This window comes from Acipenser ruthenus, chromosome 9 (assembly GCF_902713425.1).
Source record: "Acipenser ruthenus chromosome 9, fAciRut3.2 maternal haplotype, whole genome shotgun sequence".
NCBI lineage: Eukaryota > Metazoa > Chordata > Actinopteri > Acipenseriformes > Acipenseridae > Acipenser > Acipenser ruthenus.
Window position 1 is genome coordinate 41,970,131 of NC_081197.1, and position 261,017 is coordinate 42,231,147.

Here is a 261,017-nt window from a genome sequence, read left to right on the forward strand (position 1 = left end):
TGTGTGTGTGCATGGATGTATGTGTAGGGGAATTGGGGTGCAGGTTTGGCATGAAGTACATGGGGCCAGGGGGAGCGATGGAATATAAGGGGGTGTGTTGAAAAGAGGAGAAGGGTGTGTGTGGTGGGAGATAGAGATAGAGCAGGAAAGGAAAAAAGAAAACAAATACTAATTGCAATAATTTTATTTCATTTTCGACTCCCAGTTCCCTTCCCTAACTTTATGATTTTATTTTATTAATTAATTGCTGTACAAAAATAAACGGCTTGAGTCTTCATTACTTACGGCTTCAGTCTCATTTCTGCCTCAGAAGAACCCAAAAATGCTGCAATATATATAACCCAACCACATGTACAGAAAGTTGCAACACTATGGATAGCCCCTTCCACCTGGACTCAACAGACTGCCAATTGCGGATGCAGGGAGCCCTGGGTGACTTGGGCAGCCAAGACCCCAGTGCCAAAGCAGACCCCCACGTCGTTTCCGGGACTTTAATTGTCCACTCAGCTGTGTAACGACCCTGGGTCTGCTATAACCATGTTCGGGAAGGTTCTGTGACCCAGGGTCAACAGTTCAATGGCAGCAGGTGTTCAGGGACGTCAGAGACAGGAGTAAGTATTGGCACTGAACTGTACCTATACATTAGTCCATTGGGTGTTTTGAGTGTACATAGCAGCATTAGAAATCCATATTCAGTGGAGACAGTATTCACCACTAGATGGCACACATTATGGTATTTAGGAGTATATCATATCCAAATGACTATCAGTACAGATGAGTATTGTAATGGGTTGTTGAAGGCATGGAAGTGATATAACTGAAGTTTCATGTGTCAAGGTTCTCTGAACAGTATTTTGGTCTTGGTCAGAAAAGAAATCTGTCAACATAATTTTAGAAACTTAAAAATGTAGAACTTATCACTTATTTGCACAGAACATGTAATAGTACACATAGCAAAGTGATCCATATTTAGTTCCTTTTAGTCCACAATTTGTAACTTCATCTTGCTGCTTTTAATTGTAAAACATACAATCCCCATCAGTATTCAAATGACTAGAAACAGCATCAAATTGAGCCATTTCAAAACATTTTCAGGGTTATAAATACTAGTGGCATACAGTATAGTATAGTATAAGTTAGTAATAACAATATGGGGAGGAAGTGCTTCAACTTTCAGGCAGTTGACTGAATGCAGTGGTTTGTATTAGTTTGACCAAAATACTGAAATGTTTTAGTTGTTCGATAAAATGCCTAGTTTGACAGATGGACTAACATCTGGCCAGTCCAATGCTTCTCTTAATATTAAAGAAAATTCTAGAAATCCTATGACCTAGGGGCCTATATTGTAAACAGTGTGGCAGATCTCAAAACTAAAGACTTTACACCACTGCATGCAATATAGAACTGCAAGTATTTTAACTTTATTAAGATGTTATTTGGATACAATGGAAAACAACTTGAAAGACAAATATTTTACATTTTATTACTGTTTGTCTCATTTGTTACTAATCTAATAGCCCTACAAGTCACGGCTAGTGCAGCATCCTGAATCTACCTCTAGGGAGCAGCATACACCCACATCACATGCACTACACAAATAAGAAGCAGTATTGTACTTTCATATACAAAATACATATTTAATAACCACTGTTATTGAAGATTACATGCAATGCAATTGTAAAATAAAAATGTATTCTATAAAAAAAAAAAGTAAAACTCAAATTGTGGAGTATCATAACAGTGTTTTTTACTGGTAACTTTCTGTAAATTTTCTAGTTTACTGTATTTTTTCTGTAAATGTACAGGTATACTGCTGCAGTCTAGGTTTCGTATCCCTTTTCAAGTGTAACATAAGGAGTCTGGTTATTCACTGACTGATCAAACTACTGATGAATTGCAGAAAACGGCTGCAGAAGATTCTGTAATAAGAAAGCTGTGTCGACCAAAACAGTGGACAGAAAATATTTTCACCAAGCCAAGATGGATGGGGTGCTGTTTATGGGAAACAACCCCCTCTGTAATGAAGTGTCCAAACCCTGTGTGTACTTTATAGCTAATTCATTTATTTTTATTCACTGAAAATGTTTAGCAGAAAAACCCTGATCTTTTGATTACTGCAAAATTCCTATTGACATGAATCATTGTTTTTGAAATTGAAATAAGCCTCTTCCTGTCACAGGTTGATTTGGCACTGCAGAATTGTAGGTGGGTGCACTTAATAAAGTCTGGGCTGAGTGATTGAGTGGATTGGCAATGAGATTTAAAGCTACTGACCTCCAGGTTACTTGTTTAATTTAGGCTCAGGTTAAGCAGTCAGTTTGATCAATCTAATCAATCTACATATTGGAAAAGCCGTATCTGGATAATACTGTAAAATTCTCTTAAATGACATCAACCACAATTTTTTTAGGGGTAATCCTATCATATCCACAGATAGGTGGATGCTGTAATCCAGGGCTATTCCCCAGTGTTCTAGAATGCTCTAAAAAAAATCCAGGTGTGGTTTATCATAGCGAGGTTGAAGTTGATCAAATCAGCCCATAAATACTAGCTGCACAGGCTACCATAGGATAAATAAAATAGTTTCAGTGTCTTATACACATTTTAAAAATAAAATAAACACAGTTATACATATTTGTATGTTAGTTTACTGGTATTCTGATGGAGTTATCTTTCCTATTGTACGAGACCAGTCTGGCGTTTGGATTACATGTCATGAATTTTATGTGCATGGAGATCTACCCTTACACAGTGAATGTGATGTACAATATTGAAAACTGAGAGTGGACCTGATTATTTAACTGTACTTTCATGCTATGATATGATTCCCAATATACTTTTGCCATGAGCAGGACATCTGCATATCAAAAATAACAAAGTAATACCCTTGGAATACAGAGATGTTTTTTTCTGCTTCTGGAAGATTTTTTTCTCATTGAAAAAATGGAATAACCTTTACAAAAGATCACAGTTATACATGTGTCCACACATCTGAAACCTAAAGGTGCAACAAACAAATTAGAAATGTGTTTAATAACACAAATCTCAGAGGGCATTTCATGATGTGCAATTCATATTGTGTGTGCATAATTTATATGTCTGTCTTATTTTTGCAGATTTATAATATAGAAATGGTATGAGGGACCTGCCATTAGTCCTTTGGGGGAGCTGTGGCTGCAATCAATCTGTTCAGGCGTTCCTCACAATATCAGTCTAGGAGTCTTGGAAGCTTCAGTTTTATACACCCAGCAACTGGGTGCCAAAGCTTGAAACCCGGATGGAGGAAATAAATCTGAAAGATTTGTTTATGTGTGCATTTCTTGTTATCAGTTGTGCTCGCATTCTGTTTCAAATTATTTTTCTGAGAAAAAGGAATGCTGGTTTACTCCACTGGTCATCTGCCCTTACGCTACAAAAGAAAAACAGACGTGTAATATACAGAACAGTAGGTGTGACAGTGTCAGTTCCAGATATAATTGAAAGTTCAGATTAGGTACAGATGTCAGCATTTTTAGTTTAAAACTTGCAGTGCGGTAATGAAGCCCCCTATTAGGTTGGAGGGAAAAGACAACAACAGGGTCCTTATTTGATTAAGTGAGGGGAGAATGTAATAGATATTATCCTCCTAGTGGCTGAGGAGTTAATAATACTGACATCAGCATAAGACACATACTTGACTCTCAGCTACAAAGCTTTGAATGGTAAGATGTTTGTCGTTGAACTGTGAGGTCAGTGGTTCACTTCCAGCCCTTGCCTCCCCATTCAATGGACTGGAATGCCAAGCCATTACAATATATAACCTTTATAAAAATAAGCCAGCAACATCTAGTGCACATCGGTGTATTGTCAGTACTACAAAAATAAACGTTATACTTTGTACCTGTACACTCGATCAGGAATATGGAGGGCTGTTCCAAATTATATTTAAAGGGTATAATTAAATGATTGAGTACTTTAGGACATGGTTGATGGTTTAATTGGTTACATTTAACAATTAAGGAATTGGTTAGAACAAAGACCTGAACTGGTAGTGCCAATGTTGCCTGCCGCTACACTATGTGGCACTGGCTTTTACTTTTATAAAGACACTTTGACTAATCTCTCTAATGTTACATATGTCTAAAGAGCAGCTTTTGACCTCAGGTCAAACCAACTGTGAGTAAGTGTATTAAGAACCAGTCAGAATTTTACAAACATTTAAAAAATGTGGGGGTACATTAAGAAACAGTAGAAAATGTAATTTCTAGCTACTTATTCTTAAATTCTCATAAATATACAGTATGTGCTCTGCAATAACAACACAGTTATGGTATAATGATTCTCATCAGGCATCGGGATTACAATTATCGAAAGATTGTTAAATTATATTGGAAAACAATTCCACCATAAGAATGTTATTCTGTTTATGAATTTGGAATCTTGCTGAAGGTCTTGTTTTTCAGGGGAGTCTCAGTCAGCTGCAGTCCACAATCATTTCATTTACTGTGGCATACATTAGGGTAAATTGACATTTCCATTATAACATATTAAAACCCATTAACAATTATCATCCAACAAGTGAAAGCAAGCACAGTGAGCACCTGCAATGCCCCGTGCAATGCTTCATACACAGATACACACAAGCATACATTCATTAGGGATATAATTAATACGTGACAGAAATCACTCAGTTGGGTTGTTAACCAATTACAATGATTGACTGAGTGTTTTACAGACACTTGTGGGAGGTTAGTTCCATAACGCTTTATTTGAATTGGATACTATGTTGCATTATGTAATATAACTTTGACAACAGTCTTATGGCTGCTTATATGCATGTTATGTCAGTTTCCACATGAGTGATTATGAAGGATTATGAAGTACTTTTGCAGTGTTTTGTAGCCGTTATGGAGTTGTTATGAATGATACATAGTGTGCAATTAAATTAAAGCATTACTGATAGTTTTCATTTCGTAAGCTTTAAACGAATACAGTACATTAATATTAGTCATAACTAGCATATTGTTCATGAAATCTTATAAACACATTTCAACTATATACAGACCCCTAAATTAAATGAACTAATGACAATTTGGAATCTTACCCTTACATTGTAATGACTAAATACAATGACTTGCAATAAGCAACAGTTGAGTTAACAAAAGAATGATTGGTTTTAGTCATTAAAACAGTCATACAGCACAGAATAAGATTACTAAAATAAAATTATTAGTTCAGGAACACACAAAAAAAATGCATTTATACTAGTGTAACAGTAAGCACAAAAATAACCACTCAGAAATCTGCAATGACACTTATGGAAATGATCCAATTTTGCTAATGCAGTTGAAGCTGTCATTACTGAAAGAACTATAGATTTTCTGCCTTGCTGTAGTTCAGACAATGGCTGGCAGTAGGCCAAGGTATCTGACTGAATCAACAGTTCAGGGACAAGGGTGTTTGTTTGAAAATAAGTTTATGATTCAACTCAATATTCTCTTTAGAAATTATAGAGGAGGAATCAAATGTTTATCGCCATCCGTTTGTCTACAAACCATCAGTTAAATCATAAACTGAGGTTGAATATAAAAGTGCATGATTATGTTAAATAATTAACGGTAGTAAAGGTTCTAAAAAAGAGGTCAAAAAATGTATCTTGGTCTTTTGCAACTTCTTATAAAATGCCAGGAAGATATTCATTGCTCTATTTTTTTCTTATAATTTGATAGCTCCAGGTGAACACTTGAAGAAACCTGGGGTCAGTTTGATAAAGCAGCTAGATAGCAAACAATATTCAACAGTAACCATCTTCTTTCAACATGTTTCACAAACTAATATTTAAAGACAGAATGGTACAGCTTTCCAGAAATCAATTCATCTAGTCCAGTGACTGGGGGCGGGGGGTCGTGGAATGGTTTTAGGGGGGATTGTGACACAACCACATCACTAACAAACCTGTACTGTACGATTTGGCTACAATGCATTGTAGCAAGTCTTTTATAGATAAGAACACTAGAGTCTGTCTTTTAGCTTTATTGTTAAACAATTCCATATGTATTCAATACAAATCTAGATATTTCAATAATCTATGTTTTCTTTGTGTATTTCATCTATAGCATTAAACTCTGTTTAGCAGACTGCTACCAATATTAGAAGTGGTTTGTGAAACTGGATCTGTGTCCTCACATGAAAAGTAAAACTTCAGGATTGACAGGCATCAAGGACTGATAAAAAAAACTTTATTTTAACAAGATACATCTCATTTTCAGGAATGCCTGTCCACATTTGGGGAAGTGAAATAGAAGACTTTGGAAAATTGGCAAATTGAATTTAACCAGGCCAGGGCATCAAATTTTAATCCTCTGAACTTTTTGAAAAGATTGCCATGAGACCTGTAGGAAGTAGAAATTGCAATGTCTTATCTGAAGACAGTATCAGCCTCTCCGAACTCCAAACGGGAAGTGGTCCAGGCCCACTTCTTAGATTGGTAGGCCTCCAGGGAATCCCAAGCTCTGCTGATCCAGCAAAACCACTTCATAAAGATTCACTGGAGGTCTATAATCCAAGTACTGACCTATCCAAACTTTGCTTAGATACTGAGATTTTAGTGAGATCAGAATAGACTTTGTATGGCTGGAAACACAATACAACCTCAATATATTATGAGGTGTCTGGAAATTAATCATTGTGTCCCTTTCAAGTACACGGATGGTGAACGGGTTCCACTGTTCCCCTACATGGGTGATAATAAGAACATTGCAGAGAACTACACATGGTATTATGGTGTTGAGTTGGATGTCCCGGTAGCAAGGCGAAGAGAGAAGGTGAGCTGCTGTCACTGTTTGCATGACTATGCATGACAGGCTACTTGAATGAAGAATGATTCCATGTTGTCTCGTGAGCACATTTCCATGAATAAGCTCCTTAGAGTAAAATAATCCTTTAATAGATTAGATTTGTTTTATATCACAAAGCATTTCTTCAGCCATTTAATAATGATTACATTATTAAATGGATACCCATTATAGTAGTTATAGATGCTGTCCCCATGGACTTTGCAGAAGTTCCAGACCCATGAGAAGTAAATGTGATACTCTGTTGCACCACATTGATGTTTGCTGGCACGATCATTGCCATTGCTTTGTCATTAACATGTCTGAAAGGTTAAAATTTAAATTTTAGAATGGCTTTTCACAACTAAAACCAACACAAATGTTAAAAGTATTCTTTATGCATGACTTTGGCCTTGTTTTATAAAATAAATGAAGAAAAGAATTGAAGAGCTCATCCATTATCATTTTCTTTCTGCTGAACTCCCTTTGATGTTCCTATAGCTGCACCCTGTTTAGAAATGGGGTAACTTATTTCACATTCCTTATACAAATTGGGTAACTTATTTACTATTTAATTTGCAAATTACCCATTTAAGCAAACATGAACTCTACTGAAAACAGTTTAACTTGTGACTTATTTAGAGGTTGTTTATTTGTAAGATGAATTCCCCTACTTACTTTTAAATACAAATTCTTCTCTTTATATTCCTGTTGCTATGTATTAATTTTGTTATAAGTAGAAAAATGAATCAGTGGTGGACAGCTTTTTACTGCTCTTGTGCAATTTTTATACTTTGAATAAAGTTTGCATAAAGAGGGGCAGATTGAAATTACTGTTTCTTTGAAATCGAATGCAGGAATACAATGATTCTCAAGCATCTTTAAGTTTAATATTCACAAAACTGTTCAAGACTGTTGTTGGTGGTTTAATACAGCAGGCTAAAAAATATTTTAGAATATTAAACTGTATTTAGTTCATCAGAGACTTTAAATAATGCAAGTATATTCTTTGTGAAAAGCTTCTAGCACCACCTATCCACATGCTTTCACAAAAAAATGAATAAAAAAATAACTGATGAATGCAGTAGTCTTTGAGGTGGATCTTGTATTTCAGGTCAGGATTAAGCTCTTTTGCTATATTTTATTGATTTTACCAGACCTGATATTTTCAAACCTCACAGCTCCTTCTCCTTCTTCTCTTATATAGAATGCTTAAATTAATAATAATAATAATAATAATAATAATAATAATAATAATAATAATAATAATAATAATAATAATAATAATAATAATAATAATAATAATAAGTACGCAATATGGTAACTCATGGTAACATCAATCACGTTAGAAATACTGCATAAATAAAACCTCCAATATTCTGAGAATAATATATTATATCAAAACACAGAACAGACAACTGTACATGACAAATACATGGTGCAACTGCTAGCTACTGGTAGCTCTTGTAAGAATCTTCCAGGTCCATATTAAAATACATGAGCTAATAGCATTAGTTTAAGGAGTGTTCTTCTTTGCATTATGCGTCATGCTAATTTCAATTAACCCAGCCTGCTATTTTTGAACACCCCCCTGGAAGACCTTGGGGGACATTCACCTCATTTGCTCAAATTGACATTCTTATTCGTACAGCAGTCTCCATTCACATCTCTCTGACGTCCATATGCCCCTGACCAGTGACGAAAGCGGGTCCTTTAAAAGGCATCTTTAAAAAATTACTAATGAACGGGGGATAAAACTGTACACCTGCTGCTCTCCATCTACACCTGGAATCTGTTCTGGGTTTGGAATATTTCGACTTCTACTTTATAGTGTCCTGCGTTCTTAGGCAACTCTCCAAGAACTTGTTCCAAAGGTAGGGTGAAATTTCCAGCAAGAATTGCTTGTTGGGCTAATATTGTGTTTCTGTTGCTGTTCCGTTGGCTATGTTTTGCTACCACATAAATATATAGTTGTTGTATTATTATTTTAATGCAAAATATGTATTATTTGTGTTACGAATTTGGAAGACATGTTAAAACATCTAGGTTAACAGGTAAAATGACCGGCGTCAACATGGATTTGATTGCATATTGCTGTATCGGGCATTCTCTCCCATCTCATTCAGTAAATTATATATTTTCCTGCAGCATGTCTTACACACTAAATTAAAAGTTAATGTAGCTGAACAGCATTTTGACTATTACAATACAATTAAAGAAGCAGATGGTGCTTCCAAAAGAGCGCAAGTCAGGAAAATAAATAAACCAGGAAAATCAAACAGCTCTGTATACTGTGCTTGAGATGTCTTGACTCCTAAACAATAAGCAATTACTATTAAATTGTCGTCTAGCTAATAAACTTTAGCAAAATGTAAAACATTAACGATTGAAATCAGCACCGAGCACATATGGAGTAAGTCTTCAAATTGTCAAAAAGAGCTAGGAGTTTTGGAATAAAATCTGAATAAAAGATACAATGAAATATAAAGACCTTGTTCTGGAAAAAAAAAAAAAAAAACAGCCAGTATTAACGGTGGTGCTGTCCTACAATTCAATTTGCAGATGTATAATGCATTAGTTGCTTCTCTCCGCAGGTTTTCAATGCAACACTGATCTGCGCAGGCAGTTTGGTCTCCATTTGAAGATGGCAATCCACGTGGAAGGGCTGGTAGCAATAATTCTGTTCTATCTACTCATTCTGTTTGTTGGAATATGGGCTGCGTGGAAAAACAAAAACTCCGGAATGGCAGCAGGGACAGATCGCAGTGAAACAATCATGGTTGGTGGGAGAGATATAGGGTTATTTGTTGGGGGATTTACAATGACAGGTAAGTCCCAGCTTGGGTTACATCTCAACTTTTCTCTGCTATGTTGATTATTATTATTATTATTATTATTATTATTATTATTATTATTATTATTATTATTATTATTATTATTATTTAATACACACTAATCGATACAATTGTGAAAAGGGTTTGTTTTACACTTTATATTTAGCTATTCTTCATCATGCATTGTTTGGTAAATCACAGCCAAGATAATCGTTATACAGGAAATTCAACTGATAAATTCAACTCTTATGACACATTATTTATTTATTATTTTTTACAAAAAATAATTAAAAGTACTAATACATATTTTGTGTTTCATGTGTATTAACGAATGCAGATAAAACTATTAGTGAGATTAATAAATATTTCCCTTTTTTCATTCCAGATATGTACAGTTTATAAGCTTATTTAATGTCTTCCAAATGCTAAAAGCCCATAAAAAACACCCATATTAAGCTACATCGTTTTTTTTCCATGTATGTGTCTGGTCTCCATAAAGGTTCTGCACGGAATACAATGCATAGTGGAGCTACAGTGTATGTCATTGTTTGGAGATTTTTAAAACTCACTCTAAATATGTATTTCAGCTACATGGGTCGGCGGAGGATATATCAATGGGACTGCAGAATATGTATATTTACCTGGGTTTGGACTAGCCTGGGCTCAGGCTCCATTCGGATACGCGCTTAGCCTGATAGTAGGTATGAAGAACATTCTCTCTGTTTGCACACTATTTACATAATGTGTTAAGAAGAAAAGACATTTCAACTGGAAACTCTTGTATGAGATCCAGTAACCTAGCACATGTCTGTACAAATTGAATAATGCACAATTCAGTCTTACACACTCACCACATGTTTAAGAATCAAACTAGTTTTTTATGAAAGAAAAAAAACCACGTGTTGCTGTTAGAGAAAGAAATGTAAAGTACAGGGTGATTAGAAAGTAAGTAGACCAATGATATAGTGCGTTGGTGTGGTAAACTTACTTTCTAATCACCCTGTATATAATAGGCCTACTTCAATACATTTATAATGTGTTGCTTACGGTTTCTGTTAAATGTAAAATATGGCATTTTCATATTATTTTAATGTTAAAAAAATATAAACAGTAGCACTGCTGTTTTATTAGTGTATGTCATCTGTAAACATAATGACAGTAATACTGTAATCTTATGACTAGTTTGGGCTATTCTTTTGAACAGACCCGTGGACTAGTTAGTGGTTCAAAGGAGTCTCTTTACATTAAACGTTTTTTTTTTGTTTGTTTGTTTTTTTCAATCAGGAAAGAAGAAAACATATTACCGGTAAAATAAATAAATAAATAAATAAATAAATAAATACTGTACGCTGATAAACCAAAATCGTACGAAAATTAAATCATTTTTGTTAAATATTTTATACACACATTGAATACAATATTGATAGTTTTCCACTATTTAAAAAAAAGTGTTAACAAAATAATCCTGTGATTAAAATACAGAAAATTCTAAGCCGGTAAGACTTTCTTTGACATGGACGCAGTGTTGCATTCATAACATCTTCATAAAGGCTAAATAGCACACTATAACTACTGTATGTGCATAATCCTCCGTAATCAAGCCAACATAACATGCAGACATATCATTTGTAACCAATCAAATTATCTGTGAGTTTTACTGTACACATTGAGATCAATGAAATAATATACTTTAGTACTATTATTGTAATTGATTATGAGGATTATTCATGTCGTTTTATTGTTGTATGTAGCCTAGCGAGGGTGTTATGAAGCGTTGCCGTTTTAAGTTTATTATTAAGCATTTGGTTTTACATTTGAAGTCTTAACTGTGTATTTTCCTCATTCTATAGGTGGTATGTTTTTTGCTAAACCAATGCGCTCCAGGGGCTACGTTACCATGCTGGACCCGTTTCAGCAGATCTACGGCAAAAGAATGGGAGGGCTACTCTTCATCCCCGCTCTCATGGGAGAGATCTTCTGGTCAGCAGCTATCCTGTCAGCACTAGGTAAGCGAAGTGGAAACGAGCGTGTCATCTCGAATGAACAGTGGTCAATTTATCATGATCGAAGAAAAAGAAACCCGGAAAAAAACCTTACTTCTACTACTGTACATCATTCCAATTTCCAGTAGTCTAATAGCAGATTATAGTAAACAATAAACAGTTTCCGTTTTTTTTTTTTTTACATAACAGGAAAATGTCACACAATCTAATTTTTTTTTTTTTTTTTATTCATGTGGTAATGGTCAGTGCTTGGGGGGAAACTGCAATGGCACCTTGACAAGGTCCCTAGGAAATGCTACATCATTTTCACAAGGTGTGATGATATCATCCCCAAGTGACACATCCCCTCTCAGTTCAAATATATTTAAATCGTTTTTGTGACCCAACTACATCACAGTTAGCACAAACAGTTGTATTGTGTTCATATATTGTGATGTGATGTGTGCCTATATTTACTTACCTTAAACAATGAGCATTGTGGGAAGTCTGCTATGAAGCAGAGAATTGTCTTTTTTGGTGCCGTGCCCATTTGAAAAGGTTTTCAATGAACTCATCCAGTTTAAAAAGTCACTTGTACAATATAATTTAATAAATAAAAGCTTACCTAATCTGCATCAACATGTAAATCCTTGCAGCTGTCAGCATTTATATTGAGAACAACATTGCAATTCCACAAAGATGTAATGTTAATATTTGAATTAGCATATAATATAATATATAATCCGTGCATATAAATTATCTAATTTAATCACTTATTATATAAAAAAAAAAAATGGAAAATGGAAAATAAAAATGTTTTAAATGTACAATTTGTAATTTATCCAAACAGTAGTGATTTATTTTTTATAGTACTGAAAAACAAAATGAAAAAATGTCTCCTGTCCCAAAGCATTGTAACTATTAAACATGAAATGTGACAGCCCTCCAGGAATTGAGTTGCCTGTCTCTGGTCTACAGCACCACATGGTCGGTACTTTTTAAAGCAAGCTATTGGAGTTTGAATTTATTAAAATAAATATGTGCACTTGAAATTCTCAGCAGATTCTGCTGGTAGCAATGGAAAAATCCACTGCAGTGGCTTTTCTCTTGTGTTGATTGGGCACAAATTGGCCTTGCAATGCTTATATATTAGACTTTCCACAAAGGGAAAATGCTAGACTGGAAGAATCATCTCACACTTTAAATATACACAGTGGGAACCAAAAATATTCAGACACAAAGTTCTACATATTAGAGGTTCAACTGTGTATAGTTCTCAGCAAGGACAAGGCTCTAAAGCACACACTGGGGTTATTAAACTAATTGGTGTCAATTGAATAAACTGTCAAGCTATTTGTATAGCGTATTTAACAGTACTGGCCAATAAAATATCTATTTAAACTGCAACATGAAGGAAAGAGACAGAAACACTTCCTCATACATTTATTTGTGTCATCTTGGTTATCCATGAAGTCCATCTTCAATTATCAACTCAAAGGTATGCAGTTTTCCCCATGGAGTCTATGAAGGGCAATATTGTCAACTATGAATTGACATAAATTTCCAGAAATTAAAATTTTCAAAGCAAAAACAAACAGGCCTTATTGACGGGAAGTCATTTCGGCATGCTGTCGGTTACACGATTATGTGAGGAATTCCCTTTTGTGTGTTATTCAATTAAAATTGTAAAGTGGTGATTTCTAACAGCGTCTTCATTTTGAACCTTTTTAGCAGGTTGGGTTGCCACAATAAAATTGTTTTACGTAAAACGTCCCGATGTGAATAGTTTTTTTAAATGTAGAGGTACAAGCTTCATGTAAATCTTGTGGATTGTTTCCCTAGGTGCAACTCTGAGTGTGATAGTGGACATGAATATCAACACGTCAGTCATTGTCTCTGCTCTCATAGCAATCTTTTACACTCTGGTCGGAGGGTTGTATTCTGTTGCCTATACAGATGTGGTTCAGCTTTTCTGCATTTTCTTGGGGCTGGTATGTATATACTTCACTGGTTTTACATGTATTGAGTAAATGCATTTGCTTTGAATGTGTTATTAATTGCCAATTACAACCATGATGTATCATCAATTACAAATGGAGGAAACACCTCCCCATAAATTGGTCTACTTCACCTGGAATGCCCATTTTAGAAGAAAAAAGGAATTAAAAAAAGAGCAGTTCAACATGATTTTTTTTTCATTTGCAGTGGGTCAGTGTGCCTTTTGCATTGTCCAATCCAGCCGTGTCAGATATAGGAGTGACCGCTTATAAATATATTCATCAAGAGCCGTGGTTGGGATCCATCAACTCATCCGATATATACATGTGGCTGGACAACTTCTTTTTGTTAGTAAGTAGAAGTCAGATTATTTGAATACATGTTTTTTTTTTCAGGTGGTTTTGACATTTTTACTAAAAATGAGCATAAAAAAGCAATAAAAGTCCCTGTGGATTGATTTCCAGTATGCATTGTTAAACGTTATTCTTATGGACTGCTATCTGGCTCTCTTTTAAGCATGATTATAAAGTTACATACGTATGTTCTCAAACCATGTATACATTTAAAATGGCATTTTCTTTTTAGATGTTGGGAGGAATTCCCTGGCAGGTGTATTTTCAGCGGGTTCTTTCTGCCTCTTCAGCTACCTATGCTCAAGTACTGTCCTTCCTGGCTGCATTCGGCTGTTTAGTGATGGCTGTGCCATCTGTTCTTATTGGCGCAATAGGTGCCTCTACAGGTAAACATTGATTATTATTATTATTATTATTATTATTATTATTATTATTATTATTATTATTATTACTACTACTACATGGTTCTTACAGGGGATGCATTCCATGGAGGGTGTGTGGCAGGACTTACTGATCTGGAGAGCGAACATTGACAACTTGTCATGCACCAACAATACTCTTTTTTCTGAGCAAGGCTGGCAAGATTTTTTATAGCAGCTTAAACTTTAAAATAAGCATCTTGGATGCCAAAGGCTCAGGACAGTGAGGATGTGAAAGGGCTGTCCAAACTCTTTTTTGTTGCTTGTGCGCTGGTGGGAGAAATGTATACAGGCAGAAAGAGGGATTATAAAATGGCATTTTCCATCATGTCTCACACACCCAAGGCGTGTGGTATTACACAAACGGTCGCTCACAATGTCAAGTGTTATTGCTAATCATGTTTTACTGCTTGTATTGTTTTTGTCTCTAGTACAGTAGCATTACTCCATTTGATTTTACATGTTGAACCTCATAAATATTTAAATAAGGTAAGAAAATGCATAGAGATCCAAAGGCATAAACCGTGGGTTATTTCATCTTTTGGTAACAGACTGGAATCAGACTTCGTATGGGCCTGTGCAGCCGAAGATGAAGGAGGAGTCGGACATGATTCTGCCAATAGTTCTCCAGCATCTTTGCCCCTCCTATATTTCTTTTTTTGGTCTTGGGGCCGTGTCAGCTGCAGTGATGTCATCTGCCGATTCCTCAATTCTATCTGCAAGCTCCATGTTTGCCCGTAACATCTACCAGCTTGCATTTAGACAAACGGTAAATTGGAAAAAATGCACTCTCATGTTGATCAAGGCAGGCTGATTTATGCCAAAATCTCACACGTTCAACATAATAGCATTGGGAGAATACTGAATACTATCAACAGTAATTAGTGTAATTTCCAAATAAAAAGCAAATTCGACATGCTTATTTTAATGGTACATTTTTGACTACTAATGTTTGAAATTCAGACTTTCTGTATATTGTGATATATGATTTTATTATGGTAAATTTGCAGGCTTTTACCAAGGCAATTTCACACATTTGATCACATTTTAATACATATTTTAATACAACAATTAATGGGTTGTGCCAAAAGGGGGTTGGGCTGCTATAATTGGAAGTCCACATGGTTATATTAAAGTGGGTGTGACCTCAAAACCAAATCTTATCTCAACCGTCTTATCTTATTGATTTTCTGTGTAAAGAATGCTGCTTAAAAAACTACCCAGTATTATTTAAATCAATCATTTTGCATTATGTTTTATAATGTCTCTTTTTGTTTACGTGCTTTTCGTAGGCATCTGATAGAGAGATCGTGTGGGTAATGAGGATTACCATTTTCGTGTTTGGAGCCGTGGCGACGGCCATGGCCCTGTTAACTGGAACAGTGTACGGCCTGTGGTATTTGAGCTCAGATCTCGTCTACGTCATCATCTTCCCTCAGCTGTTGAGCGTGCTCTTCGTTAAGGGAACAAACACATATGGGTCAGTGGCAGGATATATCTTTGGTTTACTGTTGAGGATCAGTGGAGGAGAACCATATCTTAAACTCCCCCCCTTCATTTACTATCCCGGCTGGACCGAACAGATCAAAGAACATCCTCTAACAGGAGCAGTAGAACACATCATTGTTCAGAAATTCCCATTCAAAACTATATCGATGTTGTCCTCTTTTTTAGCAAACGTGGCATTCTCCTACCTATTTAAGTATCTTTTTGAAAGTGGTTCACTGGCTCCTAAATATGACTTCTTCGATGCTGTTTTGACAAAGCACAGCAAAGAAAACATGGATAAAACCACATTGGTAAACAGTGACAATATCGTACTGTCTGAATTAGCACCTGTCAAACCAAGACATAGCATTGCGGTTGCTGCTGGATTCGTAAACAAGGAAGCTTTAAGTGATGAGGATACTAGCCCAAATTCGTCAAACAATGAACATGACTGATGCTTCGTCAGGGCTCTGTAGCCTTAATGGACAAATAAACCAGTTTAGGTGAAACATATAATGAAGAAGGGTTGTGTTTGGATCTGGATATTCAGTTTTAATTGCTGCTATATAAATGAATAGGCATTGAAAGCATACCAACTTAATTAATTAATAATTTGAACCACATCCATCTATTAAAAAGCGCTGTAGGATGAACTCTAGTGCAATATTAGACTGGAAGGTAATAATAGCCACCATCATGTCTGGATACATTGACTTCCATTTAAATAGGTATGTGCAGTTTTCTTTTTCTTTTCTTTAATATTTGCTGCAGGGAATCTGGAACAATGGAGCAATAATAATGTGATAATTTCTACCAACACATTCACAAGCAATAGATTAACGACTAACAAAAAGGACTCCTGTACCTAATGTACAGTAACAACATGAACCAACCTGAACATAATTCACTAAAGATTGTTCAGTGTGTTTAACATTAATGCCCCTGTTCTATAATAACTGCCATTGTACGTATACAAATATTCTACTTAGGTTTGCAGGAACCACACATTAAACAGCCATTTAGACCACAAATCCTACTGAGGAGCAGATTGATAACAAACTACTGTGTAATTTAATTGCACTATTTCCTTGTTTTATGGCACATTTAATCAAACTTCTAGATATACTGTTGGTCAAAATGTTAACATTTAAAAGTTAATAGTCAAAACTGTTTAAGACCTTCATTTAAAATGTCTAAACAGCGGCTGTAGCTTAACTGAATGCTGCTCACAGGGAAAGATCATGACTGCTGTATGTTTTAATCAGTCTCTCCTCTATGGATACAAGCCCTTGCAGAGCAGTGGAATAAGCGTTTCATTCCAGTATATTCTTTTTTTTTTTTGTCAGTGTCCGGCTCTTTGTTTTTCTATTACTATGGTTGGAATTTTACTTTGCATATTGTACAGTTGTGGCGTTATATTAATATTTTTTTTGCTATTTCAGGGCTATTGAGTTGAGAATAGTTAATAATAATGGCCACAGTGTAATGGACACCTGTGCTGTGGATAACAATCTAGTGGACAGCTTGCACAAACGTCATTACTATAACTTATACAATACATAAGTAAAATACAAATGTTATATTTCTTTCTTGCCTATATTTCATAAACATTTAATGCAGAATACATATTTCTACCAACGAGAAATCTTTTCCTAAAGATGTCAACGTTGACACTTTCTATGTAGCGATTAATCAAAATATTATTATCTATACTGTAAACTTGAATTTGTGCTAAAAACAAATGCATCCCGAGACCCGAAGACGATTCCTTGAGAAGTGTAAGCACCCCTTGGAGCCGCATATGTTCAGCATTCAGAGCAGAGGGGTTACAATGCTCATAATGAATTGGACCTCTCTTTCCTAGCTATCCAAGAAAGTAGCTCAGATTTTGGGATTAAATATCCTGGTCTTTATTAGAGCTACACTAGCTAATCAAAACAACAAAACAGCATATATATATCTTTAAATCAAAATATAATTTTTATATTATTAGGGAAGAGGTAAACATTAATGTTTTTTGTTTTTTTTACAACTTCATTCTATTTAAAACAGTATATTCTATTCATTTTGACTACAGTATAATAAATGAAGGGTGGCAGCATACAGATCTCTGGCTGTTAGATCATTAAAATAGAACCGTTACCTATGATTGCATTGAGCCAGCAGTATAAATGTGTAATTGGTGCCAAAAGCTTCATCAGTATTTTCCAAAACAAGAGCATGGATAGCTTTCACGTTTATGAAGAGCCATGGAGACTTATGAGTTTTTATTATTTGCTTGGTTGAAAAATAATTGTTTTCGTTTGTGGAAAAAAAAAAATCATTCAATATATTACTGTTTTCAACAATGTTTTAATAGTTAATTTTTGTATTCACTAGTCAGTGTATATCAAACCTGAATATTGTGTATATTTCATAGACAAAGCGCCTTAATCATAGCCTTCTGGGGACCTAGCCTGATACTATGCAAGGTCAAAATTAGATGTATCAGGCACATCACCATACTTGTATATGAATCAACTTGAATGTAAGTCTTCTAATAAGAAAACATACTTCACCAAACACATTTGGATAATGTAGTATTTTCAGTTTGTATATTGTTTGGCAATCATGTAATCATGAGTTTATGATTTGATAAAAAAAACACAAGTTCAATTTGACTTGGACCATTTCAAGACGACATGTTCCTCTATAGTTATAGGTGTAGCAAGAACATGATAGCTCTGCCTGCAGTTTGGCAGGCAAGTACAGTATTTGTGATTATATGTTGTAAATGACAATGTATATTTTTGTCTGTGTCATATATATTATATAGAAATCTACGAAAAAAAAATTAAAACAAGACTATATATCATATCCACGTACAGTACATGTTTCAAATGCTATCGTACTGTTTTTACATGTGCCAGTGGAAATTCGTAAATAGTGTACAGCCCCTCAGTTATGTAAGTTCCATCTACAGAAATATATTTATTTATGAGGTGTTCATATAAAAATTGGTGTTTAAAAAGTGATGTCATTTGAATAAATTCTATTATTTAAAAACAGGCTGTTTTGTGTATGATTTTTTTTTCTGTTTGAAAGAGGTGGAAATGAGAATAATGTATCCAGTAGCTAAGAAAGTAGCTCATATTGTGGGATTAACTTTCTTATGTGCTTATAATTGTGAGGTTCTGGAACCAACTCCCCAGTAATGTTGTTGAAGCTGACACCCTGGGATCCTTCAAGAAGCTGCTTGATGAGATTCTGGGATCAATAAGCTACTAACAACCAAACGAGCAAGATGGGCTGAATGGCCTCCTCTCGTTTATAAACTTTCTTATGTTCTTATGTTCTAGGCTAACTATAAACATCTCTACACGCCTTTTTGTTAAATGTATTTTAGCTGAGTTTGTATTTTGAAGGCTGTATAGCCTAAAGAGTAATATTTAAAATGTACACTTTAGTATTCATAAGTAATTATCCATTGTAACTTAACTCCCACACCTGCCAAATGCATAATATCGAACCCTAGGCTAAAAATAAATAAATAAATAAATAAATAAATAATAATAACTGAGAAATCAGGTGATTGTATTTTCTTTTCATCATTTGACAGTGTACATGGATCAGCTCATATTTCCAATATGTCCTCATACAGGGGCTGTACTTTGTGTCCAAAATATGTTTTTCCTTTCCTCTTTGTAAACATTAGCAAGTGATCACTTATCCAGAAATGTAATGACTTCCTGAGAGACTAGTGATGTAAAGTCATTCTTGATAGCACTAATGATTTTCCGATATTAGAAACAGAAATAGATCTTACTCTGTCTTATCAATATGAATTTATTTTACCACGGCTCTCTCAATGGTTCGCAAAGTGCAGATTACCGATCTTCAAGAATAATAATTTGCAAAGAAAAAGTGTTAAAACATAAATGTTAAAAATAAATGCTACAATGGCAAGAATGCCCTTTAACAAACTTCAAGATTATACAACTTTTTTTTTTTTACTTTTTACTCCTTAACCTTAAATATTCCTACCTCAGAGCTGTATTTAACATCATTGTTACTTTAAAACAAAACATGGGTTACATGCCAATAGAGCTCAAAGAAATTCTGATTTCAACACCAGGACTATAATTCTGTTTGTAGCATGGACATTTTAAGAAGAATAAATTATGAGTTCCAATTCCGTTTCATGTAACAAAAACACCAACACCTAGGCTTACTAGATTGATAAATCTGACACTTGCTACAGTTATTACACTCTGAGTACGTTTCTGATTGATGCTCTCTCCACATGTCCACTATGAGATGAAATACTTCGCTAGTCAATCATTTTTAGCAGACAACATGTGAAGCTGAAATGGAGGGTGAACTAAAGCCTGCCCTCATCAGTTTTGATCTCTTGAATGCCAAACCATGATCTAAAATCTTAAATACAAGGTCATTCATCGGGGCAGCAGTATACCAAGCACACACCTGTCTTGATTTCTATAGTAAGCTGACTTACATGTTAAGCAATAGTCTGACAACCAGGCTGGTCAGCATCAAACCTTTCAGTATATCATAGGATTCAGACGCAGTCCAATATCCTTCATGTATCCAGTCCACAAGTAACCTCCCCCTGCAGCAAGCTGGTGTTCTGATAGCTGTCCCCAGAGCCCTCTACTTAATCCATTACCTTATTCTGTCTAAATGATGTTCCATTAGTAATGACGTAAGTACACATTCAAGAAAACAACTCATTAAAAAACAGCCTTCAAAATCCCATCCAAGAGTCTGGACATGAATAAATACAATTAAACATCTCTGGTTCATGTAACCAGGAGAGTACCTATTGAGATTAAAGGCTCCTTTACAAACCTCAAGACAACACAAACTGCAGCAGTCACAACCAAACAAAAGCAGTACAGCTTACAGATCCTCATAGACAGATAATAAAAGTATACATTAAAACAAACAACCTACAAATAACTGGCATGTGAAGGTAAGCAGATAAAAAACGTAGCAGGGCAATGGGAGAGTGCGACTCCTGTAAATAAATTTTCATAGGCAACCTTTTATCGGATTGTGAAATCCTACATTCAGTCTTTAACCTTCTGTTATTCCTTAGATGCCTGTAAAAAGGTTGGGAGGAACCCTCAGTTAAAAATTATAAGGTCATAGAATTTATAAAAATCTCCAAAAGTGCCCAGAAAGCTGACCTAAATTTTACAACACATAGTAGCAGCTGTATTTTCTGTAGAAAAAAAATAAATAAAAAGAGTGATATTGAACATAATAGGAGACAGACTGTAAAGCTTTTATCCAATCCAATGATACCCCTGTAAGCTTTTCTTAAGTGTTTTAGTAGACCATGACCCAATAGGCTGTAACCAGAAATGATACGTGTATTAAAAGCATTGATAGTATGCATAGACCTGACAGTTTGTATTACTACAAATTTCCAGAGATGGACTTTAAACACAGAATGGCAAAGAGTCTGAAGAATGGCTCCCTTAGGGGTTTTTAAGAAGCAGGGCACTTAACAGACTCTGTATTTACAGTAGCAGAATTGCAGCCCAAGGCAAACAAGTTAGAGTAAAAGAGGATTATTCAGCGGTATTGCTTTTTATTTGTAAGGTTTCCAGCGCCTAAAAGAAAATATTATTTTTTTACCATTATTAGATGACGGAGTTCATAAAACACTCATAAAATAGTACATCCATTTCAACACAAGAGAAATGTTAGATATTGTAACGGTCTGCTCCAGAAAAGATTAACAAGTACTGACAGAGACCGTTTTAAATTCTGCATATCTAGTATATTAGAAAGTAAAAACAACCATTTTCCGGGGAACAGCAATTATGATTGCTATAAAATATATTTTTATTTAATTGCATTACCCTAACTCTGGCTTCAACTCCGTAACCATGACGTAATGCTTATTAATAGTTATTACTGGGCATATAAGAATACAGGTAATTCATGTTAATTACGGTACTGTAGTTAATATAATGCATATGAAAATTGGAAAATCCTGGAATAACCTGCATTGGTTAAAATATTTTTTTTGTACACAAACAAATGATTGAATAAAAGATCCAGAAGAACTCTTTGAATCAAATTCCTCTCAACTTAACCCTGTATTGTTTTAAAGATGTGTCTTTTGTGTCCATTTGGCATGAGGGGAGCCAGCCAAGCTACATAATTGGCACTTCCTGTTTGGCACAGGAGCCGGTACCTATAGATGCTCCCCAGGTCTGTCATTCAGTAATCCATTGCTCAATATGAATGATATGCATTAAGTGCTGACTCAAGTGCTCTTGTAAGAAAGCTATCTAAAAATGCCCTTCGATGTCCTATTCAATGTCCTGGACTTGATCCAATTAAATACATATTTGGCAGCAAAGAGCATGAAGCTTTAAGCCTTCGTATCACACAATTCAATAGATACACTCTGAGAAAAAAACAACTACATTCGCAAAGCTTTATACTATAAATAATAATAATTTATTTTTTCAGATATTAAAAAAGCACACATTTAACCACTTGACTGCCACTGAGTGTACCAGGTTGGTCCTCCTCAAGTAATGAAAAAAGATAGAATTCTCTACTCTCATTTAAAGTTTCATTATTTCCCATGAATTATTATTATTATTATTATTATTATTATTATTATTATTATTATTATTATTATTATTATTAGCAGACACCCTTATCCAGGGCGACTTACAGTTATTACAAAATATCACAATACAAAGTACCACCTTACAAAATATCACAGTACAGAAAGTCACATTACAGAAAATCACATTACAGTTAAGAGCAGTTATAAAGTAGCACAATAATATCAGTAGAAAATAAGATCAAATTCAAATGAGTAAAGTACAGAATACAGTAAATAATTACATTTAAGAGTGAGTTCGACTAAGAGCAGTTAACTTATAGTAAAAATATTTGCTTATACGAGTAAAGTCCATTAAAAGCACATAGTAAGTATGATAAATGGATAAGAATAATTAACATTCATTGTTTTATTTAACTTTAAAGGGACTATTCATTTTGCAAGGGGATCACCTGCTGCTCTCAATACAGTTGTGGCAATTCTCTCCGGTCAGTTCAACACCACTTGCTTTCGCATGGGAGAAGTAGAGTGACTTTGAGGGAAGAGTTGGATTAAAAATCATACATAACTAATGTCACCACCTGGCATTGAAAATAAAACCACGGGTATTACAGTATTTCTACAATCAGTTATTTCGTGAGAAAGTGAATTCAGGAAAGTGAGTCCCTGTTTAATCGTTGGTTTCACCTCTCTCATTATTTACATTTCTCATTGGTTGAACTGGAGGGGGGGGGGGGGGGTGGAGGGCATTTGGCATTCTGAAATTATTTGTATCCATAGGCACTACAAACGTTTTGAACTGACAGGGGATGATGCCAGTGATTAAATTTATGAAATAGTATACACAGGTGAATCACATTGACAATCATATTCATCATTTAACAGCGTACATGGATCAGCTCATGATTTCCAATATTTCCTCATACAGGGGCTGTACATTGTGTCCAAAATATGTTGTTCCTTTCCTCTTCGTAAACATTAGCAAGTGATCACTTATCCAGAAATGTAATGACTTCCTGAGAGACTAGTGATGGAAAGTCATTCTTGATAGCACTATTGATTTTCCAGTATTTGAAATAGCTCTTATTATGTCTTACAAATATGAATTTATTTTACCATGGCTCTCTAAACAGTTAGCAAAGAGTAGACTACCGATCTTCAAGCATAATAACTTGCAAAGAAACAGTAGCATGGTACAATCTCTTGTAGTAGATGAGCATTTGTTATTTTGGTGGAATACAGTACTACAGGTCTCTTAGTGGTATTGCTAATTCTTTTTGTACATTCACTTATTGTAAGCTCTTTAACACCTTAGGCTATGAATGTTTTGACCACTTCTACATACTATACAATAATAATGGAGATAAAGGATTGAAAGCGGGCATGACCTTTGAGATAATGAGCTTGGCCTTTTCGTACAAACAGGCCATGCATTTTTAATGCCCAGAAGTTAAAATCTCTGTTTACTGAACCAGGGATCTTGTTCAAAGGAAAGCTTCAAATGTTGAAATGGACGATTTACAAAAATTTGAACGAGGAGACAAGAGTCTATTTGATGTTTCTAATATTTACTCACATTGTCAATACCTAAGTGATTCACATTATTAGGAGTCCTGAGGTCAAGGTAACCCAAACAATGACTTGCTATGAATGTTAGGATTTCTTAGTACAATAAACATATCTGTATTACATTGGGAAATATATAGTTTTGTTCCTTTATCCAGTCATCACGCAAAACTAATCCCCTGTACAGCTCTGTATCCAGCAGGCAAAGCAAATTAATTTCCTCTATATTTGATGCTGTTGTGACAGGAGTTTTAACCTGTGTGGATTTGTACATTGCCACAAGGCACACAATACAGAGGGTCTGCACTTTTTTCCACTAACCCTTTCCATCAATCTTTGTCAGTAGATTTGGGAGTAAGACCAGATTGCTGGTAATACATGCCAGTTATACTATAAAAGTCTCAGTATTAAAATTACTGCATACAATTATCATTTCATTGGGCATTTCACAAAAATTTGAAACAAGTACATCGACTGACTTTTATCAGGGTACAACTGCTACTGCCTGAAAGAATATGCTAATCCTAGCATTCCGCCAAAAATGTTAACAAAACCCCATGCTTTGGGATAGATCGGAGTTGCCCGAAGCAGTTCATAATATTGAAAAAGTACTGAAAGTTAGTTTAAGTAATTCAGGAAGGAAACAGCACAGCAAGGTCTTCTTATAGGTATTGTTAGAACTTACATGACACTGCAGGTCCCTTACAGGGAACCTGTAACTAAACTACACAACCTTCCAGGCACTGGCAAAGAGTTCATTAGCGAGAGCACTAGCAGACAAGGCCATTAACTTCAACACACCACAGCATGGAGCAGGAGCAGGGGGTAAGAGGGGCTGAAGCAGTAAGGGCCCTTCGAAACACAAAGCATTATTATTATTATTATTAGGTGACAAATAGAGGGGGCTTTATGCCAAAAAAGATCCAGATTATTACTGTAATTCACCTCTGTATTCTGTCATCTCTAATATTCTTAATCTTCACATGATGGTAGCACTCCTTTACTCAGCATTAAGCAACTAAAATAACAGTGGTGAGGGCCATATCATTTAGGTCCAGCCTTGTGTTAAGAATAATAACTTCTAATCAGCTGTGGCAGTGCAGAGTCCTGCAGGTAAATGGATTATTATGATTTAAATGTATTGTTTTGTGTTTATATATAAAAGCGTGAGAGGGTTTTGGATAAAGAGTGAGAGAGATCGAGAAGCACAAGGTAATGAAAACAACTGCTATCCGGCTGGCTGCATTCCAGCCAATATTTGTGTTATTTACTGTGTTTGTTATATGTTTTGGCCAATGTGCTGTTTTGTTTCATGAAAGTGTTTTAGTTTCTGTTTATTTGATTTACTGAGTCTGTGTATTTCCTAGTCTGGTGACGTCGCCCACCCAGTCATCCTGCCACAATGACGTTGTCTAGAATAGAGCCCATCTCCCACATGAAGCTCTTGTAACAGGCACTTGTGTAATACACTGCCGTTACGGATTCTGTCCCATCAGTGCTATGAGATGAAGTTAAAAGCACTACAACCATGAATGCCCAGCCTCTGCCCTGTTACACTTAGCTAAGTAATAAATAACTTCACATCTTGGGCACAGAATTTCTAAACATTGAAAATATATTCACCTTGTAAACGGAGTGTGTCTAATATTGGGAAGTTATTATTTATCATAAAGTTTCGACTGAAAAAAAAAACTTTCTTCATCAGTTTCTTTGTACCAATAACTGGAAGCTTCAATTAATATCATGTCTTTCTGCTTCTATGGGAGTTAATCGTATAGTACACTATATGACTGTGGTAAAGTAGACACAATTTAACCAGTGCTCCCTTAGAGCATTAACTGGTACTTTGCAAACTATATCAATTTCTAAGGACTGGCCCACCGTTGCCAAGAAATGATTCACGTCAGCAATGATGCTGCTTTTTTGGGGTTACTGAGGAGCAGCTCCTTGTTCTTGAGAATTATAATAAAAAGCCTACAGAACTTACAGCAGCTCAAATTTTAATCACTGCCAGTGTAGAGCTGTTTTAAAATATTACGGTCAGTATATTGAAACTTGCATATTGTTTTAGTTGAATTATATATTTTATCATAACTTGGTCCTGCATTCATAAGTATTTAACACTCAACAATGCTAAATTCAGAAATACAAAAATGTAATCAATTCAAGGACAAACATTTTGACTACAAGTCTTTCTCAATGTCTTGAAGACATTGTGGTGTTTACTAAGCTTCCATTTGAAATCTTCTTCACACAGTATCATTTGATGTTGTTGTTATAAAACAGAAGGCTTCCCTGTTTTATTGCGAGATATGTCCCTACACTGTATATCTGCCTTTTTAGTTATTCTCAATGGAAACCCACAGTGAAATGGCAACATGGGGAACATGATTGATGTTGATCTGCAGGGCATCTTACCACCTATTTAGCAGTATTGATTTTCCTCGCTCTGGTTTTTATCACAAAACCTTGATCTTGTGAAATCCTTCTTCTTGACTAAAATGGTTCTGGTAATGGGACAGCTGGTCTTCAAACAGTGTGGAAATAAAAAAATACAGGCACCATTAGCAAGGCATGGCAGTTTAACTGTCTGTGAGACTCTGCAAATGTCATAATACAGTATTTTCATTTCCTTCAGCTGAATTTTAGGTTTCTCAAATACTGAATATGTCAAGGGATAACAAAGACATGCAGGACTATGGTATATGGACAGATCACAGATTTTCAATGATTACCACACCCAACTGTTTACTTTTTATTCAGGTCCTCGTTCAAAAAAGGGACATCATTATGCACGGATTGTGTCCATCCATCCATCAGTCTGTCACAATATACCAGGTGATCACGATAACTTTTATCATAGACTCCTAACCTCCTACAGACACTAGGATTGCATTTGGCTATAATCCAATAAACTTTTGATTTTATATAAATATTTTAAACCTGTACTTGCACTCATGTATATTCTTATCTAAAGCAGTCCAGAATCATTGCATCATCACTTATGACATAGCCGCATGAACATACTGTAGAGAGTAGTCAGAATTTACTCAAGTGATAAAAATGCCAAGCAAAGTTTATTTTTCAGTTAAAAGTCATATTTGATTTTTTTTTTCCCAACAAAAAAGTATTAAATCTGCAGAGATTATTTGTTTCCACCTGAGGGAATGTTTGGGAATAGCACCTTATTTTGGTTCTTCTTCACTTTTTACAATTCAAAACAGGCTCTTATCATACTGCAGTGTACCTGTCTCTTCCAATGCTTGGAAGAGACAGGTACACTTAGCTTTACTTACCTTTGCTAAGATTGCATCATAGTAACCCACAGTAAACCTGTATAAGGAGGTGGCTGAAGCTCAGCTGGTTATTTCATGTGTCTTGTAACATGCATTACGGATAATCATCATGGATCATGGTGGCTGAACTGCACTGACCTTAGCAACAGACTCCCAAGCTTCCCACTCAAAATGCTGATTTATTGATCGCTCATCAAGCAGCCTCTCGGGGACTTCCATTAACTGCTGTTCCTTGTTAGAGGGAAAGATCATTGGTAAGCATTAAATATCCACAGTCGTCCTGGAAATAGCCTCATGAAGGGCCCAGCCTGAGAGGGAGACGGTTGTCAGGTAAGATATAAACACAACCTCATTTATTCAAAGGGCTCAAGTAGAGTTGAGACAACATCCTTTTCATTTTACACAGATATACATCATTTCAACAACACAAGTAACAACACTACAAGTTTTCTAAAAAATGACATTTTTACTATTGAGCAGTTTGGTGTAACTGCCACATGTAAGACATGATAGAACGCCTTAATGTACTGTAGTGCACAGACCCTATTTAACATATGATTTGTAATCATTTGAAAATACTATAATGTGTTGGTTATACTCCTGCCTCAACATTCACATTGCTGAGTTTGACATCCCTCATCGTATCCTGTGCACATTCACTTGTATTGTCATAAAATTTGATAGGGAAAAGCAACTGGGAAATCACTGATTCTAAAAGCTGCTATTTTATCATAATTAATATGTAGATGTTTACAAGGAAGCAGAGAGGGTAAAAATATGCCGGTTGTTAAAGGACATATCAATATGTTTGTAAGATCCCCAGGTCCTCTGAAGGTAATCTGTATAGTTAACTAATGGTCTTTTTTAAACATTTTTATGTGATCAGTGTAATCTTGTTTGAGTGAAGAAGGGTGAGAGAGAGAGAGAGAGAGAGAGAGAGAGAGAGAGAGAGAGAGAGAGAGAGAGATGACGAGTAGAAACCCTAAATTACGTCATTCCACAGAAGCCATTTCTCTTTTTGCCTCTCAAGACGGTAAGGTAAGACCTCTGTGCTTTTGTGAGTCGACTGTAGTTCCCCTGCATTTGTGCTGAAAGCTGGCTGGCTTGCTGCTTTCCTGGAATCAGTGGCTCCAATCAGTGACTTTCCTATTTCTTTCAGCAGCCTGCTCGCTTGCATTGAAGGCTGCCTTTCCTTACTGTCTGTTGTGTGTGAGCGACTCCCTGTGCAGTATTGATTTAAAGGAGTGTTTGTGTCTGTCTTTTCTAATCTACACTCTTGGGAGAACACAGTTCCTCCACCGGGGCTAGGCCTTGCCGCATTCCCGCTGTCAACTGATTCCACCAGCCGCCGTCTGGGCAGCTGGACTGGGCCTTGTTTGTTTTGGTTGTTGCTGCGTGTCCTGCTATCTGTATACCAGACTGCACAACCCTGCTTGTCTGGGCTGTGGATTAGCTGCAGCGCAGTTATTATAAACAACAGCCAACGAGCCGTGTATTACTCCACCAGGCCGTGTGTTTACATATACCCCGCTGTAGAGTAGACCTCGCCAGCTGCGTCGGTCCACCCACCTCAGTGTGTCGGGCCTTCATAACAACAAACAACAACAGTGTGTTCTCCCCCAATTGTTTTTGATATGTTTTGCTTTTCAGCTTGCCCGCTGCGGCTTCGGACCTTGTGTCTCCCTGGTATATGCTGTGCACTGACCAGGTGTGTAACCACGCGGTTAGGGTAAGCACCGCTGCATAGCTGCCCCCCGGTGCTTCAGTACCTTGGTGCACGCTCAGCCCCTGGTACTTCAGTGCCTCGGTGCGCACTGTGCTCATTGCACATGGTGCTCGGTGCACACAGTGCATGTGGTGCCCGGTGCTCACAGTGCTCAGTGCACTCAGTGCTCACGGTACTTCGGTGCCTTTATTCACAGCGCCTTAGTGCACGTTTATACAGTGCTGCACGGTACTGGGTACACGTAGTGCATGCAGTACTCAGCGCACACAGTGCCTGGTGCACCCGGTGTGCACGGCGCCAAACTCACACTGTGCTAGTACCTCAGTGCGCATAGTGCCCTCAGCGCTCGGTACACCTGGTGCACGTGGTGCTTGGTACAACCAGTGCACGTGGTGATAGGTGCACTCGGTGCATGGTACTCGGTGCACGCCGTACCTTGGTGCCTGGTGCGCACGGTATTCATGTACTCGTTGCACAGGGGGTTAAACGGCTGTCCCAGAGCCCTTCGCAAGGCATCCCTGGTCGTCGTCTTCTATTTTAGGGAACCAGGGTTAAGATAAGTAACCTAACATTTTCTTCTACTGTTTTCACACTGGTCTGTAATACAGTCTAGACTTGTCTTCATACTAGAGGAAAACTGGGGAGCGAGTTCACCTAATTCCTGAATTTACTACTCCTACCCTAGGGGTAATTGCTCTTGCATAGTTTGTTTATTAACTCTAACAACAGCAACAAAAAAAAAATAGCTTGGACCCTAAGGGGTTAATGCACTGTCCATATTCAATGTGTAGGTGTGTAGTTTCCTTTTGTGAAGCAACGAGTGATTATGCATTAACTAGTCAAGAAATACAACTTTGTGAGTCAAAGGATAAAGGGTACTGTGTGTGAAAACAGTATAAGAACGCTTCAGCGGTGCTAAATATAGAACGGCCCTTAACATTTATTCACAAGAAGAACAATACAGAGAAAAAATAGGGAAAAATGCAAGACAAGTAACTAAGAGTTTTCTTTTTTATTTTTTACTAATATAAGAACAAATGTATCTTGTGAATACAAATGTATTATCCTATAATATTTTTAAAGCTGACAGATTGTCATTTCTTCTTTAGTAAACTGACAGCCCGGAGTCTGGTCACGGAAACGATAATAGAATTACGAGGAACTGCAATGAACTCTAAAGACCTTGAAAATAAATGATATTACATAGCAGGCAAGAAGACTAGCCATCTTTTAAATTGATTTAGTTAATGCATAAGCTGCACAGGGGTTGCAGTCCTTGGAGCACAATTCAAATGTTCAGTTACATTGCGTCTGTAATAAATCTAGCAATTCTAGCACAGTGACTCACTAGGAATACAACAATATCATTTGCATCATTCCGATGGACAGGACCATACAGTGTACCAGTCTTAGCATCAGTATCAGTCTGTGCCAATTCATGTCAGGGTAACAGGACTTACTCTTTGCTAGGCTGCTGTAATAAGTTATTTCACCTGTTAGTTGCTGAACACACCAGTTCAGGTCCATTCCTGTTCACATATTCTCACATGAGAGTCTTTTAGGGGTGCTTGTGCAATGCAGCATTATGATTCAGAAATGGAACCAGATGTGGATGGGAACAAAAAGAAGTGTAAGAGTGGAACCATTTTTTTTTTTTTTCTTTACACAACATGTGTTTTTCAGTCCTGCCTATTTTCTATAAGCACTTATGGTTCTGGTCAATCCTGTCCACTGGTTAATTACGCATTTTCCCTTGTGTTTTCTGTTTCTGTAAATATACAACCATACTATACAGCTTCCCTTAAACCCAAGTACGTCAATTACTGTTCTTCTAGTTTACAATTTAAAAGGTTGTGAATACATTAAATTACAGTAGATGTAAAAATGTCTGCAATTTTCATTACCTGCTTGTGGCAAAGTGGTTAGTAGTTCACAGGTGTAGAGGTGATGCAGTGATTATAAACAACATTCCAATAACAGTTCAATGGTGAAAATGAAGCTTTATTAATTGCATTAAATAATAATACTGACTATACACAACGATGTGTAAAGTTAGTAAAACCACTGTGTTCAGTCCTGAAATAATAATACACAAACTTTCAGATACCTACACGTTCACCAGTCCAACAGTGAGTGATCGGGGTGCAAGTGGTGTTGTAAATATGTAAACAGTGAATACAATGGTGCAGTGAAGTCCGGGTTTGATGCTGGCTTAATAGCGAAAGCTCCCAGATTTTAGCCATCTACAATGACAAATAACAACAGTTAATCAGACAGACAAGACAACACTAAACACTCACGGTTTCACTTTACTCCTCCAGATCGTATCGTAACCATAACAGAGGAACAGATCGCTTGGCCACATCCCCCAATATACCTTCAGTCCCGCCCCCTTCGGATCACGTCTCCTCCAATCCGTGACTGACACATCGCCTACCGTATTAGGGCGATGACTTCTGGTATTGTGGCTCCGCCCCCTTCCTGGATAGCCGACTTTAAACTGACCCTGGAATGAACTGTCAAACCATCCAGTCCGGGGCACACTGTTCCTGTTACACAGCGCCCTCACAGGTCGGGAGGGAGATTGCTGACTTGGATTCCTTCGCTCTCTGTCACACTGCTTTACAGTAAAGTTACAGTATCCATCTTTTTTATGTGATTAAACAATTAACATGAATTTAACATTCACCCAGAATGGGCAGAACGTTTTTTTTTTATTTTCAATCATGTCAACATCTACCTCCTACTGTTCTGAACTGTAAAGAATATTGATCTGCTAATGTTGAATGTGTGCACAAATTACATTATTTTAAAGAAAATGTCAACTTAATGATCTTTGATTACATCAATATCATAAATGAATTTAGTGGCTAGAAGGGTTTCGCACAAGCACCTGTTGTAATCATCTTTGATTGTCTGTGTTCAACTCATCAACTCATAGGCTGTATACTAAAATGGGTCTGTTCCCATTTCAGTTAGAAAGTCTCACTTTGCCTCTCTGCTTTACAAATGTAGACATGGTGATGGTCCAAGATACTTACAGTGAACATGTTAGTAAGTGAAGTTAATGAGCATTATATTTTAAGGAACACTGCATGTAAACTGAATATACCTTTAATGGGAACAAAGATCTCCTGATCTGAATTCTGGAATCAGTTCCTACTTGACAATTTAAATGCAGCTTCACTGGGTACATTTAAACATTTAAACACGATTACGTTCTTGCTCAGAGTATATGCAATCACTGATTGAAGAAAATGTGTGTGAGAATCGATCATGTTAAATGTACATTTGTCTACTTTGTTTCATGGGTGTCTCTTGAATAACAAGCTGGATGTGCTAACTTAATGAGGTTTTTCTCCTATGTGTAAAAATGTTTAATAAAAATAAAATCTATTAGCGACTGTTGTTACTTACTGTAAGTTGTATTTTCAATACTGTAAGTTAAAATGTATTACCAGTCTGTATTTCTTACAATCAACCAGCACTCTCTTTGTTTTTGCCACAGTGTATAAACTCCTACAAGCCTATGTACATGTCATGGTAATGTTTTAGGAGAGTGTCATTAAAAAAAAAACAAAAAAAAAAAACACACACACGAGTCAAGCAATATTGTTTCTGTAAAAGTTGATGTGATGGCTCATGGTGACAGTGAAACATTTAAGTTGGCTGTCTAAATTCCTTTTATAACTCCAATGAATCACACTGCGCTATGCTCTCTGTCTCTATCAAACTGGCCACAGTTTAGCTGACAACATAGAATGAGGGTGTCTCATGAGAGCGAGTCATCGTCTACTTGAAGCTGCCACTGCTGTGACAACTCCCTAGTGGAAGTTGTCAGTTTTAATTCTTGCTGTCAGGAAAAGACCCTACAAGACAGCAGTGTCTGAATCAACAGTGTATTGTATTCCATTTTAGTTTCAGTTTTGCCTGGTTAATAAACGAGCCTTAAAAAAAAAACACTTTTTCATTTTTGCACATAAGCCCCCTATTATGTTTTTTGTAGATTTCCTGGATATTTCTTTCACAATGTCTCTGGTAGAATGTACTGCTGTTACATTAGAGTAAATTATAATGAATCTTCTCTCTGCATTTCCCCCAAATTACATTACTACTACTGAAGAACTACGTATGTGCTGTATACAGTAAGTTCAAATTCTCTGCTCACTGCAGCCTACATGTCGCTTGCTGACATTATTCAGCACCCGGGAGAATACCCTTATCCTTCAATGATTTTAGAAAAAAAAAACTTCAGCATGATTGATCATAATACACTACTGTGTAAACTGGAAACAATTAGAAGTATGTTAAGTGTTATTTATATTGATGAGAGAATGTAAAAATGGATTATATTTGGAATGAGTGCTTCAACAAGTTGTTTCAGGCAAATAGAAAAAGACACTTTAAAACGTTAAAACATTCATTGGGAGCTTAAAGAACCTTGTAAATATAATGAACTATCACTGATTAAGACACCTTGTCAAAATTTGTTTTTTCTACCAAATATTTTTCTTTCAGTTTTTACCTAATATTTGAAATACAATTGCTGTGGCCTTATGAGTATTGGTGTCTTGAATTGCAAACAAAGGAATAACAGTATATAGCAATATCATTTTTAATGACATATACAAATAGTAGAAAGCTTCAGTTATATTTCAAGTAAATACTGTAAAAGGTGAGTTATGACTACATAACATTATTACAGTAAAACATGTATATTATATCTGCTCCTGGTCATTCTGCTTCTGCTGTTCAATGTGTCATTGACCCCAGTACAGTCACTCTGCCCAATACACGGATCTCGCGTTGCTGATAATAATTTCATGAATGCATTCAATGCTATCTGAAAAGGTTATTTTTGTTCTGAATCCAAATACAGATGTGGCTTTGTGCTCGGGCCTAGTTTACTCCAATCTCAAGGAAGCTGAGCAGAGGGAGGTTATTAAGTGAATAACATGTCTGCCCTCTGCTCCATAATCTCAGAGTAAAGACAGGGCAATGAGGACATATTCATACTTCAGCCTCTTAGCACCTGAAGTCAGTGTGGCCCAAACTGGAGACGTACACTTAAATATATTATGATTAAAAACAACGTGACCATGCAACCAAATATATTAAATGGACTATCTGTTCTTCCAATAAATGCATTACTTTGTGTTTCTGAAAAGGCTTTGTAGAAGAACATTTTTGCTATTGGGGGAAAAAAATATCTCATTACTTTTATTTAATCATGAAAAGTCCCTGTTACTGTATAATTGAAAAGATTACAGGATTCAGGATAGGCTAAGAAGCTATTTACCAGAAATTGTTTTTGACGCAGTCAGGTTGCATTTAAGGTAGCCATGTAACAAACAACATAAGCCTCCCATTCGAATCATGACACTGATTTTTAGTAACGCACAATGGTTTTAATCACCTTTTAGATGTTCAAAGGCCTTGAAATACAATGATATGTTTAGTTATAAGGCTAAAGTTCCTTGAGCTGTGTCAGTCTACATATTAGGACTGAACATGTGTGGCTGCTATTGAAATGCACCTAAATGTAGACTATTTCAATAAAAATACAAATATGATATGATATAACCTGAGTGTCTGTTCTCAACAAAAGACCCATTGCAGTGACACTATTGTTTTTATTAATAATGTCCCAATAAGAAAGTAGAACACAGTAATTGCGTAGAAATGATCTAATTTGGCATTGGATTGCATTATTTTCCTGTACAATCATCATATATTGTTCAAGTATATCCTGTAATTAGATATCTCTGTTTTTTTTCCTGCAAACTGTTTATATATAAATACTATGGCATCTGTATTACAATAATCAGTCCAATTGGAAACATGATTAAACAGAAGCACAGCATTATAGTAATTGTAGCTAACAAAATAGTTTCATAACATTTCTTCGCCATGCATATCTGTTTATTGCCATGTACTACACTAGGTTAAAGAAAACTGTTTGGAAGCCATGGAATGGAAGTGGAGTTTCAAAAGAACCACTCCTCTACTCTCAATAATGATTTCAATTGAATCAGAGGAGATGGCCCACAAAATAATTGGTTGCCTGCTAACTAGGCCTAAAATGGTCCTACTAATAAGAACAGATATGACACTGCACTGGGTTTGAGGAATGGGTATTGTTCCTATTACTGTCAAATCCTATACTTGCTAACTGGGTTAGGAAAACACTATATTACAGTAATGTTATCTTTCTGTATAGTTGAAATACCTTTCATAACAAGAACATGGTTGGATTTTCAAGAATTATTTTTGTAAAACCAAAAAATCGAAATGGCATATAAAATCAATGGTTAAATCAGATAAAAAAATGTTTTTGCTAAAATCATTTTTTATTAAATGTGTTTATGAAAAATGCAAGATATAAAAAGGTAAGGTCCTACAATGATCTTGACTTTTACATACACATTCTTATACATGTGCGTCTTCTTTTTGTCCATAAGATGATTGACATGCCTGAAATGAATACTTGTAAAGAACAGCAGATTTAGTGACCTCAGAATTGTACATTCAAACCCAGTGTTCTGCAATGTGCAAAAAAAAAAAACAAATAAAACATCTGGACCTCGCAATTTTTTTTTCCTCCTCATAAAAATGTTTTAAAAATCAAACTTTAGGTCTGAAAGGTTTCAGAGCAATACATTTCCAATGGATTAAGAGCAATGTACTTCATAACATGTAGTTAATGACTATATGTAAAAGAAATGCATTAGCACTGGCCAGGCATCATCCCTTTTATTTATGGTTTTCCTGGAGGCAGGCAAAGCCTTTTAAAACTACTCTGAAAAGTCAGGCTGAGCTCAGATGAGTACAACTCCATAACATGACTTTTTATGGCAATGACATCACCATAAGCCTTTACTTTTTTGACATCCAATGGCCAGCTACAAGCCATTCAAAGGCCTAATGGAAACTCTGACAATGGTTGCTTGGCTGCAGGAGAAAAAATATAAAAATAGAAACATCAAGCCAGGACACATGTCTATTGTATCATAAATAAGAATTGGCACATAAATAAATGAATACATCAATACAAATAGAAAACAAACATCTCACAGTGTACATTTTGATGAAACCATGTCAAAGAATAAAGAAGGAGGGTCCAAATGCTCTCACTTTGAATTTCAGCCGACAGCAAGGCTTACACATATTTATGAGATCCAGATCCTGGAGCAGGGCCCGTTGTAATGCAATTGCAGCTCATCTAATTGAGAAATGGAAGAGGGGGAGGGATGAAAAATATTTGCACATGCAGGCCTTTTCTGAAGACCATCTCTGATGTAGCCCATTTGTATCAATACAGGAAGCCATAGCAGCAAATTCGATTTATAGACTACATAAGGATAAACTAATGTAATCCTCTGTAAATCCAGTCATTCAGCTTGTCCCTTGCATCCAGCCATAGGGACAAAACATGCAAATGGACTGGAATGAAGGAGAGAAATCAATAGGCACTCGGTTCTTACAGATTTTATTTTACTCTTTAATAAAGTACATTTTCAGATTACTATGATTTTATCATGCTTATTCTGTGCCTTTCCAGTGCACTAGTTTACTACTGTATGTTTTTTTATGCGCTTGTTACATTATTATGCTCTTACCATTTTATTACAGTTTAGTGAAACAGCAGCACCCTGTGTATTAGGAATATAGATCATTTACAATAATGACCAGTTACTGTACACAGCTCCTTTTATTTTGAAGATAAGTGCTTTCAGGATTCATTTTTAGGTTCTTAAAAGAAAATAAATAGTGTTATTTAGTGAAGTATTATTTTTTTGAAGTACAAAAATCTAATTAAGTGGAAGCCTGTCTTGCGGCAGCTGAGGAAAGAGTTAAAAGAGCAGCCCTTCTGGCACAAGACAACTGTCAGCCGTGTGACTGCTCTGGAGCCTCTAGGCTCTTGTGCATCAAGGAAAATACTGTAACCTGCAGTAAGAAGCAGCCAATGTCTGTGTACGGGTTATATGGGTTATATCAACACTCACACTGTGAAAACCAACCTCAGCTGGTTCAATTCACCTAGTGCTTATATTCACTAACATGCAGACATGCTGTAACCATACAGTATGTTATATTTTTACTGTATAACAATCACTGTTTCATAAGTCCTGTATGATTCTACGATGAACTGCAAAAGCCTCAATCACAAAAACAAGCACAAATCTAGAAAGCTAATGCAGTGTTCTTACAATTGCGATTTTTTCTTTCCCTCCGGCAGCTCTGCAAACAAAGGATTTTCCAAGGGAATCAAGACTTGCACCGTGTTTTAGAGATGCATTTGTCTAGGGATGAATAGTATTGATGGAAAGAAAAGAAAGTGTACAGTTCACAGTATCGAGTGAGATTGGTGTTAGTGCCAGAGGATCATCGTTTCAGCACTCCAATGCAAATTCTATAGTCTCACGCTAATGAACCAATAGTCATTGTGACATGATGTTTCCAGCAAAAACAAAGATACATTTCTGAACTGGGTATTAAATTGTGATGCTCTAGATGGTTCAGGGGTCAGAGTTGTTGAAACAGTAAGATTTGAGTTTTTGGTGCTGAAGGTCTTTCAGTTCCTCCCACTGTAGTGGTATAAGGAAGTTTACCAAGTTCTACCTTCCTGTTTAAGGAAAGTTGAGGCAAACCTCTCATATTTTTCATATGTGCAAAAGCATTGATGACCAGTGGTGAGGACAGCTTTTCCTTTAAACAGAATTTGAATGTGGCCACTATATGATTTCAGCTCCTTCCCAGGATTTACAGGAACCTCTCTAGATAAAGAGGCATATGTTTCAAATATGTTATCTTACAAGTTTTCTGGCCATTTGCACAAAGGGAAAGATTCAGTAAATTATATAAATGTGCAAGTCAAATTATATGAATTAAATAACGTTTTTATTTAATTGATTGAGCTCCAAGAGACTGGGAAACCGATATGCATATGTATAATGGTGATACATTTTCACATTAAAGAACATAAGAACATAAGAAAATGCATGAACGAGATGAGGCCATTTGGCCCATCTAAACTTGTTCAGTTTCTCAGAATTTTGTGAAGTTGGATCTTAAAGAATCCAAGTGATTCTGCTTCAACAAACATGACTAGTAAGCCTATTCCATACACTCGCCAATCTCTCTGTGAAGAAGTGTCTGCTTCCTTCTGTCCACTTGTTTCACACCTGTGCCCTCTAGTCCTGGTTTCTCTGCGGCGCTTAAAGCATTGGTTTGGGTTAACTATGCCAACTCCTTTTAAGATTTTAAAGACTTCAATCATGTCCCCCCTAGTTCGTCTTTGTTCCAGGCTAATAGATTCACTTCTTTCAGCCTATCTTTGTAGCTCAGCCCTTTAAGCCCTGGGATTAGTCTGTTTGTTTTTCTTTGGACTTTCTCCAGGGCCACAATGTCCCATTGGTGCTGTGGTGACCAAACTTGGACACAGTACTTTAAGGGTGCTCTAAAAACATGTTTAAAGCATTAGGAATAAGCTTTACATTGAAGAGACTATTCCAAGCTTAATTAGAAGAATTTAGCCTTTACATTTGTATTCTTGATGGTGACACATAAAATGGTAGCAATGGAAGCCATCGCTAAATATCTTTTTGGAAATCACATAAAACATGTCCTAACAAATCACTGTCATCATGTAATGATTTCAGTGGAGAAAAAGGTGAATAACAACTAAAATGAAGAAAGCGGGGTTGATTAATACAGTAACAAGGCCATTTTTCTATTCTGCACTAAAAAAAAAAATCACTTCACTGCGTCTCAAGTGTAATTAAAGCAGCCCAGATGTTATGGCTTTCGAGGAGCAGTAAAAATGGAATCACTTTAAGTGCCCAGCCAGCGGTGACTAAAGAAGGGGAGGTACTTCTCAGGCTGGCTTTTTAATTATTTTAAGTGAAAGAAGGTCGGATATGAAGGACATCGATCCACGTTTTATAAATAACTCTTTTTGTGGGGAAGGGGCCAATCCAATCAGTATATGCTATTGGTTGAGTGCCAACAGGTCCCAAGCTCATTCATGAAACACTTTAATGTGCCTCTGTTCCACATCACTGAACTTTTATTTGTATCCTTGGCGCAAGTGAGGAAACATGAAAAGAAGCTTATACAATGTGTTCAACCTTAAAATAATATATATATTTTTTTAATGCTAAAAATACAGGATTAAATAATCTTATTTTTCTTTCTGCTCATATTAAAAAACAGTTATTTTCCCATACAAAATTAGTATGCCAACATATTTTATTTTATGATTACAAAAGAGAAAATATCGTCTTGCAAAACACACAAACAAAATCAATAAATGATAATTAGGGATTATAATGTTGGAGCTGTCATCCTGTCTTTCTTCAATTGTAATTAAGAAGTTTATTCAGTAAATTGCATTTTTGGAAAGCTGTTCAATTGAAGCATTAAAAATAAGTATTCTGTTTATCTTTATCACGTGGTGCAGATTTCTTTTTCTAGTCAACGGTTGAAGTGTTGTCTTATTGTTTAGCAGTTTTATAAATGTTGCATTTTGTTTTGAATTTCCTTGTATTTTTCCAAGAGTCTCAATTGCAGCATACAGTATGATATATTAAGTAACAGAATATACTAAGGCAGCGGTCTGCAGCGTGTGGGTTCCTTCTTTAACTCAGAGCATTTACTTTTTCTGAAAGGTCTTAAAATCAATACAGATCTCCTTAACCCAATAACTGGGCCTAAATATATTATTCATGGATCATTAAATTACTGACTTGAACAGATTACTGGATGGCTCAGCAGATTTTCCTTATCAAAATTACTCAAGACTGCATCCAAGTGGCTGGTTTATATGTCTAGCTTGTAACTTTCTCTAATCTCCATGAATAGCTATGTGAAGTAGCATCTGGAATCCTTCACCCCTTTTGGCATCTGGTACTCATGGCTCCTAATACTAACTGCTTTTCCAACCTTAACATTACTCACCGAACAACACATACAATTACATTACAGTATGTAACTAAATATAGTCAATGTTATAACATCAATCAATGTTATTACACAAACAAGAAACAATTCAGTTGCAGATAGGACCAGACTTGTATTAATGCTAAAAATGTGATGACTGCCTGTTTATTTTTAATTTAAAGTAATGTACAACTCATGGTTTTTAATAAACTTTCCAGTAGTTGACTGAGTTGAATAATATAACGTGTCTGTCTGCCCTACAAATGGCACTCAGCTCTTTTGGCACAGAAGTCTCCTCATTCTCAGTCTACTTCTTGTATAACATTAAAGACTGCGCTTACACTGACTGGGTAAGATACCCGATGGTTGAAAAAGGTAATTTTTGTGTGTTGTATATTTCCTGTGTTATCTGCAGGAAATGAATACTGTACAGGATAAGATGAATATTTCATGCAAAATGCATAGATAACCCTAAATGAAAAGTTTAATTAAACAAGGAAAAGGGACATTAAAAAGGCATTGCTGCTAACTAAATTGCACAATGAAATCTAATTCCAAATCTTACCAATGCATTATAGGTAGATGATTGCTATAATGCTTCTGTCTTAGCAGCCATATGGCCAAAAAAGTGTATCAACATTTGTTAATCTATAAATGCAGTTTCCATAAACTACAGGCATGGTGGTGCCTTCATGTTTCCCAGGGCGCTCGTTCTTGCCATTATCAATGTGTATCCAGATCCCTTTAAACTTAGACATCTGGATAACTGCTCCAGTGAACTAAAGAGTGCCCTCCACCTAATGAAATAGCATGTGAATGATTGATACTGCTGTGAAATTATCACATTATGATATGAGTGTGTTGGTTCAGGTTGTTAACCTTCAGACAACTGGGAATTACAGAATTAGTTTTTGTTTTGTTGTTTTATGTGAAAGAAAGGTGCCTGTGCATTATTTCAGTAGGTTGTCTAATTTTGTTACGATACAGAAACAAAAAATATGCCAAAAGTCTGAACACTCATCCCTTGCGAGACAAATATACTGTAGACCCCGTGAAATATGTGCAAACTGTATATGATATTTAAAAATTCCTCAGAAAAACTACCCCCTACCCTAATCTGTGCAACCATTTAACATCCAGAGATTTGGGTTCAAAACACACCCATTTTGTGTTCTACACAGCAGGTTTTCAAAATAAAATTGAGAATATTATTGTTATTTATTTAGCAGACACCTTTATCCAATTGAACTTACAGAGACTAGGGTGTGTGAACTATGCATCAGCTGCAGAGTCACTTACAACTACGTCTCACCCGAAAGACGGAGCACAAGTGACTTGCTCAGGGTCACACAATGAGTCAGTAGCTGAGGTAGGATGTGAACCCAAGACCTTCTGGTTACAAGCCCTTTTCTTTAACCACTGGACCACACAGCCTCATATTGTTTTCAAAATACTTTCATCAAGCTGCTTCTTCCTCCCATCTTATATTGAAGAAGATCATACCTGTTGTCTTTTTTTCTGTGGTGTTATGTGCTATGCAATAGACACCAAAATGTTAATTGATATACAGTAACACGATGAAGAATTTGAATGTTGGATTATGAACTATGTTGTCAGTGGTGGCTGAAAACATGAATGTGTCACATATAGATGGCATGCACTAGACAGAAGCGGTGTAGTGTTATAAAGTGGTACATCATCACAATGCGTACCAAAACTTGACCCGTGTAATGTTAGAAAGTGGTACACTGTGAGATTTTGGTACAGGTGCAATCAATTGCGATGTGATGTGTTTTCCTACTGTCAAACAGAGGTACATTTACCATTAATTATACATTATGTTTTTGCAAACCATTAATAATACATTATTTTTTTGCAAACTTAAACTGGAAACACGACAAACAAGACCAAATGAGAAGTCACCGAAAAGTTGCAGAAGTACAAAAATGTACAAGACCCAATGTATTGAATATGATAAATATTTGCATACTGTTCAATTGCATAAATTCAATTTAAAAAGATTAAAAGACCAAAAACAGCATAACATTCCAGATTTGAATGGGCACTTCCGTGCTTTCTAAGCGGAAGTTGTTTAGACATGCGTGAGCAAGCGCAGTGTGCTACATACCACTTTATATCCGCATACCTGAAAATAACTCTACACCGGAACTTTGTGTCACTGATAGGTATCTCATAGCCAAACAATACAATAAATACCCTTTTCCGTCACATCTCCTTGCATGGCAAATAACATCTGTTTAAATGAGCTGAACGTGGTGGCTCCTGACATTTTTGACAGATGAGGCACTTTTTTTTAGTAGACAAAATAAGACAAGGGCAGCAGTAAGAAAATAGGGGCACAGACGTTACTACGGCAACACGTCTTTAACACTAGCTCCGTAGAATGCTTGAAGTGCTCTGTTGGTTTGCATGTGGGATAACATTATATTTCAAGTGATACAACTATTTGTTAATCATGTAATTACAATTGTTCTGCAAATTCCTGAATAAATTCCTGATTTGAGCGATCTGTGAGCTGATAATTCTTAGGAAGGCAATACTGATGAAGGCGTCAGTCAATTTTATCAAATGGACGTAAAAATCAAATTACGCAGTGTGAAGCATAGATCTTTTTGCAGCAAAAACACAAACAATACAGTCTTGCTGGATTTTGTATTAAAACAAGGTTTCATTTGAAAATAATTATGGTAACACTGCTGTTTAAGTACATTTTTACTCCACCAGGGCAAATGTATGATACTTAATGGAAATGCCAGATGTTACACACTGTGTTTATTAAACATTTCATGCATAGGCATATTTGTGAAACATGATTTGGTCTTGCAGCTTCTGAAATTCATCCATCATATATAGCATACAATGCTATTAATATTAAATGAGAGTCTGGGTGATTTTATTATTATTATTTATTATTATTTATTTCGCAGACGCCCTTATCCAGGGCGACTTACAATCGTAAGCAAATACATTTCAAGTGTTACAGTACAAGTAATACAATAAAAGCAAGATAAATACATTATTGTATAATGTGTATTCTGTAGCTTAACAATAATAAATCAGCAATATTCTTTTTTTTATGTATTTATTAATTTAACTCTGTTGTTAATACAAATTAGTTTGGTTGTGGTCTGATTTATGGTAAAGTTGTTGCATTCTCTGTTACGTTTTCTGTGCATTTACCAAAAACATGTACAGAACAGGTAACAAAGTAGTAGTAAAAAGAAATGTAGTGATCAATTTCTTTATAGATCAGGGCTAGCAAAGCATGCTGTAGTTTATGTAGCGAGCACAGATTGCTCAATATTGTTCTGGCACAGGACAAGTGGTGGGGAACACATTAAATCCACTAAAATGCCTATGGGGGTGCTGCTTAAGCCTATGCATGCATTGAAGACTTAATTCCCACTCCTTTAAGACCCCGGTGAAGAGGAGATGAAGGCAGTATCAGCCTGTTGAAACTCAGTATGCAAATCATTGCTAAGGCCCTGCACTGGTCAGGGAACAGAGAGCTTGATAGATGTTGATCTGGGGACTGTCTCTAGCAGTGACAGTGGCAGATACTTTCCTGTTGGCTCAGGCATTGCTCCTGTTGACCCCACACTGTCACTCTCAAAGGAAGACTGACTGCTTATAGCCTTGATGGACAGCAATGAACTGCTGATACCACATGAGTGATTATACAGTGTTTGTGCGTACAGCTACTTCACATATATCCTTAAGAGTGAATTTCAGTTTATTATTGTCACGGCAACACAGTATGTGAACTGAACACACTGGAATGAGTTCTCACCTTACACAAACCCCACCCTTATAAAAATGTATCATGGTATGAGCATAGCATGTAAGAAAGCATGATAAAGAATAGGTGAGCACTGTAAAGAATAACAAGAATAAAGCATATTGGTAAACTATGGTAAATGCATGGTATAGCCATGAGAAAAGCATGGTGAACTTTTATAAGGGCAGATAAAAACGATTTTTTTTTTTAGTACTAGACTCTGGATGGAAGCCCTACTTCCGTAATACAAAAAAAAAAAAAGACACATTTTTCCCAAACTGTTTTCAGCACTAATACTCCCTCCCATGGTTCATCTATAATACTGATCCTAAAACTGCATCACATCAACCCAATTAGCTAACACAAATTATGGGTCTTAATTTAAACAAGAGATCTACCCTGGATCAGTATAATTACAAGCTGTGAAGGTGATTGGGACATTTCCTATTTCAGGATTCAAACACATTCCATACTAAGTGATACTAGTTTTTTCATGAGTTGCCATGAGTTGCTCCTTTGTATGTGAAATATGTTTTTAATAGGTGTGAGCAACTGCCAACATTTGCACCTAAATTGTAGCTTTTTGTGGGTATGTTATGTTACAGAATATTACTGAATTAGAAAGAAGGAATCCTGGCTGTCTTTACCGTACTACATCACATAGGGCATTTTTTAAATATATCTTGAATCCCTGCCAACAAGTAATCATGCTGATGGAGTCATTTGCGTTGAGTGCTCATCCAGGAAGTGCCCAAGTGAGCAATGGTGCTTAATTGCTTGCAAAAGAATGATATAATCCCTAATGACAATTAACTGGTGTTACTTCTTAAAGCTGTACTTTGCTACTATATAGAAATGCAATCATGGTAACTTTTGGTAGTATAATTTTTTTAATGCATGCAGTGGTGTAAATTTGCTAAACTGCCTAATTTATTCAAAGCCCTGTCCAATTATTTATCTATCAAACTCTTATTTTATAATTCTTAGCTCCACCCTGTCACATAAGGAAGTTGAATTAGAAAAAGAATGTGGGTGAGTGGCACCGAGTAGTTAGGTCCTATAGTAAAACCAATCAGTAAAAGCCTTATTTCAAACACAAACTATGAATCTGCTATTTAACAGGACATGCTATTCTTTGTCCATACAGTATGTAACAATTATTTGTGTGCAGTCAGGATTTACCTAAAGATATAATGAACTACTAGTGGTTGCATCTTAAACGGTCTGTTTTGACGAATTTACTGGTTCTAATAAAACATTTCTTGTGTTCCATAATTTGTGTAACGAATACCGACTAGCTGTTAAATACAGCTGGCATATGCACTCTCATATTATTTATGACTGTGCCTCACTGCTTGTGTCAGAGGTTACAAGACTGACGTTCCAAATTACTTCTGCAAGATACAGTGTGTTGACGCAAGTACCCTACAACAAAATGATGGTAGTTGGAAGGTAATTTTATTTCAGCAGGCTTGGAGAGCTGCATAATCAAACAGCCAGTGTAATTTTTCTTTTCTTTTTCACTATCGCAACTATGCTTAAATAGCCCACAGATAAGGGCAAATATGTCAAACAACAATTGTCAATTAAACAAAAAATAAACATTAAATTAATTACAATAAACAGATGAACAGTCGTCAATTAAATTGTTGTCAAACACAGTTTAATTGTTCGATATGGGTGGGCGATCAAGGGCATTTTGCTGTCTGACAATGGCATGAACTGCACCTTGTGGGGGTGAAGATTTCCAGCGATGAAGAGTATGATGGGTACAATATTTTACAACTGAGTGTTAATGCAGATTTGTTATGTTCTCCTCTATAGTTCACTTCATCAGAGCTTTTTAAAAGTTTGTTTCATAGTATTAACCATTCAATAGTAAATAATAATAATAATAATAATAATAATAATAATAATAACACTGGTAAGTTTTCAATTTAGGCTCATGTTTGATTGGCTTTCATTCTTAAAGGTAACTATTGAACTCATTTAAGACTAAGAAATTGAACAGTTCAGTAAGAAAAAAAGAGAATGACAGTGAAAGACATCTTTCAATTTTTTAAATGTTTTTAAAGTACCAACCTTTTCTATTATAAAGTCCTACTTGGGCTTCCTTTAATTTATATCAGGTGGATATCTTTTACTCAACAGAAAATGATAGTCTTATTATGCTAAGACTCCTGTTATGCTTGTACATATTCAAGTAACTGTTAAGCATGTGTTCCAAAACTATTGGGTATAAAATTGTAAAAAGATGATTTGTTGAATATGTATGCTAAATCTCCTGTGCGGGTTATTGAAATCCTCAGCCACATCTCACAATTTCAGTTAACAATATTGAAATTTAAATAAACCACACACTTCCAAATAAGAGCCTTCTGTTGATAGATATCAGGTTTACATCACATCAATTAAAGGCATTGGCCCAACCTGTCAGCTCCTTTTAGAGGGCAGCAGTGTGGAGTAGTGGTTAGGGCTCTGGATTCTTGACCGGAGGGTCGTGGGTTCAATCCCAGGTGGGGGACACTGCTGCTGTACACTTGAGCAAGGTACTTTACCTAGATTGCTCCAGTAAAAAAACCCAACTGTATAAATGGGGAATTGTATGTGAAAATAATGTGATATCTTGTAACAACTGTAAGTCGCCCTGGATAAGGGTGTCTGCTAAGAAATAAATAATAATAATAGAATCAAAGCCCTTTAGAAACTTCAAACACATTTGTATCAGATACGAAAATGAGGACGTATAAAGTACATGCACCAATGGCTTCAGTTGGCTTTAATCTTTTTTAAACCTTTCTAAGAACCACTTTTATGTACACCTCCTCTTAGTACTGTGTGTATTTATAATAAAGCTACACCTTTACATAAAAAATACACTAACAAATTATACCAGTCCTCATTAGGATTAAAATAATAAATATATACATTAGACAAAAAGGAAAATGAACTAATGGTCTGTTAGAGGAGACTTAGTGTCCTGTTCCATTTTGTCCCCTCTATTGTGTTAAAACAATCCAGAAAACAGAACAGTATTTTCTGAGCTGCAAGCTGAATTTGTGCCAGAAGACCCATTAGCCATGATTGAAGGTGAGGCTACGAAGATTAAATCCTAAAACGAAGGTGAAGAGTGGCATCCTTCTCCTGTGAACTCATCAGCCACACTGATTAATGGGACAGAGCTGAAGAGCCAGATGAGAAAATTGTCACAGCAAAATCAACCTAAGACTACAGCAGATTAACTGATACCGCATAGTGTGTCAGAGCCTATAAGCAGTAATATTTTACATGCATCTGTGCTGTCAGTACTAAAAATACAACATTTCTTATGCTGCAAAATAACTTCATCTCAAAATTAGATGGCAGTACCCATGTAATTTAAATCTTAGTCCAGTCTTGCTAATCCATCTATCCTACCAAAACAAGTCAAATGATCAATGAGATGAGTAATATCTACTGTATGCCTTGTGAGCAAACCAATTGATCACATATTATGATACTCAAACCATGCAGTAATGCAGTGCTAAATTAACATATTATCAAAATTATATAAAATGTTATTTGGATAATTTGGAAATCAGATCATGCAACAGCTGTGAACTAGGATGATTTACCAGTGTGGCTGATAAAGAGCAGGCTGTTTCATGGGTGGGTAAATGGGTGTTTCGCCACAAACACATGTTTTGCCTTCATTAAAGTAAAAAAAGTTAATTATAAATAGGGCTTCTGATTTTCGGTTTTAACTGATAAAAAACGATAAAACACCCCCGATACAAGAAATTGGTGTATAGCCAATAAACACCAGAAACCACTGGAAAAACAGTGGAAATGGTTAATCAATTCATGTTGATCACCCCTTTCCCATTAAAAAATAAAACCCTGCCTTCCTGACTTGTATTTATCATTGATTAGTTCTGAATACTTTAAACCCGTCCCAACTACTGAGTGTCAGCACATTCCTATATTTTTATTGGAGACTCCACTTGCGAGATTTAAAACGAGATTGCAATCAGGAATGGAGGCTTGTTTGCAGGATTTAAAGTTGTATTACAGTTAAAATACGGAGGATTTAACAGAATTGCAAATTGTGGTGAAATGTAAAAAAATGCCTACACACAAAAACCCCAGAAGAATGTGCTCATGACCATAAGGGTTTCAATGTGGAAGACAGCAAAGGAAAGAAGGTACAACTTAAGTGTGCAAGTACTGTTGAGTTACTGCTATACATGTTTTGACAGAAAAAAACATCCAAGCATTTTGGAAAGTAACCGAAAACACTAATTTCATACAGTATATAAAAAGCGAAAGCCCCCCCAAAAAAAACAACAATTTATATAAAACTCAAAAATAGCTAAAAATAAGCACAGCAAAATAAAATGAATAAATGCAGAAAATAACTGAAGACCTAATTCTAAAATAATAGTATTATTTACATAATATTTATTTATTTATTTATTAATTAATTAATTTATTTATTTATTAATCATTCCCTGATATGTGCTCTTTTTCATTATGTATTACTGTTTATGACTTCTGGATGTTTGGCATGTTTAACAAAGTCTTGCTTAATATACTATGATGGTCAGTTTATAAATTACTTGACCTTTGGTATCGTAATTTATGACGTCACAGAAACCCTAGATGGAATTATTTTCCTGTAACTCACTAAAGCCCATCTATTCTCTCTCTCTCTCTCTCTCTCTCTCTCTCTCTCTCTCTCTCTCTCTCTCTCTCTCTCTCTCTCTCTCTCTCTCTATATATATATATATATATATATATATATACTGTATATATACTGTATATAGATAGATAGATAGATAGATAGATAGATAGATAGATAGATAGATAGATAGATAGATCGATAAAATGAATGGGCTGCAGTGCATTAAGAGAACATATTTAATCGAGGGGTATGTGACATCATAAACCTTGAGAGCAGAACTGCTAGATGTCTTGTTGACTAGTTGCTTCAACTAATCTTGATTGACAAAGACGGTGTATACATGGACAAGTCATGACAGTTTTCCTCACGTTCATGTTTTGGCCGTACTTCTCAGGAATTGCGTTTCCATGTAGTTATGATTTAGGACAATCGGGCCGTGACAATGCAAATTACTGCAGTCATACTGCTTTAGGGGAGGGGATATTTAAATATTCCTGTCTGCATACTAATTAGGAAAGAACGACTTTTAATATCGTGAGGAGAGCATGCATGCGTTGCCATGAAGATAAAAACATTTAACAAGAGAAATGAATTCACGTGTTGGCGCGCACATTCTGAATTACGCCGTGCATTAGCTACTTGTTTGTTTGGTTACCTTTCCAACACACACACACACACACACACACACACACACACACACACACACACAATTATATAAAATATAATTTCTACAAGTTTTACTACTTAGAATGTATATTTGTGTGTGTGTGTGTTTGTGGAACATCTAAAAGTTACATTTCATTAACACTAGACCCAGTCAGCAAACTAGGTTGGCCCAACGTTGGTTTATTGTTGGCTTGGTTGGCATGTTGAAATGTTTATTTTGTTATAGTGTAACATTTTTTCAAGTAGTGCTAAGTTAGAAAATAAACCCCTTTATGTTTAATTGTTCATTTAAATACGGCGTTTCGGCTGTGCAGATGTTTGATATGATGTGCTTGAATACAATGTTTGAGTTGTATCCGATAGTTTAGCTTTCATTTTAATATTGATGGTGTTTAAAATGTACCACCGGTTGTTGGGATGAATATAACTGCGGTGGTTCTAGTAGTCCATAAATGTACAGTGTGTGTGTGTGTGTTGGGCGGGTAAATGTTTTCTACGGCCTTTCTGCTGGAGAGTACGTCAGAAAAACCGGATCTGACTGTTGATTGTGTTAACCATGCAACACGATTTAGCAACACGAAGTGTTAAATGTATTTCAGGACGTTTTGGACTGCTCAACCAAGCCCTATTATCATCATCCCCTATGCACTTATATGGAAAACCATTTATTCAGTTGTCTTGAAACTTAGTATTAACACTATTAAGCATTTGGTTATTGAGAATATCAGAGTCTGTATATATATATATATATATATATATATATATATATATATATATATATATGTTATTATTATTTATTTCTTAGCAGACGCCCTTATCCAGGGTGACTTACAATTATTACAAGATATCACATTATTTTTACATACAATTACATTATCTTTACATACAATTACCCATTTATACAATTGGGTTTTTACTGAAGCAATCTAGGTAAAGTACCTTGCTGAAGGGTACAGCAACCATGTTCCCCACCTGGGATTGAACCCACGACCCTCCGGTCAGGAGTCCAGAGCCCTAACCACTACTCCACACTGCTGCCATATGGATATGGGATGTTTTCTTTCCATACAACTAATTTTGAATTTACAGCCGTGGCAGTGGATGTATGTTACTGACATTGAACTCACATGCATTTGTTACATTTTAACCTGAATGGATTGTTGTAAATCTTTAGCGACAGTAGAGGATACTCTATAGAACAAATGTATTATGTTGACAAGCATGCAAGACAAATTTTTTATCAGTATTGACACAGCAGGGTTTATAGGCCTTACTGTAGTAAATGAACCATATTAAACAGCTGTGACCCTCTGCACCTTTGTATGATTAAAGTACAAACACTTGTGTCTAAAGGCCATGCTTTATGGCTAGTTGCTAAACTGAAGCACTGAAGCATTAAACAAGAAATCTTGTACTGTGAATACAAGTTATGGGTGTGTATAAAAGGTAAGGCCGCAGCTGGATATTATGCACAAACTAAAGCCATCCTTAGAAAATGACAAAGAATACTTTGCCACAATAAGAAATACATTTCCAAGTCTGGAAACAGTGATCTTGAAAGTGCAGTAGATTTTGAATAGCGTGCTTATCTACTGTATGTATGAGGTTAACAGTAAGTCTGGTTGGAGGATTCTACCAATTTAAATTGCATGTGTTTTTTTTTCATTGAATGTAAACTTCACATATGGAAACAATATTGTTTAAAAAATAGGTATTAAAGGGGTATGAAGCATTTGTTTAAAGATTTGTACAGACTACCCTGTGATATTGCTCTTGTTTTAACTGAAGGGTAAGTACAATTGTTGTTACCATACACAGTTATGGATGTCTCCATATCATAATATTAGTCTGGAGAATATTACATAGTAAACTAAATATTATGCCTACTTCCGTATGTTAACAGCAGCAGAGGCAGACATTTCACTACTGAACTGTTACAAAGACATGAGCACTCAAAGTTTACATCATCATAAACTCTTAGTCCCAGTAAGTACCATATATATATATATATATATTTAGTTTTATAGTGTAGCACTGGTTCTGGTTATGTTTGGCATTAGATTACATTTGTATTATAGATTTGTTTTGGGCATCTGTTTACATGGATCAGAAAAGTGTGCTAAAATGACGTGTCTTTCAAATTGTTTCTCCTGGCTGTCTGGTTTATTGAGTATAGGTAGAAAACAGATTTCATCTCTGGGTGAAAGCCATTTAAGTTCAGAGTAACTGTTTAATGAACTTTCCCTTGCTTTATTAAAATGTACACTCTCTAGGAATGCGGAACATCCCGTTAAAAGAAGACACGTTACTTATTATCTAAGCTCCAACTCGACAGCCAATTGAATCCAGAGGAAAAAAAAGCCAGAGTGAATAAATCACACAGGAAAGCTGAATCACTCCAGAGTTTTCCCTAATCAAGCCTGTATGATAAATGCAAAGGGCTGCAGGTTCTGTCAGTCTTTCTAATGAAGAAATGTTTCCCTGCTGACAGCACAGCATCCCTATTTTTACCTCTCACTGACAGTTTTTTAGCATCCCTTGTGGTCATCAGATGTCGTTATTCAAGAGCTGGACGCAGAACAGAATTGAACACTATAACAGCACGCTTACTTGAACTTGGAATGCACAGAATAGCTACTAGGACAGCCATTTATTTGCAATATATCTGTGGTTTGATCACATTGTTCTCATGCAAAACCTACTTTTCAGCAGAACAAGTGCAAATTGACAATGTGTAATTGTAGGCGATTATATATAGGTCAATAGGCCCCAAATCGCAGTGTAAAATAGGATTTTAGGATACATAGAATAGTTGCATTCAATAAATATTCAAAAAACAAATATAGGATAAGACACCCGTTTCCACTTGAACAATGCACCTGGGACTTCAGGCTCCTACCCATTGTTATAAGAAACAAAGTCAAGTAGACAAATGCTTTGGCTAGTGCCTTCATACTTTAAACTGATGAAGTTTTACATTGCATTTAATTCGCAGTATTTGTAACACATGTTTAGCAATGCAAATTTAATTGTTAAATCCACACTCTTCCAAAGCCTGGAACCACATGCACACCAATAATGTCAGAACGTAGTTTAGTTTGTTATTACAGACCATTCTATTTATGGTACATGGTATGAAGAGATGTCACAATTTTAGATACACTTTCACCATGACAATTTGCTGAAAAATGACAATGTTGACATATTTTAGTGTCACCTGTGGTTATTTAAGGCTGATACAATTGCTGGTCTTTATTCTAGAATTGTATTACAGTAAAGCAGGGAGCCATCTTTGTATAAAAAAGATTAAAACTTAGCAAGATTATTTGTTAGACCTGTACAAAAAAAGAAGGGAGAAAAGGCAATTCTGATATTCTGAAAGCAGACCAGACTGTCATTGTGCAGGGGTCTGGTGATGACACTAGTTGTACAGAATAGACCCACCTCTTTCCAAAACTGTGAATAGAAATATCAATAAAAGGAAATGCATTCAGCCTCAATAGGAGGGTTACAGTTACTGAGGAAAGGAGGTTGAAAGAGAAGACCAAAGACATACATCAAACCAGGATCACATTATGTTTTCAGTGTTATTTCACATGTCACAGAAAAACCAGCACAGAAACAAAAAGACCCATCAATAATTGAGCTGGTGGATTAAGAGACTGACAGCATCAGAGGGTTCTGTCCTCTCAAACCAGCAGGAAGAAGCTATTTTTTGTTCTTTGTTTTTTAATGTCTGCGTGCTTTAAGGGAGTCCTCCTGTCACAATGACAGTTGCAAAAATGCATACTAAGTAGTACACTATGCCATTCCCTTTCATTGGGATTCAAAATCTTATAATCATGTAACGTGACATAGTACAGTTTGGATAAATATACGTATAACTTGAGGACATACCTAGCATACGGGGCAGCAGATTGGAGTAGTGGTTAGGGCTCTGGACTCTTGACCGGAGGGTCGTGGGTTCAATCCCCGGTGGAGGACACTGCTGCTGTACCCTTCAGCAAGGTACTTTACCCAGATTGCTCCAGTAAAAACCCAGCTGTATAAATGGGTAATTGTATGTAAAAAACAATGTGTAAAAAATAATGTGATATCTTGTAACAATTGTAAGTCACCCTGGATAAGGGCGTCTGCTAAGAAACAAATAAATAATAATATCTGGAGATATCAGTCTTCATCCATTCATACTGCTATACCCTTGTACACTTAATGCGCCCTGCAGCTTTCAATTTCATCAACTTAATGAAATAATAATAATAATATATTTATTTATTTTTATATAGCGCCTTTCATAGTGGACCACCATCACAATGCGCTTTACAGAGGTAGGCTGTGAACTGTGCATTATATGCAGAGTCACTTACAATAGGACATAGGCCACCTAAACATCATTAGTACAGAGATTATCAGACTAAAATTGTGATTTGTTGCTTTTAAAAAAATTTAATTTTTTTTTTTTATTTGAGCCTAATGATATTTGCCATAGAGAAAGACCCAGCTGGCAGGTTTTACAAGAAAACAAAATGGGTTTCATTACGATTTAATGGGAAGTTATTAAAACATTAAATTAATCTGATGCTGCATACCAGAAGCAAGTGATCTTGTCATGTCTCCCAAGAGATATATTCATACCATCATACCATCTGTCCGATCTGAGACTTGATTAAGTACAGCAGCTATTGTATCAAAATAGTGGTCACAGAGGTTCATCTCCCTGAGTGTTATATTAAGTCATGACTGATTCATGATTTATGGGCTCAATTGATGTAAAAAAATTTTAAAAAAATCACAAATACTGTCATTCTTTTGTTTACCTTGAAACTGGAAGCCTGTTGTTTCTAGAAGGTCACCACTGGAAAAGTCAGTGGTTCCAAAGGATATTCAGTATTTTCATTTTTTTTCTTCTTAAGAATAGGACCACTCATCTAAAGGTTAAAGTTGAACATTTAAGTTAATTCAATCAAAGTCAAGCATATTGGTTTTAACAATACACTACTTATGAATGAAACTGAAAAAATGCAAGTCGTACTGTCTCATGTAAATGATGCTATATTCAACCACTCACACGTTTTTAATGTCACACAGGAATGCTCATTGAAAGGCCACGGATAATGATGTTAGTAGCTCTATTCCTGATGAGCAGTCAGTTTAATTTTCATGAATATTGATATATGGTGTTCTTCCAAAACTGGTCAGGTAGCGCAGATTTTTCTTGGACAATTGACCCCCATTTTGCTTTAATCAGTTTTCAAAGTAATAGAAGAAACAATGTATTAAAAATGAACATATTAACAAAAGTTAAGTTAATGTACTACAGTGAGAATGTGAAGTATACTTTCTGGATTCCACTTTAACCGAATCAGAATACATATTGCTCCCCATTCATGAAATTTATTGCATGAATTTAAATTTCTGAAAAACAAGTTAGTTGAATAAGGACTGGATTATAAATAACAAGGAGAAAAACAAAGGCTGTGTTTACAACAAAGGTAGTACGGTATGACAGTAGAAAATCCACTTGACCTTGTCCTTCTTAATTTTGAGATGGGTTTACAACAAATAACACAGTGTCGCATCAGTGGGTGTCATTGTATGGTAATTAAGGAGGGGCTATGCTAATATTCTAGATGTCACACAGCATAAGAACCATACTATGAATTGCTTTAGAATGATTTTACTGAAACATTGCAATTTTTGAACCACCCGTGTTCACAACTGATGTAACTGGATCGTTCTTGTTATCTTAGTATGGTTAAACGTAATTACTGAAATTTTTTATTAAATGTTTCCCTTGAGATTCCCTCATAGCACAAAAGAGATGTGTTAATGTGTTCTACAAAAGTTGTGCCAGTTTGCTACCGTTACTACTAATTCCATTGGTTTTTCATTGATTCTTAACTCCAAACCAATTACATTTTTTAAAAAGGCTATAACTACTAATTAATATAAGAGAATTAACTTTATGTTGAAATACTTTCCAAAAGTGGAATTCGATGCTATGGTCTTAAGAACCACAAGGCTTTATTGACTGAGCTAGTGCACATGGAGAGTTTAGCTTGCTGGTGAGATTTCAGTTGTTTTATCAGCAACAATCTGGAGGTGTGTATACCTTGAATTTATAATGTATTTTTATTAATATTTTTAAAAAGATGTACAGTATAAACAGATTACCCTGTTTTGAGATTGTTGTGAAATTCCCTGAGAAAGTATTGTTGACAATCATGGGGAAGCATTGATGTAGCTCTGTGCCCATTCCCTGTTTTTTTTTCTTCATACTGAGTTGTGTGTTAAGTCTTTCTTAACACAGGATTTGCAACAGGATTACAGAGAAGTATATTTCTGTCTCAGTAAGATGATGATTCTTCAATTTGTCCCTGGAATGTGAAGCATTTTGGCCAGTGACACTGGGCTGCCCACTCTCGGTGTTCCATGATCTAGATTGCGGGGAAAAAAGGCATGGTAAACAGGAGCACTTTTGAATTGTTTCTTAGTTTAAAGACATTGCAGGACAAATAATGGGACCAATAACTGAAAATACAGAAAAAACAACAACCAGAAGCAAACTCCAATTATGTATTCGAGTTGGGGAAGATGATAACAACATTTTAAACCCAAAGCAATTTTAACAATCACACAGCAAGAGGGCAATTATTTTCCTGGATGGCTTCAAAATCCTGATTACTGTCAGAAATTCAGGGAAAATGTCAAGAATCATCCATAATTAATATAGCAGACAGCAATCAGTTTTTTTCTGCACCAAAGGCCAAATCAGGGCAGTTCCCTGACTATCTTCACCACAGACAGGCATTTTTTTAAGCCCTAATGAAATAATGAACACAAGATTGTAAAGAACCTTTCTTGTACTGCTGAAGAACATGATGGGATAATGGAACATCTCTTTGTATGGATGTATCAGCTATATCTTCCACTCAATCAATATGTATAGCTAATAAGTTAGCAGAAACAGTAAACATGTGGCACACTGAAATTAGGAATGTACATTTTGACATTGCACTTTGTTGGATGTTCATTATCAGATTAAAGCATTTATTTTAAAATATATACAGTACTGTCCACAGCTAAGCCTTACATCACTTCACTTCACCAGAAACATTCTTGCCTGGGGCTGTTTATTCTGAAAAGAAACAATTTAAATTACATAGAAAAGGAAGCGTCTTACTAGAAGATGCAAACATATTTCTTGATTATACATCTGGCTTTAACATGACAGCAGCAAAAATGTGTTTATTGAAGGCAGGAGTAAAGCTGGCAGTAAGAAGACCCAAACTAGATTGATTGGCATGCCATTGCTATTTCTTATATTTTAAAGCCACACTTTATGTCAGCTGTGTGATATCAGAAGAGCAATTGATTGATGGGTTTTTAAAAATGATTACTGAATACACAACACAATCTGAATTGAACCCTTAAAACTTTTTTTTTCTACTGATGGATGGTCTTATGTGACCCAGACGTGCAAGTTATGGCATCTGGATACCTTTAAGATGAACTTGTGCATACATCACAGCATCTGTGCTCAGTGGAGCAGCGATGCAGGACCATAAAACTGCTCTGTGTCAAAATAAAAACAGCCAGTTTAGGAAGATCTGTCAGCACGACCTGCCGTTGATGTCAAAGCAGACAAGTTCAATATTCAAGGACAACAGTATAACTGAGTGTGTGATGAATACGGAAGAAGGTTGTTAAATATCATTGTTGTTTTTTTGTTTTTTTTTCCAGTAAAGTTATCAGCAAATATAAAAAATAATATGCTGATATTGCCAAAGTAAATAGTGTTTCACCTGCTTACAATTAATTAGTATAAACTTCAAATTTACTTTTAACCATGTTATTAATATAACTTGGCATATCATCAAAACTGACTTGCTAATTACAATTTTTAAGTAAGCTCTACTGAGGCTTACCTAATATAAATGTAGCAGTCTTAATACCTAATATAAATGTAGCAGTCTTAATACCTAATATAAATGTAGCATTCTTAATACCTAATATAAATGTAGCCAAGTCAACATATAAAACTGCTCCTATCAGTCTTGCAAATGTCATTGCTACATTTGAATTAAACATGATATTGAAATATTATCATATACAGTAATGTAATCCCTATATTTTGTCAATCTCCATGCAGCAAGATAGCGTCACGGCCAAGGCTGTTTACCAGCAAGAAGGAGACCCAGAGGCAGGAAGCTGCAGTATGAGCACTGTTGCGCACTTTTATTGACACACAACGGGAACAAAATAAACACTGAAGCAAACAAAACACAGGAACAAAAGTAATATTCAAATAAAAGGTTTAAACAAAAATAAATCACCTAAACAAACACTTTGCCTTTACTGAACTTTTACCTCCTTGAACTCACTCACCCAACTAAACAAAGTCTCTGGTTCCCTTTTTATACCATGTGACTGGGGCTTGATTGATGATCAGGACCTACCACATTCCATACATGGATTCGGCAGGGATGGAACTAACAACCTCCCTGCAAACTTTAATGAAAAATATTTAAACTTTACTAAAACTAAACAAAAACACACTATTTACATGTGCTTCACATGTTCAACACTAGTGATTTATTTTTTCTTTTTTAAAGGACTTGTCTTCAAAGATCATATATACCGTTATCCAATCTTACTGTAGGAGAAACTCTCAATTAAGACTATTTTAATTAGGGATTCAACTGCAAACATGTATTTATAATTCTACTGTTAGCTGGATATACTTTTAGTTACTGAAATGGTATGGTACTGAAACAACTGAATTAAAAAAGCACTCACACAAACAAATCAAAATCAATTCAAAGCAGCCTTATAAATGTAACACTGGTAACATACTGTCTGATAACAATAACCAAGACTCACATCAGTAAGATAAGACTTCTGTCTTCACTTAGAGTCTGTTAAATGTGTTATCCTTTGTCTTGGCAGACCTCAGCATGCAACCTGATTTTGATTACATTACATCTTCAATTTGCCTTCCTCTAACCAACTACAGTATATCATGTTTTCCCTGAATGCTGAATTATGTCCAATTTCTATGTGAAGGTCATTCACTCAAAGTATGTGTAAACTGATCCACACAGCAACAAAGATGTGCGGTGCCAGTACCTTGTAGGGTTAGGCTTTTCAACACAAAACAATTATCTGAAAGTATCAAAAAGACATTTGGGGAGAAATAATAATAATACAAAAAAAGCATAACCTACAAGTATCCAAAAGCCCTCTCCAAAACATTTCATAGCTGCATAGGCATCATAGGAGAGTGGGAGAACTGAGTACCACGTTAACACATTTTATAAAAATATAAACAGGCACTAAACTAAAGATGCTAATGAACAATTTTCTTTCCATGGACCCCCAAATTATGAAACTATAATAACCAATTGTTTTGGTAAACAACATAATTCTGTTAGCCTTATGTAAACGTGTTTGGTTTATTACTAGTAATCCTTTAGAAAATCCATAATCTATTAACTGACATTAAGCAGCTATTTTATATATATATATATATATATATATATATATATATATATATATATATATATATATATATATATATATATAATACTAGTCCAGAGCTGGCAATGGAATATGAAACAAGCAATGTGATTGGTCGAGCAAGGTTCCAGCTGTCCATATATTGAATGGATATGGACAGTTGGAGCTTTGTCACATATTCTAAATCACTGCGCTGCCTCACAGAATTTAAAGTATCGGGTGGTAGCCATCTTGCTTTTACAGTTACAGATGTACAGCTGTAACTATGAAACTGAGTGACCAATTACCTGCAAAAAATCCCAAAATAGCAAGTAGACATGCCGATTTGGATGAAGAACAATTAAATTAACTGGAAGATAGCAACAAAAAATAAAATAAAATAAAAAAATCGCTGTCTTTATACTTTGTCACTTAAAATAATGTATTTTTAGCGGTTTGTAAACACTACAGAAAAAGTATAACTGCCATCTCAACTCCGCCACCTGGTGTATCTTTTCAATGTCCACAATATCAAAAACACAGATGTACTTTCTTTTGCATGTTCCAATAAAATTAATTTACTCACCTTAACAGTGTGCAGTTCAAAGTTATAAATGGGACTGATTTCCATTACACGAGAGTAGATGTTAAAACTTCATGCTGATCTGAACTCGGCTCTCGCCAAGATAAGCACCAACTAAGACGTAGCTTTACAGTAAACTAATGTGATCCATATGTGTCTCCATCCATTTACGTTTCCTTCCATATGATGATGTAGATATCCTTCTGTCTGGTGTTAATGGCTGAAGTGTAATGCTGGCTCCAGGGATCAGCTTATTTTGCCTCCCTGGCGCATCAGCACACACAACGGCTGCGATGCTGGCTCCGGGGATCAACCACAGTGCGGCCTCCCCAGCGCATCAGCATGACAACCATCTGGATTGAGCTAAGTAGGGTACATCTCTGGGGTCTTCAAGTGGGCACCTTCCATCCTCAGTGTTTCGTCGACTAGCCCACGACACCTCAAGAGGGCTCGACGGTGATTCTGGCGTCCCAGCATCACCCCCCTCCGTCCCCCACTCAACTCAGCCCAGCTTACTTACCTGTACATCAGCGTTTCTTTCTTTCTATTGTGCTTGAGATCCCCAGCCAGAATCTTTCCGTCTCAACCACAGCCAGTTGCTGCTCCTCTCTGCTGCTTCAGATAAATTCTTCACTGTGCGACGCAACTCTTGGCCACTGAATCCGACGTCTCTGAGAAACCGGGTTGTAGAGTGTGCCACAAATCCTCGACAACCCACTTCCACTGGGTAAACCCGGACTCTCCATCCTCGCTGTTCCGCTTCAGTGGCTAGTTGAGCATACCGCAGTTTCTTCCTCTCATACGCCTCATCTACAGCATCCTCCCATGGCACTGTTAACTCTATCAGGTGAACAAGGCGTGCTGATCCAGACCACAAGACAATATCTGGTCGAAGGTTAGTGGTGGCAATCTCAGGTGGAAAAATAAGCCGTTGACCAACATCTGACTACTTTATTGGTGTAAGGATATTTAATAATAATAAAAAAAACTAATCATTTTTTGTCGTTAACATGATTTATGCTTTTTTTTCCTCAAATCCACTGTTTGACCTGGATTATAAATGCAATAAGGCCCTTCATATGTTGAATATACAGACTTCTCGGGGTTTGGGGGCACTTGACTTCATCTCGTGCCTCACAACGCCCCGAGGCGTCCGTATATTCAACATCAGACGGCCTGTCGGCCCTTATTGCATACATATACCAACTCCAGTGAGGAATTAAAAAAAGTTCATTCAGTCAGTAACACATTTCCACCAGCCCTGGATTTCACATGGAACATATCAGAAACAGGCAATAGTATATCTTTCTTAGACATTTTCATCACTGTTTTGAATTCCACCATTAACACCACTGTCTACTACAAACCAACTGATTCTCATTCATATCTGCAGTATGACTCCTCACACCCTAAGACTTGCCGTGACTCGGTTCCCTATTCACAACTGTTTTGTAGAAATTGTGGTTTTCCAGACAAGATCAACAATAAAGCTAAATCTCACATTTAAAATATAAATAGAAAAAAATGCTTTATATAATAACAATATACATCACACAGATGATAGAATCCCTCTGGGCCTCACTTAACCCTACCAACAGAAAGATACAGACAACTGTGCAAAGAAACTTTAAACTTTTACAACAAGACCCATCTACAGTGCCGAATTTTAAGACTCCCCCCTTGATGTCGTATAGAAGAGACAAGAATATAAGAGAATATGTGGTACACAGTGATATTCGTCCTTCTGGGGGACCTTTGAAAGGCACCGATCCGTGTAATAGACCACGATGTAATACCTGTAAATACATTCATTCTGAAACAGAGATTAGAGGCATTAAATCTTCATTCAACATTAATGAACATTTTACATGTACCTCTAAAGGAATAGTCTACTGCATTATCTGCAAGAAAATGCAACAAATTGTATATTGGGGAAACTAAAAGGCGTTTAGCAGACCGGTTTGTAGAACACTTAAGAAGCATTCGCATTAACACCACTGCATTTCCAGTAGCCCGTAATATCAATAGTGATGATCACACTGCTGAAGACATCACAGTCTGTGTGATCAATCAGTGCTATGGAACAAATGTTGCTCGGAAACAAAAGGAACGCAAGTTTATCTTCAAACTGGGAACTTTGGAACCTCTGGGAATGAACATTCTAGTCTAATAATCATGACACCATCCACAGATTTTTTGTATAATCTTGAATAATAACAGTTTACTGCACTGTTTACTTTTCTTTTTAAACAGCTGAAGAAGGGCTTTTGCCCGAAAATCCTGAAAATAAAAGATTTTTTAATCTTTTAAACCTTTTGTGTACATTTTTTAAAAAACGTTTCTTTCGTATGCCTTCAATTTTGTACACTGCAGTATATATATATATATATACACACACACATAACACACCTTGTTTGTTTTGCAGCACAGATGGTCTGTACGTGTATTTTTTGTTAACAAATTCTCATGATTTACAGCAGTTCTATTCCCTTTAAACATATGTGGAATCAAAATATTGTGTTCGGTAACTGTACTCCAGAAAAACAAAAACAAATTTGTGACAAATTGAAAGAAATCGAAAGTACTTCATGTTAATCACATTTGCTGTGCTAACTGGTTTTACAGTGAAACAAGGTGTGGCACTGCGTCAGTGAGAGCTGTAAAAGGCACCGGGTTTCATTTGTGGACTACAAATTAATTTTTCTTTCTAGATTCATAGTGTGGAATAATCTTAACCCTGTTCTTTTTATATATAAAGAACACTCTTTATTTAAATTGCATATAAAAGAATGTAAATATATAACCAATAACCATTTTTAAATAAATTGTTGTCATTTCTTTAAGATATGAAGAATCACACATTACTAAGAACTATGTATCTGATGAAAAGGCTATCTCATTAACCAGACAGTTTTCTAGCAGGAAGTTCCTGAGGCTTGGACTGTTTTTTTTTTTTTTATTATTATTATTTGTCATTTCTAATGCAAACCTATTTTAAGCTAGCACTACATCAGCTACATCTTTTGTTGTGAGTCATATGCAACAGCCAGAACCAATTTGTGCTCATTCTATAATGGCCATAAAATGAATGCATCAATCTTTTTAAAAAAAACTATGACCTTTTATTCGAAGTCACTGCTGCCACAATAAACCTTGATGCTGCAGTGTTTTCATGCCTGTATTCTTATAAAATCTGTAGAATATATTAGAGAAGTTGGAGAATCTAATTAAGTTCTGCCACCTGACTATTCATGCAAACAGTTACAATGCCTTGTTATGGGATACCTCTGCCTTCCTGAAAAATAGGAAATATTAATAACTCAATCAAAAATAGAGGCATTGTACTGTATTATTGCAAATATCAGCTTGCTTGAAGAGAGTAAAATGTTTGCCTGCAAGCACAGCATCAAACTGGAAATTGGTGTTCTGCTGAGATTACTTGTTCTGTAGCAGAATTGAATTACTACTAAATGTATTTCTTTATTAATTGATTATTTAGTTTTCAAGGCTTTTTTATATATATAATTGCATGATTTTATCACACCAAAAGCAGAGGTGGCCAGCCTCGGGTTCAGGGTATCTAAATTATATACTGTATATGCGGTTGTGACAAGGTTAGTGGTGGGTAGTTCTACATACTGGCAGTGGCAAGTCCATGCTGTGGTCAGCATATTTTTATATGGTGGCCTGAAGGTTATTAACAAATGGGTGAACAAATTGGCAAGCTGCTGAAGAGCTGCCTACTCCTCCCACTGTAAAAAAGGAAGCAGGTGTGTGTGTAGTAATAATTGTGACCAATAATTATTCCTCAGGTGTGAGATGAAGTGCCCAGTCTTGTGAGTATGTCAAGGACACTAGAAAGAAATCCTTGATTGTTTAATAGACACCATCACTGCATGCATGCATTTGCAGGAAAGAGCAAGGCACTCCGCTTGTGACGTGCTATCAACTGAGTTTTGTTTACAGGGAATTGCAACCGAGGATTGGACGACTGCGGTTCCTTGACCAACTGGTTGTCGTGTCCCAGTGGAGCATCCTGCTATAAAAAGGAGCCACAGATACACCCCCTGTGCTGTAAACCATATCGTGGCAGTCCTTTTGCAACAAAGGAAAACTAAAGAACAAGAGGAAACTCGTAGAGTAAAAGCAACAAACCACTGACCACCGCGTGTGGAACCGGGGTCCTGGTTTAACAAAGATACATAAACAAGTATATTTCAGAAAGTTAGTGAAGGTTCCTGGAGCAGGTCCTCCCTTTATAATGGGAACTGTGCTCCACCACCTATAGGCAACTTTATTGTATTGGCTGGATTTTCCCACTGTTTTATTTAGTATTTTTGTCTTTCTTATGTTTACACACCAGTTTGTGTATACACGCCCGTAAGCTGTAAGCTACAGTCACATGGTTTCGTCCTAGGTTTTACCATTGCTGGTACCCTAGCAACTTATAATTACACCAAGAAATAAATGTAAATAAATCTTGGGCATCTGTGTGGCATTGCAAAGGCAGTCCTTTAGTCTCTCCCATTCTGTCAGTGGATACACACAACCCCCCTTTCACAGTGGGACACATTCAGTGATGTAGGTAGGCTGTAAGAATTTGCACAGTAAGCTGTTCAAGTACTGACTATCAAGCAATTTACCAGCAATTCTGATAACCAGGGTAAGACGGTAAATCAATATTTATTAGATTCAACAGTTAAACTTTCCATGTAAACGGTCGTTTACCATTTAAACTATCAGACTGGGGGGGTGGGCTTAGGTCGGCCAGGGTGTCCTCGGCTCACCGCACACCAGCGACACCTGCGGGCTTGCCTGTAAGCTGTCCAGAGCTGCGTTGTCCTCCGATGCTGTAGCTCTGGGTGGCTGCACGGTGAGTCTGCAGTGTGAAAAGAAGCGTTCGGCTGATGGCACGCGCTTTGGTGGACAGCGTGTGTTCGTCTTCGCTGCTCCCGAGTCAGCGTGGGGGTGGTAGCGGTGAGCTGAGCCTAAATACAATTGGACATTCCAAATTGGGAGATAAACTGAGAAAAAAAAAATTGTTATATTACAATTTACAAATGACTTGCATTAGTAACACAGACTGACAAAATATAAGATTTGTCTGGTTCTTTATCAGAGATATGGTATCCATTTATCAGTGGCAGATATTTATAGTATATTGAGTGAAGATCATGTAAACAAATGGTGATCCTATAGGAATTCTATAGGAAAAACTATTTCTGTAATAAATTAAATTATGAAAACTTACATTTGTTTCTGACAAAGATGACTTTACCACAAACACATTTTTTTCTGATTTATTTTTAATGCAAGATAGCAGTTCCATGTGCTAGTTATAGATTTTATTGCAAGAAAACATAACCACTTATTTATCATAAACCTTTTTATTTACAGGACACTGACTGGACAAAAAAACTGAGAACGGAAGTCAATGTATACAGATGTGTGCAGTCCTGTGGCAAGTTATGTGACCCACTAGATCATAAACCGTGGGAGACTTGTGTGACAAGCACAGACATGCAATTTTCCTATTTAATACAGTACAGTAAGTTGTAGCTCAACAACTGTACAAAAAATGCATTTGGGAGAAAACATATCTTAAGACTTCCAGAGTTAACAGAGCTTCTTGACATCGGACGGCTTCTCTCATTATTTAATGCAAACTCTCCCATCCCTTTAGTTTATTACTCACAGTTACATCTTTGAGTTCTACAATTTAATTAGTGCCTGTGACCATCAGAAAGGTCAACAAATACATTACAGTCAAGATACCTCTTAGCTGCCCCTCTTTATTGATGTGCGTGAAGATGAGAAGCTGTTATGCTTAAGTGCCATTTTCATTCTCTCTCTGGCACAACAGTGAGAGGCAGTCATGAATTGACCTTAGTATAAGTTATATTATACACAGTGGGGTTTTACAACACATTTTCTAGCCTATGGTTCTCAGGAGAGTGCCAAAACAACATGTTTAATTCTGTCTTTAAAAAAATACTATTGCCCAGCTTGCCAAATCAGCATGTCCAAATCATCAGTGGCATCAATTATTTTCAGGAAGGAAAAAACACTAAATACAATTCTAAAACAAAAAAAGATACAACTTACTGTAAGACTACCTATAAGACACTGAATGAAACGTTGTTAATTTCAGGTAACTTATAAGGGTATTTTCTTCCTTTCTGGCAAAATTGTTCAAATGACAATTTGGAGTAAAGAGCTTTGAGTATCTAAACCTGTGTAAAAACTGGAGTAAAAACTTAGAAAATCAGATACAAGCTTTCTTTTACAGTAAATGATTCATATTATACATTGTATTTGAAAATTCAGTATATCTCATATGAAAACACATTTTAAAAGTCTTGGTTAGTTTTCTTTTTTTTTTTTTTTTTTTTTTTAGCAGCAGGTAAAGTAAAAAAATGTTTTACCAGAACCAATGTAAAAATAACAGTCTTGAAAACTCACATAGACATAAGAAAATGTGCTACCAAATGAATAAATTATACACAAATTGTATACATTTGAATTTCAACATTTTAATTACAATAGCCATGGAATAAATGTGCAATTCTATTCTCTAAAGACACAAACATTTCCTGAATGACAGCTGACTCTTTTCTAATGATGAAATATAAAGTCCAGTATGCTTCAAATTATTCCTTGATATTCAAATCTGGTTTTCGTAAGCAGAATGTGTTGGAATATTGTAAAAGGTTTTGCCCAAAGCACTCTTAAATCAAAGGTGAACTCTGAAGTAAAAAGCCTACACATTCCCTAAATAGGCATTGCATAAATAATGAATTTCAGATTCATTGTTGTCTTTGTCTAAGACCTTTTGATTACAGAAAAATTCAGATCAAATTTGTCTCCTTATTGTGCAATGGTCTAACATGATATTTGAATAGGACCGTTTTGCATTACACCACCAAAAGTGAAACTGTATCTGGTGAGTTTATACAGTGAGTGTTAATTATATTCAGTAAGTAATGAAATACAGTGCTGGACTTTGGGAAAGCTACATTTAAGTATAACATCAAACATCTCAAGTCTCAATCAGAAACCACATATCTCCCGCTGACATCATCTGGCTAATTTCATGTTTATGTGGCACTCATAAATTAGACAGGTCAAACACAACATCAGTCAGAGTAAATACAAATGAATGTGTACCATATCTGCCATTTTCAGCATCACTGATTTTAAATTGTTTGTAAAGTTTGCATGAGTATATATATATATATATATATATATATATATATATATATATATATATATATATATATATATATATATATATGTATGTATGTATGTATATAAGCAAATCGGTTGTAGGGAAATATGCAAATACAGCATTACAAGAGCCAAACTATATATATATATATATATTCTCATTTGAAAAAGGAACACATTCAGTTTGGCCTGTTTGAAAAACAAAACGACGAATATGAATAGAGCTTGAATTTCGGCTCATCTGTTTTAAGCGTCTCCATGGATACCACAGCTTCCTGAAGCCGCCTAACCCCTGAACCAAAAATGTGACGTCTTTATCAACACGACATACGAAGACGGAAGCAACACGAGAAATAGAGATCTCTGTCTGGTGCTGTTGTTTAGCTGCAGAAAGGGTTTAACATAACAGAAGTTTGCTTTTATAATATCTCAACGTTGTTATATTTAACAGGTCAGCACTGTGAAATATAAAGCTGTGCAGCTATGGAGGTGAGTAGAATTATTGTTATTGCAAATGATCTTGAAACTACCACTGAATCAAGCGGGCAATAGTGTATACGGAATATATTGATATGTATATAGAAGCTCATGATAATATTGATAATGTTGTATTTCTAGTGATTGGTTGTTTCCTATTATTGTATTTGTCAGATGGGTGTCCAGTCAGATACTTTTTTTTCATCTGGTCTCTACTAATACAATAAATTGTCGCTACTCTAAGTTATATTATTATTCAGGAAATGCAATAGCATCCCCCCCCCCCCCAACTATTGAACTACTTTATCCGTTTGCAGCTTTCCTTTGAAACTTTATTAGCCAGTAAACCAGTAAAATACACCACACGTTGCACACCCCAAACACAAACACGGATCCATCTCAGGTATAACTCGACTGAAACTTATGGAACATCCTGTCTCTTCCTTAGCTGGAGTTCTACTTTAAGTAATTGAGATGTGCCCCGTTGGCAATTGTGTCCTGTTCTTCACACTGAGACTGAGATCACAGGACAGTGTTCAGTAAACCATAACACCTCAGATCTGACTGTTTTTACTGTGAAAATCTTATCAAAACAAATCATGGATAATAAAACCACCATTAGTTTAAAAAATAAGTTAGATTTCCAGTATATAATGGCTCTTTATTTTTGAGTTCTCCTGTAATTTAGGAGCACAGTGAGAGTGACTGGCTGATTAAATAAAGTTGCCCTTGGGAGTACTGCAGCAGTAAGCAGCCTTTGGCAAATTTAACAAACCAGTCATTCAAGAAAATCCAGAGGCAAGGCATGGCTCCATGGACAACATGCAGGCTGCAGAAGAAACAAGGCTGTGTGTATGCCTCTGTGTAAACCACAGGTCCCAGAGATAAAATATACTGTAGCCTATACAGTATACTTAAACAAAGTCAAGCTTTGTTTTCTAAAAAGCTGGATACATTACTTTTTTTGATGCTAGAAATCAAAAAATGACTTCAGTCTTGCAATATGTTTTGAATAACATGGGTCTGCTTTAAATCTGGTACTGTTGTCCTCTGCATTCATTTTAGGATTTATTGGGGGGGTTTTTTTGGCCTCTTGCCTGCATAAAAATTGCACTTTTGACAATCTTTCTCTCGCTCCCTCTGTCAGTGCAAATAGAATCTCATCCAGTCATATATAAGCCCAATACTGTCTGGGTCAGGTGTGAAGTGGATAGCCTAAGCTATTTGATTGTCACTGATCTGCAGTTCCAATAATGATTTTAAATGGAAACGCCTTTAATTATTACCAACATTAATGTCATTGTAGCTTACAAAAGAGTTCCATAAAATGCCTCCAACATGCACATAGGTCTGAGATGTGCAGTTTTGAAAGAAACACATGTCATAACAAAGATGAAAGTTGTATTTTCATTACACAACATTACATCTGGTACTACACTATCATGTTAAAGAAAACTCTCTTTGGAAGCCAGGCTTTTGACTGTCTTGTACTTACTGGGTCATTTCACTTGGAGTGTGAAATTGTCCCCATCCCTTCACTGGCATCTTTTCTGTCAAAATAACCAATCAACTGCTTCACCTGTTAATTGGCATACTTTCAGCCAGTAGCATGATTTGACCCAGAAGACACTGCTGAAGTGAAATGATACAGGGAGTACAAGTGCAAACAGATAACAAGTACACAAGACCCTTCTGTAGTGTTTGTCTGCCCCAACCCTTAAATCTCAGAGGTACCCAATTTAATTTGTTCAATGTTGTATAAACATGCTGAATTTATCTTGAACTTGACCTCAGACCTGCAGTATGCTAGTCATGTGACCTTTTAGCAATCTACAGTATTTTCTTTATGTTTGGCACATTGCCGAACTCTATGATTCTCTCACTGCAGTTATTTTATAAATGGTACGAATTAATCATTTCACTGCCACAGTGTTTTAACTTCTGGACGTATCAAGCATATAGACCACACACTTTTAAATAACCTCTTCACATTTGGTACATTGCTGTGTCATATAATCTATAATTAAATTTTGCAACCACTACAATTTTATTCACATTTTACTTTATGTTTACAAACCAAAGATCAGACACCATTCCTCTATATTACTGGCACAGGAATGCTTATTACGTATTTCTAGTTCAGTTTAGCTATAAATAAACCATACAAGCTTACTGTTGCTTGTATGAAAACTTAATTATAACAACCATTAATACTCTACCTTCTAAAATTTACAAAATCACAATAAAGCTTATTCTATTTTGTGTTGAACAGGATAATAATCCAGACTCTGCGGCCTCCCCAGCAACTCCAGGGACAGGAAAATCAAAGGTAAATGTGAAGTTTATCCAACCAGGTCTGCATAGGCTGTGGCTGGAATGAAGCACCATAGGCTACAGTCAGTGGTGGGTAGTGGGGATAATGTGTGAACTTTTACCATAATTGGCATGCATGAACACCATATTCACAGCTGTATTGTTGGATCTGAACAGTTAATGTTGTTTTGAATATTTATGTTATGCTTGTTTTTAGGTGTTGTTCAGTGTTTATTTAATGTAATTTTTGAAAATGTTCTGTTAAGAGTGAACCTTCCAAAATACACATTCCCTGTCAGAAGAAAGCAACATTTTTTGCAAAAATGGACATTATTATTATTATTATTATTATTTATTTCTTAGCCGACGCCCTTATCCAGAGCGACTTACAATTGTTACAAGATATCACATTATTTTTACATACAATTACTCATTAATACAGTTGGGTTTTTACTGAAGCAATCTAGGTAAAGCACCTTGCTCAAGGGTACAGCAGCAGTGTCCCCCAACTGGGATTGAACCCACGACCCTCCGATCAAGAGTTCAGAGCCCTAACCACTACTCCACACTGCTGCCCATTGCTGAATCCAACTCTTTTTAGGCATTTCATTAATCTAAAATTGAAAGTTAAATCTTGATTTGCAAAGTTTGCTTTCAAAGGCCACTTTTTATTTACTCTTCTTTAACATATCGTTGCACTAGACGCTACTGTATGTGGGATGATTACGAATGATGGACAATTGTTGACACAATGAGAAAGCTCAGTGCTCAGCTAGCTCTTCCATTTCATGCTAGACATGCAAGTGAGGACACATGTTGTGTTTAGACTGGTATTATCACATTACATACATTTCAGCCACATTCAAGAAAAGCCTTCCTTTTATTACCATATTAATAGTATAATACAGAAACCTAGTCTCCCAATTTTTTTTCTCAAGACCAGAGAACACCAGTGCAGGTTAGCTTGTATTGGCAGAAGCCAAATGATATGGAGGTTTTACAGAATACATGTTCTTATGACACTGGATAGAATAACACGACTAATCACCAGCAAAGTAAGTGGGTCCCTGCTGCAAAAAAGCTATTAATGTCCTGCCGCTTTTCACATAGCAGGTGATTTACAGCCTATCCAAGAAGCTACTTTATTTTATTGGTAACGTGCCAGTGGTAAGGTCTATTGCATACAATATATCTGATTTAACTGTGATATCTTAGATTGAAAAGCTTGAATAATCAGAGTATGGTCACTTTATTACCCCCTCCCCCACTCAGGATGCATATCCCCAGCAACAAGGATATAGTTCTACTTGGGTGTATGCATGTCACACTTCAGTGTTTTAAATGTGATGAAATATGGTTAATAAATTGTTTAGTACCAATTGTCAAGAGTATATAAGGAGATCATGACGTAAGGTTGATAAGTTGTCACTTTCATGCCAATATGTATCACCACAAATGTCTTGAATTTGTTTTTGTTTTTAAGCATTTGCTCTAGTTTGTTCACATACTTGTGGTAAAGTGATATGTGAACTGTACCATATTATAAGGAAATGTTTTTTTTTTTCCATCAACGACCATCTTAAAATAATCTACATGTAACATAATGTCGGTTGTAAAAAATATATACAGTACTGTGCAAAAGTTTTAGGCAGGTGTGAAAAAATGCTGTAAAGTAAGAATGCTTTCAAAAATAGACATGTTAATAGTTTATATTTATCAATTCACAAAATGCAAAGTGAGTGAACAGAAGAAAAATCTACATCAAATCAGTATTTGGTGTGACCACCCTTTGCCTTCAAAACAGCATCAGTTCTTCTAGGTACACTTGCACACAGTTTTTGAAGGAACTCGGCAGGTAGGTTGGCCCAAACATCTTGGAGAACTAACCACAGTTCTTCTGTGGATTTAGGCAGCCTCAGTTGCTTCTCTCTCTTCATGTAATCCCAGACAGACTCGATGATGTTGAGATCAGGGCTCTGTGGGGGCCATACCATCACTTCCAGGACTCCTTGTTCTTCTTTATGCTGAAGATAGTTCTTAATGACTTTCGCTGTATGTTTGGGGTCGTTGTCATGCTGCAGAATAAATTTGGGGCCAATCAGATGCCTCCCTGATGGTATTGCATGATGGATAAGTATCTGCCTGTACTTCTCAGCATTGAGGAGACCATTAATTGTGACCAAATCCCCAACTCCATTTGCAGAAATGCAGCCCCAAACTTGCAAGGAACCTCCACCATGCTTCACTGTTGCCTGCAGACACTCATTTGTGTACCGCTCTCCAGCCCTTCGGCGAACAAACTGCCTTCTGCTACAGCCAAATATTTCAAATTTTGACTCATCAGTCCAGAGCACCTGCTGCGATTTTTCTGCACCCCAGTTCCTGTGTTTTCGTGCATAGTTGAGTCGCTTGGCCTTGTTTCCACGTTGGAGGTGTGGCTTTTTGGCCGCAAGTCTTCCATGAAGGCCACTTCTGACCAGACTTCTCCGGACAGTAGATGGGTGTACCAGGGTCCCACTGTTTTCTGCCAATTCTGAGCTGATGGCACTGCTGAACATCTTCCGATTGCGAAGGGAAGTAAGCATGATGTGTCTTTCATCTGTTGCAGTAAGTTTCCTTGGCCGACCACTGCGTCTACGGTCCTCAACGTTGCCCGTTTCTTTGTGCTTCTTCAAAAGAGCTTGGACAGCACATCTGGAAACCCCTGTCTGCCTTGAAATTTCTGCCTGGGAGAGACCTTGCTGATGCAGTATAACTACCTTGTGTCTTGTTGCTGTGCTCAGTCTTGCCATGGTGTATGACTTTTGACAGTAAACTGTCTTCAGCAACCTCACCTTGTTAGCTGAGTTTGGCTGTTCCTCACCCAGTTTTATTCCTCCTACACAGCTGTTTCTGTTTCAGTTAATGATTGTGTTTCAACCTACATATTGAATTGATGATCATTAGCACCTGTTTGGTATAATTGTTTAATCATACACCTGACTATATGCCTACAAAATCCCTGACTTTGTGCAAGTGTACCTAGAAGAATTGATGCTGTTTTGAAGGCAAAGGGTGGTCACACCAAATATGGATTTGATTTAGATTTTTCTTCTGTTCACTCACTTTGCATTTAGTTAATTGATAAATATAATCTATTAACATGTCTATTTTTGAAAGCATTCTTACTTTACAGCATTTTTTCACACCTGCCTAAAACTTTTGCACAGTACTGTATATTAGATTTTTTTTTTTCCTTTTTGTTGATTTAACCAAGTAGGACTACCACTAAAATATGGAAATATTTGACATATTATTACACTGGGGGAAGGTGCCAGATTAGTGATCAGGATTATTGCCACAATATTCATGTACTCTTTTATGTCATGATATGAAATGACTGGATACCTATTTGGAGGGATCCTGACACATCAGCTGAATCTTTCATGATAACCCTTTCCCTCTTTTGTTTTGACACAGTTGGATACTTTGTCTAAGGAGGACCTCATCAAGTTCACAAAAAAGCAGATGGTTGTTTTGCAGAAGGTGAAAGCAAGATGTGCAGGTAATGGTTAGCTGGTAACGACTGGCGTGGAGGCTCAGCACATTGTGCAAGTGTGTTAACCCAGGGTCGACATGTGATCTCCCCATTTTTACAACATGCATAATTTAGTACAGTGGTATTAAAGGAATTGCAGTAAAACAAGGAAACAAAAGAGATACCCTTAGCTTTTGACCCAGTTCACCATTTTACCATAGAATAAAACAACTTAGTTTACTAGCGTGTTGTAGTTTCTCCAGTGTTTATGGTTATGCAAATATAAATGTTAATGGTGTTTTTCCCAATAGAGTGTATGGAAGTCTAGATAATTGCTTATCCAATTGCAGTGAGGATTTACCACACTAGGTATCAAAATATGTCAATATGCGTACATTTCTCACTCTTCTGTTTTTACATGTACAAAGTGTGGATGTTTTCATGATACTGAGAACTCGAATTACGGCTATATGTTGTTAACAGACTGTGTTTTCCCTCCCTCTCTGAGCATTTGTGCTTTAAGAATTGTTAACCTGTTTTGTCTTTAAGATTTGGAACAAGAAGTTGAAAAACTTGAAAAGAAGTCAAGTGGTGGAGCAGATGAGGCTATAATTCAGGTATGTTTTATATATTTTTTACAGTTATAAACATTACAACAAAAAAATAGTATACTTTGCACTTCTGTTGTTTATTTTGATATGTAATGTCTTTTATACCAGTATAGTCTTTTGTGATGTTGTTGGCCTACATAAATTGCTGAACGCCGGTTCAAAAAGACCAAATGGCAAAACTACTATCCCACTTTATAATGAGGCAGCTGATCAGAGATCTTTAGTATGCAGTTCTGTCAGAAACCGTCAGAATAATTTCAAGCTTAGCTTCAGATATTCTGTTTTCATCTTAAGAGATCTGCAACAGGTTTTAAGGCCTTTATTTTGTGGGTGATAAGGGGGTTGTTTAGTAACTACATTTCAGAATAGAATGCTTAAAGAAAGTTGCTCAGCACCGACTTTGAGAAAGCCCATACCATACCCGCTATTCTGTTTTCAGCCTGCTAAAGTTTGTTGCTGTGTTAAATCAGGCACAGGTATAATGGAGCCTCAGGAAAGTGAAGGCCTGTATTAAATGTTTGTGTCCTTTTTGTAAACAGGAACTGACGGAAAGGATGGATGCAGTACTTCTAGAAAAGGCTGAGACTCAACAGAGATTAGTATTACTTCGAAAAGAAAATGAAAAGGCAAAGCAAGAGGCAAAGGTAATACTGTACATTTAGATTATTTTTTGTATTTTTTTATATACATTTTTGTGCACCTTTTTATGTTATGGTTTTGGCTAACAATCCTAAATAATGAAGAAAAAAATGTTTGCGTTGGATCCTGTCACAGAACGTATTTTGTAGCAAAAAAAAGTCATGTGTTTTGTCAATTTCTATATGTTTGTGGTGTATACTGTAAGTGTTAAGCACAAAAGCACTGGGTGACTTCTGTATTTCCATTTTTAGGATGCATTGGATAAAGTAACAGAACTTCAGAAGCAGTTTGACCTGTCTAATGTTAAGCACCTAAAGAAAATTGAAGATGTAAAACATGAATTAGAGACTGTTCATTCAAAACATAAAGAAGAGGCTGCAGATTTTCAAAAACTTTTGAAGGAGTCCAGCAAAAAAGAACAAATGCTTACTGCTGAATTCAGGCAGCAGCTTGGCCATCAAAATGAAGTAAAAGAGTTAAAAGAACAGTTCAAACTAGTCCGGCAGAAATATGAGGATCAGCTGTCTAGCCTGCAGCAGCAGTTGATCTCTTCTGAAGAAGAAAAGAGAAGAGAGACAACAATGTTGAAAGAAATCCAAGAAGCCGCAATAGCAGAGTGCCAGAAGGAAATCGAAAGCCTTCGTGGAGAGCTCTTGAAAATAAGGATAGCCCACCAGGAAGAAGTAAAAGAGCTTGTGGATCAGCTTGAATCGGCAGCTTTGGAGCATGAGCAAGAGAGGTATAGACTGCTTCAAATGAACGAAGACCTGTCAGAGCAGCTAGATCAGAAAGAAAACAGCCTTCAGGACGTGGAAGAAGAGGAGGAAACTGGCATAGAGTGGGTTAAAAAACATTCCGAGCCTTTGGTTTCTGTGGAGCAAGGTGAAGATGAGGTCATCAACCTGAAACGCATGTTAAAGGATTTGCAATCCCAGCATAGTATCCTACAGGATGAGCTGACATACCTGAGTAACGTGAAGACAGGGTTAGAGTTGGAACTCCAACAAGCCAAGGATGAGTTCCTTCATGAAAAAGAAGAACTGGAGTTTAATATTAATGAGCTACAACTGTGCAAAGAAGACAACGATAGCATTGCCACAAAATGTAAATCCGATCTCCAAACCACTAACGATCACTGGGAGATGGCACTAAACCAGCATGTGCAGGAATTACAAGCTCTGAAGCAACGACATCAGAAGGAGATTGTGGCACTGGAACAAACTTTGCTTTCCACTGCTGAGAAGGAAAAAGGAAAGGCGCTTTTGGAAATCCAGAATCTAAAGGAAGAGTGTGAGAAGCTCTCTGTAGAGAAGGATGAGGCAGTTGACAGTTATGAGAAAACAATGGAGATCTTAAGGAATGTGCAGTCTGAGTTAGGTGATACAACAGGACATTTTGTGAAACAATACAATGCAATGAAGGAAAGTAATGCTGCTGAAATCCATGAGCTGCAACAAAAACTAAGAGTTGCCTTCAATGAGAAGGATAAACTCCTTGAGAGAATCAACATCCTGGAGTCAGAGGCAAGGCCCCAACAAGACACCTCTGAAAGTGACTGGGAGAACAAAAAACAGGAACTATTGTCTATCCTGCATCATAAAGACACTGCTTTACGTGAGCTGGAGGAAAGGTTAGCAGCTTTGAACTTAGAGAAGGATGATATCCTGGCAGCATTAAAGCATTCTGAAGTAGAGGTGGAAAAGCTTAGAGACACATGTTCTACAGAGAAAGCACAATGTGTTGAATTTCAGCAGAACCTTACCAAGGACAAAACTCAGATAAAGGCACTAGAGGAAGAACTGATGAACCTAAAGAAAGAAAGAGACCATTTGCAAGAAGAGCTTCATCTCGTCAGGTCGGATAGAGACAGTCTGTCCAAGTTTAAAGATGAAATTGGGGATCTGGAGAAATCTTCGCAGGCTGTGTCAGAAGAAAAAGAGAGACTAAGAAACAATTTTGAAGAGAAGCTGCAACAGTTAACTGAATTGCAGCATCGGTTGGTAGACCTTACCAAGGACAAAGCACAGTTACAACAGAGACTTGATGAAGCAGAAGTGCAACTGGGAACCACTTTTGCAGATAAAGAGAATATTACCCACCAGCTAAAAAGTCTGGAGAGTAAACTAACAGTGACTTGTTTGGAGAAGGAACAGAAGTGTTCTGATCTGAAAGCACTAGAGGAAGATCTGACTAACCTTAAGAATGAAAGGGACCATTTGCAGGAAGAGCTTAATCTAGCCAGGTCTGATAGTAATAATCTTTACAAGCTTAAAGGTGAAACTAGGGATCTGGAGAAGTCTTTACATGCTGTGTCGCAAGAGAAAGAGAGGCTGAGAAAAGACCTTGAAGAGAAGCAACAACAGTTAACTGACTTTCAGCATAGATTGGAATACCTTGCCAAGGACAACACACAGTTACAGCAGAGACTGGATGAAGCAGAAATCCAAACGGGAGCTAATGCTGCAGAAAAGGAGAGCATCAGCCACCAGCTAGAAATCCTGGAGAATAAAGTAGCAGCATTATGTTTGGAGAAGGAACAGAAGTGTTCTGATCTGAAAGCACTAGAGGAAGATCTGACTAACCTTAAGAAAGAAAGAGATGAAACTGGAAATCTGGAGAAGTCTTTCCAGGCTGTTTCAGAAGAGAAAGAGAGGCTCAGGAAAGACCTTGAAGAGAAGCAACAACAGTTAGCTGAGGTAAGGGTTCACGTTTTCAACTATCTGCAACAAGAAGCAGGCATTGAAGTGTTTTCAAATAACGACCAAGAAGTAGAAGACATTTCTGTCCTGGTCCAGAAGCTGTGGGATAAGGTTATGGAAGGAAAACGCAGTGCGTTGCTGCAAAGTGATGAACGAATTGCACAGCTGCAAGGTGATATTGAAAGTCTAAGAGAGGAAGGCAGACTTCAGGAGGTTGAGCTTCGGTCATTTAATGATGACTTATCAAAAGAGAGGACCCTGCTGAAGGAAAACCTTGAAGAGGTTCTCTCGGACAAAGAGGGATTACAGAGGGACCTGTTAGAAATGAAAACCAGGAATGAGAAGATGAGGGTTGAAAATGAAGCTCTTCTGGCCCAAATTGAGGCTGTGTCTGAAAAGCTAAAGGAAATTGAAAAAGAAAAGAATGATGAGATAGATCAAACTGTTCAGCAAGTGGTGGGAGATGATGAAAGAGAAAAACTCCTACGCTTGCTGGCAGAAAAAGAATCTGAGTTGTCCAATCTGCAGGGAGAGATTGTATCTTTACAGGTTTGTATATTTAATATTGTTAATATCCATATATCCAAATAATTTAATAGACGTGCAGGTCTTTAAAGAAATTGATCAGGGCTCAATATACTGTAGTGTACCGTTAATGGAGCTCTAACCAATGCTTAAAATCTATTTGCTTGCTTTTTATTAAATTATTAACATGCTCACCGATTCATTTTCTGTTGTGATGAATATCTTTTGGTTATTCACTTTTTTTCATTCACAATTTGCAAATATTACAGATACATTGTTATAGTTAAAATTCAGCATCCTGATACCTGTGCAGTATGTCAAATGGTGTGACACTGACATTAGAGTAATTCTGACCCAGCAGCAGTTGCAACTTTTCAGCCCTAGCTCTGTATTTGAAAACTCTGTCCATCCAGAATTAAAGTTATGCTACTTGTTCTAATAGGAAGTTCATTTGAAAGCATGGTTCCTCTGAAGAGCACCGTTTAATTTCATTAAGAGAAACGGGTGCTGACTTAAACGTTGGCACCTCCCACAAGAAAATAAACTCAATCACCATAGTAGATGGACAATGTCTGCTTGGTAGGATTTGATCACAGCAGGCTGCCAAATCAGTATAAAATTGATACAATGCAGCAACAACATTTGACTGGTTACTAATTGAGCAGTCCTAGGGCACATGTCTGAGCTTTCTACATGTTGACAATAGCTGTAGGCACACATCTCTGTACATGGCACAGCATTTATCAAAGTGTGGCATATATTGTTTTAGAATAGGGTGCTAAATTTTAAAGCAATTGTTATTGCAGCTGGAGCCATCATTGGTCACAAGTGTACAACACCAACTGTGTAAATAGTAAGAATATATTTTGTTAATGTTATGTTATGAGTGGCTTTTTGTATTCCAGCCATTTACCAATTTTATTTATGTTTTCAATGTAGGAGTCTAAACAGAATTCTTCTCCAGCTGAAGAGGTTATAAGAGAGCTAACTGACAAAATAGGTAATGTTTCACACTAAACTATTGGTTGCTTAGTAAAACCGCTGAACTTGGATGACAGATTTTTGACAAGTATTTAGATGAGCAAGGGATTTTGACATTTCTGTGCACAAAGCATCATTGTTACTGGCACATTTGATACCTGATAGTCAAATTTAAAACTCTTTGATGTCTTGGGATGACGTACTTGCACTAAAGGCTACATTTATATATAGTTTATTTTAAGTTTAAAGATTTCTAATAATGGGAACTATTTATCTTTCAGCAAAAAGTGGAATGTGCACTTTTGTGAAAGGACAAAAAAAAGATGTTAATCTTACACAAGAAGTAGCCCAAAAAGTTAATGTTTTTCACTGGATCAGAGGTATTAAAAACAGGAGGGATCCACAACAATATTTGTTCAAATATTACACATTAAAACAAAATATTTGGATACTGTGATACATTTCAACAGGGTTACACTTGATTGTGACTACATTGATTTGTTTTACTAGTTTTGTAAACCAAAAAAAAAAATGGACACATTTATATTCTTAAATGTGTTTTTAACTGATCCAGGTAATCTGGAAAAGGAACACAAAGAAAAACACGAGAAGATGAACAAGATCAAAGCTGTGGCGGTGAAGGCAAAAAAGGAGCTGGATACGACTAGAAAAGAGGTGGCAGAGCATTCCAGGATGTTATATATTCCATTTAACACTTTCTTACCTTTGAAACAGGATTTTAAAATATGTCATTTAAAAAAAAAATGAAGCATTTACCTGGAATCACTGAAACCTTGCTCCACCATTGGTAGTTGGAACAAGTTAATACCATATTATTACATGGTTATGTATGCCTTATAATCTAATGTGCCACTGAATACGTATTTACCTTTTCATGGCAGATATTATTTCTTCTATATATCTTATTTATATGGCAGTGAAACACCTTGTTTAAAACTCTTTTTTTTTTAATAAAAGGTTCAGGCCTTGAAGGAAGAACTGGAGCTGGTGAAAACCGAGAGGGAGCGTCTATCTGGCTCTGTAAAGGATGTAATTCAAGCAGCCGAAAGCTACGAGGTACTGGTTCCATGCAGTGTGCGATACTGAGTGAGGATTACAATAAAGAGAGCCGTACAAAGTGTTTTTGAGAAGATTATTTCACTTTTTACACCATTTTCAGTGGTAATTCATGGCATGGAGAGGATTCTCATTTCTATCTCAATTGTACTGCATGTGTATGATGAGAATTATGTTACTGCTATCGAGTGAGATGGCTCTGTCACTTTCAAAATACTTTCTTTATGTCTGAGATGCAACTTGAGAATATGTGCATCCTGTACCCCCAAGGAACCACTTTGGATTGTTAAAACAGGGCAGTTTGTTCAGTGTGTCACAAGTGAAAGTCTAGCCGTCTGACAATTCTGTTTTTATTTGTTTATTTTTAATTTCTAGAATCTCTTAGCCGAATATGACAAGCAGACTGAACAACTCGACTTGGAAAAGGAACGAGGAGATAATTGTGATCGTCAGATTGGAGAGCTTACAAAGCATCTGCAGGCTGCAGTCCTACAGGTATGGTGTGCCTCTTCTCTTTGAAAAAGAAACAGCTTCTTCCCTCTCGTGAACTAGTAACAACATTGATTTGCATTCTTCACATAGAAAATTGATTTTCTCAATCAGACAGTCCCTTCTTCATAATATGTAGTCTGCCAGGGTAATGAGAGAGAGTGTCAAAATGGTCTCTTGCCATCTGCTGTATTTCTTCATTACAGGCCACCTCTGAGATTTAATAAGTTCCTTTTACTTAAGTTTGCCGACAGGAATATCCCCCAAGAGAACCACAGGCACAGATGGAACTCGCAGCAAATGGACCAGCGACAATTCACTTCTTATTCTTATTGTATTTATTTTACTTGAAGATTTCAAAATAAAAATGCATTTGTTATAACTGAAAGTAGCAAGAAGTAATCAAAGAAAAGGCATAAGTGCAAATACTTTAGATAACATGCATTTTCACATACAGAGGTGCTCAAATTTGTTGGTACCCCTCCACAAAAAACGAAGAATGCACAATTTTCTCTGAAATAACTTGAAACTGACAAAAGTAATTGGCATCCACCATTGTTTATTCCATATTTAATAGAAATCAGACTTTGCTTTTGATTTTTTATTCAACATAATATTGTAAATAAGAAAACAAATGAAAATGGCATGGACAAAAATGATGGGACCGCTAACCTAATATTTTGTTGCACAACCTTTAGGGGCAATCACTGCAATCAAACGTTTTCTCTAGCTCTCAATGAGACTTCTGCACCTGTTAACAGGTAGTTTGGCCCACTCTTCCTGAGCAAACTGCTCCAGCTGTCTCAGGTTTGATGGGTGCCTTCTCCAGACTGCAAGTTTCAGCTCTTTCCATAGATGTTCGATAGGATTCAGATCAGGACTCATAGAAGGCCACTTCAGAATAGTCCAATGTTTTGTTCTTATCCATTCTTGGGTGCTTTTAGCTGTGTGTTTGGGTCATTATCCTGTTGGAGGACCCATGACCTGCGACTGAGACAGAGCTTTCTGACACTGGGCAGTACGTTTCACTCCAGAATGCCTTGATAGTCTTGAGATTTCATTGTGCCCTGCACAGATTCAAGGCACCCTGTGCCAGGCGCAGCAAAGCAGCCCCAAAACATAACCGAGCCTCCTCCATGTTTCACTAGCTGTGACCTTTTCAAAGATTTGTTAATTACTAATTATTATTAACAATTGATTTTTTATTTACACTTTTGCCCATTTGCATGCTTGGTTCCTTCACAACAGTTTAGGGAAGGTGCTGTACTTGATTACACCCTGTCTAGTGTATAATTAGAGAAAAGACTACAGTGTCTACAGTGCTGTCTGTCCTTTTACTATTACTCTCTATTCACTATATTTTTATTTCAGTACATAGTGACCCTTACTGGTAATGACTGTGCACAATTTTCTGCCAGTTGTCTGTTTTTCCTCCTCCACTCATCCCATTAATCACACACTTGTCTTAGTCACTGCTAAAGACAGTGAGCCTCCCCCTCGGAGTACACTCTCAAATTAGCTCACTTCATTTAATTGAAGGAGATCGAAGAATTCAACCCTGTGACCTTCTCTGTTAAAGGCTTAGCAACATGGTGCGCAGCAGGGGGTTCACAGAAATAATTTAATGCAGCTGTTTTAAAGCCATTCATATTTTTATTTGGGGGGGGGGGGGGGGGTAGCTAAAACTCAATACAGTAGAATCCTTCTACAACAACCACCCACTGTCAGTTTTGTATGATTATTTTTTGTCATGTTATTGAGCCATGTTTTATAGAATTGGTTGTTTTTTTTTGTCTGTCCCAGATCTCATACATGTGTTTTGTTTGATTCACAGAAAGACCAGTTGATCTCTGAAAAGGAAGATCAGTTGACATGCCTTGAAACCCTGCAGATGAATGTTAAGCAGCTGGAGGCTCAGATTGTAGAACTGCAGAAGGGCAAATCAGCAGTGGAAAAGGAACTAGAAGGAGAAAAACTTCTGAAGGAGCGCAAGATAAAGGTAGCAATTATTCATAGGCAGCAACAGTTGCAAACAGCTACTTCAGATATGTTCCCACAAAACATATTCTGCTTTTACCTATTTTACGTTTATTTTATAATACTTTATTTATTTTTATTTAGTTTCTGAAGATTGCCTCACAAGAAACAATTCCATAAATACCACAGAATTCCAGAATGTTTAATTATGTAACAATGCAGATGAGGGTTCTAAGGCTTTTTACTGTATTATAATTCTTACAAATCAGAACCAATGTTTGTTTTACTAGCAGGGAGACAGGTTATCATTTTTGTTTTGTTTTTCTGTAAAAAAAATCTATTCATAGGACCACAGTATGTCTTTAAAAGAAATAGAAGATCTTCAAAGACACCTTCAGAAGCAGAATCAGCAACTCCAGCAAGCTGTACAAGAACTGGAACTATTGAGAAAGGTATCCAAATTGACAAACAGCCAGATGGATAATAAACACTAGGGTCACATTCACAAAGCGTTTACCCCCCAGTGCTTGGTTTGCTCCATTATTTTGTTGGAAAAACAAAATAATGTTACAGAACTAGCAAGAAATAACTATTGTATATTAAAATTTACCCCCTGAGCTTTTTTTCTATAGCCCTTAGCCTTTATGTTTTGATACATTTTTACCATATCACTTATTTATCTACAGTGGTGTTGAAACACAAGTCCTTGTAGATTTGTGACACTAGAAACTGGACTACAAATAACTGAAATCATGCAGATCCATCCAATGAAAAACACAACTTTCAGTCATTACCAGCCAAGGGCTTAATGTAAGGTGTGACCTCAGGGTAAACCACCTCTCATATCATAACCAATTCACAGACCCTAGTACATACATATGTATTACAAAAGGTCAGCGTTATTAAATTGTAATGATTGAACCACTTGTATACAAGATGTAAGCTGCCTTAAATGAATCATCCAGGAAATATGTTTAACAGAAGATAGTCTTGTTTTTTTTTTGTATTTGCATGTTTCGTCAAGCCATTTTTAATTTGGTTTATACTTTAAAGCAGTTTTTAAGCAAATTAAATAATCAAAAGCATGCATAACAAATATTCAGGACTACTTCCCATCACTATCATTAGAGCTTAACGAGAGTTTATTTACAGGATGCTCAGCAAAGCTCATTGATGGATATGGAGATGGCTGATTATGAACGACTGGTGAAGGAATTAAACCAGAATATCTCTGACAAAGAAAGCAGGATTGAGGAGTATGAGGGGGAGATTAAAATACAAAAACAGAGACAGGAAACACTGCAGGAGGAGATATGTAAGTTACATGTTTCAGACTCCCTAGAATTTTAGCCTAGTCTTTTTACCCAAGCCAGTGATTCCACAGGATGCTTATGGCAGGATGTAGCAGACAGGGATCAGTCATCTACTCCCTCAGTCGTCAGTAATGCTTGCACAGTCAGTTAATCTAAATATATCTTAATAATCCATATCCAATATGTGTGTAATCCATAAGATATTATGTAATCAAGCCAATTAAGACACAATGTAAGTCTGTATGAGGTTTTAATTACTATTCTTTTACTGACCTAAATTGCTGAAAATATATTAATATGTCATGTTCAGTGACTCAAAAAAGTATTCACTTGTCCCTGCTGGTTTGTATTGCGTGAGGGTTGGACATTTGTTGGCTGTTTTAACTCGCTTAGACCAACTGCTTAATGGGGACCTATCTTGGCAGTCCCCATTGCAGAAAGCTATTTTTTTGAGTAAAATATTGAACAAAAATCCCACTCCTTCTGCGCTGGTAAGAAATGGATAGCCTTTTGGGTGACGCTGCATGTTTGGGATGTCTTGCTTTTTAAAAGAGGATTGTTTATTCAAGGATGCCAAGATATTAAGTAAACAAGACATTTGAAGGAAATGAATAGGTAAGAAATGACTCAAACCCCAAATCACTCATCATTCTTAAAAGATGTATAACTTTTTGGGGTTCAACTAATCTGCGAGACAGGTGGCTCATTTACATTTATCTATATTGAAAGAGAGGACAATTGGTAAAAGAAGTTTCTGAGTGGGGTAAACTGGGCAACAAATGTTCCAAACCCCAAGCATCACAATCAGCAGGGGTGGTTGAATACTTTTTTGAACCACTGTAGTTGTAATTTCACTTAAAATTAGAAAAGCAACACCAGCAACACAAATTAATGTTATAGAAAAATATATGGATATTATTTTGAGTTTTAGATATGGCTTGTTTTATTTGGTTGCACATGTTTTATAAGAACAGCTTGGAGATATTGGAGAGAAAAATGTAGTTAATAGTAAGAAAATGTGGTGTGGTGTGGTACCCCCTAAAATTATTTTATGAATTGAAGCAACATCATCTTAAAATGCTTTTGTTTGCTTCTTTTTTGTTGACATATTATTTAGCATCCATGAAGTCATGTCTGGATCAGACCGAGGATAAAAACACGAAGATAAAACAGCTGCTGGTTAAAACAAAGAAGGAGCTAGCCGATACAAAAAAGATTGTGAGTAATCGCTGCACCAAGTTGTGCGGAAACCAGTTCATACGGAGTGTGTTATTTTAAATCAATAGTGACATTCAAAATGAATCTCATTCCAGAAGCAACTGTCCTTATTCTTTTCATAGGAAGCAAACCAGCTCGCTATTCAGTCATCATTGAAAGGGGAACTGGAGGCAAGCCAGCAGCAACTGGAAGACTACAAGGTACAATCTTAAATAGAAGCCTGGTGTATTTAAGATTCTCACCTTAGTTATATAAGTATTCTTAATCCCTTTGACTTGATTTAATTAATCAAACTCTGTTTACTTTATCAAATGCTTGGTCAGCTTTTGGTTGTTTTAAATTCTGCTTCATTTATTTTCACTTAAGCTGGGTATGACTTGTGGTTTTCAGATCCAGTGTGCCGATCTCACAGCAGAGAGACACAAGCTGCAGGAACAGCTGAGATCAATGAGCGATCAGCTCCAGCGTGCAAAAAGTGCATTTCAACAGAAAATTGCAACACTGCAAGAGGAATGCACCGCTGCTAAGGTACACTGCTGCAGAACACCCCCTGTTCTTATTGTCACATTCATATACCGGTAGATAAAATTCCATTTTGTATTCAAAATTGGTTTCATCTTTTTTTTTTTTGTTACAAAGGAACATAGCTGGATATTAGGGCTTATGAATAGCAAATATTGATTTTCCATTTTGTAGTGGGCTAACTGACAACAGCTAAATGATTTAAACAAAACTTAATTATAAAGTGACATTTTGACTGATTTTCTTCCAAGGCCTAATGGGTGGTGATAAATTGTGTAGCTTGCCCCAACAGAAACAATAGCATTTGATGTGTTTCCTACTTTTGGTCTATTATAGTTAAGGCTGTATTTTCTTCACAGTTATCCTGGATTTAGCAGTTTCTGTGAAATGTATCCATTGCTGTGTAATATGTAGTTCCCAGTGAAAATCTCAATTTCTGAAAGAATAGTGTATATATACTTTTTTATGACTTCGATTTCTTTAAAATGTCTTCAGAAAAAGACACCAGCTGCATCAAAGATCAGAAATACTTCTGCTAAAGATCGCTCTATCCAGTACAAGAAGGGGACATTTCATGTGTCTATTATTATTTTTACTTTTATTTATGTTTTTTATTTTGTTTTATAATTAACTAATAGTGCAAATAGAATGTCTTTTAAAAGGTGGATATAAACTAAATTATTCTGCAATTTAGCATTTACTGTTTTTCAGGTAAGCATTGAAATATTTAAGAACATTTGTTGTGTAATAACTCTAGAGAAAATGATCGATTTTGAATGTGACAACGCTATTTTTTCTGCTTTAACAAATATTATGTTTAATCGGAAAATATCTTGAAAATAAGAAATTTTTTACAGTGAAAAAAATCCAGACCTAATTTAGACGTTTATAGTAATGAATTATATTGTTAGGTTGGATTCATATGAAATTACGGTTATGTAGCAAACATCTGTGCCTCTTGGATATAAAACAGATTACTTTTCTTTATTGAAGGTTTTTTTTGGTTTTGATTAGGGAGTATTTTGTTGAGAAAAAATAACATATTCATCTATTGACCCACTTGTAACATTAACATACAATGAAAAGAGGTCTGTAAAAAAAAAAAAAAAAAATCTGATTATTAAATAGACCCCATTATGATTTTTGTAATTTTGTGTTAGTTTTAAATTGTTTAATTAATATGAATGTACTTATGAAAGGTGGGGAGCAATAGCATACAGTCAACCTGAGCCTCCCTTACAATACAATGAAAAGAGGTCTGTAAAAAAAAAAAATCTGATTATTAAATAGACCCCATTATGATTTTTGTAATTTTGTGTTAGTTTTAAATTGTTTAATTAATATGAATGTACTTATGAAAGGTGGAGAGCCTCCCTTTCTCTCCTGCCATTTACTCGGAGACTGCTAACTATGTGGTGATATCTGAGCTGTGAACTAATATCTAGGAGCTAGTTTGAGAACATTTGTAACACTGAGTTAGGCAGGATTATATGCACACATAACTGCATATATAACTGTTTTTGTTTTATTATTGCAGGCAGAACAGGTTTCAACTGCCTCAGAGTTTGAAAGCTATAAAGTACGTGTACACAATGTTTTAAAGCAACAAAAGAACAAGTCTGCATCTCAGAATGAAAAAGATGCAGCTACACAGGAGAGGTAAGACTACAATGTATGTATTGCTGTTGCCATAGCGAGGGACAGAAACTTATTTTTCATACAATACATTCATTTTTAGATATACAGTATTTACCAAAAAGTCCTAATTCCATGGATTTTCAAAAGGGTGCTTGAACAACCTTTTCTAATTATCCCGTTACCTTCTGAAATATGTATTTGGTTTGTTTCTTAATATTGTTACTAATGTAAATAGTTGTGTTGTATTTATTGTCAGTTTAAACATGACGTTTTTACATATACTGTATAGCGTGTGCTGTGTTAAGGGAATCTTTGTTTTCTCTGCCCTCTAGAGAATGTATGGAAAGGATGATGGACCAGCTGAAAGCCAAGCTCCAGGAGACCCAGCACAGCCTACAGGCGAACATGAACGAGCTGCAGGCCTTGCAGTCTGAGCACGACACTCTCCTCGAGCGACACAATAAGATGCTGCAGGAAACTGTAGCCAAGGAGGCAGAACTCGGGGACAAGTATGACTTTAAATTCAACAGCAGCAGTTCTGCACAAATACTGGTAGTGTCTGCCCTGCTGCAGAACTAATAAAAACAGGGACACCAAGGAAATATTAGTGATGCTGATATGAGGATGGAATTATAAGTTCTCTTTTGCCTAACTAAATATGAGTAGGCAGATCCAAGCTGTTGCCACACCTACAGCATCCTAAGCTTGAGTTTGAAGGTAGTTCTATTAAAATTGTAATTATTTTGTGGGGCCAATTTTAATTAAAGCTCACAAGAAAACCTGGAATGGCTTGGAACCTGGACAATTGTTAACTTCGGAATCCTTTGCAGATCTGATAAAACATGGGGGTTACATAGTTATGGTCAAGCACAACCTCTCTAGACCTTTTTAACTAGGTGCCGATAGTCAGTTGGGATTGGTAACTTTTAACACTGAAGTCCAGTAAAAAAATAATTACACAGTATCTTTGTCTGTAAGGCATGCCAAATTGGCATTGATTTTCAGTGTACGTTGTAGAAATAGTTTTTAGCTGTTCAACAATTAAAAGCATATTAAGACCCCCCTCCTCTTATGATTTAGGCTCCGCTCAATACAGTCTGAGAACATGGTGCTGAAGTCGGAGCACGCCCAGACCCTGAGTCAGCTAACCGACCAGAACGAGGCTCTTCGGAACAGCTTCCGGGAGCAAGTGCGCCACCTGCAGGAGGATCACAGAAAGACTGTGGAGACGCTGCAGCAACAGGTCAGCAGGGTGGAGGCCCAGCTCTTCCAGCTCCAGAAGGAGGCAAGCACAACAAGTAAGTGTCATTTAAACCTAAAACAAAAAAGGTGCTGGAACTCCCTTTAGTTTGCTGGGCAACTGTAGTTCTAAAACACGGAGACCTGACAATTATACTTGACTGACACTTTTGAAACCACGTGTCTGTACCAACAATGGTATAGTACGTGGGCACAAATACACACAAAGTGTCCAAAAATAAAAAATAAATCGGTAAAACAAAACACAGTCTGCTCGGCACTGCTCCCACTAAAAGGGGAGTCCCGCTGTTGGAACCTTCTTCTCTGTACTATGTTGGGATTTGAAAATCCCCCAAACTGTTCTCCTATTCAAAGTACAAAAATCAAGACCCCAGTTCCCTGTACGGTGGTTGGGTAGTTGTCTTGATTACTCGCAGGTAGATTAAAAAATGCCGTTTTGCAGTTCATTATTCTCTGGCTCTTCATCCTTGAAGGTATGTCAGCAGCCCCCTTTTATAGCAAGACGCTCTGTTGAGACACACCCACTGGCTCGTCAGGGATCTACAGCTGGGCAATCCACAGCTGCCATTTCCTATAAACACACGCAGCCGCCAACACATCTTTACAAAGGGTCTGGCATCTTTTAGTTTCTTTTCTTTTTTATATTTTTCAAAAACAAAGTAAAAAAACAACCAAAATACCAAAAATACACTATTTGCATGTGGTGGGCCTCAGACCTACCACAGTGGTATATTACACTACAGTGCCTTCATGTGTTTAAATTGTAGAATTGCAACCTACAATAATATATTTCCTCTTAAAGTAGCTTTAAATTTAATTGAATGTAGTGTGTGTGTGTGTGTGTGTGTGTGTGTGTTTTTTTTTACAATGTCCTTGGTTGTTTTATGATACTTGCAGTCTCTCTTAGTAGTTCTGGGTTACATAACTTCAATATTGACCTTACCTGGTTTTGAGCTTAATTTGAGTTTTCCTTGACAATCCAAACCACCTCACATTGATCAAACCTCTTTTGTCACTTTACTTGAATGACATGATTAAGTCTGTTCAATGATTAAGGCAACTCAAAGCCAGGTAAGGACAGCTATAGAGAAAAAGTAAGAAGACTCAGTATTGGAGCAACAGAACCCAGAACCACTTCGAATGACTACTTGCATTCATCATGAAAAGTAATAGAAAATAACTGCTTTATCTTTGTTGTCATGTCATACTCCTGTGATATTTGCATTCATAAGAAATACAAATATATATCCTTAAATAGATGGAAAAGTTAAAAGTATAGAAGTAAAAAAACTATAACATTTTCTGTTGTACTTTTAATTAGATTAGAGAATGTTATAATTTTATTTATTACATTAACTAATTTAAGTGACTGCATTTGATTGTCCCAGAATTTAACTAACATTTGCTGATGAGCCAAGTATTATGTATTGTTTTATAGATAAAAAACACATCTCAAATCTATCTCAGTCATATACTGTACATCAGAGCTGTTGTTTTTTTAAAATCTCTGTGTTAAATGTGTATTATGCTGATTCGATGTGTGTTGTCTTTGCTTGTGATTTTAATCCAGGTCCTGTTCCAGTTCAGCAAACGAGGAAGATATTGCAAGAGCGGAAGAACGCAGATCTTCTGCTGTTTGACTTGCAATCAATGGCTAGAGAGGAGGGAGAAGGAATGGAAACAACTGAGACTGAGTCAGTGTCCTCCTCTGGCACCCACATCCCTTCACTGGAACTACTTCTGAACTCTCCTGAACCAAAGATGGGTAAGTACATTTTTTTTTAATGTGTAAACAACCTGCAGTAAATGTTTTTAAAAAAATACTGTATATAATAAACAAGTTAGGTTGAGTGAAAACAACCTCTTTGGACATGTTTTTCTTTGGAGTACACAACATTCGTAAAAACATATGGATAAAAAAAAGAGGGGAAAAATACACCACCACCTTTTTAATTTGACATATTTTTCAGAGCCTCTAGTGTGGCAAGCTGAGCCAACCAAAGAGGAATTGGCACAGGAATTAAACACAGCAACCAAGAGTATTGAACACATGAATGGGCTGCTCCATGACACAGAAGCCACCAATGCTATCCTAATGGAACAGATCACGGTAAGTGAACAAAACCGTGACTTCAGTGGCTGTATACAACTGCAAAGACACATATTATCCATTAGAAGATACACCATGTTTAAAACAAACCATTGTTTGTTTTTTTACTTATAGGGTATATTTGTCTACCAGAAGTATATCATAATTTTTTTTTCTGATTTCTGATTGTTAATGACCTTCTTCTACTTAACCACTTCAACTCCAGATGTAAAAATGAAACCCCTTCCCAGGTACCAGATTTTGAAAAAAATAATAATGTTTTCAAACCTGTAATTGCTATAAAATGTTAACATATGATGAATAAAACACAAATACATGACTTAAACTGTGTTTTTCATCAACCCTTTATGCTGCTGTGTACTACATACCCATATTCAATATAGAGATAAAAACGTTTTATTTATTTATTTATTTTAACAATGAAAACAAAAACGCTGCTAATAACAATAATAACAACAATAATCAGTAAACAGGAATTATCAAATAAAAATCAAACAACATCAAAACGTGTGCCAGTATCGACTTGTGCCATTTATTGAAATGTTCAATACAACAGAACCCGGGGCTGCCTTCGCAACCACTGCACATTTTTCTTTTGTCTTTTCTTTTGTTTTCGTTTTCGTAGCAGACCCTGTACCTTTTTTACGGTGTCTGCTTCGGAGGGATAGTCACAAATGCGTGTACACAGCTACTTTGTGCAGGCATTGTGATGGATCTGCCTGCCGCATTGCCTGTACCCAGTGCTGTGTTTTGATTAGTATTACTGTCGCTGGTATCGAAATCCTCCGAACCAACTTCACTCCCGTTGCTCATTATAGAAAGACCAAGTACGTTGCCATGTTTAGCTTTCGCTAAAAACTATATAAACTATAACTAAACAAGTAAAACTAATAATATAAAAAAATCAAAAAATAATAATTTAAAACACTATATATATACTTGTAAAAGCTGAATGGCTTCCTGCAATATATCTCGGCCTTTTAAACGCCCACAGCTAGACTGGAATCGCTACATGACACGCAATTGGATAAAAATGTCACCTGACCCTCCCCCAACTTTCATTGCACATTCCACAGTACTAGCACTGATTTAGAGAATGAAACCTGAAACGCTAGACTGAGAAACCGATCATAGAATAGAATGGGAAACTAGACGTACGCAGGTACGGCATGGTACTGTAAGTGGGTTTTCAATTGACGTACATGCGTACGTCATGGTGTTGAAGTGGTTAAAGGATTATAGAACACAATGCAGTATTTACAATAAATGCATGGATTTGCTGCAATACAATATACCTTTGTTATCCATATTCTACCAATACATTTTTCAGCATAAATCGTCTCATTGTAGTTTGTTATTAATTGATTGAGGGTGTTTGAATAAAAAATGCAAGTGCATTAATTGGGATTCTTTTCCACTTGTTCAGGATGTACTGTAAGTCAGGGGTTCCCAAACTGTGCAGAGGCCCACCTTTTTTCAGATAAAGTTTATTTAATGTGTTATAGGTTGAAACATGTTTTTAATGACATTTTTCATAAGTGCTAATGGTGGGCTGCAGTGCCTAATGCAGCTGAACAGGTGGGCCTCAGGTAAACCAAAAAGTTTGGGAACCCCTGCTGTAGGTCATGGCACTGATACGTGTGATGTGTTGTTCATATCGGTATGTTATTGACTTGCTTGCTTAGTTGCCTTCTACTGAGTTTATTAGTCAGCTTATGTGGCGTGATTCTGTGAACCCTGTTACAAAGTGTTGCTGTAATGTACTGTAGCTTCTGAAGAGCGAGGTGAGAAGACTGGAGAGGAACCAGGAGCGAGAGAAGTCAGTAGCTAATCTGGAGTACCTGAAGAACGTCCTGCTGCAGTTTATATTCCTGAAGTCAGGCAGCGAGAGACAGGCCCTCCTCCCGGTAATCCACACCATGTTGCAGCTCAGCCCAGAGGAGAGGAGTAAACTGTCCGCAATAGCACAAGGTAAGCAGTGACCTTCTGTGGGGTTTTCATTTGCAGAATGGCATTAAGGGGGATCTAATAACTGCAACTGCTAATCTTGTATGGGTTTAAAACCTTCTGGTCCAATCTGAAAATTTTTGGCCAATTTACAAGAAATGTTGATTCCTTTGCCACCATATCTTTAGGAAGGTTACATATACAGTAGCTTGCTGATAATAATGCAGTTCCCAACAGTTGTTCAAGCTAGTAAAATAGTTGATACAGGTTTTCACCTTTTGCTTAGACAAGGCAAGCATTATAGCCCCATTTTATGGACGATCATTGTTTTTTTTGTTTTAAGCAAGACTTAATTTTGACAAGCCGTGGTATAATTAAGCCAACACACCGGGGTAATTGTCTCCCTATTATTATTATTATTATTATTATTATTATTATTATTATTTAGTCATTTACCAGATGCTTTTATCCAAAGCGATTTAGAGACTTGGGGGTGAACTATACATTGCAACTGCTGCTGCAGAGTCATTTACTATAGGACCTCGGTTTTACGTCTCATCCAAAGGACGGAACACAAGGGGTTAAGTGACTTGCACAGGGTCACGCACAGTGAGTCAGTGGCTGGGATTGAACCTGGAACCTCCTGGTAACAAGCCCCTTTCTTTAAGCACTGGACCACCAAGCCTCGAGCAACCCTCTTTACACTGTGTACAGAATCATTGGATACACTATACGTGACTCTGCAGATACTAGTCTGTTTGTCTGCTCGTAGAATTTGAACCACTGATATATTAACATTGTAACACTCTTAGATGAGATGTCCAAGTGGTGCAGTGGAAGAATGTCCACATACAAGACAATGGTCATCATCCTGCCACCACAATAAGTGAATTGAGTTCTCTTGGTTTAAGTCACAGCTCACAAGTTAACGATGACAACTAGCACCCAAATAAAAAATAATCAGATTTGAAAAACATAATCCAACATCAAGCATTGCTTTGTAAAGTGATATGAGATTCTTCCAAGCATAAAAAGCTTTAAATGGAAATATTGTCATTGCTGTAAAGAAAATCTTTTATTTAAGGTGAAGAAGAAGCAGTCGTGGCCTCCAGATCATCCGGCTGGACTTCATATCTTCACAGCTGGTCAGGAATAAGATGAGAAACTAAACAAGCTGGGAACCCCTATACATTCCAAGACTACAATAAAGAAGAGTGCATCTCCAATTGAATTGTGCTTTTTTAACATTCAAGTTTTGTTGCTTTTGCTTTTTTGTCTTTTGTGATAAATTTGGATGGAATATTTCCTTTTTTTTTTTTTTTTTTTTTTTTTTTTACTTTTTACTTTTTTCCTAAAAATATGTAGATCTCAGAGTGTGTGATACTATTTCTACACAACATATAATGAGTAACATTTGAAGTCCCTGGATTGTGATTCTTAGTGAAGGCCGTGCACTGCTGATTCATGGTAGAATTACACTGACTTTTACAATATATACTTTATTTTAATTTATTACAAAATACATTGTTAAATAGTGTTGCCTGAGGACTCTCTTTGCTTCTTTGTCAAGAATTGTCTTTAAAAACTTGGTGGCTAGTGTTGTAGTTTAATTTAATTAGTGAAGTTAAAACGTTTTATGACTAAGGGCTGTTTATATTAAATTTAGCAACTTGGCAGTTTTAGTAAGTTGTTTGTTTGTTTTTAACAAATTGCTTCACAAGCTGCTAAAATCCTCAGTTGAAAGAAGAAAATTGTAGAAAAGTTTTATAAATTTATCCTTATGTATATTTAAAAAGAAAAAATCCAATGATTTCCTTTTGAAGTTCTCTGCTAAAGTGCTGCATTGCTGCTTATCCTTTTCAAGATCATAAAGAAGGCTTTAAATTATAAATATGTGCAATATGTACATAAAGTTCTTAGATAGGCAACTATAATAGTTAATGCTCCCAAACAAAACAAGCTCAAATATAAAATAGACTGCAAACAGGTGAACGTATTTTTTATTAATATTATTTATGGATTGGTGATTAAACACTATTAAGCATTGTCCTATGTATTATGACTCTAAAAATGATTCACTTTAATAAGTAACTCATGGGGGTGTTCATTACTTGATTTATCTTTTTTGACAGTCCTTTGAGTCCAGAAACGTGGAATGTTCAGTCTTTTACAGTTCTCAGTTGTTAATGCTTACTGAAACTGTTAATAAATAAACTAAGTGCAAGCTACAGTACCTGTCCAGATTGTATATGTATAAATCGTGGTGGTGGAGTACATGTCAATAAGTCATTAAGTGTAGTGACGCAAAACACTGGGAAATAAATTACCATTCATGTGGTGTTTAATCTTGTATCTACTATGGTTAGTATGATGTGCTTATGTTTGAACACCTTTTTTTCCCCCCCACACAGGCAAGTTGTATCCTATAAAGCAGAAAGAGATGAAGCTACCTTTTAGTATATTGCTGTTGTAAAAGACAAAATAAATAAATAAATAAATAAAAATACAAACAGTTGGTCTAACAAGATAAATATGCAACTGTATCTATCTGTGTCGTAAATAAGCAAAAGTTGATTGATTTGCCATTTTTAAGCTGTGCCTTGCAACCCGACGTGTCTGAGGCTGGCCTGGGTAGATTCCAGTCTCATGAGTTACAGGTGAACACCTGTTGGGAGTAGTTGTTTCTATTGCTTAAATCTAGAGAGATTTTAAAAGTGATTGTAGCTAACAAAATAACTTCCATCATTTTACAGGCCATGCACATCCATTCACTGTATACAGCTATGGCCAAAAGCTTTGCTTCACCTACAATTTTAGGATTGAGACATCATTTAAAACAAAAAAAAAACATGAACATAATTTAGATCATTTATTTAACATTGTATAATCAAAGCCATAATAGTAGGATGCACACAACATATTTTCTTCATCACTGGTTTATATATTGTCAACTACGAATGGAAGAAACACCTGCACAGAATGGTGTCCACTTGAGCAGTACTCAACTATCTGACGGATGGCATTTAGTTATAGTATAAAAGGTGGGCACTTGACCAGTTCAGTCCCCAGACTCATTCCACAATTACAACACGTTATTTAAAGTTTATTTAAGTAGTTTTGAATTACTGTGTTACGTTGCTTTGACTAGTTCAGGAGCTACTCTTAATTGTAGTTGCCTTCCTTAGACATCTGTAATGTAGGCTGGATCAGCCAAAGTGTCTTTTATATTAGTAAGTGCCAGCACCACCACAACAGTTTATTGCCAACAAAACAAAATCAAAAGTGATCCAAAGTGGCAGCAGATCAATGTATGGCACTGACTGTTACATATATCTATGGCACAGAACTAGAAGAGAAGAGCATCTCCTGAAATGTGAAGCTTGTACTTTTACTCTAAGAAAACTCCAGGTCACAGATTACACAAGTACGTGGATAGGCGTGAGATAAGGTTGTTACACAAACTAAGGAGACAGTTGTCTTTAAGTACCCTCAGTGTATTTTGACCTGGTATTGTTGGATAATGGTATTTGAAACCTGAGTGACAGTGAATGGTAGAGAGATTCCACTTGTCAAATACTGGAAATACAACCTCCCTTTAACTTGTTGCAAACAGCGTTGTAGATTAAAAGACAGTTCCTTCTAAAGAATTCCTACTAATACTGCACTTCAAAAGTCTATTGAAAAGCAAAAAACAAACCAACCAGTGTCTTTGTATTTGACCCTGCACTATAGGAATGTGGAACCGGTGTATTGCAACCTGCAGCTTTAGAAAGGTGCTTGGATCCTTTGTGTGTGCATGTGCATGTTTGTGAGGCAGTTGGACTGGCTTACAAGAAAAAAAGGCTTGGAGCTGAAGCCAAGAATCCATAAACAGCAAATCTGCTATAATGAATTCACAGAAAGGTGAATTAGTCAGTGTGGGTGGGCGATCTATAATGGTTAATTCTCTGGGAATGAAAATGGGTGGACCCTTAATCATTAACGCAATTAATGGTTCTCCAGAAAAGGTATGGACCACCAGTCCTGCCTGGATTGGCCTAGCTGCATTAGATAATATACTGTGTGAACAGAGGAAATACTGTAATTAGATATACATGCCTAGGAATCACATAGATTTCCATATAAGGAAAACAATTCCTTCCATTCACTGTAAATAGCTAGACGTACAGTCCAGCCTGAACTAATGCTTTGGTTATGTTTTAAGTTTATATAAATACTTTAGCATACTATGATCTTTTGTTTATATATTATGTTATGTTGTAAAATATGAATTGGCCCCTCAGTGACTCATAATAGAATAAAATATGCAATTTGTATTCCATTTAAAACAACAGCAGATAAAGAGCAGGTTTCAACTTTTCCATTTGGTGTTTAGCGAAAACATACTTTGTTCTCTTGTCCTTTTCAACTTGGGAAGCAGACCTGAAGTCATTTAAATACCTTAGATATTGTATAGCCCATATACAGTAACAGTTTCCCCTGGTAAATTGGCAGGTTTTACTTCTCTGTACTAAACCTTGCTTAGATTGAAATGTAATTTGATTTTCTTTGTTCACATTTAATTGTGTTTGCAATCATTCTTACTGGTTCTGGTGCTCCAGTATTGAGTTTTCATGTTATATCTACACTATATCACCCTTTACATGGCGTTGGACTTGCTGTGAGCTTGTCTGGAGACTATTAAGTGCTGGGGCAGAACAGCCTTCCTCATTAAATTCAAGTGACACTGTGACCTTTCAACTCTGCCAATCCCACGTACTCTACATTTATATAGAAAGAGAGTAGGTGGGGCTGGCAGAGTTGAAAGGTCACATTGTCACATGATCTGAATGGCATGCGGAAGGCAGTTCATTCAGGGCATTTAGGATTCTCCAGACAAGCTCTGCGGTACGGCGGTATAGCAGGGCGATTGACCTGCACATGTATAAATTAGTGTTGGTGTATTTTTATATGGGGAAATGGGTTTATTGTGTGTCTTTGGAGTTGATTTGTGTGATTAAATTATTGTTTACAGACGGGCGCTCGTTTGAAACTTTGCTGCATGCTGGGTTTGGTTGAGAGGAGGGGCAGTGGATGATTGACTGTGCCGTAGGTGGGCGGGTCTCAACAGAGTGTCCGTCTGTTTAAAAACATCCGGTGGCGCTTGCTCTGGGCGACTGCGACACCATGCTCCAGAGGGGAGGGTTCACTTGCAGGAACTACAGCCACGCAACCCTGAAACTGCAAGCGGTGCTTGTGAAGCAGCAAGAGTCGTCGTATAAATACCAGCTCTTAAGAGGGTTAGTTTAGGGGATAGTAATCCCAGGAAGTAATGTATAGCGAGGGTTACGTAGTGTAGCCGGTTCATGGAGCGGGACGCCTCGTATAGCGCTCGCCCTCTGTGGCACCTTTTATTTGTAGTTTTTGTACTGTGTTTTATTTTGCCTTTTGTACAGCTTGCGTTACCATCGCTGGTAATGTCATACGACCCCTTTATTTACTTTCTGTTTGTATTAATAAATCCTGCGCGCCTGTGCTGATGTTTCAACTCCACCTCCCATGTCTCTCTGTATTGCTTAAGCAGCGGTTACCCACACACGTGACACGAGCACCCTGTCAAAGGCGGATTTAGAGAAAAATGAGAATAACTCAGTATTGGAATGATTGCAATTTAGTAAGCAAAGTGTAAAAAAAGCAATATTATTCCATGTTCTGCTTTGCAGTATTTTGATTTTACCCAGAAATACCAAAGTGGGAGGACCTTTATTATCAGAACACACAACTGATGGTATCACAGTGCTGACTTCAAATACTATATACCTGTCAACATTGATAGGTATATAATACTTCAAATACTATACCTGTCAACATTGAGCCAACAAAAGTCCTACCTCCGAACAGTATTATGGACAAAACCCCCTTTCTATTATATTAGAGGGGGTGTATTTTAATTATCTAAACAGTTGCAGATCTAAATACAGCTGCTGCTTAATATCATCCCGGGTTTCATCCCGATATTATATCCACTTATTCCATCCATCCATCCATCATCATTAACTGCTTACTCCTTTACAAGGTCACGGTGAGCCGGAGCCTAACCCGGCATACACAGGGCGCAAGGCGAGACTACACACTGGACCCCGCCAGTCCATCACAGGGCACCACACACATACTCACTCACACAGAGGGCAATTTAGAGTGACCGATCAACCTGGACAGCATGTATTTGGACTGTGGGAGGAAACCGGAGTACCCAGAGAAAACCCACACGAACACGGGCAGAACATGCAAACTCTACACCGACAGTACCCAAGGCTAGATTCGAACCTAGGACCCTGGCGCTCTGAGGCGGCAGCGCTAAACACTACGCCACCGTGCCGCCCTATATCCATTTATTAACATACATAAAAAACAATATAATGAAATCAGAAAAATCAATTTATAAATGTTAGGGGTAATATGCCACTGTTTCGATCATTAAAACAGACCAGTGTGATTTAAAAATTGGAGGTTTAGCAAGTGGTAGTGTGATATAATGTGTGGAAGCAAATATGAGTAGTAAGTGTAGGCATAGGAGTTTAAATAAATGTGAGTCTATATGCTTCTTTATCTGATACATTTAAAATGCTCATGAAACCTGAATACGATAAATGTATTTTGCTTCTGACAATTATTGTATAATCATATAATACAACTTATTGATTGAAAAAGAAATAAACCAACACACACACAAAAAAAATATTAAGCTTTTGTAAGTAGCAAGATGCACAACATTTAAAATATTGCCTAAGGGATCATTAAAGCTTTCGTGAAAATTTACAGATGGCCCCTGCCTTTATAGTGTATGAGTTGCACTCGAAAAGAATATTAAACATGTAACTGTGCTGAGTTCATGTTTTCAAACATTCTTTTCAAATTACCAATACCTGCGAATATGCTTTCCAGTGGTTACGTAGCCGTACTGTATTGCTTGTGTTTTCTGTAAATTGGTGGAAGTTTGTTAACGACCCCTTACTTGTGCCTGTGTGGATAGGGAGGCTCCCGGCCTGACAGAGGCTGAGAGTGCTGCAGAGGAGATTGTATGAGAAGCAAGCTTCGCCATTACTGGGACTTGCTGAGATTATACTTTTCCCGAAAACATCTGGAACACACAGCAAAGCCACAAAAAGTTCCACAGAGCTGAGTCTAAAAGGTGATGCTGGGGTTTGCAGGGATGACCGGCAGGTAAGTAAAAAAAAAAAAAAAACCTTAACTTTCGCTGTGTTGTTTCCAGTCATTCAAAAGCGTTTCCAAAAAAAGCTTCATTCAGGGCGCCACTTAAATTAAGAGTGTTTTAAACAATGAGAAGTGTACACTGGCTGTTTAGAATGTAATTCATACTGGTAGTCTTTCCTCCAAAACAAATAGCAACACTTTAAACGTAATGTTTTTTATTTTTTTATATACCATTTTTTATAATATGATTTCCGTAGCCTGAGGTTAAGATTATGCCGCAGTTGCAGTAAACATTAGCCACCGCACCCTTAATAAACGTATTCTGTTTTAACGTTTGGAAATATATATATATTTTTTGTCAGGAGAATCCAGGCCCAGTTAATCAAATGAATAAAGTTAACAAGCTTCGCCAGAAAGAACGCCTTAAGTCACTGTAAATGTATGAGACTGAAATAAAGGAATTAATAAAATAGGAGACCAGAATGCGAAGCAATGGATGTCACCGATACATTAAATGCAAGAGTATTTATTACAGACGCTTTATATTGTGTCACTTTTAAAAGACCAAGTAGTACTAGTACTGGAAAGCTTCTAAATAAGGTCCGAGAAAGCAGCTTGTGAGTCATGACATATAAAAGGATGGTGTGTGCTAATAGTGTACTACTGCCAAAAAAAAAAAAAAAAAAAACCCTGATGAAATGCCATTTTTATGTGCTTAAGCCCTTTTTTTATTATTTTTTTTTATAAATCTGTTTTAAAAAATATATATTTATAAAATATTTTATAACTTGCAGACGCTCATCTACATTTATATAGTGCTTGTTGCTGTCTTTGATAGGTAGTCGACAGGGACACACAAGAAGCAGCTGTATAGGGAGGGAGTTCTTTGCCTTTTTGAGACTTTTAAGTTTTATGAAGGTGGCAAATTTTAATCCATATTACCTAATGCCTTAGTTGAATACTGTATGAATAAGAAGTTCCATAAATCTATGAACAAACCATTCTCTTTCAAACAAAAACCCACATCTAGGCTTCATCCTTAAGTGCTTAATAAACATGCTACTCTAAAATAAACACCCAGTTATATAAATGGAATCATGCATGAACTAGACTTGCCAACCACATATGGGTTGTAGGATCACCAAAGCCCCGTTCACACTGGCACTTCTGCCCGGGTTCTGGCTACCCGGGTCACAATCCAGTGTAGTGTGAAACCACATACCTGGGTCGTACCCAGCGACCCACCTCAGGATGCGGGTTGACACGCTTTTTGTTTTTTCTGTTTAGCCATATTGTTGTTGCTTGAGTCACACCATGAGCCAGATTGCAGCAGGAATGACGGTTCAATCCAGAGAAGCTTGGATGTAAGCATCCGTAACAAGCTGCTTCCGAGGCATTGATACGCGCATTGTGTACTTTCGTCTCTCACTCGGGTCAACCCTGTTTTATGCAGTGTGAAGTCACGTAGCGGACCCGCATGACACCGGATCCCGACCTGGGTAGGTTCCGACCCGGGTAAAGCTTGCCAGTGTGAAAGGGGCTTGAGTATACAACCATATTTACATATTGGTTAAATGCTTCTAACTTGATTTTCTCATTCCAAGAAATACTACGAGGAAGTTATGGAGTAGTGTCATGTTGCCAAAGAGGAAATGCCAGATACGCTTTAAAGCGTGCAGTTCAGCATCCTGTGCTGGGCTGAGCCCTGCCAATCAGTGCAGTACTAGGCCTACATCTGGAGAAGCTTAAATTCAAGGGCTGCCATTCAAGTTTTTCACACATAGCTGCTTAAACACTCACTACAAGTAGCACTGTGAAAAAACAAATGACAGCTGCAGAGGAAGCATGTTCTGTGTCTACCAGTGTAAATAGTAAATAATTAATGTCAAAGCTGCAGCTGAGTTTAGATTTCACACTCATTGAATTTTTTTTGTAAATATTGTAGGGATCTTTTTATTAGAATTACTGTAGCTCCACCTGTTTTTGCTGTAGCTCCACCTGTTTTTGCCAATTTTATATTATTGGTTATATGCCAACAAATCAAGTAAATAAATACATAAATAATGCTTGTAGATTGTAAGGTACATTTATTGTTGCTGCTGTTAGGCCTAAATGTTATTACTGATATTTCTTCTTTCAATGGCCCTGTAAAGTGCAATCTGTACAAAGTAAGTATAAGGGATATCCATCTCCACTCATTGCAAGCATGTTAAAGGGGGGCATGAAGTAGGCCAAACTGCAGGCGGAACACATTGTTTGAGTACTCTGAAGTTCCTTTGCTGTGGGGAAATTCTGCGTTAAACAAAACAAGCTGTGTGTGGATGTGCATCAACCAATTGCAAGGTCTTGTGTTGCCAAAAACTCAAAATTATGAGTAAAAGTATGACTATTATGCATTGGCTAGCTGCTAGAGGTCTGGCATGACCCTGCAAAGGTGTGGTGGCTGACCCTGGGATTGGGTAGTCACTCTAGATCTGAAGAAAATCTGATAACAAATTGGCAATAACTGCAATCTTTGGAAGTTGTAACATGCCAAATGTAAAAGATTAAGATATGATGCACAGCTCATTAAATTAATTCTCAAGTTACCACACCTTAAAAAACAAACACAAAATACAGTTGAATCCAACATGGCTAAAACTAGTCAACTGTATGCTGTACAATTACAGTGCACTTTTTTGCTGCAATGAAACAATTGTAGGCGGCCATGGGCATTGATCTTTAGCAGTTTGCACACCTGCTGAAGTGGCATGACTCACTTTGATAAGGTAGAACAAAGTAAAAAGTAACAACATATTGTTACTTCCTGCCCGTTACATCTTGGTCGGCTTACCCTGGGCAGGTCGCTATGCCAGTCTCGCAGATTGTTGGAGGGTGGATGGAGACCAAAGGATGGCTTTATTCGGTGGCGGGAAATAATGCACTCTTGGCCAGTTTAAATGAAACGAATATTGTGGTTTATCAGAATGAAACAAAAATAATACAGAGGTTGTAGTCAGCACTGCAGGGCCTGTCCCTGTGACTCGGGCTCTCTGTGTAGTACACTCAAACGGAAGCACAGTCCAACAGTACCTCTCCCTAGCGCAACTGGGGAATCAGAGCGCGCGAACACTCCTGCTCCGGGTTTTTATAGCAGGGCTCCTTCCCACCAAAAGAATGTAACAATTTCAGAGACTCTGAGGAGGAGAGAGTGCTTGGAGTTCTCGACACAAACACAACCCATACATAAATCGACAATACAAACACAGGAGAATATTTACACACACTAGACCCCACTAGTGTATCACTATTGACTGTAGTACACATGAGCGTTTGATTAAAATTTATTTTATACCCTAATGGTACTAAAAGTACGAGTTCAATTTGTTTGGCTGAACAACAGAACATACAGTATCTTCAAAGCTTTTGTTTTCGGTTTCATTCTTTAAACTGACATCCAACTTCAATGCGTTTTTTTTTTTTTTTTTTTAAATCACAGTAAACTCTTAAAATCCTTTTATTGTAACCAAGGGATTTCTTGATTGGACAGCATTGCTGGGAGGAGGAGTCTCAACGCAACTTCAAAATGAGTTGTTGTGGAAGTGGTTTTAACTTTAGTTTTGTTCCTCAATACAACCTCCTTGTCAACAGAGATATTCTGGGTAGATGTTAAATACTATCCAAATAACCTTTTTGGGGAAGGGAAATTTACTTTTATTTTGTGGGTGAAAGCAGTACTAAGGCATTATTTTAAAAAGACAGCATGGAAAAACTAGACAGGGTTAGGGGGAATATTGGATAGTGGAGAGAAAAAAAAAATACTTTGGCTTCTAAACTTCTAATGAGGGAGAAAGTTGTTAATGGGAGTTTAAAAAAAAAAAAAAAAAAAAAAAAAACACTGGGGGGATTGTAAGATACTGAACTTCAAAGCTAAGAGACCTTGCTTTACACTACTGCATAAAACACTGGTGTCTGCACTGCCTTCAATTGTAACCATTGTAATGAATTGCCCCCACTTAGGTTCGTTGCCCCTTTACAAATTGACCCAGACACCGAAATTGAGGGTTCAGCGCTTCCGCGCACTTTTAATAATACAAACAGAAACAAAATACAAACCAAAAACAAACACCTAGCTCCTTCGGAGCGCTAACTAAAACTCAGGAACACCTTTCCTATAAAGTGGGACGGCTAAGCCGTTTCCCCACAACACAAAACCCACAGTATTGCCACCCTTGACAACTGCTTGGAAGCAGAACACACCTTCCTGCCTCCTTCTAGACAGCAGCCATGAGCAGACTAGCTGCCTCTCTTAAATACCCTGCACCTGGTCCTAATTTAACAACAATTACCAGGTGCAGGGGATAATTAACAATTAACACAATGTGCATTCGCACATGTTTTCTTCTATGCAGGGAGGATTAACCCCCTCCCTGCTGTGTTACACCATCTTTAGGGCTACTAATTGTTCCATTCTTGGGAATACCAAATTCCATTTTTCAAAAATGGCCAATTCCATTTGTTCCCACTTTATCAACATGTTAATAATTACATATGGCATTTTAACATACATATAATGTTTTCTAGTTTAAATAAGTGCATTAATAAATACCACATTTTTTTTTTTCAATCAGGCTTTTGTTGCTGTTCTAGTAACTAAAGCACCTGAAGACACTTCATACCTGTCATAATGTTTATAAACACCACCTGGCTCATTGCTGGCATTAAAATAAGCAGGAAAACCTAAGATTTCTATTACAACAGTTCAGAAAACCAAATGTCCAGCACAGTTGTGAGAATCATATTTACAGTCTTTCACTGACACTGTAGTTCAGTCTACACATAAAGGTGTTTTGAAAAGACCTGTTTAGCTTATTACTGGCATTTACAATAACAATAAAAAATATGAAACAGTTTAGTAACAGTCCAGCAATGTCATGTGAGAGTAATTATATTTACAGGACTCCACAAATTAAGTTTCACATTTTACTGGCATTATAATAACCAGGATAAAATATGAAACACTGATAAAGGCGTGTTGACTGACTCGTTGCTCTAAAACAGGTTCACTGCTGTGTATTACCCGATTGTAATTTAAATAGCTCCCCTTTTAATGAAAATGCATAATTAATCCACTCAATTGTTTCTTTCCTAATTCTACAGTGTTATTTGCAGGATTTAACAAGAGGCGTGTCTCCAGACAGAATGACCAAAAGTGTGTAGTGTAATGACTACATCCTTTACACAGCAAAGCCATCAATTTCCTTTAAGGATTGTATAGCTAGAAAAATAGTTTTTAAGCTCATTTCTTCATTGTCAGAAAATATAATTCAATTAAGAAACGGCCATGGTTTAAAATTGCTAATTATATCTTTATTAAAGGCAGGTAGTGTGGAAAGAAATAAACTAAACAATAATGAAATACGCAATTACTCTAGCTTACTTACTTTGGGAAAGCTCCGCCTTGAGCGAAGTACCTGTTTTTCAGCATAGAAGAATGCAGTGCTTTGCCATTGTTGTCGTCGTATTTGCTTTCTTATTCTCTACGTGTTTACGACTGGCATTATGATATTTAATGGTATTGACGCATACATGAGCATGTGAAATACAGCAAAACTTTAAGAATACTATCCCACCATCCTCCTATAGATAATCAGATTTTTTTTTAGCTCTGTCTTACTGAAGCATTGAATTTTTTTTTGTTGGTGCAGCTGCCTTGTTGAGTTTAAGCAGAGACATGGAGTGAAGTCACATGATGAATAAACTCGCATCTCTTATGTAACCAGCCAATCGGAGAGCGCATAGCTCATCACGTGCTTAGTTATGGTATCCAACTGCCATAACTTCCGACAAACAAATTGCATTTCACCATGTTACGATATAGGGTTTTAAGAACATAAGAAAGTTTACAAACGAGAAGAGGCCATTCAGCCCATCTTGCTCGTTTGGTTGTTAGTAGCTTATTGATCCCAGAATCTCATCAAGCAGCTTCTTCAGTTACCGGTGTAAAATGGAAAAAAGGAGTGCCCGGGGGACTTCTACAGTGACTCAAGGCAACCAGAGCATTTGAAAGGTGGGATACATTGTATTTCTTTCCCCAAACCAAATTATTTTTGAAAAGTGTGTACCGTGGGTCAAGCTTTTCGAGAGGCTGCAAGAATAGTCTAGGTAGGACACACACCCAGATTACTTGCTCGAATTTAAACTCCCAAGAATGTATTGTTTCCCTTAAATAAAGACTTTGCACTGTTTTTTAACTCCATGCTGTTGTGGACTGTTCCGCCACGTGTTTTTCAAAATGTGTCCGGAGTACTGATACTTACTAGCCTGTAAAAGTTAATAATTAAAAATATTCGAACCTGTCTAGAAATGACTGTGGTAATAATTATATATATATATAAATTACACACATACATACACACATACACACCGAGCATCAAAAGAAACTCATCACTATTATATCACATTTATTTTCGAAAAAAAAAATATGGTATATAAATGATGGACATTGACGTAATGTTTTTGTTTTCTTTTAATCATCGATCATTCATCCTTGGCCATGACACGCTTGAGTGACTATGACTGAAGCATATGCACTTAATCACCTAATTAATGAGACGGTTGATTGGACACTGGATATGGTTTTCAGCTGTTGAATTGTAAGCTTGAATAAAAGCAATAAAGAAAATCACAGAAAAAAAACAATATGCCACATCTGTCAAGAGACTGTGCCTTTGTGCAATCGGCATGTTGGAGGCTGGACTAGGCTCGCCATCTTGGGTGCTCACAGCCAGCAATTTCAAACCTGGCGAGACGGTATAACCAGACACACTTTGTCAATGACAGGCCACGAACTGGGAGACCAAGAGTCACAACACCTGCCCAAGATCGACAGATCAATTTGCAGCATCTTCGTGATGTCAACTGTTAATCTGCACAATAAAAAGTCACAGCACCTGCTCTAAAACAGTTTGTCATTTTTTGATCACATCTAGTGAATTTTATCCAAATGTAAGTGATACGTTTCTTTTGAAGCTCAAATATGACAATATAACTGACAATGACAGTCACAGAAAAAAAAGTTTATTCTATATTCTCTATTTAAACCCTTACAGAAAGTAATATATTGGCTGCAAGTATAGGTCACTTGTTCCAGAATAGCACGGTTTTAGTATACTGTCCTATCGTATCCTTTTTGGTACTATCCTATTTTGACACTACATTTTTTGTAAGGTGAATGTGTTTACGTCCCTAGACCTGTGGTAACTCATTAAAATGCTGCAACAATGATATTAATGTTCTTTGACGTTATAGTGCTAAAAAAATTAATATATTTAGGAATGAACTCCCGAACATGGATGTACCCCTCACAGTGTACTTAACCCCCTTTTGTCGACTGAGGGGCGAGATTCTGTCATTTTTCCAAAAGCAGGCAACATTTTGACTTAATTCGCAAGGCCAAACAGTTGAATGTGTGGCGGCTGCCATTTCTTTTTCGGAGCTTGACCGACATAGCAACAGTAACTAGGGGAGGCGTGGTTAACGGTGGTTTTGCGAACGGTCAATTACTATACACGTAAAAGTGTATTTTCGACTAATGTGCTGATTTACATTTTTACCAGTTTCAAAACGCTTGAGGTGATTTCTGAAATGGTCGTTTTTTAAAAGGGAAATAAAACAAAAACCTTCAGTGTGTGTATTGTTGTTTTTTTTATTTATGTTTACTGGAATAATACTTCTAAATAGTGCAGGAAGATTGTGCTTCACTGATTTTAGTATTCAATTGAACGACAAGTTAAAAACTGTAAAGTTCATGAGCAGCACTCTCCATAGAGGCAGAATCGCCAGACGCCTGCTTCGCCCATCCTGTACCAGTAGATTCGCTGGTGACTGAGCGAGCTCTGCACTAATGTGACATGCATTTTTGCAGAGAAATCGGAGAATCAGCTGCAAGACAGACACACATATGCTTATGTTAATGCTTTGTAAGAATGGTCTCAAAATAATAGGTTTACCTCGAGAGGCTGGAGTCTCGATTTGAGTTTGATATTTGTGATAAAAACTGAGTGTGAAGGTTGTTGCCATTTACTGCGTAAAATGCGCTCATTTTAGCCTTAAGGGAACGCTGGTTATGTCGTTTACAAACCAACCCGATTTATTTGTTCAGGAACTACGGCATTCAGGTCATGTTGCTAAGCAGAAACACAAAGCCACTGTATTCATTAAAGGTTTTAATTGCTTACTCTCAATACCCTTAGTCATTCTGAATATTAAACGCAAGCTTTCAGACTGTTGACTGTCCTCCTCTCGAAAACGTCACAGATATACTGCTTCACTTAGTGTTAACACAATAGCTGTCAGTCTTTATGAATTTTCTTATTCCCACCCTCCTGAACCATTGATTTGTCAACATTAAAACTGAACCCGCCCCTGGCTATTGGTTAGAATGGCGAGTAGTAAACTTTTCAAGTCTTCTGTTTGTTGTATGCAATGCTATAATAATGCAGGTGGCTGAGACTGGATAAAGTAAGGCAGTAAGAAAAAAAAAAAAGAAAATGCTACTCAACAGGTTTGAAATTGCGCGTTGTTTAATTTGCCGAAATACATGTGAATTGCAATGCTGAAAAAACAGTACGTGACTAGAGACGAAACAAAGACAAATTTAAAATGGCCAAAGAAAAACGAGCTGAGAGGAGGAAAGTGTTTATGGCCCGATGTAGAAAACATTTTGTGTGAATGGAGTACTTTGAATGACTTTAATACACACTGTAACTTGTTCTACATGTCAGTGCAACGCAGTGGTACACTTGTAAAGTATGTGTATGGTTATGGTTCTGATTAACAAAACAAAATGAGTGTATCTGTACAGCTGGCTATTGAATGGAATTGTACTGCACGGTATGCAACACTGAAATGTTTTGTTTACTGGTTATTAGATGGTGCACTGCAGTTTATTGTTTTTTTGCATTTTAATTGATGAATCAGCACTGTAATATGTTTCTTTTAAATTTGAATTAATACAACACACACATATGTGAAAGTCAAAGCAGTGGGAACTATTGTCTAAGTATCATTTTGGAAAGAAATGTTCAGTAAAGCAAAGATGATATGTTCTTGAACTTGTTTGTGTACTTGATAAGCTAAAATAAAATACCGGTAGTTTAGTACAGATGTGATGTGCGATGTATAACTTGATTTTACGCTCTGTTAATTATTACTTTTTAAATTTTGAAAAATTAATAGTTTCTAGCAGTAACTAAAAACAAAAAACAACACTGTAAAATTATTAACCACTTCAACTCCAGATGTAAGAATGAAACCCCATCCCAGGTACATAGTAATAATGTTTTCAAACCTGTAATTGCTATAACATGTTAACATATGATGAATAAAACACAAATAAATGACCTAAACTGTGTTTTTCATTATCCCTTTTATGCTGCTGTGTACTACATACCCATATTCAATACAGAGATAAAAACACTTTTTTTTAACAATGAAAACAAAAGCACTGCTAATAACTAATAATCAATAAACAGTAATTATCAAATAAAAATCAAACAACATCAGAACATTTGCCATTATCGACTTGCTCTGTGCCATTTATTGAAATGTTCAATATAACAGAACCCGGGGTTGCCTTCGCAACCATTGAACATTTTTCTTGTGTCTTCTTTTGTTTTCATTTTCATAGCAGACCCTGCACCTTTGTTGCAGTTTCTGCTTCCCTTGTGTTGGAGGGATAGTCACAAATGCGTGTACACAGCTACTTTGCACAGGCATTGTGATGGATCTGGCTGCTGCATTGCCTGTACCCAGTGCTGTGTTTTGATTAGTATTTCGTCACAGCACTGGCATTTCAAACCAAACAGCTTCCCGTTTGCAGCTGGCTTACCTGTAAAGTAGCTGCATGCTCTTTTGTTTGTACTGTTCTTGGCTCCACATCCTCTTCATCATCATCGCTGAGTGATAAGTCGGCATCAATGTCGCTGGTATCGAAATCCTCCGAGCCAACTTCACTCCCGTTGCTCATTATAGAAGGACCACGTACATTGCCATGTTTTAACTTTCGCTAAAAATGATATAAACTACAACTAAACAAGTAAAACTAATAATAAAACAAAAAATAATAATTTAAAACACTATATAATTAATATACAGTACTGTGCAAAAGTTTTAGGCAGGTGTGAAAAAATGCTGTAAAGTAAGAATGCTTTCAAAAATAGACATGTTAATAGATTATATTTATCAATTAACTAAATGCAAAGTGAGTGAACAGAAGAAAAATCTACATCAAATCAGTATTTGGTGTGACCACCCTTTGCCTTCAAAACAGCATCAATTCTTCTAGGTACACTTGCACAAAGTCAGGGATTTTGTAGGCATATAGTCAGGTGTATGATTAAACAATTATACCAAACAGGTGCTAATGATCATCAATTCAATATGTAGGTTGAAACACAATCATTAACTGAAACAGAAACAGCTGTGTAGGAGGAATAAAACTGGGTGAGGAACAGCCAAACTCAGCTAACAAGGTGAGGTTGCTGAAGACAGTTTACTGTCAAAAGTCATACACCATGGCAAGACTGAGCACAGCAACAAGACACAAGGTAGTTATACTGCATCAGCAAGGTCTCTCCCAGGCAGAAATTTCAAGGCAGACAGGGGTTTCCAGCTGTGCTGTCCATGCTCTTTTGAAGAAGCACAAAGAAACAGGCAACGTTGAGGACCGTAGACGCAGTGGTCGGCCAAGGAAACTTACTGCAGCAGATGAAAGACATATCATGCTTACTTCCCTTCGCAATCGGATGATGTCCAGCAGTGCCATCAGCTCAGAATTGGCAGATAACATTGGGACCCTGGTACACCCATCTACTGTCCAGAGAAGTCTGGTCAGAAGTGGCCTTCATGGAAGACTTGCGGCCAAAAAGCCATACCTCCGACGTGGAAACAAGGCCAAGCGACTCAACTATGCACGAAAACACAGGAACTGGGGTGCAGAAAAATGGCAGCAGGTGCTCTGGACTGATGAGTCAAAATTTGAAATATTTGGCTGTAGCAGAAGGCAGTTTGTTCACCGAAGGGCTGGAGAGCGGTACACGAATGAGTGTCTGCAGGCAACAGTGAAGCATGGTGGAGGTCCCTTGCAAGTTTGGGGCTGCATTTCTGCAAATGGAGTTGGGGATTTGGTCAGAATGAATGGTCTCCTCAATGCTGAGAAGTACAGGCAGATACTTATCCATCATGCAATACCATCAGGGAGGCATCTGATTGGCCCCACATTTATTGTGCAGCATGACAATGACCCCAAACATACAGCGAAAGTCAATAAGAACTATCTTCAGCGTAAAGAAGAACAAGGAGTTCTGGAAGTGATGGTATGGCCCCCACAGAGCCCTGATCTCAACATCATCGAGTCTGTCTGGGATTACATGAAGAGAGAGAAGCAACTGAGGCTGCCTAAATCCACAGAAGAACTGTGGTTAGTTCTCCAAGATGTTTGGGCCAACCTACCTGCCGAGTTCCTTCAAAAACTGTGTGCAAGTGTACCTAGAAGAACTGATGCTGTTTTGAAGGCAAAGGGTGGTCACACCAAATATTGATTTGATGTAGATTTTTCTTCTGTTCACTCACTTTGTATTTTGTTAATTGATAAATATAAACTATTAACATGTCTATTTTTGAAAGCATTCTTACTTTACAGCATTTTTTCACACCTGCCTAAAACTTTTGCACAGTACTGTATATATATATATTTGTAACACGACTGGAACTCGCTCTCGTTCGTTGCCCCTTTAAAAATTAACCCAGGACGCAGAAAATTGATTTTTCAACGCGCTATTTTAATAAACAAACAAAATAAATGAAACAAAATAAACACCTAGCTCTTATACGAGCACTAACTAAACTCACAGGAACCTAACTGTTGCAGGACGGCTAAGCCGTTTACCTGCTACACAAACTTTAAACAAAATAAACACAGATTTCACAAACACACCTTCACAGGTTTCACAGTACCTTAATCTCTTGGTATGCCTTCACACACTGGCAAGCGGGCTGTACACACAGCAGCCCTGAGTACACTGTTTTCTTTTTATACCTGGCAGCTGGCCTCAATTTACAATAACAAGAACAATTACCAAATGACAATAAAACAATTAAACTAAACAAATGTGCATACCCCCTCCCTCCTGTCTTACAATATACTTCTAAAAGGTGACTGGCTTCCCGCAATATATCTGTCTTCTAAACGCCCACCGGAAGACTGGAATCTCTACTTGACACGCAATTGGATACAAATGTCACCTGACCCTCCCCTGACTTTCATTGCGCATTCCACAATACTAGCACTGCCTGAGAGAATGAAACCTGAAACGCTCGACTGAGAAACCGATCATAGAATAGAATGGGAAACTTGACGTACGCAGGTACGGCATAGTACTATAGTGGGTTTTCATTTGACGTACGTGCGTACGTCATGGTGTTGAAGGGTTAATGGAATAAAATGTTGCAAACAAGGTTTATTTCGAAACCAAACCTGTGTAGCTTTCTTTATTTATCGGTGTTGAGCATATAGGCACAAAATGAATTGTAAAAAAAGTATTTTAAACACAGAAAAGGTGTTTTCCTAAAATTGAAGTCTTAAAAAGGAGGGAGCGACTTTTACGCCAGTGCAACCTATAAAACTTTTTTTTATGGTACTGAGGAAACCATATGGCCAGTGGAAATGTCACTGTCTAGCACACCCTTAAACATTTCATGACCAACTAAAGTAGGCTGGGTATTGTCATTTGCTTTGTATAGTGGAAGATTTTAAGAAGGGTGTACCACTACCATATAATAAAACTGTACTTGCCTTGAAAGATGAACAGTACTTGCCTTGAAAGATGAATATATCAGTGCTATTGTATGTCAACGGCTGTTTTGAGGGGGAGGTGTGGAGATTTGAGATTTGGCATTAAAACCCAGTTTAAACAGATCCTGAACATTACCTCAGTTACAATATATAATATATGCAGTCATCTGTGTTTTGTGTTTTTTTATTTTCTCCCATTTTTATAGTTATGGTTGCTATTTTGATTCAGTTCCCATCATAATTGTTCACAATATCAATGTACCTGTTGAGGATACACCAGTGTGGTAGTTATTTAAGGAACAAATGGTTAGTTATTGTAACTCATGTAGCCTGTAGCAGATCAGATGAACATTAGTGCGGTAACAGTTTTGTTTCCCTAAGTTCAAATTCCTTCTAGAGCTGTCCTAACAGGTACAGTACTTGTTAATGGACTAGTTATTGATTAAACAAAACATGCCACTTCAGTGACTTAAATTAAGACTTGCATTGACTCGCAGAGCATATGAAATGTTAGGCGAGACATTACAAGTTTTAATGATCCTTAGAAGTACTAAAACAAAGTAGTTAAATTATTTAACAAATGCTTTAAGACGGCTTTATCAATTTATCAAAGATTATCAGAAATGTGTCAAAGAATTTAACCAGCTTCTGTTAGCACTTTGATATCATGTGAATGTTTTTTAGTCAGGGAAGACATTTAGCGAAGACTTCTAGGCGAAATGTTTGTCATTGGATTTATTACATTTCTTTTAGTATTTCTAAATTCAGAACTACTGAGTGTTTAAATGGTTCTAGATCGTTTTATAGTCATGGATGTGTTAGTAATCCTATCATACTTTTTAAATGCACAGGAAATAGGCATTTTAATTACACGTTGTAATATGTAGAAATGCAATATTGCCTTGACCTCCACCTGGTGGTGAGAAATGGTGTAACAAGCGTTTTATCTGTAACATTTTCCAGTGAACTAGGGTGTTTTTTTTTTGTTTTTTTTTACATTAACCAAAGGAAAGGGTTAAATAAACAGTGGAAGCGCTCCACCAAGCAGTCAGTCACTTGTGCTTTAAAACAGCTGGAAGATGTTTTAAAATAAACTTATTTCAAACAGTAGTAAATGGGTTTCAAATCACAGCTTTCAATAGGTACAGCTTTAGATACATGAAAACGCAATACACTTTGAGAGCCCAGCTTATCTAAATGTTAAGGATGGGGTGAGGGTCATGTACTGTAGTCTTCAGATACCACTTCTGTGTGTTTTTTTTTTTCTAATAGGGTGCATAAACAGCCTACTTGCATGCTAAAGATAATTTCAATTCAAAGTAGAGGAGCTTATTTTCACCAGTCGACAACAGCTATGCTGTTACAATTGTGAGTCACTGCACAGAAAAGAGGTCACGTAATAAAGGTACAGCTACAAAAAGAAGCCTCGCAAGTCTAGACTCCTATCTGTGTGCTCTATCTGCTGGCTGGCTGAGATGCTACGATGAGTAAGAGTGAATGGGTGGAGATAGCGTTGTGTGGGAGACCAGACTTATCCCAGAGAGACCACAGAATGCATTATGCATGCATGTCTCTCCGGATAGGGCCTCCATATCAGACTCCTGCTTCTTTGCATCGGTTTATAGGAACTCAACAGGATTACCTCCACCCCTTCAAGCTTAGTCTAGGCTAGTTTGGCTTGCCTTCAGTACATGAAAGACAATAGACCATAGTGTACAGTATATAACAGTACCGTTTTACTGGGATTCTTGGCACTAGTTGTCTATTAGAACACCCTAGTGCTGTAGCAGGTAGGTGGGTGCTATTTTCTTGCTTTATATTAAAAACACTAATGAAATTAAGACATATGTTAATACTTATAACCATACACGATTAATATAAAAGTTTATTACCAAGGGGTTCCTGGTAACCATTTATAGAAACAGTAGTTGTAGTGTAATTAAATACTGACATTACTTATTCAATTTGTTAAATTCATATGACTTAATAACCTAAACATTTATCGTGCATAAGCATTTCATGTATAATGTTCATAAAAATGTGTATTTGCTGTTTACAGTAATATGATATGAAATTAATTGTAAACCACATGTAATTTGTATTTAAAGTACTGACATGTTATCCAATGTACAGTAGGTGGCAAGAATTAAAATGCGACATGAACTAAAATAGAAATCATGAAGTGTCAGTGCAATATTTTTTTTTTTTCCTTTCTCTGTTGAGTTGCACACAGGACAATCCCGTCTGTGTGCCTGCTGACTGACTGTAGTGTAAAATGCGGCCAAAACTGCTTTAAAATGGCACTGACACCGGAATGTATCTGAAGCAGTTTAAATCCAGAAATAAAATGCTAAATGACTTATAAAAGTACTGTTCATACTTAAAACAATGTGCCTTGTGTGTTCTGTTCATTGTCTTAACAGTTCAGTACAAGACGTGTATTGTGACTGTTCACAGTGTGCCTATAGATTGCACTGGGCTAGATCGGATTTAGATCCCAAGGTTAATTCTATTTTCTTCCTCCCTTTTTTTATGATGCTTCTTTGGCTTGCTATAATGAGCAGCCACAGGAAATTGAACTCGCTGCTGACTTGGCACCATTGGGAAGCAGCCCAGCTATTTATCTTTTCAGTCTATCTATCTTGAATGTTTTGGAGCACTGAATCATCTTGGTTGTTAGTTATAATGGGTTTCTTTTACTGCACCAGAGTGGTGGTAGCAATAAGTGCATTCTTTATGTCCAATTCTACAGTTGTTCTTAAATATTAGGAAGTAGCGTAGTTCCACTGCTGCAGCCTTGAGGGTTCAACATTAATGGACTTTATCAAAATAATTATTTTAAAAAGCTATGCATGCATTCAACAAAATCTTTAAGAACTATTAGGAAAATGGAGACCCGTCAAGCAATACGCAGTGGCTAAAAAACACGTATAGCATGATCAACTGTGGTTTATATAAGCCCTAATATAGTTAGCTTGGACATACAGTGGGAAGAAGTGATTTTAGCCAGTTCAAGTGATAATACAAACTACACTGTGTTTGTTATTATTTTGCAACAGTACAGGCAAAATAAGAAATGTCAAATGCCAAATCTCCTATGCTTTGTGAATTAATTCAGTACTACAGAAGCATTGCATCTGAAGCCAGAGAATGCACCAAGACTCCACCTGCTGGTGTCCTAAAGAAATGCATCAATGTCTGCTCTGGCAGTGGGGCCTCACAGGGACAAAAGAGTAAAGTGCACAGAGAGTTCTGTGTATGAGACATGCTCAGTGGGAGTGGATAGGAATGTTCTGAAAAAACATGCTTTTAGGTCACTAGGAATGAGATACAAACAAGGTCACCCATAGTGGGAACTGGAAGATTATGTCTTTCTCACAATTCTAAAAATTAAGTTGTTTCTTTTCGAAGTTAGATAATTTAACAAGCAATTTTTATAAAGGAAACAATTTCATTTTGAACAATATTGAAAGCCAGGTGTACTTTTTGACTTTCAGTACATTATTACTTAGTTGAGTCTTAAGTGCATTATGAGAAATAAGTCTGTCTGGTTAGTTTACGCTATCCAAATATATCTATGTAAATGTAGTTTATGTATGTGCAGTTTAAAATAAAATTAAAACAAATTCTGGAAACTCCTATAGAGAGCATATATTCTACATTTTAATCATGAAGAGTAATGCTTTCTTTTACTGCAACCTAACAAGGGAACAGTGTGTGAAATGCCTAATAAATTGGCCAAATGGGTGGGTTGAAATTTAGGATTTATGTGAACAAACTTTGACGGCATCAACAGCATGTGTGTGTGATTCACTCAGCCCCTGTCTTGGTGGAAATTAGCATTCTTCATCCATAGCCACTGCATGTCATCTGATTTTTAATTATTCTGACGCACAACCACACCCACTTCTGGCCTTGTGTGCGCTTTTCACAGCAGTGAGGAGGTTGTTTTTTAATAGGGATGTTCACTGACTAATAGGGCTTGGTCTGATAATGATTTAGGCTAGCTTTACAAAACTTCTAAACTTATCTGGCCTAGTTTTAGGCTGGGCAGATTAGTTCACTTCCTCTGTGTGGCAATGTGGCCACGCCCTTGTGCGTAGTTTGTGTTATATGTTGTATGTTGCGTGTGTAAATGTTGGTGTATAGTCATTGGTACACGGGATATAAATGGGTCTGTGTAACACGAGTGACTTAAAAATGTAGATTTGTATTTAGGCACAAGGATGGCACAAATCACTTCACGTGCTGGTTAAAATGTAATGTGTGGTCACGGGAGTACACTTAATTCGCGTGCTGGGATTCAAGTGAATAATTAATTAGTAATTGAATCCCAGCACAACAGTATAAATAGATGCACGTTTCATTCACTCGGGGTTGGGTGTTCGAGAGTGGAGAACGGGAGAGAGAGAAAGGAGAAATACAGTGAAGGTGAAATAACAATTGCTACAGCGTGCTGGAAGTGCCAGCACGGTACTTGTTTAACGTTCGTCCGCTTGTTTTGTGTGTTAGTGCGTTTTGTTTATATATTTATTTTGGTGTAAGTGCCGTGTCCTGTTTTGTGTTCTGTCTGTTTAAACCTTTTATTTCGTTTAATAAACGCTGAGTGCCACCACTGCACTCAGCATTACTCATCACCACCGTCTGTCTGTGTGTTTCTTCCGGGTCTGACGTGTCACCACTCAGCCAGCCTTGTGACACTCTGTCAAAGTGATTTGGAGAGCCCCGTTTCTAAAAGTTGGGTAGGAGATTTTTTTTTTTGTGCTCTACAAAGTACCAGTGAAACAGTATACTGGTGTGAAGAATGTTTTCTGTTTTGGGTTTATGTATTGAGAACTGTTCTGGTAGAAACGGGGGGAAGCAAACACCTTTTTTGATGCACAAAAGTCCAGGGTGGTGGTTCAGGTTAGGGTTGAGGTATGTTCGTATTGGAGCTTATTCATGCTATGCTTGGTTAATGCCATAGTCTCTCCCCTTTCTTAAAAAAATAAAATAAAAAATAAGTGTATTAAAATAAAACAGATTAAAAATTTTGATCGGTTAATTTATTTAGTTGATCCCTGCGCATTTTTTATAAAGGTAACAATCGTATAGTGGCTGTCCTGCATTGTAATGCATAAAAAATCAATAGAATCAATAAAATAAAATAAGCCCAATTTGGTAGTTTTAAAAGCATTTTTATTTTAGTAAATGTAACACATTTTCACAGAACGTCAATCCATGAAAGTGTTTAATAGCAAAATGTAACGCACAAGAACTGAGGTGTTTGTTTTTTGTCTTTCATGGAAACATGCCATATATAACACTGGCTCTTTTTTTTTACATTATATTTAATGATTACGGGTTTTCAGCATTAAAAAAATAAAGAAATAAAATACATATATACGCACTTTTCAGGACCATGAAACAGGTAAACATCGGCTAAAACAACTCTTCTACCCATGTTCCACAATATAAACTAGTAATAATCAGTATACATAAACAACTTGAACAGTAATGTAATATTAAAAGTACTAACGTCAATAAAACAAAACGTTAGTCGCAGCTTGTGACACTAGTAAAAGACACACTAGTAAAAGACTTTTACTCGCCTGAAACCATGTCAGGCCAAATGAAGGAATCGTGAAAAATAAATGCTGTACTGCACAGTCAACTCCGTTGAAATGAACTTTGTACATACAACTTAAACATAAAAACTCCTTTTTCACCAACAGTTTTAAAATGAATTTTCTGTAAATCAAGAGCCATACAAGATCTACATTACCTATCTACTATATTCAGTGCAGTGGAGGAGTGTGCGTGTGTGGATGGTGGAGGAGTCAAGTGTAAGGCGGGACTTGTGGTAAAAGAGATGTACTATTGGCTATTGCAGTAGGCCATCACTGTCAAATGGCAGGGTTAATATTTTTAAAAGATCATGAGAACACTGTGGGAAAGAACTAAGGAGCTCACGACAGAAGACATGTAATCCCCCATTTTTAGCTGAAGCCCCCTATTTGAAAAATATCCCCCCCCCCCCCACATTTCCCCCATGCAACATTTCCCCCTATTTTTTGCCCAATGGTTTTGATTTCCCCCTACAAATGCTACACACACACACCTGTATGTGTGTGTGTGTGTGTGTAGCAACAACAAATCAGATACGAACTGACACGGGAAGCCTTCTCACGGGGGAGCTTCACCTGGCTGTAATTTGAGGGACACTTGCCTGTGATTTAGCAGGCAGGTATATAAGCAGGTCACAAATGGTTGTAGGGGGCTGCTGTCTCCTGAAAGCTGAAGTCCGGTGTGAACCTTTATTATTGAATTTGTCAAAACTGTGTGAAATAGTGTTTTGGCAACTGTGAAACGGCTTAGCTGTCCGGTTTTATAGTTTAGGGATTCAAAGAAACGTTTAGTTTAGAACTCCATGTGGGAGTTAGGTTTTCGTTTGTTTATTTTTATTTTCTGTAAATTTTTTTAAAAAAGTGCACGTAAGTGCTTTAAACCTGCAGTTATTGTGTCTGGGTCTGTAATTTACAGGGCGCAAACGAGCCTTAGTCATAAGGCTGTGTTACTATTAGATATATATATTAAATAAATAAATTGAATTGTTTTCAATCGTACCTTGAGTGGGGCAGTAGTAGTGGCTGGATACTGCACTGCAGCCCAAACTGCACTGTGTTCAAGGCATGGCTGATCAGCAGTTGTCTCCACTCAGCTGGATATAGGAACCTGGTATAAAAAAGGGAAGAATATCAACAATGATGCTGTTTTAAACTCTCTTGGGGAGTTTTTTTTTTTTAACTGATGTTGACTTCTGAATATGGCATGACAAAGTGCTGAGACACTGCTGTGTAAAAATAGGAAGTGCTGAACAGGAAGCAGGTATGAAAAAGGATAAGAGTGTCATAGTAACTGCCAAAGACAAGCAGAACATGGTTCATCTACTTGACACATGACAAACTGATAGAGATGAGTTTAAAAAAAAAAAAAAAAAAAAAAATACAAGTTTGGTTATTTGTATGCAGATTAGCAACTGCAGAGGCCTGCAACAAAAAGGCAGAGATGAACGTCTGTTTTGACTCTGTGGTATCAGGATGCAAGGTTCAACCCAATTCAGGAAGTGGTTAGTCTGGATAACCATGAAAAGCACAGTTAAAATTAACCAACACACCAGAAGCTATTTTTTTTTTCTCAAAGAATCATCATCCAACTGTTCTGTGTAAAGAAGAGACCGTAAGTATCAAAACATTTACTTTCGTAGGAATGAGGAGACTGTGCCCAGCACTCTGATACTCTGGTCAAACTCTGGTCTTTTTCTACCGATAGTTTGTAATCTTTCGATGCTATGTCACAGTTTTGTTTAAAAATCTAAGACCTAATATGCATTTTCAACTGTCTGTACCTCCTGTTGCAATATGTATTTTCCTAGGAGGGGGTCTTCCTATATAGGCCTTTACTGTAAATATATATTTTTTGACCCTGTGAATAGTAAAAATATTTCTGTTTAGTGTAAACTAGTTCCCAAGCTTATGTTGTGTAGTAGTTAACAGAAAAGAGGGGTAAAAAATTGTATTTGTAGTTCATTCAGTTCGGTAAACAGACTTTAAAATATTTATTAACAGACATATCATGTACGCTGAGGTCACAGCATTAGGAATGAGGAATGAGAAATGAGGGTTAAAAAAATCTGAAAGCTTGTCTTGCTGTTCTATCTGTGTTGCTGTTTGGCACCAGTGCTCCATTTGGTTTCTGCTTAAGTAATTTGGTTCTAAACGGGAAACATCTGCACTGCATGTACATTTAATGTTTTTCCAACCATTGTCTTTATTATTTTGGTGAAATATATAATATGTATTGGCCTGGGTGAGTCTTCATGACTTGGTAATTAGGGAAGAGAGCACTGAGTGATAGGCCTGACTACAGGGTGTGTCAGGTCAACGTATGGTTGTTACACATCCTCTGTTATAGTTTTTATGGGAGAAGTGTTTAAAAACTTTTTCTAAGGTCTTAGATTTCAACAAAATTCAGCAGAACACTGTTCTGTGCTGGGAATGTGAGCGTTTCACGTTTGTGTATCCAAACTGTACCGTCTCATTGAATCCCAATGAAAGTACAGTAAATGGCACATCCTGCCCAATCCAGAATAACTGCAAGCGCAAAAACTAGCCATTTGTAAAAAATGCTTTCAAACATTTAAAGTTGAAGTCCATCATATGTTTTTGTCTTATTTTCCAAATATTTTGTTTAAAGCTATTTTGTAATCCCTGTACTTTTGAATAAAGTTTGTTTTGGGGGGGGGGGCATTAAAAATATATATCTGTAGTGCAGTACGTGACCCTTGAGCGAAGGAGCATTGCATAAAGTAAACTTCTCCCAAAACAAACTTCAATATAATTCAATTCCACAGGAATTAAACGGCAGGAAAAAAGGTAAGTAGGTGCTGTCCGTCCCCACTTAGTATGTTCATTTAAACAAAAGCTTTGAACAACATGAAATGTCAACATGAGTAGAAAGAGGACTTGTATTAATTATTATTTAAAAGCAAGTCATTTATAAGAAGTTCAGCTTTAAGTTTTAAAAAGTTGCATTTCCTGACCATGTGGATGTACAATCAGTCATAAACTGGTTTGAAAAAATGACAAATGTTCTTTAAAAGTACTAATATTAAAAATATTGGCACCATAGCTTGTTATACTGAATATAAAATTATAATTCACAGAGTATCGGTGAAACGTGTATAGCGAGTGATTATTTTTTATTTATTTATTTATTTTTTTTGAATTTTTTTAGAGAGAGTGATTTATAGCAGGCTCGATGAGTGCTATTTACTTGAAGTCGAAAAAGTGGATAGGAAAGCAAGTCTCAGTCTCGTGATCGGGAACCTTGGTGACTGAAGGCTGGTCGGATGACCCCCGAGACCTGGAAAACATAAAGTGTTAGTCCCCTACTCACAGGAGAGCCACGGCGGCGGCTTGGATGTGGATGCAAACCCGCAGGGGGGAGGAGAATGGCCCCGACTCGACGGGGCCGAACATACTTGTGATCAAGTCCTTGAAGGAAGAAAATAAGAGAGGCACATATGATTACACAGCAACAGCACTTAGAGGGGGCTCTAAGGAAACAGATGTTAGTATAATTACAAAGTGTGAGAGTAGAGGAACTGAAGGTCCAGTATAGATAGAAACATATCAGAATAGCGCACATAATGAAAAGATAAGATGATTGTGGCCGGGGGTCCCGCTGGCTAGAGAGCTTGAATGGCGGATGCCAGAGAAGCTAGGGGAAGTGATCAATATCTCCCCAGCGGAGACACGGTGCGGGGCGCTGTATAAGAAAATGGTAAAGTTTAGGGGGTGGAGGGGAGGATGGTGGGAACAAACAAAGCTCAAAAGATAGATTGCTAGAAATTAGAGTGTTTTATAGAGGCAGGATAGATTTGGTTAAACAATCAGGAGACAACACATCATGAAATTGATTTATGTGCTGGTAGAGATCGAGTTACAGATAGAGAAAAGATGGAGGAGATAAGTCTCACCATTTCTCCTTGAAATTCAACCTAAAGGTTAACACTTAATGATTGTCGTGTTATATATATATAATTTTTGTAGAAATAATGTATTCACTGTCAGTAATACTGGTTGTACGCCAGGTGACTGGGGTTTTTTGGTTACACACTGCCTACTGTTGATAATGAGCTAGAAATACTGTAAAGTATCTGGCTTCTTATTGGATGATATCTAAAGAGTGGTGTATTCTCCAAAGAAACAGTTCTTACAGAGTGCCACTAGATGGCACTGTACTAAAGGGGTAGGGTTTTTTTGTTTTGTTTTTATCTGGTGTAGCTGTCCTAGTCCTCAAACATTCCAACATGAATACATATTGAACGAGAGAGATCTGAGATAAATGTCCAAGATCATATTGAATGGGCTTCAGTGTGACGCGCTTTAAAAAATTAACTTTTTTGTTTTGTAAAAATTGTCTATATGAAATAAGAAACAAATATTATATAAAAAAAATGCAGACTTTCAGCTGTGAAAGATTTAAAAACCACTTCCATTTAAAAACCCACTTGTTCACATTAAGTACTGTAATAATAAAATCTACCCAGCAGAGGCTGTGTGTGCAGTAGGATTCAGTGACACCTCCTAGAATGGTATGTTGCACAAGAATACCTGGGTTATTTTTTATTTATTTATTGATCTGTGTTTTACATTGCTCCAGCTTGGTTTAAATGATGTATTTGAGATTAAATGACTGACACGTCTCGACAGACTGGGCACAGTTTCTGGGTTGTAGAAAAGTCTAAGGGGTCTGGAATGTGCTGCTGCTATCTTTTACTGGTCTGTTGTAATATAGCGTAGCTAAAGCTGTCATTGACTATCTTACCTAAACATCACATATTGTAAATAAAACATTACTGTGTTCAACTGTAATCAAAAGTAAAAACAAAGAAATCTGCAGATTTACATTAAATAAGTTGATTGGTTTGTGAGGCTTGAGCGAAGAAGAAAGCCTGGAGACCCTGGGGTGTGACACCCAGTTTAGCCAGAGTGTCACTCTGATCTCTTTGACCTTTGCCTGTCCATTGACCTCTGGACAAAATTGATGTAGGAACTATGTGTTGCATTTCCACAGACCTATCCTTTGGATGACGTAAAATCGAGGTCCTATTGTAAGTGACTGCAGCAGTTGTGATGCATAGTTCACCCCCCTAGTCTCTAAGTCACTTTGGATAAAAGCGTCTGCTAAATGACCAGTTAGTATTATTTATTTATTTATTTATTTATTTATTTATTTATTTATGTATGTATGTATGTATTAATGCATGTTTTTTTTAAATTTGGGTTTTCCAGATGTCTTAACAAAGGCTAAATGGAAGAAAATGCAGTAATACTAAAAAACTTGTAAAATGTGTTGAATTTTTTTTGACTTGAAGTCTTGAGAGACTTTGTCAAAGAATTGTTCCCTTTTTCGTATTACTACATAAAGACTTGCATTAAATTTTTAGATTTAAATCAATAAAAAAATGGAGTTTGTCCCTATAGTGGCATGTTTGCTGTAACATGTTGATAGCCATGGTATTTATGCAAACAGTGTCTATGTTTGTACAGGAACGTTTACCACATTTTAGCCCTACTTTATATCTTGTAATGATTGCAGTGTGATACCTTGGAATGCAACACGTTTAGGCAAATGGTGTTGTGTGTTGTCAGTCAATGGGAACCTGATTTCAGCAATCTCCTGCAGATTGCAGACAAAAGCCAAGAGATTGGAATAGCCTTGGGGTACCTCCTTTCTTTAGGATGGCTGGCTGGGTGGGGGGAGAAGTTCTACAGTATTTTAAAAAAGTTTGATTTTATCTGACTTTATTTAATCAAATGAGTACATTGTGAACATAATTGACAGTATAGCAATAAGACCCTCCACAGCAGGGGTTATTGTTAATTATGGATCAGTTTGCAGTAAAATCTTGCTAATTTAAAGCCCCTAGTAATACGAACAATGCTATCATAATGAAATGCATGCTGATAGCAGCACTAGAAACCCAATTTCAAAATTGGTAATTATGTAAAAAAAAAAATATTTAAAGGATCATTACTTAAATTTTACACTTTTGATGAATTATTTTAAAAAAAAATATGAAACAGGCAAACATTTTTTAGCAGGTTACAGATTACAATTAGTACTCCGAACAAATCCCTAATCAGGGTTCTCCCCAGGCCTTTTCAGCCTCCTGGCAAAGTAGCTGTCGCTGCCCAGCTGAAAAAAACCTGTCTTGCAGATGCTACTGTGCCTTTAACAATAAGGATTGATTGCACTTCTAGTAGACTAGATCACTTGCGTGTTGTTGGGTGAAAAAATAAAATCTTGGAACCACATGACAGCTGTAAACTTTCTTATGTTAGTCTTGACACAATTTATTTTCAAAAATTACTGCTGGAAAAATAACCAATTATTTTCAAAGCAAAAATAGTGACAATGAATGCAGGGTTTTCAAAATAAGCCGGTCATCGGCGCAATCCACTGCCTAATACTATATTTGCGCCGGCTACTTTATTAAAAAAATATTAAGATTATTTTCGGGTATTATCATTGTCAGCTTTTTGGTGGTATTATTGTACTGTAAGGTGATATATAGTACATAATAGCTATACATAAGCACCAAATAAAAATAAAAAAGCTTATTCCTTTTGTTGTGATAGCGTAAAAATATGTACCCAGGTGCATGTATAGAGGCTGTATACCTTTAAGAAGAATGACGTGTTGGGATATCAGCTGAACAATTGTCAGCTGACATACAAATGCTTAAGTGCAGAGGTTCTGGTTTATTACACTCCAGTTTTATGCAACAGGTATGACGGTGACCAAACGTGTGTGAGTACTGTTGTGTAAAAAAAAAAATGGTTAAAATGAACAGTTGTGAAAAACAAATAGATGTGTGTTAACAAAATGCCCTGAAAACTTAACATAAAGAAAACCGTTTAAAATGAAGCAATAAGATCAATAATTAAGCTAAAAAGGAAGTTAAAAGGTTACCGTTTTTATTTTCCATTGAGGCTAAAGGCTTTCCAAACACCCCTTTAACATATAAAGATCTGACTATCTCCCAAGAGTAAAGAACATCATGGCTAAAGAAGAATGTGGTATAGAGGTGTGAAAGGGGAACTATGGGTCATGACTGTCCTAATCTGTAACATATGTGATACATTTTCTCATGAATATATAGGTACAGTGCATAAGTATTATAAAAATCACAGTAGTGTATTTATTTATAGTGGATTTCCTTTACAGTAAAAGGGTGGCTGGAGTGAATAATGACCACCCTTTTGGACTGGTGAAAAAAATTACAACTTTTGATTTTTGAGTCTTTTTTCAGCCTGTCTCTCTAGATAATCTCCTGTGTTCAAAACTTCTTGATTTATAAAGGAGCTGTGAGAAGTGAAGTTGAAATTATACTTATCTGGAACAGGCATTGGCTGTGTTGGCACAGCATTGAAAGTTATTTTTCCGGACGAGGTTCAAGATAAATCCAGTACCGGTCTCCTTACTGTTTGAGCCCTTCCATTAATGCCACAGGCTGCTTGCTGACAGATTTTGAAATATTCTGTAGCGCACTGACTGCAAGTATTTACTCCACAACCCTGCAGTCAGTCAGCTATAACTGATTTACAAAGTCAACTCTTGTACCTGCATTCCACTGGTTTTGTAAGGCAGTCCTCTCATAGGTGTGTGTGTTAAACAGGGAAAACACTTCACTGTGTCATTCCAGAGGGTGTGTGCCTAGGGGGGGAAACAGGAAGCTGGAATGTAACCGCTTACAGTGTAGACAGAGATTGCAGTCCTGTGCTTCACAGGTATAGGTTGAGGGAGTGTGTGGGTGATTTTCAGCCCAGAAGCCGTTTGACAGCCTCTGTGGTGAGTTGGGATTGGGTTTTTTCCCGTTGGTCTGGTCGGTCTTCTTGTGGAGGGGCTGAAACAGACACAGAAATGAATGCTCTACGGTTGAAGGAGCTCTCCAATTCTGACCTGTACAGGAGGAGGCAGGACCGTCCGGACAGTCTCGGACCTGGAGGCTTGCTGAAGAACAGGTTTAGGTGAGTACGGATCACTGGTTAATAGTTTACAGTGAGCCACTATGGGAAATTTATCTTCTTCCTCTTCTGTTTTATTAGTGTTGCTGTTTTTTTAGTGTTGCTGTGTGTTTTTTTCTTTTATAGTAGTTTAATACAACGCCTGTCTGTACAAGACTGTTTACTGTAGGTGAGATGGGTAACCTTTAAGTGGTACAGATTACTGCTAATGTAAACATTTATATTTAAGGATTTGAGCCGTTTGTGTGTGTGTGTGTGTGTGTGTGTGTGTGAAGTTGTACTTTGTATTTATTAGTAGTTAGGCTAGATTTGTTGCCAAGGTGCTAGTTTTTGTAATAGATATCAAGAAAGTGATCTGTGTTCAGAGAAAGTTATTTCTACAGCGTTGTTGTAAACCTGTAAAGTGTACAATTATTCTTTTGCTCTTTTTATATAATATAAAATGTAAAAACTCAAGTCCTGCATTTTGAGCAAGTGTATTATCTGCAGTTTATTATGCAAAATTCAGTTGTCATTTATTCTATCATTATTCTATCTTTTATCTTCTATATAAGTCTGGTTTTATACACACTGGCACTTATTAAATCCAGTCCTCTAAAATAAACTTAAATAACAAATCGAAGTCCCAGAGACAGAGATCAGTGTTTTTTCTCCCCTGGCTTTTGAAGCCCAGCCAGTTCGATTGATCCAGCTTGTTACTTGTCTGCCCATGTTATTCACAGTTGATCCCTCGTGTGATTACTATGCCTGAGCTAACAAGAATGTTGTGGAACTTTTTTATTATTAAACAAATTAAACTACAGCTGTTACATTTTATCATAGTATGTTTTGATGCCGGGTCTAATATTAAAGTATGTATCTGTGAGACACCAAGTACTGGTATAAAGGCTTTACTTTAGTGGAAGCATCTCTTTTGTATAATTTTTGGTGGCTTCAGGCTAAAACTTTGAATTGTGCGAGACAAGTAGCCCAATTAGCAGTATAAATGATGAGCAAGTACAGATGATAATTCACAGGCAGGTGTTACACAATACTTGGTTTACTGTACTTCTTGCTTTAGGCCATTGTTTTTTGCAATGCAAAAAATAAATAAATAAATGTTTTTTAGGTTTCATTACACCGTGTAACAAATTTTTTTTTTTTTTTTGGTTCCTGGGTAGTAAGTGTTATTTCCTAATTGCTTATGCCTCAAAAGTATAGAAAATAGCTATTCCCCACAAACTTTGCTTTTGTGACCAGGACAGTGATATTTTGAAATTTACCTATTTTCCAGAACATTCCAGATAGATTCAGTGCTGAGTAAACTTGGAGTAACTTCTAGAACTTTCTAGAACTTTCCAGTAATATAAATAGTAGTATAAATACAGGGGCCTTAAGCCCACCAGTTCAGTTTAGTTCCAGCTGCCTAAGTGGATACATATCTGCATTTTTCTGAGATGGCATCAAGAGGCTGCAATGGTGGCATTCCTGATGGGTCTCCAAGGCGGTTTTACCAAGTTTCCCTGCTATCTTTGCCTTTGGGACAGCAGGGACACCAAGGTGCACTACCACAGGCGGGACTGGCCACAGCGGACCGAGTTCTCTGTGGGGAGGAACAACGTCAAGTGGGAGCCACTGGTGGACCCACGGAAGGTGCTGATGCCACCACTGCACATCAAATTGGGCCTTATGAAACAATTTGTCAGAGCTCTAGATAAGGAGTCGGCAGCCTTCATATACCTTCAAGACTTCTTCCCTAAGCTGTCTGAGGCAAAGGTCAAAGCCGTTGTCTTTGTCGGACCACAGATAAAGAAGATCCTGGAGTGCAATGAATTCTCCAAGAAGCTCACTAGTAAGGAGAAAGCGGCTTGGAAGAGCTTTGTCGCAGTGGTTCGGGGCTTCCTGGGCAATCACAAGGCCGAAAACTATGTGGAGCTGGTTGAGACTCTGGTGAAGAACTACGGCACAATGGGCTGTAGGATGTCCCTCAAAGTCCATATCCTTGATGCTCATCTTGATAAATTCAAGGAGAACATGGGAGCGTACTCGGAGGAGCAAGGCGAGCGCTTCCACCAGGATATACTGGACTTTGAATGCCACTACCAAGGACAGTATAACGAGAACATGATGGGAGACTACATTTGGGGGCTGATTCGTGAAAGTGATTTACAGTATAATCATAAATCTCGAAAAACTACTCACTTCTAAATCTTTTGTAGTCATTTTTGTATTACTTTAGTATAAATACATGTTAATAAGTAAATGTTGTTTTTTTCTGACTTTGTGAACGAAAAGACACAAATTTGCCCGTTTTCTCATTGGAAATAGGTAAATTTCAAAATATCACTGTCTGGTCACAAAAGCAAAGTCTGTGGGGAATAATAGCCATTTTCTATACTTTTGAGGCATAAGCAATTAGGAAATAACACTTACTACCCAGGAACAAAAATTGTGTTGCATAGTGTTATCAGTGGAAATGGAAAATGTGAATTTAGTTTGTATCTAGCGGTGTCTGCTTGCTAGGTGTGGGTTCCTGCCTGAGAGAAAAGCAGTGCTGTTTGCTCAGACTCGGTGACTGGGAATGTTGCTTGTTGGCATGGATCCTTCCTTATTTCCTATTATGTGTTTTCAACACAATTGGGAGGCCATTCCAGTGATACCGTAGCCCACACCCTGCTGGGAAGCTGCTTAATGGAATATGCCTTCCCACAGGGCTCAAACCTGTGACCTTTTGTGTCGCATGAAGCTGTCTGTCCCAGCAGCTGTGCCATGCCATCTGGACAGGTATTCGTTTCAGGGAGTGACATTGAGCTGTACTAACAACTCGCCTGTTGAGATGACTGGCCTTAATAGCCCATAATGGGTAGTTCCCAGCATGTTGTTCAAGTGGAAACCAGTGTTTTTGTCTGTTGTTAAAAGTTTCTGTTATTTGGGCCAAAGTAGTGTGACTGTTGCATGTCACAATGCATTGCACATATCAGTGGGCTCATCATCAAAGGCTTTTCTGGGAGGCCAATATATCTATCGGAGGAAAGAAGTTTTCAAATCGAACTCCTAAACGTGTTTCTTTAAAATGTTAATAGGTAGTGCATGCCATACAAATAGTCTGTTTGCTCGCTCAGAAAACGTTCTAACGCACACACACAAAACCTTTATTAATTGTATATTTCTCATTTCAATTTTCAAAACTGTCTTGTTTTCAAGAGGGCACCCAATTACATCAGGCAAAGGCACATGAAAATGTCTCCAGAAACCCATATACATAGGAGAAATTAAATGCATAATTCAAACAAGTAACCTTGTGAAATATTAAATTAATTTGGAAGAAACAAAATAGACAAAAATGAAGGCTCACCAAAGCCTCCTGCTTCTCTCTTTTTCTCTCTCTAAACTTGTAATTTTGTTTACTATGAGGTTGATTTGCGGTGTTGTGTAACAGGGTTATCACTGGTTTCATGACGTTAGTTCATTAAGAAAGGTTCCCTGTAATTAACCATCAATAAATACTGTGCCTAGCTACCAAAATTTGCGGTGGAATTGGAGAGTGAAGGGAAAAACGCAGCTTGTAATGAGAGCAGCAGTTGCATGCTGTTAGGCTTTGTGTTATTTGCATTACTTGTTTACCAAGCCTTAAAGTGCAGCAATACGTGTATTTTTAAACAGCATGGAAGAAAATGTTAGTGAGCTTTGAAAGCTACCGTGAAATGCTTTACTATGAGAAACACTTTACAAACATGCAATAGGGTATAGCAGGTAATGCACATATGCTTTCTCACTGAAGACTTCAGGCGTGAATGATGATGGAGTGGAAATTATTAAAAATATCTCTTTTGTTGAATAAAATATTTAAGTTCCTCCAAAACAAAACATAAAATTAAAAATAATCATTCACTTTTGTGAGCCCTGACTTCAATTACTGTATATTTGCCGTTGTGAATGAATTTAAACATCAGACAGTTGCTGCTGTTGACTTTTCTTGTTGTTGCATAGGATTTCTGAGTATCTGATAATGTCCTCTGCCATGCTAATACAAATGCTGGTGCCAAGCATGTTCATTCCCTAAGGAGGGCACAGTTGCACACTGTCATGGACATCACACACATAATGTAGGAAAAGGTGGCAACAAAAAATATTTCTTTTAAAGCAAGTGAATGACGGAGGTAACTTGAATTATCCGTCTCCTGTCTTAAGCATCAACAAATGTTAACTGGGTAATTTTGAGGTTTCATTTGCGTTGTTGTGTACAGTATATGTGGCAGGTGTTGGGTGAATACCACCTGGCTAGTTACAATTGCAGTGAAATTGCCATGACACAAGTGGTGTCTTCAAATGATTCAAAAGAATAGGCATAATGAGCTGTCCCACCATCAGTCTTTGTGTTTAAAGCTTGGCCTTTTTGGATCAGAACAGCAGTACAGATGTGCCGTTCCGCCTCTAGGAGCGTGTTTGTGTAGCACAGCTGTGCTCTGACCAGCAGGACAAGGAATTTCAATTCAATTGGGATTTCAATTCTCCTGTCCCTAACAGTGATCCTCTCCCCTGCTTGTCTGGTTTCACTTCCCGCAGCTCACTGGCTGCTTTTAGCCCAATGTGAGGTATACTGTGGAGGTCCCCCGTGCAGTAAGACAGGATTGGTTCCACATTGGTCATTCTTGGAATTCTGGCCACAGGAGGGGTTCATAGTTTGAAATCTAGCAATTGATAGCCAAATGTGGAGCCAATCTGCATCTTTTCCTAGTATTTTAACTATTAGAAGGAAATTACAGTACATTTTCATGAGATGTGGCAGTCTGCTAAGCTTCATGTTTTGATTGAGTCTGATTTAATTTCATTGTGCGAGTAAGGTAACCTTAAAACGCAAAGTTGTCAGCCATTATGCAGATTCACACTTTAAAAGAAACAATGTTTTTTCTTTAATTAAAGAACTGGGTTGACCTTTAGTGGAATTCCCCTTTTAGTTGAAAGGTTTTTGATCATAAAGAACAGTGCATTTTGATTGTTTAACCTTTCCCTAATATGGTCTGAATTATGCACTACTGGACTCGCTTTTGTCATGATAATTATTGGCAGACATCGGTCAGTGGGGATGCTGTCAGTTTCAAGGTTGTTTGAGAATACCACAGAGTGTTTTTCTCGCAGACTGGTTTAATTAATTGTTCCCAATGCTTGTGACTTCAGGATTCAGTGGAATGGGATGACTTGGCTGTTTGAAAGGAAATGCCTGTTTTTATGAAAATATAAATCTTTCTTGCCGCAATCATTTCAAATATTTATCTATTTATTTAAAATATTTGTTACTCGGAAGAGCAGACTTGAGATGCATCACTTGGTTTATGTGATCGTGCTGGTGATGACAACAATAAGGAGTTAGTCACAAAGGTCAATGTGAAAAAGAACATTGTACAAAACAACAGGTCCTCAGTTTTTGAAGCAACACCATTCTGGGCACCAAATCCATGGTCAGCCTCCCTGAATTTGATACATCATCTACAGAAGGATATTTTTAATTATTCCATATATAGGTTGGATTTCCACTTTAACGCCTGCATTGTTAGCTGTACAATTTGTTTTTATATGAAGAGTATTTTCATTTCAATCATTAATTGTATGTTTCTCAACAATATGAATTCAAAGTTTTGTCCAGTATACTCCGACCTTCAACAAGAAAAAATAATTCCTCTCAAATGAGTTTGAGTGTGTTGGTTGCTCAGTCTTTTATTTTTTTTCTTGTGGTTCACATAACACTGAAACACGGGTCTCTTGATGACTTAACAACACTTGGCAGATGGCTTTGAAGTGTGTTTAAAGGCTAGTTTGTGCAGTTATGGTTATATCGATGAGAGTCCATATACAGTAGCCATCACTTTGGCAAACACCTGTCATCTGTTTACTACCAATGGCCTTGCCACAGTAACTTGAGTACCTTTTGAATCCTATTTAAGAGCGGTACCACTAACAATGTAACCTCAGTAACTTGAGTACAAAAATCAACCTGAAACTGAATTCAAAGTCAGATACAACCAAGGTCCAGAACACTTAAGTTGGACCACAATTTCCTAAGTGGGTCAAATATTACATTTGCAGATTTTGATGTAATAACATTACACCTACATAACAATGTTAGCTGCAGCAATTTGAGTTGAAGGTTATGACCCGGTCTGTGGACTGCTAAAGTGTTTATGAACAGGTCAGACTTGAATACACAGCGTGAGAGTTACTGAGAGAGGCAGCACCATTTCTGCTACCCTTAAGTAGGTGACAAACCAGTTTAAAACCATCCAATGGAGCTTAGTTATTCACTTAATGTAATGTGCACATCATCTACATGTTATTGACCTAATGGGCTTACACCTGCAAGTAACAAGGAACAGGTTTAATAACTACAGTATCTCCTAACCTTTCAGTTATAACAGTCAGAACTTGTATATAAATATATATATATAAATATATAAAAATAAAAATGATAATATAGGAATATAGGACTTACCGGTGTTGATGTACTGAGGACAATGTTGGTGCATTCTATGCAGGATTTCTTGCCATCACTGCCATGTCTTCAGCTTGGCGCCATGGGCACAAGCAGCTGGTTTGCTTGCAGTGATCCAGCAGAGTAAGGAAGTAAGAGAGTATCAACTGAGTATCTTTCGGATCAACTGACAGTCGCCTCTTAGTCTGCTATGCCTGATGGAGTCATTACCAAAATGAGAATGTGCGCCAGAGCCAGCAAGTGGTGTTGACAGTTGTCACAGCCATATATAGGACTGCATGGGGTGTTTGCTTCACGCTGAACGTTTGATATTGGAAAGTGATTAACTATACTCGCCGAATATACCATCCGGTTTTACAGACTTCGTGATATCTGATAGGGACTTGTGTTGGTGAATGTGTTTTATTATCTAGTCAACTAAAGTTCAGACTCGAGGCTGCAGTTCCAGGAGAGGCTGTTTCATAGACAAACGGTAGACCACAGGGATGAGGGTGGTACTCTTGGCACAGTAGACATGCCGCAAGGTATCAACCATTTAATTCTCTTCCTCATAGCCTGCTTCCAGGTTCCTGCTCTGTGCAGGGCATAGTTTGCTTCACTGCGATATATGTCAGTCAGTCAATTTTCCTTCCCCACATACAATATTCTCTCTGTCAAGAGATTTGTCAGTTATGGTTTAAATGGTCAATTACCCAACATTATGAAACTGTGGAATAATTTGCTACCAGGCATAAGCTGAAGACCACAAGCCATCATAACCTCTATAAAATACTTTTTGCGTGTAGCATCAATGTCTTTAGAACCGCTCACCAAAAATGTATGAAGCTTTGCTTGGACTCTTGTGGATGTACAGTACATCATACTGACTTGCTTTTTCTGAATGGTCCCAACTACAGTTATTTGTCCTTGGTGGTGTATGTTTAGGCTGCTGGTATCGAATGGTATAGCTGTACGCTGTGACACAGACAACTGCAATAGCCTGATCTATTTGAGATAGTGATGATGAGCCACATAGTAATGTACATAACAATGGGTTTGAACAGCTGCATCCTTTGTGAGTATTGAATAACACAGAGTGACTCATTTTCAGTTTAATATTGGTATAAATTTGGAAATAGGGTGACCATTGCAGAAAGATAGACCGGCCCCTTACAAAGTAGGGAAACTTTAGTTAATGATGGAATAATTTAATTTTTCAATTTCAGTATGTTTAAGTTAACGTTTTGGTGAGAGGAATAGAGATATATTTATGGGGTCTTTTTAACACAACCTTTTGTTACCGCCTTTTCTTCAATTGATATCCTTGTCAACACTTGGAATTCCAAATCTGCTTCATTGAGCTGGTGAGAGAAGCTCAGCACAGTTACACAGGAGCTTGAGTTATTCCAGCAGCAGCAGACCCTTTCAGGCATTTCAAGTCCACCCTTTTAAAAAAAAAAAAAAAAAAAAAACCCCGGCAGCTGCCATTGCCAAGTACCTAGTTTGGAGATGTGACTACCCTGGGTATCTATTTGTGGAATGACGGAAAACATTCATTAGTCCGGACTAGAGGAAGAATCCTTCTACTGTTTAAAAGTCCTCTTTTAAAATGTATACAGACAGATCTGGACAAAAATGTATGCTTATAGCCTAGTGCAGTTGTACAGTTCCTTGTAAGGTAAATCAAGTAGAAGCACAAACTGCAAGTTTTGTATGTGCTCTAAAAGCACATTTTAAAAGCAGAGATCACAATTAAGTGTATATTGTTATAATCCTGTATGCAGGGTATTTTTTTTTTCAAAAAGTGATTAAATAGTATTTCTAAATGTGTGTACATTTTTATATGTATGCTAAAGTAAACCAACCTCAAATCATAATTCTATGAGCATGGTTGGTTTGATGACCCAGCTGTGAAATAACTAAGCCAGAACACTGAAGGGGAGCATTAAATGTTTGTTTTGCTACCAACCCAGCTGGCCTGTCATTGTATTTTAAAGGGTTTATTTTTTAAATACTTGGACAGTGTTGTTGTTAGACATTTAAACATTGATCACGGAATGGCCAAGCTCCATAAGCTGAACTCTGGGGTATTGCTGTTTCATCTGTTTAAACAGGATCTCCATAAATCACACCCAATGACATTGTGACCTTACTCTGCTGTGCTGTGCTTTTAATTTGAAACTGTAACCAAACCTCAGAGTAAGCCTGGCTGAGTGATCTGGGACTGTGAACTTTTTTTTTCTTTGGGATTTGGGAAGTCTCTGGCATATTGTTTGGGCTTCGTAGTGCAAAGCTGTGTTTGCAGAGGCTGAAGTTCCTGTGGATTGTGTGTCCCGGTTTAAGGATGGAGGTGCAGAACAGTGTGCTGCCCAATGTGATCCCAGAGGATCGGGAGGTTCAGCATTCGGTGGTTAATGGGGTTCAACTCGTTGATGGCGGGGAGGATGAAGTGCCCGTCTCCAAATCCCAGAGGAGACGCAGTGACATAAAAGTGTACAAGGAGTTCTGTGACTTTTATGCACGATTGTAAGTCTATCTAACAGTTTGAGATGGGTATTGTTTGATTACGATGATTAGAACCGTAGACCGCAATCCGACTCACATACCTGCGTCTAATAAATCATTGTTGTTTGAAAAGCTTTGTTCAAATGTGTATTTTTGGTTTTTTTTTGTATTTTTTCACCATTGCCTTTCCCTCTGTAGAAACTTCTGCATAGAAATATTTTTCTTAGTAAAGGTCTGATTTACATTTTGTAAGCTACTGTAATTCAAATGGAATTGTCAGGTGCTGGACACTACCCCAAGCTTTGAATATTTTAATTGCAGTTTGATTTGCCAGTTGTTAAAATTTGTGACAAACTTCCTAAACCTGAAATGTCATTCTGATGTTATAACTTGTATTGAAATTCTTGGTGAAAGTATACACTCAAAGACATGCTATCCAAATGTACTTTCTTGTAACTAGGAAAGATTGTGTATTGCAGAAACATTCAGTTCAGCAGTAGAGTGGTTTCTAAGGTGACATTGACTGCAAGAGAATTCCAGTATCAGACTGTAAATGCTTTGTTCCCCTTGTGATTGTAAGCTGCTGTTAAAAGACCCGTATTTATATAATTTCAGACACGACCGTCTCTGACCAGGGCTTTTGCTGGAAGACTAAATGTCTTCAGATTGATGCAAGCTGTGAGCAGGACTGTTTGTTTAAGGAAAACTAGCTGAAGTAGTTTCGTAGCTTTTTGTTTTGTTTTTATATGCATTTGATACAGAAAAAAAAATAATGCTGACAGACTCTAATGTTGATAATTTATACCAGCAGTCCTTCTGAAAGTTTAATCTGCAGTGTGTAACTACCTGCACCCAATTTGCATACATTTAAGTCACCCTTGAAGAATGTGTCACATTTGAAAGGATTTCTTGCACATGTTTATAATAATAATACAAAAGAAAGTAAAGTTTTTGTTATAATTTTGATTGTCTTTATTCTTCAGAATGGTAAAGGTTACTAGCTTATTGTTTTGAACCAAGGCCCCCTGTAGTGAATTGCCAGTGAAGCTGCTACCATCTAATTCCCTTTTTGTTTTGTAAAAAGGTGCTGTTGCCCTGTGTGTGTGTGTGTATCTATACCTCCATGGTGATTCTGCAATCTGAAATCACAAATCTTTATGATAAACTCTAAATATAGTACAAACATCATTGATCTTTTTTTCTACACATACTTTAGGGTGCACCAGAAGCTGCTTTTTAAGGTGTTTAGTATTTCTGAAAAGCCTTTTTAAATTTCTGGGTATCTGAAGAGAGGTGGTCGATTTTAAAGAGACTTGTTAAAAGATGATTTTATACTTCTTTCCTGGCCTACAAAAACACAATAGGAGATTTTCCAGGAAGGCTCATCTAGAACCATGAAATCCTCTAGAGCTTTGTCATAATTTCCTTTTAGCTGTTTTCTCAAATAGGAGTGGCTGTCTGACAGATGACATATAGATGAAAAATGTTTGCATTTGGTGTTTGCACTTATAGAAAACACTATTCACAAAGCTGGGGTATCTGTGAAGAGGTTAGAAATGGGTTTACAAAGCAACCCACTTGTAGTTTCCCTTGCCCACTGGAAAGCAATATAACTATTTAGTTTAGAGTAATAGATTAAAGACTTGTTTTTCACATTCCAGTACTGTCAAAGTCCTGCTTTTTTTCTTTTCTTTAAGCAGTTTGGTTTGTTCTGATAAGACTCTTATCAGTTGTTAACAAAAGAGAAGCCAACAACTGCTTTCATTTGAACCCAAACACTGGAAGGCACAAAAACATGTGTTGGGTGGTGGCTGGGATAATGTCTGCAGTCTTTTCCTTTTTAGGAGTTCTATAGAACCATTTCTATACACTACATTTTTACATTCTCTGAGTGACAATAGGTGTTTCCTCATTTTAAACATAACAGCGGAGGGTGGTGTGGGTCTGAATGTCTGATTTAATTTTTCAGGGGAAAGGGAGGATCATTATTTTGTAACCCGTGTTGAAATACATGTAGCTGCTGTTCACCATTAAATTCATGGGTTATTCATGACTGGGCGTTGCACCATACAACTGGTTGCAAAGATTAAAAAGTTTACTCCTTTTGGTCTCTTGGAAGGGGGTTATTTGGCGATCAGTGCAAATGTTTTCTATTTCTTCCACATTTCCTTTTCTTAGGAGTTTCAGAAATATACACATTCTTCTGGTTAATGGCCATGGTCAGAAACCAAATTTGACAGTAATCTGTTCAAGCAATACTTGAAGCTGCTTTCTACTCGTTCTCCAAGAAAGTTGTTTATTATAAAAAGAACTCCATGTATTCTCAAAAGCCTGATGTTCCTCTTTGTTTACTAGGTTCTATTGTGCCTCACTAAGGAAACATCTGGAAGTGTTACATTCACCCCGAACCTCATACTGTAGGTTACTAATTCACCAGTGCCGGTTTTATCAGGTTGATTTTTATACATTTATTTAAAACTTGAGACTTTTCACAGTGAAGAAAAATAGTAGGAATAAAAGTCCAAATGCACAAGCGTAGGAAAATAGATTTTACACCCCTAGGGACTGCAACTTGACAATAGTTGAGTAATATAAAGCTCTAAATGGGATGGCTCCAGATTATTTGACAGAGATGTTGACTCCCTATGAGCCTCAACGGGTATTGAGGTCTGCTAGTTGTGATCTTCTCTGTGTTCGATGGGTGAGGCTAAAGAGGAAGGGAGCAGTAGCCTTGTGTGATCAACCTCGACTCTGGAACTCCCTGCCTGAATCAGTTTAAAGTGCTCCCTCCCTGGAAATGGTTAAGTCCTGGCTCAAGACACATCTTTATACTTAGCCATTTAATTTCCATTTTTTAAGCTTATTTGTATTTGTATTTTATTCTAATTTATTGTATTTTAAATTATGCTGCTCTGTTTAACTGTCTGTAAAGCACTTTGAACCATTGTGTATGAAAGGCATTATTATTATTATTGTTATTATTATTATTATTTTATTTATTTATTTATTTATTAGCAGATGCCCTTATCCAGGGCGACTTACAATTGTTACAAGATATGACATTATTTTTTACATACAATTACATTATTTTTACATACAATTACCCATTTATATAGTTGGGTTTTTACCAATCTAGGTAAAGTACCTTGCTCAAGGGTACAGCAGCAGTGTCCCTCACCTGGGATTGAACCCATGACCCTCCGGTCAAGAGTCCAGAGCCCTAATCACTACTCCACACTTGCTTCAGTGATAATCTATATAGTATTTGAATGTCAAATTACAAAAAAAACAAACAAAAAACAAAGTGGAGAACCAAAACATTCTTTGTGACCAATGATACTGTTACCATCATCATCATCATCATCATCATCATCATCATCATCATAATAATAATAATAATAATAATAATAATAATAATAATAATAATATATATATTTTTTTTCTTCTTTTTTTTTTTTAAACAGCAACATGGCAAATGCTCTGGCAAATGCCATCTGTGAGCGCTGCAAGAGTGGCTTTGAACCGGCTGAGAAGATTGTGAACAGTAACGGCGAGCTGTACCATGAGCAGTGCTTCGTGTGCGCACAGTGTTTCCAGCAGTTCCCAGAGGGCCTCTTCTACGAGGTGAGGATCTGCCACACTCATTAGCCTGGTCCCCAGAGGACATTAAGTGGCTTTTCCAGTGACTTTTAAACTTCAAATACCACTTTTGTTTTTTACACAGCCATAGACAACATTCTTATCTTTCCTGTGGGTGGAAAAGAGGAAGAGGTCCTTTCCAACATATATGAGAAAACATGTTCCAATTTTCAGGAATCGTTTTTTCTTTAGCTCCAGTTAAAATGTGTCATTCTGAGTGGCTCTTATTTCGATTACTCAAATACTGTGTTTATTCTTATGTGTTAAATCTATGTTTAGAAGTTGCTCTTCTGTTCTAGTTGCTAGCCATAGACATATTAGTGAGTGCTAGTGCCATCTAGTCAACACCACCTCTGTGTTGCCAGTAATACAAAAGGAAACGCAGTCCACGGTTCACTAGATAGTGCTTGCAAAGGTAAAGACACTCTGGCTGATTTAGCCTCTGAAAAATGTCTAGAACGCAAGAGCAGCTTCTGAACTCAGTGCTAAGCACCTTCAACGCAGATCACAAAAAGTAACTGCAATAAGAACCACATAGAATGATTGCTAAAACCGTAAAAGGGCCAGAGTATAGTAAGCAAACAAAGACAAACAAACAACAACTATAAAAAAGTAATTTAAAGCAACTAGGTCTAATCTAAACCAGGGGTGTACAATCACGGTCCTAGAAGGTAATTCCACTCCAGGTAAAGTGAACTGCTTAACTACTTCAGGGTCTGGATGGATATTTAAATGGTTTAATTAAACAATTTAGAAAAGGGTTGGAACAAAGACCAGGAGTGGAAGGGCCGAGTATGGGCCCCCATGATCTCAATACAACCATAAACCTGCTCTGTTGCTAACCTCTTCCAACCATATTTTAATTGTATTTTGTGATGCTAACAAGAATGAATAAATAAATCCACCCTGTAGGGGGAACCGCCAGTAAATGATGTATTTCAAAGAAAGTATACAAAAGTCCTAGCCTTTGATATTGCTTGGCTGACTTTAATATATTTTAAACTACAAAACAGTCTTTCATGTCTTATTTAAAAAAACAAAAAAAAACAAACACAGATATATAGATCATAATTTAAACTATAGCTTTAGAATGGATACCTTTTATGAACAGACCAACCTCCTCCCCTAGAGATTTAGTATTATTGAAATATTTAAAACCTTCTTAAAATTCACACAAGTTTAATTTGGAACATAGTTGTCGAATTAATATAGTTGTTGAGTGTTTTTTTTTTATTCTATACAATTATTCAACTTTAAGTATTTGTCGGTGGCTTTTTTTAGATCTGGGAAAGTGTCAGTACAATAGAGCAAATGGCAGGTTTAAGTTGCACCTCTGTAAATTATATTATCTTATATAAACTGTGGAATAAAATGAAAGCACTAATGCAGCAGTAATTACTTCCCAGATCATTTAAATTTAATGGCCAGTTTAATTTCCTTTTTATTTCCAGTTTGAAGGGAGAAAATACTGTGAGCATGATTTCCAGATGCTGTTTGCCCCCTGTTGCCATCAGTGTGGTGAGTATACTGAAGTAAAGCACCCAAGAGGGTGCTAGGTAGTGCAGCAGGTTAATTCACAAGCATGTCTTTAACTCATTTGAGTGGTATTCGTTAAGGCTGCAGTAGACATTGAATCATAACACAAGTGACAGTTTCTGCTTGTGAGAGGCCCTTGACTGAATAGTCTTTACTTTAGGACTGGGGTTCCTAAACTGGGATCCGGGACACAGTCCCAGGTGGGCCGCGGAAGCAATGACATTCTATGTATTCTTTTTCTATTAATAGCAAAAAAGCAGGTGCCAGCGTCTGCTGTAACTGTAGAAAAATAGTGTAGCAAGGCAGTATTGGCAGACTGTCAATCAAAGCAGAAATTCACAAATCTGCGCTAACAGTTGGCCCACCGGTAGGCGGGATGTAGAGTGTGATCGGAATATGTAAACAGTGTGTTCAGTATTGATAAAATTACAATATGTTGAATCCGCTACCAAAGAATACGTTTTGCAAAGTATAAAGAACAAAAAAGGCAGCTACAGGAGTTTGAATGCATTTGTACCGTGGGCTCAGTTTTGAGGTGCTGGAATGGGTTGTTTCTTTTGTAAAACATTTTCATACCAACACTTGATAACATTCATTTAAAAATTGAATACGTTTGTGACTAATTAACTATTAACATTTAAAATATTGAGTACTTTGTATGTTTCAATATTAACTAAATCAAGTTTATTAATCAAACTGATAAATCTTTTTACAGACCGGTAATTGATTTGTTAAAATGTTTGGATACAATGCTATTTTATTGATTTACTGGCTCGTTCAGCTGTCTTAAAATAACACTAGAATCTGTTTTGTTGGAAAATAATAATAAAGAAACATTTTGACTTATTCAAATTTCGCTGCAGGTGGATTTTCATAAGTTTTCTTTTGGTTAAGTGGCGCAGCAGCGCTCCACGATTTTTTTTTTTTTTTTGGGGGGGGGGGGGGGAGAGGATGGGGGGGGAATGTTGCAATTCAACTGAATGTGATTTTGCAAGTTGTTTTTGGTTGTACAGAGTAATGGCGAAAAAAGTAACTTATGCAAGGCTCTCGTTTCCTTCTGTATTGTGTGCATTCGTCTTTCTTGTGCATGACAGTGGTAACGGCTGGACATTTTATTTACACAGTGTTCAGAAATTAGGATTTAAGAACTATGTTTTTGTGCACGTTGTACTGGTTTTACTCAAAAGTGATTCCTGTTCAGGTATTTATGAATGGGAATAATAAGAGACATGCACTTCTGTCTTGTTTGATGACCAAGAAAAAAATAACTGCATTTCTAAAATTTTCAATTATACAAAGGTACCTAATTTAAAGGTTTGATAAACATCTATTTTTAGTTTTCTGTAATTTTATTTTATTTACTAAAATTAAAGTGTTTCAAAATGATTATTTTCACTCAGTGCATATTCTTTGTGATTTCCATCTTTCACAATATTTATTCAAATGAATAAAGTACAGTTTAGATTAGGTTTATTTATAATGTTACAGGTTTAAACATATACAATGTTTTTAATTTGACATTTTCCCAAGGAGTGCTAATAGTGGGCAGCAGTGCCTAATGCAGCTGAACCTCAGGTAAAGTTGGGAACCCCTGCTTTAGGAGGTCTCTCAGAGCTGTGAGAGGTAGCATTCATGGTTCCTGTCAGCATTATGTTGGATTGTAGCTTGTAGTTGCTTTTCTATAGACGGCTGGAATGGTCAGTCATGATAAACTTAATTGCATTATTAGCAGATGCCCTTATCCAGGGCTACTTACAATTGTTACAAGATATCACATTATTTTTTACATACAATTACATTATTTTTTTACACGTTATTTTTACATACAATTACCCATTTATACAGTTGGGTTTTTGCTGGAGCAATCTAGGTAAAGTACCTTGCTCAAGGGTACAGCAACAGTGGCCCCCACCTGGGATTGAACCCAAGACCCTCTGGTCAAGAGTCCAGCACCCTAACCACTACTCCACACTGCTGTCAGTCTCTATAAAAGTCTCTGTGGCCACTGGCCCAAAATGTGCATTTCAGCTATATTTAAACATAAATGTGTTTTAACAAAGGTTTTAAAATCCATGTAATACCCTTTTCACTGCTTTGTTTAGTTCAGTACTCATTTCTAATATGTTTTCTCTACTTTAAAACATTCTTAAAAGAACACCACAATAGGACAAGCAGACCTCTCTTCTGTGTTCCAGGTTACAGAAGCTAATGGAGTAGGGAAGGTCATTTTTAATAGTGCTATTTTTGCACCAGGCAAATCAGTAAAAAAACAAAACAAAAAAAAAACACACACTATATATACTTAATTAAATATTGCTCCAGCTTTAAAACAGCATTGAACTGTGGTGAAGTGTATTTTGTGGACAGAGATATGTAATACCTCCACACCCTGGCTGACAGCTGTCTGTTTCAGTTTATGTGTACAGCATCCCTGAGGGTACCTGTTTGTGTTTTAGGCGAGTTCATCATTGGTCGTGTGATAAAGGCGATGAACAATAGTTGGCATCCCGACTGCTTCTGCTGTGACATCTGCCAACAAGTCCTTGCTGACGTGGGCTTTGTGAAGAATGCTGGCAGGTGAGTGCAGTCATTCCTCCCGTCTGCCATGCAGGAATAAACATGCCTGATCCCACTGTTCCAGGCAGTGTTTGCATCACACATATGACTGGAGCTTTCCAAAGAATGAGGATGTACAGAATATGTATCATAGTGGTGGAACAAACATGTTTTTTTTTTTATGTTCGGATATTTTTCCGAGATAAATATATTCGTTCGGAAATTTAGAAAAAGCCATTAAATGAAAAACATTATATTAAGTGGGGAGATCCTCAGGGAGTTTACTTATTGCGTATGACATTTAAACAAAAAAATCTGAAAAACAACAAAAACACAGCACTTGCATATACTATTGACATGACGGTGGTGATTCAGGTCTTTTCGTAACTAACAAATACTGACCAATAAAGAAATTTAACATTTCGTTCGCAATACGGGTTTAAGTGCCTTTATAGAATTTAAATAAACTCACCCTTGCGCTGTTCACTTTACAGTCCAACAGAAAATAATAATAATAATTAAAAAAAAATTATATATATATCATTATTTTTTTTTATTTTTTTTAAAGTTCAGTTTTTTTTAAGAAACAGAATTGCGTCCATCTGCACTTAGGCAGGCCTGCTTCTTTGTAACGGTTTGCTGCTGAAAAAAACCCTCTGTGACGGAGTCGATGTTGCCGGTATGCATAACATTTCCCTTGCAAATTGTGTTGGAAAACGTGAGGCATGCTGCTTCCACCATAAGAGCGGGTCTTCTGTGACAGATAGTTTTGGGTTCTTGCAAAAAAATATCTTACTCAGATCAGTCGTCCACGGTGTCTGGTTCCTCATCTACGTCCCCAAATAAACTGCTGTAGTTGTGTTTTGACGGAAGCCAATGCCAATGTCTCGCTTCCCAAATCCAAAACAGCACCTAAAACCCCAGGTAGAGCAGTATTTGCCAGCTCTGGGTTGCGTGCGTGTAATCTGGACTCAATTTCTCTTTTGGTTTCTTTTTTTTGGACATCAGAAAGAAACTTCTCCAGGTCAGGTCAAAGTTTGTCAGTTTAACAGCAGGTGAATCGCTCCCTTCTGGTTTAATTTTGTCAACCAAGCTTGTGATCACATGTGAAACTGCTGAAAGTGTAAGACAGCATTCGCTGCTGAGATACCGTGTAGCGTTTTCCATTAGGAACAATATGTTAAGCAGCTCTTTTAAAACATCCCAATATCCCTTGAGATCAAGGTAGGTTGCATTCCATCTCTTTGGTAAATCTTGCATAAGCACATCTTTGCAGACACCAAACTGTTCTTGTCGCCGGTGTAGTTCAATCTGTGCTGTGGAGCTCATTCTAAAGTGGCCAACTTTCAAGACGCACCAATAGCATGATCAATCTCCGGTATTGCCAGACCTTTCCAAACTGAAAGTTGTAAACTGTGTCCCCCACACCTCACAGCAGTTAAGCCTGTCTTTTCTGTCATGAGCTAGATATTGGAGGCATTATGTGTAACTACTGCAAGTATTTTAGAAAGGGGGGGTTGACAGTATTTCCTCTAAGTAGTGCTGTAGATTCACAGCAGTGTGGCGCTCTGCAATTGGTTTTGAAGCTAGAATTTGAGTTTGTAAATTCCACTCGCCGTCCATGTAGTGGCAAGTTAGTCATGTATGACTCGTTTGCCACACTTGTCCATGTATCTGTTGTCAGGGCAAGAGAACTCACATTTTCCAGTTCGGACCTAAATGCTTTTTGTCCATCCTTGTGTTGCTGTTTAATCAGTTCTCTTAGTTATGTGACTTGGCACCTTGTACTGTGGTTCAAGGCAACGCAGCAACTCGATGAAGGGTTTGTCTTCAACAATACTGAGTGGACGCATTACCTGTACCAAGAAGTTGACCACCTTGCTTGTTGTTTCATCTTTACACGATTGTGTTTGCAAAGTCAGTGATGGTTGTCTGGCCTCCGGCTTTATCTGAATCTTCTTTGTAAAGTACAGCATGCACCCATTTAATATGCTCTCGCAAATTAGTAGTACCACCATGGGAACTCACTCATTTTTTGCAAAGCTTGCATTCTACAGCATTTCGTTCATTTATTTTGTCAAAATAATTCCACATGTCAGACACGATGCTTATTTCCGGCTGTTTTCAACAATGTAATTTCTCGCAGCACACTAACATTTTATTACAGTAGCCTATTACTAAAATAAACCCTGCATTATGTACATACATGATGTATTATGTACTTTTTACTTTGCAAAAAAACAATACTAAAAAAAAAACGCACAATACGCATTTCTGACTAATTCCATTTTTTTTTTCATGTTCTAACACATGTAAAAAAAATATTCATTCGGATATTTTTCCCACCCCTAATGTATCAGTTCCTTTGTTTGTTTCCTTTCTTTATTTATTTGTTTTTGTTTACATAATTTGCAAAGCTTTTCTGTGTTGGTACCCTAAATTAAGTGGAATTATAAGCACATTTGTGTTTTTGTAAAGAGGATTGGTTTTAGAAGGTGAATTATGGGGTGGGGGGGTTGTTTACATGATTTTATTTATATAAAATACAACTTTGTATAATTAGGGGAGAGGAGAAGAGGGCTTTTGGATTTTAAAGCAAGCTTGATTTCCGTTATCTAGACACCTTTGTCGCCCTTGTCACAACCGTGAGAAAGCTAGAGGTCTGGGGAAGTACATCTGTCAGAAGTGTCACGCCATCATTGACGAGCTGCCTTTGATTTTCAAGAATGATCCGTACCACCCGGATCACTTCAACTGCACCAACTGCGGGTAGGTAGCAAGAACGGCGACAGTAGGAGTTGTTTTACCAGCCTGTTGTATTCCAAGATTTATATAATGCATTACAAATGTAATTTATACATTGATCAGGATAGTCCCTTAATGTGCATCCTTCGCACCATGATGTCAGTGACTACCAGACGATGTCCGCAGCATGTATTGGTAGCCAGGTAAACTGGTCATCACCTATGAGTGTAAAGGGAGATTCAGTTGTCACCCAGATGTCCTACAATGAACATATTTTCATCTTATGCAAAGTATACTGCTGATATTTGTAACAATGTACATGAATCTTTCTACATGGATTTTTTTTAAAGCTTATAACAAACATGCTTTTATTTCTGCCTGTCCCCTTGGCATTTGCCAGTAAGGAGCTGACTGCTGATGCTCGTGAACTAAAAGGGGAGTTGTATTGCCTGCCCTGCCATGACAAGATGGGAGTTCCCATTTGTGGTGCCTGCCGAAGACCCATTGAAGGGCGTGTGGTCAACGCCATGGGCAAGCAGTGGCACGTGGAGGTACGTCTGGCCTGTATAATGACTGAGCGTTTAAAGTTATGGATAATGTTATGGATATCACAAATTGCACACAAAAATGATTTTAATATATACTTTATCTGTTGTCATTCTTCTTTTTGGCCACTAGTGGTCAGTAATGAATTGGTCTTTCAGTACGTCCTATTTTATGAATTTTATATACTGTATATCTTTTTTTTTTAATAAATTGTTTACTTGTGTTTTTTCAGTACATCTTCTTCACTGCTCTCTTTTGTGTACCTTTTTATCTCTAAATTACTTTCCACACATTATATTCCTGTTTCAGCACTTTGTGTGCTCTGTCTGTGAAAGGCCCTTTCAAGGGCACCCTTACTATGAGCGGGGGGGCCACGTCTATTGTGAAAGGCACTTTGACATGGTGAGAGGGATTTGGACACCCATGCACCTTGTGCAGCTTCACCTCCCTGCCTCACAACGATTAAAACTATTCAAACAGGGGGTGTTCTCGGAATATCAGAATTGGATACTTAGCTAGCATCTCAAGGCTTGTTACATGAGGCGGTGGTAAAAAAAAAAAAAAAAAAGGTGTTAAACAGATATAGATTTGCAGGGAAATTTACAAAATGGGCAAGTAGCAGCTAAAGGCTCTTCATCCACTGACTTAACTGATAATTTGAAAGCTCATAGTTCACCTCAAATGGGAATACAGATAACTATTGCTAACAAGATATTTTAGAAATGGAGCTGCCTTAACGTTTTAAATTAAATCTAAATAAGATTTTACCAAGTTTCCTTTTAGTACCTATAGATGACATTGGGGATGTTCTATGGACGCAGAGCACCCCCTTATGGCACACAATAACTGTCTAAGGTTTCTGCAAAGCTCTAAATAGGCCAATGTGACCTTAGAATCGTTCTGTACTTCACAAATCAACCGTAATGGTTATAACGGGAGATGTATTAAAATAGGAAAGAGCAAGAGTTGAGACGTGTTTGAACCTGTTTGAACCCTCCTATCTGAAAAGTTTTCTGTTGCACAATTCAGTGAGGTAAAAAGATTGGTGTGTACCTGCAGTGACTAGGCCTGTGCTATTGTTTGTCTGGCTCCTTCTCTTTTCTTGTGTAACTCTCTGCAGTGAAGCCCTGACTAAACTATGACTAACCTGTTTGGCCGATAAATGTTTTTTGCAGCATTTTGTGTGTGCTAAGTGTGAAAAGCCATTCCTTGGCCACCGTCACTATGAAAGGAAGGGATTGGCTTATTGTGAAACTCACTACAATCAGGTACATTTAACATTCTGTAACATTGTGTTTTTGCAACTCCGAAATAAATTATATTTCTGTACATTCCAATACCATTGCACACAAACCTCTGGATAAAAACCAAGTGAAAAGGAATGTATTGTATATTCTGCCATATTTACTTAATAAAAAAAATCTAAATCCTACTTTTAAGTGCAGCTTTGATTATTTTGCTATTTGTCTTCCACATAAAAAATAGTGTAATATTAAAAACAGTGAATTGGTGAAGGGTCCCTATACAATAAAGTGTAGTACAGGTACAATTTACTGACAACATAGTCTAACCACATATTAACAGAACTTGTGAAATAGGAGTGCACACTGTATACATCAGCAAATGCACTGTTCATTACATGCGTAGTGTATAATAGAATTACATTTCTGTGACCCAGCTTGAATTAAAGAAACAATTGCTTTTACTTAATTGTAACAGGTTTTATCAAATGTTTAGCAGCTGCCGCTATGATTCAGTATCTCAATAAGCATTTCAAGTGAATGCAGTTGTTTCAAGATATTTGGAAGCAGAATGTTGTGATAAGTTACATTTCTGTTTGTTGATTGCAGAATTAAACATTGCAGTGTGCAGCTAGGACATGCATGCCTTGTAACTACACGAAAGGTCTAATTCTTTTCTGGTAATTTTATAGCTGTTTGGTGATGTTTGCTACCACTGCAACCGTGTGATTGAAGGAGATGGTAATATTCTGAATTACTATTTTTTATGTTTTGATTTAAAAAAAAAAAAAAAAAAAAAAAAAAAAAACAGCAGTTGGATCAAGTTTTTAAAATTAATTTATAATCAGTGTTTCATATAAACTAGTAGCTTTTCTTTTATCTGTTTCACTGAAGATGTTCAGAGACTTCTTGTCAAAGTTTGTTATATATTTTTAAAGGTTTCTTGTAGTATTACCACAGCTTTTGTATTAACCGGACAGCCATAGACATCCCACTTTTTAGTTTATTTGTATTGATTACATTTGTTAGTAGATTTATTTATTTTACAGTTGTAGTACTAGTGCAGCAACGGTTTCCTTCTCATTGTGATACTGTTTTTTTTTCTCTCCAGTTGTATCTGCACTGAACAAGGCTTGGTGTGTAAACTGCTTTGCCTGTTCTACTTGCAACACCAAGCTGACACTCAAGTAAGTATAATTCCTGTTGCTGTTTAACTCATTGTTCTGTAAAAAAAAAAAAACGTTTTCTGAAACATGCCAGTCATTTTAGATATACTGTATTTTGCATCATCAACCTTTTCATCTGTAGTGTTGTCTTTGAAATACAATATGCTTATCCCAAAATGGAGACACATGATAATATTGCTAGTTCTATGAAAAGCTTGGTAAGCACTATCTTTTGCCACCTAGGAGAATGTCTCCCTCCATATTGCTCTTCCCTCTGTCTTTTGATTTCTCTCTTAATCGGCTCTTCTTTCCTGTACTTGTCTGCCGATCCCTCTTCTAAAGGGACAAATTCGTTGAGATTGATCTAAAGCCGGTCTGCAAGCCCTGCTATGAGAGAATGCCTGAGGAGCTAAAGCGTCGGCTGGCCAAACGCGAAAGAGACTCCAAAGAAAAGAAAAAGAAAATGCCAATCTGTTTGTAAACCTTTCTTTCTCTTTTTCATCACTTCTCCTTTCTTTCCATTGGTTAGTGTCAAGGATAGTTTTTTTTTTTTTTGAGACTGTATTCATCACTCTAACTGTGCCTGCTGGCTTGGTTGGTTTGTTTGTCAACTCTAATGCTCTTTTTCTGCTTGTCGTCTGCAGCTTGGCCTCTTGCCATTCATTATAATGGTTGTTGGATCAAAGGAGTTTTTTTCCCCCACTTTACAAGTTTATAAAATATGTAGGGGCATTTATGGGGTGATTTTATAATGCAAGCCATATAGGATAGTTATGCATGCTGCTGTAACACAAGTATTCATGAGAGGATGGTAAAGTTTAATGGGCACCATAGCCAAGCAAGTACCAGCCGTTCCAAACTATGGGTTACCTGGAATGCAGCACTGGCACCCCCTATACTCTCACATGGCATTGTAACTCCTTTTGTATTTTACATCAAATTGCACTGTGTTTCCATGAGCCTTAATGCAACATCTTGCTGTATTTCCCTATTTTCTTTTTTAATTACGCTTTTATATTGAGCTTTTTACAATTATTGTGCTTGGATTTTCTAACTGAAGTTTTGTAGGAGGAGGAGCACCCTGAGAGCCACACCCAATGGGGAGCAGTGAGGCAAACTGCAGTGTGTGCAGTTAAACAATGTTATCCCACCCTCTGGATTACATGATGAATTTACTATTTAAATTAATCATTTAAACCACATAAATATTTGAAAAAAATAAACTTATACTGGAATACATTGGTAGTGGAGTTGCTGACAATTTATGTAGCCAAATAGAAAATAAAAACTTTTTTTTAGTGTATATAAGTGCATCAAAAGCTTAGCAGTTCTGTTCCTTGGTGGTTGCATCAGGGAAACTAAAAAATAAAATAAAAAATATTACACACTTTGAAAATAAGGGTCTCTACTGAAGGGTTTGTAAATGCATTTCCAGTTGCTTATGTTTTAAGGTGACATCCTATCTAGGTTTGTTCTGTGTGTTTTGGTGTAGTTTGCACATTTTGCATCTTGCTGCATGTTATTTACATACATTTCCAGTTAGTGATGTACCAAAAATAATATCTATCAAAAAATAAAATGTTCAAATCTTATTTTACTTCTGCTTAGGAACAAGTTTGTGGAGTTTGACATGAAACCAGTCTGCAAGAAATGCTATGAGAAGTTCCCTCTGGAGCTGAAGAAAAGACTAAAGAAGCTGGCTGAAACTGTTGGACGTAAATAAACTGCAAGCTGTGCACTTTGCACAGTTCAGACAAGAATGCTAGCCATACTGAGCTTGGTTAGAACCAAAATGTGTTTAATACACACAGAATCTGAAGGTTTGGAAACGCAAAACTGTATATTCATTGGAAATAAAACTGATGGATTTAGTTTTAAAATAATTTTGAAAACATCGAGGTATGAAAAGATCAGGATAATAGATTTTCTCAAAGAACGATCTTGTCATTTATACTGTACCTGTTTAGGATTTTGTATTTTACACCTATGTATTAACAAAACACACTTCTATCTTAGCTAAGCCAAATGTTACTCTGTCTTTCTGTACTCTCTTTTATGACAATTCTACTCCAATGCATGATGTGCAAATTGAAATTAAGTTCATATTAATCCCTTTAAGGTTGTGGAGAAACAAAAACTTGTACAACTAACAAGAACATGGGAACTTGCGTGCTCCTAAATTTATGGAATGCATTTATTAATAAAGACATTTAGATTGTAAAACGCCCAAAGAAACTATATTAAATGTTTTTTGTCCAATTTGTAATGTAGGTCTTACTCCATTTATAAAACATTTGTTAATGTGGTTGACTACTATTAACAAGGAATACCTGTTTATTACAATCACATTTTAATGATTCATTACTAATGTAGAGATTAATGCTTGGTTATGTATAAATGCCTTACATATTCTTGTAACATTATATTGCTATAGCCTTTTATTGTGAAGAAATGGCTAATGTTTATAACACTTTCAGGACACAGAACTACATGCATTATTGATGGTTTATAACAGATTTGTAAACTTAGATGTTACCGATTTTAATGCAGCGGTGCTTCCTTAATGGTGTAATAGTCAAGCCTATTGGAAACTCGCTAGCCCCCACAGTGTACGGGCAGCATAGAAAGTGAGTGAGTGGGTCCAAATACATGACAACTTTGACCCGAAAATCGCATAAGGAACAAGAAAAAAAGGGAAGTTGTTAGAAAATGTATTTTCAAAGGCTTGATTTTAATATGGCTTTTAAAATGGACTGTTTCTATTGGCAATTGTATAGCCTGCTATTTTTCCTGCATGTTTATTATATATATATATATATATATATATATATATCCACACCCCCTTGAACTTTTTTCACATTTTGTTGTGTCAGTGCCTCAGAGTTTCATGCATTTAAATGAGGATTTTTTTTCCACTTATCTACACACCATACTCCACACTGTTAAGGGGAAAAAAAGTTTTTATGGGAAAAAATATATATATTAAATACAAAACTGAAAGATCATAATTGGATAAGTCTCCACCCCCGAGTTGGTGGAAGCACCTTTGGCAGCAATTACAGCTGTGAGTCTGTTGGGATAGGTCTCTACCAACTTTGCACTCCTAGATTTAGCAATATTTGACCATTCTTCTTTACAAAACTGTTCAAGCTCCGTCAAGTTCCTTGGGGAGCGTTGATGGACAGCAATCTTCAAGTCATGCCACAAATTTTCAATTTGAATTAGGTCGGGGCTCTGACTGGGCCACTGAAGGTCATTTACCTTTTTGTTCCTTAGCCACTCCAGTGTAGCTTTGGCTGTGTGCTTTGGGTCGGCCTGATCTAGGCGGGATCTTGGTGGTGCCATACACCTTCCACTTCTTAATAATCATCTTGACCGTGCTCCAAGGGATATTCGAGGCCTTTGATATTTTTATTATACCCATCCCCTGATCTTTCCAACCCTGGAACCTACAGGAACTGCTGAATTTATCCTGAAATCATGTGAATCACTACAATTTAACACAAGTGGAGGCCACTTAACTTGGTGTGTGATTTTGAAGGCGATTGGTTACACCTGAGCTAATTTAGGATTGCTATTACTAGGGGGATGGAAACTTATCCAACCAAGCTATTTCAGTTTTTATTTTTAATTAATTTTCTACAAATTTCTAGAATATCTTTTTTCACTTGGAAGTTGTGGTGTAGGATGTGTAGATAAATGAAAACAAAAACTATTTTAATGCATTTTAATTCCAGGCTATAAGGCAACAAAAGGTAAAAATATTGAAAGGAGGTACAGACTTTCTATAGGCACTGTGTATATGTGTGTGTATTATATATATATATATATATATATATATATATATATATATATATATATATATATATATATATATTAATTAGTGTGTGTGTGTGCCTTATTTTTATAATAGCAGTTCAATTAGCAATAATCTTTATCTGTGTAGCCCAAATGCTATGTTTTGACAATATGTACTTTTGCGAGTTAAGATTTGTATTTTTTCTTTTTTTGTTAAAATCACACTGCCTTAAATGTTAAACAACCTGAAGTACCAGATAATTAGAAAACCATGGTTATTTCTGAAGTCAGCATTTATTTAAGAATTAAGAAAATATGTCAAGCAAGGGATGGGATGAATAAATAAATGATGTACACCTGTAGTGAAAACGGTACTCAGGACTTCAAAGAATGATCTATATCAAGTATTGTTTACGTACTATGGAACTGTTACATTTCTAGAACATTTCAAATTGATTTATTTGTCAGAACAAATCATGAAAAAATATGGCACGATCTGTTTCTTTGGTAATAGTAAATGGCATTGTTAATTACAAAACAAAAATACTGCATAATGTTGGTTTACATTCTGTTGCATTGGAAATGTTAAAAGAAAGTGTCACTCAAAGCCATCCAACTTAAAATTGTATGTATACTAATCATTGAATCAGTTTTCTAGTATGTTTCTATGTTATTCACAGTGACATATTCCAGTATTTAATAAAATCTATACCATCAAACTTGTGTTCATTTCGCAAATGTTAATTGCCTTGTAGTCAATGTTATTATAAAACGTGCAGTATGGATTGTGTGATTTGTATCAATTGCTAAAACTATGACAGCAAACACATGGAATTTTTTGGGGGGGAGACATTTGGGTAATGTGAGCCTATTGTAATTATAGCATTCCAAACGAGGGACAGTGCTGCTGTTGCCCTATACTTTTGTTTGATAATTTACAGTACTAATGTTAAGTCACAACAATGGATAATCTCAGGGGCTAAATATCGTAACACTGGGGAACTTCTTGATGACAATATCCTTCATAGAGTAGGTTCCAAATCGGAGAAGGGAGAATGGACAAAACATTAGAATAGCCTTAACAGTATGTAATTGACTGTGTTGAGGGACAAGCTGATTGCACAGGCACCCTTTTATCATGGTTTCTGCGATCCTTCTGTTTTGCCTTGATTGTTGCTGAATAGTTGCACACAGCTGTCACACAGCGTGCATCGGTCTAGTGACTTATGAACAGCAGTTCTAGTGAATCACATGACGTTGTGTCCACATAAATCTACAATCACAATTTTTTTGTTCAGTGTAATAATTATATATATTTTTTTTTTTGCGACCGTCTGCAAAGGTCAGACCCTCTAATCAGGCTTTATTGCAGTTAGAAATAGGTAAACATTACTTTTGTTGCTGTATTACATACTATGGAACAAGTGAGTGTTCCATAGTACTCCATTGAGTACTTCCATAGAATGTTCCATAGTACTCCACACAGAGCAGCAGTGTGGAGTAGTGGTTAGGGCTCTGGAATCTTGACCGGAGGGTCGTGGGTTCAATCCCAGGTGGGGGACACTGCTGCTGTACCCTTTTTATTATTATTATTATTTGTTTATTTTGCAGACGCCTTTATCCAAGGCGACTTACAGAGACTAGGGTGTGTGAACTATGCATCAGCTGCAGAGTCACTTACAACTACGTCTCACCCGAAAGATGGAGCACAAGGAGGTGAAGTGACTTGCTCAGGGTCACACAATGAGTCCGTGGCTGAGCTGGGATTTGAACCGGGGACCTCCTGGTTACAAGCCCTTTTCTTTAACCACTGGACCACACAGCCTTGAGCAAGGTACTTTACCTAGATTGCTCCAGTAAAAACCCAACTGTATAAATGGGTAACTATGTAAAAAATAATGTGATATCTGTATGTGAAATAATGTATAATGTGATATCTTGTAACAATTGTAAGTCGCCTTGGATAAGGGTGTCTCTAAGAAATAAATAATAATAGTAATATTTTGGAACTTCATGAAAGTGCTTTGTTACTATTTATGGAGCTTCCTAAGTGGTACATAAAAGTTCTAGGTTTCTCACTTCCATTCAGCCAATTTAATTGGTTTGGGCTTTCAGTCTGATACCTCTTACCTCATATTAGCCAGACAATCAAAGCAGAGTGTGCTCACAGTCACAGTGGTTCTCAAGCCTATCACAGAAAAACAATCAGCTCTGCTGAAGAGGTTAGCAGGCTAATAGCAGCACTGTGGTGCATGACTGTTTTTCTTTTTTGTGTATGTGTGTTTTTATATTTTAAATCATAATTGGGAAAGAGAAGGCGAGATGATTCAGGTCCAAACAGTAATTATTTTATTCAGTTGACATGACACTGACAGCTGTACACAAATCTTACTGCAAGCTTTTGCGATGCTAATACACACTGCCTGGACTCCCAAGGAGCTCGCAGGACCCCCTTAAGTAGCCCCTAGGTCGCCAAAAACATTACACATGGTATCACATTTAGCCACTCACAGCCCCCACCCCACACCCCCAATCCTTTGTTTCAGTCTAGGTGGTCCCTTGGATCCCCTAAGGAGGGGTCACCCGCCGGTGCAAAGTTGCACCAATGATAGTCCATTAAGGCTGACTGTTGCAGCCCCTGCGTGAGCGTTCACAGGAGGCCGCCTTGCACCTTCTCCCTGCACCGTGGACGCAGGAGCTGGGCTGGTGTTGCTGCTGGAGAGACAAAACCAACAAAGGCGCAGCCCCAACATCTTGGACAGCACAGCACCATTAAAGCTGCTGTGTCTCAAAATTATGTTCTAAATAAAACTAAAGTTGAATTCCATGGTGGCTATTTACTGCACCCTATCCGCATCGCACACTGTACTCGATTGCGTAACAATTTCCTTTCCCGTTGGAAACAGCTCAGTGCTTTCACTGCTGCACCGGGAGCCAAATAGGCATACTCAAGTGTTAATTACTACTTTCACCAGTAGGTTGTAAATAAAAAGCCCAGGTAGCAAATCAGGGGGGAAACACTACAAATGTATCTGTTGTTACAGTTTGTACTGTTTATTATGTTTTCAGGTTTGTAAATGTGTAAGTTCATGTCTTATCACAGATAAGCAGTTTATACACAGAAAAAGGCAGCGTTCTGATTTGAGAGCAAATAAACGGGTTCTGTAACGGTACCTTTTATTTGTCTAAAAATGCTTAGGCCTGTGAAATGTTCCCATCTTTAAACTCGGCTATTACAAACAGTACCACATAATTGCTACTGAAGAAAGGGAAATGTACTTTATGCAGGATGTTCTTGTTGTATCATGTTTTTCCACTTCTTCAATTGCCTGTATCCTAGATGAGCAGTCTGCGTCACGGTGTGACGTATATGCCTAGCAACGCGCGGCCTCCATTCTTGGAGGGGAAAACACAAGCAGGCTGCATTGGTTTACACCAAAGATAAACGTACTTTCGGATTTAAGAAAACATTTTTTTGCGGCAGATATGGCATATGATTATGTAGAATCTATTGATACTTCAGCTAAAAAAAATACGAGGCTAATTTGTGTTTGGTTAGGACTGAAAAATGTAATATAAAAAAAGGTTTATCTAGCTTGGTGTTGGTTTTCAGAGTTGAGCGCTAGCTCCGCGGCCCCCTCCAGAATTATTATTTTGTGTGTGTTTGTGTGACTCAACTCGCCCCCTGCCGCCGCTGTGTGCTGCTTGCCTCCTGTCAAATGAGCAGTTCTGTGTCACACGTACTATGTTTAACTAAATATTCTCTTTAACTAACCTTAATCACAAGGATATGCTCAGTTTATAGTTTAAAAACAACTATAAAAAATAATCATAAAACTTTGTGGAGTAGTGGTTAGGGCTCTGGACTCCTGACCGGAGGGTCGTGGGTTCAATCCCATGTCAGGGACACTGCTGCTGTACCTTGAGCAAGGTACTTTGTAAAATTTGTAAAAACCCAACTATATAAATCGGTAATTGTATGTAAAAATAATGTCATATCTTGTAACAATTGTAAGTCGCCCTGGATAAGGGCGTCTGCTAAGAAATAAATAATAATAATATACCAGAGATGAAGTGGGTGCTGCAAATGTATGCATATTCTGAGGCCGGCTGCCACCGTGGTCCGATAGCCGGCGTCTGACTTCTTATTGATTGCATTAAACGCGGCCTTCTCCCTGGTTCTGTTGCCTCTGATGATATTAAGTAAAAGCTTAGGCATGTGCCTAAATTGCGTTGTTGTGGCTCTGCACAATACAGCAAGATTTCGGCATAGTTAAGAAACACGGAAGTAATTTTACATTGGGACTCTATGGGGGATGGCCGATTGCTTTCCCCTTTGCCGCCGTTACTAAGCACGTGACCGCGAAAGTTCCCGGCTGTTCCTCCTCTTCCATGCACAAAGTATGGTCCTAGTCACAAACAAGGAACTTCCCTTTTTTCCAGGCATGCGTGGTATTTTTCATGAAGTTAGCTATTTACATTTCAAATGTAATTGGCTACATTATTTCACAATTCTGGCATCATAACCAATCAGTGCAGCTATACAGTTTTGACAGGCGGTCGTCAGTCCTCAATTTTTAGGGCCTTTCGCTGTGTAAGTTATGTAAACGGGGCTTGTTATAAGAAAGCGAAAATTTTGTGTTTTTCTTATATAAATAGTATATTCTGAAACGGATTTGTATCTAAGAATTCATAAAACTAACCCAGAGCCATGCGGCGTAGTAAGGCCGAGGTGGATCGCTACATAGCATCGGTGCAAAGTTGTTCTCCTTCCACTAAAGAGGTGAGTGTTTCTGGCCGTGTGCAACCGACTAGAGAGGTTGAAGCACGAGTGGTGATATGATAGGCCGCATTAAATTAAGGAATTGTAATACAAGTGTTTTCTTGAAGCGGTTGTACTGAAATGTTCATGTGAGTGGGCTTGTCCAGTATATTCTTGCTTTCGTTTTGGGAGAAGCCCACTTAGCCTACTTGTTTTGAAATTAATCTGCGTAGTTGGGTTGCTTGTAATGCAAGCAGTGTGGATTAATGTCACATTACGTTATATGAGTTTGTCAAATATATCGGTAATCGTTAAATAAATGGTGGATTAATTCCTGCACTTCAATATTAAAGGACATAGATTCAGAGATAAATAACAAGTGGCGCTGAATTGTAATGTACTGTACCACCGGTGTTTGTAGTTAATTAAATCTTAAATTAATGGACATAACCAGAAAAAATAACTGTTGTTGATATTAATTTACTGCAATTCACTACTCCCATTCACAGTATGTTTGTGCGTACTCCAGTGTAACCAAATGATACAGACTAGTGTTAAAATATTAACTAACACTAACTGCAGATCTGAATACCTCTTATCTTTAAAACGCTATGTAGTTAGGGTCTACATCCTGGATGATATACAGATCCACTTAACTTTAATAGATGCAACAAATAGTGCTATGCGGTTTACATTTTAGGGTGGCTGTATTAAGATCTGCAACAGTTTAGTTCATTACAGTAGGCCCCCACACAGTACCCCACGTTTACGTTATTTTTTTTAATGGCTGAATTTTAAGAGGCCAGTTGGACTGTCAGCAATGTCTGCTTTCGGATAAAGTAGTGCTTATGTTACTCACACACCGTAGAATGTAAGTTTTCGTCGTGACATGCTCACATCCTTTACATTTAAGATTTAATCATGAGATTTTGTAAATCCTAAAATAAATTCGGTAAACATGTCTCAGAGTATTTCTAGCCAGGATTCTCATTCTCTCTCTCTCTCTCTCTCTCTCTCTCTCTCTCTCTCTCTCTCTCTCTCTCTCTCTCTCTCTCAGATATATATAATAAATATATATATATATATATATATATATATATATATATATATATATATATATATATATTCCCGCGACTGGAGTTGGCCCCGAGACGTATTCGAGGGGCGCTAACTAAAGTCAAGATCATATAATATACACACACTTCAATGTAAATATTCCACGCATTCTAAATACGGTTGAGCTAGAGGGATATAATCCCCGATTTATGCCCATAGAATCTTTGTAACCGCATCACAAAAAACAAATCGAACCATCAGCTATTAAGAAAATGTCGTTTAAAGTAAATTTCAACCTTTTTAATAAGTTGTCAATTGAGGAATGGCTAAATCAAAACATCCCAGAAAATACGAGCACCTCTGAGATGTCTACAGTCGCTGTAAGTAGTACAGAGAGAAGTACTGTCGGACAAACTGAAAAACCTACCATCAGTACTACTAGTGTTAGACATGGGAGCGTTACCCAACAGCGACATGATTTAATTTAAATAGAAAGAACTGAAATAAATACCAGAAAACAAACAGCTTGGGCAATTCATGTTTTTCGAGACTTCTTAAAGGAAAATAATAAAAACACACATTTTTAGGAAAACACTTGCCAGAGTTTAAGTGATTTATCTCAGAGAATTGTATGCAACCTTCAAAAATAGAGGGACAACAGTATGGTATGTCGAGTTATATTTCTCTGAGAGCTGAAATATTCAAATCAATTACCAAGGAAAATACATTATTATTATTATTATTATCTTTTTTCCGAACTGTGTCCTATTTTCACAGAAGCATTTTTGCACACTAATAAATACATTTTTTTCACAATCTTTTGTTCTCTGTTTATTCTAATAAAAGTATACACTTTTAAAAACGCTTTTTTGTACACATTTTATAGAGAAGATCGATGTTATGGAGGAATATTTATAGAACATTCATTTTAGAGTGCTTATGTGGAAGGATAAGTAAAAAAAAAAAAAAGAACCTAAATTAATTTAAAATGAATACAAATTATAGTTAATTGTGCCAGTCAGTCTTATCAAAAAATATTTGAATGTTTTCTTCACAGCTTTCGCAACTTAGATTCTTGTTCTTTTGCTTTCAGAAACCTTTAAAAGGATTCTTTTTTGCAAAATTGTACTTTGAAGCAAAAGAATATGAACTTGCAAAAAGGTAAGAGCAAATGTGTCCAACATTTTCAGTACTTGTACGTGGAGAGAGAAACAAAGTTGTCTACAATCAACTTTTTTATTGTTATTGTTTTATTAATAGACACATTTCAGCCTACCTAACTGTGCAGGAAAGGGATCCCAAAGCACATAAATTTCTAGGCCAGCTCTATGAAAAAGAGGAAAGCACTGAGAAGGCAGTTGGATGTTACAAGGTCAGTATTTATTAAGCAAAACTGTCAATCATTTTATAGCTGCGATGACTTTCAACTTAGTCTTGTAAGTGTTTTTTAAAATCCATTATGATTCCTTGCATTTTAAATACTGTTGACATTTTGTTTTGTTACACACACGTTAAGAACAAAACTAAAACTCGTACCCTCACCCTCATAGACAGGCGGAACAATGCAAGTTCATCTTGCACTGTAAAAAGAATGCTCATTTCTGAAACTGTCCTTGTCTGCAGCGTTCTGTGGAGCTGAACCCAGCACAGAAAGACCTGGTCCTGAAGATTGCTGAGTTACTGTGCAACAAGGAAGAAAGAGACGGGCGAGCCGAGTACTGGGTGGAGAGGGCAGCCAAGCTCTTTCCTGGAAGCCCAGCAGTCTATAACCTGAAGGTGGGGAAGGTCTTGTAGGCATATAGAGGAGTGGAGTGTGAAATACATTTAGTTACATACAAATAAAAATGTAACTCCTTTAGGGCTGCTTCAGTTTGTTTTAGAGAAATCTATTTGTAGATTAAGTAAATGCTGGTGTTTCATGAGTTTATAACATGTTGGGCTTATTGATTATTTTGTATCAGCAAAAGGTCAGTGAATAAATCTGTGTTGCGTTTTCCTTTTTCCTCTCCTGTAGGAGAAGCTGTTGAGTGTAAAGGGGCAGCAGGGCTGGAATGAGCTTTTTGACTTGCTTCAGTCAGAGCTGCATGCTCGGCCTGGCGATGTGCATGTGAACATAAAGCTAGTGAACCTGTATTGCCACGACAAGCGACTCGATGAGGCTGTGAGGCACTGTCTCAATGCAGAGAAGAAAGGGGCCATGCGCCACAGCCTAGACTGGTATACCTGTGTTGTACAGACGCTAAAGGTTTGTACTTGATATAGGTTTTTTTTTTTTTTCTGTAGTTCCTTTGTCTGAATGTTGCTTTTCCTCATCTGTTCAAATGACTGATTTTAAACACTCAGCTCCACCTCCGCATTTCATATTGCCAGATAGGAGATTATGAAACTCATGATCTTTTTTTCTTTGATGTAATGTTTTGTTTTCAAGCTTTAAAATGGGTGAAGTCAGTGATAAGTTTAACACAGTGTTTTGGTTTTTTCTTTTTCCCAGGAGTACTTTGGCTCTACCGGTATATCTGAGTGTGATAAAACTATATGGAGGACAATGCAGAAAGAACTGCTGCTTGCTCACAGTAATCTGGTTCGCCTGACACTGTCTGCTAAGGATGTTCATCATGGCAGAGTGGCCCTGCAAAGGTAGGCAGATGAGATTTACTATATATTAGGGATGGGAATGCGACTAGCTTCCTATTCGAAAACACAGGGCCAACATTTTTGTGTATTCAAATACCTGAAATAAAGAATTAAAGGCAAATATGTATACTACAAGCAGACTGCATAAAGTGTAAACCTTTAGTTTAAGTTTACTCTTTGGAGCAGCCGGCCGAGTTCACGAAGTATACAAACAATGTCCAAGACGAGATTTCTTCGATCAAGTCACTTTTGTTTTTTCAATAACCTGTAAATAATTCAAAACAAAGAACATACCCGGTTGTACTTTTAATGGTCAGTGCAAATGTTTACGATACTCCATCCATTCACAAAGTCAACAGCAGGTGTTTTATATTGTACTACAGTCCATAGATTTAAAAACATATTTCTTATTAGTCATTGCTGGAGCCCTGTGAAATTCTTTTTATATTTTATAATTTTCCGTTTTATTTTTCACAATTTGATTTGTTATAGATACACATTAATAAAACAACTCGTAGATGAATATCAATAATAGTGTAGTATACATCATGTTTTAACTACATACATATTTTTTTATTAAACATTGCGCGATTTCTTTTTTTTTTTTTTTTAGAACTGGACTTGAGACCCCCTGAGGTGGTCTCGAGTACGGTGTTAAATGCTGTGTAGTGTGGACACAAACCGTATTTGGCACTTTTAAGCCGGTTTAAAGGCATAGTTTGGACAGGGCCTAAGAATTCTGGTTGCGTAGATATAGGTAGGACCCACAGATATGAAGGAAGAAGAAACTGTAACATACTAATTAATAATTATATAGGATGGCGTGCTGTTTTTGTTAGTCGGTGTACATTAAAAAAAAAAAAAAAAATTGAATCTACCAAATCCTTTGTGACCCCCAGTTTGAGAACCCCTGGTTTAACACTTGTCAAGCGTCAGCATTTAGAAAGACAACTTTGCTTCTGCTAGTAGTCAATATGTCTTTTTTTTCGTGTACTCGAATATGTAATGTGCTTTTTGAATATTTTTTTTTTTGTGTATTTGACTACAATGACCCATCCCTATATTCTGGTTGTCCTCTGGTTTCTGTAGTCAACATTCCTGTTTCCTTCAAATTGTGTTGCGCTTGAAATTCCCATGTGATTTTTAATATTATGGCTCCAACCCCTAAAAAATTCCTTTTTAGAGATGTTAAATTCTCAGTTTGTTTTTGATTTCATGAAATTATCATGTTTTTCTTTTTCATGTTTGTTTATCGTTTCTTGTGGGAGTTTTTATTTATTTATTTATTTATTTATTTTGCTGTAGCTTTGATCATGCTATGCAGTCTGTGAAGAATTTAGTGACAGGCACAACAGATGACTTGTCTGTCGCTTTCATTGAAATGAGAGGGCATCTCTACTTGCATGCTGGTTCTTTGCTGCTGAAGATGGCCGAACAAAGTGAGCTTCAGTGGAGAGCTGTCACAGACCTTGCTTCATTGTGTTACCTCATAGCCTATCAGGTAGGTCTGACATGACATGCTATTTTAGCAGACTGACTGGCTGTGAGAGACAACCTCTGTGCTACCCTACATTATGATACACTATGTATTTTGAAAATGTGCAGTTAATAACTTGGACAAGGGGCTCTCTACATATAAGCAAAACGTGTGATGTATGTATGCCCACCTTCAGTATATCCCCATTGCCAGGGATATGCATCTCCAACAGTAAACAATTAGTGAAACATTCTTCAGTAGTTATCATTCAGAGAAGATATTGTTAGCATGATATTAGTGAAGTTTTGCATTTTATTTTTGTATAAGGTGCCACGACCAAAGATGAAGTCTATAAAAAGAGATGAGACGTCTCAAGAGTTGATGGACTTTTTAGCATGTGATCGACAAAGCCACTCGGGTAACATATCTTTTTTTTATTTTATTGTGTGTTTTCTTCATGTGTTCATTTATGGGAGCAGAAAGTGTGATGAAATAAATAGCTGGAGTGGTAAGGTGCAGTATCTTTAATTCAGAGAGAAATGTATAGCGATTTAGTGGATGCTTTGTCAGTATGGTTATCAGTTTAATAATAAACTGGAATGTTCTCAACTTTTTACAGGCCATATGCTTTATAATTTAAGCCATGACAAAGAAGATTTCTTTAAAGAGGTAGTAGAAGCATTTGCCAACAGCAGTGGGCAGGACTCTCTGTTTGAGACTTTGTTTGGGAGCCAGGCTGTTGCTGAGCCTTCCTTCATTGGAAATGACAACATCAGGAATGTTGCAGTGCAGCCCCCTGATCTGGGAGAACTTGCCAGGTGTGATAATGGTAAGATGCTACCTTGCTTTTGTGAAGCTTTGAATTGACTATTTAATACTGTGGAGTAGACAAATATAGGTCTGATTTTTCCACTGTGGGCAAATTGACCATGTAATACACTCTGGAGGGTGCAATCTGTCTGCAATTTATCCATAGGGACAATTATGCCATTGTATTTAAAGAACATTTATAGGTCTGACTAGTTTAACCATAATTGCATGCACATTTTCCCTTACTCTGATGTATTCCACTGCTTTTTGGATGCAGTCTGAACATTAAAACACCACCCTGCTCTTGCAAAGTAAATACATTCCAGCCGTAGAACCTGTGGGTAGGACTGGGCAGGGCCAACACAAATTACCTCTGACGTACCATACAGTTTCAAAACAAATAAGTATGGATTGTATTGTCCTTCAATCCTGTTTTTGTATTTAGTGTATATATATAATGCACATAGTTTTAAGTTAATGTCATGTTGTTTAAAATGAATATCACTGTTGGAGTTTTGAGGACACGGCTACAAAAGTTTAGAAAACGGGTGTTTTGATGCAAGGGAGATATTTAATGATTTGAATGTTCGTCACATCTGAGAAAAGGTGAAACGTATACAACAGATAAGCACAACAAAAGTAAACTTTCATACCTATCAATATTAACTTCAACATGTATTTTAGATTTAAAGCATTCTGTTTGCAGTGTCTATTGAAAGGGTATGTGTGTTTTCTTTTTCTACAGGTTCTATTCCTTTACATAGTGGAAATCTGCAGCACCTGACATGGCTTGGCTTGCAGTGGGCCTTAATGGACCGGAAGCCCTCCCTCCGAGACTGGTTAAAACAGCTTTTCCCTCGACTGCCTCAAGAAACATCAAAGCTTGAAACCAATGCCCCAGAATCCATCTGTCTCCTAGATCTTGAGGTGGGAAACTTACCCCCCCCCCCATTCCCTTTTTTTTCTCTGTCTCTCCATAAACGTTGCATAACAATGCATCTTGTTTCTGCAGGTGTTCCTGTGTGGTGTGGTGTTTACAAGCCTTGCACAGTTTCAAGAGAAATCCAAAATCGGCTACAATGAGCAATCGTTCGAGCCTAGATGTTTACCGCTCCCCGTTGTCAAACTGCTTTGCACTGACAGACAGCGAAATTGGTGGGATGCTGTGTATAACCTCATTCACAAAAAAGCACTGTAAGTTTCAATGTATCTCTCTTCAGAATAAAGTGGTGCGGTTTTAGTAATGATTTTACCATAGCAGGTTAGCAATATAAAACACTTAATGAAATTAAGGTTTGGTATCCATTTAGATGAATATGGATTTGAGAAGCATTTTTAAATGGAATTGAAACAATGTTGTATGACAACAGAACTGTATTGGTTCAGCTGTGTTCTATTTTGCAAAGTTCTAATTCCATTTTAAAATGTAAACCAATACAGTTTTTTGCAGTTAATACATGACCTCGGAAACCAGAAGAATGCAAGCTGGCATTTTAATTCTCATAGTTTTTAAAAGCGCTTACTTTTGCAAGCTAGTGTAAGATATTTCTACATTTTCAATATATAGGAGGTGACATGTCTGTTGTAAGTAACCCCAGCAAGTAAGGCCTGCACTGAGGCTCAGCAGCCAATCCTGCTCTTAGACATTACTTGCTCAAACATTTATTTGCAATTTGTTTTGCATGTTTGTATTGTGTTCGGATTCTGCAATGTGGTAAAACCTATTTTAGGTAAGTGATTTACGCTGCTTCTTTTATTGTGTGGCTGCATCCAAGACTTGTGTAATACTATATAAATGTATTACAAATGCAGTAACGACTTCTAAAAATGTGTTGAATCTAGTATCTTTCTTTCCTTGGGCATAATGAAGTTTTTTTTTTTTTTTTTACTGTGTCATTTCTGATGTCTTAAACAAGTATTTAGTGTGTCCATGACTTTGCTCTAGCCTTGTCTGCTTGCCCAGTGTTGCTTAATGTTTAACACAATTAACATTTATACTGTTTTTGTTTGTTTAGTCCTGGGACTTCTGCCAAGCTTAGGCTTTTAGTTCAGCAAGAAATGAGCACTTTGAGAGCTGGGGAGAAGCATGGGCTGCAGCCTGCCTTAACTATAAGATGGGCACAACATCTTCAAGAAACTGTGAGTTTGCCAAAATAAAATGTTTTCTTTACTTGTTGTGATTTATGCACTTCCAGTATAACAAACTTACCAACTCTTTCAAAATGTACAGCTGTCCCAGTTGTTTGTGCTGGCTTGGCAGTTTCTTCAGTTTATCTTCAGAACTTCGAGAAATATAAACGTTTTGCTTCCACGTTCTATAGAACTCTATACTGTAACACTACTCACTTTTCACACCTGGGTGATAGGCAGCTGGAAAGTGAAGTATTTTCCTGATCTAGTTAGAAATTGAACAGCAATAACTAATGTTTAACGGTTAGATTTTGCAATCTGAATTGAAGACTTAGCATGTTACATATACAGGATGAAATACTTTGTCCAAGAGCATAGAAAAATTTCTTCTAAATATTGAAAAACAAGATGTTAATATAATGGAGAAACAAAGAGTGTTTAATAGATGTATAACTTGCATAGATTTTAGGTAATCGGAATACTGTACATTTTCACAGACTGTTCATAAAATGACACATTCTGTTGTGAAAAAAGGGGCAGATTTGACACTGTCAAAACCAAACGGTAAGACATGGGTCAAATATAATTGGTAAAAAGCTGACACATAATCCGAGTAATATTGTTAACCTTCTTAATCACTTCTAGCTCTGGCAGAACACATCTGAGGGTTATCTAAGCTCAGAAGGTCCAAAATCAGCACAGAACATGACTTGATGTAACCTTTGACCCCTAACAACAGCACATGATTATATTACTCATAACTGATGTATTAAACAAAAACACAGGCTCTGCTGAATGCAGTGATACCACTTTTGTGTTAATTCAATGTGTAAAACCCCAGTTATTGTCATTTGTAATACAACCTCTGTATAGTTTTTAAAATATTTATTAATTTCAGGTAATTACATGGAATATGGTCTGTATTTTTTTTATTTTTCACATTGCCAATGACGTACCCACCCTAGATGGCTGTATTAGTACCTAGTCTATCCCAAAAACACCAAAAGATTAATCTCTACCGGGGGTTGAGGTTCATTACCAGATTTGGTGCTCAGATGATAGTCTAGTATAGTGACGGTTTAGTTTCCATGTGCATGCTAAAAACTTTGGTCTTATGTTTTTAGGGGAGTGGCCTGAACTCGTTTTATGATCAGAAGGACTATATTGGTAGGAGTGTTCACTATTGGAAGATGTCCCTGCCCATGTTGGAGAGTATAAAGAAGAGAAGAAGTATTCCTGAACCTATTGACCCCTTGTTCATGCACTTTCACAGTAAAGATATTCAGGTACAGTAGACATTGGTGCAACTTTATGTTCAGGTGAAACATGGCCAGTTTATATTATTTAGCATGTCGTCAAACCTCCTACATAGCCCATATTGATATTTTTGATATCTTGTTGTGATGTACATGTTCAGTGATGGGTATTTTATTAACACCTTGTGACAGGACATTGAGTGGGGTGATAATAACGAGTCAACACACTTGTACATGTTCCAAAAACGTCTGTATTTATTAAATTAAAAAAACCACAAATTAAATCCAGTCGCCACTCTAGTCTTTTGGTCGGGAGGGAGAGTTGCAGTTCAAATACCTTCGCTCGCTGTCACACACCCATACTTGTTGCCGTCATATTTATATTGGAATTGGCAATAAAGTGCTTCCTTTGTTTCAGATTGCTGAAGTTAACAATTACGAAGAGGATGCACAGATTGCTTTTGCTACACTATGTGAAGTTGAAGGCAACACAGATGATGCAATAGCAGCCTTTGAGACCATAAATACTGTTGTATCTTTCTGGCATCTTGCACGGGTGAGTGGTTGGTGGGGGACAGGGGAGTTACTGAAAGTTCAAATTTCTTGGTCTTTTTTTTTTTAATGTAAGCTGTAATTATTATTATTTTAAGATATTTCAAAGGAGAGCTGAAGAAATTGGAGACTCTATAATAGAAGGTCAAGAGATGAATAAAATGTCTTTACGGAAGTCCAGAAAGTATTTGTCAAAAATCTTGGACAGCTTCAATGCTAATGCTGCAGAAATTGAAAAAGTAGGTATCTTTCCTTCTTTACACATGCTTGGTAATGCGGTTCCGTTTGCAAACAAATCATTCTTTGTTCCATTTAACCATGGCTAGAGGAAACCTTTTATTGAAAAATGAAGGGGAGATATACTGTACTTGTTAAGAGAAGAGTGCATTTCCTACATTTGTGCATGTTGTGGAAAGCTCGAGAGTCAATTGCAATGAACTGAAAGGAGCGTACTAACTGGGGATGATCCCGTGGTTAGTACGGAGGACGGTACTAAACTAGTTAATACCAATTGCAACAAACTGAGCACCTCATGATGGTCCCCAGCTGTGTACAGGGCCAGCGTAACCATATAGGCAGAACAGACGGCTGCCAAATTGAAGTGGGTGGCAAAAACGGTACTTAAATTACTTTTCTTTAATTGTAAAATGTTCAACATCTTAGATCACTGACTCTTGTTCTGCAAAACTTATTGCTGATGTTACAGAACCTTATGAGCAGTGGTGTAGTCCTAAATCTTGAACTACTGGGACACTAGGTGGGGGCGGGTTGATCATGCCAGTGCGGTGTCACACGAAATCTGGTCTCCCCTGAGAACAGTCTCATGGTTGTTGTCCTTTGCTTAGCAATAGGTTCGTATTGAAGTTCCTTGCGTATTCAAATGGGGCGGGTCATTATTGGATTTCACTTAATTACCCTGACAATGATTCTTTATAAAATGACGTTGCTAATACAGGATAATTTTGTATCTCTGAAATTATCGGAGTGTCCTGGAAATCGCTAGATTTGTAGCTAGTTGGTTTTGACAAAAAATCTCACCAAGTCAGCCCTTAGTCACTAGATTTGGCGAGAAATTTGCTAAATTGGCAACACTGCTTGAAGGCGCAGAAAAAAAATATTTGATTTCCCCACGGCTTATTATTGCCTTGACACAGCAAGAAAAAGAGATTGCTTCATCGGTGCCCAGGCACTGAAATTAGAGCGGTTGTGTGCCATTTCATAACACATCGGTAAAGATTCTTTAATTATTTAAAGTTAATTCTTAAGTCAATGATCTGCCTATAGAAGTAAGTTCCGGAGGATTTGCTGTGCATGATTTTATGATCACTAACCTACACGTTAGATACCAGTTTTATAGTAGTTAAGGAACACAGCATGGTACTGTACAAATAAGGTACAATGAAAACACGATGTGTTCTAAAATATAATAGCTGAAACAATCACTCAGATTTTGAGGCCAGAACTTCAGTTCCTGTTTGGTAGCACACTACAATAAAGAGCTTAACCCTGAGCTCTGTACTTAAGCTGGGGATCAACTAGTCCCCAACTTTGTTTCCTATCTTTTTTAGTTGCAATTGGTACTAAGTTACCACGGAGTCTGCAACTTAGTACGCAGCTCCATACTAAATCTACGAGTTCGTTGCAATTGACCCTGAGTCTAAACCTGAGGGGTCTTGCATATTGCATTTTCTAAATTGAACAACAAAGTTCTATGCTTTTGCCTATAAAAAAAAATAAATGCTGATTTCTGGTAAGTTATTCCATGATTTTATGATAATTCTTCCCCTTCCATCCTCATTTTTATTAACCTCTCCACTCCATTGTCTTGCCAGCTTCCTGTATCAATAGATGAGCTTGGTGAGTTGATGGATGATGTGAATCAGCAGCTTGGGGAGAGCGGTGAAGTTATGGATGTGGAGGAAGAGGAGGAGGTTAACGGCACCAACACTAGTCCATGCCACATTGCAGACCCCATTAGCAGGACACAAGTAACGTTTTCTACTCCAGCGCCAACAAAAAATATCACTTCTCCATCAAAGAGTCATAAGGTACGTCTGTTTTTCAAAGAGCGCTTTGTTTCATTTTTTTCCTCGACCATAAATTTCACAGGATAATCTAATTTTTTTTGTTACAGTTCTCCCCCAAGACACCACCTCACTGGGCAGAGGACCAGAAGTCCTTGCTGCAGATGCTGTGTCAGCAGGTGGAAGCCCTCAAGGTACACTGTAAATCTTGCAAATCTGGAGCAGTAAATCTTCATTTGTTTTACTGTGCTTTTGTACAGTATGTTGAGATTTGTTGAGGTGCTTTATGAAATGATTAATGATGCCCTATACCAGTGCTTCCAGGTGTAAATTGTTATGATTTACTGTTTGTTATAGAATGAAGTCCACGACTTGAAGGCCAACACTTCTGGCTCTGTTGCATCTCCACATCACCGATTGTACGGGGATAGCTTCATAGCTGATGCTCTTCCAGACAGCTTCCCAGCAGCACAAAGTTTCCATGGTACTCCACTAACAGGTAGATTTAGTTTAATAGGCTTTTTTTATGTCTTGTGCTGCACTTGCCATTTTTTTGTACTATTTGGCTGCGGTATGGAATCCCACTTATCTTGTCATCAGACATACCAGCAGCGGTATATTTTCTATATTCTAATTATCATATTTACATTTTATTTTTTAGTTCATAGTTATACGTATTTGTAATTCAGTATTATATACTAGGATCATATAATTGAGCGTCGACCAATCAAATCTGTCTTTTGAAATGAAAGTCGCTTTCTTTTCATTCCAATATTTTTCTTCATTGTAAACATGCTGATGTATAATTGCTCAAACTATTACCGTTAACCCTTTGTGGTCCTATGTTGGACCTGGTCCGACATTGCAATTATTCCTATCCGGTCCAATGTCGGACCCTGTCCGACATCATCAAATAAACGCAAAAAACGTGTTTCTAGTCGTTTTTTCGCTGGAAAAAGCCGAGAAAACCATTCAGTGGCCGAGTGGGAGCGACAGGAGCCGAGACAAGCCGGGGGGGGGGGGGAAAAAAAGGGCTTATCTCGTGATTAGTCATACTTGCCCCTGACATCAGATAGGGGCGGCCATAAGGATACAAGCTGCTTGTTACTGAATCAGCGCACAGAGAATAACACGGACATTTGCAGAGCTTTTTTGAGATGTTATAGTAATAAAATGACTTGGATCGCATTATTGAGGAGTTTGGTGATAAAACGAGTGATCAGGAGATGATCGATCGGTATGTACGACTATTATTATTTATTTCTTAGCATATGTGAAAGCTATAGCGAACGAAAGCGTGGGGTGGGGCTGGAGATGCCTAGTGAGTGCTTTGTTGATATGCAGGGCCTTTTAAACCCGTTTGACTGTGGGGAAAAAAATACTTTTAAACAGCGAGTCTAAAATTAACTGCGCGTGTGAACCTGACGCACCTGACACGCACTTAATAAATGGACTGCAAAGGGTTAAGTGAACAAGGGTTTGAGTAGGGTTAAATGCAAAAACCCCACTTGTTTGTACTACTTTGAAAAGTAGATACTTGTAAGATAGCTTTCTTAAGATTATTTCTATAGGGATACTGTAAACCACATAATAGAAGCACCTAGTTAATTGAATCAACTGCGTGTTGCAACTACTAATTGCATTCCCTCTGCTGTTCAACTAATACAAAACGTAATGTTCTAAGTGATACAAATGAAGGTATATAAACATGATCACAAGGTTTACAGTGTATTTAGTAAGCTCAGTGGGGTAAAACTAGCCAGAAAATGCAGCACTATAAACCAAAGGTTTTTAAAAAATTGGGTAGACAATAAATCTTTTTTTTTTTTATATTTTATTTGTACATTGAGTGGTGTTAACCTTTTTTTTCCTGGCAGTCTCTACAACAGGCCCATCAGTATACTACAACCAATCCCCTGCATACAATTCCCAGTACCTCCTGAGAACAGCAGCCAATGTCACTCCAACCAAGGTCAATTTTCTATTTGATCATTTTCCAGCATACCTTTTATAGATTGCTGTATTATATATTAAAATTAAACATACCTTTTTTTTTTTTGATTGTTTTTGTTTTCTAGGCACCAGTGTTTGGGATAAACCGACTCGCACCTCAGCAGCACATGTATGCATATCAACAACAGCCGACCCATACTCCACCCCTGCAAACCTCATCAGCTTGCATGTACTCCCAAGATGTTTACGGGGCTCAGCTGCGCTTCGAGTCTCCTGCAACCAGTTTATTGTCCCCTTACAGCGAGGAGTATTACAACCACACTGTCCCTCAGGCCAGTACAAACCCTCCTCTCCCTGAACCAGGTTACTTCACAAAACCCTCTGTGGGGAACCAGGTTTCCAAGCCATCTGAGGGGAAGACCATGGAATTCGGTAAAATAAGCTTTGGGCAACAGGTTCCGGCTGAAGCACCTAAGGTACCTGGTTTTGGAGCAACAGTAGTTACACAGTCCACACCGGCTGCCACATTCAAATTTAACTCTAACTTTAAATCCAATGATGGTGACTTCACATTCTCATCCCCACAGGTCAGACATGCCAGTGAAAGTCTTCTGGGGCTTTTGACTTCGGATATGCCAGCCAGATCAGAAGGACATCTTGCACCAAAGGCTCCTGTGCAGGATCCAGTACCTTCTCAAGTGGGTCTCTTCAGTTTCGGCAGTAAAATTACATCCGGATACTCGTTTGCTGATCTTGCAATGCAGAGTCAAAACAAACCCAATCTGTTTGGTAAAGTTGAGCAACCTTTCAGTTTCACAAATGCCAACAAGCCAGGCTTTGTAGTGGAAAGCACTCGGCAGGAAGAAAAAGGTGCAGAGAGTGATCATGAAAGTACTCATGAGGAAGAAGATGAAGATGGGCCTCATTTTGAGCCAATTGTGCCACTCCCTGAAAAGGTGGATGTCAAGACTGGAGAGGAAGACGAGGAAGAAATGTTCTGCAACAGAGCCAAACTTTTCCGCTTTGAAACTGAGACAAAAGAATGGAAGGAGAGAGGTATTGGGAACATTAAGATACTGCGGCACAGAACATCCGGTAAAGTCCGTCTACTAATGAGGAGAGAGCAGGTGCTGAAAATCTGTGCAAATCATTATATTAAGCCTGATATGAAATTAAATCCCAATGCTGGTTCAGATAAATCATGGGTATGGTATGCTATAGATTATGCTGATGAAATGCCAAAACCAGAGCAGCTAGCTATAAGATTCAAATCTGCAGAGGAGGCAGCACTCTTTAAAATAAAATTTGAAGAGGCTCAAAGATTGGTGCCCAAATCTCCATTAAAACAAGATAACAAACCAGGGAAAGAAATATCTAAAAAAAACACTACTTCTCGTCCTGCTGCCAGAGACTCTGGATTTGGAGCTCAGTTTGTTAAGAAGGAAGGAGAATGGGATTGTAGTGTATGTGTAGTGAGGAACTCTGCAGCTGCTATGTTATGTGCAGCCTGTCAAAGCCCCAATCCCAATGCTAAATCACAACCTGCAGTTAAAGGAGGTTCAGAAGCTAGTAAAGGGTTCACTGTGCCATCACCGGCTCCTGTAACATTTAGCTTTGGGTTTGGTAAAGAATCAACAAAGGAAAGTGGCATCACTGGATTTGGCACGCAGTTTGCAAATGTTCAAGCACCCTCCACGTTCAAATTTGGAACTGGTAGTGACTCATGTACAGTCTCTGTTCCGGCTGTTTCAAAGTTTACATTCAGCCTTGGCAATGAAAAAGGCAAATCCACCACAAAGGGAGGTTTTGGAGAACATTTCACAAAGAAAGAGGGTGAATGGGGCTGTGATATATGCTCAGGAAGAAATTATGCAACTGCTGGAAAATGCATATGTTGTCAAACTCCAAAACCAAGTTGCAAAAATGCTGCAGTTGCCCCAGGTGGTTTGGGACCCTCTGCATTTGAAATTGGTGTTAAAGCTGATATCAAGAAAACTGCAGAGCAAGGGTTTGGTGCACAGTTCACCAAGAAGACAGGCCAGTGGGACTGTGATGTGTGTTTAGTAAGAAATGAAGCAGCTGTTACGAAGTGTGTTTCTTGCCAGACGCCATGCAAAACTTCTCTGTCATCTATCCAGGCAGCGTCCACCTTTCCATTTAATATCTCTAGTGAAACAAGCCAGACCCCTTCCAAAAATGACCTTTCTGCACTTTTTGGGAAAAAAGATGGGCAGTGGGACTGTGATGTGTGTTTAGTAAGAAATGAAGCAGCTGTTACGAAGTGTGTTTCTTGCCAGACTCCATGCAAAACTTCTCTGTCATCTATCCAGGCAGCGTCCACCTTTCCATTTAATATCTCTAGTGAAACAAGCCAGACCCCTTCCAAAAATGACCTTTCTGCACTTTTTGGGAAAAAAGATGGGCAGTGGGACTGTGATGTGTGTTTAGTAAGAAATGAAGCAGCTGTTACGAAGTGTGTTTCTTGCCAGACTCCATGCAAAACTTCTCTGTCATCTATCCAGGCAGCGTCCACCTTTCCATTTAATATCTCTAGTGAAACAAGCCAGACCCCTTCCAAAAATGACCTTTCTGCACTTTTTGGGAAAAAAGATGGGCAGTGGGACTGTGATGTGTGTTTAGTAAGAAATGAAGCAGCTGTTACGAAGTGTGTTTCTTGCCAGACTCCATGCAAAACTTCTCTGTCATCTATCCAGGCAGCGTCCACCTTTCCATTTAATATCTCTAGTGAAACAAGCCAGACCCCTTCCAAAAATGACCTTTCTGCACTTTTTGGTAAAAAAGATGGACAGTGGGATTGTGATATGTGTTTAGTAAGAAATGAAACTGCCTCTGCAACCTGTGTTTCCTGCCAAACTCCTAACCCTAATGCTAAAGGCACTGCTCAAGCTACACAGTCAAGTTCATCCTTCAGTTTCAGCTTCAGCGGGCAACCTGCACCTAGCCAACTTTCAGGGACAGGATTTAGAGCCAATTTTGGTACCGGCAACAGTTTTAAGTTTGGTTGTACTGAAGAAAAGAGCTCTGCATTATCCTGCAAATTTAAGGCCACTCCGTCTCAGACTGAAAATAAACCTACAAGTGGAGGTGGATTTATGTTTTCAATGCCTGTTCCAGCAGGGGACTTCAAGTTTGGCACTCAAGAATCAAGTAAGCAGGCTGATCCTGGTGAAAATGCAATGCCTATGGGTGGTTCTGCTGCCATGTCTCTGAAGAACTTTGCTGAACAGCAGAGAGAAAAAGAAAAGGCTACAGAGTCCAGCTCCACCACTGTGGTGGAGGAAAATCCCCTTTTTACCGGCAAACCTAACACATTTACTTTTGCTGATTTAGCTGAAATGTCAGGTGGGGATGGTATCCAGTTGGGTCAAAAGGACCCCGATTTCAAAGGGTTTTCTAGAGCTGGTGAACCGCTGTTTACTGGTTTGAAGGCTGACCAGAAGGGAGATAATTCTTTGGAGCAGCAGGAGGAAGATGATATATACAAGACGGATGAAAATGATGACATTCAATTTGAGCCTGTTGTTCCGTTGCCAGAAAAGGTGGATCTTGTAACAGGGGAGGAGGATGAGGATGTCCTGTACTCCCAGCGAGTCAAGCTGTTTCGGTTTGATCTTGATATTGGTCAGTGGAAAGAAAGAGGCGTGGGCACCCTGAAGCTCTTGAAGAACAAGACAAATGGAAGGCTGCGAGTGCTCATGCGGAGGGAGCAGGTTCTGAAGGTCTGTGCTAACCACTGGATTACCACCACCATGAACCTGAAGCCCCTCTCTGGTTCAGACAGAGCCTGGATGTGGTTGGCTAATGATTTTTCTGATGGAGATGCTAAACTGGAGCAGCTGGCTGCCAAGTTTAAAATGCCAGAGCTGGCAGAGGAATTTAAGTTGAAGTTTGAGGAGTGCCAGAGGCTGTTGCTGGACATACCTTTGCAGACCCCTCACAAGCTGGTTGACTCTGGCAGGACGGCACATCTTATTCAGAAAGCTGAAGAAATGAAGAGTGGCCTAAAAGACCTAAAATCCTTTTTGACGGACGACAAGGCAAAGCTCCAAAAGGAAAGCAACCTCACAACTGCCAACAATGCTTCTGGTTTGATCATCAAACCCCATGCTGAAAGCACAGGCCCAACCCTGGAGTGGGATAACTACGACCTACGTGAAGATGCCCTGGATGATAGTGTGGACACTTCTGTCTATGCCTCACCATTAGCCAGCAGTCCTGTACAAAAGAGTCTTTTCCGTTTTGGAGAATCCACTGCTGGGTTTAACTTCAACTTCCAGCCCGTCTTGAGCCCTGCTAAGTCCCCCTCAAAACTGAACCAGAGCAGGGTATCTTTTGGCACTGATGAGGATTCTGAAGTGACTCAGGAAGAGGAGAGGGACGGGCAGTACTTTGAGCCAGTTGTCCCCCTACCTGATTTGGTGGACATCTCCACTGGGGAAGAGAATGAACTAGTGGTTTTCAGCCACAGAGCCAAGCTCTACCGCTATGACAAAGATCTAAGCCAGTGGAAAGAAAGAGGCATTGGGGACTTAAAAATCTTGCAGAACTATGACAACAAGCGGGTGCGTGTTGTCATGAGGAGGGACCAGGTGCTGAAGCTGTGCGCCAACCACTGGGTTACGGCTGATATGAAGCTGGAGCCAATGATAGGAGCGGAGAGGGCGTGGGTCTGGAGTGCTTTTGATTTTACTGAAGGAGAGGGGAAGATGGAGCTGCTGGCTGTCCGTTTTAAGCAGCAGGAAGTGGCAAACTCCTTCAAGGAAAACTTTGACAATGCCAACAAAGCCCAGGAGAAGGAGATCTTGGTAATTCCAGCTTCATCGAAGGACATCACCCCACAGCAGTCTCCATGTGGTAAAGGTGCTGTGGCCATGCTAGAGGAAATTATCAGGCCGCAAACTGACTTACCTTCACAGAACTCTCCATCCCCAGGTGCTGCACCCAATGCTGCCATGACTCCAAGCTCTGAAACTCCCACTAAAGCTGTGGTATTGCCTCCTAAATTTGTCTTTGGTAGTGAATCCCTTAAAAACATATTCACCAGCTCGGCGTCCTCCGGCAGCACAACTGCCTCTAAAGAGCTGTTTGGCTTCAGCTCTAAAGATAAGGCTGGTAGCAATCAATCTGTGACCAGGAAGACGCCAGATAATGGATTGGAAAACAGCAAGGCAACCAGTCTACCATCCAGCACTGCAGCTCCCAGTTTAGTGGCATCACCACCAGGACAGATGACCAGCCCATTTAAAATGCCTGAGAGAGGTAAGGATAGATAAGGATATATATATATATATATATATATATATATATATATATATATATATATATATATATATATATATATATATATAATATATATATTTGTATTGATATTAAGATTTTGGTTAATAATGAAGTAAGCCCAAATTGGATAAATGTTCTAGATAATTGTTGTAATTTAGAGTGTTAATTCTGTTCATATTTTCTATAATAAAATACCCTATCGCAGAAAAAAAAAAAAAATCTGGGTTATTTAGTTTGTCTGACCCAGAAACCATTATTTTTTAGGATTGGATTTTAGACTTTTCAAAGATAACCCTATGGCATTTTGGACCTGCACATCTACTACACAATTTAAAACTGAAGGTATTTTTTAATGCACTGCGTGCACTGTGACACATTACTTCACTGGGCTCCCACCCTGCTGGCAAATGCTGCCAGAATAACCTGGCTGTATGGTGTGGAAACATTAGTCTGTGCTAGAACCTAACATGCTGCATGCTACGTGTGTTTGTTTGAGCTAGACTAGTAGGCTAGGCAGTAGCTCAAGTGTTTTTATTATTTATATACATGGCATTTTGAGTTAATTTTACGCTGTAATTCAAGATTTTTTATTTTATTTTATTGAAGTTTCTGATCTATTTCTGACATACTTCAGGTAATTGGAACAATATACTATTGGAATTAAATTGAACAATTTATTTGTTGTGTGCTGTGAGAACTTTTTTTTTTTTTTTTCCACAAGCTTTTGCTAAAAATGTCTCCCTTTTGCTGTGAAAGTATTTTTATGTTTACTTTATTACTTGTATTTTTACATAAACCCTTTTATAGTTGTAATTACTGTGTGTCATGTATTTTAAATGTTTTGAACACAATACAAGTAATCTTACTGATTTGGTATCCAGGGTTCTCCCCAGGCATTTTCAGCCAGACAGGCCGCCCGGCAAAGTGGCTGTCGCCCCCCGGCTGAAAAAACCTGATCTGTCTTGTAGATGCTACTGTTCCTTTAACAACAAGGATTGATTGCGCTTCTAGCAGACTAGATCACTTGCGCAGTTTTGGGTGAAAAAAAAATCTTGGAACCACATGACAGCTGTGTTACGTCTTGACACAACATTTAACCAATCATAATCATTTAACCAGTTGAAGGGGTGGGTTTTCTGTTTAAGCACTTCCAGAGGCTAAAACGATAAAAATGACTACTAAAAAAAAAAATTAATAACCACAATGAATGCAGGTGTCAAAATAAGCCAAGGATCGACGCAATTGACCGCCTAATACTATATTTGCGCCGGCTGCTTTATTAAAAAAATAAGATTTATTTTGGGGTATTATCATTCGGTCCATTTTTTTTGTCGTATTATTGTACTGTAAGGTGATATATAATACATAATAGCTTTACATGTGCACCAAAAAAAAAAGGATATTCCTTTTGTGATATCATAACAATATGTACCCAGGTGCACCTTTTAAGAAGAAAGGCGTGATGGGATATCAGCTGAACACTTGTCAGCTGACATACAAATGCTTTAGTGCTGAGGTGCTGAATTATTACACTCCGGTTTCATGCAACTGTTATGAAGGTGACCAAACGTGTGTGAGTACTGTTGTGTTAAACAAATGTTAAAATGAACAGTTGCATTCAAAACAGCGAAAACAAAAAACATTAACAAAATGCTCTGAAAACTTAACACAAAGAAAACAATTTAAATGAAGTAATAAGTTCAATAATTAAGCTAAAAAGGAAGTGAAAAGGTTACCCTTTTTTTTTTTTTTTTGGTGTGAACTCCAATAAATTTTACGTTATCTTTCCCCAGTCAATCGTAGAGTGCCTAAAATAAGCACAGTAATTTACCATAATAAAAAACCGTAATGAAAAACAAAATGTAGAACATAAATCACAACCAGATATAGTCAACAAAAAGCACATTATTCAAATTCTTTATCGTATTATATGTTTAAGGTAAGACAAGTTTATTTTTCCTTTATAGCCGGGAGCACTTTTTTAATGTTCTGCTGCCCGGCTGTACAGAATTCCTGGGGAGAATGCTGGCATCGCGTTCGAGAACACTAGTTTTAGGCATTTCAATTACTTGAACAGACCTTGCATGCCCTGTGTGAAAATAACTAACTTCAGATTTAAAGTTAGCCAAAATAGAACTTTCTTTTTATCTAACAATGCAACTCGATATAATCCCATATTTATAATTATTGTTGGCGTGAATTATGCTACAAACTGTTCATCAATGTAAGTATACAAATCAGTCATTTTATATTGACTTATATACATTTTGTAGCCATGATAAATATTGTTTGTGTTGCATTCGGGGTTAGATTTTTATTTATTTATTTATTTATTTTATTGTAGTATGCAAAGCACTGTACAGTACATAGCGGTACATAAACGGGATTAAAATGCAAATGTACAGTAGTATACTACAGTATGTAGTGTTTTAAAGTGTGCTTCTAAAGAACAGCACTGTAAGTCACAGCTTGCATAGCCATTTTTTAGCTAGAAATGCACAGATTGTGTTTTGGGGCCGATTACTGATCTTCCATATCAATAAGTGGCAGATACTGATTCAGATAAGTTATTTTTTTCATTAATAATACAATTGTTAACCATCACTTGAAGTTGTAATCTGACACATCAATTTAAAGATGTCGGCTGAACATCACATATTTTACTTACTGTATGTATTTTGATAAATTCTACATTCTGCCAGAAGTGAATTTGGCAAAACATTGGTAAATCAATAGCACGTGGGCATGTTTACGGAACTTTAAAAATGCATGAGATATATTCACTGATGGGTGGATTTACTAAACTGTGGCATCAGCGGTTGTGCTACGCTAAAACCTGAATTTTAAATCTGTTTTAAGCTTGACATTTTTACATATTGCGTTTGTTTAACATTTCAAAAATGAAATAGTGTTTACTATGAAAAACTAGTGTACTACTAGAAGTAATAAAAGTAAATACAAGCTTTGAAAAGTTTTTATTTTGTAATATTATAGTACATGGAAAGTCATGTGCATCAAACGTATTCGTGTCGAAGACACATAGCCTAACAGAAAACCCAAACACAACATGTTAACTATTCTGAATAATTTTTTCCCCAAGATCCTTATGTAGATTTTGTGTTAACTGCAATAAAAAATGTAAAAGCTTGTAGGCTACTATATCACATACATGCAGGCCAATTTATTACTACCAGTACCTGAAACAAAGATCCAGGAAATGCAGGTGATGAACTGTGAAAATAATTGGAAAGCCCCAAACATATAAACAATGGTTATGCATAGAGAGAATGTACTATTATACAGCGTTAGCATGACAAAGTTTGCAAGAACAAAAAAAATAAGATTCCTACTTCGAGGCGCCACACCAGCAACGGTGTACTCTGACCACTGTCAAGTTTGCTTGATTGTTGGGGAGACCCACGCAGGCACAGGATAGCAATTTGTAGTGCGTGGATTGGAGATGTAAACTCTGACCCCCTGTGGCAAAGTGGTTAACAGTGTGCAGGTGATCAATAAACAGACAGACAATTAGAATCCAGGAGTAATGTTGTTTAATGATTTGTAATTCCAGTGCCTCATGGCAAAACAAACAGTAAACAATAAATGATGCTAAGTAATACGGCGGCGTGTATTACTTTATTTATAATCCCTGGGTTTCTCCCTACATAAGTCCCGTTCTTTATACACCCAAGCGAAACACATACACAAGTCCGTCAGTGAGTGAATTAGTGCTCATTATGCAATACAGTTCTCCGTGATACAAGTGCAGTAATCTTGTCCGGTTTGGTGCTGGCCTTTGGCGAAGCTCCGGATCGTGTTAGCCGTCTAATCACAATAAACAAACAGTTTTTATACATGACAGTACAAAAAACAAAACTCATGTTTTCACCAGTCTCCTTTTAGGTTTGTTCTAACCATTTACAAAGGAGCAGATCTCCTCTCTACGTCCCCTTTATATACCGTCAACCATGACCCCTTGGTTAACGAGCGCACCCGCTCATCCAGTCCGCGGATGCCACACTGTTAAATCATTGACCTGGGTCAATGATTTAGTGTACCGTAGCTCAGTCCCCTTTCTAGATGGCCGACTTCCGCCTAACCCTGGGAATGAACTGTCGGGCCATCTAGTCCAGGGTACTCTGTTCCCTTTACTCAGCACCCTCTCAGGTCGGGAAGGAGATCGTACACCAAGAATCATTCGATCTCTGTCACATCCCTGATTGTTGTTGGGGCACACTGAGCGTAAAAGTTTTAAATGTTTTTTTTCAAGGATATGTTTTTATGTTGCATTTATTTACCATATTAAAAAATGATTCCACATGCGTATCTCCAATACAAAACTAAACGTGTATTGTACACCTATATAATAGCAGTAACCTCTGTGTTGTGTGTAGTGTAGTTTTGTTTTGGTTTTTTCTTTAGATCATCATGTTTGCTGGTAGCAAGAAACACTTTTTTTTTTTTTTTTTGCATTTAAATTCCAAAATCTTAATGTTATTGTCGTAACTATGGTACAGTTCTTTATGTAATTAGTAATTTGTGAGGGCCTTAAGTTATTAACACTAGTAAACAACTAATACTGACCACTTTCATTGATTTCTCAGGAATAGATCCAGGATCAGGTGATTTGCAGATTCTGTTTGAGCGGACTCCTACCCTTGAGCAAAAAGCACTTGCAGAGAAGCTTCAACTGCCTCCAACATTCTTCTGTTATAAGAACAATCCCGGCTATATCAGTGATGACGAGGAGGATGGTAAGCTTTTGATTGCTGAAGGACGCTTCACACAAATACATTTTAGGCATAATGTAAAGTGTAATGAATCCTTAACCACTTCAGCACTGCTGCATGTGCTCCCTTCAGAAGTGTTTTTTCACTATGCTGTAGGCATACATCCCATCCTTGTAGTTTAGTTACCTACCCCAGATCTGTCCAGCATGTCTATTAACAATAAGTGAGGTTGTTATGTTTCCATGTAACTTCTGTTTTTTCAGGTTGTGTCATTTTAAGTCTGTTAAAATATTGGACATTGTTATGAAATACACATTTCATTTCTCTGTTAGTACATTGAGGAGTATTATTATTTTGCGAAACAAAGTAACAGATTATATTAAAAAAAAAAAAATAATAATCCCTTAATATCTTTGCTTATAAATGGCTGATATGCACATTACCATTTCTTTTGCTACATGGTCCATTCTCAGAAAATGAAGGGGCTTAGTGACAAAACCTTAGAAAAAAAGGTTTACAGTGCTGCTGGCTGCTAACAGTAGCCGAATAGTGACTAGTTTGACACCTGTAAAGTGTTTGCCCCCTTAATGGAGTAATGTATGTTACTACTATGCCTTGTAATGCAGGCAGTCTGACTGGACTACTGTTGGCAATCTGAGGGACTCTCTTTGGAACTTTGCATCACAATGCACTTCTTGCGTGACTTTAAACACTTTATGATGTAATGGTCGATTCTATTTCAAAGGGAAAAATCTTTGTAAGTTTACAATATCAAACCTGCCATTTTTTTGGAAGGAGACTTTTTGCATGTTACATTCTCGAGTTTGCAGTTCAGTATATACAGGGATTCATCTGAGGGGTCAGTATAGACACATGCTCTTCTAGTACAGGTTTGCTGGAAAGGTGTCGACGTATAGTATTTTAAAATACTTAAATTAGGTTATTGGCAAATAAGCAGGTATAGCTATTGTATTTTCCCACTAAATGTATTGTGGGCATAATTATTTTCTTGCATGAATGCAACAACCTATGTTTAACCAAAAACTCTTGTTTTAAATCTCAAGATGAAGAATTTGAGACGGCTGTGAGGAAACTGAATGGGAAATTGTATCCTGATGATGCAAAAAGCAGGAGGGCAAAGACAGGAAAAATCAAAGAGAGAAAAGAAAGCAAAGAAGTGAGGGGTGCTGGTACATTGAGTACTGTAATGGATCATTGCCAGCACCAGACTTTCACAGGTAAGGGGACAGGGACGGGGACGGGGTCGGGGGGGGGGGGGGGGGGGTCAGGCAGAACAACAAATTGAGGGTCTATACCCCACTTTGTGGACAGGTATAAAATACATTGGTCATTTTCCATGTCAGAAGTGGACCTGTGTGAACAGCAGGCATTTAAAGATGTGCTGTATGTATTTTGCCCTCAAAACAGAAACTAGAAAATTAAATTGTCATGATATTTTCTTAACTAGCATACACAAGAACATCTTGTATGGAAACGAGGATTGGGATTGTCAAACAAGCATGCCATAGAGGGGACCTCCCCCACTGTTTTCCCTTGTTACAGTGCAGATAAACTGTTTGCAAAATAACTTAATTTATATGAATAAGTGCAGCAATAAAAGTTAGAATACAAGATGTCAAACAGTGATATTAACAAATAAATATTCTAATCTATTCAATTTAGTATTAATAAGCTTAATATACATTTGTCCAGAAGATAATGTAGTGATGTTGTGTCCAAATCTTTAACCTCCGAATACATACAGAGTGCGACCTTGGCTCTTTAGAGCATACACCACCTCCATAGCAGTGCCAATTCTCTTGGCGTGCTCGGTGTAGGTGACGGCATCCTGGATCACATTCTCCAGGAAAACCTTCAGTACCTCGTGGGTCTCTTCATAGATCAGCCCAGAGATTTACTTTACTCCTCTGCGGCGAGCCAGGCAGCAGATTGCGGGCTTGGTGATACCCTGGATGTTTCATGGAGCACTTTGCAGTGATGCGTGGCGTCCCCTTTTCCCGAGTCCTTTACCTCCCTTGCCACGACCAGACATCTTCAAACTAATATGACAAAATAACAAGTTGAAAATGTTGTTGTTGTTGTTGTTGTTAAAATAGCTATACAGGGATCTTCATTCTAAACTGAGTTAGAGGTGCATCAATATATTTTCGCAAGTGAAAAGCTGGCACTCCCGGTTCTAGCTTAGGTAACTGCGTATGGCTTTGCTTATTTAACTGCGGTCGAAGGTTATAAAGAGAAGCCTGACTTAGTCATTTTACTTGCTGGAAGCTTCACCCTCCCACCACACACACCCTGCTGCCACCCCTGTAATGGATCATCCCAATGTTAGCAATTTCATAATAATAAAATATAACTTGTGTGCTCAGTAATATGTATGTAAACATGTCATCTTTCAGAATCGTCCAAATACCCTTTCATCAAGGATAAATGTAGTTACACCCAATTAGCTTTTTTTTTGTTTTCTTGGGGAATCAATCACACAAACTGTGAGGTTAAATGCATGAAACAAGTTATTTTGCTACAAAAAAAAAATTGTAACACCTACTCCTGGATATGTATTCAGGACCAAAAGGACTAAGATATTTTATGCAAACATTTACTCTGCTGAAAATGGTAAGATTAATGTAGCTTCATATTGTGACAGAGATTCCTGCTACAGCGATGGAATCTAAGTCGACACCACAGGAGGACAGGCAGTCTGAATGCATTATAGTTTGGGAAAAGAAGCCAACGTATGAAGAGAAGGCAAAAGCTGAAAGCTTAAAGCTCCCACCCACCTTCTTCTGTGGGGTCAGCAGTGACACTGAGGGGGACAAAGAAGAGGTAGAAGACTTTAAAGCGGAAATCAGAAAAGTGAAAGAAGCACAGGTGAGATCTTTTTTATATTTAAAAAAAAAAAAAAAAAAGGTAAGGTTCACTTCCCAAGTGTATGTTTTATTTTTTTTATTGTTAGTTAACGTCTGTGTGTGTGTGCTATTTTCAGCTGAACATTGAACTTTCTGTTGCCTTTTGGTTTATTATATACAGTATGACATTTGTGCCAGTTCAGAATGTAAAATGTGAACATGTTCATCTTCAGCATCTTTTATACAACATTGTCATACATTCTTCTCTTGAGCATTTATGTGCTCTCCTGCAAATAATTTCATATAAGCGGCTACAATGTTCTCAGTAATTTATGAATAATACTGTTTCAGGAAACCGAAGAACAGGGTGTCAGCACCTCGGCTGATGCAAAACTCCCAGCTGAACCAGCACAACCTTCTCAGACTGAACCAGACTCAACGTCTGAGGTGATACAAACAGTACCTCCATCCTCAAGCACTGATGACAACAAGCCCATTGACTTATCTACCAAGAAAGAAAATGAGCCAGATTCTACAAGCCAAGGTACAATGTTTAACCATGTAGGAAATTGATATGCCCAGAAACTGGTTAATCTGGAGTCACACACAGCAACATGTACTGAACATCAAAAGAAACTTATCACTTATATTTGAGCATCAAAAGAAACTTATCGCTTATATTTGGATAAAATTCACTAGATGTGAAGGCTGTGAGGAGGCTGTGTGGTCCAGTGGTTGAAGAAAAGGGCTTGTAACCAGGAGGTCCCCGGTTCAAATCCCACCTCAGCCACTGACTCTGTGTGACCCTGAGCAAGTCACTTAACCTCCTTGTGCTCCGTCTTTGGGGTGAGACGTAATTGTAAGTGACTCTGCATCTGATGCATAGTTCACACACCCTAGTCTCTGTAAGTCACCTTGGATAAAGGTGTCTGCTAAATAAACTAATAATAATAATAATAATAATAATAATAATAATAATAATAATAATAATAATAATAATAAAAAAAAAAAATTACAAACTCTGTTTTAGAGCAGGTGCAGTGACTTTTTATTCTGTTAATTTAACAATTGACATCACGAAGATGTTGCAAAATGATCTGTCGATCTTGGGCAGGTGTTGTGACTCTTGGTCTCCCAGTTAGTGGCCTGTCATTGACAGTGTGTGTCTGTGTGGTTATACCATCTCGCCAGGTTTGAAATTGCTGGCTGTGAGCACACAAGACGACGAGCCACAGTACGCTGCCCTAGTCCAGCCTCCAACATGCCGATTACACGAAGGCGCTGCTCAAATGACAGACATGGCATATTTTTTTTTTTCTGTTTTTCTTGTCTTTTTATTCAAGCTTGCAATTCGACAGCTGAAATCCTTCCATATCCAGTGTCCAATCAACTGTCTCCCTAATTAGGTGATTACGTGTATATGCTTCAGTCATAGTCACTGAAGCGTGTCATGGTCATCAAGGATGAATAATTGAGTGATTTTAAAAAGAAACCAAAAACATTTCATCAATGTCCATCATTTATATACCTTTGTTTTTTTTTAAAAATAAATGTGTTTTAATAGTGATACTTTTTTTTTTGATGCTCGGTATATATCATTAAAAACTAGGATACTACAAGAAAAAAATAAAGATGAAACTATACAAACTTTGGTTATGCTTAAACTTTGACTCATCATTGCGACATGTGTGTAAAATTTAGGCTCGCTTTCACTTACAGACCGAAGGCTTTATTATCATTGGTACTGATTTGTGTTTAAGTTTCTTAATGATTGGTGCCTTGTTATTTAACTGCTGGTTAATGGGTATGATACCAACTATAATCTGCGTTCCTGTGATTCGGTCAACCTGGTCTTTCCAAGGTTTGGCACATGTTTGGGTAAAATGTCCTTTGCCAATCGGCTCCCAAAAACTTAAACATTTTTTTTTTTTAACCATGATATAAGGAGTACATTTATTAGTCTCTCTTAAATGTTTTAAAAATGATCTCTGTAAATTGTTTAGGGCCTCTTGTAAATGTGTTGATCCTGATTTAAGGATCTGCACATGTTTGGGTGAAATGCCTTGCTTATGACTCCTAAAATGATTGTGTACCATACATGATATTGTGTTTTATTGTATATGTTTGTTAACCGAACCCCTTGTAAATGAGATCTAGGTCTCAATGGGTTTTTTCCTGTATTTTACTTTTGCTTGATTAATGCGAGACCCACAGGCACAAGCAATTTAGAGTATGGATTGGAGATGAAAACTGTGGGTCTGACCCCCACGTTAGAATTTGAGAAGCATACTGCAGCTTGTCTCAAACTGTTTGAGCGGAGTTCAATGCAGGTTCCACTTTCAGATCGTGACACATTCCATTTTACTTCATTTTTACAAACCATTCCCCATAGATTACACCCCAAGGGATGCTTTGTTTTATTCACAAACTCCCATGTTGTAGTTTTTTAAATCTATTACAAACTAGTAGAAATATTGAATACTGCTTTTATACCAGCACCTGATGTGTGTTCTACAATGATTGTGTTATTTCTATTAGCAGGAGGTGCTATCTCATTTAGATTTGCTGCAACCTCGGAATTCTCGTTTTCAGACTTGGCAAAGAACTCTGGAGATTTTGCTTTTGGCAAACAAGGCAAGTACAACTTTCTTAACCCTTCATTGGCTCTACACAAGGAGAGGAATTTAGACGTCATAGTAAAGCATTAAACTGACACAGGCCATGTGTAAGTAATTAAACATGGTTATGTTAACTACTTATGTTGTATTTGAAATTGTGCTTTTAAATATGTTTAAAAAAACCCTAATGATCTGTGACTCCATCAATAATCTGATTTAATTCAAAGCCAAATACCAAGTTTGTGGTGTTTTTCATTTGGTTCCAGATGCTAGCTTTTCCTGGGCAAATGCAGGCGCCACTGTGTTTGGAGGCTCGGCAGTCATCAGGACCGGGGAGGGAGATGAAAGTTGCGATGACAAGGACGCTGCTAATAATGATGACGACATTAACTTTGAACCCATTGTTTCTTTACCAGAGGTAAACTAGGTTGTTCAACCCAGTCAACATAATGATGATGATGATATTTAAAAGTAATTAAAAATACACACCTTGATATGGTAGCAGAAGATCAGTGCCACAATGATGAATATGGAAATAAAATATTAGATAGAGAAAGATGGTAATTGCTTTTTTAGGTGCTTGAGTAGAGTTCTGTATGAAACACAAGACCATCATAGATTAGTAAGGGGGAATGTTACTGAACACATGACTAGAAATTAAAATAAATACAAATGTTACCTTGATGAGGATTATAAAGAACACATTTAGAGAATGCAATTAAGCAGTGGTAGCATAGAGATCTGGGCTACAGAGACAGAAGTTGCTGCTGTAGCTATTACAAATAGATGTTTACTTAAATGTTGTAGGCCATGAATGCTTTAAATATGAAGGAACAGAAACTTCAGTTCCATGTAGTTCCACATAAATAAGGATAAGTTAATAACAGAATTAAAAGAATGGGAAAGACAAAAGAGGCTAGTGTAATACTTTTATAATGAAACACACACAGACTCGGAATAAGTACATGAACATGGAATAAAAGAAAGCATCACTGGACTCCTCCAGAGGGAAGAAACAAATGGTTAGACATGTATATTGAGGTAGTTAGCAATGAAACAGGCCTTATAAGTAAAGGTAAATTAAATTTAACTATGAATGAAGAAGCGCTAAAGGATGATAGCATCATTGTAAGACTATCAGATAAAGGTTCTCGGGTGGTAGTAATGAATAAAGATTCTATAAAAGCAGTAGGGACTGAATTAATATAAATACATATGAAGAAGTAAAAACTAATAACAGCATAATAAAAGAAGTGAGAAATTTGGCAGATTATGTAAAAAATGGGTTTGTATCGAAATAATTAAATGACATGCTTTCGCAAAATCCAAGAACAGTTTTGGTTAGAGGTAACCCAAAAATGCACAAAGAAAAACGCCCAATGCGAATGATTGTTGGCACAATTGATAACCCAACATATGTTGTTGCGGAAATTAGCTGAAAGGCAGCTGCAGCCACATGTTGAAAGCTTGCCTAGCTATGTTAAAGATGCATTACATTTTCGGAAAATGATTAATAATATAAATGTTAAAGTTACACACAATACCATTTTATTTTGCATGGCTGTAAAATCCCTGTACCCTGGTGTTCCCAGGCATGAGACTTTAGAATCATGTAAAGAGGCACTGGAAAATAGAGTAGATAAGAACATGATACCTACGGAAGAAATATTAAATATGATCAGGATCGTTTTAGAAAATAGTTATTTTACATTTGGAAATAGAAGTTACCAACAGAATGATGGCACGGCAATAGGCTCAAAATTAGGTATGCATTTTGCACATATATGGGCAAGTGGGAGGAAATGTTATTGAGTAAACTAGGAAAGAAACCATTAGAATACATAAGACATGGGGATGACATATTTGGAATATGGACACATGGAGAAGAATCTCTTTTACAGTTTCATAAATTAGCAAATGATATCCACCCTAACATTTTGGTGGATTTAAAGTGGACAAAATCTGAAATTGAGTTCTTAGTTTAACTTTGGCTAAACTTGATCAAGGAACTATTAAAACAGATCAGATCTTCACTCGAAACCTACTGATATGCATCAGTACCTACATATATCATCTGCACATCCTATCTATATTAAAAGAGCAATTCCTAAAGGACTGGGTATAAAGATAAACATAATCTGTTCTGATGAAAATGACTACAAAAAAGCAATTAAAAATAAATCTTAAACATAAATAAATTATTGAGAGAGAATTGAGAAGTTGAGAAACTCAGTAGAAATAAATGTGTGTTTTTTTTTTTTTTTAAAGGTGGAAGTAAAGTCTGGAGAAGAGGATGAAGAGATTTTATTTAAAGAACGAACAAAGCTTTATCGTTGGGACCGAGATGTCAGCCAGTGGAAAGAACGTGGTGTGGGTGACATCAAGATTCTCTACCATCCTCAGAAGAGGTACTACCGTGTCCTGATGAGAAGAGAACAGGTGTTTAAAGTGTGCGCAAACCACACAATCTCACAGGCCATGGAGCTGAAGCCCATGAATACATCTACCAATGCACTTGTCTGGACAGCAACAGATTATGCTGGTGAGCTGTGTTTTTATTTTATTTATTTATTTATTTATTTATTTATTTATTGAGGTAGGGGACATTTCAGTATTCCTAGAATATATTACAACACTAATTTCTACATTGCTGTTTTGTAAAGTTCTCTATTGCTTTTGTTGTCGCTGTATTTACCAGGCTTACTAACACAAGGATATAAAAAACAGAGATTAATGTATGTAGTATAAATCTTGTACTTTTAACATTCTTTCATATGGATCTTCAGTCATTCACTGGATTAAAAATTATAATTAATTTTATTCAGATGGAGATGGAAAGATAGAACAACTGGCTGCAAGATTCAAAACTCCAGAGTTGGCGGAAACCTTCAAAAAGAAATTTGAAGAATGCCAGCATCAGATGACTCAGCTAGATGCTGGACAGGTGTCCCGAGTTATGGAGCTCTCCATGGAAAGCAACCCAATTGTGTATTTTGATATTAGTCTTGATGATGAACCCATTGGACAAATTACAATGGAACTCTTCTCGCATATAGTCCCCAAAACAGCTGAAAACTTTAGGGCTCTGTGCACTGGAGAAAGAGGGTTTGGATTCAGAAACTCCATCTTCCACAGAATCATCCCCGATTTTGTTTGCCAGGTAAGATTGGTAGATTTTTTTTTTATATTTTATATATATATATATATATATATATATACAGTGCCTTGCAAAAGTATTCAGACCCCTGACCAATTCTCTCATATTACTGAATTACAAATGGTACATTGAAATTTCGTTCTGTTTGATATTTTATTTTAAAACACTGAACTCAAAATCAATTGTTGTAAGGTGACATTGGTTTTATGTTTGGGAAATATTTAAGAAAAATAAAAAACTGAAATCTTGCTTGCATAAGTATTCAACCCCCACACATTAATATTTGGTAGAGCCACCTTTCGCTGCAATAACAGTTTTAAGTCTTTTGGGGTAAGTATGTACCAGCTTTGCACACAGTGGCAGAGTGATTTTGGCCCATTCTTCTTGGCAGATTTGCTCCAGGTTGTTCAGGTTGGTTGGACGACACTTGTGGACCACAATTTTCAAATAGTGCCACAGATTCTCAATGGGATTGAGATCAGGACTTTGACTGGGCCACTGTAGGACATTCACCTTTTTGTTCTTGAGCCACTCCAATGTTGCTTTGGCCTTGTGCTTGGGATCATTGTCCTGCTGAAAGGTGAATTTCCTTCCAAGCTTCAGTTTTTTAGCAGACTGAAGCAGGTTCTCTTGCAGTATTTCCCTGTATTTTGCTCCATCCATTCTTCCTTCAATTTTAACAAGATGCCCAGTCCCTGCTGATGAGAAGCATCCCCACAGCATGATGCTGCCACCACCATACTTCACTGTAGGGATGGTGTGTCTTGAGGCATGTGCAGTGTTAGTGTTGCAACAAAATATGGTATTTTGCATTTATTTTCTCTGGTATTTATTTTCACTAGTCCCGATGCTAATTGACTGACCAAAACAGCGCAGCTGGCAAGCAGGCGCTTGCCTTTCAAAAGGCTGATTGAAAAACAATAGACTGTCGGTCATTCACTCAGGCAGAGTAGAGACTAATCTAATTACAGCTAAACACATTGTGGACTGGTAAATAAAAATAATAAAGTAGAATACTGTTCTGTATAATGAAAATACAATTGTTTTTTGAGTGGCCGTCAGTGTGACTGCTCCCGGGGCTTTTAGGTATAATGTAATATCTCCTTTATTTCTGCACTCCCGTGTTTCATGCTTTGTGAGAATATATTTAATACATATGGACAGAAAGGTACATGAACGCACAGCCCCATATGTGTTACACGACTGGAGAAAATTACATTTTAAAACCAAAAATCGCCAAAATGACCACCGCGGGGCTTCTAGTGTTAAACTGAACACCTGCTATATGAGGAGGAGGTTAAATGTAAGCAAAACTTGCAGAGAAAATGTACAAAATGAAATTTTACTGGTTACATACGTATTCAGCCCCTTAAGTCAGTACTTGGTAGAAGCACCTTTTGCACCAATTACTGCTATGAGTCTTTTTGAATAGGTCTCTACTAGCTTTGCACAGTAGGATGGTGAAATCTTTGCCCATTCTTCACGGGGGAAAATTGCTCCAGTTCTGAGAAGTTTGTTGGGGATGGTCGATGGACTGCAATCTTCAAGTCTCGCCATAAATTTGATTGGATTCAAGTCAGGACTTTGACTGGGCCACTCAAGAACATTAATTATCTTGGCTGACGCAAATAGGTTTTCCTCAGGATTCGCCTGTACTTTGCACCATCCATTCTCCCCTCTATCCTGACAAGCTTCCCAGTCCCTGCTGAAGAGACTCATCCCCATAACATGATGCTACCACCACCATGCTTGACAGTTGGGATGGTGTTGACTGGGTGATGTGCAGTGTTGGGCTGGTGCCAGACGTAACGCGTTGAATTTAGACCGAGAGTTCAATTTTTGTCTCGTCTGACCACAAAACCTTTTTCCAGAAGTCTGCAGTATCATCTACATGCTTCTTCGCAAACTCTGTACGTGCTTTTAAGATGAGGCTTTTTGAGTAATGGTTTCTTTCTTGCCACCCATCCATACAGGCCAGCTTTGTGTAGGGACCGGCGTATTGTTGACTTGTGAACACTGGCTCCCATCTCAAACACAGAACTTTGCAGATCTCAAGGTCATTGTTGGCTTCAGACATCCCAAACCAGTTTCCTGCTTGCCCAGCTGCTCAGTTTGGGAGGGCGACCTGATCTGGGTAGTGTCTGGGTGGTATGATGCATCTTTCACTTCTTAATGATGGACTTCACTGTGCTGAGAGGAATATTCAGTGCCTTTTGAATTTTTTTTGTACCCTTCTCCTGCTCTGTGCCACTCTATCACTTTATCCCTGACTTGTTTCAAAAGCTCCTTGGTCTTCATGGTTGCTTTGTTGGATCAATTTGTGAGTTGCAGCTTGAAAGTCTTTATATATCTGAGGGAAATTATCTACAAGTTAAACCACTTTGAGTACACACAGGCTGAAACCATTTCACTAATTTTGTGACTTTATCAAACAAATAATTTGCACCTGAGCTGATTTTAGGGTTGCAGTAGCAAAGGGGTTGAATACTTATGCAACTGAGATCTGTCTTACTCATTTATATTGTATATTCATTTTTTAACTTTATCAACGTGGAGTAGTTTGTGTAGATTCTACATGTGAAGTCTAATTTGGAAAGCGTCGTGGAGTACACTCAGGTGCCAACAAATGTGTGTGTGTGTATGTGTGTGTGTATATATATATATATATATATATATATATATATATATATATATATATATATATATATATATATATATATATATATATAATATATATGCTGTTAGTAATGCTAGGTCTCCCAATTGTATTCACTTTCCTTGCTAATTATTCAGATTAGTAAGGTGAACTAATAGGAATGGCAAATCAACAGAAGTTGTAAGATCCTTGGCCCCTTGTTTGTTGGAAATCAAAAACCTTTGTGTGGTGTTTTTTATTTTTTTTTATTGTTTTCTTTCTAGGGTGGTGATATCACGAAACAGGATGGAACTGGAGGAAGGTCCATCTATGGAGACAAGTTTGAAGATGAGAACTTTGATGTGAGGCACACTGGTCCTGGCTTGTTGTCCATGGCAAACAGTGGCCGAGACACCAACAATTCTCAGTTTTACATCACCCTGAAGAAGGCGGAACACTTAGATTTTAAGCATGTGGCTTTTGGCTTTGTCAAGGACGGCATGGAGGTTGTGAAAAAGATGGGCACCCTTGGTGCAAAGAATGGCAAGCCAAGTAAAAAGATAGTCATTGTCAACTGTGGACAGATATAGGTTTTACATAAATATAATTAACTTCTGTTGTGTTAAGTAAATCACTTATTGGGATTCAGATGTATTTGTATGTATAAATGTACATGGGTGGCTGTCCTGTGTTTTTTTTTTTTTTTTTTTTTTTACATGTTTGACTGGGGTAAATTGGCATGTTTCCAAATAAAGATGAAAACACTGGCAATTTGTTGTAATGTTCAATTTCTCTCTTGGTTTTTCAGTAATACATTTTTTTAAAAAACAGCATCTGTAAGTGTTGTATTAACTTCTCAATATGACCACCATGATTGGTCTTTAAGGAAAAAAACAAATGTCTTGTTCCAGGAATTTTTAATCTAAGATGAAAACATTACAGTGTGTGTGCAATTTTAGCAGAGATTGTTTAAAGCTGTGATTCTGGTTCTAAGAGCTCATTTGTGTCTGTGCCATCTGGTGGCTGCTGCTGCTACTACAACTGCAGAAAGATATATTTGATTAATTGCTTCAAGCAGTTTGAAAAGTAATCATCTCAAATTGGAGTACACACATCTGCTTCAGATGTGGTTATGCTGCACTTGATTTAACCGACTTTGGTTTCATAATACAAATGGGAACAAAATGTAATACTTCCTTAGTTATTCCCAAACATTCCTATTTTTCAAAACCTTTTAATCTTTAAAGGGACTCATTTTAAAAAAAAAAAAAAAAAAAAAAAAAAACCAGAAATGTTGCCATGTTGTTATGGTGACCATATGGCTCCTTGTTCAGCTACAATTTTGTCATTTATTCCAGCCAAGCAAATTTCAATAAAAAAAAATTGCACATTGACCTTTTTTTATGATATTATACCGCCAATTAATGAAAATAAATACCTTATTGCCCTGGTACCAGCTTTATCCAGTTCATAAGCATAATATAATCAAATATGTTGCTAAACCTAACTTGCATCTCAAAATAAAATAAATTTTGGTTAAAAGAACTCCATATTTTTTCCACAATTAACTAATGAGCTGATGCAATTGAAACCCCACCAATCCAGGTAGTATTTATTTTAAAGTAACTGTCAAACTTGTATGTTTCCACTTGTATCATTAAATGGGCTAGTAACTAATCATCAGCATCACTATTTATCAGATAACCATCACTTCTGCATCAAATGTCATCTGGGATTATTGGGAGAAAAAAAAAAAAGTAATGTAAATTGTCACGAGCAACAACATGCAGCTGATCTTGAGGCATGGACACATTTTTGATGTGTTTGAATTTTGACCATCCCTTAAAGGAAAAAACCGAATCTAATCACTTTAAATTACAGTATGTACCTGTATACTCCTGCACCCACCCTTTCTACGATAACATGTATTGCTATAGTATCAATACATCATGTCTCTATTCTGGCAAACAAAAACTGCAAATACTCGATCTGTAGCTAATGTAAATCATAAAATAAACAAGCCAGTCTGAGACTGATATTCACCACATGCCAGGCTATGAATACAAAATTAGAGCTTTCAGAAGACGAAGTATATCACTATAACCTACGTTCACGATCTGCTCGTGTGAAAATGTCATATTGACATACAGATAGAATCTGATAGATACATGTAAATACTCCTGATAACATGCGAAAAAATAACCTTTTCAAGTTACATCACTATAAGCGAGTCTTTGGGAAGCACAAGTGTGATACACTCAGTAACCTGTGCTAAAAGAATGTCTGCATCACAACTAAAATGGTACTGTACTGAAGATATACGTACAAATGTAAGTGTGGCATTCACAGACAGTCAACTTTCATTTACTCACATACAAAATTATGATTACTCGTGCTAAAAAAAACCTGGTGGCAGTAATGAATCCAAAATTGATTGGCACTAGTAAGCAAGCAGGACTAATTACACACGTGTGCATGTGTATCTGACGTAACGCGTATACTGTTCCTGCTTCCGGCAAAAACAGCTCGAAATTCAAAAGGTTTCCGGGGAAACAGAGTGAAGCTTGATCCGTCATTTTTACAGTTAGACCAGGAGGCAGAGGTTGGATATACTGCTTTGTTTGTACTGTGTTATTTATGTTCTTGAAAGAGGTGAACGTTGGTTTCTGAAAATAAAGATGAGCGACAGAGACTACACCGCTCCTTTAGACGCCACGGTGGAAAGGTTAAAACACAAGTATTTGCACAGAAGAAAAACGGTAAAGTAATAACTTAATCTTTGTCTTAATTTGACTTGCTATATGAGATGGGCAGTTATCTTCTATCCTAGAAAGAGTGACTGGTTTCACAGACACATTACATTCGGGGTCTGTGAAACCAGTACGTGTTGTATTTACTAAATTTAAGCTTCACATTAATTGTAATACCTAATCAGGTGATTTTATATTTGAGCTACTACTGTTCTTAAAAAAATAAACATAATCTTTGCATCTTGGAAGTGTGATTCCCAAAGTACTGTATCTCGATTTACTCAAAAGCCAACAAACGTTATACTGCATCACGCTGTTTCAGACTTGGTTTATTGACATGTAAAACTTAATACTATCAGAGAACATGTCCAACCTGTGGAATATAATTAGGGCTTGAACTTTTCGGTTTGCATTTTCCAAATCTCTGCCTCCCTTTAAATGTTAACTAGTCGTTGTTGATTTTGAGTGATGGGCTTGCTATCAGTGTACACTCCGTACTGGGTATTTTATGTTGAGAAGAAAATATTTCAGGAAAGCTGTTCAGCGAGTCAAAATAACAAAAAGCACAACGGTAAACTAGGCGACTGCAAGAATGAAATGCAATTAGGATCAGCGATGAGCAATTCGCGTAATTTGTCACGTCTATTTCTTGAAATAAAAAGTAAAGCTTCCCAATAACATTGGTTTGGACAGTATCGGTTTCAATATAAAGCTTAATCATCCACGCATGTTTAGTATACGCAAATATGGGCTATTGTATGGATCTTCACTATTTATAGGCTTTTCAGTCAAAGGAAAGGTGAACATTTTCACAACTGGTCAGCTTCACATTCACAATAAAGTTGGTTGTGAATATCAATCTTCAAACCAACTTTACCACTGTGCTCAGTCAAGATATGAAGGTAAAAACAAGTGATATTTTTTGTAATTAACAGCGTTTTCTGAGTTTAATCGGCTGAAAATAAGTTTAAAGGGACATGTGATCAAAAATAAAAACGGAAAACTTCAGGTCCTAAATATAGTTAACGTATGATGTATTGATTTTTTTTTTTTTTTTTTTTAAATATTATTTATTATTATTTAGAATTTAGTTGTCTCCAATTAGCTGTAATGATGTGAAATATAGTATCCTGCATCCATTATTGGTGTAGTTTCACAACACTGATGAAGGTATATAGTTTTGCAGAAGAGTTTCAGAAACAGAGTTAGTTCTTTTGTTTTTCTATGCATCTTGTTACCAGTGTAAAGCAATCATTAACCATGAGTTGTGAATTCTTAGGGCTCCACAGTAAATATGTCCCAGGGAAGTGGGAACAATTCATCCATAGCAGGTAAGGTTATTTAAAGTTGTTACTATTATGTTTGTATTTTTTCATTGAAACGCACACTGCAAATGTTTTCTGATAAGCTGGTTGGGCAGACTTGGTTTTCATAATATGTCATTTAGAAATGTATAAAATTATTTGTGTGGTAAAAACAAACCAGTTGCATCTTTTCTGCTCAAAGAGACCAAATTCTGGGGAGGTGATTCCTGTGTTGTACTACATTACAGGTTGAAGTCCTGCACATGCCAAAGGAATTGCCTATAATGCCTACAATATATTTGTTGTATTTCATTATATGATATTGTATTATTTTTGCAATATGCCATTCTATAGCGATTCTGTTTTCTGCTTTGTATATAGAATCATCACCAGAAAAAAGGACACTAACATCTGCAATGAAGTCTCCCACTTCGGGGCTTAGCTACAGTGAGCGGAAGCACTATAATAAAGCTATACGGGAGCTCTTCAACATAGTCAAGCTCAACTCTGATCGGTAAGGATCTTTGTGCTACAGTAACAGCCACCAGGACTCTCACAAGCCACTCTCATCCAGACATGTGGTGCCAAGTAAAGTTATCTGTAAAATCTAATTTCAACATTAGAAAACGTGTAAGAAAAAAAAGCAACCCAGGACAATTTGCATTTGCCTTTACGGTTGTTTTAAAAGAGGAGGGCCAGCACTGTTTTGTTTTAAACTTTTGCTTCGTTGAATAATTTTATTCAGAGATTTTACATATTTAAACATGTAATGTCATTGTCTTGGGAAAGATTAATAAGAATAATATATATATGTACTGTATTTCTTTATAGTCTTGACAAGACCAACAATAGTATTCACAATTCACCTCCAGCAGTAAGTGATGATGAATTTAGCGAAGAGGAGACTGACAATGGTGAAGTTCCAGATACCAACACCCAGATATATACTGAAACAGGTTTGCTGTCATTTTAATCATTAACCCATTTAATTACCAGGCATTTTGGTCAAGTGTTGTTGTTGTTGGTTTTTTTTGTAAGGTTGTACTCCCATCCCCAACACTCCAAACCAAAAGTAGTTTCTATAACACCTATACCATTGTTTTGAAGTGTAAACTTTTGTTGGTTCTTGCTTGTCCAATTTTACATGTTCCCTGTTGCATTTGTGATGATGTAGCTATGCATGCCACAGACTTATGCTCGTAACTTGAAGTGCTGTGTGAGCAGGCCTGTTTGGCCAAAATATTTAAATTGTGGGAAGCAGGTTTCAGGTGTGGAGAAAGGTAGCTAAACTGTTGAATAATGTAAACCTTTTGTGTACATCTGAAATTTTTATATATATATATATATATATATATATATATATATATATATATATAATATATATAATTGTATTTATTTATTATACAGGTCAGAATATATTGGCACACATTTATATATGTTTGTGTGTTCTTAATCCCAGGCTTTTTGCAGTTAGTGTTTTTTTATGTCTTTCAGATGTGACTTTGCCTTCCAACCTGATTAGAACTTCAGGATCCTTTTTAACAGACCCGTGCACTGAGGTGGTTAGTGTTTCATCCAGACGAGGTGGAAGCAGGTCCCAGCCTAGAGTGTCAGAGGAGCAGGGCTTTCTTCCGGCTGAGATCAGTCAGATCTATGAGGAGATGGCTGTTATACACGAGAAGTTACAGGTACAATTTGCTGAGCAAATATTTCTGTTCCTTTCCAGTACAGTAAAAGAATGACCCTCGTTGATGCTTTATATCATAGATCTCATATAATTCCAAAGTATTGTGGTGATAACTAAAGGCAGTATTACTTTCTTAGAAAAAGATACAGGTGTCGGTGGGTGATCTAGAAAGCTACTTTCACTTCTTAATACCTACCACCGAGACATCGATAATTTGTAAGGGGCTCACTGACACTTACCTTTCTGATCTCCAGTTGTAGTAAACATGAGAGATCCATCACAATATTTATAATTAAATTAAATCTTTGAAGGATTAACAAGCATACTGTAAGATGTATCTGTACAGCAACATTTCTTGTTTAAACAAAAAACAGCTTAGTAAATCAGATCCTTTAACACATTTATGAAATTGGTAAAGTAGGAGATTAAGGATTAAAACCTTTGTGTTAATTGTCTTTTAAATGTTGATTGCGTGACCCCTGCTGTCATAGGTTGAAAGTGCTGCACAGCAACAGTTTGCACTGCAGCTCCATGAACGTGAACAGAAGTTATTGCAGAGGGAAGCCCTGCTCCTCAAGCAACATAATGCCTTGAGTAAAATCAGAGGAGTAGAGGAAGAAGTCTGCACCAAAGTCCAGATGATAAAAGAAGTGAGTCATTCACGTTCTATGCCCGAGCTTTAGCTTTAGAGCCAGTTATATTTAGGGGGATTGGGATTGGCGTTGTGCGTTAAAACAAAGAGCAGCACAGCATACTGCAAAAAAAAAAAAAAGAAATTTTGACAACAACTTTGACTTTTCAAAAAACTAGTTGCTTCAGTCTGATGCTCAAGTGTTTGGTGGATAGTTGTTTCTGTGTTGCAGTTGCTGAAATATTCGTCGTGGCGCGAGTAGGAAAGTTTTTTTTGATGAATAAAGCGACCGTCAGTAGCCTACATAATTTTATAAAATGAATAACTCCTACACCTCCATGATCGGATGAAAAGTACCAATGCTGTGAAGAAAGCGAATATGGCTGAAAAACAAGGCTGATTTAATTTCCTCAATGTTGTATTCAGAGTTTTAAAAAATGTAATGATGTTGATGAAGTGGGTCATTTCAATTCGCATAGGCCACCGGTATGTTTTATTTTACTGATACGCTAGCATTATGTTTAGCATTGAATCACATTTAATAGTGCTTAACTTTTAACACGCTGAAGCACTATGTGTAGGGTAGATGTAGTAATGTTGTATATTCTGACAGATTATTTTATATACTGTAATGTGGTGTCCCTCAGATTTTATTTCTGACCCATTTAATACTATAGTCCGGGGTTTACCAAACACACATGCCCAAGCAACGGGTACATTTAAAACAGAATGTGAATGTGTTATTTACAATATTTATTATGGTTCCAAATATCTTTTGTTTTGACTTTCATAAAATAAAGTAAATCATATCTCCACTTGGAGTATTAACAAAACTTTTAATTGGCTTTTGTTTCGCCAGTATTACCACATCTTAACAGCCGAGGGCAACTAAACTTATAATTCAACACGTCTTACACAGGTTATGGTAACAAAAAGCATTCTTTTAGATCCAGTTTGTCGTCTTTCACTTTGGTCTAGCGACACAGCTTTCCCTCAGTTCACGCAGAAAGACCAAGACTGAAATGTGGAAGTTGTTTATATTCAATACAGCTGTCGTGCTTCACCAATCAGACTGTCCTTGATTGCATCCTGCATGTCTAAATATATTCATATTATTTAAAACTGCTGTGTTGCATATACTGATCGACTTGCCAACTAGTGGTCAGGCCACAGGTACTACATTTCTGTACATTATATAACTAGTGTATCGCTGCAACCCTACCACCATACAAACCGCAGAAATGCAAGTGGCAGACTACGAAAGCTTGATTGGTCAATGCAACTGAGCACATGACAATGTCAGGCGCCCGATAGGCTCAATACCCTTGACTGCCTGCTATACATTAGCGTCGTAGTCACAACCCATCCTAGATATCTACCTTAGCAGTGCTAGATGTGATCGGTCTGCTTTGAGTCGTTTCGTAATGGACCGTCACACACAAGATTGTTTGTCTTGTACAATGAAAATGGATCTTTAGCTTTAACAGAAACTGTACTAGATATCTGGAATCTTATAAAGAATTACAGTCTGATCTTGCCTGCCAAGTGCTTTGTTAATTCCGTGCAGTATTCTGCAGTTGATTCACAGTTATCAACTTAAATTAAATTGCCAGGATCATATAGGTTCATTTTCTGTTCGTTATTGAATCCTAGAACACCAACTTGATTGGTTTCATCCTGCCAGCAGGAGATCACTGCACTGGCTCCTAACCATTTATATATCAGGTAACAGCTACTTTAAAATGATTCCAGCTCAGTTATCCCTTGAATTTGGCCTCTTGTCATGACCTCATTCCTACATGGTCTTGAAGCAGTTTAACCACCATGGGGAAAGCAGAAGGATTTCTGCTTTCCCCAGGCATTCTTGAAGGTGGATTTGTTTAGCATCAATTCTATTCTGCCATGAAGTGATTTTTACATAAAATAATCAGATTTTTCTCTTGTTGGAAGCACGATTGTTTTCCCAAAAATATTGGTATATTGGGGCTATTCATCCAAAACTTAAAACACTTGCCCACAACTTCAAATACAATTATCTATCTATCTATCTATCTATCTCACTCACTCACTCACTCACACACACACACACACACACACACACACACAGCTGTAGTCAAAAGTTTACATACCCAAATGGAAATTTTATAATTTCTAGAAATTTCTCAAACAAATAATTATAGGAAAAATCTTTTGTATCAAAAGTTTTGCTTTTGCGGATGTGGAAAAAAAGTTACAAGAGGTAATGTCTACAATTATTTATTAAAGCTCAAATTATGTTTCATCACTCCATAAACCCTTTGACTAGAAGTCATATCCGTCGTTTAACTGCTGTTTTGCAAACTTTAAGCGATTTGGCCTTGTGACGTTGCCTTAAGAGTGGCTTTTTCCTTGGCCTGTGACCATTAAGACCTTCACCATGCAATACTCGACCTATGGTTGAAATTTATTTGGCTAATGCTTTTTTTCCAAAGCAAGTTACAATTCGTTATTTTAAATACAAATTTTGGTACCCATTTATACAGTTGGGTTTTTATTGGAGCAATACATTGCTCAAGAGTATAGCAGCAGTGTCCAGGTATTGAACCCAGGACTTTTCTGTCAACAGTCCAGAGCCCTAACAACTACTCCACATTGTGTACATCTATTTAGGCATCTAGTTCTTGTAACTGTTTTTTTCCTCATCCACAAAAGCAAAACTTTTGCTCAAAGATTTTTCCTAAAATTCTTTTGCTTTTGAGAATTTTCTAGAAATTATAAATTTCCATTGGAGTATGTAAACTTTTGACTTTTTATATATATATATATATATATATATATATATATATATATATATATATATATATATATATATATATATATATATATATATATATATATATTTTTTTTTTATTATTATTTTTTTATTTACTTCTTACTTAGCAGACGCCCTTACCCAGTAAACAAAAAATACATTTCAAGAATCACAGTATTGATACAATTAAGAGCAAGATAAAATACAATGACTTCATAACCTTTAAGGGTCCACCTGAAGGGTGAGGTTACATATACATACCGGATAGTTTGTTCTCCCTTTTTTTTTTATTTGTACTGTAATGCCGAGCATGGGAAGTATTTTATTCATTAAGTAGCCTGTGTTGCTATCTGTGTGTGGTTGGGGATTATATTTTGAATTTCTGGTAAATTAGTCCAGTGGGACTTGTAAGTGAAAAGTCTAATCTTTAAATTAATTTATCAAGATTGAAAAAAGGTACTCCTAATACCATTGATTTCACTGATGAAAAAAAGCCTTGTCTAAAAGTACCTGTAGTAGAATCTCAAAGTTAGAGCCTAAATCAAGCTTACGATACACTTGGACAAAGTAACAGTATAATGATGTCTTTGTATTTAATGCTGCAATTTGTATTTGCAGCAACATGACCAAGAAGTAAAACAACTGAGTGAGACTCTGAAAGACAAAGTGAAAGAAAACAAGAGGCTTAAATCCTCCTTTGACACCATAAAGGAAGTGAACGATTCTATGAAGAAGCAGGCAAGATTTTTTGTTTATACAGTCAAGTTTTAGAAAGGCCATTCTTAATGTAACATTTGTTTTCCATTTACAAAAAGTACAAAAGTGTTCAATTACTGTTGTAACCAGCGTTGGACACGAAACTCTTTAGAAACGTGTATTGCATACAATATTTCAGTCATTAGCAATACATAATATATGAGAATGCTAATATTATTATAAACCAGTAGATGGAGCCATTTCATTGTTTTAAGTATCACGTATTCAACCCATACCTTCCATACAGTTAGTAGTGGGATTCAGAAAAATGTAGCGTTACACATCCTCGGGTGTTGCTACAACTGTTTAAGAACGTACTTGAACGTTTTCTTTTCATTATTAACATCCTGACAACTTTTTACACTTAACTTTTTTAAGTATGTTTCAAAGCTCTTTTCAAAATGGCCACTCTAGTGCACTGACAGTGTAAGGTTATTGTTAAACAGGTATCATGGCAAAAACGATCAGTGATGTGGCACGTAACAGAAAAGCCAGAGTGCTTTTTTTTTTAATCGCTCTTCCTGCAGTTATTTAGAGGACAGATCTCAATAATGATTTGCATTTGAGGAGATTTTTGGAAACGGATCCTAACCGGGTGGGAGGGGGCATGTTATATTCATATAAACAAGCACTAGTCCTACAGTTCTACGGCAGCATCATAACCATTAGAAAGACCACAAAATCACAGAGCAAAAAATACGTCAAACTAAACTCATCACGTCAAAATGTGATAAGTTAGTAGTCCAAAACAAGGACAACAAAACGCAAATGTATAGTCTGGTTAAGTGCGCGTGTTTTTTTTCTTAAGTATAAACTTATCAATATAGTTATCAAATGTATTTATGACAGAAAAAAAGTCTTTGATCATTTTAATGGTTTTATATTTTTAATAAGCGTTTTTATTAAAACATATTGGTACTCTCTGGAACTGGATCCTTGATATTTGGATCCAGTTTGTCGGTTCCAAAGCAGGAACCGGGTACCCAGTTTCAAAGGAACCGGTTCGCACATCACTGGATCTCAAAACCCAGTGCACTAGAGCAGCCATTTTGAAACGAGCTTTGAAACAGACTTTAAAGTTAAGTGTAAAAAGTTGTCAGGGTCTTACGTTATTTAAACAGTTGTAGTATTTTTCGCAACCCTGCTACTTACTCTTTAATGTTGGCTCACCCTTTCATGCATAATTGTTCATTTTAATATACACAACTAACAAGTAATTATTTGTTTGCAGTTAAATGCTGTAAGTGAACAGAATAAAATGCTGGAAACCCAGGCAAAAAAAGTTCAAGCTCGTCTAGATAACCTACAGGTAAGAAAATGCAGTCGTTCCACATTAGTCACATATTTCATATAATGTTAAATGGATCTATGATGGAAAGAAAAAAAATCCATATCAAAATGCATTGTGTATTTTTTAGCACTAGGATAATAAATCTGCTTCTTGTGTAATTAAGATGGTACAAACTGGGAAGCCGCCTCAGCCACATATTCCAGTTGTATACATTTCTAGTTGTACATTTTATTATTATTTTTTTATATATATACATCAAAGTGCATGCTTGTTAGTAATTATTTTAGATGTCCTCAATATGAGCTCTGACCAAAGCAGCTATATGCTTTGAATCCAGCTGTGAATTTCTTTATCACAGAGATAAAATTGATAAAATAGGCTCCCTAGAGTGTAGTGAATCGATGGATCTAGCTCAGATCTGAAATTTACACCAGGCCCAGTCTGCACTGTCAAGAGAACATCCAGCACTTCTATTTTTCTGTTAATAGCTTGATTTATCAAATTTCTTACACTATCAATCTTAATACATTACATTGCTGTTAAACATACTATACTGGGTATTCTCATTATTTCCAGTATCTCAGTTTTTTGCACATCTTCTACCTTTTCCTATTTTAAGAAGGTTCACTGTAGGAACACTGGACCCAATTTGAACTATTTCAACCCTATGTAATTTTTCAGAAACTGTCCTTGGATAAATAGTTTGTGTCTTATTCTATAAAAAAAAAAAAAAAAAATGGACAGAGATGTACAGTATTAGATTAGAGTAATCTTTTTTTTTTTTTACAACTAAAAAGTTGTCTGCAGTTTTGATTGGAGTTTTCTTTCCTAGATTTGTGTACAGTGTTGAAACGGTTTCACAGGATGATTCCTGTTTTGTATTATTAATTTGGTATTTCTTCAGTCTAGCCGCTTACCTGTAATCCCTAATGTGACTCAACACTTTTGCTGAATATGCTTACTTCAGTTTTCATGCATGAAGATGTTACATGTGTTGTGGTAATTTAAATACCAAGGACTGAGGCTAAAGCACACATCCATTGTAAAACAATTAAAAATGGCAACCCCCCAAATCAGATACAGCTAAATAGGACCATAGTAAGCATTAGGTTTTGTATTGCCATTTGAATTGAGTCTGTATTTGCCTCATTTACAGAGAAAGTATGAGTTCTCAATGGTACAGAAGAGCCGTGTAAACATTCAACCAGCCGTGCAGGAGGTAAAACCTCAGAAACAGGAAAAGCTCCAAGACTTTCCTAAATCCTCCAAGGTGAATCCTTGTTTTTAATTTTATTTTTGGGGGTGGAGGGTTGGTTTTTGCTTTCTTGCACAAATGTGGGGTTTTATGATTTCTTTATTTTGTATCTAAATTGAAATTTCTGAATGCTCAAGCCTCCCCAGAATTTGTTCCACTTCAGCTTGAATTACCCTACAATAGGGCTTATAAAAGTGGTTGTAAGCAACACTAACAAAGAAGCTTTGTTTAAACTGCAGGTTCCCACTAACATCAGTGTTTATGAACTGCTGGCTGTCCTCATGGACTGGATATCGGATAGTCACCTGTGTAATCTTGTGCCTGAAGGTGAAAATGACAGCAAGAGGGTGCCTGGCCAGCACACTTTACCAAACAACTGTATTCAAGAGAAATGCACAAAGGTTTGACGCATGTGTATTGAATTTCCTTTTGTGCTATATTGTTGCCAGATTGTTATTTCACTGAAAGACATGCATGTTTTAACTTGTCTAAGTCAATAATGGTCTTTGTTTTCACAGATAACAGAACAATGGAGAGTAGTGATTTTTATTTATTTTTTAAAAAAAAAATTAATGTACAGGGATGCAGAATAATCACAGCCAGGTGTTTATCGCTGTCATTCATCAGTGAATCTGCATGCTGTCATTGCTTTAGAGAATCTGCAGCTAAATTAATTACATTAAAAATAAAATACATTAGAAACCACTAATGTGTGTGGTTTGTTAAAAATATTGTACAAACTTGTGACTCATACGATCTGGATATTACTGGTTTGAATCCTGGTCATGATGAATTAAAAGTCTTGACTGGGTGCCCACAGCAAGTGCTATATTGGCTTATGCATTGGTGTTCACGAATTTGCATAGCAGTTTGAACCATTCTAGTCTTAATTATAAGTTATCTGTACAAAAGGTGAGTAGTGTGTCTGATTTAAGCTCCCACTAAAATCTAAAATGCCTCAAACCTTGAATTATTTGTTGTCCGATTTATAAAAGCATTCATTACATTTTTATTTATATGTATTTTAGCTGTTGCCGTTGCTGACAGAGCAGCTTCATCTGATGCCAGCTGTAAACTCCAAGCTTCACGTACTGCTGGTAAAATTCATCTATTGGACTTTAAGGCAGTTAGAAATTGGAACACAGGTAATTCTCTCAAATGCACTTCATGTCAGTAGATCAGATGTAGAAATGAAATGTATTTTATACTTATATTGACTGAGGCAAAGGGAATTTTAATTTTTCAGGTACCATTGCAGAGTTGTGATGTAATGCGCACGTGTACCGTATGTGCTTCATTTTCTTCATTGCTTTGCAAGATGTGCACCATTTCTTATACAGAATGACAACAAAACATATTTTTGCAGGAGATATGGAAACAGTATCAAGGAAGAAACCTCCTCATTAAAAATATTAGGATAAATACATCCCCTAGTTAAAATAAATTTTTGGGAACGGGGTTTCCAACCCGGTTATACCTAAGCAGACATGCATCATTCTTTCTTTCTTTCTTTTTTTTTATTTAGCAAACTTCTCTGACTTCAACTATGAGAAGACTGGGTAAAGAAATCTACAGAGGAGCTATAATTCAAGGAGAACTAGAAAGTTCTGAAGAACAAGCTAACCTTGCAAAACAAAAGTCTGCAATCTTCTTCAAGAGTCCTAACCTACGTATAAGATTTTTGTCAACGCTAATAGTTCTTAAAACAATTTCACAAGGTAAGGCCACTTGAATAATTGTATAAAGCAAAGGAAAACAGGTGAACCTTTTCACTAAGATACAATGCAATCCATATCGTGATATGCATATCCTGATATAATATAGTATGTATCACAATTCATGTAATAGTCCTAATGGGCTTCACTGTGTGAAGTGTAACAGGATAAAACGCTTGTTATCAATTGACTGTTTTGTTACATGAAACTTGAATGAGATTGAAAAAGCATATAAAGAGTTCATGCTAACTTTGATTCAAGTTTATTCAACAATCATTTGTAAAATGTTTTTGGTCATCGATCACAATCTTTAAACGGTGCATGTAAGTCTCTGGTGGATTAATGTTTGTAAAAATAAGTGAACTATCAGGAAGGGTTTTATTCAAACTGTGGGCGATTTTAGATCAAGTGAATAGACTCCTAGAATATCAATATTTTGATCAATTTCTCCCTACTTTTTCACTCAGACAAGAAAAGCTAAAAATATAGCAAATGAAAAATTGAAAAGCTTACTTTTAAGCATTGGAATGATTAGTACTGTATTGTACTCTATTGATGCTTATGGGCTTCACAGATGTGATCTGTCTGGTATTATCACTGAACAAGCTGCATAGGCATGACTTGCGTAGGTGGATGCTGGTTAATACTTCTCTGTGAACTGGAGAGAAAGCTGGATCATGTGACTTGATTTCATTTGATTCTGACATGGTTTGTGCACTCTGTTTTAATAAACCAGTTTAATGAAAAATGAATGGCATTTCTAGAATGATTCATTATGGTCACGCAAATTCCTTTTTCTAGATTTTATGCCAGCTGGACTAGTTCTGCAAACACTACACTTTGGAAAATTCTGATTAAAATCGGCATACTCATTGATGCCAAACTTAATCTTTTAATTTTATTTTATTTTGTATTTGTTTATTTACTCAGATAATTAGGCATCCCCATGAGGACAGCTTGCGTGACTTCAACTGATCTCATAAACCTTCAGATGCTAACTTGAGTTTTGGAAACTTTTTCAAATTAAGTTGCAAGGCTGAACGATAAGGGTCATTAATTTGTTGCAAAGCAGTCCTGTATATTTCTAAAACAGATAAGACAGCACTGATAATCAACTGGTTATGTATGGCAGCTGAAATGCAAGCCCTGAAAGATCAGTCTTACACTTCCTGAGTCAAACTGTTTGCAGTGCCACTACATTTATTTATTATTATTATTATTATTATTATTATTAGTAGTAGTAGTAGTAGTAGTATTTAAACACAATTAGAGAATATTTTTTGTTTGTTACATTTTTTCACCATACATACTGGCTAGTGACAGAGAACTTGTGTTTGTTTAGCTGGGTTGATGTTCAAGATGAAAAAACATACAAGTAAGGATTTTGTAAGGGATCTATTGCAAAATTAGATGGTAAGCAAAGCATATTTTAATTATTACTGTGTTTATGTTTCCTTGTTCAACACAGGTCTAAGGAAAAATTGAATGAATGACTCCTTTTTGGAAAGAAGAGAATAAAATAGTTGTAGCCAATAGCATTGCATATAACTTTGCTTATTCTTTTACTATTTAGTGGTGTTGTGGGGCATTCCTTCTACTTACATAACATGTGTTCTATTAGGGTCCAGAATGCTGTCACGAACGGTTTGAACAGTCCTTTTTATGAAATCTCCATAATCTATGATGTGCACATTTAGTTTAGAAACAAATCTCTGTCTAGTTGAATGAGAGCTTCAGTCAGACCTTTTAAAACTGATATTTCCAATCATGTTATTAACACAACGTCTGGACGCTTTATTATGTCTATCCCTTCAGTACTTAAGTGTTCCCCCCTTTTGTACAAATTAATATTACTGACAAAGCATAAGGTTCCAATCTTTTGTATTGATCTTCAATTTGTCTACCAGTGCAGTACTAAATTGAGCCATGGGTTGCAAACATCTTCTATTAGCTTTAAAATAATTTTTGATCCTTTCTCTATTGGTGGAGTGTACCATCATGATTTGTGTATTTTTTTGTTTTAAAGAATCCTAAGTTGTATTTCTGTCAGAAAACACATTTAAAATGTTGTCCACAAAGACTTTTTTCAATACATTTTTTTTTTTTTTTTTGTTATAACATGTATTTCAAAGCTGGGTAGTAAATAACATTAATGCCTGTGAAGAAGTCAGTCTTTTGCGGTCATTCGTGTGTTTCCTTCTCTAATCCTGCTCCTTATTGTCTTCCAGCGGACTACTTGGCTCAAGCTTTTTACAGTTTACACAAGGACTTAAAGAGCGATGAAGGAAAAGCTTTGTTCCTCGAGTACCAGGCTTTATCTGTAGTTCTGAACCACCTCAGGACATCCAGTAAAGGTCTTCTTTCTGCAGCTTTGGACATACTGCTGCAGATGAGCGTGGAGACGAGTAAGTAATAAAGAATATCATGTATATCAGATATATAAAATAGTTGAAGTTGGCTGTTTTAATAAAAAACTTTGTGTGAACCATTTCCAATTTGTTTTCATAGATAAATATACAGGGTGATATTATCTATATATCATCTCTCTTTCATTTATATTATGTTTTGCAATTCATATTCTGTTCACTCACAGAATCAGTGTTCAGCCATTTTCTCTTGTGAAGAGTGCAGGGTAGAAAGGCAGCTAAGGTATGTGCAGTTAGACAGTAAAAATGGCGAGCCAGTTCCAGGACCGCAATATATCCGAATCTGCAGTATAGCGAGGGCCGATATAACGAGGGGTGGGTGTAATATATACATAGATAGATATAGCGATATATAGATTGTGTGTGTGTATAGAGAGAGAGAGAGAGAAAGTACAGTGTGTGTATAAAATGCAACATGGAGATAAGGGGGTAATTTATAAAGGCTTTAAGAACCATATATATTTTTTCACTATGTTAGCATAACAATTTTCTGCAAACCCTTTATCATTTTACCTTTAGATTCACATTTAATTGGTGAAGTTCATGTGTTCTGCCACCACATGAACACATTTGTGAGAAAGAAACAGATAAATATGACATGCAACCATCTTCATGTTTTTAGGGATGATTAGTTTTGACCTTCTTATTATTTTGTTTTCAAAACAGCCTTTCACATATCCATCTCAAGGACCTCCCAGTTCCCTATTGCACTGAGAATGTGCCTGTTGTGATGCTGTATATTTCAAAATAAACTAGAAGCACTGTTACTTTTGAGTAAACAGGGCTTGATTTATTATGTGGTCATAGTGTTGACCTACTGTTTTATGTTTTGTAAAATTATCTTCTTAGTTTAAAATGGAAGGGAAACACCAGATGCACATATGTGGACCACACACAAATATGATTTTTTTATTAGTATTGATTGCTTCACTTTGAACGCCACTGAGAAACAGTGACCAGCATGGCTTTAATAAATAAATATATATTTTTTTATATATACAGCTCTGGAAAAAATTAAGAGACCACTGCAAAATTATCAGTTTCTCTGGTTTTACTATTTATAGGTACGTGTTTGGGTAAAATGAACATTTTTGTTTTATTCTATAAACTACTGACAACATTTCTCCCAAATTCCAAATAAAAATATTGTCATTTAGAGCATTTATTTGCAGAAAATGACAACTGGTCAAAATAACAAAAAAGATGCAGTGTCAGACCTCGAATAATGCAAAGAAAATAAGTTCATATTCATTTTTAAACAACACAATACTAATGTTTTAACTTAGGAAGAGTTCAGAAATCAATATTTGGTGGAATAACCCTGATTTTCAAGCACAGCTTTCATGCGTCTTGGCATGCTCTCCACCAGTCTTTCACATTGATGTTGGGTGACTTTATGCCATTCCTGGCGCAAAAATTCAAGCAGCTCGGCTTTGTTTGATGGCTTGTGACCATCCATCTTCTTCTTGATCACATTCCAGAGGTTTTCAATGGGGTTCAGGTCTGGAGATTGGGCTGGCCATGACAGGGTCTTGATCTGGTGGTCCTCCATCCACACCTTGATTGACCTGGCTGTGTGGCATGGAGCATTGTCCTGCTGGAAAAACCAATCCTCAGAGTTGGGGAACATTGTCAGAGCAGAAGGAAGCAAGTGTTCTTCCAGGACAACCTTGTGCTTGGCTTGATTCATGCGTCCTTCACAAAGACAAATCTGCCCGATTCCAGCCTTGCTGAAGCACCCCCAGATCATCACTGATCCTCCACCACATTTCACAATGGGTGCGAGACACTGTGGCTTGTAGGCCTCTCCAGGTCTCTGTCTAACCATTAGACGACCAGGTGTTGGGCAAAGCTGAAAATTGGACTCATCTGGGGGTGCTTCAGCAAGGCTGGAATCGGGCAGATTTGTCTTTGTGAAGGACGCATGAATCAAGCCAAGTACAAGGTTGTCCTGGAAGAACACTTGCTTCCTTCTGCTCTGACAATGTTCCCCAACTCTGAGGATTGGTTTTTCCAGCAGGACAATGCTCCATGCCACACAGCCAGGTCAATCAAGGTGTGGATGGAGGACCACCAGATCAAGAATAATTTACCTGAGCATTTTTTTTGGATCACTGTAGCATCAAATAAGTGGTTATTTGTATTCAATTTTCTAAAATGTCCTAAAAGTTTCAACAACCTTTTTACCATACAAGTTATAGAGAAAGACTGCAGTGCTTTAATTCAAAGGCCATGTGAAGGTGTGAGATTGTGTTAATTAGAAAAGCACTAGTTTCAAAGAAGTGTTGCTTATTGATGTATTTATATAACCTAATGAATAATGTTTCCTTGTGTAAAATTAAGAGTTAAAACCAAACATGCTTTGTTAAAACACTTCTCTGCAAGTGTGGGCAATTCTGTTCTCATTTCTGCAACAACTTAAATACACTAATTAATTAAGGATGCATGTAGGCAACAGTATGCGGAGAGACCTTCAAAGAACAGCCAGTGAACTAACATTGGTTGCCTTTTGAAAAAGAAATCGGGTTTGGACCTCATTTTGTTTATTTCCTGTTTTTTGAAATCATCATTTCTTTGTAGGTCTTTGAAAGATATTTACTGTAATGTTCAAATGCATATTCACTTACAGTTGGTTTGTAACATCCTTTACATCCACATGCAATATGTACCAGACACTTCAGTTTTCAATATACTGTAAACATGCCTTTATTAAGCACCTTATTATTATTTTATTTTATTGTAAAACTGCCACGTCTGCCATTTCTCCAACTGGTTATATTTCATAATCTGTTTCAGATGGATGCTCCTAATAGTTGAGGTCATGTGACTTTTTTGGTTTACTCTATGCCCAATACAGATCAGCCACTTTGAAACTGTGTCTTCCTGTTTGGTACATAGCTGTATTCTTTGATTCTCTCAACCACCTTTTTATTATTATTATTATTGTCCTGTAAACATGGCCACATATGTTTTAACCACACATACTCAAATATACTTCGTCCACATTTCAGCTGCTACTCATTTGTTTACGTTTACAAGAACACTCAATTTCTAGTTTTGTTTTTAATTTATTTATATGTGGTATAAAAATAGGATGATTGTGAGCTTTGTTCTGAAGATAATCAAGATTGTATTTGGTCTGTGGTTAGATTTTCTATGGAACAATTCAAGTGTGGTTTGTTTCATATGCAAGCATATTTTAAACCAAAATGACTTAATTTGAATAAGAAAATAACTGAACTGTATCCATTAAAATGAACAGGAATTGTCATATTAATCAAACAGAAATATTAGTGCATTGTTGCTGAATGTGCTATACCTGGCAAGCCTCCCTCTTTGGAAGTTTATTTATGTTCATATAAGCCCATAAACCTCTGCCAGATTTAAAGGACGCCACAGTGTAAACAGCTGCATGTCATCACTTGGAATGAACCGAGTGCAATCCTGCTACGTGAAATTAAACACACACAGTTAAGAAGGAGGCCAAAATAACTTCCAAATAGGGCTTACTTTACCATATGGGATATTTAAAAAGCAAATTAAGTTAATCTTGCCCATCTAAATTGTTTCTAAATTACGTTAATGTGAAAGGCAGTAAGAATCCCAAGTCTATAATATTTTATGTATTTTGACTCGGCTCATTTTAACTATCCTTCCTGTTTTTTTCTCTGTACTACTTCTCTTCAAACCCAACATCTGTTCCTCTTCATTGCACGAATGTCACATTGCTGCTTTTAAAGTGAAGGATTTTTTTTAAATGTTGATATTGATTTGTAAGGATGCATGTGTGACTACAAAGTTCAAGTCTACTGAATAAAGCATATTTTAAAGATTCAACGTGCTGCTGAACACTGTAAATATATATTTTTTCTTGCCTTTGAAATGGGTAAAAAATAACGTATTATTCCCAATGCTTTGGTATCATTAGGGTTGCTGAATCCATTTTTGGAAAGCTGCAGTAATGAGGCATTTTTCCGAACGTTCTCACTGCTGCTCCGAAACCCTAAATTGGAAGTCCTGCTGCTAGAAAAGATCAGCATTATCCTGCAGAAACTCACCAAAATAAAGTAGGTCTGCTTTTTTTTTGTTGAACAGTTTTTCAGCACAATTGTTTTGACCTTGCAAATGCACCCCAGTGTGTTTTTAAAGTAAACATATCTCATAACTGTGAAGATCGTGGGATATCCTTACATGTGATTTAAACTTTTAAACTCTTTATTTGAATACCAGGCAGTGCCTGTAAACCAATATTGTATTGAGAAATTCCATCATATAAAGGATTTGAGGCTTGCTTGCTATTAAAATAAATAAATAAAAATCCAGCTTTAATTGTAAAAAGCCAGCATAAATCAGTTCGTAATTTATGTGAAACAAAAGCTATTTTTGAGTTTTATGCTTGTTCTCAGAAGCAGTCATATTTCTTTAGCATGGCTAAACTGTAATTTTATTTTTCATTGGGCCAGATAGTGTAATCGGTTGTTGGCACTGACATCTCATTGTTTGTTTAGTGTTAAATAAAGTTAGAGTGAATTTTACTGAAGTAAGCCTTTATTTCCCTGTGCTTGCAGGAGGAACAAGAAGCTGTTTGAGCTCTTTTCGATGCACCTCATGATCCAGGAGATGCACAGGACTGTCGACCCTGACCACACCTTTTTGTCTATTAATTTAACCTCAATTCTCTTCAATTTGGGGATGATCAAGCAGAACCCTCAGTCTTCCAGCCTAGGAGCAAGCCTTTAGTCACCATGTTTTGTACATTTTAAATCAAGACCTTTTTCTGCAAAAAAAACTATATAATTCCCCTAATGTGTGTTTGTCATGAAGTCAGCGACTTATATTTACAATGATTTTGATCTAGTTACTTTAATTTTTATTTTGGGGAGATTTTTGTGTTTACTTTTTAATCTAGTATTTGAAGTAAACCAATTCTGTTTAACCAACAAAAATGCTAAGTGGTAAACTGCAGTATTAAGTTTATCAACTGGTCTGTTCTGGGTTTAACATTGCTAATCACTTACCACATGGTGAAATGCAAACTAAATAATACACGTCCATAGTGTTAATCTCTATGATAATCAACTGTTCCAGCAAAGGATTGTCCTTTCCACTTCAATACATATTGCTAGAAGCTGTTTTGTATAATTTATGGAATCATTTCTTTAAAAAAATAAAATAAAAAAAATAAAATATATTTCTATTTGTTATGTTACAGCTGATTTTATCCATTTGTTTCTGTTTAAATGTTTTTAATCATGAAACTTATTAAATTTAATAACATCCCAACACCTTTTAAAATTGTTATCTTCTGTAAGATCATCTCGGGCGTATTGTGATAATGGTTGTTTAATGGCTCTTTTCTGATAAATTGCCAGCTGCTGCAATCTGTTCTTGGATTTAAAAAAAAAGGTAAATGTCAGAGTAAAAAGGATACTTCAAAAACAATCTCTTATTAAGATGACAAAGAGTTTCTTTTAAATCGGGAAACGCTCATCTTCGTCCATTCCAAAAACTAAAGTATTTTAATTTCTCTTGGTTGGTTCAATGTATAGCCTCTAGTCTCTATCCTTGTGTTTTTAAAGTTTAAAGGCTCTACAGCTAACAAGAAAATTTCCAATAAATATTACAGTACCTAATGTGTATTATCATCCTTTAGTAGGTCTTTTCTACGTGATGCAAACATTTGTGGTAAACGTTTAATTTAAAACAGAAATCACTAAACACAAAGAATATTAGAAAGAAACTATGTTTGCCACACAGTTAATGAACACAAATTCTAAAACTGTTTGAAAACCTGTGGGGTCAGTTGGAGCTTAATTCAAATAGTAGAGTTACAGTGTATAGTGTAGTTTCTTGACTGCAGTATCCCTAGGGAGGGATTATGACCACAGCTACTTCTCTGATAACTAATGTACCTGGAACCTACAAAAAAAAATACACCATTTCCACCAAGGCAAAAGAGTTTCAAAGTGTTGTATCTGTCAGAACCTGTTTTCAATACTGTGTATTCATTAGGAGCCTTGGGGATATGAGGAGATCCACAGATAACTAATATTCTAGTACAGTAGGTTGTATTTTTTTTACTTTTAAAGCTACATGTTGAATTCAAGGAAATGCTTTGCTTGATGTCTCTAGCATTTTTACTTTTAGAAGGTCATCCAGATATTTAGACAAAGCCCTTTATTGGGTTGCTACAGTAAATACATCACCTATTTCATCGTCTCCCTTCCTGTTCATTCCAGCATCAAAACAATGTAAATGTAGGTTTACAGACAGAGACAGGAGCAGCAGCATTCCTGTTAGACCACTTCCTCACATTAAAACAAGCCAATTGCAGTAAAGTGAATTATTAAAGCTGTGCTTGCTCAAACTTATTTTCATTAAGTTCAAATGTTAAATGGAATGGATTTTCAAGTAAAATGTCAGTGCCTGATTTATTCATTTTTTTATTACCTTAAGAAACTTAGTTTTTTATAAATAAACTGCGTTTGCTGTATTGCAAAGTGCAGTGCTGTGACATTTAATAAAGGTGTGGGTTTAATATTTTACTTTATATAAAATCCTGCCAGCTGAATTGCTGCAAAACGGGGAATTTGAATTTCCTTTAAATTATTCACAAACACACATTGCAGGTTAAGGTCAAGTTGTTTGGTTGTAGCTGGGTCCCAATTGTGTGCTAGTTTTTCTCTGGTAGGCCAGATTTACTACAAGGTTACACAAGATTCTGAGAGCTCTGTCGAGGTCACGTGGGCGCTGTACACATCTAAGTCACCAGGAAACTAAATTCTTAAAAAGAGGAACTATACATTAAGTCACACCTACACTCCCCTTCCAGTAGCTACAAAGAATTGAAAGAGACTCTAGAGCAGGGGTGTCAAACGCAGTTCCTGGAGGGCCACAGTGTCTTCTGGCTTTTATTCCACCTGAGCTCTCAATTACTTAATTGGTCTAATTATTCTCTCCAGGCCTCAAAATGTTTCATAGGTAGTGTACCTTGAATCAAGTGCATTTTTTAAACCATCAACTGTAAAAGACCTTGAAAAATATTAAACGTCCAACTGAACAAATAATTAGATGATTTATTTTAATTGATAGCTTAAGTTAGAATGAAAACCAGAAGACACTGCGGCCCTCAAGGACTGGAGTCTGACACCCCTGCTCTAGAGAGTTGGTTTGGCCATGACCTGCTTGTGTCAGTCTGCAAGAGTTTTTGGCCTGTTCCAGCAGCTTTTAATTTCCACTTCAATGCTGATGAGGCCCATAAAAAAAAAACAATATTGTACAATGTGATACTCTTTTAGCATTTCTGTTCATCATGTAACTGCGATTTTAGCAATTCTTAATCTTAATTTTCATCTGACCTTCAAAATATACTTGTGTACAGTTGCTATGCATTACATTTATACAGCTTATTGTATTTCAATATATTCTGTAGCACTTTATGGGATGTGATTAACTGTTTCTGCATTATTTACTTTTCTATTATTAAGCAGTATTCAATAAAGGTACAAGTAAAATTCAAGACCATGCTGTGAAGAAGGAGGCCCCCCAGACACAGTCCATTAAAGCACAGACAGATCTGAACTTAACATGTCCCATTCTAAAAAAAAATTAAAAAGATCCTCCCCCACTTCCCAGAAAAATAAATGTAATAATACAATTCTTTATTAATGAATATGTACAATAATAAGTTATATATATATATACACATACATATTTTTTTTTGGTACATCTCAATGTGCAACTAAGGTAGATGAGGTAAGCAGAATGGCCATGCTGGACAGCATTTTTCAACTTATATGTTGAAGGAAAACACAAATGTTTATCTTATGGATTACATGTAAATTGATCACACATGCAGCTGGTTTGTTTAATCAGTTACTTAAATAGGAGTCCAGCTCCTGACTTTGAAAGCTCAGTATCTGACAATGATTAAAATCAGCTCAGACAAACTGCATTTGTAAGATTCATGGCAGCTGGGTGCTGTGATCCTGATCTGATTTAAATCCTAGCACCTTGATACACATCTTGAGCCACAACATCTGCCTCACCGCTGGTTTTGAGCGAACTAAGACTATGCTTATTAAGGAAGACCTTATAGAGTATTTATATCGTACATGCACAGAATCATATTCCTAGCCTCTTTTTTAGGAATACTTGTCAGTCTGGTCCATGCACAATATTTCCTGCTTTATGTTAAATATATCCCCATATATGTTAACATTAATGCCACAATATATATATATATATATATATATATATATATATATATATATATATATATATCTGCATGACTTACAGTAATATAGAGATGGTATGATAATTTTATATTAAAATGGGTTTAGTCATGCACATTCAGTTTTTTAAGCAAATACATATATATATATATATATATATATATATATATATATATATATATATATATATATATATATATGCAGCAGCACATCACTTAACATTGGCTTCTCCCATATGGGTTTAATCACTTGTTGGAAAATAACACTTTGAACCAGAGGTGTAAAGAAAGCACACAATTAAAACAAACAAAAAGGTTTTCATAAAATTCAATTGTTTATCTCTAAATTAACTGTTTCACTAAGCTTTTCTAAATGAATAAAAACTTAAACGTTTCAAATGTTAACCTTAACTGCTTTATGTGCAAGGCACAGCGAAGTGTAATACAGCACAGTAAAGGCATGGATAAGCATAAGCAAGCTGGAAAAACAGAAATAGGTGTGACAAAGCATAGTTAATCATAACACAGTAGATTTATAGTATAAGCACGGTAAGGTTCTAAATATGTTTTTTTTTTTTTTTACTGTTTTCAGGGTTAAAAAATGTGTTAAATTCTTAATTTTTTAAAATGTATTTAATCAGGCAATAATTCTGCACATACTACACAGAGAAAAGGAGGAAACTGTGTGAAATCACTTCCTATTTTAACATAATGCACTCTTTAACAACTAAAACTTCAGGAACTTTATGTTTTAACACACCTCTATTTAATTGACTTATTAAAAAAGGAAACGCCTTTATTTGTTTTTACAAAAAGGATACAGATTCAGTGTTTTAGAAAGTATCCTTGATTTATAGCAACTTGCGTTAATAACTAATCGTTTGACATACTTTTGGAATGAATTTTGGGTTTGACCCAGATTATATCAATTCCATTTTGGTTGGGTAGAAATCAGGCTTCATCAGGTTTCCCTCATAATAAAACCAATTTAAAAGGGAATGTCGGTTAATGTGTTACATTAGTGGTCAGTTTTTCCTTTAAGACAAACAAAAAACCACTGAATGGAAATGGAACGAATGCTGGGAACAGCCAAAGAGAAGAATATCGTGACAGGAAATACTGTAAGTGTAAAGCGACACACCACGAGCAACAAAAAGAGCCAACAGCATTTTGAGCACAGGCTGGGAGCACATTATTACTGCAGAAGGTTAGGACTTTGTTCACAAACTCATGAGAAATTTAACGAATGTTTTTAAAGCCTGACATTCATGAAACTGTTCTGGACTCCATGTTAAGACACCATGAACAGTACTGTTAACTAGTTAAAGCTTTGTGAATAGTGTCCAATACTGGACATCAATAAGTGTGTTGGAACAGCATGTGCATCCCTGCTTGCTTCGGTTTATTCAAGAAAACAGTAAGAAGGCACTTGCAGTAAAGTGTTAGCAGAAATCTGGAACAATTAGATAATAAATTAATGTTCCTCTTGATCAAATCCTTGGTTATAATGCTTTCATGATTCTCCACAGATACCAAACAGTTTTGTTTATTTGTAAATCAATATTAAAAGTCTTTCTCAGAGTGACCAGCACACTGTTCCCAAAATCATTTAAAAAATGTCTGAAAGGTCCGTCTCTTAACATGACTGGAATTCAATTACAATCGCTTTCGCTTCTCCTTACAGAGAATTGCATTTAAACATATCTGAAAGTAGAAATGGCTAAAAAAGTGTTTTTTTCTGAAATCGCGGAGCTTAGAAACACTTAATTCTTCATTTTCCAGTGGTCCAGGCTATAGCAGCAGCTCACACGCTGGCACATCTGGATGAGAGAGCAGGGCTTGTGGTCTCCGGTATCTCAGCCCACTCAAGAATATCTGTGCACAAGGACTCCACCGCGTCCAGCCTCTCGATTTGCACCAGCTTGGTCAACAGGTCTGGGATGCTGTAACCAGCTGTGCTGATCCGGTCGAAGAGCTGCATCCCGTCTGACATGCCCCCGATCTCATCTCTCTTCAGACCAAAGCTCTCGGCCAGGTGGCGCCACGTTTTCACGATGGCTTTCTCTGTGTTGTATGTGGAGCTAAGCATCCTGCTCGTCTTCTCCAGGCAGTCAAAAGCCAGCTCAGTGGGGCTGAGACCTGGGGATGGACAGCACAGCTATAAATTAAAGCCACCAGGCACATCAACCATGTGAGGTGAGGAAAGGAAGGTTTAACAAAAAGCAATACACTGTTCTGTTCTGGTCTGTACTGAATAGAACAGTGCCCTTTCCTTTAGAAAAACTTCAAGAACATTAGCATCCATATTAAGCTTTTGCTAGGATCATTTGTTATTTATATAATTATATTGTTAGCTTTTATTCAATTAATTAATTTATGTCTATGACCACTGCACTGCACTGTTTTTGTGGTCTTGCTAGGACTCTTGTAAATGAGGCCAGTCATCAACAGGGATTATTTTGGTGAAATAAATAACAAATAAACTCAAACAGACACCAAGATATATATTAGATGGCTTGGTTTATATAAATATTAGAGGTGGATTTTATACCAAGGGATCAATCTGATTGGTTACTAATTCAATGTGGGATTTTGAATTACCTGTGTAACCACCTACAATTCCTGCTCTTACATGGTAACTACTGGCTGGATAAGCATGTCATTACATGGGGATGACCTGTAATATAGTGTTTCTGTGTAAATACATCAGGTACAGTAATAAGCAGTTGATTTCAAGTGCATTCCTGTATAATTACACAGTAGTTTCAGTGTAAGTGCAGGAGCCATTGGTAATAACATTGCTGTTACTATATAATTACACATATATTAATGCCCTATAATATAAAGTGCTACCGAAATGTGATATACATTCTCATGGGTGTAGCATCCACACTAATTCAGTAGAGAACATAACTTTGAATTGAAAACAAAATAAATACTGTATGATAAAGCAATGGCAATCAGAATTTACATTTGAAACTCAAATGCTTTCATAGAGCAAACTACTCAATTAATACATGTTTTAAAAGTTACTTCTTTTTTTAGACAAAAAATAATAAGCTGCATCCAAATTAGAGAAAGTCGAAACAAATTTTTAGTGGTTCAGTCATTACAGCTGGTTTTAATAATCCCAGCAAAACAATCGCTCAAAAACTATATCATCATATTTACTGCAGTTCTGCACAGCTTTGCCTAAATGGGTCCAATAATTAATTGTGATATGATGTGTTCCAGACACACTTTCGATGACAGATTTATAAGTCCTAGATCATGGTATTTAATTTAGAAAATCAAAACAACTGCTTGTTTAGAGAACATTGCAGTGGTCTCTTTAGACTGAGGCACCATTTAAGCACAGTACCCTGAGACACTGGTAATAAAGAATCTACACTGCACATCTCCTTCACATGTATTTGTTTTATAACTAAAATAATGGTCTGTGAGTATTTGCTACTATTACCTCGTGGGTCTACTCAATTGATCCAAGTACTGGCACTGTTTAAATCCCTATGAATCACCCTCTCTGGCATTTTAAAATGTTTGTTCATGAAATTATTTTGTGCTCACCTTCAGCAACACTGCATGCTTTAGTGTAGAGATCCAGGATCTTTTTCCTTCGACTCTGAATCTAAAAAAAAAAAATACAAAAAATGTGTTGGTTTTACTTCATTTCATTCCATTTATTTATTAAAATATAATTTAATATATCCAGGTGCTTTATCCTATTGGTATTAGTAGTCACTCGGGCATTTTATTTTCATTTTTTCAGTCTTTAAGTCCTATTTTTAGAGAGTAGAAAAATCATTGTCTATTTAACAAAACTAGGACCAAACTTTCAATATTATCCTTTCAAAAAGTCAGTAAAAGCTTTGAAGATATGTCCCAGAGATTCATACAGACACTGCAAAAATGTGTAGTGAATTACATACAAGAAAAAGAAATAAGAAAATGGTTTATCAGTTGTGTGAATGTTGCCCTTTCTGTGTCTGTTCTGATGATCACCGGTGTCTTGTTTTGGCAAAGCAGTGGGTGAGACCAGGTCTGAAAAATCACCCAGTCAACAAAGTCAACAATTCTGAAAACGAATGTTCTTTGCTTTTTCTTTGTAGTCTGTTGATCAGGTTGTGTGGTTGAAATGGTAAGAATACGAGAAATTGACATGAGGACCAGTGGGTGCTCTTGCCAGCCCATTGGGATTCTGAATGTGCACCTCTGGTGGTGTGTGGGTTTAATTAAATAAATAGAGCCGCAGTATGACATGCAGTATTTCCTTGTTCTAAGGTGAAATCTGATCACATTTCCCTGAGGGCCAGTTTATAACTGTACCCATTATGGCTTTACCAAACAGTTACACAAATGTTTCTCATTTTTGCGAATGCAGGGATATGCTGGGGGGACAACTGTTTGATTTAATCGGGAAATGACGCAGGTCATAAACTGTCCCTGTATTTTTTGACTGAATCTAAACCCAACTGGTGTGATACAGTCTACCCCACTTAAGTGTATATCGTTTAAGTGTACAACCCGTAGGGGTGTGCTATTATTCATTACTTGTACTCGGAATTGCTTTTAATAAGTATTTATTGACAGGTATTCAATAAATCAATTCATTAACGTGCTGTTTTCAAAGCAGAAAAAGCTGTGCTTCACTTACGTTTACAACCGAGTACCAATCAAGGGCAATCGATAATGATTTCTGTAGGCTTAAATTACATGTAGATATGTGAAGAGAATTCATGAATTGTTTTCAAAATGAATACGGTAAATTGTCTGCAATGTACATACACCATTTAAGTAACAATAATTTCCATTTAATTCTTGAAAGTAAAAAGGGGTATTGTGAATGTGCATCACTGTGCCTTGTTTACCTTGTAAAATAATTAATTGTCTGCCTGAATTAAGTGAAGCCTAAAAGAAACAGTAAATACTTAGGACTGTAGCATAATGCATTTTGTTACCTGTACAGTACGATTTTATAAGAAGAACTGGGATCACCAACCCGCTTAAGTGTATACTCTGTTTAAGTTTATGAATATAAATAGGTTATGCATTGAACTTGTTTCTAGTGTGTATCTGTAGTTACCATGGAAACCTCTTCTCAAAACATACACAATTAGACAAGTAAGCTAGGCCGACACCCACTTCAGACTGCAGGGCCCAGTTCTGTTACCACTCGCTTTGGGACCTCAAGACAGCTTTGTAGTTTTGCAGCATCCAGGCTATATCATTCTTAATGATGAGGCTTATTGCTTTAATAACAGGGAACAGTCGGCAAATTATAGTATTAAATAATAAGGTTTCTTTTGTTGCCAGGAAAGCAGATGCCAATTGAACTTGGCAGGTGAAGCCACCAAATCGAAGGGCAACTTTAATTCAGGGACTACATAGAGGGTGCTGGAGCACATGCTTGTGAGGCCTATTACAGTAACTGCTTGAACACTTTTTCTCTTCAGGATTGCATCGTCAAGACAACAATAAAACAGCAGAATGCAGCCAACAGGACACGCAGCACCTCTTGGTTGATGGCATCTATTAAATCAGTTAGGGATGTGCTGCCACAGTTCAAAGTGACATATTGACTTTACACACACTCTGTACTTTAACCATTGCTGTTTTGAACCTTACCCCAGTGGACTTATTGTTTGTGGATGAGGACTTATCACGGGTTAAATGAACTAGTGACAACAGGCATAAATCTGTGGTCCCTTGCTTCTCTAGGGCAGCCTCCTCGTCACTGTCGATACTTCTGCTGAGAAGCTGCTCGTTTTCTGACGAAGCGTCGTTTTCACTGAAAGAAAGGAAGAAATGTTAGCTCAGTGTGATAGAATGTGCCATTATTTCTATATTCTCCAAAATGTGTAAGCTTGACTCGTGTGGCATGTATTGTAGCCCTCCAAGAAACCTACAGTCAAGAATGGCTTCATGACCTGATGGTGCCGTTATTGTCCAAGCAAAGTTTGATCAACGATGCCACACACTGTGAAGCCATATGTATTGTTATTAGTGGACATTAGTTCAACGGAAGTTAGTTGAAAGAAAATTTTCAATTTGCAAGTAACAGTACATTGGCAGCAGGGTGTCAAGTACAATACTTATGGGCACCACCCAATTAAAACTGAAAGAAAATAAATCAATAGCCCCTCATTTAAAGTTTATTATTCCACACCACAAAATCGTTTCCACATCACAATTCCTTGTTATTTTATCCCTGCTCTGTTCCTCAGGAAAACCGTCCTACAGATTACAATCAGCTCAGGTTACTTCCTTCATCAATGTTTTCAACGATAGTGCCTTTGTTGACACACACTGTGAACGAGGTTTACAAAGTGTCATTGTCTCCCAGCAAACTGGCTCTTCCCCAAGGAGCTTGGCAGCAGGCTCTATGAATTACCAATCTCTTTGGCATGCGAAGCGGAGTGACAGTGTATACCTGAACAGCATGGCCTTAGTGGTAAAAGAATGACTCAGTATCACTTCACTACAGCTTTTTGTCTAAGTTTGAACTGTGTAGTGTTTTTTTTGTGTGTGTTTCACCACACATTGATACACATAACAAACCCCTCTTTGTTAGTGCAGTTTGGATCACAGGGATGTAATGCAGAGCCCTGCCAATGTCTTTCTGCAGCCATACAAGAAATGGTTAAGGGGGAAAACTGTCATCGTCTAAAGTTGTGATGTTTCAACTAGTGGTTTGGCTAAGGCGTGCACAAATTAACAATCGTTGTTATATCTGTGGAAATGAACAACTTCACTAAAAACAAATGGGCAAATATTTGAAGGTCTTGCGAATTTTCTCATCTTTCTCGCAACTCTGCTTGCGTTGCGAATGTTTCGCGTAAAATCGCAAGTGAGTGAAATCTAAAAGATTTGAGGAGAAACATCGCAACTTCTTGCAATATGAAGACGCATTATTTGGGCTTGACGAGGCCCAGCCCCAGCACCTCTTCAGCTATGAAAGATAAAAATGTCATTACATGTTTTACTCTCAAATGCGTTTTCTTACAATTCTCAGCACAGTTTTATCCATTCTGCAAGTTCTTGCATGCGCAAAACAAAGACAGTACACTGCTAGGGACATTTAATTACTTTACCATTTACGTGCCATAAAGATGACACTGGCTGCGAAAGAAGGACTGCGACTCTATTGTCATTTTTTATACACAAATAAAATAAGATTACTTGATTTGAAAAACGTCTTGAACGATACAAGCAAATTCCTACAGTACTTGGTTTGATTGAATGAGTAGTAGACAACAAGCTTCAATATGAAAGCTGAACATTAATTTCAATAAACAACAAGTTTTTGATGAAAACAAATATTGTAGCCTACTTCACTAAAGTGAAAACTGGCACCTGTTATTTTTAAATACCACTGCTTCCACTTAATAACAGGAACAACATTTTATTTAGGGATAGTGTTGAACTTTGAACTTTGAACGTTGAACACGTTTATGCCTGCCTGTACCCCTACCCCCGCGCAGGAACACTGCCTGCTAACTTCCCCTATTCAAAAAAATATAAAAACAATAATACTAGCCTGGTTCTCTCTTTCCTTTTTTCAATGAATAGAATTTAATTAATTAAGTATAAAAACAAACCAAGCTAACAACTAGCTAACCTAAACAGAAATATATTTATTTATTTATTTATTTATTTATTTATTTATGTATGTATTTACATACTGCGGGATCTGTTTCATTCACAGCACTGATAATGTTAGATATACAGTAGCTAGATATTACTACAGTGTGGACCATAGGTCAAACCAATGTTTGTTTAGGGTGTGTGTATTGTTTTTTTTTTTTTTTATATATATCAATGTCGGCCTTTGGAGTCATCTGAATGTCTTTCCACTTTTTATTTCATTTTAAACCGTTTAAATGCCAAACCATAACAAAACATAATAATGTATAGACACAGAGCAAAAAAAGTGGACGGACAAAATACATAGTTGTCCTTCCCACCGAATGTTATACATTGTCTGTATATTCTGCCCGCATGACATTTCCTCTTTTTCTGTTACTCTGCTAGCATTTGCAAATATAGCTGTCTGAAAGCCATGTTCAGAACTAGAAACAGATATTGTCCTGAAATACTTCCTGTGAAATAATTAAAAGGAGTGTAACCAGTCTCAAGTGATTTCCATGCAACATAGTGAATTGCGAGCAAATTAACTTTTGAGCTTAGCTCATGATGGTGAACTTGCAGGATTATTCATGACACCACCCCCAAATCTGAGAGAAAAGCACTTGCGAGAGAACAACTCGCAAACCAATTTTTTCCAATGCAGCATCTATTTTGAATCTCACTCAAAAGCGCAACTTTTTTCGCAAAAAGGACTTGCGGAAAAAAAATCTCTACAACTCCTCCATTTGAATATCTGGCCCCAAGTCTCCAGGGTACATTGTATACAGCTGCCTCATCACTAGAAAGCCACTTAATTTTCGAGCTGGAATCCTAACATTAACTTGTTTTTTCCACCTGGTGCCCATGTAAAGGGAGGTGGTAAGGCACTATTAAAAGTTCTCCACACTAAAGACTAACACCTCTTGAAACCCAAATGCTATAACTTTTCCTGTGGTAACTTTAATTATCTGTAGATCTAAAGCAAAATTGCAGGAGATAAAATCACCAATTTGAGGCTCCAATTCAAGTTTCAACATACTTGACTTGTAGCACTTGCAGTATTTATAAATTTTTTGTGCCCTACAGAAAAAAAGGTTTGAATCATGGGGGCATGTGTGTTTTGGCTTGTTTCTAGAACAACAACAAAAAGAGTGGCTTGGTGCATTTATAAAATATATTTTTGTCTAGCATCTGGCACATTTCTTTACATTGGTACATTGTTGCTAAATTGTTTTTAGCCTATGTGTGTCAGTGTTCCAAAGCAGCTTTATTTTAAATCAAGTGATGTGATACAGAAAATCTTACAACAAACATCTAGCCAGCTTAACATAGTTTATAATGTGTCAATGGGAAAATTGGATCAAAACAAAGCAACGTGCCAGCCACTGTATTTGACAAAAGTGTCCCTTTTTTTCTGAAACAAGAACATTACCTTAACAATACTCAAGAGTACTTGAGCACAAAAAATATATATATATTGTCTAACATCGCTTCACATTCAAAGTGTTACTGCGTTAATTGTTAATGGCATAATTGACACGTAGTGCCACTTGGTGTTTGAATATTGTAAGTGTGCTATTATCATTAAAGAACATTAAGGTTCTCTTAATGGTTTGGTCACTCCCTCATTTTCACACAAAGTCAGTTGAACAGAATTAATGGTGCTGTATCCCTATATTGGCTGATACATTATAAGCAGTTGTATTTGGTGCTGGGGACTAGAAATAAGTAGAGGCATAACAAACTACCTTATATGATTTATAAATGAAAAACCCAACAATGAATTGAAAACTGAGAAGAGTAAATGAAGGAGCAGCATCTGACCCACCTTTTGACAGTCTTTGGAGGATTTGGTTTGAGTTTGTCAACATTCTCTGTAAAAAAAACAAAAACATCACAAACTCAGTTTTGCAGGTATGTCAGTTGGTTATTCTTGGAATACGATTTTCTAAATGTGATAATGTGTCTTTTGCTGCCTGATTATATAACCCTATATACACATGAGTATATTAACAAAGTTATGTGCGTCATCACCTCTTCACACAAAAAGCATAATTGTATTTATTCATGCAGTGGCTGTGTTGAGATCAGTTATAGATCAACTGAACAGATGTGAAGCTACCCTAACTATTTCAGCACTAAGAAACATTGCAAAAAGACAATCTTACTATGATTAACGAAATGCAGTGTCCTATATGGAAAAAAAGTTATTTAAAAATAATGCTACGGTGAGTGGAGTTATTCATTTTTCTCAGACTGCACTAGCAGTTCTCCACTTTGAGTGGAATTATTTTCCTTAGATCTATATACAGTGTTGAAAGACTTAAGCACTTAAGCTTGTTTCTCAGTTTCGTAAAACTAACATGAATTATTTCCTTTCAAATACAAGGAGTTAATTACTGACTGGAGTAAACACTTTTTTTCTGTAATAGACATACAGCAATGATTGGTTGTCAGTAGTTATATTATACAGGCTTAACTTATTGCAAGAACATGTTTATTCTAAAGAGATTAAAACCTACATTATAACCCCACATTCTCCCTGTCTTTTCCTGTGTTTCTGTACTGATCCATTCTTATGACCTATTGCCTGGAATCGCTGCTGTCAGAAAAAATAAAAAAAAACACCATACTGCAGTCATCTCTTGGAAAAATGACCACACATATCTTAGCCTGATCTGAAGACCCGCCATATTTTCAATAATAGTACGACTTGGTTTTGGCCTGCATTGAATGTTTATCTTTTAGCAATCTAGCTTTGAGTGAAACCACATGTGGAAAACGGTCACCATTTTTAAGCATGGTTTCATAGCATAGAGACCGAACCAGTAGCTGTTGTAGTATACTGTAATGAAGGCAAATAAACAGATCATACATGAATACATACAGTATATATCACCACCCACCACGTTTGACAGGTTGTGTTCTCTTAAAATATATATTCTCACTGAAAAGGGAAATACATTTTAAAACAACCCAGGTGCTGTATTGCAGATTCCTGATGTAGGTGGACTAATAGCAGTAACTAAAAGGGTTTAAAGACTATCTGAGGTTCCATCAACAATGAAGGTTATCCAACCCATTCCATTCTTACCTTGAGCTTCCTTCTTCTCTTCCTGCTTGCTGGTCTGTGCTTCAACAGTCTTGACTGAGTGGCTGGAGCAACACGCTGGAGAGAAGATTAAAAAATATATGAACTACTATTTTTTTTTTTTTTTTAAAGAAAAAAAACATTCTTATTAGTTTCTCACAAAGATACACAAGTAGATTAACCACAATGCTGCTTTCAGGCTTTACAGACGTTGCCATTATATTGTCTTCTCAGAATAGACTGGAGGGAGCTGGAAGTTTAACTTCCAGCCTTATCCAGTTAAATGTTTGCTCAAAATGTCAGTTATTGAAGAAGCTTACCTTGAGAATTGGGTTTTGTCTTCAGTATGTAGAACATGATGATTAACACAATGGCAATAGCCATAATGAAGATTGTTGACATTGCTATTATAAGAGCTGTAGCCAAGTGTCCTTGTCCAGTCAGGTCTGCTGAATTGACAAGACACATTGTTAACATTGCCTTAGTAGGCTGAACTAAAATATTTGTTGTGCAAAATACATAGATAAAAGTATGAAAGGTCCATTCTATTAACATGATTTGGCATGCAAACATTATGCAAAATTAAAAGTTGCTGAAACTGCCCAACATTAACAACGTACTGATTATGTTCAGTTTGACTAGCCTGTAATACTGTTAATGGAGGGTACAGTACCTGTAGAGAGTCACATGGTCAAAACAGTAAAAAATACTCATCAAGTGGTATTTGGAGCTCAGAAGCAAATGTTTGCACTTTGAAGTTACAGTTAATGCTAAGATTAATTGAAATATTACAATCCATTGTAAATAAGTTTTAAACACGCGTTATTAATCCCATTATTCCTTGTTTCACTGGAGGACGCACTTTCCAAGTCACCCCTGTGTGCACAGCAGCCTCTGGATTTACATTAGTCTGTAGGACCTAAAGGTTAGTGGTGTAATACCACGGGTCTCCCTTACCTTTATGGGCATGTGGGAATGAAGTGGTGGTGCTAGAGGAGAAGGATCTGCTAGAACTACCAGAATCGCTGAGCATGGTGCCCATACCTGCCAAGCCAAAGAGACAATGAACAGCCTGGTGGAGGAAACTGTGAACTGTGGACTACACAAAGGGCTAGAGCTGAAGGACAGGGTTTAGAACAACCACATGGGTTGCCTTGATACTGTCATGCTTGGCAGTGAATCCAACACTGCCTTTGTATGAAAGGCGCTTTGAAAGTCTTTTTTATCCCTAAAGATAATCTTCAAATGCAAGCATTTTATGGTTTGTCTAAACATGAATCTCACTGGAAGACATTGTAAGGCAGACCTTTGTAAATTATTGAATTACCTATTAAAAATATAACACAAGTAGGTTGTAGTTCTTTTTTTCATTTGGTAAAAGAAAACTCAACAGAGATAGTTCTTGGGTAACACACTGGAACAGTAAAGAGCGAGAAAGATAAAAAGGAATTTCAGTACTATACATCACTGATGTAGAAAATAGTACTTAAGTCTACCGTGACTTCTTAGAGACCACCAAGCAAGATGTCAATGAAGAGACAACTGCACCCTGTACACTAGGTACAGGACCATTGGAACTGATTACGAAAGACCCGTCCTCCAAAACATGAGATGTACATGGAACAAACAGGAGATACAGTTCTGCAGAACAATTATCGCAAGCTGCAACAAGTTAATAATCCTCTGTACTTCTAATTAATAGACACAAACTACGCAATCTGTTTATCTACTTCACAGATTAACTGGCAAGCACTAGCTCGCCCACGCCGCAAACAAGTAATTCCCTGCTTAATCGCTTAGTTTTTTTTTTCTGTTTGGCATTTTCTTAAGTTGAGTTAAAACATTTAATTAAAAATACTTCCTGCAAATGTGATGTATCTGTGGCAATAATTACAGTGCTACAGTGTTGAATGACTTTTTCATTTTTACTTCATTAAGCCATTTAGATAATGACAAGATAATGAAATTTCTGCATGAATTTTTAAACTTGCTGGAATACCAATCGATAACAGAGACCCATTTTCATTTCTTAATGCCAGCACCAATAAATAAGATTTTGCGGAAAATGCACTGGTTTTAGGTTACAGAAAAGGCAGTGTAAAATATATATAGATTTTTTTTTTAATTGCAAGTTCTGTGTCATTGAGGTTTACAGTACCTCTGAAAATTGCCAGTCCAAAATAATTCTTTAAGTTCACTTCTTCTTTCTGACATCTTTTATTAATCCAGTCAATACAATACAGCTCTAAACAGAGACATTGCCAACTTCTAGCTCAACCTAAAAATGAGACACTGGTGTGTGATGCCAGTTTTGTTTGGTCTCTGTCTTCAATGCATTTTTTATGCACACTGGTTTGCATTTGCAGTTCTTTCATTTACAATGTCTTTATCCACTTAAAATTACTGATAAATGACACTTAAAAGGCAGGATCCCATCTGGTTTCAGTTTCAAACCCCTGCTACTAAAGTGGAAGCTTTCATAAATCTTTTTTTTTTTGTGGAAAATATGTCTTGTATGTGTTCTGACAATAAAGAACTAACCCTCAGCTAAATAACAGAAATAGTTTGTTCTGAAAAATAATGTAATGCGCCTGGTTCAACCTTGACCTCTGTACACCAGAAGCAGTTTTATTAAACAAGTATGTTTACGTAAATTTAAAGCAAAATTGCCTGTGTTGATGATTATATATGATAAGTACAGTGCTCACCCATTATAACACGCCTCGTTATAGTGCGGAATCGGTTATAACATGATAGGGTTGTGGCTCCCATTTCCATTTGCTCCATAATGCCATTACAGTAGCCCTTTTATACTCGTTATAAGGTGGAACACAAATAGCACGGTCTTGTAACTATGGCTCCCCAATATAGCGTTATAAAGGGTGAGCACTGTATATTGATTTGGTTATCAAACAAACAAAAAAAGCTTTTATGCCCTGCCCCAAGTGTAAAACAAAAATTTTTCTGACAGCATAGAAAATCTGTGTTTTTCCGTGTTATTCCGCAGCAAACGTATTCCTAGGATCCCTGAAGACTACCAATATGTTCAAGTTTGGAACATGTTTAACCATCAAAAAGATTGTACAAGTCTCTATATACAGTAAAATACACTTATGTTTATCAAAGCATTTTCCCCAGTTTGAATGTTACACATATTTACACAGGTTAATTCATAGATTCTCAAGTCTCCTCAATATAATGCAAACTGCACAGAATCCACAGTGCTATAAGATGAGAGAGTACAGTAGTCTCTAGCTAAGAGAACACCCCTTGGAAAGCAAGTGAAGTGTTCTCTTAGGCAAAGTGTTCTCTAAGACGGAGTTGACCAACAGGCACAATATGAATCAATAAATATGTATTAAAATAACTGTCAAAATAAATTAACACAGCACCCCTACACACGTTAAAAAATGCAGCAGCAGCTCTAGATTAATTATGAATACACGTACACGTACATTCAAGACATGCACAACATCATTTCACAGAATGGTGAAGAAACTGGGAAACACAAACTAGTTGGCGACTTGTGTCTGATTCAGGTTTTTTTCAAGAGCTCGAACAATTTCCAACTTTTTGTAGCAAGAGAAACAGCGGCACATTTTGCCGTTTGTTTACATGCCATTTTGTAGTGATGAGGCGCACTTGTGGAAATCAATACAAAATGAGACAATGATATGATGGTGGAATAAACCAATCAGTGTGCCACAAGACACTCTGGCGATGACAAGTCACTTTTGAAAAGACTGAATAAACCATTTTAATTTAAGTTTGATGATGTTGAGTTATCAAGTTACAAAACAGTACTGTATAAGTTGTGAACAAATCGCAATCAGTGCCAAGAAGGTGTTCTTTAAGAAAAGTTCCTGTTCCTTTAGGCAGAGCATTTACAATGGGAAAAAACAGTTTAACCACAAGGGTGTTCTCTTAGGCAAAGTGTTCTCTTAGGAAGTATTCCTATACACAGGGACTACTGCATTGGTAGAAAACATGCTTGCCATTTTTACAGTTAATAGAATTCTTGAAATCAGTCACATGCATTTTTACAGCACAAAACTGCAGTGGTTACAGCACTAAGATGTTGAAAATGTGTGGTCTCGGTACTCAAGTCCAAACGCATTACATATCAGGGCTCCCCTCTTCTGGCATTCATTTGCACAGTAATTTGCAGTTTTTCAATGTTTTTCTCATGGTTATACAATGTATTTACCATGTTTTGCCATGTTTTTAAATATGCTTTACCATACCACTCTAGGATTTTCAATGCATACCTATGCTTTACCGTACTGTCACTTTGCTTTGTTACACTTTTCTACACTTCTACAATGGTAAACGTCTACAACGGAGCATTCACTGTCAGAAGCTTGCACTTACATTCTTTGATGTTTGAGGGTGCCATCAAACAGGAGTGGCACACCATCCCATATATGTTCCTGTGTCTGTTCTCAAGGATATAGTAACTGCAAGAAAAGAAACAGGATAAATTGTAATTGGAGCATTTGGCTAAATCACAGAACCACTGCCAAGTCAAAGAGCCTAATGCACACAATCACACCATTATCTTAATACCCATATGCTTCTGTTGCCCTTGTAGGCAACCAATCCTTTAATAGAAACAATTAATCAAGCATCAGGTACTCATTAAACTTTCAGATGTCTGATAACTATGTTGTATTGATTAAAAAGTTATTAAAATGAAAACCCTAGATGCATTAAGAATGATTGTGAATTGTAAGGATGGTTGTAAAAGCATCATAAACATGTTAATCTTATGGAAGACCTGCTATTTGGGGTAATTTTCTCTTGTTCTCCTGGTGGTTTCTGTGGTGGCGCAGTGGATGGTAAAGGACCCCTGTTTTGCATAATAGACCAGGGCTCGTAGCCAGAGCTATCTGGCTATTGTAAAAAGTTGCCAAGCTCTGCTGTCAAACATATGAAACACTCATAACACTTCATGGGCTGTTTACCAAACAAACACTACTTTACCCTGGCCTTGGGTCACATGTCGATACCCAAACAGCCTGCTAGCGTGGGCATAGACAAAAGGCCTTGGTTTACGAATGGTGAACCCTAAAATGTATCCGTTTTTTAAACATCAGTTAAAATAACTTCTTAAAAATAATATCCCCCCATTTTAGCCTTTGCATGACACGGTTGCTGTTTGAATTAAGGTCACAATATAGACGCATATTTTTTTTTGCCTGAATTGTGCGTGATGTTGACACTTTTTTTAGTATGTTAATAGTTACAGTTGTCAGTTTGGGTGGGCAAATAAAAGCAGGAAAGGTTTATTATTTACAGAGACAATGGTACTTGGTTTCAACTCCCCTCTAACCCACTTATATCTTGAACAAGCATTGTCAGAGTCTTACTATTCAGATACAATGTGCCTACATTTCCAGGCCCTACATCTGTTTAATATCTTGCTTGGATTAAAAAGATAATTCTGGGGGTCCCCGAGTGGCTCCAAGTGCTGCCGCGGGGAGCGCAGGATGAGTCACACAGCTTGGACGGTTCGTGTCCGGGCTGTGCAAAGAGGCCGAACTTTGCTGGGGACTCCAAAGCGGGTGTCACATTGGCTCTGATGCTCCCGGGGTGGAAGATCGGAAACCGGCAGGGATTCCTTCTCCTCATCAGGCAACAGCGAACCCTACTGGCCAGACACTGAGCACATTCAGAGTGGATATAAAGAAGGGCGTAAAAGCGATTCTGGCTTTAGGCTGGCGAGATTGGAGGACGCTCACACACCCTCAGAACGTCTGTGCTGAGTGAGGAGTCGCCGCGTTGAGGAGAAAAAACATAATTGGACATTCCAAATTGGGGGAAAAATAAATAAAAATAAGAATTGGTCACTATAAAAAAGATTATTCTTTTTGCAATTCTTAAAATTCTAAAAGTGGACAATATTACGCTCCAGAAAGCAACCTAATTGTTGGGAGTTTTAAATTCATTACAGTGTACAGCTCCTCTGATATTCTTTCCATATAGGGAACCATATGCATTTACCCTTCTGTGGTAGACCATCATCACATATTTCAGTTTGGGGATTTAGAGAAGCCCATAATGAATGGAGAATAAGTTATTGCCAAGCCACAAAGGCAAGTGAAAAGCCAAAGATACATGTAGTGCTATAATGACAAACAGACCGTGGTCCGGGTTAGATTTCCAGAGGATGAATGTGGTTATGTCATTTTTAAGGTACTGCACTTGAGAAGAAAGCAGCAAACATCAAAGCTATTTCTTTAACCAACAGCCAGTAAGTATATGGTGCTGCATAGCCAAACCGGTGTCCAATTTAGGGCTGCGTCTGACAAGGTTGAATATCTGAAATGACATGTTGCTGCTTTTAAATGTTGTAATACATATTGAAATGAGTTAGGTAACTATGTTGAGGGCATCATTTGTTTAGCTTCTGGGTTGTTAAACTCCTAGCACAAGCAACAATCATATAAAGAAAGTCTGATCTGCAGGAACTGATTTTTTATTTCCAAGGGTCTAAGGATACAAAATGAGAACCATGTGGCAGAGCAGGGCTCTGACCTTGTAAATATTGGCAGGGATGGGGTTAAATTCTCCTCCCTGCCCAGGTTTATTGTGTCAGGTGGGAATAATGAACAATCAATTAGCACCCAGCCACCTGACATAAAAGGAGGCCTCAGCTGCTCTGTAAGGAGAGGTAGCTGAGGAAGCAAGAGTGTGGGTTTTTTTTTTTTTTGCTTGCTTGCTGGGATTTTTCCTTTGTGTGCTGTTTTTGTTAATTTTGCATTCCAGTGAAGGCATAGCTCAGCCTGGAAGCCTTATTTCTGTAGGTTTTTACTTTGTGTTTATTCTTTGTGTTTAAGAACCTTTTGTTTGGCCCTTGTGCCTGTTTATTTTGAGTCTTTTATTTAATAAAAGTATTTTTATTTGAACTGCAGTCTGTCTCTGGGCCTCATCCCTTGCGCCATCCTGTCACAAACCATTATTAGCATGGCTCAAAGTATCCCAGAACCAAGCAGGCTGATCCATGGTAGTGTCTTTTTTTGGAATTTTAGCACCAAAGAAATAACATTTTAATGTTAGTTTACCAAGAAATAGCTTTCTATCATTTGAGCAGTACCTCAAAAAGTACAAAATTGGCCAAACATGCCTCAGTCTCAACTCTTCCTTGTTTCGACCATATCTGTAAAAGGTGTCTTGTGTTACCGTATGATTGCTGTTAGTTGAAACAGTGACAAGATTGTGAGTTATTGCTAATTTCTCAAACAATCTTTTCACAGTAAGTGATGCAGCACAGGACTGGATCATCTAGCATGGTGGTCTTCAGCTCAGGGTTGTTAGACAGGAAAGTCAAGTCCATCTGCTCTCTAACTGGCTGTCACATGCTGCAGCCAAGATGCTGATAAATGGCACAGTCTAATTTGGGGCTATGCAGTTAATTAGACAGTTATTCATGTTTTAAAGGCTAACTTTTTTTATGGAGCTTAATGGTTGAAATTGTACATTAACTGACATTACCCTTGGTTTAGAAGATGCAAAATACATTTAACCTGCAGAATCTGAAAATGCATACAGTACCATGAAAAACTGATTTGCTTGTGATTTTATTTCTTCGTTATTACATGCAGCCCATTCAGACGAACTCACACTTGTTTAAGAATGTGCACATTATTGTTCATGCATAATTTAACTACCTATGTGTTTTCACGAATTGCATGGGTATCTTAGTTTTTTTTTCCTTTTGTTATTTGACTAATTGCACCTATTCATGTTTATTTTGTCTTTTATATAGATTTTTGGTCATCTGAAAAATTATTTCTGAATACATCTAAGTTTTTATTAGCTTGAAAAATACACTAAGAGGGAACAAGGTGCTACCCGTACCCTGGTAGACAAGGCCCGCATTCTGCATCGCTCTCTGCCGTGCCAGGGGTGAGGACAGTCGCCCGGAAGAACCCATCACAGTCCTTGTGTCTCCTGCAGATCTGGTAGCCACCCTTCGAGAACTTGCCTGGTAGGCAAGGCATGCAGTCATAGCCTTCATCTTTAGTACCATAGCCACAACTCTGGAGGAAAACAGCTGGGGGTTAGCATTAGTGTTTACTGGTTCCTGTTTTTTACAATACCATTTCCATTGCATGCAATGTATATTATTTTAATCGTAACACTTGTCCACACAAATCCTTTGCTTCATTATTTTGTTCATTCTTTTTAATCACAGTTGCAGTAAGGAAACACCATAATACAGAACAGACTTCTCATACAGCTAACCCCAAATGCACATGATTCCTGACAGTGAGGAAGAACAGTTTCTTTTAAAGTATAAAATGGAAGCTCAGGACATTTTTGTGAAATTGTGGCTAATCAGAACATCAAAATAGACGATGAAAACAAAACATTTACAGTGTGGCGTAGTTAGTTTCAAAACTTGGCGAGTAGATCAATTAAATATATCAATATTTTTTACACTTCTTGTTAAATGTCAAGCTGTTATTACTATACATATCTTTATCTCACCTTGCAATGTTTCACAAGTAATTCCAGCTCTGACCTCTCGCTAGCTTGCATCACACTGCCCGCAATCTGCTACTCTGCATTTATTACTTGTTTCATTAACTACAACTTGATATTCTAAAAAAATGGACAACAAATGGACAAAAAGGTACTCCTCAAAGCCAGCTGAACATGCCCCTGCTTTAGGAGATCCTTGTCTTTATATTGTCTTGAAATCCTTCCATGCACCTTCCATTAACTCTGTCAGTTGAACTTCAATCAAAACACAACAAACCAGGCTTTGCTATAAAATAAATAGTAAGTTTCAGTGTTTTTGAAGGGAAGGACATTCACCAGGTGCTGCTCAGAACATTTAAGTTGGTTTGAAATACTACAAAAAGGTAGTATGTTTTTGCTACTTTGTAGGATTTGGAGGCTTTTAAATTCATAAGCAATAAAATGATTATTTCTTCAAACTCAGTTTATTAAAAAAAAAAAAAAAGTTTAAAGACAAACTTAATTAGATTTTGGCGAATCAAAATACATAATATTTTGTTTCTGATTTCTGATACTTTCCCTAACATTGTGTTTAAACGTAATGTGTAGCTGCACTGTACTGTATAATTTTGCAACATTATTTAATACATATATTTACAAAATGATATGACCTAGAAAATAAGCTGAATATAAAATAAGCTAAATACATGTTGTTCAGAGATGGTCCATCCTCACTAATCTCTGTATTAAATAGAAGCAATTGTACATCCATATTAAAGTCTGACTTGTATATATTGCATGTGGTTTGTCAATACAGCTTATCGTTTTTTCCTGTTGGATATATTTTTTACATGGTAACATATAGAAAAGTGCTTATTGTGCCAATCAACTTTTTCACGTGTTAATATTGGTTGGAAAAGGCTTTTTAAGAAGTGGTTGTTGTTTTGACCTGACAACACCCCACTCCCAGGTCTCATTACATTTCGTGGTTACAGTAAACAAATTTCCTGGATAAAATTATAAAAGTGATGAAAGGGCAGCAATAAAAATCATTAATCACATCTATCTTGAGAGTGTCAAGCACACCTTTTCTTTCATCATTTTAACATATTGAAGCATTTGATGTTGGGATCAAGTTTGGTAACATCAATTTAAAAATAATAAACCAAATAAAGTTAAACTCAAGATTCTGGTGAAAGCCATCCTGATACCACACAACAGATTCGCTTTCTGTGCAGCAGGTATTAGGACTCCACAAGGAGTCATATGTGCATGAATCTCGGAGAGGTTGGGGGCTAATGCTTGCTGCACTGGAGGAGAATGTATAGTGTAGCGGTAGGGTCAATTGGCCAAAGTGAAAATAAAATCTGAGAAACTATAGCAAAATGATGAAGGACTTGGAAACAGGTGTTATATTCAGAAACTTTAATCTACCCTTAATCTTAATGCATGCCTTCTCAGTTTGTTTTGGGTGTTTTTTTTTTCCTGAAACCTCCACAAGAACTGCTGAAAATACTAATTAAGATAATGAATAGCCCAATCCAATTAAAATGTTCTTCTTCACATTTACAAGGTGTCCTAGATAACATATTGGTTTCATATGTTTACTAGCTATAAAGACTTAAGGGGCTAATTAACATTAGATCCTTCAGCTGTAAGTGTTATAAAAAGCATAATCACTACAGAGAAAATTATAAGATGCCGAAAGCTGTGTTGCTATAATTAGTCACATTTTTTCAAGAAGTTACTATTATTGCCTTTAGAAAATAGTTTGACAAATCCAATTGGGATACAGTAATATTATTAGTGCATTGCAGTGAAGAAACTCAAGCATGGCTGTGTGGTCCAGTGGTTAAAGGAAAGGGCTTGTAACCAGGAGGTCCCCGGTTCAAATCCCACCTCAGCCACTGACTCATTGTGTGACCCTGAGCAAGTCACTTAACCTCATTGTGCTCCGTCTTTCAGGTGAGACGTAATTGTAAGTGACTCTGCAGCTGATGCATAGTTCACACACCCTAGTAAGTCACCTTGGATAAAGGTGTCTGCTAAATAAAAAATGACAAAGCACTGGATTTGTACTACTGTACCTGCCCTTGTGCTATCATTTCCCTAACTACAGAACCACTGCTTTGCCATTGTAGTGTGGCTGTGCTGCCACAAAAGATCACTTGGTCATGGTGGAGAATGAATGTTCATTTAAATAAGCTGTGTCATGAATAGATGTTAATGGCATTGGAATGCCATGATGTGTTAGTTCATACACACACATACATCACTTATTATAATGGTTTGCACTATAAATGCCACTGAAAGGGATATTCCTTTTACAGTAACAAATTGCTGAACTGAGCCAGTCATTGTCTCTACAGTTTCCTGGAGCTGTGGAGAGACAGGAAACCACAGTTTACATGAAATAAATAAAATAAACAATCTATTCAGTAAATTTGTTTTCTGATTTCATCGACATCTGGTAAAGTGAGTTGGCCCCTGTGGAATAACTGCTGTGGAAAATCAATCACTGTAGAGCAAAACAATACATCTATAAAGGTCTATAAGTCTGTAAGTTTCATCCTTTTTGGGGCTTGTAATTTATATATATATATATATATATATATATATATATATATATATATATATATATATATATATATAATGAATGTGCATCTGTTGGCATTTGTCTTCATTCATGTTGAAGTAATAAATAAATGACAATAATCCAGTTTAATTCCAGCACGGAATGCAGAATGACTGTATTCAGGGTTCATGTAACAGTAATAGCTTAGACATCAATGTCTTGGCATTCACAATTGTGGAGTTGCCATCCCTGCAATGAATAACAACATGCTCACCATGTACGGTTCTTCCCCAGCCTGGCACTGGGGGCACACTTGGCAGCCCCCGGTGGTTTGGTTGTAGTACTCATTCTCACCACAGCTGGAATACTCGGCTCTCACAGCTGGAATGATGGACACCTAGAAGAGAGATGCTGACAGATAAGAGACTGAAAAAAAACACTTTTTCAATGTTTTGCCAGAAACACAGAGATAAGCGCGGGCGCGTGCAGATTATTTCATATATCTTTTCTTTTAAGCACTATGTACTATGCAAGTACATTACAAACTAAATAAAACAGCAATAACAAGAATTAGTACACTTCTAGCATCAAATTTAGAGCGTACTGACTTTCTGAGAACCCAGAACCTGCACTTTTTAACATGCACAGGACTGGCATAAAGCCACTTGGTATATCCACACATGCTGTGGCTTATCTAGCCGACACAGAGTGCTTTTGTGGCGCAGAACATGTTTTATTTACTATGAGCATTAACTTCACCAAGTGATGCAATGCTGAATGAACGAGCTGAGGTCACATAACTTTACTGCACATACAATCAGTGGTGTAGTCCTAAACCAAAAAGCACCGGAACGCCAACAAAATAGAGATTTCTGAAACAAAAATGATACACATTCCCGTTTTATTTGTTCATTGAGCTTGCGGTAACATTTAATAGGTTATACATGAGTCTCGTGTGTGAGTTTTATAGGCTACTCCCCTAGTCAGTGCTGCCCAATTGGCAGTTTCCAGCCAAATTTGTCTTGTTTTGAAAGCATCTTGCGAGTAAATACTGTCTTTAGTGGTTTAGTTATTTCATCGTGCATGTTCTTTTTCTATTATGACGTCATCACCAGCGCAGAACTTCAATCACCACAACGTCCTGTATACTGTATCACGTCTTCCCTCTGTCTTTTTTTCTGGAGCTCTGCATCCAATAAAATTACGAATCACACAAACACTCAGTTATTTTTTATTCGTCACCAATTTCAGAACAGTGCAATTACAATTGTTTTTCTATTTATTTTTAAAGAATGTATCCGCTGACAGTTCTGGGCAATTAAATTTTATACATGTTTTTCCTGGACCGACCGCATTTGAACTCATCAGATTAAAAAAATAAATAAATAAAACAGCAGTTCTGGTACTGTAAATTGTGAGAAAAAAACAAGCAAAGCAGATAAATAAATACATAGTTTATAACATTACTGTTTTTTGGGTTTTTTTTAATAAAAAAAATAGCACTTATCTTAAATGTAAGTGCAGGCTTTGGCTTCTTTAAAAAACACAATTCGGCTACTTCTTCATCAGTATTTTTACTAAAAAACATTATTGGCCTTAAACATTGCACCACAAGGACGACTGACTGAATCGTACAATTGATGTGTGTGACTTGATTCTGCAAACATTTTAAATACATGCCAGTTATCGAGACAGAGATTCAGATTCGTGTACCATCAGTAGTGGCACGTAGGGAATCTGGTTCCTAATGCCTATTCAATGGCATGGTACAGAAATGCTATTTTGATTTCGGAAAAGAGATCGCTTCATCGGTGTGTATGCATCTAAATTATTCTAAAGTTGATTCTTAAGTTAACTTTTAAGTCGAGGTTCTGCCTATTGAAGTACTGGAACACGATTCCGGCACTTTCCGGCTCGACTACACCACTGCATACAATGTGGTCTCTCTAACATACACTTCAAGATGACAGACTTCATGCCAGCCCTATACAACCAAGCACTGGAATTCAAATTACAGATTTTATTTTTTTTAAAGGAATGCCAACAGCATTTCAGTCAGGGAACTCATGCGATAGATAAAATATTTATTACAGATTAGACACGATAACACATTTATGCATATTATACGTTCTAAGATAACACATTTAATATATAATACCTCTTTGGCCTCGCCTCGGGGAATCCCTGCCCATAATTTTTTGCGCTGATAAGTGGAGAGGCTGGCTGACTGTAGGAAAGCCATGGGCAGGGGGCAGGATAGTTGCCCTCCCCCTTAGACGAAGCCAAAAAACAGGTGGAGGCTGGGGAGGAGGAGGTGCACTCTAACTCACAACAGGGAGGTAATGGATCAGGTGACTTCAATACCTTCCCTGACACTCACTGGACAAGGAATTTCATTGTTAGCAATAAGGGCAGCAGTGTGGAGTGGTTAGGGCTCTGGACTCCTGAACGGAGGGTCGAGGTTTCAATCCCCGGTGGGGAGACACTGCTGCTGTACCCTTGAGCAAGGTACTTTACCTAGATTGCGCCAGTAAAAATCCAACTGTATAAATGGGTAATTGTATGTAAAAATAACGTGATGTCTTGTAACAATTGGATGAGGGCGTCTGCTAAGAAATAAATAATAATAATAAGGTACTGCTATTTCGATTGACAATTGTCTGGTTATCGACACTTACTAAGCTTGATTTGATTAACTGATTGGTTTCCTGCCTGAACCACCGCTGTGCTTCATATTTCAAGAGTAGTCTAAATGGTGGTTAATGACTTACAATTTATATGTTTTGTCATTTCTCTTCTGAAGCACTGTCTACAGCTGCAGAAGAGAGAAATGTGTTTTTGATAATTTCCTTCATGAAAGATATTTGTGCAGTCTTCCATAGCACCTGCCAATCAAGCAGTTTCTACAATTAGCCCTGTCAGATGTCTATCTTGCCCATTGCGCTGACTGAGGGCAGGCAGCTTTTAGATAATTAAGTCCAACATGCATAGCGTGCACAACAGTCTTCCAAACTGTTCCCTGCTGTGTTTTGCAGGATTTTGAAGTGAATGGAAGAGAGATTCCACTTGTCATAAAATGCAGAATACATAACAGGAATTTCATTTACCAGCACATGCATTTAACCAGTCATGAAATATTCCAAGTGTTTCTACACCCCCTGGGCAGGAATTGAAAAAAACAGTGTTATTGTATCAAACTTGTGGTATAGTAACGAGAGCTTTAGTTGTGATTTTTTAACAAAATGTGTTAATTAAATCAATCCGTTAATGCTTTAAAATTGAGTTGATGAGGTCATTAATGAACACATTTCTCATTAAAAAGCTAAAGTAGGATATATATATATATATATATATATATATATATATATATATATATATATATATATATATATATATACATACATACATACATATACAGTGCTCCCTCGCTATAACGCGGGTCTCGGGACACACACAATATGAACGTTACAACCAAAGAGCGTTATAAACGGGGGAGGGGCGCCGCGGGAGACAAAACAACACACATCTGACTAAAATACAAAATAAAATAACTGCATCTCTATAATGCATATGTAGTGAAGCAAAAATGTAACTTTCCGTGAATTAATCACGCATAAAGCACCACGTAATCAACGCTATATTTTTTACAAAAAAAAAGGTAACATTACCACTCATGGATCATTTTAATTAGCAGTTTTTAAACTATAAATAGCCTGGCTAAACGGAGGTCAGGAGTTCAGTTCGAAGCTACAGACAAGCAAATCAAGTGTGAGAAAGCGAGCAGGTCGAGCGAGGAGAAGAGGGAATGGGCTCGCCCCAGGTCCGGCTGCCAGAGCGGGGCTGAAGCAAAGCTGAAGCGTCTCGTCTCCCAGAGAAAGCCACAGCTTCTCTTGCAGCAAAAAAGTAAATACATTAGGCAAGATAACCACATAATATGCCTAATATTTATTTAGTTATAAAAACAAATGCTGAATAAGATGTCTGTGTTATAAAGTGCCAGCGCAGCTTTACATCACTTCAGATACTGTATCAAGTTAGACTGAGGAGTTGTTTACAGTTTGAACAACACCGGTACTGTATTTACTGTAGAAATATTGAATGAATCACTAGTATAGGGAATTGAGGGACCTGCTGTAGGAGCGTTATATCTGAGATGCGTTAAAACCGAGAGCCTTGGGAACACATTCTTAACAACAGTTAAGAATTAAAATTACACTTATAATTAGTTATGAAAATTATAATTAGTTGTGCAACTCTGTTAGTGTCTTCATTTATTATGAGGTACACATTTTCCATCGCATGAATGCTTTCTTAGTTACCCAATACCTGCATGACTGTGGTCTGCAGAAGATTTTGAGTTAATAGATGGCTAACCCAATTTAATCCCCGCTCAGAGGAGATAATTAAGAGTGCAGTGAAATTAACTCCTGGGAATTCTGCCAAAGCTTTATTCAAGTCAACATCTAAAAAAAAACAGAATAATTAAGTGTGCATCAAAACCATTTAGTGCATTATTATCTTGGCTTCAATGCTCATCTTGAATAACACTGTATTTAGAGTTTAAATGGGTTTTATCAGTATGTTACGTTTCTTTTACATTTTTTTATTTGGTATCGGAGGATGACTTGCAAAAACGTTTCAGTCTTCAATGGCAATGCAGTGGCACAATAATGGCAATTCAAGTTTTGGTAAATTAAAAGCACATAACAAATGGTTGTCTAAAAAGTGTCCAAATGTATTGCTCAATTCACCACCAGCTCTCTAGTTTACATTGAGAACATTTGACAGTACTTAGCAGGAAAGGCGTTCATTTTTTTCTAAACATCCAAAAGATAACTTACCAACAAAAAGGAGAAGAAATGGGACCATCTGTATGCTCCCTGCTGAATCATTTTTCTTCCTTTCTCCTGTATAACAAGAAGTGAATACAACAATTAAAGGCTCTTCTTGTTCTGCAGTACAGAAAAGCAAGTATTAACACATTCCCTCACCATTTCTCACAGGCTTACTGCTGAAATCAACAGCAGAAACCCTGTATCTGGAAAAGATTGGGACCACACGCCAGGAGAATGACATACTGTGTACAATGCACATTTAAAGGCTTTGATACATTATGTTCTTTATATTCCAGAATGATTACTAGAAAGGAATGAACAAACATCCATCCATGAACTAATGGACAAGTGAATGGCTTTTCAATCAAATGTGAATTCAATCAAACAACACATAGCTACAGTGTCTAACAATGAACTGAATTGAACATGAAGAAGGAATCTTCAAGGAACTCCTGTTCAATAGAATGTGTAGTAGGTCGTTACCAACCATTGCTATTGATTGCCAGTGCTGTAGGTAGATGTGGATACTTTCACTTACAGAAACAATCCCTGAAATCCCTACACCACCCTCATGGCTCCCACTTCAGGCATAATAATAATTTGAAAGCTTATTTAAAATAAAATTCTGTATGTTTCCATGTGGCTCAGCTGAGAAGGTTGTAAATAGCCAATTGAATCACTGATATTGAACCGCTACTTTACTGGTCCATACAAATGGGATGACATTTCTTGAAAATGGTCCATTCAATGGGTGGATAACAATCACACTAAGGGCAGCAGCTTTTCTAAATACATACGCAATAGCAAAGGCAATGGCACATCTTCTAAAAGGAATGCAACAAAAACAGAATACAAAAATATCAAGATCATTAAATGATGTTTCTTGTTCTTATTATACTGTTAAAATAATGTTATTCCTTTTAGAAAAATTATATTTGCCTTCATTCAAATGTCCCGCGTCCCGATGCATAGAAAGAAAGTCCCGATATTTACCGATAGAAAAAAAAAATGTATTCTGCACAATAGTTAGTGAAAACTACATGCTGTGCTCTTCATGCAGCTGACACATCTGCTGATCACTAACTTATACAAAGGTAAGAATTATCTATTTTTACTGTCATAATGGTCGTGTCGTGTTGAGTTGGGGGAGATACGTCTGGTATATGATAATGAGTGTTTTTTGTGCATGACTCCTTCCATGAGTATGATGTGTATGCTCCCCCCCCCCCCCCCCCCACACCTCGGAGACGAGCGTCCCGCTGAACAGTTTCCAAATGTTGGCAAGTATGTTAACACTACAATTATAGTTCAAGCTCCAATTTCAGGGATATAAAATATTATCTCTCCTTTATTTCACCAGGAGTCGCTTACAATGCAAAAATAAAACTAAACAAATGATGTTAAGATTGTATCAACATCTCAGACATTTTGCTTTACTTATTTTGACTGCTTCGTCTCAACTAGTTTAGACAAGTGGTTAAACACAGTGCCGAACCTTGCAGTCTGCATAAATACGGAAATGAAAAGATCACCTGGTTCGCTTTGAGGAGGTAATATATTAATTATGTTTTATTGAAAACAAGTTGCTTGACAGTAGCTAAAATGTTGAAATGTTGAAATTGACAAAACTTCCTCCATTATACCTACAGGAGACTAGCTTTTACTGGCAAGTGTTCAGGACTATAATAATAGTGTTCACATGTCTTTCTTTAGCACATAAATAAGATTGTCTTCTAGGCAAGAGTGAATTGTGTAAAGCAGCTTGTTAAATTTCTGACACAAAACATACCAGTGTAAATCCTGTCATAGAATAAGACAATGAAAATACACAGTAAAAATGGGGGTTAATTAAACAAATACAATTAAGGTTGTTTGTATGTTTTTAACTTAAACCACAAGTTAAAAGATCATACAGCATTAAATACATAACTGTTAAACAATTACACTATGCTAGGCATATACATTCCATGTGCTTGATTATTATTATGAATTGGGTAGTATTTTGTGAAGCTCATAAGCCCCCAAGCAGCAGTAGCATCTTATTATTGTAGTCTGACTGACAAGGCTTTTCATATCTTCTTAATGTTTTACCCCAATTCGACTGTTAAACGCATTTTCTCCACTAGCCAACATAGAAAAGAAAACAGTAGCCCATCATTGTTTATTCTAATAAACTAAAGAGTTACACACTGTCAGCGTATGTTTAAAAATGCACTAATTTTCAAGACCATGTCACTAACATACTTTGCATAAAATAGTTTCTAAACAAAGTTATTAAGGCAGGAGTAATTATTATTATTATTATTATTATTATTATTATTATTATTATTATTATTATTATTATTATTATTATTATTTCTTAGCAGATGCCCTTATCCAGGGCGACTTACAGTCGTAAACAAAAAATACATTTCAAGAATCACATTTCAAGAAATGTTTTGAGCCTATGTACAAACCATAATCAAACCAATTAATACTGGTTCTAAAACCACTTATTTTTGTTAAAAGTGACATTCTTTAACTTTATGTAAGTGTCACAGAATGCCTAATAACCAGGGATCCTTTTATCTCAGATAAAAATAAATAAATAAATAAATCAGCGTTATTCCACAATTAAAATAAAAGCCTAAAATATTAAGATACACAAACAGTACTACTGAATAACAGTTCGTTTTTACAGAAAGTATTTACTGGTACACTTTCAAATTCGATGGAAGTTACAAGCTCACCAAAATGCCATCAATCAATAATATAAACAAACATATAATTTTACTTTAAACATTACAAATATGTCTGTGTACTAATAGCAGCAGTGTGGGGTAGTGGTTAGGGCTCTGAACTCTTGACCGGAGGGTCATGGGTTCAAACCCTGGTCAGGAACACTGCTGCTGTACCCTTGAGCAAGGTGGCTGCTGTACCCTTGAGCAAGGTACTTTACCTAGATTGCTCCAGTAAAAACCCAACTGTATAAATGGGTAATTGTATGTAAAAATAATGTGATCTGTATAATGTGAAATAATGTATAAAGTGATATCTTGTAATGATTGTAAGTCGCCCTGGATAAGGGCGTCTGCTAAGAAATGAGTAATAATAATAATAATAATAATAATAATAAAAACCAAAAAATAGTATTTATATTAGTTTATCTCGAGTTAGTCTTTGTCACCTGGATGGCTATTGCCAAAGTCAATGACCCGATATTTAGGAGTGATTTTTAAACAGCTTGTTGAGTAGTAAAAATGCACTGAAGCAAACTGCAGCTCCGTTTCAGCATGAATGTGACGTGAGTGTGTCTCGCTCACCAAGCAGTTTTATTGAACAGGTATGTTTACTAAATTTAAAGCAAAATTATCTGTGTTGATGATTATATATGATAAGTGTATTGATTTGGTTGTAAACAACCAAAAAAAGTCTTGCATGTTTTTTGCAAATGTAAAATTACAAATTCTCCGACAGCACAGAAGATCTGTGTTTTTCCGCAGCAAACGGATTCCTAGGATCCCTGCTAATAACACACTATACAAATGGAACACGTAGGCTTTTGATAAACATGTAGTGTTCTATTTCTTTCCATTATACAACCCGTTACTTATGATTCCCATTTAAATGGTAAACAAATCATTGAAACTGTCTGTAAACACTCTGTGATTTTCCAGGGTTAAGTAAGTTCTGAATCAATGCATGGTTAATGAAATGTTAAAATGAAGCTGTACATAGCTGGTGTACATCAGTATTTTGCAATCACCATCCTTGTCGTTTCGACCTTGTGATGCGTGGGTATAGCGCTTTGCTGCCTGTAAGAATTTTGCAAAACTCTTAAATGTAACTTCTTGTTATCTGGGTTTCTGCTGACCATGGTGAAGTGAAGAAGAAACACAGATGTTAACTATTAATGTGCTTTGTCTCACACCATGCTAGGGAAATAAGACCACATTTGGTCAAGGAAATTATGTAAGCTAGCTGTATATCTGTGTTGTACAAAGTAATTTCTTTGCTCAGCTCAGAAACATCTACAATGATGCCAGCTCAGAAACTAACATCTCTGTGCCATGCCGCCTCAGAAAAAAACAAAGATCTCTGATGTCATGAAAGCGCAGCTCAGAAACTAACATCTCTGTGCCATGCCGGCTCAGAAAATGAACATCTCTCATGCCATAGGGGCGCAGAAGAAAATAACATCTACGCTGATGCCAGCTCAGAACACCATCAACTGAGGCCTGTGTGTGAGATCACTGATGTATCACATTTGATTTGCTTTGATCCTATTTGTGTTTTGATTCCTGAATAAACTCTTTTTGATTGACTTTATCTGAAGAAGACTGATTGATTGATTATTCTGAGAAGAAAACAATACACTAAAAAGAACAATAAATACCTTCTACTATTTTGTTACAAACTTGTTAAATATCTGCTATTATGTATTTAATGTTTATTTAGTTTTTCCTTAGGGGTTTCCACTGTGATTTAAACCAACTTAATGAGGTAATAACAAAGACTGCAAACCTCTTAAAAATGGTCTGTAAATTATTTAGTTTTACAGTTTGAAATGTATCATGCTGACAAGCTACTCCAGCAACCTCTGAAAAAGCTAAATCTCTGAAGTAAACATTTAAAAAATAGATGAAAATGACATTGTTGCTCTTAGTAAGCATGACAAGCAATGATCTAAGCAACACTAGAGAAGAATAAAAAACACATATAATATTAAACTATTCTCAAAGTGTAGACTATTTTAATATATTGTTGAAGTAAAGCTGTGAACTACTTAATGGAACCACAATATCCTACCTTGCATGTTGTTCACTCATACCTGAGATTTTTCAATTTGGCACTTCATTAAAATATTTACTCATATACAGTAGTTAATTTATTTAAGAAAATGCGTAGTGTTTAAATCACTGGAACTAGTATGTTTTACTGAAAAAAGCCATTAGATGAATGACTAACATGATTGCAATCTTTAAAACTCCAGGCCAGTACAATACAGTGTGTTGAATGCATCCCCTTCTTTTGGCAGATGATCAGTCAGTTCTGCAAAGCTGCCTCTGCAACATACTGTACTGCTGAAGCTGTTTTTTACCCCAGAGAAGTCTAGGATAGTCTGATGTTTGTCTGAAGACCTATAAAAGCGCAGCAGTGATTAAGCAGCTTATACCGCAAAGGGTAGCTGGGATTGGAAGGCGTTCTAATGTTAGAAGGGTGTGGCTTACATCAAATAGGCAGCTGTCAGTCAGGACGCAATTCCAAAAGACTGCAGGACTAACTCATGAAATCATGAAAAATCAAAAGCATGACAAATGTGGGTATTTCCATTTACAGTTACAGTAAAACACGTTCACATGGAAATATATAGTTATGCTCCTAATTTATTAGGCTTGTATTCCAGTTGAGTGAGTACACAAGGCTGAGAACAAGAAAAAAGGGATCAGAAGTGCTGAGGTTGAAAGATCTTAACTTTCCCATTTTCAGCACAGGTTTGTAATGAATGTGCCTGGCTGTTGGTGTTGAGGATCACTGTTCCATATAGACTCACAAGCAGCAAACCGAGCCGGCTCCTGAGCAACACTGCCCAGTGGAAACATAGCTTGAGAGTCTGAGTTGAGATTTTTCAGCCTGGGACAGATTATACCAGCTACATAATTTCTCCAATTATTAGGATGTTGCAAAATGTTATGATGTTATGCTACCAGACAATGGTACATAACATGTTTTTGGTCATTTATTTGCTTTTGACAGTGGAAGTGTATGACATAATCTATCAAGATAAAATGTGGATGCATTTTTTACAAAACAATATGTTAGATAACTTTTCTTCAGGGGAAATTACTGCATGCCTACTTGAATTACATAATTTTTTTTCCAAGAATAATCCTCAGACCCTTTGCTTTTGCTCAAAGTTGATGCTATAAAATGAAAAGGATTCTAGGACTTCAGTAACCATGAGTTGAGACGCTTTTATTTATGAATTTTGCATTGATTAATTATTTACAATAATTCTTGTATTTGCAGAACTACAGTACACATGTCACTGATTGTTATATACTGTATAGTTTTGTGGCACAAATGCACATCACCTTCAAACTTGTCATAAATTATACTGCTTATAATTAATTAAATTAAAACCTGATATCATTCACAAAACATTACTATAGTAACATCTTTAGAAGCGCTTTGAAACAAACATAACTCAATTTCAACGATATAATCCTGAAGTACAGGTTTTAGCTGGCCTTTTTTATTAGTTGTTATATAGGTTGTTATAACTAACTAAAAACTACAAATAAACAACATATGTTAGTAAGCGGGTTGTTTACAGTTATTTAACTAACTTTAGCTAATAAACCGTGAACATAAATCTTATACTTTTTTTCTATCACCCATAATTAAAAAAAAAAAATGTAATCTTAAACAACAAACTTTTAAAAAGATAAGTACATAAACAAAGTTTTGCAAAGCAGGATACTGAATTTTCTTTAAAAAATTACAATATGCTGTGTGAAGGCTAATCTCATAAAAGCAACTGTTATGTCATCTAAGTTTTGATTCTAACTAATTATAGCCCCCAAAGCCCTTCAAAAGCAACCTGCCTGCTTTACATAAATAAGATTAATTACATGGTTCCTCCTAAGCTGAACCACAACCGGCCCAACAAAAAACATTTGTCTGAAACCAGCCCAAGGCACTTGGGGGATGGGGGGGGGGGATTAAACCATTTTGCAGGAAGTGGAGCGACAGCCAAATTACGGTGCCTGAGAGCCTTGCCTTCATTATAAGACTAAGCGAACACACACACCCTGAGACGCTGAGACTTTCATCGTCTTCCAGTCTTGAGACTCTTTACACAAAGAGCTGGCTCTGTTTGGAATGCGCACCGGTGCGTTTGAAGACAAGATCTATACCTGACACCTTTGTTGGAGCTTGCTGTTGAGGCACGTCTGTCTTGAAAGTCAACCGCAGACTCTGTGCCTCGGGTTATTAATCTTAATAACCACCACATAATCTAAGATAAACACACAGGGTATCATTATCATTAACAAGGAAGAAATATTCATTCCTCGAGGAGAGGATAAAGGAAAAGATTCAGGTACTTCCAAAAATAATTCTGCGCTGGGAGGTAGAGTCCAAACTACAACTACAGAACATTCAATAAAGCTATTCTTTTTAATTGTCATTTTATTTCCTGTAATCCAGTATCTCAATGGCAAATTGACATTATCTACAAAAAAGATGTTCTAAAACCAACCAAAAAAAATTACAAAAAACACACACACAAGAATACTGTAATGTCTTGGTAAGAATGGAAGTGTGAAAAGGAGTTCTTCAAAAGCAGCACTTGCTTTATTTTGCATAAAAGCACAGGATACGGGGCTCCCGAGTGGCGCATGCAGTAAAGGCGCTCCACATGGAGTACAGGATGCGCTCTATAGTATGGACGTCGCGAGTTCGACGGGAACGTGGACGGGAGCTCCCAGGGGGCGGCGCTCAATTGGCCGAGCGTCGCCCGGGGGAGGGAGGGTTAGGTCGGCCAGGGTGTCCTCAGCTCAACGCGCACCAGCGACCCCTGTAGTCTGGCCGGGTGCCTGCGGGCTTGCCTGTAAGCTGCCCGAGAGCTGCACAGTCCTCCGACGCTGTAGCTCTTGGGTGGCTGCATGGTGAGTCCGCACTGTGAAAAAAAAGCGGTCGGCTGACGGCACACGCTTCAGAGGACAGTGTGCGTTCGTCTTTGCCCTCCCGAGTCAGCGCAGGGGTGGTAGCGGTGAGCTGAGCTTAAAAAATAATTGGCCATTCTATATTGGGAGAAAATAATAAAAATAATTGGCAAGGACAAAATTTATAAAAAAAAATAAAACTTCTCAGCAAGACAGGTTACACAGATATCTCACAACGCTTACAACATTGTAACATTGTAAGTTAACCCTGACCAATCAGTGGCTGCTATCATTCCCTGGCTCCTGCCAGGTATCTGTAATGATCCCAGGGAGTCTTTTCCCACGCTGGTGCAAGGTTGCACCAATTGTCCAGTTTGTACGAATCCAGAGACAACTGTTGATTAGTAAATGAATCAACAGTAAACTGTTGATTCCTCAACAAAACCACAGTCAGAACAATTCAACAGAAAAGCGAATAACGTTTTAGTATTATTATACATTACCAATTAGTATTACACATTACCAATTAGTATTACACATTTCAAACATAACACTTAGAATAGGGCTTGCGATTTCACTTCAGCATTTCATACTGTTTTCTAAAAGTAATACAATTATACATTAACAGAATGTAAAAAAAAAACGTGTTCAGAATTACAAATTGTGACAAAGCTTCTTTATTTACAGAATAACTTTGAACACAGTTCTGGGTTCCTAACGCTGTCTTTGGTAGATAAAGCACTCTCATCAACAAAGGATGGGTTTAAACAGGACAGACATGTATGTTTCTTTGTTCCGCGGTGTGCGACCCTTTTGCAGTGGGAACACGGCTTCTTTTAACAAACAATACAAAACTAAAATAAATCCTAGCTCCTGTTTCGGAGCACTAACTAAACTTAACCGGATCCCTAACTTTCAGTCAGACCGCCAATTCGGTTTACGGACTTTAAATATATTATTCACAAATCACATATTTAATATACTTTGTGTTAATGTACACCATATTCAGGTCTATACACAGGTCCTTACCTTTACACAGACAGCTACTGTCTTTGAAACCTATCCTTTTATACCTGCCTGGCTTGTTAAATTAGGAACAGGTGTATTAGTTTAACTGATTGCCAGTCAATCTGTGTTGTTGGATAGCTGAGGCATTCTGGGAGATGTCGTTTTTCATTCCTCATTTTAACAGCAAGAACTATATTAATTTTTTTCCACCCACATTTTTAATGCTTATGTTACATTCCAGGGTAAAGACTGTGTACTATGCATCTCCCTTCTACAATTGTACCCCATATTCTACCACCAAATTAATTTCTACATAAACATATGTTCTGGGCAGGTTCAGGAATAACAGCAATTTAATCATCACTTTGTAAATCTCCACCAATTACACAGACAATAGATTCAAACTCAGCTTTTGCATTTCTTTCCTGGCTTTAACCACTGTTACAGCAAGCTTACAGCCCACTTACATATTTCTCAAAAACCGATCACTGGCAATGATATTTAGGCCTTCATCTGTTTAGGATTGACAAACTATCCATAACTTTACTCTCATTCAGATTTGTTTGTTTTTATGTTTCTAATGCCGCTTTCATGTTCTACATCTAAAGCACAGTTGTTGCTACTATATATCAAACTCAAACTCCGAGGAACTCACAACAGCATTTCCGCAATGTGAGAGACAAACATTTTAACTGCTTCAACTAAGCGTAACAAAAGGAGCAAAAACCAAATCCAATTACCAAATTAAAAATCAATTGAATCTCGCTATCAAACAAGTATCATTTGGGAAGAAATGTTTTAACTGGCATAATCAATTGAAAGTGTTGAATCGGTAAGAAAATAATCCACAGTTTCTCATACATAACAGCAATCATATTTACAGATTCAACATTTATCGTCTTCTATCCTGTATATAAATGCTAAAGGAATAATATCCCGTTGCAGGTGCACTCCACCAGTGTGTAACAATCTCAATTAACGTCTAAGTCTGTTCTCACTTTGGCTGCTGCGAGACCCTGCAATAATATCCTGACACACAAAGGGGTAGAAGAACAGAATGCCAAATTCTGTACTTTAGTAAGGTGTGAGTAAAACACATAGAATTAAAACAGAACGCTAAAGAGCTGAGGACCCCACCACGTGATGTTTATTTCATATGCATGTCTGCTGTTAACTGTGAATGAGATTGCCTCTTCAAAGTGAATAGGGACTTAGAAAGACCAAAGCAAACAAAAGCTAGTTTGGACAGTTTGTAAGTGCTGGGTGTAGCATGGAAACACAGGGCATCTCACTGCATGCAAGTCACAATAATTAGTTTCCATTGCCTACATCCCATAAAGTAGTGTACATGCAGTTTGTGAAGGCTTTTATTAGCCTGCTTTAGGTCTAACATGGAGTGTGTTAGTATTCATATGCTGGTAAAAACTGACTACAATAAAGCTTGGGTGTTTGTCAAAGAACATGTCCCAATATGGGTTGAACTTTCTCATCTGGAAGATATACTGTTTTTGTGGTTTTGTTATTTCAAGTAAGAAAACAACATCAAACTAACTATTTTTGTTGGATGGTGGTAGATGAATGCACAAAAATTAGATTATCATCCATGAACTGAGTTATACTGTGTGAAGGGCAAAGGATGTAGACATAAGCTCATACTTATAACCATTTATAAAACCTTTTTACTGTCATGATTATGAATTTCATGCTATTTGAAGCAATTATTTCATATTAATAAAAAAACAAAACAAATGCCTGCTTCAAAATTTTATGACGAGATCACACAATTAAAATGATTTGTCCTGTCATTGCGATTAAATAATATACAATACATATAATATATATTTCAGTTTGGCTGCTGGCAACCAAAAAACTACACACTGCCTCAGCATTTTGTGCTCATTAATAATGTTAAACATTTACATTAGACATCACCATTTGTCTTTGCTTAAATCGATGTTAAATGCTTCAGTAATGACGAAAAAGAAAACACAGTGAAAATGTTAGGTTTCTGGGTAGCTTTAGCAGAGTATCACAAAGGAGGGAGTAAACTTGTATGCTTGGAAATAACAAACAAACCGGAAAACCAAAAGGGTCTTGATTCTGATTAAGCAGAATAATCTGTTAAACATGCACCAACTAATTATATTTTATTTTTTTTATTTATTATTTTTTTTATTTCTTAGCAGACGCCCTTATCCAGGGCGATAAACAAAAATACATTTCAAGAATCACAGTACAAGTAATAATACAATTAAGAGCAGGATAAATACAATGACTTTGGTTCTGACAAAATACGATTCAATAACGGAGCACATAACAGTGTCAGTGATAGTTACATCAGGATATAATTAAATGCAAAATACTACAGATTAAATAACACTTGACAGATTACAGTACTCTAAAGTACAGGATTAAATGCAGTCCAATCGGGGGCAGATAAGAGCAAGTAAAGCGCTTTTAAGGAAGAGTGATAAGTGTCCAGGAGGAATGGAACTGAGCATGCCGTGAAGAGGCTTCTTTCACTGAGCTGCTCTGAGCGTCTCACTTACTTAACGCGTTCCGTATTTATACACCAGGGAGATTTTGAACAAAAGGAAATTGGGAGATTTAATTATATTATATTATTTTATTACATAAAATAAAACAAAATGGACTATAAACCTCATATTATATTTTCAAAATAATTTTTAATTCTTTGCGTGCTAACATTTTTCAAAAGTTCTGAAAACATTTTTTTTTTTCAGGAATTAACAGAACAAACCAATTATATAGAAAACTGTGGAAGGTCTTCATCAAAAAAAAAAAAAAATGCAACTACAGTATCAATAAAATGCAACCCTGTGATCTATGATCACGGATAAACAGCTAATGTGATGGTACATACAATCTGTCTTTTGCACCTCACTAAGATAGTAAAGTTGCATACGATTGCATTTATTTTTTTTTATTTTTTTTTAATTTAGTAGTCACCAATTCTTTTTTATTATTTTCTCCCAATTTAGAATTTCCAATTATTACTTAGGCTCAGCTCACCGCTACCACCCCTGCGCTGACTTGGGAGCGGCGAAGACGAACACACGCTGTCCACCGAAGCGTGTGTCGTCAGCCAACCGCTTCTTTTCACACTGCAAACTCACCATGCAGTCACCTCAGAGCTACAGCGTTGGAGGACAACGCAGCTCTGGGCAGCTTACAGGCAAGGCCGCAGGCGCCCGGCCTGACTACAGGGGTTGCTGGTGCACGGTGAGCCGAGGACACCCTGGCCGTCCTAAACCCTCTCCCCCCTGAGCGGCGCTCGGCCAATTGTGCGCCACCCCCTGGGAACTCCCGTCAATGGTCGGCAATGGAATAGCCTTGACTCGAACCGGCGATGTCCAGGCTATAGGGCGCATCCTGCATTCCACGCGGAGTGCCTTTATCAGATGTGCCACTCGGGAGCCCCCCATGATTGCATTTTTAAAGCATCTGAATTCTCTTAGTATTCATACGATTTCTGACATGCTGATTTTTACATTAAAAAAAAAACATGCTTTTACTGTGCTGTACCACGGTTTAGCATGGTTTTCATACATCTCTGTGATTTATCGTACATTCATTAAGCTTTTACAATGATTTAATAGTAATACACTGTTCTAAGCTTTTCCTTTCAAACAGCAAAGCAAATTTTTATAAAAGACATGATATTAACTGATTTCTGCTAATAATAATAATTGAAACTATAGTTATTGTCTGACTCACGAGAAGAAATTGTTTATTTGCCGTTTTAATATGTGAATATTGTACAATTTGATGCAATTGTTTCAGTAAAAATGAATCTGGAGCATTATGCTTTTCTAGCAGTGAATGACAGGAACACCGGGAATGAAAAACACTGAATGAACCAGACTGCATGAAGGGAATATGGGTTTTCAGTTACCATCTCACATCCCTAGGATGGTGTGACGGTTTGTGTACAAGAACATTTTGCTTAGATCAATATATCCCCTTATATTAAAATATATATATATATAGTGTACTTAAAAACAGTATACTATCAATAAACTGTAATAATTCCAGGTGGTATGCTTTCGGTACAGCTACTCCAATACTACTTTTCATATGAATTGACAATTCTTGATATATTGATGTCATATATTGTCATTTAATATTTTTTGTTGTTGTAAGTAAGAGATGAATACATGTGGACATTTATTTCCCATTTTGCCCTTCTCAGATTTGGTGATTACCATATATAATCACCCCATTTTCAAAATACACTATTTTAGAGCAATCATTGTGATATACCAAGATTTTTTTAACAACTAACATTTTGAGATACCACTGTGCTTGTGAATTAAATTATTTTGCATATGTCTGAAGTATATTTTCAAAGTTACCAAGATATTTAGTAAGCAAGGGGTCGAGTGGGGTAACCTGCAAGTGTCACACTTGCTCATTCTGCATATGTCCCAATACATGCTGCAAGGGAGTGTATATGCAAATGAATACAACTCTACCATTCCCAAAATAGTTTCAGAGCATTTAATCCCGTGTAAATTTATCTAGTGAAATGCGATTCTATATTTTTAAAGGCTATACTGGGGAATGGGTTTAGCTGTGATACCCGAGTGACCATAAATAACAATCACATATTATTATTATTATTATTATTATTATTATTATTATTATTATTATTATCACTGCACCAGGATGGAGTTGGCAATGCTTGTCTAACTAAAAAATGTACACACGACCAGATAAAAACGTCTAAATCCATTCGCAATTTCGCAGCATTGAGATACTAACAAGCCATTGTCATTCATACTTATGCTATATACTGTAGTTTGATGTACTTCGAACTGTTACTGACTGTCGTTGGCTCCTTTAATAACAGTCTAGAACAGTTTCGAGTATGTTAAACTTTAGTCTATGCAAAGAAATACTTTATGCGTTACTTAAAGCTTTGTGAATAGGGCCCAAAATATCAAAATAAACTCCATTATGCACGATGACAAGAGAAGTGTGCGGCGAAGGGATAGCTTTCTCAAATTACCGTGTGTTTGGAACAGTGGGAAACAAAATACTTTCCACACACTACGGCAGCAGCACAGAGATTAGTACCGCCGCCTACAACAGAGGGACTGCAAGAACGTGCATGTTGCTCGCTGTCTTAGAAAGTATAGACTTTTCTATAGGTTTGCTCGTTAGAGCACATTGCTGCAGTGTCTGAAATGTTTAAAAAATCTTAAATCGTAGCGGTAGAATTAGTGTTCACTTAACTAGTACAATATATAATATTGCCTACCTAGTTACTGTAAATAATGTAACAGTAATGTGCCCCTTGACAATGAAATGTTAAATTTGACCAATCCTGGCTAGTTTTTACCAGCCACCCCGCTGTTCAGTTTACAAGGGGGAAATCACCTAGTGCTGTGTTTCTGAAGGCACTGTTCCATTCTGAAACAAGGAGTAGGTTCTTCTGCGAGAGTTTACTGTGTTTACAAACAATCATTAAGAGCCTAAAGTTGGATTTTTTGACAAGTTTATAATTCAGAAAAAAATGTTTACAGCAATTATTGCATTTCAATCAATCAACTTGAATGTTAAAAATGACTTACCTGCACCATGAGTTAAGAATATGATTATGCTTAATATTTCCAAATGTTCAGAACCAGTAGCCAGTCTCAAGTAGTTGATGTATTTTCTTCCTTGATTTTAAAGTTGGTGAATTAATTAAAAAATGGGTAATGCATTCTCTGGTTGGAGATATTTCTTTAGCTGCAGAGTTCCGTTCCACACATACACACACTCGCAGAATCTCTAGATTGCAGTGTCTGTCTTGTTCATTACTTCTTTGAAGTTAAGGCTCCTCCTAAAATGAAGCTTTCCTCCACACAATCTGCCAACCTGATTCAGGTACAGTTTACAGGAACAAACAGGAATAAACGAACGTTGCTGTGACTCTAGGGCGACATCTGTTGGCTATTAATGTTAAATTGGGATTGATGCTTTTTATCTTAAAGTATCGTAGCCGCCCCCCCAGTTTAAATTTAATTAAACTTTTTTTTCATGTTTCCATATTGTTTTAATCATTATTTTGCAATACATGCATTCTAAAATTCTGGTCTCTTCCTGACACCAGTAAAAATGTATCCAAGACTATGTTGTTTTTAATCTTCAGCAAAGGCATTTGTGGATGAGAAGTAAGATCAATTTACAACAAGCTGTAAACAAAACGTGCTTGAATTAACACAACAGCTGCCAAATGATAACTGTGCTATTTTAGTTAAATGCAAATAACTTTAATGATCCAAGCCAAACGTGTTATGTCCACAAATACGTTAGCCATATAAAAATAGTGATGCCTATTCACAATTACATTTTTACAAAATGATAGGGTTATTATGCCTTTAAGCTGAACATGAACACTGTTTAGGACGAAATATAAAATCATGAGAATCATCCGACATTAAAGACTGGATTAAATACTTTGAACATATGGGTCCACTTTCACATTAGTTCATAAAGAAGAATGTCTGACACATATTTATTGTATCTATTAGAAACCAATATAGGTTTTTCATATGTGAAGTTTGAAATATCTATGTGAAAAAATAAACGAAAAACGAACATAGAAAATTAAAACTGATGACCTTTAACTATGTATGAAAATGACCTGAGGGCTATAAAAATACATTTAGCAGTTCATTTATTAGTTCCTTTCTCAAGTATTTCCGTGACAGATGACAGGATTCAATACAGTTAGACAGTTTCCATCCTTATATACATCCCTCCTGCATGCGGATATACTTTGTCATGCATATGTCTCCTCTCGACTCGACTACTGCAACTCTCTATATGGTGGTCTCCCGGCACGCAGCATAAACCTACTGCAGGTAGTTTAGAATCCCGCTGCCAGGATCCTTACCAGATGTAAAAAAAAAAAACAAAAAAAAAAAACGTGACCCGCCGTCTTGCCCAGCTGCACTGGCTACCTGAAAAGTTCAGGATTATTTTCAAAACTCTCCTGCTCACCTACAATGCCCTTCATCACTCAGGTCCTGAGTACCTCCTCAACCTGCTGACCGGCTATGTTAAAACCTTACAATGCATTAGTAAGACCTCATCTAGAATATTGTGTTCAGTTCTGGTCACCTCCTTACAAAGAGGATATTGCTGCTCAAGAAAGAGTGCAAAGAAGAGCATGTCGTATGCAGACAGGCTAAAAGAATTGAATCTATTCAGTCTTGAACAAAGAAGACTATGCGGTGATCTGATTCAAGCATTCAAAATTCTAAAAGGTATTGACAATGTTGACCCAGGGCACTTTTTCGACCTGAAAAAAGAAACAAGGACCAGGGGTCACAAATGGAGATTAGATAAAGGGGCATTCAGAACAGAAAGTAGGAGGCACTTTTTTACACAGAGAATTGTGAGGGTCTGGAACCAACTCCCCTGTAATGTTGTTGAAGCTGACACCCTGGGATCCTTCAAGAAGCTGCTTGATGAGATTCTGGGATCAATAAGCTACTAACAACCAAACGAGCAAGATGGGTCGAATGGCCTCCTCTCGTTTGTAAACTTTCTTATGTTCTTATGTTCTTATGTTCTTATGTTCTTATGTCCCTACCCGCAAGCTGAGGTCCTCCGACTCTGGCCTGCTTGTTATCCCCAAGCACCACACTTGGAGAACGCTTGTTTAGCTTCATGGCTCCAGCTCTTTGGAACTCTCTCCCAGCTGTCGCTCGCTTTAACTCTCAGGACCCACCTGTTCTCTCTTGCTTTCTGTGCTCTTTAAGCCTGATATCTGCTGTGTTGCTGCTACTATTTAATATATTATGCTACTATCATGTATTATGCTTTTTTTTTTTTTGTATAGCATGTATTATGCATTCCTCTGTATAGTATTATGGATTTTCTTATTGTTACTGCATCTTGTAAAGCTCTTTGTAGGGGCTCCTGAGTGGCGCATCCAGTAAAGGAGCTCCACGTGGAGTGCAGGATGCGCTCTATAGTCTGGACGTCACGAGTTCGAGTCCAGGTTATTTCACAGCCGACCCTGGACGGGAGCTCCCAGGGGGCGGCGACCAATTGGCCGAGCGTCGCCCGTGGGGCGGGAGGGTTAGGCATTGTAAGGTTTTCGGCTCACTGCGCACCAGCGACCCCTGTAGTCAGGCCGGGCGCCTGCGGGCTTGCCTGTAAGCTGCCCGAGAGCTGCGTTGTCCTCCGATGCTGTAGCTCTTGGGTGGTTACATGGTGAGTCCGCAGTGTGAAAAAAAGCGGTCGGCTGACGGCACATGCTTCGGAGGACAGCGTGTGTTCGTCTTCGCCCTCCCGAGTCAGCGCAGGGGTGGTAGCGGTGAGCTGAGCTTAAAAAAATAATTGGCCATTCTAAATTGGGAGAAAATAATACAAATAATTGGCAACGACTACATTTATTAAAAAAAAAAAAAAAAAACCTCTTTGTGATGGTGGTCCACTATGAAAGGTGCTATATAAAATAAAAATTGATTGATTAATATAAATAGCTTCCTGTCCGGAACATGCCTGGGGTTAAACCGGCGCTGTTGATGGGAGTGTTTCATCCTTCATCTGTGCTTCTGAGTTATTTCTGCTGATGCCATGTCCTAGAATTAGCTGTACTTCTTCCGAGTTATTTAAACTGCTGCTGTGCTCTATTATTAGTTGGTTAAATGGATACTTAATACCATTTCCCCCATTCTATTACATGTGCATTGTATGATTCTAATTATTAAGGCTGATTGTGTGATGTGGTAATAGTATCTAATGGCATCTGTACTTTGTAGCAGATTTTTGTATTTATTTATTTATTTATTTATTTATTTATTTTATTTATTTTTAAAAGTTGTCGCCAATGATTTTTACACCTGTTTTCTCCCCAATTTGGAATGCCCAATTATTATTTTATCCAGGTTCACCACTGCAACCCCTGCGCCGACTCGGGAAACGGCGGCAGACACACGTGTCCTCTGAAACGTGTCCTGACAAGCCGTCTTTTTTCGCAATGCAGGTCTACTGTGAAGCCACCAGACCCATAGTGCCTGAGGAGATACCAGATCTGAGTGGCTTCTACAGCAGACCCACAGGCGCCCTATCGGCCACAGGAGTCGCTGGTGCACAGTGAACCGAGGATTACCCTGCCGACCTGAACCCTCCCCACCCGGGTGGTGCTCGGCCAATTGTGCGCTGGCCCCTGGGAACTCCCGGCCACGATCAGCGAACTTTGTAGCAGATTTTTATTAGTTATTAAGTCTTTATGTCCAACGAACTAGAGGTCCCACAAAGATAAACAGTGTACCCACAACACCTCACCACACTACAGTCATGTGCCTCTCTCAAGCAGAGACTGCAAACTGATTTAAATCCACTGGGGGCTTCGTTTGTGGTCTGAGCCAGGTTCTAACATAGTCCTCCAGTGCTGAAAGTA

General features: G+C 37.0%; 6 protein-coding genes and 1 pseudogene across 19 annotated transcripts; 5 read left to right on the forward strand and 2 right to left on the reverse strand.

Moving 5' to 3' along the window:
- Positions 1–8,481: 8,481 nt before the first annotated feature.
- Positions 8,482–19,283, forward strand: LOC117405404 (high-affinity choline transporter 1-like). Its single transcript, XM_034008442.3, has 9 exons — positions 8,482–8,686; positions 9,407–9,640; positions 10,234–10,347; positions 11,497–11,652; positions 13,471–13,619; positions 13,834–13,977; positions 14,212–14,365; positions 14,950–15,167; positions 15,691–19,283. The coding sequence occupies exons 2-9, from the start codon at positions 9,457–9,459 to the stop codon at positions 16,339–16,341; spliced, it is 1,770 nt and encodes a 589-aa protein (XP_033864333.1). The 5' UTR covers positions 8,482–8,686; positions 9,407–9,456; the 3' UTR covers positions 16,342–19,283.
- A 47,467-nt stretch (positions 19,284–66,750) lies between these two features.
- Positions 66,751–94,273, forward strand: LOC117406105 (GRIP and coiled-coil domain-containing protein 2-like). The gene is made up of 23 exons (XM_034009920.3): positions 66,751–66,932; positions 69,193–69,249; positions 72,693–72,777; positions 73,300–73,367; positions 73,901–74,005; positions 74,252–77,248; positions 78,164–78,224; positions 78,780–78,880; positions 79,184–79,282; positions 79,658–79,777; positions 81,606–81,770; positions 82,096–82,200; positions 82,901–83,063; positions 84,179–84,279; positions 84,402–84,479; positions 84,670–84,807; positions 86,339–86,460; positions 86,772–86,948; positions 87,520–87,737; positions 89,270–89,464; positions 89,670–89,809; positions 91,579–91,780; positions 92,841–94,273. Exons 1-23 carry the CDS (start codon positions 66,927–66,929, stop codon positions 92,915–92,917), a joined length of 5,580 nt encoding a protein of 1,859 aa, XP_033865811.2. The 5' UTR covers positions 66,751–66,926; the 3' UTR covers positions 92,918–94,273.
- A 4,479-nt stretch (positions 94,274–98,752) lies between these two features.
- Positions 98,753–152,258, forward strand: LOC117405998 (LIM and senescent cell antigen-like-containing domain protein 1). Of its 9 annotated transcripts, none has more exons than XM_034009625.2 (11): positions 98,753–98,959; positions 137,777–137,936; positions 139,403–139,469; positions 141,944–142,064; positions 144,663–144,812; positions 145,189–145,339; positions 146,510–146,602; positions 147,268–147,316; positions 147,687–147,762; positions 148,084–148,265; positions 149,350–149,472. In XM_034009625.2, exons 1-10 carry the CDS (start codon positions 98,931–98,933, stop codon positions 148,220–148,222), a joined length of 1,035 nt encoding a protein of 344 aa, XP_033865516.1. In that variant the 5' UTR covers positions 98,753–98,930; the 3' UTR covers positions 148,223–148,265; positions 149,350–149,472. The 9 variants fall into 9 exon arrangements, with proteins under 9 accessions (XP_033865516.1, XP_058885999.1, XP_033865518.1 ...); XM_059030016.1 differs by lacking the exon at positions 98,753–98,959 and adding an exon at positions 113,462–113,575; XM_034009627.3 differs by lacking the exon at positions 98,753–98,959 and adding an exon at positions 118,774–119,003.
- A 3,632-nt stretch (positions 152,259–155,890) lies between these two features.
- On the forward strand, positions 155,891–192,331 carry LOC117405945 (E3 SUMO-protein ligase RanBP2-like). 4 transcript variants are annotated; one of them, XM_034009495.3, is made up of 31 exons: positions 155,892–156,322; positions 158,451–158,518; positions 158,618–158,729; positions 158,981–159,133; positions 159,372–159,602; positions 159,849–159,994; positions 161,297–161,492; positions 161,796–161,886; positions 162,088–162,297; positions 163,024–163,205; positions 163,291–163,472; positions 164,294–164,417; positions 165,533–165,694; positions 166,083–166,220; positions 166,315–166,455; positions 168,049–168,264; positions 168,351–168,434; positions 168,598–168,739; positions 170,118–170,212; positions 170,319–170,669; positions 170,781–175,473; positions 175,759–175,836; positions 180,099–180,248; positions 181,289–181,462; positions 182,890–183,113; positions 183,443–183,635; positions 185,630–185,725; positions 185,976–186,127; positions 187,978–188,251; positions 188,535–188,869; positions 191,786–192,331. In XM_034009495.3, the coding sequence occupies exons 1-31, from the start codon at positions 156,251–156,253 to the stop codon at positions 192,089–192,091; spliced, it is 9,771 nt and encodes a 3,256-aa protein (XP_033865386.3). In that variant the 5' UTR covers positions 155,892–156,250; the 3' UTR covers positions 192,092–192,331. The 4 variants fall into 4 exon arrangements, with proteins under 4 accessions (XP_058886000.1, XP_058886001.1, XP_033865386.3 ...); XM_059030017.1 differs by having other exon boundaries at positions 155,891–156,322; positions 170,319–175,473; XM_059030018.1 differs by having other exon boundaries at positions 155,891–156,322; positions 170,319–175,473; positions 185,633–185,725.
- LOC131737927 (histone H4-like) lies at positions 181,969–182,277 on the reverse strand (annotated as a pseudogene).
- Positions 192,332–193,983: 1,652 nt separating the features above from the next.
- LOC117406169 (coiled-coil domain-containing protein 138-like) lies at positions 193,984–213,390 on the forward strand. Of its 2 annotated transcripts, none has more exons than XM_034010067.3 (15): positions 193,984–194,260; positions 195,531–195,582; positions 195,937–196,069; positions 196,387–196,511; positions 197,050–197,243; positions 197,734–197,892; positions 201,283–201,402; positions 202,652–202,729; positions 203,868–203,981; positions 204,206–204,367; positions 204,995–205,111; positions 205,492–205,684; positions 207,910–208,086; positions 212,036–212,174; positions 212,676–213,390. In XM_034010067.3, exons 1-15 carry the CDS (start codon positions 194,180–194,182, stop codon positions 212,845–212,847), a joined length of 2,016 nt encoding a protein of 671 aa, XP_033865958.3. In that variant the 5' UTR covers positions 193,984–194,179; the 3' UTR covers positions 212,848–213,390. The 2 variants fall into 2 exon arrangements, with proteins under 2 accessions (XP_033865958.3, XP_058886003.1); XM_059030020.1 differs by lacking the exon at positions 193,984–194,260 and adding an exon at positions 195,030–195,153.
- Positions 213,391–216,522: 3,132 nt separating this feature from the next.
- LOC117406183 (tumor necrosis factor receptor superfamily member EDAR-like) lies at positions 216,523–257,483 on the reverse strand. 2 transcript variants are annotated; one of them, XM_034010090.3, is made up of 12 exons: positions 257,188–257,483; positions 242,940–243,005; positions 238,373–238,495; positions 234,918–235,099; positions 231,429–231,514; positions 228,015–228,101; positions 227,378–227,503; positions 227,061–227,135; positions 225,795–225,840; positions 221,966–222,128; positions 219,908–219,968; positions 216,523–218,479 (listed from the first exon to the last, which is right to left on the reverse strand). In XM_034010090.3, exons 1-12 carry the CDS (start codon positions 257,194–257,196, stop codon positions 218,145–218,147), a joined length of 1,359 nt encoding a protein of 452 aa, XP_033865981.2. In that variant the 5' UTR covers positions 257,197–257,483; the 3' UTR covers positions 216,523–218,144. The 2 variants fall into 2 exon arrangements, with proteins under 2 accessions (XP_033865981.2, XP_058886004.1); XM_059030021.1 differs by having other exon boundaries at positions 227,378–227,506.
- Positions 257,484–261,017: the final 3,534 nt, after the last annotated feature.

What these genes read in the sequence shown, in the direction of transcription:
- LOC117405404 (XM_034008442.3), top strand. Translation starts at nt 9,457, where the DNA reads ATGGCAATCCACGTGGAAGGGCTGGTAGCAATAATTCTGTTCTATCTA. An exon ending in TGGACAACTTCTTTTTGTTA is followed by an intron (nt 13,978 to 14,211) that starts GTAAGTAGAAGT and finishes TTTTCTTTTTAG; the next exon opens with ATGTTGGGAGGAATTCCCTG. An exon ending in CGCAATAGGTGCCTCTACAG is followed by an intron (nt 14,366 to 14,949) that starts GTAAACATTGAT and finishes TTTTGGTAACAG; the next exon opens with ACTGGAATCAGACTTCGTAT.
- LOC117406105 (XM_034009920.3), top strand. An exon ending in AGCAACTGGAAGACTACAAG is followed by an intron (nt 84,480 to 84,669) that starts GTACAATCTTAA and finishes TGTGGTTTTCAG; the next exon opens with ATCCAGTGTGCCGATCTCAC. An exon ending in GAAGGAGGCAAGCACAACAA is followed by an intron (nt 87,738 to 89,269) that starts GTAAGTGTCATT and finishes ATTTTAATCCAG; the next exon opens with GTCCTGTTCCAGTTCAGCAA.
- LOC117405998 (XM_034009628.3), top strand. Translation starts at nt 134,152, where the DNA reads ATGGAGGTGCAGAACAGTGTGCTGCCCAATGTGATCCCAGAGGATCGG. An exon ending in CAGAGGGCCTCTTCTACGAG is followed by an intron (nt 137,937 to 139,402) that starts GTGAGGATCTGC and finishes TTTTATTTCCAG; the next exon opens with TTTGAAGGGAGAAAATACTG. An exon ending in TTCAACTGCACCAACTGCGG is followed by an intron (nt 144,813 to 145,188) that starts GTAGGTAGCAAG and finishes GGCATTTGCCAG; the next exon opens with TAAGGAGCTGACTGCTGATG.
- LOC117405945 (XM_059030017.1), top strand. Translation starts at nt 156,251, where the DNA reads ATGCGGCGTAGTAAGGCCGAGGTGGATCGCTACATAGCATCGGTGCAA. An exon ending in CTTTCTGGCATCTTGCACGG is followed by an intron (nt 166,221 to 166,314) that starts GTGAGTGGTTGG and finishes TATTATTTTAAG; the next exon opens with ATATTTCAAAGGAGAGCTGA. An exon ending in CCAGCACCAGACTTTCACAG is followed by an intron (nt 181,463 to 182,889) that starts GTAAGGGGACAG and finishes ATATTGTGACAG; the next exon opens with AGATTCCTGCTACAGCGATG.
- LOC117406169 (XM_034010067.3), top strand. Translation starts at nt 194,180, where the DNA reads ATGAGCGACAGAGACTACACCGCTCCTTTAGACGCCACGGTGGAAAGG. An exon ending in CCAGATATATACTGAAACAG is followed by an intron (nt 196,512 to 197,049) that starts GTTTGCTGTCAT and finishes TATGTCTTTCAG; the next exon opens with ATGTGACTTTGCCTTCCAAC. An exon ending in AAGTCCAGATGATAAAAGAA is followed by an intron (nt 197,893 to 201,282) that starts GTGAGTCATTCA and finishes TTGTATTTGCAG; the next exon opens with CAACATGACCAAGAAGTAAA.
- LOC117406183 (XM_059030021.1), bottom strand. An exon ending in CTGGGGAAGAACCGTACATG is followed by an intron (nt 235,100 to 238,372) that starts GTGAGCATGTTG and finishes GTTTTCCTCCAG; the next exon opens with AGTTGTGGCTATGGTACTAA. An exon ending in CAAACAATAAGTCCACTGGG is followed by an intron (nt 219,969 to 221,965) that starts GTAAGGTTCAAA and finishes TTTTTTTTTTAG; the next exon opens with ATTCAGAGTCGAAGGAAAAA.